At 43.6% G+C, this 288,358-nt stretch overlaps 3 protein-coding genes and 3 long non-coding RNA genes across 9 annotated transcripts; 5 read left to right on the forward strand and 1 right to left on the reverse strand.

Moving 5' to 3' along the window:
- The first annotated feature begins 5,470 nt into the window (after positions 1-5,470).
- Positions 5,471-40,447, forward strand: OTULIN (OTU deubiquitinase with linear linkage specificity). 2 transcript variants are annotated; one of them, XM_045565922.1, is made up of 8 exons: positions 5,471-5,770; positions 14,471-14,547; positions 20,293-20,387; positions 23,313-23,456; positions 29,062-29,187; positions 32,036-32,305; positions 34,829-35,060; positions 38,483-40,447. In XM_045565922.1, exons 1-7 carry the CDS (start codon positions 5,619-5,621, stop codon positions 35,021-35,023), a joined length of 1,059 nt encoding a protein of 352 aa, XP_045421878.1. In that variant the 5' UTR covers positions 5,471-5,618; the 3' UTR covers positions 35,024-35,060; positions 38,483-40,447. The 2 variants fall into 2 exon arrangements, with proteins under 2 accessions (XP_045421878.1, XP_045421879.1); XM_045565923.1 differs by lacking the exons at positions 5,471-5,770; positions 38,483-40,447 and adding an exon at positions 7,107-7,152 and having other exon boundaries at positions 34,829-36,380.
- Positions 40,448-42,147: 1,700 nt separating this feature from the next.
- On the forward strand, positions 42,148-48,560 carry LOC123648535. Of its 2 annotated transcripts, none has more exons than XR_006738651.1 (2): positions 42,148-46,818; positions 47,914-48,560. It is a non-coding gene; the product is annotated as an uncharacterized LOC123648535 (long non-coding RNA). The 2 variants fall into 2 exon arrangements; XR_006738652.1 differs by having other exon boundaries at positions 47,962-48,560.
- ANKH (ANKH inorganic pyrophosphate transport regulator) lies at positions 48,408-181,609 on the reverse strand. Of its 2 annotated transcripts, XM_045566388.1 has the most exons (12): positions 181,191-181,609; positions 102,253-102,469; positions 93,943-94,061; positions 90,917-91,000; positions 84,587-84,757; positions 82,677-82,811; positions 80,422-80,514; positions 76,988-77,083; positions 54,204-54,333; positions 51,788-51,911; positions 51,168-51,267; positions 48,408-49,880 (listed from the first exon to the last, which is right to left on the reverse strand). In XM_045566388.1, the coding sequence occupies exons 1-12, from the start codon at positions 181,284-181,286 to the stop codon at positions 49,767-49,769; spliced, it is 1,479 nt and encodes a 492-aa protein (XP_045422344.1). In that variant the 5' UTR covers positions 181,287-181,609; the 3' UTR covers positions 48,408-49,766. The 2 variants fall into 2 exon arrangements, with proteins under 2 accessions (XP_045422344.1, XP_045422345.1); XM_045566389.1 differs by lacking the exon at positions 80,422-80,514.
- On the forward strand, positions 52,202-60,889 carry LOC123648536. Its single transcript, XR_006738653.1, has 3 exons — positions 52,202-55,809; positions 57,250-57,427; positions 59,470-60,889. It is a non-coding gene; the product is annotated as an uncharacterized LOC123648536 (long non-coding RNA).
- On the forward strand, positions 156,812-166,067 carry LOC123648534. Its single transcript, XR_006738650.1, has 2 exons — positions 156,812-157,280; positions 159,836-166,067. It is a non-coding gene; the product is annotated as an uncharacterized LOC123648534 (long non-coding RNA).
- A 64,063-nt stretch (positions 181,610-245,672) lies between the features above and the next one.
- Positions 245,673-249,248, forward strand: LOC123648134 (selenide, water dikinase 2-like). Its single transcript, XM_045565866.1, has 3 exons — positions 245,673-245,782; positions 247,773-247,808; positions 247,928-249,248. The coding sequence occupies exons 1-3, from the start codon at positions 245,673-245,675 to the stop codon at positions 249,246-249,248; spliced, it is 1,467 nt and encodes a 488-aa protein (XP_045421822.1).
- The last annotated feature ends 39,110 nt before the right edge of the window (positions 249,249-288,358 follow it).

The following is a 288,358-nucleotide window of genomic DNA, read 5'->3' on the forward strand; positions in this document are numbered from 1 at the left end:
GCTTAAGTACAGTCCATGAACCTATGAAACTAGAATAAACTAAAAAGTACCTTTCCTGTGAATACTTTAGAAATTGATGTACAGAATACAATTGAAATCTATTTTTTATTACCGTGGCATTGGGAAATTCCACAGAGTAAAAATATCAAGTATTTTAGCTTTACTGTAAAATATGAGTTTATGGTATTGAAAAGGGTGGGTATGTATATATACACCTTGTACTAAGTTCCTTAAAGAGAATTAAAAAAAAAAATACCAACAAGAATACCATAATGGTTCAAGAGTGTTCTTTGTGAACAGTTATTACAAGTAAGGGCTGGGGCATTCAATGAAAAGGAACTTGGGGTCTTTTACACATTAACTATCCTAGGTAATGCCATTTAAATAGATGTATAAATTCAAGGTGATTCAAAATTTAAGTTGCCAAGTATTTACAAATTACAATACCATCATATCACTTTTAGTTATCTAATGCTTGATTCTAAGAGGAAGGTGGAAACTAACTGAAATTATCTCTAGCAATGTTATGATATAGGCTTTTAATTGAGCTTAAAGTTTTTTATGTTATTATTCATCTGAACATAAGAATAGGCTAATTGTTGTAATTACATCACAGTTCATGGGCTTTTTTCTCATGACTGCCTCTAAGAAATTCTAATTTAGTTTTTGACTTACTTTGTTTAATACCTTAATATGGCTGTCTGATAATTTAGTTCTATAATGTCAGTAAAAATTAGCATATCCCCAATGTGCATATTTCAAAAACTTGTATATATCTCTATATTTATATATTATGTATACTATAAACATATACACAATAGAAATTATAAAAGATGAAATAAAGATGAGATGATTCACATTTCAATGTAAGTTTTTAAACTGAAGTACAAAATTATAACAGTGTGGCTGGATATTCTTATTTTGGAAAGTCCCAGTTTAACACGTTATGACATGGTGATTTGGGTTTTATTTTTGATTTTAAAACTATAGACTTAATTTTTTTCTTTTTAAAATTTTTTTCCACATTCACTGCACTAGTAAAGCCTTTTCCAGTGTGAATATAGACTTAATTTTTTAGGATTGTTCAAATTTACAGAAAAATTGAGAAGATAGTACAGAGTTCCCATATACCCTGAATCCAAATTCCCCTATTACTAACATCTTACATTAATATAATACGTGTGTTACAATTAAGGGAACCAGTATTGAGACATTATTAACTAAAGTCCATAGCTTGTTCATATTTCCTTTGTTTAACCTAATGTCTTTTTCTGTTCCAAGATCCCATCCAGGATACCACATTACTTTTAGCTGCCATGTCTCCCTAGGTTCCCCTTGGCTGTGGCAGTTCCTCAGGCATTTCTTGTTTTTGATGACCTTGACAGTTTTGGGGAGTACTGGTCGAATATTTTTGTAGGATGCCATCTAAGTGGAATTGTCTGATATTTTTTTCTTAATTAAACTGGGGTTGAACCTTTTTGGAAAACCACAGAAATGCAGTGCCATATTCATCAGATCATATCAAAGTTACATACTATTGACATGATTTATCACTAAGCTCAGGCCACATGTTAACTCGATGGCCTCATGGTTAAGTGTTCAGTCTCTAATAAGGTCTATTAGCAACCCAAAATCCGTTTCTCAAAAAGAGAGAAGTTATTCACAGAGGATGGCAGGGCTTTGTTCCAAAATCTAAGGGTTTGTATTATGATTCACCTATAGGTGCCTGCCAAAGACTCTAAACAGCATCTAAATCAGCCACAGACATTTCAAGCACCATTGGATCTGCTGGATCACATGGTAGGGCAACTTGCCCAATATTGTGGACCTGTTGTAGAGCCTCCTCTTCTCTTCTCCCACTAGGCATTGTGCCTCTTTTTTTGGTTGTAGAAGCCAAATGTGACAACTTATCTTTCACCTTAGAAGTGATGTCTTGACATGTCCAACACCACTGGACCCCTAGAAATTTGACTGAGGTAGAAAGCCGCTGAAGTTTTGTGGGATTTATTTCGTGTCCTCTGACATACAAATAAATATCTTACCAATGTCTAGAGTAATTGCTATTTCCTGCTCACCAGGATTAATCAGCATAATATCATCAATGTAATGGAACAGTGTGAAATTCTTTGGAAGGCCACTGTGGACTAACTTATAATATGGGGCTGAAGAGTTGATATATCCCTGGAGTAGGAAAGAAAGTCGTATTGCTGGTCTTGCCACTGAAAGTAAATTCCTTCTGGTGGTTTTTCCCAACATGTATAAAGGGAAAAAGCTTTTGCCAGATCAATAGCTGCATACCCAGCACTAGGAGATACGTTGATGTGCTCAAGCAATGACACCATGTCTAAAATAGCAGTGCAACTGGAGTCACCACATAATTGGGTTTATGAGAATCCACTGTCATTCTCCAAGATCCATTTGTGTTCTATACGTGCCACATAGGTGAGTTGAAAAGGGATGTGATGGGTATCACCACCTCTGCAACTTTCAAGTCCTTGACAGTGGCACTAACCTTTGTAATCCTCCAAGAATGTGCCATTGCTTTTCGTTTACTATTTTTATAGGCAGAAGCAGTTCTAGTGACTATTATGTGGCCTATCCTATCAGACTTCACTCTATAGGTCAGGAAACCAACATGGGGATTCTGCCAGTAGTTATTCAGCATGCCTATTCTAATTATGCATTCTGGAACTGGAGAAATAACCACAGAATGGGTCCAGGGACTCACTGGCTCTAATGAGATGAATTTGAGCTAAAACTCCATTGATCACTTGACTTCTATCAAGCCCCTACTCAGACCGGTAGGCATAATAATGTTTTGGGTTTCCATGAATTAGTGTCAGGTCAGAACCAATATCTAGTAATTCCTGCAAAGTCTGATTATTTTTCTTCGCCCAATGCACAGTTACCCTGGTAGATGGCCGTAAAAGTCCTTTTGAGGAAGGCTGGAAAAAAGATTAACAATATACCTTTGTGGCAACATAGCAGGGTCCTTCTTCAAGAGAGTTCAGCCTCCCCTTCATTCACAAAGTGCTGAATGTGTAAACGGGTTCAAGTCTGAAAATTGATTGAGGGGTTGTGACTCTCTCTTCTGGTGATGCAAGTTAGGATTTCTGCTTACTAGACCTAGAACTCTTCCACTTACACAGACCAAGTAAGAATTTAGTAGACTGCCCATTTATTTCTTTTCTAGAGACACAATGATGGACTAGCCAACGACGTAAGTCTCTATGAGACAATACTGCTTTGACTCTGCTGGCCATTAATCATGCCCACCTACTTTTTGGCAATTAAGTGCCACCCTTTGGTTGCTACTACCCTGGGATCCCATTTTCCCCACTGTATTTTGGAATCCCACTTTGATGGTGGCAGTTTACACTGTAAGATATACATGACTAAAGAGAAGAGCAACCACAGATTACTTCAAGGATGCTGGGGTTCCCCTCACAAATTTATTTCTCACAGTCATGGTAAAAGGTATGTCCTCTGGACCCTCCTGGGGTAGGAGAGCAGGCCTTAAATGATTAATTCATTCTAACATTCCAATCTCTGTAAGCCTGTGGATACCTTTCTCTACAGTATACCTAGGCAGTCCTGGTACTTCAACTTCATTTAATGTAAGTACTTTGGGGTGGATGGAGGTCAAGTGATCAATGAAGTTTTCACTCAGATTTTTTTCACAGTAGGCCCCCTAACCCATCCTATAGTAATTTCCCTAGTTTGTCAGGCATAATAGGAAAAGGCATATTCAGCAACCAAACATACTGTTAGAGCTTTTGCTAACCCTTCGAGATAAAGTGTTGAATCCAGAATGTTTGGTGGGCCCATATCAATACATTTTGCCTGATAGAATTTTATCATCTTTCCACTCTGATCCCTGTATTAGTTTCCTGGGGTTGCCATGACAAAGTACCACAAACTGGGTGGCTTAAAGCAACAGAAATTTATCTTCTCACGGTTCTGGAGGCTAGAAGTCTGAAATCAGGTTGTTGGCAGGGCCAAGCCTCTTCTGAAGGCTCTTTGGAATAATCCTTCTTTGCCTTTTCTTAGCTTCTGGGGGCTCCTGGCATTCCTTAGCATTTCTTGGCTTTATAGCTGCATCACTCCAGACTCTGCTTCCTTCTCCACATGGCCTTATTTGCTCTGTGTCCATATGTCTGTGTGTTCTCTTCTCTTAAAAGGACACCCATCATTAGTTTTAGGGCCCACTTTAATCCAGTATGACCTCATCTTAGCTAATTACAGCCCTGCAAAGGCCTTATTTCCAAATAAGGTCACAACATGAGGTTCCAGGTGGACATGAATTTTGAAGGACACTATTCAACCCACTACAATCCCACACCCTTAATATCCATAAGAAGTATACTTTATATATTGGTTGCTCTATATTTTTAGCATGTGTATTTATTACTTTTTCAAGTTAAAGGAAAAAAGAACACCCCTCAAAATAAAAAGTCTCTTTCCATCCAGTTTCTCACTTTGAAGTCACTACTAGTTAGTCTTCTAGTTTTACCCTTCTCCGATCTTTTCTCCAGCTGCAAAGTGATTTTCAAAATGATCTCCTCAAGATCTTGCAATGAGGATTAAGCACAAGCTCCACAGTTAGCCTAACATGGCTTTTCACGATCCCCCAGCACCCTTCTTCCACTTTCATTTTTCAATAAAATCCCCTGCTCCCTACCTGCTCCACCCTTGAACCACTTGCATGTTTTTGAATTGCCCATGCCATTCCATTCCTCCATACTTTGGTCCTGCTCTTTGCTGGAGTGATGCTTTTTGCACCTACATGGCTACCCATCCTTAGAAGCTACTCCTCTGCTCCCTTCTCAGAGATGAAACATTTCAGCTTCGGATCTTTGAAGTCAGCTAATATTTTCCCTTTGCTTTGGCTCCCCTCAAATCCAAATTTCCCACATGTAAGAATATAATTCAAGAACACACGCTGCAGAGTTGTCTCAACTGGGTCGAGCCGAACCGGTTCGCTTTCCCCGCCCCGACCCCGGGGGAGGGGCAGGAACTCCCAGCTGCGGAGCCAGGAGCCTGACCCGACGTCTGAGGCCAAAGCAGAGCGGGCTCGGGGGCAAGTCGTTACGGATCTGTCACTTGCGGACTGCCGGGGCAAGCCGCAGCATAGAGCCGTCGGAAGGCGACGCTTGCAAGCCGAGACTGACACTGCAAGGCGGCCAGACGCGTTAGGGCCTTTCACACCCAAGGCCGGCCTTCCTCCTCACCCAGGACGCGTCCTGCTGCTTGTCCGCTCGTTTCCCACCGTCTCACACCTGTGGCCAGTTTGGACACTGCAGACGAGGGAAGCTCGCGCAGGTGCCAGAGACAGAACATGCGCAGTGGCTGCCCTGCGCGGGCCTTCCCGGAGCCGCGGCGGCTCAGCCCGCGCAGGCGCAGGCGCCGCGTCGCCCCGCCTCCGGCCACGCCCTCTCGCGGCGGGTCAAAGGCCGCGGGGCGGGCCGCGGTGACGCGCGCGGAAGCGGTCTGTGGTCCCTCGGAAGCTGCCGGGGCGACGGAGCGGCTACGGCCTCCGCCGGGCGCCCCGACGGGAGGGGCCCGGGATCTCTCGGACCCCGCTAAACGTCTGCTGGGCCGCCGCTGCGGGCGGCCGCATGAGTCAGGGCACCATGCCCCAGCCCGGAGCGTGGCCGGGCGCCGGCGGCGCCGAGACGCCGGCGCGGGAGGCGGGGGCCGCGGCGCGGGAGGGCAGGAAGGCGGCGGCCGGCGGGCTGCCGCGGCCCGGGACGCAGTGCCCCGCCGAGCAGTGAGTGTGCGGGGCGCGGGCGGCGGCGGGCTCGGGTCCCCTCCGGAAGGCTGGGCTGGGGAGGGGGTCTTCAGCCGGCTTCCTTCGGCGCCCTCAGTCCTGGGTGAGGTCGCTGGCGACAGAGAGGAATTTTCTGAAGACTTTTGTCCAGGGTCCGAGTGCAAATTTTTCCCGAGGATCCTTCTCACGATTCTAGTCACTCATCCCTCCCCCCTTTGAATGTACGTACCTCTAAAGTTAAAAAGAAAACCTCCAAAAACTTGGGACACAAACCCCAGAAGCTTTTTGTTTTATTCTAACTCCCGCTAGATCTTTGCTCCAACCTGGCACAGGGAGGAAGTAAGGTTGCCCCTGTCACAGCCACAGGAAAACTGAGCCGCACGACATGTTCTTGGAAGGCAAGTCGCCGCTTGATGAGTGTCCCACCTGTTGGACAGACTTTGGACTGAGTTTGGCCCATTTTTGTTTTAACTTCTAACGTCCTGACTAGGCGTCCCCTCCCCCTCTTTTTTTTTTTGATTAGAAAAGTCATTGCTGGTTAGGTCAATTCCATACTGAGCTGTGAAGAAGACAAATCGGAAGCGTTTGTAGTTTCTGCAAGGGTCTGGAGGTGCAGGTGGAAGCAGAATATAAACTTGAGTGAAACTTTTCTACATTTTCAAGTTGTAGGCACATATAAATGCGTTTGAAATTCCAAAATTGAGAAAAGCACTCAGACAACCAGTTTGACAGATATTTTAAAATCCTTGGAGAGTTAAATCTAAGATGTGTTTAAATGCACCTTTTGAGCTTTTTGGAGTAGATTTTCCTAAAAGGGGGCCTTTCTGAGGCCTGTTATGTAAATATTGTAGCATGATAATGCTCATTTGCATAGTGTTTTGACATTCTCTTTTATTGAGAACCCAAACACCTTGGGGTGGTATTAGTCGCAGTTAATGGGTTAATGGCCACTGGAAAGATTTTAGAGTAGGAGATTTCAAACTCCTGTCCCCAGAGCTGGGCATATAACTTAAGTTAGTGAACTTGGCCAGGACCTGGAGAGTTTGAGTCTTTCTCTGTTGGAGGTCATGGTCCCCTAAGCTCCAGCCTGTAGTTGCTTGATCTTTTGTATGTAAAGAATGCGGATATCCTGGCCTTTTTATGAAATACCCTGCTTTTAAAATAGTGGTACCTAATTTTTTTTAAATTGGAACCACTGTACAGATCCATGTGTGAGACCTACCTCAGACTCTGCAGAGGGTTAAGTCTGGGGTATTTTGTTGCTGCTGCCCTTCTCCTGCCCTAGCTGTGAGAACTGTGCCCTGTCTGTCACAAGCTGCACCGCACTCTTGGCCTGAGCAGTTTCATGCCTGCCTGAGGGAACCAGAACCATGTTCCCAAAGGTATTCGTTGTTATTTGGCAAGTTTTCTGGCGGTTGTGATTCTCAGAGTCTGAGCACCTGGGGCAATGGACCATGGTGGGAAGGAGCGCTCTATCTGGAGGAAAAGTTTTTGTGGCACAGGTGCCTCTTCTGCCTACTGTCAGTAGAATTATAGAGTTAGAGCTGAAAATAATATAAAAAAAAAACTAGCATAGGTTTGTCATTTTACACATTGCAGATTTGTTAGGCATAGCTTGGCCAGGGAGACACAGATGATAGGTTTCGGGGCCAAATTCACTGATGCTTGGGTGGGAGCCACCCCCTACCTCTTCCTGGCTTCCTCAGCAAAACCAGGCAGAGAGACATGATTTGTAATACAATAAACTTCAGATTTTTTTTTTTCTGGAATAGATTTTCCAGTTTGTGATATATTTTAGCAACTTAATTTCTTTTTTCCCCCTACTTCTGTTGCCTTTGATAATCTAATTTCTCTTTAACTCTCATAACACGGGGGAACAGGGGAGGTGAGTATAACTTTCAGATGTCAACTTTTGAACATTATATCTTAAGTTTAGGGCTTTGTAGCTTATTTCCATTTTTCTGTATGAGCAGTATCTGGGTAGTGAGGCTACTTCTCTTTGCTCTGTGATGTTTTCTCATGGTCTAGGGAAACCGTACTGCGTGCATCACATAAACATTATATTTGAAGATAAGGCATGCACATCAATTTCTACATGATAATGTATGCAGCTTTAAATATATATGTGTGCATATATATGTATATATATATGTATATTTTCTGCCTCTTGAGACAGGCTGTTGCTCTGTTTCCTGGGTTAGAGTGCAGTGGCATCCTCATAGCTCACTGCCACCTCCAACTCCTGGGCTCAAGTGGTCCTCCTGCCTCAGCCTCCCAAGTAGCTGGGACTATAGGTGTGCACCACCATGCCTGGGTAATTTTTGTATTTTTTGTGTTGCTCAGACTGGTCCTGAACTCTTGGACTCAAGGAGTCCTCCTGCCCTGGCCTCCCAAAGTGCTAGGATTACAGGTGTGACCACATCCAGCCATGCAGCTTAATAGTTGAGTGTAAATTTTTTTTTTTTTTTTTTTTTTTAGAGATAGGGTCTTGCTCTGTTGCCCAGGCTGGAGTGCAATGGTGCAGTCATAGCTCACTGCAGCCTCAAACTCCTGGGCTTAATTGATCCTCTTGCCTCAACCTCCCAAGTAGCTGGGGCTACAGGCACATGTCACCACGCCTGGCTAATTTTTAATTTTTTTTGTAGAGATGGGTTCTCGTTATGTTGCCTAGTCTGGTCTCAAACAGTCCTTCCACCTTGTCCTCCCAGAGTGCCAAGATTATAAGCATGAGCCATCAAGTCTGGTCTGTGGATTTAAATAAATAGTATAATGCCTTTTTTTTTTTTTTTTTTGAGATGGGGTCTCAATCTGTTGCCCAGGCTAGAGTGTGCCCCTTTTTAATCTGTGCTTTTTTGCCATTGGAGCCAAGGCCTTTCTTTCCATGCAGATAGTTGGGTTTGCTATGTACAAGAATCAATTAAAGTATTTGCACCTGGAATTATAAATGGCCTAAGACTGCAAATGTTTTGAGGTATTTCATGGAGTTATTTTTAATACATTCAGTGGACAATAGTTATGAATACAAATCTTAGCCCAGCTTATACAGCTGAATTATACATTTGGGATGTGACTCCTTGAAGGTTGCAGTGGTGGATAGAGGAAGGGGATGGCTTATTTCCTAGGAAGCGCAGTAGGCTACTCTGATTCCTTTCCATTAAGCTCATCACATTTCACAAGGAAGAGGAGTGGGGAAAAGAGACACATAAACTATATGGATAAGCTACTTTCCACATCTCATTATAATTTTTCTCTTTTCTCTTCCCCTCTCTGCCTGCTTTGTTGCTTTTAATCAGCTCATTAGAGAGCTGTGGTTGGCTGGCGTCTCCTGGACAAGTCCTAAGAATGGCTCACAACATAACTTACGGTCCCATTTGGAGACGTCTTATATCATACCAGATTAGTTGACATTCTTGAAGCTCTGGCTGATCTCCTATACTGTATCCGCTGCTTACCCGACTCCCAACATTTGACTCCTACTGTGTCTGGTCTTGGGACATTGTTGGTGGCCAGACCAAAAACTCTTCCATGATCTTCTCTGTCCGTCTGAGGGTGGGATAGGGTTTGAATCTAGGGTCCATGGCTGACTGTGTGTGGGGCCATATTGTCTGTGAACCCTTCTAAAATTGAAGGTAAATTTGTATGTTTCTGGGCTGTGATTCTGATGAAAGCTGTGGATTCTCACAGGGGCTGTGAACTAAAAAGTGGTAAACCATTTCTGGTTCTTGGGTGTTGCCAGGCAAACTATTGTATGATGTATTTTCTGCTTCACCCCATCCCCAGGAGCTACTAGAGTGTGGTGTGAACATAGGTCCACTCCCTCTCACCCTTTTCCCCACCCAAATGAAGAGCCCACTTTAGGGTCTAGAGCAGGGATGTCTCTAAGAATTAAACCTCATTATTGAGGGTTGCTGTGTTGTCCCCAGATACCTCTGGAAGTCGTACATGAGTAGCATGAGCCAGTCATAGAAGATCCACTTACAGAAGGGGGGTGGAATTTTGGCCTGGGTGCCGGTACTTTCCTGCATTTGATGTGTTCACCCATCTCTGCAACCACGGAGCATCCAAGAAAGGGTGTGTTGAGAAGTTTTTGCCGTTCCTGTGCCTGTGTGGGAAGGTGTGTTGGTGTCACGTTGGTTAACATTGTCTCACCAATGCTGTCTGGACCATTAGCTGTATAGGACAGGCCAAGTTAAGTGTGAACTGCAGGGTTCAAGTCCAGAGAGCTGAATAAAGCCTTACTCAGTTCTTTTAGACAACTAAGGGGAACTTTTACAAAGGATCATAATGATGAGTGGTTAAAATTCTGTCTTATTAGCTTTACATACACATTAGAATTGATTTATTAAATTGTACGTATTTACTTAAATTAGAAGTTGAAAATTGGCTTCACAGAAATGTCTTCTACTTCACTGAGCTCTATTTTTAGCTTACGGCTTTTTAAGGGAATAATGTAATTTTGTCTCTATATCATGAACCTTTTTTAAAATAAGTTTTCAGAAACTGGTTGGTATTTGGGTCTTTGAAAAGAGTAAGAAGTATTAGTTATAATTTAGTGTGCATTGTCATGTAGCCTACTCAATTGGGCATATTACCTTAATGGTAAGAATAAAATATTCTTAAGCTAGAGAGCTTAAGAGAAAATGAGTAAATAATGTTTAATTGGAACTTGAAAACATACACTTCAAAATAATGCCATGGTGCAAAACTAAGAATCTTCTAACTGGGAATTGTTACCATTTTGGTTTAAAAAACAATTTTTTTTAAGAGACAGGGTCTCAATCTGTCACCCAGGCTGGAGTGTAGTGGTGTGATCATAACTCACTGCACTCTCCAACTTGTGGGCTCAAGAGATGCTCTAGCCTCCGCCTCTCAACTAGCTGGTACTACGGAACATGCCACCATGCCCTGCTAATTTTTAAATTTTTTGTAGAGACTGGGTCTTGCTGTGTTGCCTAGGCTGGTCTCGAACTCTTAGGCTTGCTTACCCATCCTCCTGCCTCAACCAAAGTACTGGGATTACAGGTGTGAGCCACCGCACCCTGCCTGGTTTTAAAATTTAACTAGGTGTAATTGAATGTGACTGTGTGCTAGGAAATCAAGTCATTTAATAGACTTTTGTTTATCACTTTTCTAGCCATCTTTATGTTTTCTGGAAGAAAACTTTTTGCTGTGGTGATCATCTAAGTCTGTGGGTTTCGGTGGCCTGTTTTGTGCCAAAGAGTGGACATCACCTCCCCACCCCCACCCCAACGTGACACACACAGAGGTTGCCAGATCCCCTTTCCTCTCATTGTTTCGCTATCTTCCCTTCCTATAACAAAAAGTCAAACCAAACCTCTACCAATTTCGGATTCTTAGCTTTAAATGTAATTTTGTTTTGTCATTATTTTTGGCTTTGATATTTTGGTACTTAAAAAATTAAAGCAAAAGTTTGAAGTATTTTTAAAATAAAATAATTTTTATTTTTCTTTCTCTCTCTTCTTTTTCTTTCTGGTTCATTATCCTTATATTTGATGGGCGACAGTTTCATTCTGGCTGTTAAATGTCTTCTTTGCCAACTATTATACATTGAGGGGACATCATTGCTCAAACCTAAAACTTATCTTTTCTTCAAGGAGATACAACTTTGGTATCATTTTAAGAGTTGCCTTTGATAAAAGTCGTATTACTTCTTCTGTGTGTCCTTGATGGCTTTGGAAGTTAGCAAGCATTTGTGCGCAGGATCTGAGTGAGGTCCAGTTGTAGCTAAAGTAATTTGAATATGCTCTGGTTCTCTTATTCTCCTATTTCTGCTTTGCTTCTTTTGTATGTCCTGAATCACTGCTTTTGATTTCCAGTAATCTCCCTTTCTGCTTCTGTCTTCCCTTTGCATTTAGTTCTGTTTGTTCTGCTGTTTATTTCTTTTTGTTCCCTTCCTTTTGGCTTTGTAGAAATTTGCATTTGTAGCTGTATGGAGAGATGCTTGGTTAGAGAACTTCCTCTGAGCATTCGTGTTGGAATTGTATTTTGGCTATTTTGTAAATTAAAAAGGAAAAGGACAGAAGTGGAGCCAAATGTGCAGGCAGGATGGCCACAGAATTCACTTGAAGTACAATTTTTAATGATGGTGTATTCACAGGTTGTTAGAATAAAGAACTGGAAGAGGAACCATGTAGAAAATACAGCTCTCTTCCAGTCTTCTCATTTTGAAGATGAGAAAACAGAGGCCAAGGTTGAGGAAGTGGCTTGTCCAAAGACTTGCTTCTGATAATGATGTTATGAAAGTGATTTGCTTAAATGAGTGTTTTACAGGATTAGAACTTCTCTTGTATTTGATAAAGCTAGGAAGCAGGCCGAAAGATGTCATTAATTTATTGAGCAAATGAACAACATTTGGTCACTTTTTATTTTAGGTTTTTGATGTATAGTTCCTGTGAATCAGGTTTCTGTTTGCTTTCAGTTCTGGCTTGGGCTTCAAGGGTGACATCACACCTTTTACTTGAAATCTCAGTGGAGTCGAGTGCACGGAAAGTACCTTTTCCTAATATTTGTTCCCTTACCCCCACAACATTAAAACACATCCACTCACACATTTAGAGAGAAAAAGGAATAAGAAATGATCACTGGACAAATTGTTTATTAATATTGTGCACCAATGGTTATAGAATGAGAATAAGAATAGCTAACTTTTTTGAGTGCTAATTATTTTACCTGTGTCTGTTTCTCACAACAGTCCTTTAAGGTGAATGCTCTTACAGTGCTTTTGATGGGTAGTCAGCCTTGAATGCTGTTATACGTACAGCTAAAAAAGGCTGGAGTGAGGAGTGCTTCAGCCCTGGCAGTCTGACTCCTGAGTTCCCACTCCAGCCACTACACTCTGCAGAGGACTCGCCCACACAGCAGGCATTGTGATGTCGTAGGCAGGAGGCAGATTAGGAGTTGGGAGCCATTCAGGAAGAAGGAACACCCAGAGCAAATTTCAGGTGTAGAGGCACAGGGTAGTGTTGGTCAAGCATTTGGTCTGAAGTATGAGTAGTGCACAGGGAAATAATGGAGTACAGGCTAGGTGGTGGGTCTGGTCCAGATTTTGACATTATTAGTGTTTGGGAAACATTGAAAGGTTGACATGTTAGACTCCCCACCTCAGTGTGCCTCTCCCAGCACCTCTTGTTCTCTTTCCCCAGCTGTACTAGGCCATGTACTAGGAAGTGAGGTGATAAGGGAATTGGGGGTGGATATCTTAGTCTTTTACATAATTTTTTTTTTTTTTTGAGACAGAGTCTCACTTTGTTGCCCGGGCTAGAGTGAGTGCCATGGCATCAGCCTAGCTCACAGCAACCTCAAACTCCTGGGCTTAAGCGATCCTACTGCCTCAGCCTCCCGAGTAGCTGGGACTACAGGCATGTACCACCATGCCCGGCTAATTTTTTCTATATATACTTTTAGTTGTCCAGATAATTTATTTCTATTTTTTTTTAGTAGAAACGGGGTCTTGCTCAGGCTGATCTCGAACTCCTGACCTCGAGCAATCCACCCGCCTCGGCCTCCCAGAGTGCTAGGATTATAGGCATGAGCCACGGCGCCCGGCCCTTTTACATAATTTCTTATTTTTTTTTAGCCTGATACCTCTTCCTTCCTGTGTTCCATTGTGTCTGAATCTTTGTGTGAGAATGGGTTGTGCTGTCATGGGGGGGGAGTATGGAGAATTGGGGGTCTGATTGTTCCTTATATGGATGTTAGCCAGGCCCCTTGTTTTCAACCCAGTGTGCTACCCTCTGAAGAACTTGCTGCCTCCAATTCAGAGCCTTTCTGGGCTTCTGTGGGCTTTGCTTGTTGGCTTGCCTTCTGCATATGCCCCCCGCCCCCCCCCCCCAACCTTGGGCTTCCTTGTCCTGTGTCATTTGCCACTCTGTCTGCTTTCACTGTTTGGGCTTTCACCTGCCTTCTGGTTTCGTCAAAGATAGGTGTTTCTGTTTTCCTTTATTGTCATTTTGGGGTGAATTTTGAGGGGGAAAGGGAGAATCTTCAGACTAGAAATCCCATTCTTCATCATTGTCAAGCACTTAGTGGGGTTTTCTCCCTTTCTAGTACTTGGTAGGCTCTTGTTAGTTTACCAAAGAACTAACATAATAGTGGAACAGTGATATGTATGACAGAACATGGGTGGCTGGTTAATTGTAGGGGTCAGAGCAGGAGGAGCCTCGAGGAGGTTTTTTTAGCTTTAGGGCTGTGTAATAATTGATGCTATCCTATCCTTGTTTTTAGAGTAGCTATTGTCAGATTTGCTTATGACATGTTACAGAGGTCAACAATTGGCCTGTATTCCTATATAAATACTTTTATTAGCACTATCTCCATTCTTAAAACTTGACAGAATGATTTTAGGAGCTTCACTGATAAGATGCATGCTAAGATCTCTAGCTATATAGTTGAGGTATTAATAGAAGTCACAATTAAAATGGCCTCAGAACCATGCAGCAAGTAAAGTGATGTAAATTGTCTCATTTAAAGTAAGAAATTGTGAAGGGGAAGAAAGTGGTAAGATAGAAACATAAGCATCTGAGATGTAAGACCCTTATTTTATCAGATTATCATCATGTATTATGAAAAAAGTTAAACTTTTAGTGTCTTATACATTTTGTGAGCGGCTGTTTTATGGTGATATGATGGAAAATGTTAGTGCAACAAGTGTTTGAAAATGTCACTTTGGTGTGATTTCAGTGAGGAGGACATGTACCGTGCTGCAGATGAAATAGAAAAGGAGAAAGAATTGCTTATACAGGAAAGAGGGGCATCAGGTATGTTTGGAATTATTTTATTTATAGAGTTCTTAATGTTGATAGTAGAAAATGCAGTTAAATTGATATATCCATTTTTATGAAATATTGACATCCACTTCTAGGAAATAATGCTAATGAGTATGGTCTTACCTACATTAATTATTTGTTTTGCTGAAGTGTGTTTAGGGAAGCCTGTTTCCTGGGGTTTTAAAATTTTAATGCACATATTATCTCTGCATTCTTTACATTCACACTGTTTTTTGTACCTGTGAGGATTGTTTTGTTTAATCTCTTGACACCATTCTCTCTCCGTTCTTGATTTCCCTATATTCTTAGAATTCACATTTGAAATGCATTTTTCATTTCAAATTGAAGGACTTACTGAGAAGCTGGCTATATGCATCTTTGCATGCAGATGGCTGTGTGACTCTGATTGAATAAGAAGAAAGGCAGTCATGGGGTCAGTAGTACTAATTCTCATCCTCTGGTGATTCCATGCCCATGTTTCTCGTCTGTCTTGCCTACTTTTTTTTTTGGAGACAGAGTCTCACTCTGTTGCCCAGGCTAGAGTGCAGTGGCATCAGCCTTGCTCACAGCAACCTCAAACTCCTGGGCTCAAGCAGTCCTACTGCCTCAGCCTCCCGAGTAGCAGGGACTACAGGCATGTGCCACCATGCCCGGATAATTTTTTCTATATATTTTTAGTTGTCCAGCTAATTTCTATTTTTTTTTAGTAGAGACAACGTCTCGCTCTTGCTCAGGCTGGTCCTGAACTCCTGAGCTCAAACGATCCACCCACCTTGGCCTCCCAGAGTGCTAGGATTACAGGCATGAGCCACCATGCCTGGCCAGTCTTGCCTATTTTTTTTTTTACCACCACCAGGACCCATTGCTGCTAGGGCAAGGCGTTACTCCTAGCCCCCTCCACTGGTCGTCCATGGAGACTAAGCTGGCAGGGCTGCATGTGACAGAGTATGTCCTTCCTTGGCTGGCTTCATGCCGAAGCAGAGTGGGGATACTCTCATTTGGGGATACTCTATAGATGATTCACAAATAGCATTTTCTCTCTCATTACCTGTATTGTATGAGGAGATTTCAATTAAAAGGTAAAAATAAAAAATGTAAACTTTATTTCCCAACATAAGCTGCATCAAGGTCAAGACACTTATGTAAGCGATGCTTCTAGCCATTTAGTCCATCCCTAAAGAACTGAGGGTCCTGGGAATTTAACCATGTCAATGCAGTCTCTTTTTACATTACTAGCTAAAGAAAAATGGATGTCCTTTAAATGGGTGTTTTTTAAGATTAGGAAACAAAAAAAAATCAAAAAGAGTCAAATCAGGACTGTCAGGTAGATGCTAATGATTTCCCATAGAAACTTTTGTCCCCATTGAGAGAATGAGTGGGACCATTTTCATGGCGGAGAAGGACTCTGGCGAAGCTTTCTTGGCCATTTTTCTGGTAAAGCTTTGACTAACTTTCTGAAAACATTCTCATAATAAGCAGATGTTATCATTTTTTTGCTTTCCAGAAAGTCAACAAGCAGAATGCCTTGAGCATCCAAAAACAGTTGCCACGAACTTTGCTCTTGACCGGTCCACTTTTGCTTTGACTGGACCTCTTCCACCTCTTGGTAGCCATTGCTTAGATTTTGTGTTGTCTTCAGGATTGTACTGGTAAAGCTGTGTTCCATTTTCTGTTACACTTCTTCAAAGAAGTGCTTCAGGATCTTGATCCCACTTGTTTGAAATTTCCATTGAAAGCTCCTGACCTGGGCACAACAGTTTTGGCACTTACCGGGTGGAAAGTTTGTTCAACTTTAATTTTTCATTCAGAATTGTGTAAGCGGAGCCAGTTGAGATGTCTGTGATGTTGCCTGTTGTTTCTGCTCTTAATCATTGGTCCTCTTCAATTAAGGCACTAATAAGACTAATTTTTTTCCTTGGAAATTGATGTGGATGGTCTGGTGCCATGAGCTTCATCCTTATCATCTTGTCCCTTCTTAAAATCAGTTATCCATTTGTAAACTGCTGATTTCTTTGGGGCATTGTCCCCATAAACTTTTTGTAAAGCATCATTGATTTCACCATTCTTCCACACAAACTTCACCATAAATTTGATATTTGTTCTTGCTTCAGTTTTAGCAGAATTCATATTGCTCTTTTCAAACTGATATCTTATCCATAGTACCTCAGACTTGTAACATGTTAGTATGAGTTTATTTTGGTGCAAAAAAAATTTTGAAATCCATGCATAGTTTTTTCATAATGTGCATTTTCCATGAAAATAAGTGGTCTTTTTGGAGACCTCTTGTGTGTGTGTGTGTGTGTGTGTGTGTGTGTGTGTGTGTGTGTTCTGCTGGCTTGTTTTGAGAACTGGCTTCTGTTTATGTTTAACAAAAGCATTGTCATATGTGTAATTAGGAACAGATGATACATAGTAGGTTTTTTTTGTTTGTTTGTTTGTTATTTAAATAAGAATTTCTGAGTTTTCCTCACAAGGAATTGGCGAACTCTTCACTGTGGTAGCCAAAGGAGATTTCTTTGTAGCGGTTCTGGTGTGTTCCTGGGCCACACTGTTCTGGTCTTCTGTAAAACTTCAGAGGATGCCTGGTCTCTACTGCTGTGGTTGCTCAAAGTTTACATAGGACATAGAGTCCTTATTATATTCCTAAGGAGAAAGAGCATATTCAGCCAGTGTCTGTTACTGCTGAGGGACCGCTTGTTTTACACTTTAAAAGCTCTTTGTTGGGATTCTTTTCTGTCTAGCTTTGTACCCCACACAGGTGTTCTAGCTTTTTAGTGGGTCTTATAACTTCCAGCTTCCATCTGAGAGTAAAATGGATCCTTCTTGCATCTCAGTCCTTCTGGGTTCATTGTCCTTCCTGAAATAACATTCTTTGCAAGTGTCCCTTCCCCTGAAGCAGAGTCCAGACTGAGGCAGAAAGTTTTCTTATCCTCTCTGTTAGTGAAAAGATTTTTTTTTTCACCCAGTCTGAAGGTCAGCAAACTATGGCTCCTAGACCAAATCTGACCTGCCACCTGGTTTTGTAAATAACATTTTTGGGGAACAGATTAGTTTGCATATCGTCTGTGGTGGCTTTCATGGATGGTAAAGTTGAGTACTAGTGACAGAAACCTTATGGCCCTCAAAACCAAAATTGTTTCCTGTCTGGCCCATTTCAGACAAGGATTGACATTCCTGTCCTAGTCTACCCCCTGTTTGAGAGGCCCAGCTTTCTGCAGTGGTTTCAGTTTTAACTTTCCATCTTCTGAGGGTCTTATTCTTGTCATTGTCACCCATGTGGTGGTTAAAGATCAAGCCTCTTGGTTATTTCAGCTCCTGGCTTATCACTCTGAATTTCAACTTCCCTTATTTTTATTTTTGGCATTAGAAGTGTTGTTTACTGGGAACCTCAATCAAAATCTATGTAGTTTGCAATTAAGGAAAGGTGCTGTTGTACTTGATAAGCTGTTTGAAGTCAGGTTCTGCCTTGTCCTGTGTCTCTAGCTCCTGGCCTTATGTGTGGCATATTGTAGCCATTGGCATTTTCCCAAAGAATCATAGCAGAACCCCAAACAAGAACCATATCATTTGATGCTGCCAGCTGTGCAAGTACCCCAGCTTCCCAACCCTCACTGCCCCATGTAGGGCTCAGATTCAGCACTGGACTTCGGCCTGTATGAGGCCCTGTGGCTGCTTCCCCTCAGTCCTGAGGTGCTTGGCCTGCCCTGCTCTGCACAGGAGGCCAGGGCTTGTCCTGGCATGCACAGGAGTGAGGATTGCATCAAGGAGAGCAGGAAGGTAGACGTTTTTCCTGGAAGGCCCTTCCTGAGCTGGAAGTGTGCTCTCTGTTTAGGCTCATAACCCTGCCTGCTGGGCAAATGTGGAACAGTGACAGTCCTGACTCTCTACATTTGCAGTTCTTCCCTTTTAGAGGTAAGTGGAAAGGCAGATACATGGGAACACGTCCTTTCACTAAGTAGATACTCAAAAAATATTTCTTGAATTTAAAAAATCAAGGATCTTTATTTAAAGATTAGCTGGGCAGCATTGGTATCTGTGGTCTCTGTATATTATTATACCTCAGGGGTCTGTTTCACTTTTAAGCTAATCCTCGTGTATCTGTGTTACCTGTATATGTATTACATTCTCTCTTATATAAATGGTTGCTTTTCTTTCTAAAAGAATTCACAATGAGATATTTAGAAATAGGCAGTTCTTATAGTTTACTTAAAAAATTTTTGATTTACGTAAACTGCAAGGAGAGTTTAGGGTCTCTTCCTTTGTGCTCCTTAATCATCCTGGCATTCGACACACCGTGGCTTGTAAATGCCTGTTGTCATTTCTTCTTGCGTAATCTGTAAGTCCCTTCAGGACAGAATCTGTGTCTTCATCACCTTTGTATCTCTGGTTCCTAGCTCAGTGCTTGGCATGTATAAGACACTCAATAAATATTTGCTGAATTCAGTTGAATAAAGAATTTTTATTCTATGTACAACTTCCTCAGGGGTAAGTATATTGAAAGGTACTTCTGTATTTCTATTTTAAAATCATCGCTAAGATCTGCATCTTTAATAATTTAAAAAGGAAGTCAAGATGTGCCTGAAAATTTACCTCATTTTCTTCCCAAAACACGCACGCTAACATATGCATGTGCGTGTATATGCGAATACCACAAAATCAAACCCCAGACTGCTTACATTAAACAAAGAAAATCTAAAGGCCATTTTTTTACTGTAACATTTGTGTGATTGTAAGTTGTGTTTTTAATTTAGGGAGATATGTTATTAGAGTCAAATGAGGTCTATGGATCAGTAAACAGTGCGAGTTAGTTTCTGGTTTATTATAAACTACTTACATACAGCCTTTGGGATCAGGGTGAGATGTAAATTAAGACAATTAAGTGTAATTTTTGTTACAGTAGGTGTTATTTCTTTCTGTAGTGGATGTAAAAAACTAATTATGAATTGTTAGAAGGTTTTCATCATAGTTTGGACTGTTTTGTCTTTAATTTGATTAGAAAAGTATTCATGAACACACATGTCAGTGCAGTTCCAGGTGCTGTGGACAGAACAGCCGAGAAACAGAGCCCCTCCCTTGGGAGCTCATGTTTTACTGGGTATATGGTTGTGTGTGTCAGATGTTGGTAAGCTCTGAGAGGAAAAACAAAATGGTATATGAGAAATAGGGAGAAGTGTGTGTGAGATACTATGGTATTGGGCCATCAGGTGACACTGGAGCAGAGGCCTGCGTGGAGTGAGGGAGCTGCCCAGCAGGTATGGGGAAGAGCAAGGCAGGTGTGCTGGAGAGTTCCAGGGGGGCTGCAGGTGGGGCTGGGGCAGGGTCTGTTCACGGAGTGGTGGGAACTGAGGCCAGAGAGGTGGCAGGGGGCCCTGTGGGGAATAAGGCCATGAGACAGGAAGCCCCCGGAAGTGTCTGAGCCCAGGAGCAATGAATGTCATCTGCCTCATGTTCAGGTGGATCACCCTGGCTAGCTACCAGGTGGAGAATGGTATGCAGGGTGTGGTGGCAAGGAAGGCCCGCTGGAGACCCCCATGGTTATCTAAGGGTGAGGAGATGGTGGTCTGGACCAGGGGGTGGGCAGTGGTGGAGTTTTGGATTTTTTGAAATGAAATGAGACAGAAAAGTGAGGAGTGAAGTGTGACACCCCCCCTCCTCCCCCCGACCCAAGTAAAGCAGTTACCGTTATTCTGATTATGCTTTGGTTTATTGTTTGCTTTTTTTTGGATTCCTTAATAGAACCCAGGTTAAGTGTGGCTCCTGAAATGGATATTATGGACTACTGCAAAAAAGAATGGAGGGGAAATACGCAAAAAGCAACATGCATGAAAAAGGTATGACACAGAAGTGCACATCTTTCAGGCTTTCAGATAGTCTATCATAAGTTATTTAATATGTCATTTTATATTTTTAGACATTTGTTAAGATGACTGCTATTAGACTTTGTAAATATTGGTGTTCTAATTTTAGAGATGAGGAAACAGACTCTAAAGGGACTTGTTTAGAGTCACAGTATTAATATAGAATTAGCATCAGTTATTCAGTAACTTAATTTCTTGGAAAAACATACAAATGCCTCTGCTATTCAGAGTTGGGTCAGCTAATGGTTGTCCTCTTGGGGTCATTTGGGAATGCTCTTTTGGCCTAGAGTGATAAAAGCCTCAGGGATGCTTCAGGCTGATTCTATACCCCCACTTTCCGCAACACCCTGGCTTTGGTTACACACCCTCTAGTTCTAGGGGCCTAGAACCCGTCTGCATTCCCTACATAGAGGGATCTGGAACTGCTTCCTTCATCTAGGGCATCCCAGGAGCTGCCCCCTCCCAGTCCCATTGCATGGATTGGCAGCAGTTTCCAAGGCTGTGGGATGACAGTGGGGACTCCCATGATATGATCCCTCTGTAGCTATTTGGGCCGATTCATTGCTCAGCTCAAAAAATGTGGCCCACTTACACTACCTGGCTGATTGAGCAGCAGACCCTGTGGGCTCTCTACCCTCAGATGTATTTCAAATCCAACATTCCTTATTAGTAGGTTGAACCGTGTGAAATTGCTACCATTTGACCATTTTTGAGCTATAAAAATGACAGTTTCAACCTAAATCCACCACCTCTTATAACCTCTGAGTTATATCTTTTGTTTATTTTTCTCTTGGGGTTATTTATGTTGTGAATTTGAATGTACTTTATGTATTAGATATATTGACCTGTCATATTTGATAGAAATATCTTTTAACTTTTGTTTGCTTAGAACTTTATTGTTCAGGATTTAAAAATTTAAAATATTTGAATACATTTATTCTTTTCCTCAGAGCTTGTTTTTGTAGAAAATATTATTCACCTTTCAGCATGCACATCTACTGCCAATGGGTTGACCCTAGTCAAAATGTAGCTGCCACTTGTAAAGTACTGAGAACAAGTGGCAGCTCTGCTCCCTGCAAGTGTGGTATGTAGACTCTTTGTTTTTTAGGCACTTCTTAAAGAACTTAGTCATGAAATACCTGGGACTCTTAGGTCCTGCCAGAGGTTAAGAATATTTATGAATATGCTATTAGCTAGTGTAGATTTTTCAACCTCTAGCCTTGTATCAAACTAGATAACCAGAAAGCCAAGTATCTAAACTATATTTTCTCATCTTCCCCAGAAATGCTTTCACCAACTTGTAATTTTATTTTATAACCTCAGTTTATTCAGAGGATTTGTTTTACTAGTTGGCATCTTAAAGTCCCCAGTTGAAGATGTCTGAGTTATCCAAATATTCCATATTTTGGAACTCATGCTAAAATTATTCCTTTATGGGTTTAGTTCTAGGGAAAGAAAGATTTGACCTTGCAGTTGGATTTTTTCAGTGATCAGATAATCAAAGGCACATCAGTTAGGAAAGCATCTCATCAGGACCCTTGGCAGTAATTAGAGTATTTCAGGTGCCTCATAACAGCTTTCATCTCAGTTCTGTTTTGGTCCTTATTTGCGTAATTGTCTATTCTTGTTTTGGATATTCTTTTGGAAGTAAGTCTATATAAATCCAAATTTAGTTTTAAAAAGCTTGATTCACCTCTGAAATAACATGAGTCATTTATGCATTTGGAAAGGTGCAGTTCAGTTGAATTTGCCATTGTAAGTATTCCAGGGTAATTGGGGATCCATCATAGGGAAAAGGTACATGTTAGAGGTGATTCTGCCCGATGGGCCATTATATGCTGCAGTGGTTGGACCACTAAATAAAAATATGACTCTCAAAATTTTGTTATTGGAAAGAAGTACTTTTATATTCACTTAGAACATTATCCTACGACCTGAACCTTAAAAACAACTAATAATGAGGTTCCAGTTCTTAGACACATGAGATGAGGTGGTCTGCATTTCAGTGAGGGTGACACTCCTTTCTTTGTGTAAGTGCAGGGTAGGAAGTAGGTTTAGCGTGACTATCAAGGAAGAGCAGGATGAGTGAAAGGGCTGACTGGTCCTGGGGCCAGTGGGGTTGGGGCACAGCAAAGTTGGTCCCCGTGACTGTGAAGTATCCAGCTGGGTAAGTCAGGGCATCGCACGTACTGGTGGACCAGAGTCACTGGGATTTTATGGTGTCCTTTCTTGGGGTATGTTTTAAAATAGTCTATTTGGATGGCTATTTTTGGGAAACCAAGCATGTCACTGAACATTTTCATTTCCTTGTTTTACTTCCAGACTGAGCAAGAGTGACACTTCAATCCACTGTTTTAAAAAAGTCTAAGAATTATCCAGACATCTTCTAGCATGTAGACTTTTATATATACATATATAAACATATACACACACACCCTCCTTAGAAACATGGGGTTTTTATGTATTTTTTAAATATGGAGATATAAACTTGTACATGTCTTTTTTTCTTACCTCTTCATTAAAGAGATTAAGGTCAATTTAAATACAGATTAAACCCTTCAAAATGTTGATTATCAGTGAGTAAGTGTTATAACAGTTGCTTAGAAAGAGACATAGGACTCCAGCTTTGGGGGTGGCTAGTGCTTTAATACTTGGTTATTATTTTGTATATCTGATCTGTTGCATCTGTTACATATACTGATACTCTGTGCAGTGCTAATGTTTGATAATTTCTTTTGATTAATAAAAAGGAACTTGAACATCTTACATGAAAGACTCAGCCAGTCTTGTTTCCATTTTTCTAGTGATCCCAGGCAGATATTTTCCACAGGAATGAAATTCTCCCTGCTTTCTGAAGTCAGTAATGACCATTTTTAATTCTTTGATACTTCTCCCCAGGGCTATGAGGAGGTTTCTCAGAGATTCACCTCCATAAGGCGAGTCCGTGGTGATAATTACTGTGCACTAAGGGCCACACTGTTCCAGGCCATGAGCCAGGCAACGGAGCTGCCCCACTGGCTGCAGGACCCAGAGCTCACGCTGGTACGCTGCTGCTTCAGGTTTGAGTCTGCGATGTTTAAAATAGTTTTTGTGAGAACACTTCCATTTTCTGCCCATGGTACCTGCTGATATTATCTGCAGTATGACGTCAGCATATGGGTTTATTCAATTTTGTGTGGCTGGGATGATTTCACATAGTAAAGTGACCAACAATAATTGGTATTTCCCAGAAGAGAAAAATGATAAAAATTTTTGTAAAACAATTCACCTGAATTAGAGAGCAGATGTTTAGAGTTTGTAAAAAGCACTTAGGAACAGTTTGATTTCAATTTTGGTATTAAATATATTAAGTAGGCAGTATATTTTACTGTTTGAGAACCTACCAGGGTTTTAGAATAGTTATTTCTTCAGTTTTAACTACAATTCAAGAAATTAGTGCCCTCTGCGAAGTGTGAAGATTGGCTTATTAGGCGACTGAACAGCACCACTAGAAGAGAGATGATTAATGTCACGTGGAGAGAGGCTTCGTGGGGAAGTGAGGGGGCTCTTCCAGGCTTGGCCCTATTTAGTGTTTGAACCTGCCGTCTGCCACCTGGTAGAGATGCACTGGGAAGTCATGTGTCCGAGTGTCCCGACTCAGGTAAAGTCACATGCTAGGTTGGATGAGAGAATATCCTGGAAGACTTTGGTGGCGGGACTGATTGATCAGAAATGACAGTATGACATTAGTTGGAAGAAAATTGAAAGTCTTGTGCTTAAATTAGAAAAAACCCCAAACCCAGAAGTGTTTGCTGTTGGAGATCTGCCTAACAGTAATTTATGAAAGGAAAAAAAGATGTCAGAGGTTTAATTGATTACAAGTTGCAGGCTCCCCGCTGTGAGCCTGCTTGGAATGTAATGGCAGCAGTAACAAAGCCCTGGCTGCATTTTAAAAGGAATGCTTTGGATAATCAGACATGGCAGCCCTTCCTTGAACTGGGCTAGTCAGAGCCCACCTTGAGGACGGAGTTGCACTCTGTGCCTGTATCCTTATTAGCAGATGGGAGTGCGACCAAGAGGTTTCATCTCATTCTGGGTGCATTTGGAGGACCTGGGGTATTTGCCTTGAATAAAGTCTTTTAGAGAAAACTTGTTGGCTGAGCTAGTTAGAGGCCTTGTAGGTGGACAAGGGATCACGTGCTCCAGAGGGCAAAACCAAGACTGGTGAGTGGAGGATACTGCTTGTCTGTTGCATAATAATTTTATAAACCAGTATAAAATTAGCACACTTGTATCAACTGTCAAAATGACATCTGGAGCTAGGTGCGTGGCACACACCTGTAGTCCCAGCAACTTGGGAGGCCGAGGCAGGAGAATCTCTTGGGCCCAGGAGTACAACCTGTGCAACATAGCAAGACCCTGTCTCTTAAAAAAGAATCTAGGAACAATATTTTCTTCTAAGCAAAGATGTATGTCATCTTAAGCAGATTTTTCAGTATTAGCTTATTTCTTTCTTATAGGGGCAAAAGAAATTGATACACTAGACTTTTCTTCTTTGCAAATGATGTCATTTATTAATAGTAAAATAGTTCCAAATTGTTGGTCAGTCAGGAAAAGCATGCCTGTGGGTAGAGATAAGACCCTGCTAGAAAAACAAGCAGTGATTTCACTGTCTTTGCTTTGTTTTAAGTTCTGTACTTGACAACCATAGTTTAATTTCTGGATTGTGACGTAAGATCCTGCTCAATTTTAGGCTAAGTTTTCCTTTTGAGTCTTTAAGGAGCTATTTAGATTTATGGACTTAATTGACATTGAATTTGAATTTTTTTTTTTTTTTGAGACGGAGTCTCGCTCTGTTGCCCGGGCTAGAGTGAGTGCCGTGGCATCAGCCTAGCTCACAGCAACCTCAGACTCCTGGGCTTAAACGATCCTACTGCCTCAGCCTCCTGAGTAGCTGGGACTACAGGCATGAGCCACCATGTCTGGCTAATTTTTTGTATATATATTTTTAGTTGGCCAGATAATTTCTTTCTATTTTTAGTAGAGACGGGGTCTCACTCTTGCTCAGGCTGGTCTCGAACTCCTGACCTCAAGCCGCCTTGGCCTCCCAGAGCTAGGATTACAGGCGTGAGCCACCGCGCCCAGCCTGAATTTGAATTTTTATACTTTTCAAGAAAGTCTGGTGCAAGTAGTGTCCCAAGTAATTAAAAATATAAAATATGCCCTAAAAAAATAAAGTACAATGTCTCTTTTCCTTTGCTAAAAGGATACATTTGGATAACATCATCTGCCAAAGTAAAAATAGTCTAGGTAGATTGTGTTCAGTCTCTTATCAGTATTATTAATAGAATATGTTACATGTGTGAGTGGTGGGGCTTTAAGGTGTTTTTTCTGACTTAATTTGTGTAATGTGAAAATAGTTTTTAGATTCTCAAGTGTACTTTCCAGTTTCTTCCCTTTTCTATGTGTCTCAGCCAGTATTTTTTTCTCTTGGGAGTACAAATCTAATTAGTTGGTCGCAGTGGTATTGTTTTTGTCATCTAACTTTTATTGAATGTCAGGAGGCCTGTGTCAAAGGAAAAAAACACATTGTACCTGCCTGTGAGTTTAGTATTACATTTATTAAACTTTGGTTCTTCTAAATATCAACTGAAGAAATGACTTTGTTCTTTTCTTGCTGTCATCCAGCTAGAGGACTCATCCTTGTGTTGATGTTCCAGTCCCCAGCAATTTCACATGATTTGAACACTTTCGTGACACAGTCTGTTTTGTTGTATTCTGAAATGTGACCAGGTGACAGATTCAGCACATGCTTTGACTTCGAGGGGCCAGTGGAGGAGGGAAAGAGTTTACAAGCTTAGTCTGGTTGTGCCAGATGCTTCTGAACCTCCTCCCAGGCGTCCTGCAGACCCTCCTGTGGGTGCCTTTCTATTCCTGATCTCACTCTGGCCCCCCACCTGCCTTTTCCTAGGGAGGTTCACTCTGACAGGGCCTTCCTTGAATGAGCAGCTGTGTGTCTCAGCGTAACTGCAGAAGTCAAGGTTGGAACCATTAGTTAGTTGTTATTTGCTTCTATTTGCAGATTGAGAGATTGTTCTCTTAGAACACGATTTGGTTTTAGGATGTTAAAGGGAAACAGGAGAGCTAAACTCAGCGACCCTCCTCTTCATTTGGGCTTAGTAGAAGAGACCCTAGGCTTCCTTTGTGCTGGTGCCACTTCTCTGGCCTGCTCTGTTCCCTGCCTATGAGGTGAACTTCGTCCTTACTGTCCCTCCTCACAGTTCCCCCACCCCCTCATCTCCTGTCATCCTGCCTGGGCTTCCTGTTGTTGTTTCTGTGTCTGTCCAGATCCCAGTCTCTGTGTTTGACTGCCATCTAGTCATCTGACCCTGACCCCAACCACAGAGATGGCTTGGTCTGGCTATTCTTAAACTTCGGACAGCATCTTGGTCCCTGAGAAGAGGTGTCGTTTAGAGCAGGGGTCCCTTGGTTTCCATGTTCTCTAAGTTTTAGAATGTCTCTGAACAGGTGGGACAGTGATAACATTGTGATAACATTTGCTTAGTGTGGGATAGACTGTATAATCGGAGCTCTTTTTTATGAGTAGTTTGGGGGAATGACGCATTTTTGTTACTTGCTGTCTTTATTGTGATGTCAAGAATTACACACATTTGCTGGAGAAAACAGGATGTTTTATAGTTCAGTCACAAATGAAATGACACCTAAGCTAATTACCTACTTTATTCTTAAATACTTCCAGTCACTGTTTCTTGTTTAAATCTTGTTTCTTGCATAAATCTCACTTAATCTAATAGAAGTCTGGTCTCTGTGCTTAGTAGAAAAGAATGTCTATTTACAAGTGTTCCATGTGTTAAGACCCCTGAAAGCACTTAAGGTTATATTCACTTTTTTCTTCTGAATAAATAATTCCAACTCCATTATTCTTTCCTACTAGTTTCTTTTTCATGCGTTATTGTTTTGGGCTTTCTCTAGGTAGGATTTTGAAAGTACACAACCCTGAATTGGATCACTCTAGGAATACTTTGACCAATGTGTGAAAGGCATGGGAAACTCTCTGTGTAGTTAGATTTTTGGGGTCTCCAGAGTAATTCAGTCGAGTATTGTGCCTGATTTTTAGATAACTGTGTAATGTCACACGATGCTCAGCTGGTCTTCTGGGCTTCCCTTCACCTCGTCTGTGTAGTGCTAGTATTTTCTGCTCAATTGTATTAATAGTTCTTTGTGCTCAGATGTAATGTCAGCTTGTTGCCACTTGAGGGCGTGTTAGGTTCTGGTGATAAATGTGAGACTGAATTGAGAGTTTTTGCAGCAGAGCTGCCCACATGTGGCCGAAATACAGGACAGCAAGGGCACAGAGCTGGGTTGGTGCAGCTCTTAGGTGGGTGGTCATTTGTCATCCTAATAAGATGAGGATATGACCGCTCCTCCCCTTAGTGGGTGACGTATATTGCCGTTGCTGTGTAACATTGAAGAGTAATTTACATCCCTGTTGTGTGGTTCTGTTTTTTGTAGAAAGGAAACCACCCCAGTTTCACACAATTGCTGTAGATTGAGAAGGTACAACGGAAATTACCATTCAGGAAAGGGTCTTTTGTGTCTTAGATCCCAATAGAACCGAACATATGGCCTCATTTAAAATTGTATTTATAACCGCTAAACAAGTTCGGGTTCGTCGTAGGATGCAATAGGATTTAATTATTCTTTAATGATCTTTTGACTTGGAGGTGAAATTTTTTCCTTTCTAAATTTTGTAACAGTGCAGTGACATGCCTGTGCCCAGCCTCATTATATGATTTTTCTCCTGACACACCCAGGACTGTTGGGAGAGTCTGACTCTTCCCTTGCTGTCATCAGTCAAGTTGTGTCTCAGCTTGCCTTTCGTGGTACAGATTCTGTTGATAATTAGGGGGAAACAAAATAACAAATACTCCAAGGGAAAAAAAAGGAAAGCAGAAATGTAGTGTTCAGCTGTTACTTCTTTCATGAGCTATGTGTGTAGTCACAGCTCCCTTAACCCCTCCCTGCTGCTGCTGCTTGGTTGTATTTTTTATCGTACAGTGTTGATTGGGCATTAAACTAGAGAAATATTGTTTCTTTGAATGTTAAATCTTGGAGTATATGTGTTAATATTATTTAACAAAAGATCTCTTTCTTCCTTTTTTAGTGACTTTTTAAAATATCTGATATTAGATTTTGTTTTCCTAATCAGGGAAGGAGCAGGTTTGACTTTACCCTGTACCATCTTATGTGGCTGGAAGTACCTTCCTAAGCCACGTGTTAGGTAGTGGTGGGGAGGTGATGGTGGTTGGTGTGAGGACACACTGTGGCCATGGCCTCACCTCATCTGTACAGTTGCTAAGGAATGTCCCTGGCTGTGGTTGTAGTCCCACAGGGTAGATTGTGCCTTTGTATCTGAGCCAACAGCACCATTTCCTCCAGCGGCCCTCTGAAGGGGGGTAGTACTTTCTAAGTTCCTAACTTCCAGATTTAGGTCCTCCATCCTAAACCCACATGACAGATTTGCAGGAATTAATTCTGGAAACAGAAGTAGGTTTTATAGGCTTTGTGGTTTCTTATAGCTTGGATAGTGTGATGGATTTCTTGGAATGTTAACACCTCTTTATCTCTTTGTTTCTTGATGTTCTAGTTACCAGAAAAACTCATAAGCAAATACAGCTGGATCAAGCAATGGAAACTTGGACTGAAATTTGTTGGGAACAGTGAGGACCTGGTTGATATAATTACGAAGTCCCTCATTCTGCTAAGGAAGAAGGTTTGGAGCATGTAGTTTCCTGTCTCTGATACGTGTGAAGCTCTTGTTCACGATTGCCCCGGCAGACCAGCTCTTAGTCTTCACCTTGTGGGTTATCAAACACTCTAGGCTGATTTTTAGGCAAAATGATTTTAAATGAACACAGAGTCCTCCCGTGAGGTCTTTGGAAAAATGGAGACATATCAACATTATATATTCTTGGAGGAGATGCTGTAGACTAGTGTATCAGATAATGAAATGTTTAACTTCTTAAAAGGAAACCTTAACAAATGTAGTCTTTATTCTAAGTCATATTAATAAGTTTCAGGAATATCATTTAGTCCCTATTTCTTACAGTATTGTCAGTGATACTAATTCACGTTTATTAAATTCTTCCCAGTTATGCTTGTGTTTTAAGATTCTGTCTGTATTTAGTAAACACTTATTTTCTTTCTTAGTGATTTTCTAGTTAGCAGATTTAGTAACCTGCCCTTTGAAAACTGTCCTGAGAGATTCTTTGGAACAGAATTGTAGGGAGAACTTGGTCTGCCAGTTCCTGTTGATTTGGTGTTTGAAATTCTGCATTTCTATGGCTTTCCACTGTCTCCTCTGTGCTGGACATCCTGCTTGCACGCTGGCCTGCACTGCCCTCTAGGGTGCTTGCTTTCAGTAGCTTGGATCCCTCCTCACTAACAACCCTTAGCCTGAGAGCCCGGGAGCCTGTCCATTGCTCCAGGCTTTGTTGGGGGTGGGGTGGGGGGAGTGTTGGATAAGGAGGGGACAGACATAAACTTTCAAGGTCCCTTATAGCACATACCCCAGGTAGTGATCTGTTTACTCAGATGTGATCTGATGCCCCATTAAGCCTTCAGCTCCATGAGGGACTGTGTCTTGTGCATTTTGTACCTCATGCCTAACAGCAAGCCTGGCACAAAATAGTCGTTTGGTAAATGCTTTATTGAGTGAATGAACTGAGGTCCCTGACTTCCTAGAACTTAGTTTTTACTTACAAAGATAAGAAATGTTTACTGGAACATATACTGTCAAAGGAAGAATAGTAGTTTTATCTTTCTTCTACTATAAAGAAATGAGATATGGAGTACTGCTCAGCTATAAGAAATAATGGTGATCTAGCACCTCTTGTATTTTCCTGGATAGAGCTGGAACCCATTCTACTAAGTGAAGTATCCCAAGAATGGAAAATAAGCACCACGTGTACTCACCATCAAATTGGTTTCACTGATCATCACCTAAGAGCACATTTAGGGATAACATTAATTGGGTGTCGGGCAGATGTAGGGGGCGAGGGGATGAGTGTATTCATTCATAATGAGTGCGATGCGCACTGTCTAGGGGATGGACATGCTTGAAGCTCTGACTTGGGGGGCGGGGGAGTGGGGCAAGGGCAATATACGTAACCTAAACTTTTGTACCCCCATAATATGCTGAAATAAAAAAAAAGGAAATGGGATAGAGAAGGGAAGAGGGATTCTGTGCTTGTTGCCTGGTGGAGTGGACTGCAGGACTTGGTGTTGCCTAGTCCGAGTTAGTGGAAGGCTGAGGGCAGGGCTCTACCCGTGAGTGTGAACGGGAAGGCTCTTCCGCTCAGCCACAGTTTCCAGTTTCCTTTTCATCTTTCTTTAAGGTCTTACAGAATTGTTATTTTTGCTTTATTAGATATGTCTACTGTAATTAGACCCTCATTTTTGCAAATGTCTATGTGATGCCAGTTTATAATAACATTAAAATTTTTCATTAGTAATGTGAGTCTGCATTACTAACACTTCTGTGCCAGGCTCTATACTGAAAGTTTTATGTGTTGCTTAATTCTCACAATTATGAAGATGGTGTTGCTGTGGTCATCTCCATTTTATAGATGAAGAAACTAAGGCCAGGAGGTCAGTTAAATGTGCTACAAAAGCCACCAGCTGCTTGGTGATTAGTCCTTGATTCCATCCCAACTGTTCAACCTCTAGAGCCTTGCCCTTGATTGACAACTTGGTCTACTTCTGGATGATACGAGATGTAGACAACATGCTCTAGCTTCCAACCCAAATATTGGAGAGAGTTCTGTGCAATCATTACCATTAAAATTTACTCTTGGATTTAAAACCTGTAATGGTGTTTAAGAGGGACAATAGTTATTGGTTATTCATAAGGAGTGGTATTTATGTTGGCATCTCTGTTCTCATTCAGTGTAACTGAAAAGCACATGTATTCATAGGTTTTCTTGTTCACTTAAAGAGTTTGCCTGTGTTCACTGAGTACCTAACACTGTGCTTTATTCTTAATCGGAGGTAAGAATTTCCTGAATGGATTTATTCATTTGGAGCTCATGTATATTTTTGAGGTTAGAGGGGCAAGTTTAGTAAACTAATATTCAGGAAACCTCACTCTCTTCCTTGCTTGTCTTTCATTTTGGAGGGTTGGCTCTGTTTCTGGGTGCTGGCCTTCCTGTAAGCCCTGTGAGAGGTGGGGAATTGTGGCTGCCCCTCACAGCTTCACACGCAAGCCTCACACATGCATGTTAGCTCTTCCGTAGGTATCTCTGATTGACTGCTTCAGTCTCATTGCCTGGGAAGTTAGGGGAGTCAAAATTTCCATTCCATGGCCCTAGTACTTCTCCTTGTTGCATTGTACTTTTGTTTCAAATTAATGGAGGAAAAAGCTGAATAAGGAGTTTGTGTGATCTAAAGAGAATACCATTGTTTGCAAAACTTAGATGGAAACTTAGATGTTGTGAACATTGATATGTGACCCATGGTCACCTACTTTTGAAAATAACTTTGTGCTTATAGTATGGAAGTATGAAAAAAACAGGGATTTTTAGAAGAAAAATTCTAATTATTACATAACTTTCTTATTGTAGTGGGCAGGCTTGGCTGAAATGAGAACTGCCGAAGCAAGGCAGATAGCTTGTGATGAACTGTTCACAAATGAAGAAGAGGAATATAGCCTCTATGAAGCTGTAAAATTTCTAATGCTAAACAGAGCCATTGAACTGTATGATGATAAAGAGAAAGGAAAGGAAGTACCATTTTTCTCAGTGCTCCTGTTTGCTCGGGACACATCGAATGACCCTGGACAGCTGTTGAGGAACCACCTAAACCAGGTGGGACATACTGGTGGCCTTGAACAGGTGAGTTGTACCTTTGGGAGTATATTAACCCCAAATATAGCAGCTTTAATCATCAAACATCTCACAGCTTTTGTAGGTCAGGAATTTAGGAGCGGCCTGGATGGGTGGTTCTGGCTCAGAGTCTCATGAGGTTGCAGAGGTATGTTGTTCAGGTCTGCAGTCATCTAAAGGCTTGACCAGGGCTTGAGGATCTACTTCCCACATGGCCCACTCACGAAGCTGCAGGCAGGCAGGATTCAGTTCCTCATTGGTACTTAGTAGGAGGGTTTAGTTCCTTGCCACCTGGCCCTCTCCATATGGCTGCTTGAGTGTCCTCACGACATGGCACCTGGTTTCTCTGAGTGATCCAAGCAGAGAGCAGGGAGGCAGCTACAGTATCTTTTATGATTTAATCTTGGAAGTCACACAGTGTCACACTGTATTCTATTTGCTAGAAGCAAGTCACTAAATCCATTCCACTCTCAAGGGAAGGGGATTTAGGCTCCACCTTTTCAAGTTGAGTGCCAGAGAATTGTGGACATACTTTATAATCAACTACCATTATCTCAGCTGGGGCTTTATTCTGCAGGGTGGTGGGTGGGATTAGTACCCTTGGCTTTACGAGGGTACAAGTAAATGAAGCACTTAGAAGAGCCATTTGAAGGGTATTGTTTAATCTTGGCAGCTGTAGCTACATTAAAAATAGAAATGGAGTCACCTTAGCTAGTAGAGCCCAGCCTACTCTTGCATCTTTTACAGATACTCTAAGTTGGGAGTTTTACACAGAGACCCAGTGCAGTATTGTCCCTGAGCCAATAGTTGAGTCACCATACCTTATCTTACACTATCTTTGGTGTGTTCATTTCCCTAAAAAGTCTTAATGAGTTTTTTTTTAGTGGAATAGCCAACCACTAAAGTGGCATTAAGGCTGTCCATCAGTGTGCCAGCCTCCTACTTATACAACTGACTCTTGTGCCTGCCTTTTTCTGGAAAGGCCCAAGTGCCAGGACAGATACTGCAAGGAATAGATAGCTGAGTTGGGTTTCACTCTGAGCTATTGTGGATGGTGGAAGTCTATTCCTTTGTTATTCTCAGTGTGTAGGAAAGAGCAAAGACTAATAGTCACTGCTAGATCAGGCAAGACTGATGATAGTTATTTAAAAAAAATGATCTGTATGCATAATGTGGGTTACTTATGTCTCCTGAACCGTAGCAAATACCTTGCAGTAAAAAGCCTGGTAGAGCATGGTTTGCATATTAGACTGAAGTTAGTCCTTTTTGAGACCCTACAAGGTCTGCTATATGGTGAGTCCGTTCTTTTTTTTTTTTTTCTTTTTAGCAGCAGCTCTTTTGAAATACAATTTATGTATCATATTAGTTCACCCTTTTAAAGCTTTGCAACCATCACTACAGTCTAATTTTAGACCATTTTAACACTCCCAAAAGAGCCCCCATGCCCATTAGTACTCACTTTCCCTTCCCCCAGCCCTAGGCAGTCACTAATCTACTTTCTGTCTCTATGGATTTGCCTATTCTGGAGATTTCATGTAAAGGACATCATATAGTATGTAGTCTTTTGTGGGTGGCTTCTTTTATTTAGCATAATGCTTTTAAGATTCATCTATATTGCAGCATGTATCAGTACTTCATTCCTTTTTATTGAAAAGTAATATCCCATTGTGTGGATATATCACATTTTATTCATCTGTTCAGTTTCATGGGTATTTGCGTTATTTCCACTTTTTAGTTATTATGAATAAACTTGCTATGAATATTCATGTACAGTTCTTTTGTGTGTGGACATAGTTTTCAGTTCTCTTGGGTATATATCTAGTAGTAGACTTGCTAGGTCATGTGATAGTTCTTTGTTTAACATTTTGAGGAACTGCCAAACTGTTCGAGCAGCTGTACCATTTTGCATTCCCATCAGCTGGGTATCAGAGTACCATTTCTCCACATCTTCACCAACACTTCTTACTGTCTTTTTTTATTGACGTGAAGTTCACATAACATAAAGTTAACCATTTTAAAGTACACAACTCGGTGGCATTTAGTACATTTATAATAAACTCCACGTGTATGAATTCAGTCCCAAAACATTTTTGTTACCCCAAAAGAAAACCCTGTATAATCACTCCCCATTATTATCTTTTTGATTATAGCCATTCTGGTGGGTATGAAGTGGTATCTCATTGTGGTTTTGATTTGCATTTCTCTAATGGCTTATGATGTTGAGCATCCCTTCATTTGCATATCTTCTTTGGAGAACTGTCTGTTAAAATCCTTTGCCCAGTATTTAAGCTGGTGGGGTTTTTTTTTTTTTTTTAGTATTGAGTTGTAAGAGTTCTTTATATGTTTTGGATACAGGTCCCTCATCAGACATATGATCAATTCTTGATTATCTGATTAGTATATAAAGGATTAGGAAAAAAGGTTGTGGCTTCGCCATTGTGCATTTTCTGGGATAATGGGTGGAGCATGGTATTAAGCCACACCTTTCAGTATGGCCTCCCTCAGAACATCCATTTGCTCTTTTCTACCCAGGTTGAAATGTTCCTCCTTGCCTACGCGGTGCGCCACACCATCCAGGTGTACCGGCTCTCCAAGTACAACACCGAAGAGTTCATTACAATCTACCCCACCGACCCACCCAGGGACTGGCCAGTGGTCACCCTCATCGCCGAGGATGATCGGCACTATAACATCCCCGTCAGAGTGTGTGAGGAGACGAGTCTGTGAGAGACACGCACCTGGACAGCCTCGCGACATGACCAAGGTGCACAGGCAGCTCCTGGGCTTGGGCCTCAGGCCTGTGGGTCTCTAGGAATAATCTGTGAGAACTCTTGGGCCCCTGGAAGCCAGGTGGGACTGGGATGTTCTAAAGACTGGCTTTTGATAATAAGAATTAACCAAATCTCTTCTGTCTGTGATGCAATATGTTTCATTGGGGGCCTTCAGAGCACACCGTTTGGAAGGTGCAAACTGTATCTTCTCCATAAGACAAATACTTTTGTATCAGAGGAGACTTATTTTGGAGAGGAATATGTTCTTTATATCTCAGATCAAAACTCTCTCTAATGGCAAACTGGCTTTTAATTTTCTAAGACGATAATTTTTTTTTTTTGTGGTAATGGGTTTCTGTAGTAATCTTCCTATGCAATCTGTTCAGGTGCTGTAATTCTGGGATGGATCTCTTAATGGCACAGCCATAACACCCTCCGATAGCCTCATCTTCTCCTCCTTATGGAGGAAGAGCAATGGTTTGGATTTACATATTGATTAAGACTTTTTTAAGCAGATTGTCTTGCAGATTAAGAGTTGGGTCCAAAAGTGGGTTATTTCAAGGCATATTTTGAAGGCTAGAGGAGCCGCAGTACAGTGTTGAGGGAACTTAGAACTTCTTGCTCCGCATGACTGTGATAGGTCCGATGTCCCGAGCATACTGGAGTCTGGGGCTTGGTGCAGGTGGCACCTGTCGGCGTGGGTGAACAGTGCCTGCACTTGCACTCTGGCGTCAGGAGCTGTTAATTATTCTGAAGTTCCATAGATTCACGATTTTATAGTCAGAACAGAGTTTATTCTACCGATGTTTTTAGAGGAGGAAACCAAGGCCTAATGATCTCAGTCACTGATCCAGGTTTAGAGGTGGGGCTGAGCTGGAGCCCGGACTTCCTGTGCTCTTTTCATGCTGTTGGCAGGTGCATCCATTGCCACATGTACCTCACTTATCTGGTGCAGGGGATGAGAAACAGCAAACTAAGATTTTTCAAGAGTAAGTTTAAGCAGAAGCATGTAGTAAATATGAGAGTGGCCGGGCTGCATGTGCCCTTGATTGGTGTGGAATCTGAGGGAGGCCGAGTTCCTGGTCGTGAGCCATCGCCTGCTCAGCACGAGCTGGGGTGGTGACTGGGGAGGTGGGGAAGGGGCGGCCCTGCTGCCTTAGGGCATGAATTGTCCTCTAGGGGCGTGAACCAGAGACATCACCTGTTAGGATTCTATTGGCAGCACCTGGATTGGCTCAACATTTGTGGCAGTGTGTTTCTCTGAAGTACTGAGCTTTCTTTTATAATTAAAATTTTTATTTGGTCTAATTTAATGTAGTTTATAAGCTGTCTAATCTGTTTTTTGGGGAGGGGCAAACTTTGTTTGAAAATGTAAGTTTTGCTTTTAATTAAAAATTAAGTCTTAGTTAAGAAAACTCAGGACACACAAAACTATTCAGACTGTTACTTTAGTATTTTTCCTATTACCTCGTTAGTAATATTCACTGCATTTTGCTAGATGTTAATTGATTAGAATGTTGGAATCAAATTCTGCTCTAAAGGTGTGTGAATGCATTAGAGAGGCTTTGTTTTTCACTGTGAAATGCAGTGGTGCCTTGAATAAGCAGGTACCTAGAAGCCAGATTAATAATAATGACTTCTTATTGGCTTTGATGCTTCATTTTAGTATATGTAACTGTACAACAGGAAATGCTTATCATTTATTTTTGAACATTTTTAAAAATACAACTTGAAATGTTTAGATCACGGACATGCCAGTAGGGATCTGTGTCCCTCGTGTATATGGAATCTGATCATTGGTTCATATGCATTATTGAATTTTATTAATACTCATTTATATTTGCATTTTGAAAGTGTCTAATCGTAGTGAACTTGAACTAGATTTTTGGTCAACTTAATTGTTTACATATTTTTTTCTTGATCCTATGTATGATATTGTTAGAGTGTGCACAGGAGTTATGGTCCTAACCACCACATTGGTAAAAATACAAAAGAGTGTGTTTATGTTGCTTTCTGTTCCAAGGCCTTGCCTCTCTGCTGTCAGACTATTGTCCAGTCTTAGTGGGATTACAGCATCAGAAAAGCAAAGCTTTTCAAAGAAACAGTAGTACTTCATGAAATAGAAATGATTGGCCAATTTTATTTTTTTAGAGACAGGGGTTTGCTCTGTTGTCCAGGCTGGAACTCCTGGCCTCCAGCACAGCCTCCCAAATAGCTAGGACTACAGGTGCACACCACCACACCTGGATAATTTTTTTTTCCTGTAGAGACAGGGTCTCATTATGTTGCCCTGGCTGGCAATTGGCCAACTTTGAAGATAACATTTCTTTGTTGCAATATGCAGCCTCAGTTGCCCAGAGTCTTAGTTCCATTTCTCGTTCCTGGTCTTGAACTGGTCGGGTGTGACATCAACAGGTTAGAAATTGAATTGAGATCAGAGTGGATTCAGGAGGATAATCCATTTAGAGGGATATGGTGTTCTAGAAGAAGGAAAGGTAGGTAGTAGGAACTACACTATGCTCACTTTCTGTCCCAGAATTTATTGCAAGAGTTCAGAGGTTTTGGACCCCATGGTATTGGCAGAAAAATTATCTTCTCCTTAAGCAGCTGTGATTTAAACCTGTGAGCTCATTTAAGGTACATATAAACCTAAAAGAATTTCCTTGTGTCATGTTCCATGGAATTAATGTTTTCCAGAACATTTTCAGAGTCCCCTCCTCACCTCCTGAGCTACTTCTGTATACACAGCATCAATTTATTTCACTGATACACATGAACAATGATGGCGGCTTTAGAGAATAAGAAGCCAGTAGTGTATGGTCTCTATTATATGACTTGGGCACACGGGATTGAATCTGAAATGTTTGCAGTTCCTCTTCCTTAGAATAGGGTATATATGAAAATGTTTTAAATGCACAGAAGAGGATAAATCCTGTTTTCTTTATATACCCATTTATACTTTTATTACACTATTATATATTCAGTTAATATCTAGTAAGATTTTTCTTTGACTAAGGAGGACATTGCCTTTGTATCCCTTTTTTTTCCCCCACTCCAATTTTAGAGCTTATCATAAAATCTCAGGCCACATGAATTGCTAACACATTTGTTGGAAGAAACATTTGCAGGTTTTTATGTGCTTGGCCTTTTCTTTGTGTGTGTAAGATGCTCTGTGTTATCATCCTGTCCTCCTGATTGCCCGCCCCATGCCCTGAGGTGCTATTTTGCCTGAGTTAGTAGTCTACTTTTTGAAGCTCTTCTAGTGACTGAGGTGCTGTGCCACGTTTAATGATACAGCACTCCTACCATCTCATTGTATACATAGGACTTATATAGACTTCTTGGATGTGTCTTCTTTTGATGTTAAAATACAGTTTGATCATTTTCCTATCTCTTTTTTCTTAATGCTTTGTAGGTGCTCCCCTTTGAAAGCCAGAAAATACTTTCAGAAGCACAAACTATCGGGAATCTTACTTGTGGGTATGCGTAAAAATAAATGCCTTTATGTAAGATCTATGACTACTTAAAAAAAAAAACAAAACGAAAGGCCTCAGTGTATGTGGAGTGAATCTGAAATGTATGAAGCACGTAGAATTCCCAAATAGTTTAGCAAAGGTAGGCACAATATCAAGTAATTTAAAAATGGCCCAAGGAACTATAAGAAGTGAACTGAAGAAGGAACTGATTTAGAATAAATTTTAAAATGTCATTTAAAAACAAAACAGATGCCAGACAGATCTTCTGTGCTTAAGTTATAAAAGGATAAAAATCTGAATAAATAGAAGGACTTATGTACATGTATTCTGCAAATTGCTATTTGTAAAATCTAAGTCCCCTATTTAACAGAAGTATACTATTTAATGCTCAACTATTTGGGAAGACCTCGTTTGTGACGTCTTCTAAGGGGGTGGAGAAACCAGGGTAGCCAATGCTGAGTTAAGCAGTGGTGTAGTGAATGTGTGAGTAAAGACACAGGCAACTGATTGTTAATGTTCTTGTAATTTGTTTTATACCTTAGAGCCATGAAAAGCACAAAACTAAACGGGTTTGGCTGCCTGCTACCCTTGGCTTTTCTGGAATTCAGCAGCAGTAGGGGTGAGGTGGGCTTGGCCATGACCAGGAAGGGAGTGTGTGTGTGTGTGTGTGTGCACGCGTGCGTGCCCACATGTGTGCAAGCGTGCCACATGCATGTGTGTTGGTCTGCAGTCACAGCATGGCTTTCTTTATGTGCACATGGCCCCGAAACTTGGGATCCAGCAATATTCTGGGATGGTGGCGGCAAGCTGTCCCATGTGAGTACATTTTTTTCACAGTAAACTGAAATTTATTACTGGGAATGGTGGAGCGGGCTAGTATGTATAATTAAAATACATAGGGTGGCCATTAAGTCTAGAGACATTAATTATATTGAAATGTCATACCAATCAATTTATGATGTATGTCTGTTTCTAGACTTTATGGCTGCCTATTTATTTAAGCATTTTGAATGCTCATTAATAGCATTCAATAGCATTAATGGAAGTGGACACTGATTGGTGTTTTACCTCAGTTAATCTCGTTGATTTCTTAATTAGAAGTTTGGGTCAGAAATGAAGTTGCCAAAACATGGGTCAATACAAGGAAGGGACAGTGGGGCTCAGAATATCCACAGTCTTGGCAGTAGTTTTCCCAGTAACCACAAGTGGTTGAGCTTAATTCTGAACTTCAAGATAATTTTTGTACTTAATTTTAGGAGCTTTCATTTATACATTGAAAAATGCCTTTATCTGTATTCACATAAATGGTGCTAAAAATGTGATACCCCTACTAGGAACCTCAGCAGTCCATAGTAATGTTGGTTACTTCTGAATATGGGAACAAAGCCAAAATGAATGTACTTAATAAGCCTCCTTCTCATTTCCATTGTTTTTATACAAGTTTTTTGGTATTGTTACCTGCATTTCAGCAACTTTAACTTTTTCTATTATGAATTTGGAGAGGATAACAGCCCAATTTGAGAACTTCTGTCAGTTGTGATAGTGTTTTTCTTCCCTGGGGGGGTAGCACGCTGTGTGAATCTAGCTGGCTCATCTTGGCTTGTTTAGCAGTGTCTCCTCTGTTTACACTGTAAGATGTACAGCATGTGTCAAAAATTTTGCTCGCTCTGAAAAACATGCCCCTGGGTCTCTGGGCAGTTTGGGGCCTTGCTTCCCACCTGCAGACGCGGCCAGACGACTGGCTCATGGGGCGGGCGTTTCCTCTGTCACTTGCTGAGTCTCTTGTCTTCACTGTCAGAGGCTGAACTAACTCTGGGACTATGCTGTTGATCCCCTTTTGCAAATCCAGCCACTGAGGATTGTAAAAATAAATAACTAAAAATAAACCTAGAAGATAAAACCCAGAAGTCTGGCTATGTTGCTGTGGTTAAATGCCTGATTTGAGGACTTTGGCACATGGCGGTCCAGTGCTCTACCTTTCCAGCACCCCCAGGGTGGGCCTGTGATGTTCAGGTGGCTGACTCTTGACCCTGCCCACCGAGAGCAGAGGAGTCAAGGGTTTGGGGAGGTGGTGTATGGGCAGTGCTGAAGAGCTAGAGGAGCTGAAGCAATTAGCACTGTGCTTAAACTGTAGTAAGTGCTCCAAAAAACTCGAGTGCATAGTTTTCATCTTGGGTCTGGATTCAACAGCAGTCCCATGGCCCGCCACCAGGGTGAACTTGGGCAAGTCCTGGACCTCCCTAAATCTCAGTTTCTTCATCTGTGCCAAGCATCGTCTATCTCCAATAGTGGTATGGATCAAGTGAGGTGCCAGCACGTAATAGAGGCTTAGAGGAAGATCCCTGGGGCCTGCAGAGCACGGCTGCAGCCACAATCCTGACCCAGCCTCGCTGTGTGTTTGCTGAGGAGACCCCTTCCCCCCCCTGCGCCCTGCCTCCCCCGCCCTCCCCAGCCTTCACAGCGCTCTGTGCGTGACTCCAGGGATGGGATCACGAGGCAGCTGTTTTTGTCTTGCACTGTTGAAGATGTATTCAAGGGGGAGAACTTCCCTAGCCCTGGGTAAAAACTCAACTCAGGGTGGCCTATGACCTTTCTGAGCACTCTGGGGTAAGAGAAAGACCTTCTAGCCCTCTTGCCAAATGCTAATCGAATTCAGAAACTGGAATATCCCATCTGTGTAAGAGTCAAAGCTATGACCACTTGCTGACTATCCTGTCTTGCTTTCATGAATTGGAACAGGAGGAGGGAGGAAGCAGAGATCTTCACTCTTGATAGTCATGTCCTAACTGGCCTCACTCCCTGGGCCTAGCTGGGGCTTGGTCTTGTTCTCTCATGGGGTACTTTCAGGGATCTTTGGAGACCCCTCTGTCCCTTCACCTCTTACCCCCAGCTCAGGGCCTCTTGAAGTGCCCTGATCAAGGCAGCTCCCCAGATGGGCCAATGCTGTCCCCTTTGACCTGCCACTTCCTCCTCCCGCAGCTTCTGGAAGCCAGTGATGGTTCCAACTTCTTCCTTCTGAGCCCTGTTCCCCCCAGCACCCCAGTAGCTGTTGGACAGGCCTTAAGGTGACCCGCAGGCCAGCTTATTGATCTGTGTGGCCCAGGTCGGGGCCAAGGGAAAGACCCTGCACCTCCTGCCCTGTGAATCTCGGGTGTGCTTGGCAGCCCCAATGTCCTTGTTCTATCAGATCTGACAGGGGAGTTGGACACCTGTCCACTGAGCCCCAGTACCGCAGGGGCCCATGTCCGGCTCTCTGAAGAGCCCTCTCACCCGTGACATACACATTCATGGCCCCCAGGTTGGACTCGGTGCAACTCTGCAAAGAAACCGTCTCTACAAATTCTCTTTTAAAATGCTTACTCTTGGTCCTTTTGTGCCCTGACTGTGGGAGAGAGCAAGAGTCGGGGAGTTAATACTGTGGAACGGGGGGCTGGGGTACTATCAGTCCCCGTTTGTGATGCAGCTTCTCCTCGGGTGGTAGTGTCCTTTCTCGCTGGGTCTTTATTTTCTACACACAGCCCAGGTGTAGCCTGGTACTCAGTCACGTTAAGTGTCAGGCCACCTTGCAGCAACCCAGTTCCTAGAGTGGGAGGAAGGACCGGCCTGGAAAAGGTATTCTAGAAACATCTATCTCAGGCTGATGGGTGTGTGGGTTGTGTGCTGCAAAGCTCTAGGAAGTGTCATTTATATTGTAGTCTGGGGGACACACGAGCCTGGAGAAGGGAGACCATTTTGGAGGCTCGTGTAGCATCCAGGCCCAAGGTGAGCAGGAGCCCCTGAGCAGGGCAGGTGGGCTGGAGGGTAAGAGGGAGGGATGGAAGGGAGAGGTACTAGGCGGAGGCTCGACGGGGCTTGGTGGCTTGATGGAGGGAGGAGTAGGCCAGGGAGAAGGTTTCTGCATGGGTGCTGGTGCATCTAGACAGGAAAGCCAGGAGAAAGTGTATGTGTTGGGAAAGGAGTGTGAGGGAGGGGCTGAAGGCCCAGGCCTCTCTGGTATCCCCTGAGGATACGTTGGGAGATAACTGGATACACCAGTCTGAAGCTTGGGAACAAGTCCGGGCTGGAAAAACAGACTTTTGGGTTCACCAGAGTGTATCTGGGGCTGGAAACAGGCCCAGATTCAGGTCCCCGAGAGCGTGTAGAACTGGATTTCCAGCTAAGGTGGGAGTAGGCCTAAGGCCCGTTTTTACTCTTTTCCAAAGAGGGTGGAATTAAAGAGCATTGAGAAACATCATTGCAGGGTGAGAGGACTGCTGAAATCTGGGCGGCTCGGCATTTGGGAGAAAGGCAGAGAAGAACAGGGCTGGGCCAGGACACGGCCTTGCGAGCCCGGCAGAGGAAGTGCTCTAGCTCCATCACGCGTGAACTTGCAAGCTGGGTCTGTCCTAGCCAGGCTGGGGGCGGTGGGGAGACAGCGCACTTTCCTCAGCCATTTTCTTTAGAATAAGGGAGATGAAAGACCTGAGGGGAATCTTAGATGTACAGTATAAAGTTTGAAAATTATTGCATTTATTAATTCTATTTTGGTCTTTGGTTTTAAGAGTTTCTGAACCTGAGATAAGGCTTTGTTTTGTTTGGTAGAAGTGCTAGTCATCATTTTTCTTTGTTGAGAGCAGACTGAAGTAATGTTCATAGATTCGTTGGCTGAGGTGCTTCCGTGTGGCTTGGAAGCTTAGCAGATGTGGCACCTCAGTCTTCCTGAACTGCCGTCGGTCACACACTGCACGTCCTTATGTCACGGTAGATTAGAACTACATAGAAAAGATACTGCTCCGAAGGAGATGAGGCTAATTCAGAGGCATTTAGTCACTTGGATGTGTCATGGGTAAAAAGCAGTAGAGACAGAATGAGGGCGCACAGCTCCTGATTTATTTTTTCCTTTTGTTCAAAGTCCAGTGTATTGAACTGTGGAATTCGTATGGTAAAAACTGTCTTACATGGTCTGGATAAGACACCTGGAGCTTGTTGGGGGCAGACTTACAAATACAAGCAATGCCAACCTTCCCTCTACCCCAGTGTTGCCTTTAATAGTGTCAGAAAGGAAAACTTAGAAGAGGGTATAGTTTTCTCCATGGTTTTCTCCTGAGCTAAGCCACTGGGACTACAGAGGACAAAGAGGAGGGGATGGGAAAGGAAGGAGACTAAGGGTAGGATTGATGGGGGTTGGTGGGACCCTACTGGGTTTCTGGGTGGGCAGAGATGTCGGGAAAGCACGGAGGGTGCAGATTTGCCCTGTGGTGGTACCAGTCCCCATGGGGAAGACGAAGACGAATGGCGCCGGGGCCCACACAGCTGAGTCCTCAAGGCAGCTGGGACCTGAGCACAGCCAGACATTGTAGCCAGGCACGAAGACACACTGTATCCCAGGACTGTGGGGTGACCTCTTACTACTTCCAAAACACGGTCAGCGTTCAAGGCAGTAAGAGGGAAGCACAGCAGGAGGAGGACTGAGATCTGGGATTTGGACTGAAAGACATGTCACAGAGCAGTACGGAAGAAATCGGGTGTGCGCAAGCTTATTGATCACAGGTATGTAATGAAACACTTTCTATAATCTCTTAGGAGGAGGTTAAAAAACTTACAGCCATCTTTCTTTGAGTTTAAGAAGTTATGTTTTAACAAAAGGAGTAACGCTTTTCACATAAAGACTAAGAACAAGAACCTCTTAGATATGGCAAGAGTGTCAGGGTCTGCTCTTCCCACGCTCACTGAACGCTTGTCTGCTTTTGGTATTCCCACTTTAGAAGGAGTGTGGAGAAGCTGGCAAGGTTTCAGGGAAGAACTTTCAATATTACTGAAGTTATGGGAAGTAAAAATAATTTAAATATAAAATAAAATCTGAAGAAATAGGTTATGCTTAAGTAAGACAGGGAGTTTGGAGAAATATCCCAGTGGTTACAGGTTTTAGCCACCAAGGTAAAGGGTGAAATTTGAATATCTCAGGTAGATTTGATAAAAAGGGAATTGTAGTCAGGATTAGGAAACCAAGTATTTTTGTGGTAAGTAAACAGACTAATGGCTAGAGTAAGAAAATCAAGAAACTAAAAGCAATCTCAATTGTATGCCAACTGTTTAAGCTTTACTTAAAGTAAAATTAGAGTATGAAACCTATTTGAACAATATATGAGTACAAATCCAAAAAAAGCCCCCAGAACAACAAAAAAGTGTACATAAATGCTCTGAACAATGCAAAAACTTCCACCTAGTAAATACATAAACAGCACTTGTTTAAATGCAACATATATTTTATACTGACCTCTGCAGTCAGTTTTAATCAAAGGCTACACAAATATTTTGATATGATTGGTTTCAACAGTTTAAATTAAACCCAGTTTTGATGTGAAACAGAAAAGCCCGTGAGCTGATGGCCACAGCACATGTAAGAGGAATGACTCCCAACAGACTTACTTTTGCTAAAAAAAAAAAAAAGAAAAAGAAAAATCTGGATAACTGCTAATGTTCAGATCTGAAATGAAGAATGAGGTAATTTTATTCCTCCATTGTAGGATTCCATACTGTGTTCTAAATCCTAGATCATACGTAAAATTTTAGACCAGGAAGGAGCCTTAGCAATACTGGCTGGAGCCTCCCATTGGACGGATGAGCAAGGTAAGGCCGGACAGGCATGAGTGACGGGGAGGTCATGCTGTGGGCCCAGGCCTCCAGCTTGGATGCTCTCTTTAAAAGAATGAGCATTGGCTTGTTGTGGAAGAGAATCTCGTGTGTGGCTCTATCCGGTTTTCTGAAGCCCTTTGAGTAGCTTCTTGGTCATACCGGCTTTAGTTAGTTACCCAATCAATACATCATTAAGCAAACCAAAATGTATCATTGAATCCAGGAGCGCCACAGCAAGCCTTGGGGATGTGGCATCCCTGGGGTAATGAGCCCACTTCACGGTCACATGCCGATGCTGTGGGGTGCTGGATGATTGGTGTTGATGTGTACCCTGTACCTCCTTTCTTATGCAAGAGCAGTTGGAAATTTGCCTTTAGTAGCTGGTTCAGCCAAACTGGGGGTCCCCGCCATGTTCACGGCCCCACACTTCAGGGAACTGGCATCCACCTGGCTATGTTTCCCAACTCCAAGGTGCCATTTCCTGTCTCTGGCTTATAGTTGGGGAACATCTGCCTCTAAATCTTACAGTAATGACCAGTCTCCATGTCACTGAATTTCCACAAAGTTGTACAGTGAAGGGTACAACCATTTTTAGCTGGTCTGTCCCCACCTGCCCCTTCTTTAACGTTAGGGAACCACTTATACCCCTGGAGAGAGAAGGGTTCCTGGTTCTTGTGCGCTTTTATATACATGTTGTAGAAGCTGACGTCAAGTCTTGTGAGTAAAGTGCACTTTAAGATACATGGCCTAACTTAAAAAGAGGTACCATATAAAAACATTTGCTGAATCTGTGAAAGTGCATATATTTTATGCAGTCTTTTAGAGACCCTGGTTGACTGCAAATGAAGTGGAGGAAAAAATGTTATCACTAAAATTAAATATTTTTGAAGGTATTGGCTATACTTTTCCTGGAACCACTTGGATTTGGCAAAGATAATATTTTTTTTTTCTTTTAGTGATTTTGGAGGCCCACCTTTGATGCTTTCCCTAGCGGAGAGCTGCAGCAGCTAATAGACCTACCCTCTCCTCCTGAGAAGAAAATGAAGTGTAAACTTAAAACAAGGTCTCATCGCCTCTTCATTCTTTTTTCCTTTTGCGATCACTATGTGATTTGTTACAGCTTTTCCGACATCTGAGTGGAGTTTGCGTTATTTTGATTACATAATGTAATTTCTCTCATTTTGAACATTTGTGTAATTAATTTTAGACATTCTGCCTTTGAAAGGGCAGGCAACAGGGCCTTCCGATTTTTCTTCATATTTCTCTTCAGATTTTCTCTACATCCTGTTTTATGTGTGGTTAGATCAGTTGATGAGTCACATGATGTTTTGCTGCTTCAAATGACAGAAATAGAGATTCAAAATAACCACACAGAGAAGTGTCGTGAATGCTTACCAAACACGTTGCTCAAAAACATGCTTTTCTACAGTTTAAATGCTTTTTATACACGGCCGTCAGAGGGCTGGGTGTGAGGCGCCATCTACAAAGGGCAGCAGGAGCAGCTGGCTGACTCCCACGCCACATCGCTCGGAGCCCTGCTACACGCTGCAGTGTCATTTTGGTTACAGAAATGGCAGGGACAGGACTTAGAACATAGAAGATCCCTCTTCCTGGACCGTGCACTGGTTTGGCTGATGAAGACCTCATCCTAAATGTAGAGGTGAGTGCAGCCAAAGTTGGTACAAACCGGCACGTGCTGTCCAGGGCACTGGTCTGCCGAGAGAGACACTGGAGTAGAAAGATGTTTAAATACAAGAAAATAGTTCTCAGGGCATGTAATTTAATCACAACAATATATTTTCTGTTATGCAACACACTCTCTTCACTCTCACCTTCAATTTGAAGGAAAAAAAATTCAGTCAGAACGCTACCAAGCCTTTAAATCGATGTGTTTCTGGAAACCATGGATACAAAAAAGGTTACCCTCCCCCACCTCTTCCCCCCAGAAGAAAAAAAATCCCCACTTGGGGAACAATTAAGAGGGTAGGAAGCTGGTGACATTTTTTACTCTAAAGACGTAATTGGATAACTTTTCTGATAGTTGGGACACGTAATGGCTGTCCCAACCCTGAGAGATCCAGATGGAGAGTGAGGACACAGCCTGGAGTCTGGAGAACTTGCCCCAGTCCCTTCACTGCCCTGGGAGCCTGCAGGACTCCTGCCGTGTGCACCGCCCAAGGTGGTTTAGCGGGAGGACTCAGAGTGATGTATAAAGTGCTTTGCTCTTGTAACAAGGCTTTCCTCAGCCCCATCTGCTGTATCCTAAACCAATGTTATTATAAATGTTTTAGTTTCTTAGGGAATCAGGCATCCATGGACATTTCTCAGCCAAACTACCTGCTAATGCTAAAACTCAAAACAAAGAAGAGTAATCCGGCACAGGACAAGCCCAACATAGGCAGTGACGGGGAAGTGACTGGCTTTTATTTTACCCAGAGATGCAAACAAGTGGCCTTCCATGCCCAGTTAAAGAATCCTAAAAGAGTGAGGGTTTCCTGCCAGCATGCAAATCCTTCAGTACTCCCTGAGCCACGTGGCCGGCAGGTCCAATCCTATCATGACTTTCCTGGAGCAAGCCTCGTCTAGTTCTTTCTGAACTTGGAGGGCAAGGATTTGCTTTTTCAATTTGATCTTTAAGCTCCAACCCAGAAGCGTGAAAGAGTCACCTGTGTTAAAAAATACTGCTGTTTAATTTTCTAGTCATGTACTTTTAAAAAGCTAATACAGTTAGATGTTTTTTTTTTTTCTATCCTAGCTCTGCCCCTGAAACTACTGCAAAACAGCTATGTATCTTAATTTTCAGATATCTATGTATAAATGGAGGAAAAGCCACTTTGAGGACGCACGAAGGACCTTTCCCTGTCGTGGGCATGCCCGAGGGCAGTAAGTGTCCAGAAATGTGAGTGCAACCCTGTCATGTTCACAGCCGACTTTATGCCCTTCCATTCTTCTTTTCTATGAAGAACAGTGTGATTACATAGCACTGACAACAACAGACACAAAAGACCTGCCTTTTTCTTTCTCTTTTTTGCCCTGCCAGCTTACACTTTCATTCTCACTACTGTCTACGCCAGTGGCCCATTTGGCCCCAAGTTACCCATAATGAAAAATAGTTCTCTTGTCATTTACTGACCCTTACATTCGTATGCAAAGGATGGACTTTGTAAAACTGCTGCCAATAAGGTACAGTTCTCACTGATACAATACGTTTCAACTGCAGGTATGTTGAGCACTCAAGCAATCAGCGTATTGTATTAGAGACATTTTATTGAAAATGCGAAAATAGGAAATGTATTATAGCCTAAAATAAATTACATAACATATACAGCATATATTTATATCTTTAAAATATTTTTGTTTAGGTTCTTTCAGTCTAGGAATTTTGACTAAATCAACAATTTAGTGAACTGTGTCCATAATTTTTTAAAGGAAAAAACCCGCTTTCCAAAACTTAGAAAAATATACTGCACTAAATGGATTTCAAATGCATTATTTCAGGGAGTATCACATAGTGACTTTGATATCGTTAGAAAATGTCTTGCTGTATCATGTGGTGTGTGAGGGACGTACCACAGAACACTGGATTACCGGAACTGCACGGTTAGGACTAAGAGCGGCAGAACCAGGTAATACATCTACTTCAAAAGTTACGATACGGCAACCTGGCATTAGAATGCTAGATTATGACTTAAAGCTTCAGTTCACTGTAAAACTAAAATGTAGTTAGAATGCTCCGTTTCACTCGCTCTGGTGCCATCTTCAGGAAAGGCGAGTGAACAGCAAGCCTTTGGGGGAAGTCATGCGGAAGGATGCTGAAATTTGGAGATGCGCGTTTGTGTGACAACTTAGAAAAGTTAGCTCTTGTATGTACACGGTTGGGGGTGAGAACTGACAGCTCACTGGAATCTAGGAAAACACAAAGTGAAATGCTATCCTTCGACCGTGTCAGTTTGCTACTCCCATGGCATCTCAAACCTTTCTACGGATTATTTCCATACATCATCGGCCCAGCGTGGTCCCAGATCTCTGATCCTCGGTGTGCACGGCGACTCCAGGCTGCCGCCCACTTTCTGCATGTGTGTAGTAGACGGTTCATGCCTCCATGGCAGAGGGGAAACACACTAGCCCATCAGGGTTGCATCTCTGCACAGCCACGTGACTGGGAAGCAAATCAAAGGAAGCTGAGTTTTAACCGGTTGATTCTTAAGAGAGATGAAAAGGGACAGGAGAGAGTCCGTAGCCTGCTGGGCAGGGTGACCAAGAGGTGATGGCACAGCCGCAGTCCTTTGGTTCCAAGTGGAGATTGTCCGAGGGAGAAGGACACAACTTCGACCACGAGGCAGCTGTGTCTTTTGTGTTTTCAGGAAGCAGGGGCATGAAGTCAGTTGTTTGTTTGGTTTGTTTTTACAAAGCAACAGTAAAGACCTTTCTCTAGGTCCCCACGTCAGTGTGAGCATACCTAGTATGCTGGAGAATTGACACGAAACCTTTGAATCAAGGCCTCTTTCATGACAAAAAAAAAAAAAAACACGATGGAAGGGAGAGGGAAGAGATGATGGTGAAGTGTCGTCCTGACTGTCCCTGCAGTGCCCCACGGCATCCCATGCCTTATTCATTCTCCTCTCTCATTTCTACGATGTCCGTCACCTCCTCGGTCTGAGGCATGTCAGTCATGGCGGAGTCTTCCCCCTCTGTGGCTGATTCGTTCTCCATCTTCTTTTTCTAGACCAGAGAAGACTCATCAGTGTGGGGCTGAGGACAGGGACACACCACAGAACCACAGGCAGGGAGAGGCCACCAGGGTCTCATTTGTAGTTGGGGGCAACCTCATCGAGACTGCTTCTCAGTTCAGCACGTTCCTTGCAGTTTGGTTGTCTGTGCACCTGCTGTGTGCCTGGCATTTCAGGGGACATCGTGTCCTACCTCCCTGCCCCAGACAGTCCCCACTCTGCCATTTCAAATGCGGGGGAGGGGGGAGTGGGTGCTTCATGGTCACCTGTAGGCTCTTTTCCCTTCCTCCTCCGTAAAGCCCTGAGCCTGGAATGTCATGTTATCAGCGTATTTCTCCTTGTTCTGGGACGGCTCTGGGCTTGCTGTCATTCTCCCTCATTCACTGCCTGTCCTAATTACTGGTGACTTTCTGGCCGTGTTGCCCGTCCTTGCAGTAAGTGGCCTCTCAGGGCTCAGGCCCTTAGCCCCACCTCAGCGACTCCTGGGCTCACCGCAGACCTTGTCATTATCCACTGTCCACCCACCACCTCCTGGTCCCCAATCCACCAGTCCTTTCACTGTGGTCACTTGGATGTCCCCTTCCCCTTTCATCAGCTTAAATGAAAAGCTCAATAATTGTAATCACTTCCTGGCTCTGCTTTTCCTTAATCCTACTTGCCAGGCAAAACCCTGACTGTGCTTAGGCCCAAATCTCTGCCAGTCTGAGCCGCACCCCTGGGCTGCCATGGCTGGGGTGGCCTGCGGCTGGGGGATGGCCAGTGTCCTGACGTGCATGTCATAGGCCGCTCAAACCTGGCTGTCACACTCCGCTTCCCCAGCCCGTTCACTTTGCCACTCTCCCTGCCAGCTATTTCACACGTCCTCCTCTTTCTCCCAACCTCCAGCATCTCTCTTTTCTCAGCTGATGATCTAGCTTCCTACTTCACTGAGAAAAACACAGCAATCGGAAAAGTACTTGTGTGAGCACCCCACCCACTGCTGTCCCCCGCCGACTGTCCCCTCCCCCAAAGCCAGCATCTCCTGTCTGCTGGATCATTCCCCAACACAAACAACAAGCTGAACTTCACCCCATCTTGATTGGTTTTCTGAAATCCATGTCCACACCTCTCTCTTCTTTAGAACAAACTCCTCAAAGGGGCTGTCTCTACTTGCTGTCCCCCTTTCTCTTACCCACTTCCATCAGGCCCCTGGGCCAGACCGCCTGGGCAAGGTCACCAGCAAGCCCTGACTGATGAATTCCACTGTCCGACCCTGGTGCCCCCTGCACCGCAGTCTCACCTGCTTCCGGTAGACGTAGCATGCAGCAATGGCGACCATGGTGGATTCTCCCACGAAGCCCGCCAGGAGGGAGCCCACGCCCAGGGTGGCACCATGTACTCTGGGGATGAGAACCCACATCTGTTAAAGCCCAGCTGGGGCCCAACAAAGTCAACGCCAAAAGCAGGAAAGTGAGTGTGGCCTAGAGAGGGTGGAGACCAGCAATGTCCTCGCTCTGCCGGCTTCCATGAGGTGACAACCATCCGTCTGCGTGGGGGGCCTAGAACTTGGGGCTGAGCCATCCCGCCCACAGCATGTGGATCCTACAGCACTTCCCTCCCTCCCCCAGGGGACAGAGCTCCCTGAGGGCAGGAACTGTGGCCTTCCTCTCTTCCGTGTTCACCTCCCAGCATGTGCCCTAAGCCCATACTGCTGCCATTACTCGCACATGGGCCTGACCCCAAAAGTACTTCCCTAGAATGGATCTCAAGAGCCTCAGCCTGGTGCTCAGGCAGAAAAACAAAACATCATTCTGAATTTCTAATGCCAGAGATGCTTGGGGATTTCACATGAAGACGTACCTCTGGACAGGGTACTTAAGTGGCAGAAGGACCCACAGCCCGAATCCCCTGGCAACATACCCCAGGTAGGGCAGGACCACGAGGCTGGCAATGAGGACGATGATCCGCAGCACGGAGCTGGGTGCCAGGACGAAGGTCTTCTTCAGTGTCATCAGCCACCCAGTGAGATGGGCCCTGACAGTGACTGCGGGAAGAGCACAGGGCGGTCAGCGACGCCTGCCTCTGTCCCGTCCTGCTGCCTTGGCCAGAGCAGCACAGCCCAGGTTCAGGGGCTGATGCGGACCCGGGCCTTGCTGCTGTGGCCCAGCCCCTGTCCCCGCCTGGGCTTCCCACCTTCTTAGAGCCCTTTGGATTCAGACGGCTGGGGACAGGCAGGCTGCTTGTGCCACTGTGACCGCCATCTCCCGAGTGGATGGCCCTGCCCCACCCCCAGCCCAGCCTCCACCTCTGAGCATCCATCTCTCACAGAGAGAAGAGCTACACCTTGACAGGGCTGTAGTTTGAAGCCGGGTGAGCAGAAAAGCTGAGACCAGAAGTCGTGTTCCCCTCCTGCGTCTGACCTGACATCCTCGGTGTGGGGACCAGTGTGGTGGGCCAGGAGAGGGGACCGCTCTATTCCCTCCAAGCTGCCCTGACCACCCCTCGCTCTTCCCCTCATCATGCGGCCACAGTAGTGCATGTTGTCATTTTACAATGACGTGTCCCCCTGAGCAGGGGTGCAGGGCACAGGGGACAGCAGGGATCGCTGCGTAAGGGCGTGTGCAGGACACAGACAGAGCCTTGCCCGTGTCAGTAGGAAGTGCCCTGAGCATCGAGATTCTATCTGAAGCTGGAAAGGGCTTGAGGAAGTGCAGGCCAGGTGGGGACCTTGAAGGGAGGGGCCCTTCACCTTCAGTGGGTGGCACCAGACAAAGGCTTGAGGAGGGGGAAGTGCTTGCTCCTGGGATAGCAACTCCTTTCCAGGGTATGTATGTGTAGAAGGAAGAATCTGGGTCTTCTGGGTCTAGCTGGAAGCCTTGTACTTAGGAAGTTCACTTTCTTCCCTTAGGCACAGACAGACCCACAGGCATACGCTAATCCAGTTGGTCCAAACTAGGCCATACTGGGCGGAGTAGCAGCTATCTGGAAGCCCTTCGTCTTACAGGCCAGGAAGTGCAGGCAAGAGGAGATTAAAGGCCAGCCGCACACCCGGTGACAGCCTGCTCCCAGCGGGGCTCTTCAGGACCCTCAGATCCAGCCCACGGGAAACAAACTGTAGTTGTCTTAATCTCTAAGCACAGCTTCCTCTCGGCAGCATCACTTTCCAGAGCTTGGCTCACCAAGCGTCCACCCAACAAAGTCCAGGCACCATCCTAGTGCTACGATGTTCCAGCCATTCCTCCATGTCTGCCACAGCCCTGACAGTGACGCCACAAGACCTGGCCTCCAGGAGTGCTCAGTGTCTAAGAGCAGGGCTGCCTGTGGCTTACCTTGGGGACAGCACAGGGCTAGCAGGGTACACCAGTGGCCCTTGCCAGGACTAGCTCCATGGCTCATTTCTTAACCTAACTGTGGCTTTGTAGATTCTGACTTCTCGGGTTAATGATTTAGGTGGATTTTTTTGGCAGTTGATTTTTGTCTGGATGATATACACTTGGTATAGAATTTAAAAGGTACAAAAGGAAATACAGTACAAAGGTCTTTCTCCCAGTTGTGACTTCCCACACCCTTGTCCCGCTTCCCACAGGCAACCACTGTTAGCAGCTTGCCGAGTTACTTCTAGAAACAGATTACAGCTATGCAAGCACTTAGCATATACACATGATAATGAAGATATGCATGTATATTTCCTATCCATTTGTTATAGAAATGGTCACCTACTGATCAGCCATCCTGCAACCTGCTTTTCTCATTTAATCTAGAACTACCTGACTCTTGTATAGCTCATGCTGCCGTGTTAGCTTGGTAATTTTCAAACCGCCTTATGTGTTGGCCAGGGGCATTGTCCTTTCTGACCATTCACCACTGGCCTCAACTTGCACTGGAGTCTTCCTGTCTCCAGCAGTTCTCTGTGCACATCTCCGGGTTTCAGCAGTAAACTCACTCTATTTTCTTTTTTGCATTTCACTTTTTAAATTAATATACTATAAATTGTTTTTTTGCCGTACAGTTCTAAGAATTTTAATACATGCGCAGATTTGTGTAACCACCAGCACAATCAAGACAGAGGGCAGTTCTGTTGTCCCCTCAAAACTCCACATGGTATCTTTTTGGGTCTATTTTCTTTTTTACTATGTTTACAATCACTGCACTTTAAAAAACAACTTATGCCTGTTTGATTCACTTCTTGAAACTGTATCCTACTAGCTCTTTCTAATCCATTGTAAAATTTTACATTTTTGTTGGTGACGTGCTTGTAAACACTTCCAGTGAAAAAAGACTTAAATGAGCATGACAATAAATAGGAATGTTTCTTTCATTCTCTGTTTTTCCTTACCTGGAACTGGGAAGAAAGAGAAGATCCGCAAAGGAACGACACAGAGCTCTGCGAAGGCAAAGTCCACTCCAATGATGTCTATCAAAATTTTCTCAGAAACGTTGGGGGTCCAGAACATCACAAAACAGAGCTGGAGGGAAAAAGACATGGAGCAAGCATGTAAGGACAAGGTATAATGAGTGAAATGGGAAAGGCAGATGTTGCACAACCCCTGAGGACCGACTGTGAAAGACAGTGGACCTGCCCGATGGGTGGCAGCCACGCTAGTCCGAGGGCTGCCACCTCCCTGCCTTGCGAAGCAGATCAGGAAGTGTGGCAACAGGTCCTCCTGGAAGCTGGGGTAAGGGCAGGGCCCAGCACAGGCTGGCTGAGAGTCTAGATAGTAAGCAAGCCGCTCAGTTCCGCTTCCAGTGCTAGCAACTGTGTCTCCCTGAACTTGGCAGGAAACAGGATTTTGGTCTCTGGATAAGGCAAAACAGGGTACCTGGCATGGCTAATGGCAGAGTGACTATAGGCTGAGTACCCCTTATCTAAGATGCTTGGGACCGGAAGTGTTTTGGATTCTGGATTTTTTCAGATTTTGGAATACGTGCGTTATACTTACTGGTTGAGCATCCCTAATTAATTCCAGATGGCTCCAATGAACATTTACTTTCCGTCACGTTAGCAGCACTCAAAATGTTTCAGATTTGGGGGCATTTAGGATTTTGGGATTAGGGATACTCAATCTCTACATGGAAAACATACAGATTAAGACAAGGGTGACTTGTGTGTCCCAGCTTTCTTCCTCTCCTGGGCTCCCAGAACACGGGAAAACAGTAGAGTGCCACCCAGCCCACACCAGGCAGGAGACCCAGAGTGGTCTCTGAGGCATCTGACCAGCCCAGGAAGGAAAACCTAGAGTTCCTGAAATCAGGGGCTCCCAACAGAGCAGGCCCACTCAGCCAGCCGTCGGGGAGGCCTGCGCAGTGATAGATCTCACCTCGCTGTTCGCGGCTCCCAGCCAGCTCCTAGCGCCCGCTCGTACACCCGCGGGACACCAGACCTTAACGAAGTCCTCTAATGTGAAGAGTTCAAAACAAAGGCACAAAAAACAACACGGAGGAAACAAATACAGTGCAGAGACAGAGAGAGGGAAAAAAGCCTCTTTTGCACTGATGCTCTCTGAGAGATGGGAGAAGAAACTGCATCCATGAAGCAAGAACAGGATGGAAATGTTATAAAAAAGGCAGAACAAAAGAGAAGTTGTGGGAATGAAAAACATGGAGGCAGAAATGAAAAAGTCACTAACTGACAGATAAAGTTAGGGAAATGTACCACAAAGGCAGAACGGAAGGATAAAGGTATGGAAAGTACAGGAGAAGAGACTTAAAAAGTAAAGGTCCAACATTCAAGTAATAGTCATTCTAGAAACAGGGAACAGCAGAAATCTCAGCTGACAGGTCCCAGTTTCAAGACCGAAAGGCCCATCACATGGAGGCAGCGGAGAGGGTGGGAGAAGACCTGCCGGGCCTGTCACCGAGTGCCTCTGGGAACAGAGAAGAGAGCTTAGGAGCTTCCGGCCTTCGGCTTCTCAACAGCTCGGAAAGCTAGAAGATGTGGCACGGTAAGTTGGGAGGGAAAACGATTTCTGTCCTAGGACTCTAAAGCAAACTGGCAATCAAGTTGTGTTTAAAAGAAAGATATTTTCAATATTCAAGGCCTTCCAAAAGTTTGCATCCCGTGCATACTTTTTCCAGAAGCTACTGTGGGGGGCGGGTATGCTCTGCCCAAGCAAGTGAGTCACCCGGGAAAAAAGGGAAAGTCATGGGATGGGACACAAGGCAAGAGCAAGGCAGGTCTCTGCGGTGGGGGGAAGGGACCCCAGGAAGGCTGCGATAGGCCTTCAGGGCAGCTCATCCGCACGGCGGGGGCGGGGGCCTCCAGGAGATGCCAGCTACCTGAGGGGTTTGAATACATGAACTAAGAAAAATTACAATTAAGACAATTATTAAGTCCAAGAAAAACTGAGTATGTTAAGAAAGGAGGGGAACGACGGCTCAGTGGTCACAACCTGTCAGAGGGCTGGGGGTGCCTGTGGGAGCAGGAGAGGGACCAGGGAGGGAGGCGGGAGGGCTGGGGATGGCCATTGTTGTTAACCATCCTCATAGAACTGACTTCACACTTCGTGATTTTAAAAACTTGAATTAAAAAAAAAATGTAATGACATCACTTTGGAAGGTAATGTTAAAAACATGCCTGTTCCATCAAACAGTTGTCTCCTTTTCTTGAAATGCAAGGGATTGTCTGAAATAAAACTGAATATATTATAAAATGAATTACAGTCATATAAAAACAGAACACTGAACTTTTAGAAAATACATCCTTTTAGGCTTTGGGTAAATTAAGTTTCATGGAATTAGGCTGGCTCTATTTACTGTCATGTTGAAATATTTCAGAAAATACACCAGAGAGCTATCATAAATATGTTTCACTTTATAAATGCAATGGAGCTGTATCCCTGCGTACTTTCAGTGTACTGGCAGAGGTACTATCATTTAATCCTATTGCCTGATGCCAGTATTCACAACCCATCTTTGAGACAAAGGGAACAATACTTCCTTAGATCTGGCACCTCAGAGCTCAGGGACTTTATTACCTGAATGCCCTGGACAAGTGGCTCTGCCGTGTTTTCCCACTGCAAAGTTGGCAGCCCGAGATGGTGAGACATCACTCCCGGGTGCAGCCCAGGGAGGGCAGCAATTTCATATTATGACTCCAAACAACACTGAGCATGGCACTGGAACATAACTCATTTCCTGCTCTATATCCCATTCTGACAAAGAGATGGATCATCCCTGATCCCAGCTTTGCTTTATATTAGGCCCCAAATATTTCCCACAGCAGCAAAGCTGTAAAGAACTGAGAAAAGGGAGAGCCGTCCCGAGTCTGGGCTGGACCCGTGCCAGAGGTGGGTGAGCCATCCTGCGCTTCGACACCTGGGCCATGTGCTGCTAGAAGCTTAAGCTCCCAGGAGAATCATTAACATGTTTTATTTATTTTGCAGCCAGACAGGGAAGATCTGAATGTGAGATAATGCCCCAAAGGAATGTTGCAATCTCTGGGCTTTGCAAAATCATTATAAAGAGGCTTTTAAGCTTCAGAGAACCAGGGAAAAAGGAGAGTGTAAACTGCAAGTCAAGAGAAGGATGGTGCCAGGGGCCCCCTGTGGCTAACAAAGCCAGGTAATTCCCCCCCGGGCTCCACCTGTAGGCCTTTTACTATCCTATAGGAGATGATCAATTAACCTTTGGAGGAGGGAGTCCAATTTGAGGACACAACAATAGCGAGTGTGCCCACATCACTTGAGACATTTACATCAACATCAACTAACTGCATGTGAACACAGTGCTTGTTCCTTGGACACAACCACACCGGTTTGCTGGATCTCTAACGGGAGCTTCCTGGGATAGTGGCTCAATATTCCACTTCTGAAATTCCACAGTGTAATTTAACTTGGCACTACCAAATCACTCTGTTCTTTATCTGGTGTCTGTCTGTGCCACACAAGTGCTTTTTCAGAGTTTTCAACCACATACACCCAGAACCTAGATTGGGTCTTCTGGTAGCATTGTTCCTGGAGCTGTCAGTCTGGTCTGGAGTTTGGACAGTCACAGTAGCTAAAGGGAAGGAACACTGCATTTATCAAACCTCCCTTCTCTTTCTCCCTGAAGGCTTTGAAGCCTTTGCCATGCTTCCAGTATGAAAATGCTGCCTCACCCTCCAGCCCTGCACCCGCCAGAAAGGAATGCATGTAACTTAGAAGTGGGCATGGTGTTTGTTAAAAGCTACAATGCCCATCTGTGGGTCAGCTTCCCCTAAGCAAAGTACTGAGCCCTAGCATAATATCAGACCAAGTGTAAGCAGCTCCTTTCAAAAAAGAAAAGCGTTAGAAGTTCCCCTGACAAAGAGTGTTTCAGGGAAAGTGTCATTCTAAGGAGTTCACCCAGAGTAGCCTTGACTCAGAACACGCCCTCCCCACTGGCCATGACATGCTGTGTTCTTCAAATATTTGCAGAGCCTAATGGCATTGCCTTTTCCAAACCAGAACACAAACCTAATAAACTGCTGTCACTGAATGTGATTTGTTCCTCTGAGCAGATGCAGGGCTGGGTTTTCGGCTGTAGAGTTTGCCGTCAAGATCATCTCATTAGGAAGCAGCCTTCAAAACAGAACGACCCACCAAGTGCCCAGATCTTGGTTTTTCTATTTATTCCCCAATGAGGGGAATCAGGGCTCCTTGGAGAAATGGCTCATTCTACGACCAAGGCAGAGAGAGACTGCAAGACAATTAGCCTGGAGGATGTGTAATGCCAGGAATAAGGAATTGCTCAAAAACCAAAACAATGGGGACCCGTCGAAGGGACAGGAGCCCATCAGAAGGAGCTTCCAATGGCCAAGGCTGAAACAATCCGAGCAACATAAATAATGCAGTATTGAATCACATCCCAAAGTATAAAATAAACATCCACGAGTCCACGGTGACAAACAAATGGGGGAAAAGGGACAAATTTCCTACACAGAATTCTAAATAATTCATCAGACACTCCCCTCTGAGGCGGGTGGAACACACCTCCCCACTCCCTATGTGTGGGCAGACCGGTCACTTCCTTCCAAAAAGTGCAGTACGCAGAGGGGACAAGTAGCTTGACGGTGGATAAATTAGCAAACGTTACATTGGCCAGATGATCAAGGTCAACTCCAGCAGTTGACAGTGCTTACCCTTGATAAGACACAATGAGAACAGCACCTTAGCTTCGTGGCCTTCCTCCCCCAAATCCATAAGCCCCGTCTAACCATGAGAAAAACCTCAAACCAACCCACGTTGAGGGACATTCTACCAGATTCCTGGCCGGTGCTCCTTACAAGTGTCAAGGCCTCAAAAACAAGGAAAGTCTGAGAAACTGTCGCGGGGCAGCGGAGGCTAAGGAGACATGATGACTAAATGTAATGGGGTGTTTTGGATGGGATCCTGGAATGGAAAAAGGACACGAGAAAACAAACCGGCGAGATCTCAACCGTGGAGTTTAGTTCATGGTCATGTCCTAGTGTTGGTTCCTTGGTTGTGACAGATGTTCCACAGTAAAGAAAGGTGTGAGTGAGGGGCACACAGGAACTGTGCACTGTCTTCACAATGTTTCAGTAAACCTAAAGCTACTCTGAAAGGAAAAAAAAGGTTATTAAAAAAGGAAGAAGACCCATAACCCCCTTCTCTTTTATTTGACAGATTGTGATTCTTTTCCTGAGGACCAGACACTGACCGTGAAATGTCTGCTTTGAACTTTGAAATACTTATTTGTATTCTAAGATATTTTGATCCCAACTAGAGACTAGTCCCCTTGCTGTCCCTTATTCTGCCTTCATGATTGCTGGGTAGGCGTCCTCCATTCTGTAATCGTAGGAGCCTCTTTAGACGCTAACCACCACTGGGCCACAGCTCTTTTATCCCCAACCTCAACTTGCAGTTCTGGTCAGTATATGTCTTGACAAAGTGTTACTACCCACATTAAGGTCCCCAAATAGGTGTAGAGAGTGCAGAGGTGATGAAGGAGGCCCCCAGCCTTACAGAAATAGCACCCCTGGGTCTTATGATAGTGCAGTCAGAGTCAACTGTGACTAGAGCCACAGGAGGGAGATCTTAACAAGATCTGCTTCCCTGGAGGAAGAGGGAGCCCTGGGTGGTCCCTGAGCTGCTCCAGGGATCATCTGAGTCTCTTTCCCAAGAATCTGAAATTGGATCCAAAGACTCCTATTCTCTCCATCAGCATTTGAACCCGGAAAATATACAAACCCAGCCACAGTAGGACAGCCATTCCTGGGTGTCCTTAGAGAAGCCGTTCTACAAGGGAACATTACCAGGGGCTCTGGGTTTGGACTTAATTTCCATAAACCATTGACTGTGCTTTTGAGGAACTCACAAAGCTGTCTCCATTACCCTGAATAACTGAAATTAGTAGTAAACGAGAAGGTCTTTCACCCTGCAGTTAGAAAAAGTAAAATACATGCAGCTGTTTTGAGTAAAACTTATTGGCCCTGGACCTCATTTTTGTTTACCTGGGTTTAGTCCCCCTGCGCACCCCAGTCAGACCTGTGGTTAGCCCTGAAGGACACAAAGAGCACAAGGAGGTGGCCCCGAGCCCGGCTAGGGATGCAATTCCTGCCCCACGTTTCTCTGGGGTTTGCGTCTAGGCAGGTCCCTGGAGCACACCTGGCCTCAGCCACGTTCTGTGAAATGGGGATGGTGTCCCCCTCACAGGGCTGCTGCGAGGACCAGGGCCAGTCTGCCAACTCTTTGGACGGGTCCACGCTGAGACAAGGGGTTGACTCCATAAAGCAAATCAAGGCCCGGCTGCCTTCACTAAGAAAGTCTTGCCACCCAGACAACGCCCGCTGAACTAGACATCACAGTGATTGAGCTGATTTACGTTCTGGTGCCGGCTCCTCCTCCCATCACCGCCCACCGGACCACCAGCACCAGCGTGTGGACCCGAGCTGGGGAGCACAGGACACCTCTACCAGCGCGGGGCACGTTGCACGTGGTCGATCAATATCGGCTGTTCTTGTACATTTCTATGGCTTCCACAAAGGGATATGTGTTCTTTTTATCAGAAAACATTTTAAAATAAAACAGACCCCCGTATGTCTTCAAGCACATATGAGATAAAGTCGATTCTCATGTGTGCTTGGGACAGGGATGTGAGGAGTTTTGTCTCAGAGGGATGGGTGGCTTTCAGAAGGTGGCTGACAGCTCGGTTTTAACAGCCAGTGTCTTGGGAAACCGTGTCCCATGTCACCCCATGCGCAAGGCACGCTGATCTGATGCACTTGCGGGTGGGGAGGCCAAACAAGGCATGACTCAGATTACACACGTGCCTGTCTTGCTTGGCTTTCAGAGAGAGCTGATGCAGACCTAAGGAACACCACTTGGCCCTGACTCTTAGCATCAAATTGCGTTGGCTCCATGCACATGGGGTGGGGAAGGCATTCCCAAAGCGCATCACAGGTCACATCATGACTCTGGCTTTCTTGCTGAGAGAAATGGGAGCCACGGCAGGTTGTGGGTGGAGGAGGGACATGATCAGATCGACATTGTGGCAGCCTCACTCAGGGCTGTCTGGGGGGCCAGGGCAGAAGCAAGGAGCCCCATTAGGGGGCTACTGTGCCAGTCCCGGTGAGAGGGCTTGAACCAGCAGGGAAGTGAGAAATGGTTCAGTTTGGAGGTGTTTGAAGGCAGAGCTAACAGGATGAGTAAGGGACCAACGCATAGCCTAAAGAGAGGCCAGGGCAGAGCCGTGTGAGTGAGGCTGCAGGCGTGGCTGCCTCTGGACGCCCAGACACTTGAGAGCTGTCCCATGAGCTAGAGGGGACCTCTCTAGGAGCCCGTCTGATGTGACCATGGCTTGCCACATCCCAGATGGAATGACACAGCATTTCATCAGGACTGACTCTTAGAATCAGGGTGATCCCCAATGTAGAAAGAAAGAAATAGGCCATCTTTACCTGGTTGGAAACGCCTAAAGTGGACATGGGGTGTGAAAGGGACGCTTCTGCCTGATGCCTTGCTCAGCAGGACAGAGCCGGGCACCCTCACAAGGAAGGAGAGTGACTATTACGATCGTACGCAGTGGGGGGAGGTGGCAGACTTTTTATACAAGGTCAGGCTAGCAAAAATTTTAGTTGGCTGAAATAGGTGTAGCAAACCACACCTACTTATGATAGATGAAACTGCATGGATTACTGAGAGACACAGAGCTTAGTGTTCTAAGCTAAGGAGATTGGAAAAGCATATTACAAAGTGTCTTTAAAGTCTTTGATAGCCTCTGTTTGGCTTGTTGGTAACCATAATTATTATACATCTATCTTGAATATTTCCATAAGAGAGTTGATGCTACCATCGACTTATAGCATATTCACGGTAAAATTAACATTTTAAGATGTAGCTTCGGCCGGGCGCGGTGGCTCACGCCTGTAATCCTAGCTCTGGGAGGCCGAGGCGGGTGGATCGCTCGAGGTCAGGAGTTCGAGACCAGCCTGAGCAAGAGTGAGACCCCGTCTCTACTAAAAATAGAAAGAAATTATCTGGCCAACTAAAAATATATATACAAAAAAATTAGCCGGGCATGGTGGCTCATGCCTGTAGTCCCAGCTACTCAGGAGGCTGAGGCAGTAGGATCGCTTAAGCCCAGGAGTCTGAGGTTGCTGTGAGCTAGGCTGACGCCACGGCACTCACTCTAGCCTGGGCAACAAAGTGAGACTCTGTCTCAAAAAAAAAAAAAAAAAAAAAGATGTAGCTTTATAATCATTTTTTCAAGATTATGAAAATGAAATCATCACTGTTGTCATTTAGGTTTAATGAAATCGCCAAATATACACTGCGTCTTTCAGATCTAAAAAGGCTAAATTCTTACTAAGGCGCAGTGTTGGCTGGAAGGCCGTTAGACAGCAGGGGGCGCCATGCACCAAGCCCACAAGGCTGCTCCAGTGGTCAAACCTCTGCCCATTCCTTTAACCTGCAGGTTTAATTTTTTCCTATTCTCACTCCCCTGATCTGAAGAATATTTAGAAAGTTCCACATTCCAGCTTCTGTTTCACCTTTCCTTTTCCTCGACTAGTAATAGTCAATGTGGAACTTGTCGGGGGATGCAGGGAGGAAGCAGGGCAGCAACTGTTTAATGGGCCTGGAGTTTCAGTTCTGCAACTCAGTGATGGCTGATGACAGGAGCACAACAGTGTGAATGTGTTTAACTGCACCCTTAGAAATGGTTGGGATGGTACATTTTATGTACATTTTACCACAATTTAAAAAAAAATTTTTTTTTAATTGGAACCTGCTTATTACAACACCATGCTTGTTCATTTGCTAATTTTTTTTTTTTCAAACAGAGTCTCGCTCTGTCACCTGGGCTAGAGTGCAGTGGCATCATCCTACCTCACAGCAACCTCAGACTCCTGTTCTCAAGCAATTTTCCTGTCTCAGCCTCCCGAGTAGCTGAGACTACAAGTGCAAGCCACCACGCCTGGATAATTTTTCTATTTTTTGTAGAGATGGGGTCAGTCTCGTCTCAAACTCCTGACCTCAAGCGATCCTCCCATCTCAGCCTCCGAGAGTGTTAGGATTACAGGTGTGAGCCACCGTGCCTGGCCAATTTGCTAATTGTTTTATAATACACACCTGGATTTGCCCTGGCTTTTTTTTTTTTTGTCAGAGTCTCACTTTGTTGCCCAGGCTAGAGTGAGTGCTATGGCATCAGTCTAGCTCACAGCAACCTCAAACTCCTTAGCTTAAGCGATCCTACTGCTGAGTAGCTGGGACTACAGGCATGTGCCACCATGCCTGGCTAATTTTTTTTAAATATATATATTTTTAGTTGGCCAGATAATTTCTTTCTATTTTTAGTAGAGACGGGGTCTCACTCTTGCTCAGGCTGGTCTCGAACTCCTGACCTTGAGCGATCCTCCCGCCTCGGCCTCCCAGAGTGCTAGGATTACAGGCGTGAGCCACCGCGCCCAGCCATGCCCTGGCATTTTTATTATCAGGGCTTAGGTAGAGTTTTAGGGACCAGTCTTGTGTTTTAATCTCTGTGTCCCCCCAAACAAACCAGCCGCCCCCTCAAATCTACAGTGTGAGCTGACAGGCAAACTTGAACGCTGGACTGCCGGGGCGTGTAGAGAGCAGAGCGGAGGGAGGGCGGAGGCTCAGAGGGCAGGAGCTAACTCTTACCAATCACTCATCTATGCCAAGGGCGCCCCGTACGTTATTTCATCTAATCCTCATACGATCTCGGGATAGCTGCCTTATTTTCGCTCCTCTATTGATGAGGACGCAGGGCCTAAAGGGACTGTGTGATTTGCTCCAGGTCACCCACTGGTGACAGGGTAGAGAGGGCAAGATTTCAATCTGGGCTGTGGGGACTCGGAAGCTTCCTCCCCATTTCCGGGATGGCTTCGGCTGCTGACCCGTCCGCCCGGCACTCAGGGCACTGGTACAGCGAGGGGCACCAAAGCAGAAAGTTTTGAATTCCGTTTCTTTACCTTCGGTTCTCTTTCCATCCCCCAGGCACAAGAGAGTCATTTTGTTCTGCTGGAGCCTGGGAACAATGAGGCAGCAGTCTCTACCTCCCGGGGCAGGGGCGGCGGCCCCAGCAGTAACAAAGCCCCAAACAGGCCGCCTTTGTTCAGACAGAGGGTCAGCATGGTACCACAGCTGGAATACGGCCTCTGGGATCCGCCCAGCATGGCTGAGTGACAGTGGAGGCTTTCGGGGAAGGCTGGCAACAGGAAGGTGAGACTGGGTCATTCTTACGAACCAAACTTTTGACTTCGAAAACAGGGCCAAGTGGACAAGGGCCTGTTGGATAGCGGTTTTTACTGTGATATTTATCAGCTCGGATTTTGCTGCTCTCTAGCACACAATGGAAGGACTCAGGACTACTGCGCTCGACTGAGATGCAGCTTTGAATAACGGGATGCGACCGAGAACGAGGAATTCTCGGTGTGCTGTGCCCAGAAGCAGCAAGACAGGAGCAGAGAAAGCTCCCCAGAGCTCCGGCCCTCTCCTCCGCACAGGGACAGCGTGTATCTGTGGGAGTGGAGCCAATCGTGAATTGTGAGGTGCAAACTGGCCCTCACATCATGAAAAAAAGCTTCTAACTGGGGAAATGGAAGACTCGAGAGGCAGTGCTACACCAGGCTCCAGGCCTCCAACTTCTGGGCAGAGTGTTTCCCTTTCCCTTCAGCTGCCAGCAGTGCCTTAAAGGAGCTGCTCAGACCCTCAGAGGCCAGGTGGCCGGAGCTTGGGCTGTGCCAGGGATTAGGGACACTGTAAATCCTGCCATGGTCTGTAACCTTGATGCCTCTCAAAGGTGGCCACAGGCTCTGGAGGGGAGAGGCAGAGGCAGAGCTGGAATTTTTGTTTGTATCTTTGGGAAAGGTGCTTCCCTAAGGCTTATCTAGTGTGAGCAGCACGGAAGGTATTTTAAGGTTAGGTGCAGCTCACTGAAGGGGATTATCTCCCCGTGTTGTAGAGAAAGCCCCTGACGGTGCAGATTTTTCAGCCAGCGTCCTCTGACGCCGCGGCTCTCTGCCTTCTCCCCCTCCGAGCTTGGCCTCTGCGGTCTGCAGTTCTGCAGTTTCAGGACTAAGGTTTTCCGTGGAGCACCTTCATCAGAACTGTGGCCGGGCCACTCTGAGATAGCACCCATGGCCTCCCCGAGGCAACACAGCCCCACGAGGAGGGAGCCAGCCTGTTGCAATCCCTGCTGGGATTGCCCCAGGAACGGAAAGTCAGGAGAGAACCTTCTAGACCACCAAGTCCCCGCCTCTCCAGCAGGATTCAACCTGATCCCACCCAGATAAGGGTTATCCCAGTACGTTGGCAGCCTCCCTGGAGGCACTGCTGACAGGCCTGGGGGCGATGGCCATTATTGGGGGGGAGTGACCTTGATCTCTTTACCAGGGGAATTAAAAAAAAAAAAAGAAATTAAGGAAACATTTCAAAATTTGTGGAAACAAGCCAAATATAATCTAATAGCACCAGAGTCTAAAAGGAGGCTGGAAAGCTCTCAGAAGAGAAATTCCCTCCACACAACCAGAAAAGAGGCCGGCGAGGAGGACAGACGGCACCTGAAGGCATGGTGGTCCCGGGTGTGGAAGCACCAGCCTTCGTCCACGCACCCTCAGGCTGTCACACCCAGGGGCTGCCAGGCCCATGCCACGTCTGGGCACTGCCTCCAGAGAGGGCGAGGATGGGGCCCACCTGCAGGGCTGACCCACCTGGTGCGCTCGACAGCAAGGACCTGGCGCGGGAGCGCAGGGGAAGGGACGGCTGTCTGCCTGGGAGCGGGTGCAGAGCAAGGGCCACTTCGACCTCTGGGAGCAGCAGCCAGAGGTGAAGGACAATCTGGAGGGTGCTGGGTGGGTACTGAAAGGTTCATTTTCCGAGGGCCTTTGTCATTTCCGAGTTGGCCGTGGGCTAGGGCAGCAAATGGGACAGGACGAGGGGAGTCTTGGGGCCGGTGGTACCAAAATGACACGTCCTAAGCCACATAAGAACAAGGTCTGGAAGATGAAAGCCCAAATACTCTGAATGAGTAAAAGTGCTCAGATCAAGAAAAAGAACTTTTAAAAAATGTGCCCCAGTGAGAAAAAGGAAAGAGCTGCCAGGGCCCGAGGGCACCTTCCTGCCCCTCCTCCTTACCTGCCCTCTCCGCCGAGGAGGGTCACCTTAAAGCTGGCAAGGGTGAGCAGACAGGGTCGAGAGGCTGTGAGACCAAAGACCAACGCCGACAAGAGGGAGCAAAGCACTGTGTGATAACTGAAATGTGGGCAAGGCTCGGCTCATTAACATCAGCCGAGGCGAAACACCTGCAGCTGTGACTCAGCAAGCACAGAGACTCGCAGGCCAGGAGCCTCCACGTCGGCAAACAGCCCACAGACGACTCTAGAAGGCGCCGGTCCTCGGCTGCCCGGAGCATTCGATCCACTGGATCTCGCTGGGCCTCGTGTTTATCCTGATAACAGAGCCATGTGGCTAATTTAAAAAGCCAATGCAGCTTTAGGCTGCATTAATGAAAATTATGGACGTGTCCTGCTCTTACTGCCTCGGCGTTAGGTGATCTTGATAAGGAAAACCCGCATCTATTCGCCTCAGCCACCTGAGACCCCCACCGCTCACGGAAGACACGCATCAGCGTAACACTAACCTATCACCTGGCCCATCAACTGATCGCATCAGCATAACACTAACCTATTACCTTAGCTACCTGAGACCCCACCCCTCGGACCACCCCAACTTAATAAAAGTGGGAAAAATCGGGTAGACGGGGCTCAGAATTTGGTGGTGAGACCCCTCTGAGCCCGCCGGCCAATAAACTTTGATCCTCCGACTCTCCGTGTGCCGCTCGGTTTGCCCTTGGGACCACCTGCTGTAACACCCGCTGTAACGATCTGAGCAACACGCACGTGCACATCTGTGTGAGACACGGCGACGTGGGGCAGGGAGACAAGAGAAATGGGAGCCGGCGAGTGTGTCCCAGGAACAGAGGGGATAGTGGCGTCCTGAGGAAGTGCCACGTGTGCCCCGGAGGACACAGGATTCCCACGTACACGGGGAAGGTCTTTCTAGTCTGGGGACTCCAAAATGCAAACATGCTTACGAGGGCCACGTGCGACTTAAAATCTGTCCTTGCTGGCATTTTCTCATGTGTGGTTGGTGTCCACAGGGCTATGAGAAGTCTAGTCAGAGGACTAAACATATTAATTCGTCTTTCCATCCAGCCCTGCGGCTTTGTGGGGAGCCGGCGTTTCTGAATTAGCTGGAGTGAGCGCTGCCGTTCTGAGCAAAGGCCCCATATTAGCTGAAAGCAACTCACGCGCTGCCTGCAGGTGCTGGAGACACCCAGGCCCTGGGACAGGGAAACCGGTGAAGTCGTTTAGGGGGAGCAGTGTGCTTTGATTGTTTTCTTTTGTTCCTGGGTCAAATGGTATCTTACTTCATGGAGCACACAAAATGGCCATTTAGCATATTAATGAGGTCCTCACTGTGCCCATTCACCCACTGCTGGATGTAATTACCTCTGTTTGGTATTTTTGGAGATCTTTTGAGATGAGTTACAAAAAACATATTTCGAGAAATTCTGCATGGGCTTTCCTGGGCTCGGCACCTGCTGTGGACAAGCAAAGCAATGGCCATCAGGAGTTCAGGCCACCAGCAAAGTGCTGTGGGCGGAGCCCAAGGTACTTCCGAGCGTTTGAGCAGGTGCTGAACTCAGAAAGCTGAAAAGCCACGAACACCAGATTCTTGTGTTCCCCGGGATGTTTATGGCAAATTCTTGTTGGGAGCGTCCTGACCAAGCACCTTGTGAAGCGACGTCTGGTTTCTACACATCCTGATGTGCTCACTGGGGAAGAAGAAAGATGCTCCCCAGATGGGGTTTTGTGTTTTTTTGTCTTTAAGCTGAGACTAATAAAAACAATTTTTAAAAAAAGCCACAGGGAGTCATAAGGTATTATTCTGGAAGTCTATTAATGAAGCCCTGCACCTGTAACCCTAGCACTCTGGGAGGCCGAGGCAGGTGGATTGTTTGAGCTCAGGAGTTCGAGACCAGCCTGAGCAAGAGCAAGACCCCATCTCTACTAAAAATAGAAAGAAATTATGTGGACAACTAAAAATATACATATAGAAAAAAAATTAGCCAGGCATGGTGGCGCATGCCTGTAGTCTCAGCTACTCGGGAGGCTGAGGCAGTAGGATCGCTTGAGCCCAGGAGTTTGAGGTTGCTGTGAGCTAGGCTGACGCCACGGCACTCTAGCCTGGGCAACAGAGTGAGACTCTGTCTCAAAAAAAAATATTAATGAAGCCCTACTGAGCTACTTTGCCATTGTGTGGAACAACAGTTCATGACTGCTTCACTGACATCTCCCTACAACAACTCCGATATTTATACCGGTGAAAACTGCAGGAGCAGAGCTGGAGAGCCGCATCTTTGAGATGGGACCGGGTGGGCAGCACCTGGGACCTGCCAGCGTTGGCGGGGCCCAGGCTCCCTCCCTCAGTGCTCAGAGGGGCAGGTGATGAGTGCTGGTCGCAGGCCCAGGGCGCAAACAGCGTCTTCCCTGCGGTTCTCACACTCACTCAGGTGGGGGGGGGGGCACATGTGTTCTTGGCAGAACACGGGTATCAACTGACACATTAAACTGAAAATAAGTAATTTTTATAATTTTGTGCCAAATCAGATACCATTTATAAGGTTCAAGTGGGAAATAGTAGAAGGGATCAAGATTTTGAGGCAATTTGGGGGATAAATACAACTGAATAAAATACTAGCAACTTACTTTTCCTGAAAATTGGGAAAGTATTTGAGCTTTTCAGTGCTAGTCGTGGCACAGATTAGCCCTCGATTCTGCAAGGGCCTAGTTAAGACTAGATTGATTATTCAATTAATAAAAAGCAGAATAAGAACAAGAAGTAACCTAAGTCTAACACTGGTACTTCCATCCGATGCTATGATGCCAATAATCACCCTCCAAAAAAAACCATCAGCAAAGATATAATTAAGCACATAAATGCAGGCGCAGTGCTGCACCCCATGAAAAGTATTCCTAAGCAAATTCTCTACTCACATGGAGAATCTGGAAATAACATAAAAGAGATGAAAGGGGCAGCCTTGCAAAAATAACAGGAAAATACCTAATCCCACAATTTCCTAGTCACAGCTAAAGATCCATCCACCGAGTTCTCGCGCTAACAGGCACCCCGCGGGAATTCTGTTTTGCACAACTTCTGAAAAGAGCTGAACAGACAGATGGAAAAGAGATATACATCTTTCTCTTGAAATTTGTTTTTAAGAATCTGCTTTTACAGAGTTCCCGAGAAAACAGCAGGAGAACAAGCTACAGCCTCAACCGTACCTCCAGGGCAGAGGCCCATCTCCTGTGATAATCCCGTCTCCAGGGAAAGGCAGGGCAGCCAACTCTTGGACTTTGACATCCACACCGCGTTTGCCATCTCCCTGCCGCCAAGACAGACAGGAGCGGATGCAGCAGTGTCTCGACTGTGCCCTGCCATTTTACAACCCCCTTAAAAGGCCTCAATGGCTGGTTTTCCTTTTCCTCCTCCGTGCTGGTCCTTCCCATCTTCCTCAAAACCCTCATGCATTAGTTCTCTAACCTAACAGAGACGTCTTGTGGAAACCAAAGGGAAAGAGAATCTAAAAGGAAGTCAGTTAACTAGTTAAGGTCTGGTTAATCAATCCATGTGGCCTTAAGGGATGACAAGAAGCAGCTTTTCTTTCAGAAACAATAGTATCTCAGTTTGCCAGGGCTCCTGAAACAAACGACCCCAAACTGGGTGGCTGAGAACGACAGAAAAGTATCTCTCCCTTTCCGCAGTCCGAAATCAAGGTGTGGGCAGAGCTGCAGCTCCGAAGGCGCTGGGGAAGGAGCGGTGCCAGGCGCCCTGGCTGCTGGTCCTTCTTGGCTGTGGCCGCAGGACTCCAGTCTTCACATGCTGTTCTCCCCGTGTGGTGTCTGCGCCCAGACGCCCCCTCTGCTCAGAGCACCAGGCACACTGGCTCAGAGGGCTACCTTACGCGCCTACCCGAACCCCACCTTACCCCTATTTCCAGATGAGGTCACGTTCTGAGGGACCGCGATTAGGACTTTAACATAAGACACAAAACAGCTCCTAACAATGAGAACAGCAGTTCTGGGTTGAGCGCACGTTTCTGGTCTCCCTTTTAGCACCACTGACTGCAAAAAGCAAGGCTCAGCAAGATCCAGGAAGATCCTATTTTCACTTTTTAAAAACGAACCAGATCCAACAGCCGCTGACCTCAGATACCCTTGCGTTCTATTGAGCAAGGCCATGCGGTCGGACTGGCGTACTGTGCCAGTGTGGCACCCTGGCAGGCTTCCTCGCTCTCTGCCTTACGTGACAGCAACACACGCACCCACACACACCACACCGAGCAGCCTCCACTTGTTGACGCTGAAGGAGGCCAGGCATCAGGTGGCCAGCGGGTGCAGTCTGGGTCCCTGGCACTGTCCCACGACCTCGGCATAATCTGAGTGTGTGTGTGCAAGGCCAACCCCGGTGAGAATCCCACCCCACGTCTGCCTTCTTGGAGCAGGCCGTGTCACCAAAAAATCAATCTGTGGAGTGACCAATCTGGCCAATCGACAATGTGTCAAACTTACTGAGTTCTTAAGAACTTGTCTCTTTTAAACTCTTCTAAAGGTTATAGCAGGCCAGGTGCGGTGGCTCATGCCTGTAATCCTAGCACTCTGGGAAGCCGAGGCAGGAGCATCGTTTGAGCTCAGGGTTTGAGACCAGCCTGAGCAAGAGCGAGATCCCGTCTCTACTGAAAATAGAAAGAAATTATATGGGTAACTAAAAATATATATAGAAAAAATTAGCCAGGCATGGTGGTGCATGCCTGTAGTCCCAGCTACTCGGGAGGCTGAGGCAGGAGGATTGCTTGAGCCCAGGAGGTTGAGGTTGCTGTGAGCGAGGCTGACACCACAGCACTCTAGCCCAGGTGACGGAGCAAGACTCTGTTTCAAAAAGAAAAGAAAAGTAAAGCTTATAGCAATTTGTTCTGGAAGGGTTGGCAGGGCCTTGAGGGCTGTGAGAGCTCCAGGGTCTCCGGGGCCTCCTCATTCTCCCCATCAGTCTGTACCCCAACCTCTGCCATTCTGCTCCATCTTTCTCTGACTTGTAACCCCCCCTCTCTTTTTCTGACCATAGTCTTTCCCCCTCCCCTTTTCCTCCTGACCTTCCCGCTACTCCATCTTTCTGACATTCAGTCTTTCTCCTTTCCCTGATTCTTGCTCTCCCCCTCATCTGACTTTCTCTGGGCTCAGCATCCAGGGGGTGCTGGGTATGGCTGTGTAGGTTGTTCACTGCACAAAAGTGCCCTGCTGGCTCCGCTTGCCAAGATCCATCTGGATGGATGCCTATTTCCATTGTGTGCAAAAGGGATTGGGAGGCCTTAGCAGCAGCCAAGCCTGTGCACAAATTCTTCTCCACCTCTCCCGAAGCAGAGGGGCCCCCTCTCTTGGCACCAGCTCCCCAAAACTAGAGCAGCAGGGAGCTTGAGAAGAAACACCAAATGTTCTTAAAATGCCATTGTGAAGTCAAAATGGAAACCAGTCAACTAAAAGTATCCAAAGCTGTTAAAACTTCCCCATTTAATAGGATTTGCTCTGAACTTTAGGAAGAGTTAAAAACAAAACAATACAAAAAAAGAAAACCCCATGTTTTAAGTAAATCAGCAAATTTTGTAAATTTAGCAGCCTGATTTGGCTTTCACAGAATTGGCCCGGCATCCAGGAATAGGGAAGTCCGTTATCCTTTGGGATACTTCTTCCCCACCAAAGGACTGTTGGAAATACACAGCCCACCATGGTTACTGGTTTCTAATTTACCCCTAAATCTGGAGTCCAGGAGGGAACCATGAAAGACCCTCAAGGAGTTTAGGGAGGCTGGGTTTCCGTAACTTTAGCGTTGCCAGCTGCCTCCTCCAAACAAAAGAAAGGACTGCTGTGCCTGCTCCACTCTTGCGAGCTCATTGCCTCCTCAGCCTGTGGTCCTTGGATTGTCTACGGAGAGAAACAGCCTTTTAGGGTCCCCTAATTATCACTGCGCTCTACAGTCAGGCACATGAGGGACGGAGACCACGGCTCTCCAGGAAGGCGCAGGGCAAAGTGGCCAGGGGCTCGACTCCAGCACCAGCGGCCACCTGTTTGCACCTTGCATTGCTGGTCTGCGATGTTGTCTCCTCCACGTGCCACTACCCCGCACGTCTCCACGTGGAAGCAGACCCTCTGAAGCTGTTCTTCCAAATGGCTTTACACCCTAGATATCTGAGAACTCTGTTTGTTTTCATTTGCTTCAAACGGCAGCTTGTCAGTCTGCAGTGGCCTTTCTAACCTCGGTTCGCACTGTGTCTCTCCCTGCTTGCTACTGAGGGATTCATTTTCACCTGGCAGGTGCACCGTTTTGAAGCTAATCTTTTGGATTGACTGAAGATACCCCTCTCCTCATCCCCACTCCATCACATGGTTCCAAATCCGCCGGCCCCCCGCTGGGCACGCCCCACAGCTGCTCTGAGGACGGACAGCAAGAAACTGATCCGAATGGAAAATACACTCCTCAGAATTCACCTCCTCCTCTCAACTGGGCAGAAGACATTTGCTGCTTTTCTTCAAACTGAATGATCCAAAAAAAAAAAAAAAAAATTCTGGATAAGAGTATGAGGGCAGAGCCAACTTTTGGAGTAGGATAGATACACCAAATTTAAATTTAAAACCTACAATAAGGAATAAATAAACACGCGTCACTGTAGCATGCTGAGATACTAGTCTCTTGTTAGCTGTCGAAAGTGACACAGCTGTATTTTCATAGGCAAAGGCGGATATGGAACCCAAAACGTCACGGCCTGAAGAGTGAGCTACTCCGATGGAAAGCGTGAATTTTTATTCTGGACAGGGTAAGTTTTCCTTTGAAAAGCAGTTAGCCTCACTGAGTCATTGAGTGTCTGCAGGATCCATGGGTTCGGCCCTTTTCAAAGACCCGGGGACCAGAGGTAGCCTCCCCACGGAAGCCGAGGGCAGGAAAGTGCCGGAGCTCCCGTGAGGCCGTGCACAAAAGGCCGCGGAATCATCACGAAGCTTGTACCTCCCGCCTAAATCCATCCACTGAAATAAGCACAAGGTGTACTGCCCTTGAGCGTTCAGTGACCTCGCTACGTTAATTCCCTGCCATTAAGAAGTTTTAAAATTTGAAAAGCGAAAATAGAATCAAAAGTTTAAGACCTCTTAAAAGCTTTAAAAATAGGACAAACTGGGCATGAATGAGGGAACTGTCACTCCCCAAAGGTAAATGTCCATGGTACCTTCCTGACCCTTGTCTCCCAGTTAGGAATTAGTTGATTCATACGTTTATTATGTTTATTAACCTGCTCTTGTGCCTCTTCTAGGTGTCAGGCAGATGCTAGGCCCTGGGGATAAAAGGTGACAGGGACCCTGCCTTATGAAGTTCAGAGCCTGAGAGCAGCAACACCCGTACACGAATGAACGTAAGTGCTATAAAAAGGCATGTGTGCACATTATACTGACAGTTTAATGTTCAATTTGGAAAAATCTCCCTTTACATTTTTTCTTTATATTGCTCAGGCTGGTCTTAAATTCCTGGCCCCCAGCAATTCTCCTCCCTCAGCCTCCCGAAGTGCTGGGGTTGCAGGCATGGGCCACCGTGCCCAGCCTCTATGCATCCCTTACCCACATTTCCTCTAGCCAAGAAGCTGGATCGGCTGATTGAATCATTATAAGGATATTGTATGTAAGACACTGCCTAAGCTGCAAACTCAAACACCATGATTTCTAACATTGAAGAAACCACTGTTTCAGGCATGGCAGCCAGTGCCCAGGTCAGGAGGCCTAAGCACCAGGATTTGTTCCTGTCCCCTGGGAACAGCACAGTTCAGAGGACAGGGCCCTGGAGAACAAGCCCAGAAGGCTTGGCTCTAGCGGGTTCTATTACCACGTATTTGGACAAGTCACTTGTCCTGTTTGAGTCATTTCCTTTTCTGAAAAATTATGGGCTTTGACTAGTTCTTCTCCAAATTCCTTTCCAACAAAGGATTCTGAGTCCCTAAGGTGAACATTTACCCTGAGATACTTCAAGGTACAGATGGTTTTTAGATCAAAGATTAGAATAAGTAATAAATACCTATCTAGGAAATATAAGCATTTCCACAGATTGTAAGTAATTATTATTTCAAAATAAACTTTTTGCAGAATCATTTTGTAGAAGGTACAAATTATTGCCTGTGAACTAAAAGAGAGAATATCTTTAAACCCATCAGATTCAACTCTAGCCGTGGAAAGACATTTAAATGCAGTGGAGGAAGAGAGAGAGGCAAGTCTGGGTGGCAGAGCCAGCAGCAACCCAGCGCTCCTAGCTCTGGATGCAGACGACATCCAAGTCACAGAGCCGGGCAGCAGAATCAACTCAGCTTTGGACTTCCCGTCCTTTAACCGTCTCTAAGTGCTGAGGTTTGTTCCTGGAATAGAAACCTTCTCTGTTCTGCCTAAAACATTCTTTTAAACAGTTTCAAAGTTGTTCAGTGTTTTGCTAATATTTTAGGGAACTATGGAAAACCTTACAAACCCTGGAGAGAAGTAATGCCAGCACGGAGCAGGCCACCCGGGGAACCGGCCGACTCAAGCAGAAATTCAGAAATTCTCCCGCCGTGAGGCAGCACTGGAAGAGGTCTCGGACGCACCCCACATCCTACAGGGGACAGCCTGGTGGGAGGGGCTGTGTTGGCGGTGACAGGGGCAGCTGAGGACACAAGGTCACGACTCAGCGATGTCAGAGGTGTTCTGTGATGGGCTATTTGTCTCTGTTGCTCTCGGGATGATCTAGTCAGGTGCTGGATCAGTGGATCAAATATTAAGCTATAGACTTTCAAAAATATTAAGGTACAGGCTTTCCAAATCACAGGGCTTGATCTGAAAGGACCACTGATGGGCTCATCAAGCCCACCGGTTCTCGTGCAGATGATAAAAAGGACCACAGTTCCTATGTCCCTGTTATCAGGACAATCCAATACTGTGGTCACAGGTCTTTATTAGTTATTTACGATGACAAGTGCACGTAGCCAGACCTTTCTGCGGCGCACCTATGTTGTGTGTGTCAGTGGAACGTTCTACAGGACTTGAAGGAAATGTGTTGCCACAACAAACGGGGACAACAGAACTGAGTCCAAAGACCCTTATTTCTTTTTATCCTCTACTTATCTCCATCTTTTTAACCCAAAGGGCACAGTCTGCAATGTAGGATTGCTTATAAATGTTAGGGTTTTTGCTGCTGTTGATAAATGTTCTAAACCACCGGTCCCCAACGTACCAGGGACCGGTTTCATGGAAGACAAGTTTTCCATGGACCGGGATGGGGGGGATGGTTTCATGCTGATTCAAGCACGTTACATTTATTGTGCAGTCAAACCTCTCTGCTCATGATAATCTGTATTTGCAGCACCCCCCAGCACCAGCATCACCGCCTCAGCTCCACCTCAGATCATCAGGCATTAGGTTCTCATAAGGAGCGTGAAACCTAGATCCCTCACATGCACAGTTCACAGTAGAGTTTATGCTCCTATGAGAATCTAATGCTGCTGCTGATCTGACAGGAGACGGAGCTTATGCACTAATGCGAGTGGCTGTAAATACAGATGAAGCTTCACTTGCTCACCCGCGGCTCACCTCCTGCTGTGCGGCCCAGTTCCAGTCCGTGGCCCGGGGGTTGGGGACTGCAGTTCTAGACAACCTTAAGTTATATACCATGGCCTCTGGATTATAAAGCATGTACATATTTCCTCCATGATTTTTGTTTGTTTGTTTGAGCCAGGGTCTCTGTTGCCCAGGCTTGAGTGCAGTGGTATCACCACAATTCACCGAAAGCTCAAACTCCTGGGCTCAAGAGATCCTCCTGCCTCCGCCTCTGGACTAGCTGGGAGTACAGGCATGTATCCCACGCCTGGCTAATTTTTGTATTTCTTGTAGAGATGGGGTCTCGTGATGTTGCCCAGGCTGGTCTCAAACTCCTGGGCTCAAGTGATCCTCCCACCTCGGCCTCCCAAAGTGCTGGGATTACAGGTGTGAGCCAAGGCACCTGGCCTAGTCCATGTTCTTTGTTTATTTAAGGTTGTGCACAGAGACACCAACAGGCCCTGCTGATGGCTGGGGTCATCAGAGGTGTCCAGCTAGATGGGGCCTGGGATGCAGCAGGGGCTCAATAAGTAAGTGCTGAATGATGGACTAGTTGGCTACGTCAGCAGAAATGTAACTGCAAGGGAGTTTTACCCGGGAAGCAGAAATAACACTGATTACATTTAGAAAAGGGGCAGCGATGGTTCTAAAGTTGACTCTGAATATTTAAAAAAATGAGCTGGAAATTATTCAGCAAGACCAGAGTATTATTGAAATGAAAGGCAAAGCCTGCCTTTCTCCAGCAGATAAGAAGTCCTGACAAATGCCAAGCAGATCCTTTACTCCTGGATCCAATGGCCTCCTTCCATCATCGGTCATGTCGGGAGAGGAACATGTATGGAAAAGGTTGTTAATCCGGTGGATAGCACATTGTGGAATGCAAGATTTCACCCTTTAAAATGGTAATTTCCCCCTTTACAAAAACCCAAACAGAGGCAGGCAGACAGACAGACGGACAACGCTGTCCTTACCGTCAGGGATAAGGCCATGCAGACGAAGGTGAACTTCTTGATGTGGGCTGCTGTGACCGTGCTGCTCGTGCTCACCAGCTTATTGCTGGGGTTATTCTGGGGAAAGAAGATGACAGTCGTGACTGGGGTCCAGCTTACCCTTGGCTAACCCCCTGTGAATCTTCTAGAGCATCCTGTTTTTGTTTGATTTGATGCGTCTGCAGTGTAAGTTTCAAGTGATAGCTTGCGAGGCGGCTGCCACGTTGAGTCTCTGACAGCTGTCAGGTTCCTGCACATGAACATTGGCCAAAGTGAATCCTGGACTCAATGCCCAGCAGCGATGCCTGACTCAGTCGCTGCCTTGCCCAGTCCACGGCCTTGGCTCTGAAGCCTGCTCTCTGCCCCAGCAGAGCCTGTGCCACAACACGGGCATCTCCCTAAATGCCACAGCCCTGCTCAGTGACCTCGAGGTCCCTCTCCTCCTGACCAAATGGACATAAATTCCACTAGGCATTCAAGGCCCTGCCCAGTCTGACCCGGCTTCACTTTCTGGCCATTAGTTCTCCACCTATATCCCAAATGGGGCCTCCTGCCCTTCCCCTAGCACACCTGTGCTTTTGTTCCCTTCTCCTGTTGGATCTTCTGATTTTCAGAAACACCCCTCTCTTTGAGGCCCATCATCCTCACAGCCCATCTGTTCCCTAAAGCCTCTCTGACTTTTGCCCTCCCAGCTGACTCTGGGTCCCACCTCCTGTAACGCCTGATGACCCTGGAGCTCTCTTAGGGCAGGCATCGTGCCCTGCCACGTGTTCAAAGCCCGGTGAGGTTGTGTGCACCTGAGCTAAAACCCTGGGTGTCTTGACCATTTCTTTAGCCCTGAAGCACTGAGCACAATCTCTAAGTAGAGAAGCTGCTCCAAGAGCATGTGGAAGCTACAAGCACCAACCTCTGAATGACTGTACTTTTTCTTAATTCTAGCCTCTCAATGCATATCTACTTTTTTGAATAACAGACTGCTGCCATAGGAAAATACAAATCCCAGCGTTGGAGATCTCCATCTCGACTCCGGCCCGGGGGTCTGTAAGAGCGGTGCCCTGGTGGGTCTGGTGAGAAAGGGGCCCATGTTGGAAGAATTAGGGAACCCCACCAGAACACACACACAGTTACAGTGATGGCAACAGCCCCTTCGGGGCCACTGCTATTTGTAAAATAGCAAATATTTCCTCAAAGACAGTTAAAATAAACTAGCATGTTTCATCAGATTGGCACCAGTGTTTCATTTCGTTTGCCCACTCTGCTCAGAAACATACTCTTTCACAGATAACTGACCATTAAAGAGAATTTGCACTAGTGGAAACCTCTCTCAGTTCAGGGTTAGCTAGAGCTTCCCGAAGGCCATGTGAGAAATTTTAAATCCTCACAGAGGCAAAGGATCTCAATTGACAATGAAACACATTCTGAAGTCCACACAGAGGTGTCTAAGATTCGGGTGAACAGCGGCGTTCACACAAACGGCTTGGTGTAGCTCGCTGGGGTGCCTGGAAGCAATGGGTGAGGTTTTAAAAGGAGTCTGAGTAACTGGAATTTCTGGCTAGAGGTACGCTTGTTAAAGGCATTTTTTCAAAGCTTCTAACCTCTGTGATCATGAATAAAACAAAGTTTTCCTTGGATGCTCCTGCTGAAACCATACAGTGCTGTATTGTTAAGTTTTATTATTTCGAGGTGGCCAAAAACAATTTCAGATGAGACTTTGGCAGCCAGCAGGTTCTAACACTTCAGCACCTGTCCTTCTCATCAAGTTTCATTCGATAATCATCTTATGCTCCAGGAGCTAGAATTGAAAATTACCAAGAAGACTTAACGTCCACGTTGGTTTTCTAGGATTTACGTCTATACATGTGTTCCTTGAAATGAAAACAATGATCTCTATCTATAGACCGAATTAAACCCACTCAAACACAGAGTGTCAGCTCTCTCCAGCGAGTGACTTGCGCCTTCTGAAGTCCACTGTCAAAGGCCTGGGAAGCAGGAATCAAAAGCATTTTGTAGGCTACGCTCTGTATCCTGATGTTGCAACTAAGTATCTCCAGTAGGTGCTGGGTCCTAACTGTGGTCTACCGAGGAAACTCCACACCCAGTAAAGGGTTCTGGGCCTGTCTCCCGTTGGGTTACGTGGGGGGTCTCTAGTGCATTCTCAGGTGAGTGACTCTTCATGGGGGAGCACAGGGACGGAACAGAAGAGGGAGGTGACAGTGGCCTGGGGATCTGGGCCGTGTGGAAGACTGCGTGAAGGGGAGGTGAGAGCAGGTGCATGTGTGTTTGCGCACACGCTAACAGGGAAACTCCGTAGGGGACTCCAGAAGCCGAGGAGGCGCTGGACGGAGCGTGGGTGATCTCTCTCCACGCTTGATCCTCCCTCTCCACCTCAGCCCCATCAGAGGTGCTGGGGGGGATGCCCTCGGGTCAGGGTGCAAGGTGGGGCTGGGGGGAGTCAGAAGCCTCTCCTGGGTCCCCACACCACAGGTCTTGCCCCTCCCTGCAGCCCCCACACAGGTGAAAGCAGGGCAAGGGGTTTCCTCTCCTCCCTCCACAGGGCGCTTGTTGGGGTAAGACAGAGAGACGTAGCCCTGGCTCTGAGCTAGCCCTACAGGAATTCAAGGCAAAACGGCTGCTATGAAGGGTACAAGTGGCAGGTTGTTTGCTTCTTTCCTATTTTTCATTTAAAAACATTACATACTATTTTGGGGTGTGTTTCGCCAGCCATTTGTTTCAGAGTACAAGCCTGCAGGGTTAAATAATAAAGCTATAATGAAACAGACATTTACTGAATGACAGCGGCACAGCCCCGCCCAGGCCACAGGTCAGGAGGGTGACGACAGAGTGGCTGGGGACGACAGAGCGGCTGTCAACAGACAACTGCTGATCCTTCTGCCAGAGTAAGTGCCGTCGTATCAAAACCGTGCCGGACCCCAGTCTCGCGGCAGGGACAGCGCGGGCGAGCGAGCAGCCGGCACAGCCGCGGAGACCGCGGGCCCTGAGCTCAGGCGCACGGGTGCTGTCTGTTCCCTCGCCAGCTGGCATGCGCTCAGTGAAGTGTTAGTTTAACTAAAGACACAAACCACAGAAGCAAAATCCAATATATAACATTTTTTGGGAAGTTTATTTTCCCTGTTGCAAACAAATAATTTCTCTTTAGGAATAACCCTAAAAGTGACGCTAGGAACATCGGTGCGGAAAAGCATCACGAGATCAGCATCAGGGGAAGCTTAAATGTGCCCTCGTTATTTTCTGCAGGTGAACAGTCCGCGGTTACCTTCAACACCCCCAACATCACACGAACCTCGTAAAGGGAGGTAAGATTGAGAAACAACGAAGTGTCCGTCATCAGAGAGCCCTGTCTATCAAACGTAATTTTAACAAGTGTGCTTCAGACACTGTACCACACGGGTTCTCACCTTGTCAAAAGCAGGATAGACAGCGCGGATTTCCGTCAACCAGCCATATGGCATGTGACCCACGGGGTACGTGGCTGTCAAAATTGCCACTGCCTACAACAGAGGAGTCAGCCGAGTTAGCGTGGGCATCAGCAGAATGTCCCCCCAGAGCTGCTGTGTGTCACGTGACAAAGTGAGCGGTCTCAGATCCCTCCACCCTGGGTGACAAGCATCAGCCAGCCACGGGACGGCCTGGGGCGGGGGGTGCAGGGTAAGGACTGACCACTAGCTGTGCTCTTGGGTACTGCACCGTGTCCCTGGGAAGGGGTCAGTGAGCTAACCGCGTGCACGTGAGACAAGGAGAGTGTGTTTGTCTTGTTTTACACGAATCCAGCAAGAAACAGGTTCAGATCCCAGGTTTCGGAAGCCAAGATTTCCACCCAGGTCCACCAGATTCCAGAATCTTTGCTCATGTCATTGAGCCCATCTGAACCTTCTGGCTTAGCCCTCTACTTGATGCTGCAGATGGACTGTGACCCTCCCTGCTCTCCGGAGAGTCTCTGCTCCACCTCTAAGCGCCCACTCTGTCCTTCAGGGTGGCTGGCATCGCTCCTGTTGGACTCCACTTCCAACCAGCTCACTCCTAGTCTGTCCTGTCAGTGTGGCCCAACTCGATTTTTAACTTAAGAAAATTCAGTAAATATTTCATACAGGAAGGTATCCAGGGGTTTCTGTGAGAACGAGAGCTGCTGCTTTTATGTGAATGAAAAGGAAGAAAAATGAAAACGAGGCATCTGAACCCACATTCTGGCAGCATCCAACCCTACCTAGCTGGTAGAGGTACAGCGCAGGCTTCATCTATGTTAATTAACAGAACAGTGATGCACAGGTGTGCCAGGAACGTGAGGCCAGTTCCCAGGTGTGGCGTGGCATAGTATGGCATGTCGTGGCGTGGCACACTTTGGCAGAACAAAAAGAGCACTGAAATCAGGCAGACCTAGATCCAAACCTTCACCTCGCATCTTCCCAGCTGGGTGAAGCAGGAAGCCTCCCAGGGTCTCCCTTCCTGCTCCTCCAGTGGGACAGGAATAATAATCCCATCTCACAGGGTTGTCGGGAGTCAAGGAAACGTACATAAATGCCTGACACATCGTAGATGACCAATATGCCTATATGCCACCGAGGGCAATTCTGGAATGGCTCTAACCCACAGTTTGTTGTGTTCTTTTTAAAGGGGAAGATGGCAGTCCAGCACTCAGGTGATGCGGGTCCCATACTTTTTACTGGGAACCTTGAACTGAAGTGTTGAAGCACAAAAGCTGCTATGGTAGCCACCCAAGGTGACATTCATGATTCAAAACACAAAATCCAGGAACACACTGAGGCAAGAGAAAGCATTCTGCTTCTGATTTATGGGCTTCTCTTTCCAGGCCAACATGAGCAGCTTCCCAGGACATGGAAACTGGCGGCCGCTCCAGGCTGAGGGCCTGCTGACGGTGCAGCTAAGGGCTCCAGGCTGCGCCTTGCAATAGCAACGCCTAGGCAGGAGCCCTAATGAGCAGCCTTTAGCCTTCCCGAGGACCAGCGGTTCCACAGACAGGATGAGTTCTCCAGAGGGCAGTGGAGGAGGAGACACGTGAAGTAATTCTGTTTGTTCAAACCCAACTTGACAGGGAAAAAATGAGTCAAGTCTTTCTTTGGAGTAGCTGCCAGTTTCCAGATACAGTTCTCGAGCTGTGAGCAAGTCAGTAGAGGAGATCCAAGGGGGAGGGTGGACCCGGAGCAGGGAAGTCACCACGGGTGGGGCGGCTCGAGCGGGAGGGTGCGGGGCAGGTGAGGGTGGGCCAGCTCAAGTCGGAGGCCCCGCACCTCTGGGTGCTCCACCTCTGCTGCCGCCTGGCACGTTCCATCGTCCCCTGCAGCTGCAGTGAGGAGCCACGTGCTGACGCCACGGGGAAATGGAAAACTGAGTGGGAGTCAGAGGCCGGGACACTGACACTCGCCAGCTTCCAGCTAGTTCTGTGTTTCTGTGTCTCAGTTCCCCATATGGCAAACGAGAAGGATGAATTAGACGTCTCCTTCCATAATCATAAAAACATAAAATGACATCATTATAAGTTACTGAATGAGATCTTCGTGGCTTCCCAGCATGACTGTGTCATGTAACTGAATCTCACGGCACGACCTGAGCTCTCAAGATGACCTGGAAATAAATTTCACCCGCCTCCACCCTGCAAGGTAATTACAGGCGCCTGCATCCCCCAAAAGTGCCGTACCTCTGTAGCCGCGGAACTGCCACCGAGGTCCCGGGAGACAAAGAGGTTGACGATAGGCCTACTGATTCTCTGCGTAGCCAAAATTAGAGCCAAAGGCCACCAGAAACTCAGCATCTTTCTTATGGTTGCATCTCCCTGCATTAAGAAATGGAGAAAAAGGTTTACTCAACTCTAGAAGCAGAATAGGAAAAAATGATTGAGAATCAAAGCTTTTCCTTTTTATGCCAATCAAGAGCCAATTCACTACACTTAAAAGTAATATAAGGGAAATTCTCTGTAGATGAGCCAAGTTGAATTAAAATAAAATGTTCCATCGTATTAGAAATTAATTCAGACAGTTGGCAAGCGACTGTGAAATCAAAACACCCATCGAAGCTTAATAGATCCCAACCGCTATTTTCCCTGCAGGGAGCCTCTAACCAAGGTAGAACTCAACCCCATGGCCTGAGAAACAGGTTCGAAATTAGTCTGTTTATGTCATCAAACTCACTGGCTAGAAGTCATGTTAATAAGAAGTAACTCTTAGAAATAAAAATTATTATAATTTATTTGGGAATCAGTCAGCTCATAGAAATGTGCTTAATTATTTCGGCACTGTGTAAATCTAAGACAGAAGTTCTTACTCTCAAAGCTCTCATAGATGTCAAATAAACTGCTCAGAAGCACAAGCAAAACAAAAGCATGGTAAAGAACAAATGAGTTTTTAAGACTTCTGCAGCAACGGTGTGTGATATCTTTAAAGCCTGGCTTTCCTTCTGCAGTTTTGGTTTTGATTCTTCACGAGGTAAGAGTTACGTCATGGAATGACCTCAGCCACTTTACTGTTTTCCCCTCTGCTGGTGGCTGGATGTTCAGAGACGGAGTGTTACTGTCCAGACCAATGTGTGGTTGGAGTGATGGAAATAACTAGGTAGGATTTCACTGATGGCCTGACCTCGGACAGAGGTAAGTGGTCAATACAATTACTGTTTCGGCATGACGACAGTAATGTGTGGTCCAAGAGGGAATTGGGGGTGGGGAGTCGTGATTGTTTTCACGGCTATATATGACCATTTGTATCTGCCTTATACCTAGATGCAGAGAAATCCAATGATGTCTAATACCTATGGGTAAGAAAAATTAGCATGCATGTAAGTCAGATATTGTTTGTACTTAGGATAAACAGAATGCGTTGGTCACTGGTGTAAGATTGTGTGTTATTGTTTCTTACTCAACTTCCGAAAAGGCACAGGCCAAGCTCTACCTCCTCCAAGGAGGCTTCTCAGACCACATTACCATGTCTGTCTCAACTGTGGTGACTCTTAGATGCGTACTGTGCTGTCTTGGACTCGTGCTGACTGTTGCTGCCGTGTGGGTCTGATCTGCCAGACGGGACGTGAAGCTGCTTGAGGGGAGAGAACATATCTTAAAATTGTCTGTGTTGCCCTGTAGTACCTAATGCTCTGCTGGGTCCCTAGGGGGTACCTGAATAAGAGGTTGCGATTAGCCAGTGCAGGAAGTATAAACAAAGCCTCGATCCCTGCTGTAAGATTAAAAATAATAAAATGTGAATGCAAAGGTATCGTGAGCCCTAAAATCTTTATTGATGATGGAATAACTTACGATAGAGAGTAAGAGAAACCATAAATGTTGCATCTGTTCCTTGGCCTGACACGACTTGCTGTGCCTCAGTCTCCTCGTATGGGACGAGGACGCTGGACAGTGACCTCCACAATCACGTCCATCTCTTGGGGTTCATTCACCCTCCAACTGCCTTTTCCGGTGGATGCTACCTAGCACGTGGCCTGTGGGTGTATGACATCATGGCCAATCTGATTACTTGATTTCTTTGATTTCTCAATTTTTATTGATCTCTCATTTCATACAGACATGGAACAGTTTTACTCTACTCTGAGGTGTTAAAGACGTACCCCCAGCTCCGGCCCACTCCTGTCGGGGATGATGTCGTGGATGTTCTTGTAGTAGCCCAGGCACAGGGTGGTGCAGCGCACCAACGCGCCCATGTACAGGGAAAGGATCGGGATGAGCAGCGGCTCCCGGCACTCCAGGTGACTGTGAAGCAAAATGGCTACAAAAACAACCTGGGAGAAGGGAGACAGGACCCAGTCAGAGGGAGGCGAGGGTACCCAGGGACAGAAGCGAGGGCCCACCCTCCCGAACCCGGAGCAGGCAGGTCTTTGATGCAGAGGGGACGGAAGCGTGGGCGATGACTCAATGTTGCTCCCGTGCAGTTCAGGTGCGGATGTGGGGGCCTCACTGGAGGAACTCACTGATGATTCTGTTAGATCCACCATAGAGATTCTTCGAAGGCAACTGCATGTCTGATTGAGGTTATTGCTTAAAAAAAAAATCTAGAAACTTTGGCCTCCCACCCCCAAATGTAGTCGAGCTTTGCCCTCTCGAGGCTGATACTGAGGGGCACGTGTGACCACACCTGAGCACTGTCCACGAAGGAAAATACAGTAGCGATCAATGACTGTATACAGGAAAACAGATATTAACATTTGTAGGATGGGAGTTACTAAAAATGCTGCAGAAAACACCAACAGTAATTATTATAAAACAACCAACATTAAAATTTAAAATACAAACTTAAAGAAGTGGAATCAGTTGAAATACCCAGGGTCAGGACAGATTGACCTTATAACAAAGTGTCAATCTTTATTCAATGGTACTGTCTCTAAAGCACATTTAACAATGTTTTAACCTCCTGGGTTAATCAGAGACTCAACCCAGCCTCTGTCCAGAGTCCTCCTGGGACCCGCTCATTCAGAAGACCCCGGGAGCATACTGAGTGCAAAGGTGGGGTGATTCGTAGGGGGAGGTGTATTTCTGAGCTACGTCAACCTTAACAGCCAAATACTCGTGGGAAAATAGGCATATTAAAATATAATGCCCATGAGTGATCCTGACCAAAGGACTGTCCTGATCACTGCATTATCAAGAGATCAGTGATGATGGAAAATTACACAACAAGCTGGAGAATGGCGTGATTTACTGTACTGGTACGTCCCACTGCCACAGGGAACCCAGAAGAGCAGGCAACGGAGAGAGACGATTCTGAATGAAAGGAAGCGGTTAGGTGCTAGAGGCGGTTTGCTTATAGCATAGACCGACAGGCATGTCCCGGCTGTCATTCTGAAACCCTACAGATGAGACCCACCTTGTCACTGAATCACCAGGGGAGCGCAGAGGACAGAGGTGCTGCTTGGACACAACCAGGTTGCCAGGAGCACAGGCAACACCCGTGAGCAGACCCGAGTTGGGGGAGCACTCACACCCACATGTGCTCACACTCACGCCCACACTCATGCTCACATTCACACTCATGCTCACGCTCACACTCGTGTTCACGCTCACACTCACTCATGCTCACACTCACACTCACGCTCACACTCATGCTCACGCTCACACTTGCCGTGGATACAGTGGGGTTCAGTGATGGAAACAAGGATGTCCATGGCTTTCTCCATGCATCCTGCTTCCAAGTGGACCAACTATAATGTATCAATGGCAAGATGCAAAGAGACACATTTAACTTCCACAAAACCTACAACATAAACTGAAATGATGTTTAGAGGCTGCAAACTAGTTGTGTGGAAATGAATGCTGTACATGAAGGTGAACCCTGGACGTAGTCTCTGCCAAGTCTGGGAAGGCTCCGCAAGACAGGAGCCTGAGCAGCAGGACCAAAGCGGGGGTCTGGGCGAGAGGGGAAAGGGAGACACGGGCACAAGAGCACTGAGCGTGGAGACGACAAGAAGATGCGGGTGGAGGCAGCCAGGAGGCTCCCAAGGCCCAGGTGAAGGTGGTGTCAGCCTCGCCTGCATCGCACAGCCCCATGCCAGGTGCTGCAGCCCTTACCTCGGATCTGACATCTCATGGGGGACTGTGCTGTTTATCAACTTAAAATAACAACACTCGTGCCCTTTGCATTTCAACCCAGAATTAAGATTCTGAATCTGAGGCAGCCATCGGATATAGGTCAGATTATTTCCCGAGGGGACCGACTGTCTGAGTGGGAGGCAGGTGTGTGCTGGCCCCGGACCAGGTGCTGGGATTGAGTGATAAACAAGCCAGTCCCAGACTCTGTTCTGCCGGGGCTGACAGTCCTGGAAGAGGCAGGAGTGTTAATCAGAGGACGACGCTGCTGAGCGTCCACTGCAGAAAGCCACGGAGAGCCGTGGGAGGATGGGCGCTGCGAGGGGGTGAGCCCTGCGGGGCGCTGTGCCGTCCGAGCTGAGACCTGCAGCCTGCGCAGGGCGGGCAGGAGCTGGGGGAACCGAGGCAGGGCGCTTCCTCCTGGCCAGAGGGGGCTGTGCCTGCAAAGACCCCCATGGCGGGTGGGGGTCTGCCACACGGAGGCCCTGAAAGAAGGCCTGTGGCCGGTGCGCAGAGAGCAGGGGGCTGAGAGGACGGCACCCGGAGAGCCGCAGGGCCCCTGGGTCTTTAGCACCTTGGAGTCACGATCAGGATTTTGGCCTTTTATCAAGAACACCAGACAGTTCCTTTTAAAGCAGGTTTCAGCAGGGGGGAGGCGGCCAGAATTTCACTGGGAAAAGATCACCCTGACTGCAGGGGGGGCTGGGGGGGAGGCAGGGCAGAGGGGCAGGGCAGCGAGGCGGCTTCCCTAGCAGTGCAGGGAGGGGTGGGCAGCAGGGCTGGGCAGAGTGGGCAGACTGCAGAAATACCCAGGATTAACTTCTGAAAGGGTTGGGGATAAAGGGAGACTCTTCTTAGGTGGTTCCTGGCTTTCTGACGGGTGGTAGAGCCATTGGTGAGCTCAAAAATGAAACGCTTAGGCTGGGACCAGTGGCTCACGCCTATAATCCTAGCACTCTGGGAGGTCGACGCAGGATGATCGCTCGAGGTCAGGAGTTCGAGACCAGCCTGAGCAAGAGCGAGACCCCGTCTCTACTAAAAAATAGAAAGAAATGATTTGGACAGCTAAAAATATATATAGAAAAGATTAGCCGGGCATGGTGGTGCATGCCTGTAGTCCCAGCTACTCAGGAGGCTGAGGCAGGAGGATCGCTTGAACCCAGGAGTTTGAGGTTGCTGTGAGCTAGGCTGACGCCACGGCACTCTAGCCTGGGCAACAGAGTGAGACTCTGTCTAAAAAAAAAAAAAGAAACGCTTGACACAGAGGGTCATTCGGTCAGGCTTCAGGTGCCTTTGAAGGATCCGAGTGGAAACGTCACAGGGACGTTTGGGGAGCCTTGTCTGGGGCCCACAGGAGAGGGCTGGGCCACAGGTATTTATGTGGGGATCATGAATCGTGTCACAGACGGGATAAACGGAGGCCGAGTTAGATTCTTCAGGTACACAACACAGAGTGAGGAGAGGGAAGGGCTTTGGGAAACTTGAATGTGTACAAATCAGTAGAGGAGAGTGATGCTACACGCCGGGAGAAAAACTGGGACCGCAGTGGGGTGAGGGCCGGTGGGAAGGAGTAGTCCACAGAGTGAAGGAACCTAAAATTGCTCACTGGGGTTACTGGCGTGAAGGTCACTAGTAAGAACCATCTGGTGGAAGTCAGGCTCGAGTAGGGAACAGAGTAAAAGGGAAGTGAAAAGATGAAGACAGTGAGTGGAAACCACCCTTCCTAACAATTTGGTTATGACGCAATGAAGAGGGGGAGAGAACTGTAGGGAAAGAGGTTCGTGGGATCCACAGAAAGCTTGTTGCTGTTGTGTTAAGAGGGCAGATACCTGAGCTTGTTTACATGCCAAGAGAAATCAGGGGGGAAAGAAGGAATCACTGATAACTGATCAGTGGGTTCCTGAGAAGGTGGGACAGAGGGTGGCCCACAGGACGAAGGCCTCCTCTCCTAGGATGCAGGGAAAACGGAGATGATCCAAGGGTTCGAAGGTTTGGCGGCTGGAAGTTGAAGAATGTGGTTGCTTCAGTTTACCGTGTGAGGTGGGGAGAGACGCTCTGAAATAGTCCTTGCAGAGTCAGCAGAGGTGCGGGATAAGATTACGCATTTGTGGCTTGGTCGATTTGTCCCACTGTGTAACTTTTTGCAGAAGCCTTTGCTTCTGGGTGCAGGTGGAGAACGATGCATGACACGGGGTTGGTTCAGGATTGGGATTTTGTTGGATGGCTAAGATGAAAAGGCAGGGGATAAGGGAATTTACAGATTATGATCTCATCATCCTTGGGATGTCAACTGACCTCAAAAGGCAAAGGGCTAATGACAGCAGAGAGGTCAGAGGACGAGGGAACCCAGGGAGGGTAAACATCCTTGAGAGAATTCTCACTTGGATATTGAGCACACTAAGAAAGTCTAGATGGCCATGAAACAAAACAAAAACAGCAGTATTTTTTCCCAAATCCCTTGGCAATATGAATGACCAGAACATATAACTACTATAATAATGGTGGCACAGAAAAGCCGTTACACGTTTGAACCAAACCAAGAGCTTTTTTTGTACTATTGTGTGAAATCGATTAGCTTAGTAACATTTAAAAAAAAGAGAGAGAGAGCTGCCGTTGAAATTCAAGGCATTATAAATGATTTCCATTTCATCATTGATGATTACTTGTTATTTATGCCAAGGTGGTATTTCAAGGTGCTTTGCATAGGACCTATTTACTAATTACGGAATTAGGTAACTAACAAATGCTTCCAGGTAATGAGAGGAAACTTGGGAGTAAAAGACTTAAGAACAAAAAGAGAACTTAATTCCTCCAAACAAATTGTGGTAGGAACTCAAACAATAAGGTTTAAAATAACTATTGTGCCAGGAACAGCCTGAGGCCAGATGGCACCTGAACTGGCTTCCACACTCCTGCTAACCAGCCTGTTTGTTCTGCACTTGCCAGCCCGCCCTCAGCAGCCAGCAACTGGAATCGGGCTTAACACTGAGAAGGAAAATGTCTGTAGGTGTATTGGCAAAGTATTTCCAGATATATGCATTTTCCCCTCTGTCCTTGGATGCCTACTATATTTATTTTAGGCAAAGTTAAGGGTTTTCTTTCTTTTTTCTCTTGCCTTTAAAAAAACACACATCTAAAATGTGTGCTCACAAATGCTCACTGAATTGCTGATGCAACGTTTGAAATCAAAGGTACTTCCTTAATTTAAAATTAAGTGATTAATGTGAATAAGGAAGTTTAAGTTCTTCTCTCAGAGGATGCTGAAAGTAAGACTGGGACAAAATTCTCTAATAACTCTGCAAGAAAATTAATGGAAATATATCAAAGAATGATGTTAGCTAGTACTCAGGCACACATACACACACACACACACACACACACACACACACACACAGGGTGTTAGCAGAAATCAATTTAAATTACTTTTAATAGTGATCCACAGTGTAATTGTGATTAATTTGGAAGTTTAATTCTTGGTCTTTTGGGAGATACTAACAGTTCAGCAGTAGATTATTCCGAGATGGTGGCTGAAAGATGAAGGTGTACAATAGGGGCAAAATGCATGGCAATGTTTGCGGAACTGAACTGAGAATGTGGAAGGGAACTTAAAGATCATAGTCTAATCTCCTCTTCTGTGACGAAATCATTCTCCCAAGTCCCCGATTGTAGGAACTTAGTTTCATTTATAAATTTTAGGTATTAAATCTAATTTCCCACTAAAATTTTTCATGTGGTATCCCTGGTGGAAGAAGGGAGGAAGGACAGAGAGCCGGGCTGCACGCCAGACCCCGAGAATTGGACCCAACAGATTAGATGCAGGTCGTCTTCACAAACTACGTGGGAAGGTAACCGAACCAACTTCCTGGGTCTTTTTGAACATGGACAAATGACCTGTGAATAGCAGCCCTGCATGGCAGCAACATAAGAAACAAGGTTTAGGACTAATTCCCAAGAGTGCTCGCTCTAGAAGAGAGTGACAGATGGCATATTGCCAGGCCATGCAGAGGGCACCCAGCCAAGTGCACGGCAACCCTACGACCACCCAAAAATGGACAGGGTATGACTTTATAGTCATTTCATATGCACACTCTTTAAAAATAAAAGTCAAAACCTCAATACTAAATTTAAATTCATACAACCCTTATTCTTGCAAGAGTATACTTACTTCTGTTACAGGGAGCCCCCTTTTCTCATTCATTTAACAAACATTTATTGGCATCTACACTGATGTACGAGTGCTGCCCAAACCAGATGAATGGAGAGTGCACTGCCCAGTGAATGAACATAAAACATGCGTCGGTTACACACGCCAGAAGGGGACTCTGAGTAGGTCTGATTGACACACAGACCATATTTACCTGAGCTATGACGTCTGAGATTGAGGCACATCCCACCAGGAAACTGTACTTGTGTTTTAAGAGAATGCCAGCATGGGTCCATGCCTGCCAGAAAGAAAAGAATTTGGCATGAGATACACTTTCAGGATGACATTGTTTCTGGCTGTAGTGCTATACCAAGTATTCCTGAAATACACTTTATACCCCAAAAAAACCTTAGCACAGCAGAGGTTTGATAAGTTTTTGGTTGGTAAAATTACTGTAATTTGGTCTGGTGGCTAGTTTTTCCACATTAGATTTGTAAGTGGAATGACGACTGCACATATTTATTTAGTGCCAGCCATATGCGGGCTAGCACACCGCTAGGTTTGTGCGCCCGGCAGGACGCTGAGTGAGAACCAAGAATGGAGAAAACACGACCCCTCTCTTGGAGCCGTCTTAATCACAAAGCAGCTGCAGCCTCCTCAGATGAAGCGTGTTATAATGAGGGCTCTAATTTGGGTCTGAGTTATTATTAATACAGGCGTCACAGGTTCCCAGTGGCTAATTAGGGTTCTACTGCTTTCTTCTCTGATTTTGGGCTGGATCCGATCTGACACTTTGTGTCTTTGAGGGAAATTAAGAGGAAGGTCCTATGAGAGGAGCAGGCAATGAAGACCGCCCTGCCTCTGCCCCCGCCCTGGGACAGCAGGTTTGGGGAGGATTTCAACTTCACGGTAGGGTCTGTTTAAGGATCATCCTCCTTAAGGCCGATTTGGACTGACAGAAATAACATTCCACCGGAGCTGCATGCAATCAGACCAGTAGAATCTACTCCCTGGGTCTGTGTCTAGACTTTGTGCAGCAGCGGCTACTGCCCTCCCCAGCTCCCAGGTCCCCGGGTGCCAAATGTTAGAAGAAATGCAAACTGTAGACAACATTTGCAAATAGCAGCCTGCAGGCTCTCTGCCGTCTGACAGCCATCTGGACGACAATATCCTCTCTCCCACCGACACCTCAGGGCCCTGCTGCCAGGGGTGTGTGTGGGTCGGGAGAGGAGACGACCTGCTCTTTATAAATGTTCAGTATTTGGGTTTTTATTAGCACTCTCTTACTGTTTTATTAGGGTCTTTGGGGGAATTTATGGAAGAAACATGGAAGAGAAGGGTACCAATCACAAATGTTCTGGTGTTACACCGAGTTGTAGAAACTCTCTCACGGCAAATAAATACAGCCAAAGGGAAGTGGACTACTGGGTACTTAAGAGTCTGCGATTCACTTTTATTAACAGTCCCAAGTTGTTCCTGGAATTCTCTGTACAGTTGTAATTCTTCTAGGTGTTTAGATTCCCACCACGAACACAGATGGAGGACAGATACTAGCGCAGGATCGTGGACTCTTCGGGGATGTGAGAAAGGCCACTGCGTGCAGTTCTCCAGCTGACTGCCAAGCCCCGTGCTCCCACCACAGGGAGCGCGCACTGCGGGGAGCCGGTGCTGGGGATGACAGCCCCTTCGCTGCCGCCTTCTGCCTGAGTCAACAGTGTCACTCCAGAGTGTGTACATGCAGCAACAGGTAACAGAAGGAAAATCGGGGTCCCAGTGTGCAGATGGCCCAGTCCTCCCACCTACAGTGACGCCACAGCAATTAACCGGAACTTTCATTCACAGATCAGAGTTTAATATCGCAGGCTACCATGCAAACCAGTAGGCTATCAGGGATTCGATGACAACACGCCAATAATCTACAGGCAAACTGAGACTTCAGATAACACGGCAGACGATGAACCCCACATATTTTACTGTCCCTCATTCCTGCCAGGATTTGGGGCTGCTGCCTCACCTCAACGCGGACATCCATGTACCCCACACGTCAAATGTACATAAAACGTGGGGCGGGGGAGGTAAAAAACCACACAGACTAACACATTCTCGTTACCTCCCAAGGGACACTCAAAATGGAGCCCAAAGAAAGGGTTTACTTTCCAGCCTTGGACATTATTGGAATTTTTTTTTCTTTTTTGCTACGCCTCTTTTATATCTATAACACAGTTGGGGGGGAAAAAAAGCATTGTTTAAGAACTCTTCAGTATCATGACAAAGTATGTATGGAACTGAGCAGTCCTTAGCTAATGTAGTAATGCTAGTTATTAAAGTAATAAAACCTTGTCAGGGTCCACAAGAGATTCTCACTCTGCGACTCTGGGTGTTTATACCACTAAGTGGGAAGTTTATCAGAAAGCTATTCTGACCCTCTCATGCAGAGTACACCAGAAAAGAACTTTATATTTGAGTCAAGTTTGTCATACGGGCGCTCTTGCTGCCCACCAGAACTTGTAGCAAATACAGCACAATTGTCATAAAACAAATTGACAAGATGGACTGGTTAAAAGTCAACGGCCAACTGGAACCCTTGTGCCCTGCCAGTGGGGATGTAAAACGGTCGGTCCAGCTGCTATGAAAACCAGGATGCTAATTCCTCAAAAAATTAAAATTTCCCCTATGGTCCAGCAACTCTACCTCTGGGTATGTACCTGAAAAACTGAAAGCAGGGACTCAGGGAGATAATTGTACACCCATGTTCGTAGCAGCATTATTCACAATAGTCCAAAGGGGGAAGCCACGTAAGTGTCCGTCAATAGAAGAATAAATATGCAAAATGTGGCACATCCATACACTGGGAAATTATTCAGCCTTAAAAAGGAAGGAAATTCTGGCACATGCTACAACATGGACGAACCCGGAGGATTATGCCAAGTGAAATATGCCAGTCACAAAAGGACAAATACTATATGACTCCACTTGTATGAGGTAGTCAAACTCATAGAGTCAGAAAGGAGACTGGGGGTTGCCAGCAGGTGTGGGGGGAGTGTAGGGAGATACTGTTTAGAGGATATACAGTCTCAGTGCTGCAAGATGAAATGAGTTCTGAAGATTGATTACACAACAGTGTGAATGGACTTCATGCCATTGAACTGTAAACAGAAAAATGGTCAATTTTGTGTTCTGTATACTTTACCATTGTTGAAAAAAAAAAAAAACAAGAAGCCAACAATCCTTCCTACTCACCATGGCATCCATGAAAGGGAAGGCAGCAAGATACAGGAAGGCCCTTCGGGTCTTGTTGCCCACTGACTCATCCACATGGTGCAGTTTATTGATGATGTAGTAGCCTAAGTCACTGTAAGCTGCAAAGGGCCAGAAAACATACATGGAAATATTTACAAAAAGATATCTTTATATGCTTTTTATTTCAAAAGCTTAAAAACAATTTTAAATGTAACATTTGTTATAGAAAAATTAGGAAATTTAGATAAGCAAATAGAAGAAAATCATCTCCAATCTCATCCCTCTACACAGAGGGGTCCCAGCTAACACTCTAGGTTCTAATCACCAAGTTCTTTTGTGGTGTGTGTTTTAACCTACAAATGAGATCGTGTTATATATACACTTTTTTGTAAACCATGAAAATCTTTCCATGATGTGCCTCTACATTTTAATTCATTGAATCCCTTTTTGTAAGTAGATTGATCAACTTACTCAATCTCCTCTTCTTGCATATTTAAGTCATTTCCATCATTTTGATATATAAAAATGCTTGGATAGGCTTGAAGCTACATGTTTACACATATTCTTAATTGTTTACTAAGAGAAAATTTCTAGATGTTAATATGCCTTTTCAACAAAAATTCTGAAGCTTACTTTTCCACACTTGCCAGTCCTTTTATTTTATTTCTGGGGAGGAGAGTAGCAACGTCGGGTATAGTCCTGCACAGTAGAAAATAACAACCAGGAGGTGCTTTTGAAGTCCTTCCAACATCAGGATTTGTTACCAGTGTGTGTCTGGAACGTGGCAGGTACTCGGGCAGTAGGGGCTGAACGAGTGCATCCGTGCCCAACAGGGGTAAGGGAACACAGAGAAAGGTCGTTCTGATGCACAGCTGGGCATCCTGACAGGTGTTATTAGCAAAGGTTAAATGAAATATTGAGCTGTTTTCTACCTTCTTGATATAGGTTTAGATTATATATTAAAATAATAATTTTAGTGTTTGACAAGTGCTCTAACAGTAGGTGTTCCTGCTGCTTTTATTCTCTTCTAACTATGGATATCAATGTACTTAACTACAGAAGCTGTTTTGAAATCAGAAAGGAGCTAGAGGACAGAAGGAGTCTCACTTTAAGTCAGCCATCCCCAACCTTGTTGGCACCAGGGACCGGTTTTATGTAAGATAATTTTTCCATGGACCCAGGGCTGGCGGGGAGGCGGAGCTCAGGAGCTGATGCGAGCAATGGGGAGCGGCTGTAAATGCAGATGAAGCTTCACTCTCTCCTACTGCTCACCTCCTGCTGTGTGGCCCAGTGCTGGTTCCTAAGTTTCATGGGAGATAGTTTTTCCACGGATGGTGGGGGGTGATGGCGAGGGGGGAGGCTGAGCTCACTCAGGCGGTGATGCCTGGCCCGGTTCCTAACAGTCCATGGACTGGTCCGGGTCACAGCCCAGGGGTGTGGGGATGGCAGCTTTATGAGGAATAATGAGAATCCTTCCAACATTGCAAAGTTTGGACACAACTTATTACTGTATTAACTGGTAAAAAGAAATAACCCTCCGTCCTTTTGTCAGGAAGCGTCTTGAATTACAGGAATTTTGGATCAGGTGAGGTCTTGGGGATGACAGCCAGGATACCGAAAAGCACAAACGGGAATCGTGGCGGGGGTGGAGGTGCACGTGAGTGAGTTCCAGGGGTAGGAGCTGGGATGGCTCATTTCCAGAGAGCAAGGTGGGGTGGGGTGGGGTGAGGCAAGTGCAGGAGGAAAGCTCACATTCCTCCCAGGAGGGACAAAGGTGAGCAACCCAAAGCCCAGGTGCCAGGTGAGTAAAGGTGCCGGGTGTGGAGGTGGCAGGGTCAGAGCCAATGAAGCAGCAAGAAAAGGGATCCAGGAGAGAAGGTGTCCCGTGGCAGAGAGGCAGAGACCTGGAAGGATGGGCTTAGTTATGGCGGGGGACATGGAAGGAGGGAGGCAGCTGTGATGTCCCTGCCGTTGGGATCAGAAGCCCTACGGAGACGAAAAGAGGATTAGAGGAGACCTCACTTGACCTGGGAAGGCAGGGAGGGAGGGCTCCAGTCTGATTTTGCAGCGAGGTAAGAACTGCATTCAGACATGAGCTAAGCTGGCTGACACACAAAGCCAAAGGGAAGACGTTGCTTAATCATACAAATGGTCTACTTGGGGTGCCGAACCGTGGAAATTTTGTCTCAAAGTTTATTGTTGCTGCTGCTGTTTATTTGCACTTTGTTTTCATCCGGTCAACAAATGTTCACTGTGCAGGGAGGTACAAGGAGACAGTGTCGACCCTGCCCATGCTGCCCCCCCCCCCGACACCCCAGCTGAGGCCACTGGCAATGACAAAGGCAGCCACACGGGTGAGCAGAGCAATGCAATGCCAAGGGCAAGAGCACGGGGCTGGCTATGAATAGCTCATGAGCTAAAATCCCCGGGTAAAGGTTATAGTCCAGATAAAACACCAGCTGCGTGGACTTAACTGCAGTGGCTGGAGCTGGGATGATGGAATTGGGGAAAGACTGAGATCTAGAAGGATGGTGTTATAAACTGAACTATGACCCCTCAAAACTCAGACATTGGATGTGACCCAGCTGGCAATAAGGTCACTGCAGATATAATAATAGATAGGTAACATGAGGTCACATGGGAGTCAGGTAGGCTCCCATTCCAATATGATTGATATCCTTATAAACGAAGAGATTCAGAGGTCGATGCACACAGGGAGAACTCCCCGCAAAGAGGAAGGCAGAGAGCGGAGTGATGCCTCTACGTGCCAAGGAATGCCCAAGATTCCCAAGCAAACCACCAGAAGCTGTGGCGAGGCATGGGACAGGTTCTGTCACAGCATCTGAGGGGACCAACCCTGCCACCATGCTGATCTTGCACCTCTAGCCTCCAGAACTGGGAGACTATCAATTTCTGCTGCTGAAGCCACCCAGCTTGTGGTACTTTGTTAGGGAAAACAGAAAGGCAGCTTCTGAGAAAGGGAGAGAGAATTATTTCATGTTAAACTCTGGGGTCGCGGCAAGAACAGATGGACCATGTGAGTTTGCACAGTTAGAGCAGAGCATGCAGTGTGCCTATAGTGCCTGGAAATACAGAGATCAATGTAAGGCAGGTTCTCCAGCCTGAGGAAGGACAGAAACTTTATGTGAGGAAGGGGAGCCCCTTTTAATTATCAGGCCCAGAAAGGCAGTGCAGTGTGACAGCGTGTGACAGCAGTCACATCCCACTACCCACATTGAGCTACATAATTACCTCTTGAAGCCACTTGCTACATGGCTCTAGACTGACACCAGGTAGCCATCAAGTGCCCTGTGCTGGACACCACAACTCAAACCCTACAGTTCGGCAGTGCGTGGCCAGTCACCAAGCAATGCTATTTCTGTAAACCAGCGAGAATTCCTGCGGAACAACTTTGTGTCATCCCACTCCTTGTCTGCTTTTTCCTTTAAAATCCTGCTTATAACAAAGGCTGAACGGAGCACTCCCCAAAGCAACTTGGAAGTGTGTCCTCGGCAGCTGTCCTCAGTCCTCAATTTTGGCCCAAATAAACTTTTTTTTCCCAGAGACAGGGTCTTGCTGTGTCACTTGGGCTGAAGTCTGAAGTGCAGTGCTGTGATCACAGCTCACTGCATCCTTGAATTCCTGGGCTCAAGTGATCCTCCTGCCTTAGCCTCCCCAGGAACTGGGATTGCAGGTGTGAGCTGGGATTACAGGTGTGAACACCCGGCCCTAAACTCTTTATATAAATTTTGCCTCAATTCCTCTCTTTAGGTTTACAACCCCCTGTAACTTTAGTTACTTATTTGACTATTTTAACAAAACCATCAAAGACAGTGCCTTTATACAGGGTAAGTGGAATAAACATGGACCGTTTAACAGGTTCTGAAGGACGGCCGGGGTTCTCAGTCCTGTCTCCCTGGGATGAACCCGGCCCCGCTTTCTGACTCTGCCCGCTTGGGTCCCCACCCCGAGCCTTTTTCAGCATGCAGGGCTCCTTCTGGCCCCGAGTTCCAAAGTACTTCGGGACCTCTGGGGTCCCAGCTGCTTTTGCATTTTTTTTTTTTTAAACTTCTTTTCATTTTAATCTCTTCCTCTTTCAGCTGCTAGAGGAGAAATTTGGAGGCCAGAGGGAAGAAGTTTTTTCTCCCAGATGTTCTTCCCTCCTTTCGCTCCTCCCCTACATGGTAGAAGAAGAGTCTGATTATAACTACAGAGGTTTTTTCCACCCTGGGTGCCGTAGGTATAAAATCCCAGCAATGGTTTTCACCTACCCTCTCCCACCTTCCATCCCTCCCTCCCGTGCCCCTGAGCTATTTCTAGCTAAAGCTGTTGGGGGCAGGGTGATTTGTTTAAAGCGCTTTGCATAGAGTTCATAATTACCAGGCTAGCTGCCTTAGCAACATTTAGTAACCTTCGACTTCTATAAACCCTTCTATAAACTGCCTTACCAAGATTGCTGTGAAACAGCTTATGTTCCTTGCAAAGAGAGAATGCTATATTAAAAGAAAATTAAACAAGGCTTTTGAACAGATGTAAACAGATTTTATGACGCTGTGAAAGCAAGAAGGCACAGACTTGACCAGTTCACAGGTGGCAGCTTTGAGTCTGCCTAACACAGGGAAACAGAAAGGGCCCTTCACGTCCGAGGCTCCCTGGACCTCAGCCCAGATGACGGGTACTTTCTGGAAGGAGTGGTTCTCAAACCTGGTCATCCAGTAGCTATTAGCACTTGTTGCAAACCATGAAATGTTAATATTAATTAAAACAGGTCTAGGCCGTGGTGGCTCACGCCTGTAATCCTAGCACTCTGGGAGGCCGAGGCGGACGGATAATTTGAGCTCACAAGTTCGAGACCAGCCTGAGCAAGATGAGACCCCATCTCTACTAAAAATAGAAAGAAACTAGCTGGACAACTAAAAATATATAGAAAAATTAGCCAAGCATGGTGGCACACGCCTGTAGTCCCAGCTACTCGGGAGGCTGAGGCAGGAGGATCGCTTGAGCCCAGGAGTTTGAGGTTGCTGTGAGCTAGGCTGATGCCACTGCACTCTAGGCCGGGCAACAGAGTGAGACTCTGTCTCAAAAACAAAAAATAAATAAATAAACAAGTCTATATGCATGTATTTTTCTATATCCAAGAGGCAAATTTGAGAACTCTTGTTGTAATTCAAATTCTCTAGTTCTCAATGCTTGAAAGTCTCACAGGTCCTATGTGTTGACCCACGGTATCCTGCTTACAAGGCTTTTCATGGGAGCAGGCAACTTCGCCCCTGTGCTTCTAGTGTATTCTTTCCAAAGTGTGTGTGTTTACAAGGCTCACAGGCCATATTTAAATCATGTCGACAAATATGTGTTGAATGACCTGTATCGGTAAATTATTAGTAAATGCCGAAAAGCATGAAGTGTTGAACTTCATCCAGACTGGGAGAAAAATATCTAAGAGAAGACACTTTAGATAGCTATAACACAATGCTAATTTAGAGCACAGGGTCTAATTCTTGACTCCATTCTCTATCCAAGGTAAGGAAAAATTAGAAAGGGTTGTGCTGAAATGCAACTCATCCTTTAAGAGACAGTTAAGAAATGACACAGTCCCATAGTCCCCAACCTTTTTGGCAACAGGGACCGTTTTCATGGAAGACAATTTTTCCACACACCAGGGAAGGTGGGCAGATGGTTTCGGGATGATTCTAGAGCATTACATTTACTGTGCACTTTACTTCTATTATTATTACAGTGTAATATATAATATTTATATAACTCACCATAGGTTGGGGACCCCTGACCCAATCCCCAAGGCCTATCCCAATGCCCCCCAAAAGATTCTCTGCCTACTGTATGCTCTCACATATCCTTATACAAATGCCACTGAAAAATTATTAATTAGAAGAACTTGATAAAAAGAAATAAATTAAGGTGATGGGGAACTAGCACCTAAAGAAATGTTTAAGGCAATTAAACTAGTTTTCCTTAACAAAAGAATAGAGAGAAATTCAATGTAAGCCTAGATTTCTCTGGCTCACGTTCCCAATCCGTGAATCAAGCATGGTGATTCTGCCATATGTGTGTCTGCGCTCACTCTAGGCCCCACCCAGGAGCTGCACACGCAGGGAATATATGCTCATTTCAATATCAGCCCAAGCAAATATACTTAGGAAGACTGCTTGATATCATATTAACACAATGGCTTCTCACGTCAAATATCTCTGGAGTATTTGCTTTTTTGCCTTATCTATGTCAATATTCCCCTTCCACAAAGCATAGTTACCCAAGAGCTGATTGTTAACAGCTGAGATGTAAGTAGCTGTTTTCAGCATCACTAGTAAGTGTCTGATGTAGGTGACACATAAAGTGGAGACTGACACTGGGAGGGAAATGTGCGATGATGTAGGAAAGTGGTGGTAAGAATAGGTGGGGAAGGGACAGAGAGCACCGTCCCATCACAGAGCTTGTGGTCAAGATGATGGGAAACAGGGCCGGCGAGATCTGGGAACAGAGGAGCGTACAGGACTACTAAAAAAGGAAGGAGGCAGGAAGATGAGCGGAGATGCATGATGCAGCAGATGGCAGAAAGCAAGGCAGCGATCAGAGAGTTGGGCAGAAAACGGAAGGGCGGCCAACACACCAGAAAAGGGCAAACCATTCAAATCTGAATTGGAAGTGTTCGAAAGAAACTGATAAGTGCTTTCCTAGCAATTGTGGAAAACATTTGTTTGGTGGAAGAAAAAATGCTATAACTATAAAAATATCAACAGCGACAAAATGATTAAATATATCTGTGACATAGAACCATTTTGGTTTAAATTTAAAATTTTATGATTCTATTTTAAAATTGAAAAACTTAGATTTGGTTGGAAAATGACATTGATTTATTTCAATGACCACATTTTCCTCCTTACAATTTCAATAAGACAGTACGTTCAGCTTTTCTCTTCCATAATTATTGACGGCCGGTAACTAGCTGTTAGTCCTAAAGTCTCACTCAACCACGGCTGAACAGGGAATGCGAGTTTTATTTAGAAGACCAAGTAAAAAGACCAGTAGCAAAAGGGAACTCATTTACCTATTTAGAAATGCTCCTTATTTAAAAAATATGTGGCATTTTTTCCAAACACTTTACATATAATACCATCTTTTAAATCGGCCCAGATCAAATCTAGCTGCAGAAATTTTCCTCAAAAACAGGTACACATGCAAACACTCAGTCCACGGTTAGCCTTCAGGGCATAAATTGCAAGAACAAAAGGCATCTCCTCTTCATCTCACACCCTGAAGCTCTGAGCACAAATTAAATGATCAGTATTAACACTTTGGCTGAATATTTGGCCCATCGGTAGACATGCTCTCTTCCACACTGTTCTGAGTACAAAATTCAATGCCACACTAAAAAGGAAAACCACAAACGCCTTACCTTCTTTATTTTTAGATTTGCAGTTATGTGAGTAAACATTAGCTGCACGAGAATACACCGTAAATGGTTTGCGTTAATTGTCTCGGTCATTTACTCTTGACACTCAAACTTCTCCTATAACCAGCAACAATCTTAAGGTACACAATGGGTTTATGAAGTGTCATTCACAGTGCTTTATGCAACTGGCTTCAGTAGATGTGCCATTCAATGTTTATGCCAGGAAAGCAAGGCTGTTTAAAGCCAAGAAGTTCTGAAATCGTGCCCTCAAGGTTTTATTAGTATTACCACCAAGATGGCAGCGGAAGCAGAATTCCAGCCGTGAAGCAGAGTGCTTTTCCAAGATCTCGGTTAAACTGTAGACCAGTTACTTTATGTAGGAGATACTTTCTTGTTGTTCCATGAAAAGAATGTCATGCCAAGAGTATCTAGTCTTGTCTTTGAATAAAATACAATGAGGCCCTAGAACAATTACTTTAATAAATGAAACAAACTGTTTGTTTCACTGCTGATGAGCATTAATTCTAAATGATAATCATTCCATTTTTATTGTTAAGATTAAATGAGTCAGTAGAACAATGCATGCGTATATCTAACAAAAGCACTTGCTATTTTATTGAGCTTACCAAATGCTATTCCTAGATATCATCACCCATTAATGAAATCACTCCATCTCTGACTTTGGCAATCAGTGAGATAAAACTACAGCTTTACAGAAAAAACACATTGAATTTTCTTGGGCTAGGAACACAAGCTCCATTCCTCTTATTCCCTGAAATTTTCATAAGAAATATGTGATAATCAGTGAAGAAGTCAGTTATCCTAATAAATACATTTAAGTCAATGAAAAGGAATATAAAACTGCCCAAGCTAGACTCTTCAGTGGCAGTCAGCGGCCTTACCTATCAGCGTGTGGAAGATGGCAGCGATGGCCCCGGCCACCACCATACACAGGACGGCTTTGGTCCTGTCTCGCTTGCTGTTCACGAACACCAGGCCCACGTTTTTGAAGTCACTCATGGGACCCGTGAAGAACTTCATTAGGGAGTACGCCAGCCCGTAGCTGGCCAGCATTTCGACGGCATCTTCCTTGACAGCAGCAATGCCCCGGTTCAAGGCCTGGGCAGGGGGAAAAGAAACCCAAGAACAGCATTAGAAATGTCACCTCACCTCTGGGGAACCACACTTCTAAAATGAAACCCAGCACATCATGTTTCTATAGAAACACTAAGCAGCTTATAGGGCAAATCTCACTGTCATTTGATAAAAGTGATTGGTTTTCACTTTCATCTGCATTAGCTTTAGTTTGATCATCTTTTTGTGAAAGAGATACCTGTCGACCACGGTTAAAGTAATAGAAAAAAACCCAACAAGTATTTTATGTTAATAACAGAAAATAATCCTAGGAAGTTTTGGTTATAAGTTGATTAAAAAAAGAACTAGCATGTTAAATTTGTGGGCTGAATCTACATAGCAGGAACAGGGATTGCGGAAATGAACCAACCAGTTTATACTCGGACGGAGGTGTTCTTTTCCCTCTATAGCCACGTCTCAGTGCTGCCTTGGTACGTTCATTAAAGCTAATTTGAATAACTCTAAGTGAGCCAACAGGTGCTAGAAAGAGGAAAGGCTAAATACAACAAAAGAATTCAAGATAATCCTCAAACGCACTTAATATGTAAGAATCATACTCTGTTACAACAAAACAAAGTAAACCCAGTCTATTGGGTTTCACTGAATCTGGTACTATTGATTGTAAGATAACATTATTAGTTATGTACCACCATAAAAGAAAAAAAAATGCTCCCAATTATATCTGTATGCCGGTGATTTTAAGATATATTCAGATTTCAGAGATGCTAAAATATGGGGGTGGGCGTGAGGTGTGCCTCAGAATCTATGACGTAAGGTAGTTCACGTTACACTTAAAGTTACTCCTTAGCTCCAAGGGCTCATCTAGGTTTGGTCTCTAAATTAATACAGTGTCAGCATACTCTCAGCACAAGCACAGGTAGAACTAATCAGCAAAACCCAAGGGCTTCAGATTCTTTGCCTTTGTTTCATTCCTTTATGAGACACAGCTGACTGATATCATGAACACGTACAGTTGAACATTCTTTGCAAAGAACAAAATGTCATTATAGGAAAATACCAATGTGTAAAAATGATTTTAGAAAACGTTAGAATAAAAATTTATGATAGCCGTGGGAATTCATTTTTCTGAAAAAGTTGGTGTTATATAAGCTAGTTTCTGATAATTATTTCCAATTGTGTCTCTAATTCCCTTTTCCTTCCTTCCAGTACTAACTTGAAGACTTCCATAAGAACCTTCTCAGCCTCTGCAGTGCACACCTGCTGCAATGCCTTTCTTAGAAACAAATCTTCCCGTACTCCAAAGCTGATCGAATACCTTAACACCCTAAAGCAAAATAAAAACCAAGAAGCTCCTTTATAACAAATCCTCCTGTGTTTGACAGGCTTATCTAGTCAGAGGGCTCTGGCTATGTGTCAACACCTACCACTTGATAATTTACCGAATTAATTCCTTCTAGACTTCTGTAGTAGACGCCACGCTGTAGGTTCCCCACCCAAATTCCCTCTCTTGGGAAGTGCACCCATCCAAGCTGCTGGGAGGTGGCACTCGTGGCTCACAGCTGCCTTCTCTCAGGGCACAGCACCCCAGCCCCTGCACACTGGGGTGCACACCTGACACCTCTGCCAAGACTCCGGGCTGGCTGACATCGGGTATAAAAGATCAGGGCCTCTGCCTCCACGTGGAACCACTCAGGTGTGATTCCCATCCCAGGATTCCCCAATCCCATCCCAGGATTCCCCTACCCCAGGATTCCCCGTGGCATCGGAGGAAGCTCATCTCCAGTGGAGACCAACTCCTTGCTTCACCTTCCCGCCGCCCAGCCTGCTTCCTCCCACACGCACAGGGTTGGCATCTGGAGAACACAAGGTAGGACGGCTTCTACTTACTCATCTTTCAGACATCGGGAATAGTGTATAGCTTTTTCTTTTTCTGTCCTATCCTTCTCCAAATCCAGGATAGTGAATTGTTTGCTTGTTTTTATTGCTCAACTGTGTTAAAATTTATATGATATATATTATTTAGCACAGGTTTTAAAAGCACCTAGTAGGGCACCTAAATAACTGAGGACTTGACTTTATAATATGTCTTCTTAGCAAACTTTATTTTTTGCTAACAAGACATCAGCCCTGGCTGAGGCATCCTCAGCAATGAATTCTATTTCTACCAACAATTCTTTGGTCCTAAAGCCAGTGCTGGGTAGGTGGGAAGAAAGACAGGCCCAGGTAATGATAGCTCTGTCAGCAAGACCGAGTGGGAAACTTTCATTTAGCCCAACAATTATGGTAATTTGAGGAAAGAACATGGGGTTTAGAGCCGTGCAGACTTGAGCTGGAATCTGCTTCTATCACTTAACTGCTGAGTGGCCTCGGCCAAGGTATTTAATATTTATTCTCCCTGAAATAACCAGAGATCTTAGATGGAACGCAGAGCGCGTGCGGGCAGCGCGCTGTGGCTGGCCTAGGGGCATTTGAAAGCAAGGACTTTTGTCGGTTGTGTTTACCGCTGTATACCGCCGTGGTGACATTGTAAGCACTTCAGTATTGAATGAACAAACGAATTAGCTGTTTTCTACCGAGAACTTTAATGTTCATACTGATTTTTATGAACTTAAATCACATTTTAACTGTAAGACATAATTGCTTGTAAGATATGCCATTGATTTAATGTTTTTAATGACCACACTAAATGTACACATCATTTGCAAAAGGTCCTGGTTTCAAGAAACATTAAAGTGCATGAAAAAAAGCTTCAGAATCGAGGACATGTGCTACATCCATGTTATCAGCCCTTTGTCATTCCCACGTGTCTGGAGTATTTCCCCCAATTTGCTCACTTCTCAGTTTCATGATTTTCTTTGGATACTAGAAATAATATGTAGTCTGTCAATCATTTTATGGAGTTTCTTTCTATGCCTTTAGATTTGCTATATTACCCCTCCCCTCATAGGTAATTTTGTTCTAATGTATGGCTCCATTTGCACACTTAACTTTTTAATCTTCCTGGAACTTATGAAGTGAGTTAGGAATTAATTTCCTCAAACCACTTGTTGAATAAACCATTCATCTCCCACTTATTTGTGATGGTTTCTTACCACACATTAAGTTCTCCTGTGCCCCTCAATCACCGGTTTGCTTCAGCTGTCTCTATTGGCTTACCCTGTTTTTCCTTGCAGCATGTTCACTACCTGACGTTGTATCATATCTACTTGTAATTTCTTTTATGGCCTGTCTGCTTTACCCGAACGTAAGCTCCAGAGAGCAGAGACCTGTTTCTCTGCTACATCCCCAGACTCGTAGCATGGCAGGACATCACCTGACAGATGATCGGTGAGTATTTGGAAGAATGAAGGAAAATGTACATAAGCAGTGTAAACATTTACTGTGATATGTACTGAAGAGAAAAAACACGGTAGTTTCCCTCCCTTATCCACAGAGGAGATGTTCCAAGACCCCTGGGGATGCCTGAAACCGCGGATAGTACCGAACCCTATATGTACTACGTTTTTTCTTATACATACATACCTATGATGGAGTCTAATTTATAAATTAAGCACAGTGAGGGAGTAACAACAATAACAAACACTCAAATAGAACAATTATAACAATATACTGTAATAAAAGTTACATGAATGTGGTCTCTCAAAATACTGTAATATTTTCAGACTGTGGTTTAACTGAAACCAAGGTAAGCGAAACTGCGGATAAGGTGGCACTATTGTGCGCCAATGAGCTGGATGCTTTTTGGAGAAGCGTACAGACAAGGCAACCCCTATAAGGAGGTGACATCTGAGCTGGGACCTAAAGAACAAGAATGAGCCAGGTGCATGAAGAGCTGGAGGAAGGCTTGTTATTTTTAGGGAAAAGGGAGACCAGGAAGAGAAGTAGAGACGGTAGAAGGTGAGTTTGGAAAGTGGGCAACGCTAAGCTCATCCCAGACTGCGGTGAAGAACGTGTGTTTTGTTGCAAGAGCAGTGGGAGCCGTGGAAGGGGCTGGGCAGGGGCGGGACGGAGGAAGCTCGTGCTGGTCACAGCGATGGAAGCAGACTGCGGAGGGAAGGGAGGTGCAGGGCTCTGCGGCAGCCCAATCCAGGGGAGGTGGGGGGCCCGGGCTGGGGTAGCAGTGGAGAGAGAGGTGCGGACAGACGGGATAGCATGTGGGAGGGAACATCAGTGGTCTGGTGATGGACCACACGGTGGGCGTGAGGAAGGGAAGAACCTGATGATGACTATTGAGCTTCTGGCTTGAGCCCCGGTCAAGCGCCGCTGCTATTTACTGGGGTGGGGAGACGGTGGGGAGGAAAAAGCAAGAGCTCCACTGGGAGCCTCGGCTGGTTTGAGACACCTGTTGGAATTCCAAGTAGAGAAGTCAAGTAGGATGGTTGCCTCCCTGAGTCTGGATACACATTGGGAGGTCATCAATACATAGACAGTATTTAAAGCCAGGGGACCGAACGAGATCGTCTAGAAAGGGGCAAAGGAAAAGAGCCCAAGATTTGGCTCTATAGCAGGTGGGGAATAAATGTAAACATGCCAAGGATGTGGCAAGCCTTCCGTGTCATACGGATATCCTGACTGTGCTGTAGAGTTCAGTGTTAATTAGCTAACGAGTATTCTTCCAGTAATATCACTCCCAAATACTGCATTCTCCTAGTAGTGTCACTCTCAAACACTGCCACCTCTCTAGCCAAGACCAGGAAGAAAGACACTGTGGCTGGTCGAGAGGAACAAGCTATGGTCGTGACATTCAGCTACAAAAGCGTCTGCCATGTCTTCAGCATGAATTGGGCCTGGAGGCAGAATTCTGGCCAAGACATTCATAAGCACAGAGGTTCACCTGCTGTTTCAAGGCAAGTTTCTAAATGTTCACAGGCCTTCCAAAGTTAAGACACTTTGCTTCAGATCAGGGCCAGATCTAACAGCACTCCAACAATTGTAAATACGGAGCTGCCCCTCCATCACAGCCTGGCTCCGGCCGCAGGTGCGTGGCACAGGCCTGTCCTCACACTTCACACCAGCACTCTCGGCAACACGGAACGTCTGACTTAAAAACATATCTGGGTCCAAAAATCACTGAGTGGGTCATATGTGCCTGCGTATCTCCCAGTATCTGCCAGGTTCATGCTGTTCTGTTGCCCGTTTTTTTTCCCACAGTAAGTTTGCAAAACCACAGGATATTAAAAAGTAAAAAATACAACCTCCAAGGAAATGGTCACCAAATCCCACAGGTATGAACTGATCTCCCTGGTATGAGCTGTCTGGATCATTAAACCTTAAAAGAGATTCCTGACATTTTTAAACCTCAGACCTAGAGACTAGAAATATCTCCACACTGTAGACTGAGATTCTTCAGACAAGAGTAGCCAACTCACCCCAGTCCTGCCAATCATTTTATGCCCATGTCAGCAACAAGCATTCCTTGCACGTGGGGACCCCTGGGGCCCAGGACTTGGTGGGGGGACTCCTCCTCCTTGGGAGTGGGTCTGGTGCACAGGCTGCTCAGCCCATCTCCTGTCTGGGAAACCTGTGAGGCTCTGATGTGTAGGCAGATGATTTTTCTGGGCTCAATACAAAAGCTGAGCCAATGAGCCATGGTCACGGTGACAAGGTGGTACACTGGTCTGACTGCTCTGGGCCTCTGGATGAGAATGGTCCTTTCCCATCCTCCCTGCAAGTTTCATCATGGTTATAAAGGCCCTGGGCAAGACCCTGAGGTCCTGCTCAAACAGCACCTCCCTGCCTCTGTCACACTTGTCACCTCCACCCGAGAGTGACCCTGCACAACCCCTGGCTGCTGGTGTCTACCCACTGGCTGAAACTCCTGAGAATTCCGGAGTTGGGCAAAAGGAGGTGGTGGGCATGAGGGAGGGCACTGCCCTTCCCGTTCTGCAGGTGAGGTGAGCATCCTCACCCTCCACGCCTGCTTCCAACCACCCACTCTCTGCTCTTCTGTAAACTCCCTGCTTCTTTGAGACTCGCACCATTTAGCCATAGTCCTCTCTAATCTCATCTCCCTTTAGAATCCCAAATAGAAGAGTCAAGTCCCTTCTGGTCCCTTTGACTTTCCCTGGGGGTCCTGCCACTTGGCCCATAACCTCCCCAGCACCCTGACTCTGGGGGAAGGTGTTTCGATATCCATCTGGTCAACCCATGCGATGCCCTTTCAGTTCTCTGACCTCCTCCTCGCCAGTGACCTTCTCCACTCTGTTTCAAGCACCCACTCTTTCGGCCACACCTTTGCCCCATCGCCCACAGTTGTTCCACCTCTCGTAGTCCAGTTAAAAATCCCTGGCTGCAATCTTCTGCCCTTCCAGATCTCTCCATTTCTCCTACTCCCTCGGTTCTAAACTTCATCAAACTTGTCACTCTCTTGGCTCTCCTTCGCGCCTCCTGTCTTCCCCTCCTGACCACTCCAGCCTATACTTTGTGGTCATCACTTAACCACACCTTGCCAATGCCCACAACTCACTGTCTGCAAGCCCTGAGCCTGGATTCATCTGCTCACCTGCCTGTCCCACCCTTGTCTGTATCTGTAGACTTCTACTTGGGCATTGAGAGCTGCTGGAATCAAATATGCCACCACACAGCCTGCTGTCACTACCATGCGTGATCGCCAACCTCGACTGGGCCGTTAGCTGCTCAGACATCCTCCTTCCTCATTCCCTTCCCTGGGGGAAGGCCCAGGAACCCTGAGAGAAGCTTCCCTCCTGCTCAGCGATAACCTCACCTCTTTCTTCATCTGGCACAGCAAATCCATCAGGTATAAACTAAATTTCTTGTTGCTTCTCTCTCTCAAGCAACAAAACCCAACCAAACACATCTGTCCCAAAGGCTTCCTCACCTCCTCTCTCCTGTGACACAGGAAAGTCCAGTCTGTCCAGCGTGAGTCTGAGCCACCCATCTGGGCTCAACATTCTCATCCCTCGGAATGTTTCAGAGCCTGCTCAGATTCCCCAGGCGCCTCCCCCATCTGTCTGATCTTTGCTGCCTGAGGGCTCCTTCCCAGCAACGTTACGGGCTTAGGGCTCTTCCATCCTTCTCCCGACTCCATCCGTCCTCTGGTACCAGCCTCTTCTCACCATCCCTCCTCCCTGGGGTCCCAGGCCCCTTATCAACCACCCATATCACAGCCTGTTAACTTTTTTTTTTTTTTTAATTTTAGGATATTATGAGAGTACAGATATTTTGGTTACAAGTAATGACTTTGTCTCACCCAAGCCAGGGTTAGAGGCATGCCCGTCCCCCATACAGTGTGCACCGCATCCATTAGCTGTGAGTTTACCCACGCCCACTCCCCACAGTGAATATTACCACCATGTGAGCATCTCAGTATTGACCAGTTAGTACCAATTTGATGGTGAGTACATGTGGTGCTTATTTTTCCATTCTTGTGATACCTCACTTCGAAGGATGGGCTCAAGCTGTATCCAGGATAATATAAGAGGTGCTAGATCACCATTGTTTTTTGTAGTTGAGTAGTATTCCACTGTATACATATACTATATTTTATTAATCCACTCATGTAGGGCTGGGCTTATTTGTCACCAGTTTTCCTGCATTTACTTAGCACAATGCCTGAAATTCAATACAAGAACAAATGAATGTGTCTTAACTGTGATATAGAATTTATGTGTGGTCATTCATAAATAAAATCTCCCAACTGTAGATTTTAGTTTTCTATGTCACAATTTTTTTTAGGTAGAATCTGTGAACTTAAAATATGCCAAGTGATGACAAGAGCACTGCACACGTTCGTGCAGTTCTGAGGATTGTCTCGGTAGGTAGGGGCTTCCACAGCTACCTCCTCCACGCCACGCCGAGCACCGCCCGGCTGCTTAGCTGCAGACACAGCGCGGCACTGGGCCAAAGGACTCGCCTCTTCAGTGTGGGCTGCCGTAAAGACTTTTCAAATCACCTTTTCCACTTCCTTTGGTTGGATATCAATAGGGATAGAGGACACACTGTTCCATTATGGGGTCAGATCCTGGAACAGAAGTTAGCCGCTGTAAGAAGAAGATCGGAAGTTTACATTCAAGTGTAAGAGTTTCTTCTGACCGGCCCCTGGAGAAGCTGGGAGAGCCCGGCTCGGCGCTGAGTGTGCCGACAGAGGCATCCTCCGTTCTGACACAAGGGTGCTCGGAGGGGCGACAGGGCACTCGAGAGGTGGCCACGCAGTTCGGGGAGAGCTAAGGGCTTTCGTGGCCACAGGGAGAAAAAACGATCCTGCTCACATGGAAATGGCTTTTCAAATTCTTCCACAAAAAGGTGTCCAGTTGGACACTGGTATTGTTCCTTAAAAAAGCAAGAGGTTATCATATGCAATGTTGACATTCTCACTTTTTTTTTTTTTTTTTTTTTTTTTACTTTTAGTAGGCTGGGTACTTCCTTGCCTTGTCTTATCCCGGACGAGAAAAGAGGCATTAGGGCTGGGTTATCATTTGGTTTTGCTCAGAAACAGCCCGTTCCTCCCTCTAATCCCTTAGATAAAAGACAACTCCTCCGCGTGAAGCTTCGGTGATCCCATTACAGCTAGGACGGCATGAAGTAAACTGACCACTGCAGCGGCTGACATCTGGTTTAAAAATCTGTCTTCAACCGTAAGTCCCCAGAAAATTTACAATTGGGGAAGTGTGGAAAAGTCAGGAGGACACGTCTAGGCATAGCCACCTGTGGGAACAGCTTCCTCCAGCGACATGGATAATCAGCAACTGGATTTCAATCCTCCCAAGGAGTCTCGGTTCCTGTAATTTTCCACTGTTATTGTTCTGTTTGTCTGAGTTTTCAAAAGTGGTTTGGGTTAAATTGGATCATTTGTCTTCCCGGTAGTTTTCCAGCCATGCTTTATTTTCTCAGGGATCTATACGGCTCTAAGTGAGACGCCCGCCGCTGTTTGGCTGTGGCTGCAGCCAGGAACGTGACGCCCACACAGGGGCTGCGGTTCGCGGGGCGGCCGAGCAGGCCGGTGGCCACAGCAGTGCATGCTCCTGCTCCGAGCAGCCCTGTCCACAGTCAGTGCTCCCTGAACCCCCGAGACGACACTGGTGTTTCCTGTCACTTCCACACCTGGAGAAGAGTTTCTATACAGAAACTGCCAAACAGGGTAAGGCGATGTCTGGCTGACTCAGGTTCCTGTCAGTTTCTTCAATACTCAGGGGAAATAAAAAGCAATTTCCTGTGTGACCTCTTACTCTGAAAATGTTTCTTCTCTAAAGAGAGTATTTTAGTGTCGTAGGACCCTCTTCAGACCCTCCTGGTCTCTCAGTGAAACATGAAGCGGATTCACCCAGCTAAATTTAACTTTAATTCAAGGTGGTGGAAGGCTTGACAGGGCAGGGACAGTGCTAGGAAAATTCTAGCGTACTTTAAAAAAAGCCAAAGGCTTCCTGTGCCACTTACGAATACTTATTCCTCACCGTGATCTCACATCTTTGCCGTTAGTGAAATTCCCACATTGCCTACTGATTCTTTATACTTACAAAGATAAAGGGTTCCTAACTCGGGATTCTGCCCATTATACTTCAGAGCTGAGTCTAAAATGCTTTTAAATTTAAAAACAATAACAAAAACGCCATAAACAATAACCTGGAATAAAAGACTAACCCTGGGATCCTGGGAGTCTTTTTGCTGACTCCCTGTTCACTCTCTCCTTGCTTGGTAAGGGATTATTGTTCTTGGTTCCTCCAGCACCTTAACTCTCTGGCTGTGGATCTGTGAGCAGCCCAGAACCTCTATTGCTTTTTCTGACTCAACTGCACCACAAAGCTGCGTCATCTGTTGCCTTCCAGTGACGTTTATAAACGCATTCGTACTAAGTGGAGAAAGAGTGAATGCCCATTTGTGACCACAATAATGATGACAGTGATCTTAGCAGTAGCATCTCCTAAATCCTTGCTCTGTGGCTGGCACATTCGATAATAGGATCTTTACTTCTCCTGACAACTCTGTGAGGGACACATTATTTCCCAGCTTACTAGGGAGGAAACTGCTGTATGGAGAGGCTACATCACTTGTCCAGGGTGGACACAGAGCTCAGAAGAATCCAGAGAGTTTGGCCTCAGAGCTGGTGACCCTAACCCTCAACTCAATGATACAAAAACAAAACCCTCCTTTCATTTTAAATTAGATATTATAGGTGGCGCTAAATTCTGCCTGGTAGCAACATTTTAAACAGAGAGGATTAACTATCAGATCAAAGAGAACTTTTGGATAAAGACTATTTTTATGAAAAATTTCAAAGATCCTAAAGTAAAGGTTATTTTTTAAACAATACCATGCCACAAGCATCCCAATGTAAACGTGGAGAATGAACTGTGAGTGAAGACATCACATATCTGAGCCATGGCAAGAAAATGAGGATAAAAGAAATAGGTTGATTACGTTGTGCGATCGGCACCATGCAGCTTGCAGAGCTCAAAACCTGTAACTACGGCACCACGTGGGCTGTTGTGCAAAACTCAGGCACCTGCTCAGCCATCACCAGAGCAGTGGGGACACCACCAAGGCCTCTGCAGTAACCTGAAGACATGGACAAGAATCTTCAGGGCTCCTTCTGTACACAGGATAATGCATCGTCCCAGGATTGTTAACTTGTCCAAAGTTTTTATTCACTTTTCAGCTGTGGGGTTCATTGACTTCTGAGTGGGAGTTCGGTTAGGACTCACTGTTGATATTTATGCAACTGGTACACATCAAGTTTTGGGAATGATTTCTAAAGGCCTGAGGCTTTTGATCTGATTGTTAACTGTGATTGCTTTTAGGAGGTGAGAGACAGTTAAAAGTAGTCACTAAAGAAGGTAGCCCAGGCCGGGAGCGGTGGCTCATGCCTGTAATCCTAGCACTCTGCGAGGCCGAGGTGGGAGGATTGTTTGAGCTCAGGAGTTTGAGACCAGCCTGAGCAAGAGCGAGACCCCGTCTCTACTGAAAAAATAGAAATTAGCTGGACAACTAGAAATATATAGAAAAAATTAGCCGGGCATGGTGGTGCATGCCTATAGTCCCAGCTACTAGGGAGGCTGAGGCAGGAGGATCGCTTGAGCCCAGGAGTTTGAGGTTGCTGTGAGCTAGGCTGATGCCACGGCACTCTAGCCAGGGCAACAGAGTGAGACTCTGTCTCAAAAAAAAAAAAAAGGTAGCTCATCTGGTCCACCACCAGCCTCACGGAGCCCAGTTTGTTGGGAATCAGCAACATTGCCCATAACCAGAAGGATGAGAGAAAACCCTGTAGCACAGAACAAGGGTTGTCACTGTTTTAGACACACACACACACACACACATGAGAATCCAACAAAATCCAAATAGACAATTTAATTGTGGCAAAGCTGTCTTGAGCATTAGCTTTACTGTGCACAAGTAGGATTGCAATTATCTCCCCACCCCCTCAATGCTGTTATTGGTTTAAATTATTGATTTATGATCTTCTAGGTGAAGTAAAATATCTCAGTAAAGCTGTTTAGAAAACAAGAAAGGACAAAAGATATCACCATGGCACGAGCACATTAGCAAAGAGTCAAACTGTGCCATTAGTTGCAGCAGTGATTTAAGAATTATATATCCTGAATTTGTCTTTACAACTATAACCATGCTTCGTGCCTAAGATTTTTCACCTAGAAAAGTGACATGAAGTAATAAAGCTATAGAATAATGTGGATAAAATTAAAGTGCCATGAAAATTTCTAAAGATAGGAAAAAGAATTCATTTTTATCACTATTTCATACATCAGTAACACGTGCGGTCGTAAATGCACATGCTGAGATTCACTCTGTAAACCCAGATTTGCTGCATTTCAGACCTTTTATCCTTGAGAATCAGAGTAGTCCAGAGAGTGGTCTTGCTCCAGCCCTACCACCTGCACAGGCGAGGGGACTGAGGGGATCCAGGGAAAGGAGACAGCTTTGTGCTCCACTTGGCCCGCAGGGCCCTGGGAGATGCTATGGCATAAGGACATATTTGTTGATGAAGTGTAATCATTCAAAAAACATGTATGGATCACATGGAGAATCACAACCTCTTAAATAGGCAGTGCTGCAGAGTCTTGAACACGACTTCGCATGTTATCTAACTGGTTTTATCTGACAACTCTACAGCAACAGGTAAGAATGAAAAAGTCCCACGTTACAGATCAGGAAACTGAGGCTCCAAGAGAGTCTGTGCCTTGCCCCAGATTCTGGGTTAATTTATGGTGCAGCCGAATACAATCAAGGAGATGGTTGGCTGCTTGGTGCTCTTTCTTCGTCCCTTCCACACCAGACAGAGCAGGGTGGCGCGGCAGGGGCAGGATAGGCACCTCTGCCATCATCAGGCGAGCAAAGCTGGGACGAGGTGTGCATGTCCTCACACACACATGGTCTATTACCTATGCAGACATTTAAGTATGAGAAATAATTATTACTAAAGGAGATTTTTTTTTTTTTAATGTCAAAGCTATTCAGTTTGGGGAACTGGAGTGCCCTCTTAAAGAACATGTGTTAGACTGCTGGAAGCTTTTCCCTTTGACCAGAGTTAGGAGCAAGGTCACAGCATCTGATGACAGAGTGTTGTCCTGCTCAACCTCTACCCTGCAGCCTGGGCAAAGAAGTCCTCCAGGTCAAGCAGCTTAATTAAGCTCCCAGGACTGAAGCTTCCAGGGAGATCCCTGAAGAAAAGGAAAGTATCTCAAGCACACGTCACTCTTCTCTGCCTTCTCATTCTCACTTACCTAACGTGCGAAAGTGAGCCCTGGAAGAGGCATCTGTTAAAGTTAGTACAACCCCGGTCAAGGCCCTAATGATCCCAAACAGGAAGATTTGTGATGCTGTCCCCAGTGGCAGCCGGACAGTGACCCAGCACCCTGACTGCAGAAAGGTCTATTGGTCACACTCGTTCAGTGACTCCGGACAGTGCATTAAGTCTTCCGCACGTGGAGAACTCGGGGCTTTCCTTAATTTCTGTTCATCTGTCTGACAGCGGAAGGCTGAGAGCAGGCAGTGAAACACCTCCCCAAAATGCCCACTGCCCAAAGGGGTTCTTTAAGCCTTTGTAAGTCCTGTGAGATTTATACTCAGAGACTTCAAAGCAAAAAAGACTAATATAATTAAGTACAAGGACTAAATCTTACCAGTTGAAATTGAAATTGTTATTTTAAAGCATCACTTAGGAAAATATTTATATAAATGTATATGTTAGGAGAATAACTCTCTTAGTCTTCTCTAATAAAACTCCTTACTATATATTTATTATTTAAAAGTAATATATGTCAAGGGAAAAAAAGCCCATTTATGTCTTTTTTTTGACAAACTACTTGACAAACTACTTATGAGACTGGCATACTTATTAGACCAATATTAAACTAACAAACTGCCTCTCTCCCACTATAAAAGAGACACAACTATACAATTCTTGGGAATAAATTCAACAAGTAGTTCCCAAAGAAAACCAGAGCATTTTGTAGAAGTCCATAAAATGAGACCTGAACGAATGAGGAGGCAAACCATGTTCTGTGATGAGAAGACTTGTCAGAGTGCTGAGTTCATTTGTAAATTTAATGGAGTTTTAGTCAGAATTCCAGTGATTTGGGTTTTCATTTGGACCAGGGCAAAATGAGTTTTAACTCCACATAGGAGAAAAACCAAGAAGAATGTGATGCGGGAGTCTAGAGAGGGGCACTGCCTTCGCAGATACTGAGCGACCGGGAAGGCAGCTCACAGAAGGGACGCTCACGCAAGCAGGCTCTGCCCCAACAGCAGGGAATGAAAACTGAAACGAGATTGCCATCAGATCAAAAACATTGCAGCTGATAAAATTTAGCGCTAGTGAAGATAAGGTGTAACGGGAAATGTCAGGTAGTATTGGCAGGCACATAAACTTGCTGTCATTTTGTGGAAAAAGAATATGTCAGGAGGTATTAAAAGAAAGTATACCAACTTCTTAGACCAGTAATCCCGCTTTAGAGATCTATCTAAACAAAAGTCCTAGTGCATAACGACATGTGTAGAAAAATGTTCATTAAAGGGTTGTTTGTCATGGCACACAGCTGACAGTCCGTCCACCGAAAGGGGATATCCGGATAAGGGGATGTGACATGCACATGAAGTGGAACTAAATGTATTGAACTAGAATGACGCCCGCGAAACAGTGTTAAGTTGAAGGAAGTTGCACCTCAGGCAATATAGTATATTCTCACTCTGTTTAAAAAAAGAGAGAGACCCTCAAAAATGTGTAAATATATTTGTATGAGCAGAGAGACGGTTGGAGACTGACACACACGGAGCTGCTGATACTGGTTGTTTTAGGAGAGGTGAGAGTAGAGGCGCAGGGAGGGAGAAATTATTCCCATGGTACACATCTGTACTGTTTTATTTATGACAAAGAGCAGATGTTACTTTTATTAGTTTAAAATGAAAAAAAGCACCTTTATCAATGCAAAGTAAACAAAATGCCCAGTTTCCTAGGGTGCAAAGCCAAGTAACTGCCTGGCAATGCAAAGGCCAGTAAGTCATCGGTGTGCTTTTAGTAATCACCGGTGATATCTCTGAGCAGAATCATCCTTGCTCATCTTGCTTGAAAAACACCATGATTTCCGACAGTTTTAAACGCCAGGCTAAATACTGGGAGCTGTGTTGGCCATAAGACAGCCGCGAAGCTCCAAGACCCACACGTTTGGGCTCGAGTGAGTCACCCTGTTTGACTGACTCTCCTTCTGCCACTGGTTTGCGCCCTTTGAGACCCATTTCCCCCTTTCTTTTTGACTTCCAGACCTAAATCATGCTTTGTTTACAAATAAGTAAAACAATTGTTAACAGTCTGATTGGAGCATAAAGGCATTTAACCCAGTCTGCTGGGTCCCAGAAGGCTTCTTGGAGTCCTAGAAATTTACCAGGACTATCAGTGCAGCCCCTGTTAGAACTCTAGATTAGCAAACCCAATCTCTGAACTTCCTTGCTGGGCTCTCTCTTAATCCAGAGGAAATGCCAGCAGGATGCTTTCCTCTTGTCTTCTGCCTCCTCTGAGAACAAGGTCAATCCTCCCTCCCCCAGCCCATCTAAGCCACAGGGTCACTCCTATCTTGGGGATTACGTCACCATTTATCCACAGAACTGCTTCATTCATTCAGATACACTTAGCGTGTCATGTCTGCCTGGCCCCAGGCTCTCTGTGGACACATGTACAGGATAGGGGTGGCCAAACAGGTAGTTATCTTTTTATGGCCACTACATCACGTACACAGGCAATAAAGAGCCTGGGGCCAGGCAAACACCACACTCACGAAGTCTATTTAGACATTTCTTCATATCCCTCACAAACCTTAGAATCAGGGGCTTGTGTGTAACAGCTTACTGACTGATTAACTGCCACGAGGATTAGGGCACTTCCATGGGAGGAGGAGGATAGGCTCAAGGAGCAGAAGGTGAAAAGATGGGGAGAAAACAATGGAAAAGCAGAAGGAAATACACATAGACTATGGCCATAACAAAGGCTAAGGCAGAGACACAGTAGGGTGGCCACACAGTAACACAGACGGGACAACAGCTAACAGATCAAAGTGAGTGGAAAAGGAAACTTCAGCACAAAAGTATACGCATGTTCCCTAAGCAGCTGTGCAAAAAGAAAAAACGTGTTTCCCGTGGCACAGTGTAACTTGGACTCTCGGGGTGTGACTGCACCTAAACTCGCCTGGCACACACACAGCAGCATTCACAGAAGAATGCAGGCATCCTCCCAACTTCAGTGTTAGAGCTGTTTTCACCTAGGCTCACTCTTGAGCTTCCTTATGGCTTCAATGCATAAAGCAAATTTAATATCCTTGTATCACATTCAGGTCTCATTCAATTACTCTAAACTCATGCCGTGCTTCCAGAGTGGTGGTGATTAAATAAAAAAAAAAAGAGAAAGACAAGGAAAAAGGTAAGCTCCTTTTCTAAGGTGTGTCCATCTAGAAGTTTTCTTTAGTGTTCGGCATTTGGCTTGGGAACCTTTCCATAACACTAAGGAATGAACTAAACATTTCTTCCTATTTTACTAAGAGTAAAAAGGTTATTTGTTAACTTTCAAAATGGTCAAATGAAGATTTTTAAAACTGCACTTTTAATATAAAACAGTGATAATTCTGGACTTTGAGTAGTATAGATGTTCTTTTTGTGTTGAAATTAACAGCTGTGCCCCCGTAGTTTAGTCTGCTTTAGAGTAAGCTGTGATACCTTTCAATTCCCCAATACAGAATATGACGCTGCTTCACAAGTTAAGATGCACTGAGATTCCCTCCCCTCGATCCTTCTAAAAGTACAGAGCAAAAATGTTTCTCCATAATTACTTACTTCTATGTGAAGATAAAAGTACACTAAACAGATAAAACATGACACAAACTATTATATTACCTAATTTTTAAACCTCTCAAACACACATGGAACTTAAGACTCTCATCCCATATGACTGTGTTACATGTTTTCTTGGCTGGTGCAAAAATTGGAGAATTCAGAGAGAAAAACATGGAACAGGACAGGCGTGGTGGCTCACACCTGTAATCCTAGCACTCTGGGAGGCCGAGGCAGGAAGATCGCTCGAGGTCAGGAGTTCGAGACCAGCCTGAGCAAGAGCAAGACCCTGTCTCTACTAAAAATAGAAAGAAATGATCTGGACAGCTAAAAATATATAGAAAAAATTAGCCGGGCATGGTGGCACATGCCTATAGTCCCAGCTACTCGGGAGGCTGAGGCAGAAGGATCGTTTGAGCCCAGGAGTTTGAGGTTGCTGTGAGCTAGGCTGACGCCATGGCACTCTAGCCCAGGCAACAGAACGAGACTGTGTCTCAAAAAAAAAAAAAAAAGAAAAAAGCACAGAACAGGGAAAAACAGGAAGTCCCAACTTTGAAAAACACTCAATCCACCTTCTATGTAAACCACAAAAAGATTTGACAAACTAAGTATTTGTTGACACTGGCTGTAATTTTTGAAAAGGGATAGAACCTTAAAATATATCTGGAATGAGACCCAAATCACTTATTGCCTGGTTCTTTTCTTATTCTTTCTTTTTGTAAAAATATATTTTAGAGGAACTGCTAAGTAGAAATCTAAAATTATTCTCATATTCATCCCTGAATAGATTAAGAGAGTTGTGTGGAGATTGGACTGTTTTCAAGGACCCTCCTACGTGTGTCCTGGGGTCTGTGCTGGGCATTCTCTCATGAGTTACCACATTTCCTTAATCCTCCTAAAAACAGCGAGGGAGAGAGTCTTAGCTCTTGTGAAAGACGCTCACAGGAAAAATAACCTACCCAAGGTCATAAAGCTACTTATTGGCAGAACTGGGACCTTGGCCTCTAAATCCAGCCACGTAAGCGGGCAAGCACATGGACCACCAGGTTCGTTTCTCAGTTTCCCCACATATTAGCTGCGTTAAGACCTCTCTGACATCCAGCATCCTCAGGAACACAGGGATGCTCCTCCCAATCTGTCTCCTGTGGGACAGATTTTAGTGTTAACAGATTAGTCTGCCAAGGGAGGCAGATCACCAACTCTTTCTCCCTCAATGAGAACACTGGAGCTGCAGGGTTTGGAAGTGTGAGTCCCCGACCTAAGCCAGAAGCCCTGGCATAGGAGGGACTCTAAAGCCCCCTTGGGACTTCAGGATGCAGTTTCAGTTCAGGGCAGACTGAATAGTAGTCCTGAAGACCTCTGGCACGTCCAAAAGTCTTCTAGAATCTACTTGCTTTTAAGAACAGCCATAGTCGTAGACAGATGCAGGCCAAAAATTACTGCCTCGATCATCTGGGTCACACTCGCGTGGCCCCTTAACGTGGTCTGGAGGGCCCGTGGGCAGGGCCTTCGCCCTGGGGTGGGCGGACGAGCTCCTCTTCCAGCGGTGCCCGTGCTAACCCAAACCGACTGAGATTAATGACCCTCCAGTCAGCAGGCGGGTGAGGAAGAGCAAGAAGAGCTGTGGTAGTTGCTTTGTGATCTCCATAAAAATGCAAAGATACAGACTCGGTGACTTAGTTCTCAAAGCGCCTTGTATACCACGTCCCTCTGCTGCCGGCCCAGGCTCCGCTGGCTTTAATAAACCTTTTCTTATTTTCATTTTCTGTTTTATAAATATAGTTCCCTTCCTTAAAAATTGGTTTTGCATAAATTCACCCTCCCCAAAGTCAGCTTTTGACTTCTGCTTAGTCGAAAGCTAAACAAAATCAAGCAAACTTCTCTTTACTCAATATTTATCCTCATCGAATTTGACAGCCTTAGAAGGAAGTGTGCCCAATGTGTACAATGAGCACGGGTTTCACGTTTTCAAAAGCAGCTTCCAGTGGTAGCTCATGAAGGCAAAATCTACCCCGGTGTCTACTTTGGGGCTCTCAACTCTCACCTTCTCCTCTGGCAAATCTCTGCCAGGCAGGTGCTGCCGTGAACTGACCCGTGTGGCGATCGCTCGGTTAGGAAGTGTTTGCTCAGTACCTGTTATGTGCCTGGTGCCGTACCAGGCAAGAGCCATGGGGCACACACAAGAGGTTTAAGGGGCAGCCCCTGCCTTTGAGGAAGTTACGATGAAAATCTGCAACGAGGAGAGGACAGTAATGGTGGCCCTGACTCGAACAGCGAGAACAGGCTGCGTGAGCCAGAGAAGACGGGGCGGGGTCCTGGATCCCTGGAGAGACGGTGAGGGCTGTGAGGGGCTGCGGGGAGTGACTGAGCTCAGCCTGCTGTGGGCGCGAGAGGAGACGAGGGTACTCAAGGAAGGGCACAGTGGAGTGGAGGGAAATCCGGCCGGGCGTCTAGGGTCCAGTCCATCATACCAGCAGCGAATGGAGATCAGATGTGACAGGCACTAGGCAAGACTCTGAGCTTGTGACGCAGAGTTTATGATGACTGACCTGGTGGGAATGTGCACAGTGGGCCAGAGTGCCCAGAAAATAGTCAGGAAACCGACTCATGTCACGGTGCCCAGGGAAGAGCGGCTGCGTCTTGGACCCGTGTTGGTGACAGTGGGGAAGGAGGGTGGGAGCCATCATATGTGTTGATGTGAGAAATGAGACCTGTTTCTTGTCTGCCTCCAGTACCCTTCTTCCCCAGGTGACCCTGCGGTGGGGACTGCACCTCCTTCACCACCGTATCCTGGCTGTCAATGAACACTGACCAAAGGGAAGAACGGTTTTGGGGTTTCGAGCTGAGAACACTCCCTGGGACTGATTACCCATCCTTGGAGTTACATAAAGTACAGCAATACGTAGTTACAACAAAGCCTAAAGTAAAAGAGAGGTGGACATCCTTACCAAAGTTGAGAGGGTGTGTGGGCAGAGCCGCACCGCCTTAGACTCAGTCTGCCTTCACCCTGACAGCTAAAGATTCTGGGCGTGACAGATGCCCACGGGGACAATGTGTGCTGCTGGAGACCTGGTTATGATGCACCTGTGCCGCTTAGTCAGCCCACGATTCCACATGTGTGCGGTGACAGCTCAGAGGATCCCCTCTCCCCTGACAGTGCATGGCCAGAGACCTAAACCTTAAATGTCCTTCACCCCTGGTGGCTCCATCCAGTAGGGCACAGGAATCTCCCCAGTTCCCAGGGGTTGTGCCCATGCAGAGCAGGTGGCACGGTGAGGACTGTGGGGAATCAGGGGCAGTGAGACCACTGCACACGCAGGGCACAGTTCCCGGGAGATGCACCAAGGTCTGTGGGAAGAGGCTGAGCGACCAGGAGACGCACGGGGAGGAGGAGGAGGCAGAGTCAGTGGGCAAGGGGGGCAGAGCAGCCGGATCAGGAGGTTCATAGGACTGGTGGCCGCAAATCTCAGTGCCGCTGTCCTCGCCTGCGCGGCCTCAGCTCCTCCTGCCCTGGAGAAACCCATGCCCAAGTGAGTTTGTCCTGGAAGTCTGCAAGTGACACCTGGTGGCCTGGCTAGCTGGAGGGCCTACGGGAGGGCAGCCAGTGAGGCCCTGGCAGGAGAGCTTCCTGCCCCGCTGGCTCTCTAGTGGGGCCGTCGGTCTTCTCCCTCTGCGTCTGCTATCAGTGGGTTTCTGTGTGGCTGACTGTTGAACAATAACTGGGGCGACCGCCCACTGGGGGAAAAATGTTTTTCTCTAAGTGGAAGAAGTAATGCTAACCAATGATCCATTCTGGCCTGCAAAGCAAATGTGTTTGCTAAGCTAATGCTTATCTGATGGCAAACTTCTGCTGGGATAAACAGAAATATCACTAAGATCTCTTTACACTGGTGAAAACCAAATCTCGTAGGATGTAGACAGAGTCAGTGCAAAAAACTGCAGGGCTCTGTTCTCTTGCGCAATGGATAACTGGTGTGTGGACTCTGGGAAGCCCCAACAGTTTCGGGCAGGAAAGTGTTGGGAAGCACGCTGGAAAACCAGCCTGTTCTGGGGCAGAACTTGTTTTCAAAGGCCACTCATTTTAGCCACTGTGGAGACCTGGAAAGAGCTGAATTGCACAAACTGGAACTGGATTCTGCAGTTTCCTGCGTGCCCAGCACAGACTGCGAATCCATAGCGTAGCTGCCATGAGGACACACGGGGGAGGCACTGGGGCTGCAGTCAGGACCCTGTGAGAACATGAGCTAAAGACAGCTCGGGGAGGGCCCTCAAGGGCTTTGGGGAGGTTCCAGTTAAATGCCTCTCTCCCTCTCCTTTCTTCTTTCTCACTCTACTTAATAGTTCTACCACAGAAACTCCTTTTGCTTACTATTAGATCACAGTCTAAAGATAAATGTTCCCAGGTTTGCTAACTGCTCTCATTTGGAAATGTACTGTGGCTAAGGGCTGACCCCATAGGAAGATCAGCTCTGGTGCAGTTTAATTCTTTTTCCCATGCAGGTGACAAGCATAATAAGCAAACGAGAGAGCTTGCTACACGTCATACACTAAGCTTGCTTATTCACAGACATGGCCTTAAGATGGGTAAACCAAGGTTTAGAACTGACCGGTTTGCTTTCCTTGGAATTATGTTAGGGTTGCATTCAGTACTGCATTGCCCTAGGATTTTGAAGAAACATATACTGCATTTGCCTCAGCACAAGCTGATGCAATGGAAACAGACAGAATTCCTTTTGTGCACTGGAAGGTATGCTCTTGTATATTCCCTTTCTGTACTGTGTATTTTCTGAGGTAAGAGCACTAGCAGGTGGGGCACAGAAACAACGTGTGCCTCAGACTACCTGTCTGAGTGACAGAACAATGCCTAGACCCAAGTCTGGTCCAACGTGCATCCACCCACTGCAGCTCACTCATCACACGCCACCGTGCGCGGCTGCTCTTTTCTGAAGCGGGATTCTTCACGTTTGTGCACAGAAACTTGTTCTGTTTTCTCTGAGACATGCTGATGGCAAAGCAAAACTTGGTCACTGACCTGGAGCCATTACTATGAGCCATGAACGTGTAGTCAGCAACAAGAGGGTGGAAAAAATTTATCTTCAACAATGGTAGTAAAATCCAAGCATGACCTACTAAACACTGTTGTTCATGATTTGAATAGCGAACACATTTTCTGCATTTGAAAAAAAAAAATACAAGCAGCTTTTATCCTGAACTAGAGAAATCCCCATAACAATACTTTGTGGTTCTTAAACTCATTTGAAGTGCAAATAATCCCCAAATCATGTGAAATTGATTAATAGTATATGAAAACAACAAAAAGGAAAATGCTGGATTCCTTAAGCTAGTTTTTCAAATGAGAACTGTGCAAGGAATGTTGCAAAAGCAGGTTACAGCCCCAAATGTATAAAAGCAAATATCCTACTGGCTAATTATTCCTTCCACAATGTGACACCTTAGTGTCCTGTTCCTTGGAGTCTTTTATAGATAAAATTATTTTGAACATATTTTCCTTCTGGATTGTTAGAGTAGATCTCAGCTAAAAAATATTCTTTTTGATGTGAGATTTTTACAAACAAATTTGTATCTGTGCCTTTCGAATCTAGGCATACCTTGTTTTATCGCGCCTTAGTTCATTGCACCGTGCAGACACTGCATTGTTTACAAATTGAAGGTCTGTCGCAACCCTGAGTTGAGCAAGTCTATCAGTGCCATTTTCCCAGTAGCATGTGCTCACTTTGTGTCTCTGTGTCACGTTTTGGTAATTCTTGGTAATATTTCAAACTTTTTCATTATTATTATATTGTTATGGTGATCTGGGATCAGTGGTCTCTGATGTGACTATTTTAATTGTTTTGAGGCACCATGAACCACATCCATATAAGACGGTGAACTTGATCCATCAGTGCTGTGTGTTTTCTGACTGCTCCCCCCTCCAGGTGTTCCCTGGTCTCCCTCCCTCTCCTCAGGGCTCCCTATTCCCTGAGATGCAACAATATTGAAAATATTGAAATTAGGCAAGTTAATAACACTACAGTGGCCTCTAACTGTGCAAGTGAAAGGAAGAGTTGCATGTCTTTCACTTTAAATCAAAGGCTGGAAAGTTTAATGAGGAAGCTTAGGGAGGCACGGCAAAAGCTTAGGCCAAAAGCTGGGCCTCTTGCACGGGTTAGCCAAGCTGTGAATGCAAAGGAAAAGTTGCTGAAGGAAATTAAAAATCCTACTTCAGTGAACACATGAATGGTAAGAAAGCAGAACAGCCTCACTGCTGATATGGAGGAAGTTTTAGTGGCCTGGATAGAAGATCAAACCAGCCACAGCATTTCCTTAAGCCAAAAGCTAATCTAGAGCAAGGTCCTAACTCTCTTCAATTCTGTGAAGGCTGACAGAGGTGAGGAAGGTGCAGAAGAAAAGTTGGAAGCCAGCAGATGGTGGTGCATGAGGTTTGAACCTGTCTCGAACACATAAAAGTGCATGGTGAAGCAGCAGGTGTTGACAGAGAATTTGCAGCAAGTTATTCAAAAGATGTAGCTCAGATAATTAATGAAGGAAGCTACACTAAGCAATGGATTTTCAATGTAGACAAAACAACCTTCTATTGGAAGAAGATGCCATCTAGGACTTTCATAGCTAGAGAGGAGAAGGCAATACCGGCTTCAAAGCATTGGCTGACTCTCTTGTCTGGGGTTAATGCAGTTGGTGACTTTACGTTGAAGCCAATGCTCATTTACTATTCTAAAAATTTGAGGGCCCTTAAAATTTATGCTAAGTCTACTCTCCCTGTGCTCTAGAAATGGAACAACAAAGCCTGGACGACAGCACATCTGTTTACAGCATGGTTTACAGAATGTTTTAAGTAAACTGTTGAGACCTACTGCTCAGGAAAAAAAAATTTTTTTTTTAAATAATGTGATCACTTTTTGACAATGCACCTGGTCACCCAAGAGCTCTGTTGGAGATGTACAAGATTAGTGCTGTTTTCATGTTTGCTAACACAACATCCACTCTGCAGCCCTTAAATGTTTGTATTTTACACCTCTCCTTCTTCTATACTTCCTTAGGCTTAAAGAAACCAAGGTTTCAATTTACTGTACGATCATGTTGATTTTCAAATCTATCCCTTCCACAGCCGAGCACTCTTTCCTGAGCTCCTTCCGCAGGGCTCTCCGGGTACCTCTAACTCTCCATGTCTAAAACGAACAACAACAATAACTAGTAATACCATTTGTTACTGGCGAGGACTGTGGGAAGAGCTTTATCATTTGGTCCTATAATAGTCTTATGAAGGAGATACTATTATTTCCCATTTTCTACAGAGAATTTAAGTACTCGTCCCAGATCACACACAGCTAGTGAGCTAAGAGAGCCAGTCTGAATACAGGTCGGTCTGCAATGCATTGCCCCTAACTCTGTACCTCCCCCATTACAGCAGCTTTGCAACACACTGTGATGAGGTGCCTGCTGTATCCCCCAGGAGATGACTGCAAGGTCTAAGTACACAGAGGGGTCATCTATCCTTTGTGCTCCCTGCACTTAGAACAGTTCTTGGCAACACACAAATATTTGCTGAATGGCAGAATAAATGAATTTGTAAGTCTATGATTAATTGGCAAGTAGGAAGCAGGGAAGCAGCCAGCCAGAGTGAGACTGTGTATCTACTTAATGTTTACTTTGTTTCTTCAGTAAAAATAATTGAGTGTCAGGGATGGACTGAAAGTTGTTGTTGGAGCCTCAAAGGGGTTGAAGATTGGAATAAAATTTTGGGACACTACTGGTGACTTTTCTAAATAAGACATATTCTTGCATAGGTATGTACATGCAGTTGAGAAAATGTATGTACATACCTACATACATTTTTTAAACAAAGAAATAAAGACTCACTATCAGCACTCATTGACAGTTTAAACAGGGTGATACCAGATGGAGAATCAACAAGTGTAGGATCTAGTTCTTTCTCTGGCACAACTGGCTTTGGGATACTGGGGAAGTCACTGGGTCATCTTGTGTGGTTCTGATGGCCTCAGAGGGCCTCTAATTATATAACTCTCGATACATTTGTATGATAGCCTCCATAACTCTCAATACATAACTATATAACTCTCAATACATCACTATATAACTATATAACTCTCAATACATCTGTAAGATAGCGAACATGATAGCCTACAGGAGATGACCAAGGTTTGACTCTTTAGTCTGTCCTGACTTGCTTTCAATTCTGAGGTATCTAGTTTGCATGGAATTTGCCTGACCTTCCTTAATTACCTGTTGTCTGCAGACCCAATCCATACATTTATTTACATATTAGACAGTATCTCCCACTGATCAGCTGACATAATGTTATGAAAACTAGATGTACAACAACTTTGTAAATGGTTCCAACTGGCTGCAAATATATTCACCCTCTCTTGCTACACAGTTGGGACCAGATTGTTACTGGATAGCATGTGCTGTTATTTGCCTGGTAAAGCCAGACTCCCTGCATAACGAGGTGTCACTCAATAGGCTGTTTTGACTGTGCTTCTAAGTACTCTGATTACCATTGAGGTAGGTGTTTGGGGAAGATACATATAATATTAATAGGTAATTTCTGACTTGTTTATAATCTAGATGGGGAGACAAGGTAAATCTATAAAACATATAATACAAGTAGACATAGTCATGCAACTTGGGTGTAACTTGGCAACCATAATTTTTTATTCTTCTACACTTCTCCCATTTTAATACATTTGGTTAGAAAACACTACAAGTACAAGAAGCCTAATTCACTAGCTGTTGAACAAAACTAAAACATTAATCGGTTAAAGAGAATTATCTCCCATGTAGAACCTCTTCCCCCTCACAACCTGCCCCATTCACAATCCCCCCCAATTCTAAACATCCCATTATAAAACATATCGGGGTGGGGAGAAAACCCAATCTATATGAGCCTACTGCTTATTCAGGGTTAAAACAAGAGACTTAAATGTTTTCAATGGAATGTTCACCACAGTTTTGTTACCATTTAGTTATCTTGGAGTCCAAAAGAACACTCCCAGCATGGCAGTCTCTAATGAGCATTTGCTAGTTTATCACTCGTGCTACGGACCCTTTTCTTAAGAGGTCAGGGAGTGCCCACGTGGCCGCAGCAGGAGGTCATGCTCCTCCGCTGGGAGGGCAGGAATGGCTCTGTGGACCATCAGCAACAGAGCAGGCGAGTTCCTGTGTCTATTGTTCCTGGAGGCCCTTGTAATGGGAACAGCTGTAGTGGCTCTTCTATTAGGTGTGACCATCAGTTTTAACTGTCCTCTTGTGACCTCTTCTAAGTATAAAAACAAAATGCTGGAAAAGTTACAAAGAATCCCTGAACTGATACTGATAATGTAACATAGGAGAGAAAAACGCTGCAGGTAGTATCTTTGCACTGGAAAATCTCTGCTTTAGGAAGCCCATGTTATTTTAAATATAGAATGAGTTCTCCACATTATGAGCAATATTAGTTGTTATGAATTCAGAAACAATAGTTCTATTTTTTAAAAGCCTCATTTTTAATTTTTTTTTTATTTTCTCATATGATGAAATGCTTCTAGTATCTCTTTCTTCCTGCTCAGGCATTACAACTACCAGAAAAAGTCACAGCTACTCAGTTATAGCTACACAGTTGTCCTATGTGGTTCCTTACTATGTTGTTGAGTCAACACAATGAGTTTGTGTGGGTTTAAGGATTATAATATTTCTTGAGCATTGTTTCCTTAGGTACCAATCCTTAACCTGAACCAGGTGTGAGAAAGGTAAACTTATTAAAATATATTCCATTTTTGTATGCATGCCTAAGACACCTGCAATACTGTCATGTGCTTTAGATGACAGATCTCGAAAAGGCAGGCACTGTGTCCCCCTATAGTAAGTCTATATGTCAGCAAAGTGGCACATGGAAGGGGGAGTGTTTAAATGCTTGGATGAGATATGTGGACATCACAACAGAAAGCTCTGACTTTTTTCCTCCAGTTTTCTAGTTCTCCTTGATACAAACTGTTCATGGGATGAAATGATACCTTTCTGTAGGTATGAAATACAGAAGCAAGAATGACCTGCAACTGTTCCATTCTCATCTTTCTGGGTTTCCCAGACATTTTGGGCTAAGGCCAGGGACCACCTGAATGAGAAGCCTCCAAAGAAAACTCTGGACCCACAGAAGTAGGGTGATGACCAGCTAGAAGGATCCTTCATCTCAATCAGCCTGGTCTCAGCGTGACCCTAGAGTAGACAACAGGCTCCCAAAGCCAAAACAGAGTTGAGATCTGAAACCAAGAGTTTGTTCACAAAGGAGCCTACAGAGGAAGTTAGTTTCGGAGGCCCGCTGAATTCAAGCCACAGACACGGGCTCTGTTTTCATTCTCTGGTGGCATCGGTGCCTGTTATTCTGACTTCCTGGGTATGATGTACCACCAACAGCTTCTGGATCCCTCTAAAGGAGGGAAGCCGCAAGATGCAGTTCTGAATTTCACTGGGGGGAGGAAAATAACTACTACAAAAGCATACAAATTATTAACTTTTAAAACATAAAGCAGAACAGTGATGAGTATGCCTGTACACGGCTGCACTGGTAAGTCAGTTCAGAATTGACTTTCATTGATTTGGAGTTTAAAGTACCCAAGTGACATGACAATTACATTAACCATGAATGCCGTGCCTGGACACTTATCCCAGCAATTTCAAGTTTCAGGAACCTCTTGCAGCACTAAGGACCCAGAGAGACAGCAGCATGTTTAACCTCTCCCTTCTGTCCCCTCAGAAGCTACTGCTTGCCTGTGGTTCCCTGACTCCTTATTCCAGGATGAACATAATGTTTCTAAATTTAAAAGTCTGCAAAAGAAAAAGAAAAGACTTAGTATGAGATCAAACCTTATGAATCATTGTCAAGGTCATTTTTTACCTCTTCTATACCTAGACTACCGGATGGGACAATGTGTTCATAAAATTCCAGGTTCAATGCTATCATTTCCGTGGAGACAAAATGTCACTTCACAGAGAATTATGATTTCACTGGGGCACTGTGGGGTGAGGAAGGTAGGTGGGAAATAAATGGACTATAAAAAGCAAAAGATAAGTTATGTTTGTGCAAGTACAGATCATGATCCCTCTGGTACGGCCCACATAGCCTCCTAAGTAAATTAACCTCTTTGCCCCGAGAAACGCATTGCATTCTCATCACTTTAACTTGGCTGGTAACAAAATAGTTAGTTGGCTTTCAAGAGTCTCAGCTGTGCCAGTGAAACAAGCTCAGTCACTTCACGTCCTTACTCATACAAGATGAAAAGACAGGGCTGACCAATAACGACAGCACAGAGACAGGGAAGGGGCAAAGAAGAGAAACCTGCAGTCTTAGTAGGCACCAGGACTCTTCTCTGACGTCTCCACCCAGACACATACTTTCCAGAGGAAGCCTTGGTGTGCAATTGCACCTCGGCAGTGGGAGGCAGGACTGCCGGTTTCAGCTCAGAAAAATCCCAGTATACTGTAGATCCCTTCGAATTGCCTTGTGGGTGTGTACTGTTGGAACTGACGGCTTAAGAGCATTCCGATTATGTCACACATTGTCCCCAAATACAAGCAAATAATTAACCGTGTGTGGTAAGATAGCAACAAAAATAATACTGAAAGTTTGATGTTCAATCTGCTGAATTTTTAGTTCACTAACATTTTAACACATTTCTATTTCAGATGAAACCTCAAAACCTCTTTTCTTGTAGTCTCTTGGGTGTAACTCAAAGAAGAGAACTGTACCACTTTCTCCTAAGTTCCTGTTTTCTGCTAAACAATTCCTGAGCACTGTTAACCCTTTTCCAAGCTGAACAACAAAATCAGCCATGGCAGCAAGGCCCAGGCCTGGGATGTCTCCCTCACTTGTTCATAAGGACTCTGTGCTCAGTATTATTCATCTGAGTTCAGTTCCTTCTACTCTTAATCCTTTAAGGTCTCAAGACCACAGGACAAATAAATGGCACCACGGTGGCTGACGAGAAGCACTTTAAAAAGTTTTTAAAAAGTTTGAATATAGAAAATAATCTATTCTCCTAGTTCAATTCATGGTACTATCGTCGTCCATTCTTCCCTCTCGATTTATTTCCCTCTACAAAATTCTTGCTGAGATGCTTTCAATCATTTGATCCTGAAGATAGTTGTTTCTGTTAAGAGTATTTATCTTACAACAAAACAAAACAAACAAAACAAAATTAGAAAGGGCCCCAGGAAGTTTGGAAACTACCAAGGGAAAACAGACTTTACTCTAAGGGTTAAAATGTTTTCTCAATTTAAAACCAAAACCCCAAAGTTACATTTTTTACCAAAATGTAAGTAAATAGAGTAGTCAAATCTGGGGCAAATGTTTCTGACCGGGGCCATGCTCTGCAACCCGCTTTCCTCGGCCCATGTGAACGCACGGCCAGCTCCTTCTCTGAGGACCCCCTGACTACTGTTACACAGCCTCCAATGAGGCCTCCCGGTCTGGAAACAGTGCACATGGGCATTCAGAACACCCCAGCCCAGAACGCTACAAACACTGAACAAATAGTTCTAGGGCGTGTGGGTGACAAAGATTCCCTCCTTGACCAAACTTTAATCAAGCTCCTCTTTGGAGACTCTTTTCCTTGTCCGTGGGCCAGTCTTCCGCCTGCCTGGTGCAGCTGCAGCAAGAATCCTGCTCAGTGGGTTTAGCCAGAACGCCACCAGCCCACCCCTGATATCTGGTCACCCTGGATGTCTGGTAAAGTTCCTTATCTCCACCGTTGATACCTGAGCCCTTGGCCTGCCTTCAGCAAGAATCCTGTTAGGTTGGTTCATCAAGAGTCCCTGACCCTTGATATCTCCTCTTGGGGATTTTTCGCCCACTGACCATCGCCTATAAAGCCCCACTTATCTTAGTGTTCAGAGTTGAGCCCTATTTTTCTCCCCTGTGGGGATAATCTTGACACCGATGGCAATAGTATCTTCCTCACCATTTTAGTAAGTGTTGGAATAATTTTTTCTTTAACATGGGGGACAATCAAAAGATGAATAAAGTACAGTCCTTGAACACAAGCAATTGACAGTCTATCTAGAAACAGACATGCAATAAACCAATGTGAATACAAGGCAGCATGAAATGAGTGCGACCTACAGCAACAGAACAAGCAGAGTGCTATATTTTATTTTTATTCAGTGTAATCATCCTGGTCATGTTAATATATGGTTGAAGAGGTCCTTATTAGCATAACCCATTTTTCAGTGCACGTAAAAAGTTTTAGCATGATATAGGATATGTTAAATGTAGGTCCACAGATACTCTCAGACTATGAATTTTGCCAAAAAATACTGTGCAGATTAGTAATGTGAATTGTCACCTGAATTCTCTAGGGAAATGTTAAGTTTAGGTGACTATCAAAGAGTTTTGGGCAAAAATGTAAATTCAGAAGAGTCATAAAAAGAAAGAAGGAGAAAAACAAAATGTGTAACAGTGTCCTCAGCATTGTGGTATGAAGGTGATCACAAAGTTCGGTGTCATTCTGGGAACCCCGGATGTGAAGACGAGCTGTACTGATGTGCACCAGGATCATCAATGCCTGGACCCTCCTGTGGGCCCCTGGCCAGGGTGTCCCTCCGAGGCTGAGCTTCACTGGGCCACGGCCCCTAATCTGTATCTCTGCCACAGCCGCGAACTCCAATTCTGTCTCTCCACTCTCCATTGCTTCCCCTCACTGCTACAGCATCACCTGCTCAAAACACACACAAGATCACGCCACTTCCATCTTCAAAACCCATTAAGGACTCCCACCTCTACAACATACATCTAAACTCCTACCCACGGATGATGGGCCGTGTTCTTCCAGCTTCCCCTCCCACTGTCGGTCTCTGCACCCCGTGCTCCAGCCTCCCTGACCACTCGCCGGCCCGAGCATCACACCCGCCACTTCCCTCCCTGGCTTGGAAGGTGCCACAGGCCAGACTCTCCTCCCTCCTGTTTTCCGCCTTATCCCAGTTCTACTCATCCTTCAAGATCAAGTTCGGATGCTGAGGTCCTTGAGACAGCGTTTCATCTCTCACACCAGAAATCAATCATGCCATTTTCAATGTTGTTTTCATAGACAACTGTTATCCCCTGCATGACATTTTGACATTTATTTCATTCCTAGATAGCTTTATAAAGTTAATTATTCATGTTTGTCTCCTCCACTAGATCAGAAATGACACGAGGGCAGGAGACTGGTGAACGTGTATGTGTGTGATCAATGTACCAGCTCAGCTTCTAGCTAATACCAGGTATCTTAAAATGTAACTGAATGGACCCCAAAGTGAGTAGATTAAGTTAGATCCCCCTTTTTTTTTGGGTACCTCAATAATCTATTTCCAAAACCAAGGTGCATCTTATGGCAGTCCTTGACTCAGACTCAAGGACATATCTTGGATCTATCCATCCAAGAATCTATCTGAACAGTAAATACTTTCAACAACACCTCCTGGGGGCACTGAATTCACTAATAGTCACCCAATCCAATTCTCTCTCTCTCTCTCCCCGCTCTCTAAATGAAAGTAGCTCCTTCAAATTTTATTGGGGGTGGAGGGGGGGGTCCTAATTCCAGAATGCCATAAACAAGGCCTTTTTACTGTACCTGTACTTAAAAACACAATTGGAACATCTAACAGAGCTTTAGCCCTTCTAGTCTGAAAAGTCCTAAGCTTTGAAGTCTGTTCTTCAACACCAGCATCACATCTCTGTCCTTTTAGACATGTGTCACTTGGCCCTCTCTGGAAATTCTGTTAATTCTAGAGGCAAACTGTGTATGCTATTCTAGGTCTATGGCTTTCAAGAAAAGTAAGGGAACATTTCGTTTCACTTTCAATACCCTCTACTTAATGACACCCACTGGGCTATAGCAGGACCTCCAGGCTGACGTCTTCAAGAGAGACTCCAAGTCTCCTGGGTTATATTGCATACAACTTAAAAGTTAGTGCCCATAGCGCTGTAATAACACGGACACCCCCCCCATAAATCCACTAGTTAGGTGGTGTCCAGGCTGAAGCTCATCTGTATGTATGTAGGGGAATGTGCGTGTGTACACATGTCTGTATTCTGTACAACACGCCACTGCCCTGAAATTGCTCACTGATAGTCATTCTCATCATCTGAGTCTTAGCTATTTCACCATTTAATTTCACCCATCCATCATTATAAAATCATGAAAGATCTTGAGGTCCGCAATGATTTCCAGGGACTCCCAGGGTTTTTGTCCCTGGCTATGTGCCAATCCTCTGGTTCTTGTGCCTAAGTTCTCATGGATGGCGAACTACTCATTAGCCCTCACCAAGGAGTATTCTTTCTTTATGCAATAATAACCTCAGCCAGGTTCCAAACAGAAAAAGGAACACCTAGTGTACGCACAAAGACAGGGGGCCAGGAGGTGGACAGACACAATGACCAGAAGTGTCCAGGAGCACAGAGTCACTGGAGACTTAAGAGCCAAATACTACTAACTACAAGTCAGAAAGGGTTGGGGGTTTTGCCTGGTTGAGTCTAGCCACTCTTATGGTAACGATCAAGGGCTCTGGCCTGTGAGCCAGTCAAGGCCCACAGTGGATGGTGGACGGTATACAGTGGACAGGTTATTGTTGGAAATGGCCAGTTCTGAGTTCCAGCCCTATTTTCCTGTTTGCTCTTTGTGATTTACTAGGTTGCCCAATCCTGGTTTCCAGCTGGGTTTAGCATATCAGTCTGACAAAGCACTGAAGATAAGCTGATGGAAAACTATCCCTGACCTACAACACACCCCCGTTGGTATTCTGATATGGAGAACACATTATGCTAAATTCCTTTCTCTTCCAAAGCTCAACATATTTTACTTTGTTGATCCTAAAGAGGTAGAAGGAAAGAGGTCATAGGTCATTGTCTTAGGAGAGGACATTCTACTTCTGGACCTGCACGTCTGAGCAAGTAGCCTCCGTGGGCCTCAGTTTCCTCAGATACAAAATAAAAGCGGATTGATTTAGAAGCTCTGAGACAGAGAAGCTACTTCAAATGGGTCTAAGTTTAATGTTTTCTGAACCTCAAATAGCTTCATGGAAGACTTTTTTTCCTCACAATGCTTTTACTCTCGACAATCTGATTCAGCGTCAGTGACTTGGGGCGTAAGAAAGGAATAGGACCCAGCGTGAGAGGACGGCGATGATTCAGTTTAGAAATTGTCAATTTTTGAAGCGAGACTAAGTCATCACTGTCTTACAAGGGAGATGTAAAAGTCTTGGCGATGACTCGCGTCTCTGGCTCTATTCTCTCACCAAAGGTTTTTATTCGGGCATCAATATTGTCAAGAGGCCCAAGCGTTACCGCCGTCTTTCTTGGAACGTTTATGTCAAGTACACCTGACTGTTCCTTACTAGAGTCTCTGTAACAGGCTGGTTTAGTACCAAGAAAAGCTTCTCAAAAATTCACCCAACCAAGAGGCAGGACAGCCAACACTGCAAGCCACGAGCAAACAAACTCTTCCACAGGGAAAAGAAAAACACTCATTTGGGATGTGGCCAAAGAAAGGCCCACGGGCCGGGAGCTCAAGCTTATATCTGGTCATCTGCATCTCAGTTGCTTTACGTGGATTGCTATGAGGAGTTTCTGCCGGGCACAATTTTTAAATTAAAAAATAGTATGCAGCCTGCTTTGATGATTCTGTGGCACAGCGTTTTCTAAATTCAAATATTTCACTGGATAAAATGCTTCAATTCCTTTAGACATGAGCACTCATTTTTCTGTTGTTTTTGCCAAATAGGCAGATGGAAAGGATGTATCGTGCAAGAGTCTAGGATTGGGCACTGCAGGGTAGAAATGATGAATCAAAGCTTACTGATCCTGTTTGGCTTTCTGTGGTGCATTTTGGCAGCCTTGAGTTAGATGTGTCAGAGGCCGTCTGACCACGCGTGGTGCTCCGTGATGGTGGGAGATTTCGATGTGTGACGCTAAAACACCACGGAAGAAAATGACGGAAATTGTTAAAAATGAATGGAAATGAGTGAAATCGAAGGATGAAAATAAGAAGAGCAAAAAGAGAATGAAAGAAAAAACAAAGAGCCCAATGAATTTAAGAAAGAATATAGGTATTCTGAACTACCATGAGCTGGGATACAATTGTAGTGTTAAATTAATCTTCTTCCAGTTATATGCTCTGCATCCCCCCGCCCCAGACTACCTAACCAGCTTTCTTCTTACTGCCCTCTCCTCCCACTATATTTATCCTACAGGGAACCAGTCAAGAGGACAGTCTTGACAAAGTGTGATACCTGCCATCACTTCATATGTTTAGGTTCACAAGTGTGAAGAATCAAAAGGCTGCTTATTTCCCCAGGGTATTTTGTCTAGTGAGCTGTTTCCGGTGGTAGCGATGTCTCCAACAAGTCTACATAACGGGTACACAGCTTCACCTGGATAGAGGTGGCAACCCACACTTTCATTGTAAAAAACAAAGAGTTCCTTGTAACAGGAGCAGTAAAATTTTAAATGTAAAAGCCAATGCAAACAAAGCACGATTTAAAGAAACCAATGGCCAGGAGGGGAGCATATCTATCTCAGTAGTCTGCCCATAACCGTTATAATTCATTATGCACCCAGATGCGGCCTTTAGCTCTTTTCTCTCACCTGCGTTATCTACGTGGAAGCCCAGAGGATGACCGTACTCCATATTTAAGTCTTAATCACTGATCAGTATAACTGGGGGAGGAAAAAGTCCCACCCTCCACACTCCATCTCTCCCTCCTGGTGTGTTCATGCTCTCTCTCTCTCTCTTTCTCTCTCTCTCTCGCTGTCGCTCTCTCTCCCCTTAATGAGGCAGAAGCAGAATAAAGGATCAGACTCCTCTAAATGCATCTATGCACACTGGTTTCCACACTACCCCTATTCTCAAGGTTGCCACTTGACTAATCGAAATGTAGCAATTCTGCTCCTCATTCTCTCACAAAGAAATAAAATGCCTCACTAAAACATTATCATTCTGGTCTCTGCCTTTTTGAAATATGCACTCAATGGACATTCAGTAGAGGATACCTTTTAGCAAAGGCCTTCACCTAGAACTTATACTGAATTGCTTTTGAAGAGCTACTTTTGGAAAAAGCTAATTTTTTAAAATCACGAAATACTCTATTCTAAAAACGGATAGACACATTACGGTTTTAACAGAGAGATTGAAAGTGGCTTCGCTATAAGGCACTGAAGGCTCAGCTCTGATGTGGAGTCAACGACCAGGCTGCTGGCAGGAGCCACCCGCGTCTGGTGCAAACCGGCACTGCAGCCCAGTGTCCAGAAAGAGCTCGTGTAGTCCTGGAAAGGAACTCTCTGAGGAGTTTCCATATTATCTTCAGAAAAATGAAATACTGAAATTACATTTTATTCTGTTATCTCAACCTCTCTCTTTTATATAACTTGTAAAATAACATCATTGAGGACAGACATTTGGAAACAAAACAGGCTGATACACAAGTCTATGTATATAGATCTATATGGGATTATATCGTTGCAATGCTCATGAAAATTTACAAGGGCCTGGGCTTTCTGATGAAATAAGCCTTTGGATGGGGGCCAATGTTTGCACAAGGACGCCCTCTCTGCAGTAACAGTGGCTCAATGAGGTTACAATGTAATTCTGTCTTACACTCATTGCAATACGTTTATTTCTGCCATAGAGACCCATGTTCTATGCAAACTTCCACTGACTTCCTACAAGTGGATTAAAATACATTAAGCCTAATACCCTAATAAACTTTGCAACTCAATATACAGCAGTAATGGGAGAGACATGCCCACATATTTTGAGCCAAATGTCATGATGTAAAATAAGAACATCTTACTCCTGCAGAAATGAGAAACCTCGTATTTTATAAAGTTTAAGGCCAGATTTTATACTTTGGTTGTACCCATAAAAAATGTCTACATAATAGTATTATAATAAACAATGAACTTTCCAAGTAAGTGTAAACTTCAGTTCTAACCATAGAGTTTACTTTAGCCTATCTAATATAGTGTTTTTTAGTTTCTTCAACGGGTTGAAAGAAATTAGAACTTACTGTGTATCATTCTACAATAACATTGTCCTAAAGTTTTAATACATGGGCTTTCTATGTAACTTATTATCTTGTTAAAGAAAAAGGTTATTCTGACGCTTGTTAAAATGGTAAGGCAGACTTTATTCAACACTATTGCAATACAGGGAAGAGTTCAGGTCTCAACTCTAAATACAAAGAACAAGCCAAGGGGATGAGGGGATGGAAAATTACTAAGAGGAGACAACAATGGTAGGGGATTCTTGCTAAACTGACCTAACAGGATTCTTGCTGAGGGCAGGCCACCGCCCTAACACCACGGGTGGGGAAATGCTGAACCTGTTCAGAAATCAAAGGCGTCAGATACAGAGGATAGGAGGAGTCTCATTAAACTAAGCAGGATTCTTGCCAAAGGCAGATCAGGTAAGGACAGACTCAGGAGGTTGAGCAGGTGGCCCAGAAGGAGCCTAACTCTAAAGCTTAGCCAAGGAGAGAATCTTTGTCAATCTCTACCACACAAAAATTTAAGCTATTAAACTTCAAAAATATGCCAAGACTTTATGAAAGCCTGACATCATATGGATGATAGATTTGTGAGTTTGTAGATACATTTCAAGTTAATTCCAAGCACATGCCTCTTTTACTAATCCCTTGAGGGTAATAATCTAGAAAAACTTCCCTCTCCAATCAACAGTAATAAACTCAAAGGTCACAGTTTTTTCAAAATGAAGGCCATCTGGTTGACAACAGCCTTTGTAATTGGCCAGGAAGACAGAGAGTGTTATCACCTCACTTAGAATTACAGTAACAGCTCTTTGACTCTGAAAATGGAATGACATAAAATAGTCCATATTCCAGGGAAGCCAGGGAGGAAAATCAGATCAGATAAACACCCTGTGCCATGTTCTGGTTTTGAGTTAACATTAATTGTTTTTGGTAATTATAGATTATACTTGCTACAAGGGCTGCAAAGCATTCGAAATGGCATTAAATTCTCCACTGACCATACCAAATCGAAACATAAACATTCCCTAAGCAAAACTTCCACATTTTCAGGGGGAAAAGCCCAGCATGATAAAAACAGCCTTTAGTTGAAAAGTAATAAGATGACCAAAGAAAGCATCGTGACTTTAACTGGAGCCTTTAATTTCCACTGTATCCCATCCATGTGGCTATGGCAACAGTAGAACCAGATATATGTGTGAAAAAAGGAATCCTTTACATTAAGGCTCTCTGATGTGGATTTTTAATTTTCTTTAGAAAATGACTAACATCAGATCAATGTTTGTGGGTTGGTTTTTTTTTTTTTTTTTTTTGTTTTTTGTTTTTTCCATGAAAATAAAGTCAAACTCTGCTATGGAACAGCATTTGACTTGTGCAAATAAACATCAGAAATAAGGTTATATTTCCCAGAAAGTCCTGTCAACATTTTCCTTTTCAAGAACTGACATTTATTTAGTCTTGGGAAAATGGAGAGGCATGTCAGATGATCCCTTTCTTCCTCCTATCTGAAGCTGCCATCAAACCATGAATGGACCTGTGCTGTCAAATGCAGCAACCGCTGACCACACATGGCTACTGAGCATTTGAAAAGTGGCTAGTCTGAACGGAGATGTGCTGTTAGTGTAAATGCACACTGGATTTCAAAGACTTAGTACAAAAAAAAAGTGAGTATCTCAATAATAATTTTATTTTGATTACATGGTGAAATGGTGGTATTTTGGATATACTGGGTTAAACACAGTACTAAAATTAATTTCACCTGCTTATTTTTACTTTTTAAATGAGGCTACTAGAAAACTTTAAATTACATATGCGGCTCATATTACACTTCTGTTGGACAGTGCTGCATGAGACACTTCTTTGAGGGAGGCTGTTTTTCCTAGCCATCTGAACAGAATGAATATTTCACACTTCAGAAATAGCTCTACCAGCTGAATCACACAATGACCCTACATTGGGCCCATCTGCTCAGATATGGATTCAATTCTGTTACGTAATCTCCTTAATGTATATTAAAAGGTAGCGGATTTCATTTTTCAAGACATACAGCATGCATTCAGAAGCAATACTAACTGCAATAGTAAAAACTCTGCCAATAAACAACAGAAACTTCATGAATACAAATCTTAAAATCCAAGACATACATGAAAACCACTTTTGTCTTTTTCTGGTGCCCTAAGTACCTGCCGTTAATTACCACTATTACTGTCATTAATTTGAGGTTATCTGGGGTTGGTGATATGCAGTATATACTAGTATGTAATTTTACAACACTAAATAAAACCAAACATTCAATTACACATCTGACACTGACTATATTTGTTGCAAAGGGCAAAGTAGGAACTTCAGTGATTACAGGTAACAGTTGCCTGGATAGAAAGCTGAATCGATACTATTTTATACCTATATTATAAGAAAATGACTTATTTTATTGGTCCCAAGTGCTTTGAACTGTGATTCACTTAAATGTCAGTGTGTCTGTCTCCCAGGGTATCAGGAATAACAACAATAATAATTTTGAAATAAAAATATTTCTTACAAATGAAAAATCCTATTTATGAAATGAACGATTTGCAATGTTACACGGCAAGAAAGTGATCACAGCATGGAGTTTGAGTGGGTGATCCTCCTGCAAATAATTCAGTAGTTGAGAGAGAGAGAGAGAGAGAGAGAGAGAGAGAGAGAGAGAGAGAAGAGAGTGGGTATTTTCAAGCCAACTGGAGATCAAAACTCCCAAATGACTTCCAAGTTCACAGCCTCTGACGCATAAAAAGAAGAAGTCATTTCCACATTTAAACATTCCTTTCTTCCTGTGGTGCTGCTGCTGCCCAGATAAACAGGCAGCAGACAGAAACCCACTGAACAAGTAGGTGGTGTGCAGGAATATCTCATACTGACCGAGAGTCTGCAGAACGCGCAGACAGCCCTGACTGTAGGAAAAAAACCCATCTCCATTACGTTTTGTCTCCACAAATAAAGGCTGAAACGATCTGTTTCCAGCAGGACCATCCTTTCTTGAAAGAAGGAAAAAATAGGCTCTTCTGAAATATGAATAGGAAAAAATTAAAAAGTGGCGTAAACGGATTTTTTTTTTCAGATTTCTTATTGGCAAAAAAAAAAAAAAAAATTAGTTGAGCAGACCTAGCCCAGAAAAGAAAGATTTGTCTACTGCATACAACTTGTTCTCGTTTGAAAGTCAAAACCAAAACTGGACTAGAAGCCTAAAAAGCAAAAATGACTGGATGATTTTTTCCAAGAATAGAAATATAAAAAAGAGGTTTCTTTTAATGTTAAAATTAAGCTGCATTTAAATTAGGAAGAAATGATAATGCACGTTCTCCCTCGTGTAATCTAAAACACAACAGGTCAATGTGCCATAGAACCAAACAATACCCTCAATATTAGTTCATGGAATGAGCATAACTGTGTTATGTTAATCATAAAAAATAAGCAGTCATTTTCAAACAATGCAAGTTACTAAATACAATGAAAAGTCCTGCAGTTTGTGAGATCATTTAATCAACTTATAGGAGTAATTGCCAACACTCCTGGTTGACGTGTTATAAAAGGGTTCCTGGCACTGAAGGATCAGGTCCCAAGTCCAAAATCTCTATTAAATTACCATTGTTACAGCCCATGGAGTCAGCCCTGGACACTTCTATGTTCTGCCTGGCCCCCAACTTGAGCTTGCCCTGTGAGAGCTCATACCAGGGTCTCCCCCCAGCCCACCCCGCCCCAGTTCTGGCTGCATACCCACCCCGCCCCAGTTCTGGCTGCATACCCTGAAAGGTGAGCAATATCACTTTCTCAACTCAATGAAAATTACTTTGAAGAACAAATATGATAAAGAATATTATAACTTTGCACAGGTGAAAATGCTTTGAGATCTATAAGTGAAAGGCATGACATGATTACCTGTTAGTATTGGACAGACTGGATGGTCTGCCTATTTTGTTCCTCATTTTTTTATAAATCAAAACAAAGCAGCATGGAAAAGAAAAAGACACATGCCCATAGAACAAACACGGAGGAATAGGTGCTTTTCTCATTCGGCTACCATTACCGGGACTTTCAAAAGGCAGATGAGGCCACACAAACGACTGGGCAAACACCCAACTCTCTGGTGGCTTAGCCAAAAGTCTTTAAGTAGATACTTGGGCACACAGAAATTCTAATTACTCAGCTATTCCATGGCCTATCAAAACTCTTTGTACCACTGCACATCTGCTGCTGCTTCCATCTGACATCTGTTTAAATCTCCACTTCTCAGGGCTTTTACAAACACATCTTAGTTCCATAGAGGGAACGAACTCCATGGAACACACACAGCCGGCAATGAGCTGACTCATCTGAACTGATCACGGGTTCTCTTCTCCTAACACTGCCCTTGTACAGGGGCTCACAGAATTGAGCCTTCATCTTTTTTCTCTATGATGCCATACATGAAAAATTAAAGCCCAAAGATCAGTGACTTGAGGTTATGCAATCTCTATGATTAAAATGTTAACAGTAGCTCTAAGTAAGGGGCCTAACAAATTTTGCAAGGAGTAACTAAACAGATATAAGAGGTTAAGACACTAAAGCCACTTTTCCAGACTAATGCAATGTATGCATGGCTAAACTGATAATAAACACAGCATGTTTCTCTAAGCAAATAATTAAAGCAAACCAAAGGATAAAGTACACACAAATGTGTGTTTTTCCATGGACATGTGTATTAGGTTTTCTGCAGCCACCCAGCTCATGACAAATTAATGGGTGCTGTATTAGGTGTAGTGAATCCACTGTATTAAATTAAGTCTCTTCTGCTATATACCTGCATTTGGTCTCCCTAAACAGAAAACGGAGTTGACAACTAAATTCTCTCTCTACCAAATTTTACCAGGTTATGGATTAAAGGGACAATGAAAAAGACCAACCAGCAATTTTTTTAATCCTATTTGTGATTCTTCATTAACTCATATTTGCTTATTTGGATTAATGACCTCTCTGTAATTTAGTTTCTTCATCCAATAAATGGGGATAGTTCTGGTACCTACCTTATAAGGGCTGTAGTGAGAATTAAATAAATTAATTTCATCATATTAAATAAGATCAAATAAGTGAATGACTTAATATTTGATACACAGTAAACGCTCCATAGACATTAGCTTTCATTATTTTATTTGGAAATGATACTGTAGCTGAATTTTTATAGGAAAATTAGAATTTGAATGTTGTATGTCAAATAAGGGAGTAGATTTTCATATTCCTTTTTTTTTTTTTTGAGACAGAGTCTCACTCTGTTGCCCAGGCTAGAGTGCTGTGGCATCAGGCTCACAGCAACCTCAAACTCCTAGGCTCAAGCAATCCTTCTGCCTCAGCCTCCCGGGTAGCTGGGACTACAGGCATGAGCCACCACGCCCAGCTAATTTTTTTCTATATATATTTTTAGCTGTCCAGATCATTTCTTTCTATTTTTAGTAGAGACGGGGGTCTCGCTCTTGCTCAGGCTGGTCTTGAACTCCTGACCTCGAGCCATCCTCCCTACCTTGGCCTCCCAGAGTGCTAGGATTATAGGCATGAGCCACCGCACCCGGCCCAATTTTCATATTCTTAAAATTAAACTGGAGAAATGTTTATGCTTCACACTGAAACCATAAACTGAAGTCAAAATCAATTTGCTATCCACATTCTGACCAATACCCATGTTCTTCTCTGCTTTGTGGGCCCACAACTAAACTACATTTCCCACTTTCCTCTGCAGTTAGGTGGAGCCATGTGACCATTCCCAGCCAATGGAAATGGGAGACGTAATGAATGTGTAATGACGTCAATAGAGTGTGAGAGAAGTAATGAAGTAGTGGAGCCAATGGGAGATGAGAGAATGAGAGAGGTTGGCCCCCAAGAACTCCTCTTCCCTCACCTGCTGGCTAGAAACTAAAACTCAGTGAATAATCCAGAGACCCTAGAAGATGGTAGGACTATTATCTACAAGAAATCCAGATTCCTGGCTGTCCTCATGGAGCAGAGTCACCTCACTGACCTGAGCTAAGTGGCTGAGATGACACCACTGTGTGTTCTGGCAGTTAGCACACTGTAATCCATGGTTTTTCCTTCCTTCAGGCATGACTCTAACATATTTTAGTAACAACAACAGCTAATAATTTTACCATGTGCCAAACATTGCTCTAAGTATTAATACTTCATATATATCTTAGCTCTTTTAATTCTCGCGACAACCCTAGCAGCCTCTCTTTTACAGATAAGGAAGGTGAAACACAAAGAGTTTAGGTGATCTGTCTAAGGTGCACAGCCAAGCTAAGTGGATGAACTGGGGCTGGGAACCAATTGCAGTCTGGCCCTAGAGTCCCTTTTCTCAGCCACTAGTCTAGGCTGGCTTTTACAGATGTGCACACATATTAGACACACACCTTTGGGATTATTTACCTGAGTGTTACATAGGATCAGTCCAGGCATAGTTGAGAAGAAGCCTGGTTGTCAAGGGATTCCCAAAGCTCCTCTTCAAGGTGACTAGGTTGCACAATGGATAGTGCATTGGATTTCTTCCACAGCTCCTTTTCATAGCACCTCTCACTGCCTCTCCTAACCAGGTATCTTATCAGGTAGCAGGTAATTGGTTATCTCATCATTTCCCTTGGCTTCCTGGGGCTCCCAACTTAAAGGATCCTCTCTGGGCAGTGTAAAGTTCTCCCGAACTTTGTTGTATCTCTCTTTATATCAAAACCACTCCATCCTAAGACCTATTTTTCTTGGGATCCTGCTAACTGAGAGCTGATAACTCAGCAATTTTATACATAATATCGAGGTTCTCTCTCTCAGATTATCCTTCATTTCAACAGAAGCCTTCAGGGGACAATGCCACACTCTGAAATGGTCATATGATTGCCAACATTCCCAACACCCCCTAGCAGGTGTAGGAGCCATAGCCGTTTGGATGAGGAGGAGTATTTGGCACACCTCAGATCACACACACCTATTCCAGCACAGGATAAATCACATTAATTACAGACAAACTAAAATACATTGCCTTGTTTCTAGACTGTTGCTGCAACACCCTACTGCATGCTGTTTAGAAAAAGGAACCATGGTCATCTCATGACACAATGAGATATAAAACAGGTCAGCTTGGATACCACCCAAACATATATTCCAACATCAAAAACAAGCTCTTTTCTTTACCATAATGCAGTTCTTCAGGCCCATACCATGGAATCAGATCATCAGCAATCTGTCTTCTAGTGAGGATCTCAGTATATGGAAAATCTCCTTGTGAAAATCTTTCATGGCCTAGACTCTAGACGTGCTATTGGAAAATATTAGCTTATTAAAATAAGGCACATCCCCTCGCACTTTGCCTGAATCAGAGGTAAAAGAATAAGCTAGAAATGATTTTGCCCAAGTCAAATACTTATCTTTAAGGTTAGAATCACTCAAGGGAATTCTTTATATGGTAATTATTCAGAAGAAGCAATTGCAAAGCATGGACCTTTACTAATTTTAGTTAACTGATGACTCTTATGGTCCATTATAATGAAGGGAACAACAGAATCCAGACAGATTCATTTAGCCCAGGGTAAGCACTCCACTTGTTTTATCTAGTCAGACATTCACTACCAACCCATGAAATATCTTTTACTATCATCTCTTTACCATCACTAATGGAGGAGGAGGCAGGCTGTGAGGCTAAGTGGCTTGCCCAAGGTCACATTGTTAGCAAGTGGCAAAGCCAAGACTTGAACTCAGGTTAATTCATTTTTGACCACTACTATACCATATATAACCAGAAACACTTATTTTTATATACACATGACCTAGGTCTCTCTGTTCTCCTTCTGTCTTGATGGTCAGATTTTAATCCAATCAAGCAATCAAAAGCTGAATGTGCTATACAGTTGAGATTCAGCTTCTGCTGGAAAATGTCAAAATTCTACAAATAATACAGGTTCTGAGATATGGAAGAGAAAAGTGTCAAATCCCTACTTTATAAATAAACTACCAAATGCTTAGGAAGAATGTATTTGGGCAAGTTGCCTGATTTTATGTAGCAATCAATAGCAATGCCTGACATACAATCTAGAATTCACTTCTGCCAAGTTAGTGGTGCACAACCATTACTGTCATGTGTGTGCTAAGAATCAGTCTTTGCAAAAGCTCCTCACAAAATCATATTAAATGAAAAGAGGGCCAGATGCGGTGGTTCATGCTTGTAATCATAGCAGTTTGAGAGGCTGAGGTGGAAGGATTGCTTGAGGCCAGGAGTTCGAGACCAACCTAAGCAACACAGAAAATTTTCTCTGCAAAAAATTTAAAAATGAGCCAGGTGTGGTGGCATGCCCCTGTAGTCCCAGCTACTTGGGAGACTGAGGCAAGAGGATTGCTTGAGCCCAGGAGTTGGAGGTTGCAGTGAACTATGATCATGCCATTGCACTCTAGCCCAGGCAACAGAGTGAGATGCTGTCTCAAAAAAATAAATAGATAATATTAAAAATTAAACAAGGTTGTTGACATTTCCTGTGTTTCATTTAGGCAGATACCTGAGACAAATATAAGCTGTCCTCTCCATCCTCAAGATAAATAGAAGATGTAACATATACACATATATATTTTTACATACATAAGTTCTACATTTTCATCAAAGTTTATAACATAACTGAATAATAATTTTAGCCAGGAAAACATCAACCTAGACTCTAAAATGATTGTTCTTAATATTAGCAAGTTAGCCATTTCATATAAATCCAGGTAATTATCAATATTTGACTTCTGATCCTGGTTTTGCAATTTCTGGATTGAGAGGAGGAGTCACTTATCCTTTATCTGTAAGACAGATGGAAGGATGAATTAACCTTGGGAAAGTCCAGTGTTTTCAGCTGTAAGGCAGCTCATTAAATGATACACTAAAATCACCATGACAGATTGAATACCTACCTAAGGATAAGCACTAAGTATGTTTTTTTAAGTGGCGGTAGTAAACAAAATTATGACATAGAAGTCTTCCTGTGTATGTGAGGCTGCCCTTCAAAATGATCCTCTTTTACTCTGGGCTCACTGAGCAACTGTGCTTTCCTAACGCAGCGCCGTATCAGACTGAGAATATACTGCGTGTGGCTTGCCCCTCGTGTTGCTTACACACACCCACATGGGCCGGAATAACCGAAGGAGGGAACAACATGAATAGGAAGTAAGGAAAGCACACCCTGGTGCTGTGGAAGTCCAAACCAAACACGCCCGTGGGCTGCCAGGGGGAAGGAAGTGGCTGCAAAGTTATTCCCTGATGGCTTGGGATATTTACATATTGTAGGGCTGGGGGAGCGTGTGCGTGCATGCATGTGTGGATGCATGTGCACATGCAGCTTGAGGGCTAAAAAGCAATATCACTAACTTAGAAAAATAATTTGGTCATAACTGAAAGAGAGGAACAAGAACAGATCCAACCGAGACAGCAAGGAACTGTTTAAAAGCTCACGGTTGTAGGCCTATTTTCCCAAACTGCCTCCCCAGCGACCGTTTTCACAAGCACTGCCTAGAAAGGAACTAGTTGGCCCTCCCGGTAAAGCACTGAATTTGACTCACCACTTCACCCCCAATACCTAGCCTGGTGCCTGGCATGTGGAAGGCACCGATTGACCTGGATTGCCTGGGACTTGCCCGGCTCTGGCACTGAAACTGCCAGCCCGGGAAACCCCCAAACTGGGTCACTTGGCCACTCCACAGGGTACTCTACGTTGGACTCCTTTCTTCTGTATGCCTTCATGAAGAGGTGGTTAAATTGTTCTTTTTTTTTCTTTTTAAGGACCTACTTTTAGATAAAGTGACTGTCTTCTGATAAACAGAATATAATTCAAAGGAAAACTATAACTCTGAATATTCCAAATGCTGACCCACTCACAGGGTGATAAATCAAAAGCATTTAAAGCTGGTTTTAAAGTCATATAAGAAAACTTCTCTTTTTTTTTTTTACATTAGATGTACTATTTAATAGTACTATGGATGGTACATTTAAAAACCAATATTCTTTCAATTCAAATTTGCACAAGGTTTTGCAATCCTTGGTTCCAGAGAACTCCTCCCATACACCGGTGAGCTCTGGAGGCCACGGAGCCCAGGACGTAGCATTCCACGTGGAACTCTGCCCCGGGCGGAGACGCGGCAGGTGCACAAAAAACCCCCAGCTCCACCCCAGTCTCCACTCTCCCTTCCCAGTGCCTGAAACCTTCCCTTCTCCACTCTCCTTCATGAGATGCCAACTTCCCACGCTCGGTTGCTTTACTCGCTGTCTGAAGGGAGAGGCGAGTGTGCAGTGGTAAGTCAAAGACAGACTCCAGCAGAGGGGGCAGGACAAGGCAGGGGACTCCAGGTAGGACTGCATCACCTTCCTCATCCTGGCCCCTCCGCTGTTCAGCCTATGCTGCAGCAAAACGCCATGGCCACTTCATCAAGCACTCAGTTGCCCCTAGAAGCGTCCTCAGTGACCGCGGGCTGCCTGCCTGACGTTGCTCTCTCGCTCATTTTACTGCTTTGGGATACTGGTGGAGGCACAGCGCAAGGCTGCCTGGGTTTTGTCATCGATTATTTGCTGATTTTGGAAAAGTCCCAGAACTCTACTTTTTTCAGCAGGTGTTTAAATACATGCTAATCATTTGCAAAGGTCAAGGATCAGACAAAAAAACTAATCTTTGAAAATGCTTCAATTCCAAAGTGACGAGTTTTGGTGAATTTCAGCGCCAGGCACTTCCTCTAGAGTTAATCAGAATGGTACGAGGACAGTTCCGCTGAATGGTTACTTCCTGGCTGGGCTACAAATGCGGCTGTCCACGGGGTGGGACTGTGGTGTCCAACGCAGGAGACCTTGGAGAGATAAAAGCCTTAAAAGCAAGGGTGTGAAAACTACATAGAACCCGAATCTTAGAGACAGCCAACCCTCTCAATTCCTAACTGGAGAAATTTTAAACTTTCAATATATATTCAATCATGAGTGCTTGTATGAGGAGCCTACTGAAGTGAAAATCTGCCTAAAGACCTCCCTATTTGCCACTATTATTATTGCTTCTCTTAGCTAAGTCAATAAACATCGAATAAAAAGACACTTCTGTGTTTCCCATCTCTCCGCGCTGTGCTGTAGTTGAGCTCACTGGTGACTCAAGGCGTTAGAATGACATTTGCTACAATATACCAAGGCTTTCACGGTATATATAGCTGTGATGACCAGGGTGCAAAAGGAGCCGTAGTCAGATGCCCTAGGAGAGCCTGCATGCAGCCCCCGACCCCGAGAAATCCTACAGTGTAACAAGCCATCTTCACTGCCCTCAACCTAGCATTGCCCAGACTTATCTGACCACAAGGTCTGATTTCCACCTAAGACTTCATATTATCTGCAGTGTATTCTTGGAACTTACTCAACTAAGGTGTTCCCAGACTTGAAAACAGTCTTTTCCTCAACTAGCATAATAATCTTGCTAATTAAGAAAAAGCAGTTACCAAACCATAGACTATTTCCCATTGATGAATCTTTTTAATCACCAAATTATTAAGAAACATAAGGAAGAGGAATGACCTTTAAGGAAAAAAGATTAATAATTTATGAAATATACTTTGTCTTTAAATCTTTCCCTAAATTTTGAGAGTGGAAAATTCTTGCCCAGCAAAATATCCAATTCTCTGTGGTTTTTCTCAACAGCTCATAATACCAACAGTGCACAACACTACCCAAAACTATAGCGTAATTTCTTGGAAGCCCCCAAGAAAAAGCAATCTTTAGATCAATAACCTCCAAATACAGGTTTTTTATATTTTCCTGTGTGAAAATAATACTAAGAAATCAGTCTTTAAATAGTTATCTTTCCAAAATAGAACATAATTCCAACACCAAAAATGTAACAAACAATTTGTAAAAGTTACTAAAAAGTTGTTGCCACAGACATAAATTTTATTATCTCTGTGGAAATTCTGACAGCTTTCCATGTACAAATAAATATTACTTCCACTATCGTGGTTTGTTAAAAGCTCCCAAAATAGTTGTAATGAGGAAAAAAACACTTCTAGATTATAAACAAGCAGTATCCTTTCCAAAAAATTAAATAACTAAAGTCAATTATCAAATTGCTAGTTTATGGTCATAACGGTAGGGGCAGAAGTCAAAGTAAACAGGTTTTATTCAGTAAATAAGCAGATTTACAGAACTGTTCAAGTCACCTAGAAAACAGAGTATGAGTTTTAAAAACAAATTCTAATAGGTTTATTTAAAAGTGCTGGAGTAGGAGTTGGAGGAGGTAAGTTTCCAACAAAAGATAAATTAAGTTGTAGTAAGTATTCATGCTTCAGTTTCCTAGTTTTCAAGTTCTCATCTACTTCCCCATGGAGCTTGTTGGGCTGTTAGAAATACCAATCTTTATAACACCTGGAGCAAGGGAGGCTGAAACAAGATTCACAATGGGAGAAGGACATCGGGTCCACCGTGAAAGCAATGAAAAATTTGGAAAGAATATGGCTATCAAGATAATGGAAAACATACCAACACCTAACCTTTCTGAAAAAGAGAAATTTAGTTCACAAAACTTATTTCTAGCCTACCTTCCCACAGACAATTAAAATGTTAACTAGCCACAACTGAATAAACAATAATTTCTAGTGCTTAATATGTTCTCAATCTCTTGATGTAATTACAGTGCTGCTTTGGGGGGGGGGCACAAGCTTGGCCCCCTGCCCTGTCGGGTGGCTCCACCTACCTGCACTGTCACTCCTATTGTCTCAGATGGACCAGGCAGGCAACAAACAGGACCACTGCCGGGACAGCGGTTTCCCTCCTGCTCATGTTAAGGCTAGCGATGGCATTTACCTTCAGATGTCCCAGAGGCAGGTAAATATTCATTTCATTCTTAAATCATAGTGTAGCCATATATTTTAGAAGTTCTACCAGAGTACAGAGACTAAAAAGAAGAACCACCTTGATGACATACGCATTAAAAAACGAGCTGTCTTGATATTCCAACGCCCCTGCACTCTAAAGCTCAGGTCTTAAGGAGATTTCATTCATTCACACACATGGGGGTTCGCTATTCATGGTGATGGGTAACAGCCTAGTAAAAGTTCTTATCTCCCAGGGAGGCCAAAACAGGATTCTTGCTTGCTCTTTCCCTGGTCTGAGCACATGGTCCAGGATTGATTCCCAAAAGTGACAGGAGAAAAAGGATGAGCATGATGTTAAGCATTCAGGATTGAAAAGGCTGCTGTCCAACCTCAAAGGCAAATGCTGGTATCAGCCTGAGACCTTTCAAAATAGCCAAGATGTTTTACCCTTTGTGGGCTGGTCTATGTTGGGCCTGCAGGAAGTGAGCCAACCCACCTGTAAGCCCTGCCTAACTTATAACCTCATGCAAAGTAGAAAACTACTTTATGCATAATTATATTGTTATGGATCACTCCTGTATTCAGGTAACATAAACATTTATGCAAAGGAACTGCTGGAGCCCTGCAGTCCTCCAACAACACTCTACTTCTCTTTCTTGTATTAGGATTCTTTTCAGTAACACAACTATGTCAGAGTTGGCAGCATGAACAAAATCAGGAAAATCAGGAAACCAGACAGAACTAACATGGCGCTTACGTGGGGCTCACGCCAACACGCACTCACACACTGACCCGGCCTAAGTTCGGAACCTGGCTCACCTGCCACAAAATGCACTGGCATCTTTAAAGCACAGAGGCAGACTACAGTGACTGTGCATGAAATTTAAAAGAACAATGACATAAGGACTAAGGAAGTGGTGAAGAACATGGGCTCTACCCTTTGTCTGTGCACAGATAAAAGCTCCGCTGTCTGCCCCTAGACAAGTTATCTAATGCCTTTAACCTTAGTTTTCCCACCTGTAACCTAGAGATAATAAGAGGGCCTGCACCACAGGGGAAAGCATCCCGAAATGCTTAGCCTCTGCATGGGCTGCAGTAATAAGCCCTCCATGATGGCAATCATGTTGCTATTGCTAATCACAGGAAAGGCACACGCTAGAAGATTAAAGGAGAAAGGACACTGCTGTGTTGGGATGGGGGGAACCCATATACTGGGGACTTGCCAGCGAATTTTTTAAGATTCTTAAAAAATATAAAGACCCATTGCGTGGTCTCGGGCAAGTGCACTTACCCTCCCTGTGCCTTAGTTTGCTCGCCTGGAGAAAGAAGGTAATAACAGTAGCAGCTTCCTAGGACCCTGTAGAGGATTAGCAAATTTGCATAAAGCACTCAGAGCAGTTACCTGGAACACAGTGGGGACCACATAACTGCTTGTTATTCTCACCGTCATCAAGACAAAGAAGAGCACTGTTCTCAAATGAACAGTGCCAAGTAAGAAAGAAAGGGTTATTTACTTCACTAATATTAATCAATCAAGCAGGATTAATCATTACTTCTGATACTAGCACAATTCATTTAAATTTTTATGGTGATACAATCTTACAAGGCTTTTTTGTTTTAAATAATTCTGGATTTGTGTAGAGCTTGTTACATTTCAAAGTGCTTCTATATATATATATATATATATACACACACACACACATACACACACACACACACATATATATATATATTCATGACCAGTCTTAACTGGAAGCCACATAGACTTTTTTAATTCTGTTGAGACTAAAAGAGATGAGTGTCGCCAAGAAAGATGAATGTTGCACCTCTGGTTAATCATTAGAATGATCTACCTCTTGGGAGAGTTTGTCCCTTTGTGAAAGGAGCCCTTGGAAAAACCTGACAGTCCATGCCCACAGCCAACCTGGGACACGTTGCAATGCTCGGAGTCCAGCACTACTGACTTGAAAACCATTCTGACAATCGAGCCCTTCATTTTCCAGACACCTGGGTGTGTTCAGGAGTAAGAAGTCCTACACTATCTCCAAGCAGGCTCTGGTCCCACTTTCCATCCAGAAACTGATGCCATGTGGCTGGTGAGATTCTGGCAGGTGCCCCTGCTGGGTATTAATTACTTTTCCTGTTTGTCTTTTTGCTTAACCAGCCACTCTCTTTGTCTCCTGACAAAACCATGCTCCAGGGCAGTCCAACTCCAGAAAACCACAGTCTCTCTGGCTGGGGGGCCAGCCTCTTCGTAAGTGCAGGCTTGAACTGGAAAGCCCTGCTGGGGAACGTGTGAGCGCAGGGCTGGGGTGCCACACCCTTGCTCGAGGTGACCAGAGAGGAGGCAGAGGATGGGACGAACTGCAACACAAACACCCGGCTCTGAGGGGCTCTTCACTTAACTCCAACTAGATTATTTCACTTGGCAGATGACTCTCTGCACACTTTCTGATAAAGGGAAGTTTAGAAATGGTTTATTTTTTCAATAAATCACTTAATGAGCATAACAAAACATTCCATGGTGTGAATTTTCCTGCCAGTGTACACAAACTGCAGGTGTGCCCAGGCAAAAACCAAGCCAAGTCCCTCCCAGCCCCGAAGGTGTGCATGTGTTGGCCCAGGAACCAACACTGTCCACATGAAGGCAAAGAACATGAGGGCCTCAGCACTGGGTACCTGGGTGTTTGTTAGCATCAAACATTAGACTCTGCGAACAATGACCCAAGTAAAAAATTGTTCACAAAAATCTTAGCGAAGATCCTTAAAGGGATTTTGACCCAGTTATCCAAACAGATCTTTACTTCACTTTTAGCAAACTGAGCCTAGTGACATGTTATTTAATGGGGAGAAAGGTCTTGAACGTACAGCACAGGATGTATGAGTGAGCCATGTGTGTGGAGCACGGTGACTCCAGCACTCGCAGTCCTCACACCCCAACTCGAATCCTTAGGGTTAAACCTAAGTGCTGAATTCAGAAAGACACACACTGATTTTTCGTTTCTGGTAAGGAAAGATTATGTTCTTTCATTATAATCTGTAACATCGACAGTAGTGAAGACAAGTAAAAAGAGAACTAATGTGGATAAGTTAAAACTTTATAATTTGAAGACACACACACACACACACACACACACACACACACACAGTTTTGGCTAAATGTCTCACCTGGTTTTCTCAAAGAACAGTATAGTTGTGTATTCTGCCAAGGCCAAGCATCTAACCTCAACTCTTAAAGTTTTATCAGTTAAAAGTAAAACCAGAGAGATTCTTTTTTTTTTGTTCCTTCAACATGAAAAGGGGTTTTTGTTTGGTTTTGTTTTCCAGGCTGGCTAGATTTTGATCAATCTCCAAACTCACGTTACCTCCGGGCTGAGCTGAAATCAAGACGACCAAAGGCCAAGCCCTTGATTTTCTTTTTCCTAGAAGAAAGTACAAGACACTGAAAACAGAATGAAAGTCCTCACGGCACTCACTTTTTTCAGCCTTTCATTCTCAATATTCTAATTCCGCACCATGAATGAGGTACTTCATGTATGCCGTGCATACCTGTGGGACCAAGTATTGACCTGGGAAGGAAGGTAAAGATGGAAGAACATTTCGCATCAGAGGCAGAAACATTGCTTTGACTGGCTGAGTGCCATCTAACCCATAGCCACAGGAAACCACCGGAAATCACCAATGTGACCTCTTTGTGATTGAACCTAATGTCCAGGCTGGACCTGTCTAAGACATTGAGCTGCATACTCCTCCATGCACGCCACAAGCCTTTTGAGAAAAAGGAGTATCCAAGAAGTTCTTAAATGTTTTAAAAGGGGCTCTTGGCATATAAGCAACGGGTGATAAGAGCTGCCCTCATCTTTAACCACTCCTCCTCTGAACACGTCAGGGCTGCTCACGAGGAGACTCCAACATTCTTCTAGTCTCAACACGTGGAATGTCTGGGCAGCGCGAGGAATTTCCACAGTGTTTTTTAAATAATGGCTTATTTTTTCCCTCCTTCTTTCATTCCAGCAGGGTCTAAACGTCCACTGTTTCCTGCTTTGCCCTGGGACAGAACTACATTAAGAAAGTTGTTTCTGCTGCAGTTTCCTAGGAAGGAGGTGACTGTGGATGGCTCTTTGCTGGATTCAGAGCTCAACCAAATTCTGATTTTTCTAATTTGGGATCAAGGTAAATTGAGTTGTGCATTTTCTTGATTTGTAACAGTTGTTCTAATGGTTCATTCAGTTGCCCGTTTCAAGCAAAACTTGATGCTTATAAATCTGCTTTGAAAGATGGTTTCTAGAAATGACAAATGATCCGAGTTAGCAAGTGCTGCGTTTTCAAATTGTCTGCTTCAAAATTCTCCTGACTTATCAGGTGAAATGGCTTTCTGAAGATGCTCAGACAGCCTCACGCATCGTCAGCCCAAAAGGAGAAGGTTCTGACACCTAAAAGTCAGCCAAGGTGCCTCCTGGAAGGGGACCCCAAGGGCATCTACGAAAACAGAAAACAGGGACTTCCTGAGTGGGCCTCAGAAAGAGCACCCATGCTTCTCCACATGAGCCTGCCATGGGTTTTTATAACTTGATGGGCTAACACTTTACTCATGACTTGTTTCTCCCTCAGCCTGCAGCACGTGTCTGGAACTGTCCTGCAAGTTTTGAGGGGGATGAATATGACTAACATGCATGACTGATGCTTCTGGGGAGACGAGGTTTGACAACCTTGTAAAGCAGAAGGTCAAGAGGGAAGAAGAGCTAACATACAAAGTGTTGTTAAAAAACAAAAGAAAAAACTTAGGCTTCTTCAATCTGGACAAAAAAAAAGGGGGTTCTGAGAGAAAGTAATTAATGCATAAAATATGTGATACTCTTTTTAAAAGTTATTTTTAAAAACATGGTATATTATACATAATATAAAATGTACCATTTTAACCATTTTTAAGTGTGAAGTTCAGTGGCACTAAGCACATTCACAGTGTTGGATAACCGTTACCACCATCCATCTCCAGAACTTTTTTCACCTTGCAAAACTGAAACTCTGCCCCTATTAAACACTAACCCCCCATTGTCCCCTCCCCTGGCAACCGTCCTTCTACTTTCTATCTCTATGAATTTGGCTACTCTAAGTCCCACATATGAATGAAATCAGACAGTATTTGTCTTTTTGTGGCTGGCTTCTTTCCATTGGCATAGTCTTCAAGGGTTACCCATGTTGTAGTCTGTGTCAATATGTGATACTTTAGTTCATCAAAATCCTAGAATTCCAGAATTAGGTGTCAATTCCAAAGCCTTAAGGAGTTAACTTTAAGAAAAATAAAAAGAATCAGTGCTTTACAAAGGGATAATAAACTTTGAGCAATCTGTACTCCTAGAAGATAATAAAAGGCCAAATAGATAAATGCTTTCACTTGAATGAGATGAATTCCTAGGAAATAGATAAATAGGAAGTTATTCAACGTAGGGAAATTTAAAGTCCCATGTCAGCCTGCTTTAAGGTAGACGTGGTAAACTGCTCATCGGTGTCTTCTCCGAAATACCGACTGGTGATGGGAGTGTGGTTTCCTCACATGGCGACTGCTTTGCCAGTCATTTGCGCACCTGCTGGGCCTGGAGATTGCTGACATGTTTCAGGCAGAAGCAAACCACATCACTGGCTCAGCTCACTGGCATATCTGAAGGCCAAGGACAGAGACCAGCTTTGACCAAGCAACACCCCAACGAGACTGGCCTGGAGAATCTAAGCTAGTTTGGCAATGTCTTACACAGTCCTAGGCTGACCCTGGCTGCTCAGTTTCAGCAAGCATGGTTTGGCCTATAGGACATAAACTCTCTTCTAGGGCCTTCCTGAGGGACCAACCATGTCTCCATTTGCATGAGACCTGGAGGAACTAAACGAATGACGGTACAGGCCTGCAGAGTGTCAAAGCCTTTAGTTTATAGCAGCCTGAGAAAACATTCTGCCAAGCTGCTTGGGCTGGACTTGGAACAGATGAAGCCGGCAGGGGCAGGGAGTGGGAGTTTTCTTCTGTCTAGCCCAGGTCTGCATGACACACACTGCAGCATCTCTTCTGTACGCTAAGTGCTCATGAGCTATGCATGAGCAACCCTGTCACCAGGGATGGCAATTTCCCCCGCTTTCTTCTCTCAGTAATAGCTCCTGGAGAGAATGTTCTGACCATTACAAGGCAGAACATATGAAGATTCCAGTAGAAAACCTGTTCTGCCCAACCATCTCCTACGTCTGGCATGTTCTGTTCCCATCGCGGTTCTGCTGTAGGACAGCCAAGTCTGTTCTGGGAGCTCCAAGGTGCTAAGGGCCTCAAGTTGTGGCCAGACGCCTGGGCGTGATGAGAACACTCACAGACACTGCTTCCTGCATATGGTAAATGCCTGCATCTCGGCAGGACAGCCCGTCTCCTGGGTCACTTAGTGTCCTGGCAAACGAGGCCTTTGCAGAGCCATCGGGCTGCTCATCTTCTATGATGCATCAGACCCCAGCGAATGAGTTCCCTTCCTAAACAACTATTATGGGGTTGGTCAAAAAGAAAAAAAAAAAGAGCCCACCTAACAGTGGCAGAAGAGATGGAAGGCAATGCTGAGGCCAGGGCAGAACAACAGACGCCGGGTGGAAGACTGAACACGAGCAAGGAGGAAGAGGAGGAAGGAAACTCAAATTTAAGGTGGGTTTTTCTCCTACTGCCTTGTCCTAAGAATCCTCCATTGACTTTCTCAATGTACCTGGGAGACAGTCTCTGGCTGAGGGAGGATATGGGCCATCATGTAGAAGGAGTATAGAAAAGCAACAGGGAAGGAAAGCTTAAGCGTCACGATAATGCACTAACAATGACTGCCAAACTGACAGCTTCTGACAGCACCAGTCACACACGGCGGTGGGCACACGTTTTGCCTATGAGGCATGTAAATAGGAGCATGAGCCCTTTCAGAAACCTGAACGTGACGTTTTTGTAATAGACATCAAGTTTTTCTCTTCCTTTTTGAAGTCCAAGAAGATGGATAAAAGAGAAAAACGGTGTTCTTGCATCATCCACAGATTTGACCTGAAGTCAAGTTCACATTCACAGCACAGCAAACGAGAAACTTGGCTGCAGAGCTGAACAGCTTTATTAGCTGGGCTGCAGTAATCTGTCTCACTCTGCCTCGTGCCTTAGTCTTCTGAAGCTGGGTGTAATATAAAGCCTTTTAAAAAAATCCCCAAGGTTGGCAGTCTTGGGACAACTCTGATATCCTACGTACCTCTCACCTCTCCTATGGTCCTTTCTTTCTCTGCACAATAAGCAAATGCGCTTGCTTATTTTCTAAAAGTACAATTAAGTTTCACTTGCCAAGTTTCTCTGATCTTACTTTTGGCCAAAGATGTTTCTAGTGACATGTAGTACTTCAGTGCTTTTGCCAAATTCCTTGGCTACCAGCTCAAAAGAAACAGTCAAACTTTCATTTAGAAGAGGTCTTTCAGCTACAAAAAGACATTAATGCTATTTCTCTCCAAGTTGCAGCCTTCTGCCTCTTCAGACTTGCTCTCACTTTGCTAAGCTTTCACTGTAACCATTCAGATTTTTATTAGGGTGTCTTAGCTGCAACTAAGGGGTGTGGAGAAACAGTAGAAGTCAAAGATAACCCTGTGTTTTCTACATTTCCAATTGCAAATGGAAGCTAGGCCATCTGGACGCCACAGGTGGCTGCTGAAAGGTGAGCCCCGTTCACTGTCTGTAACTTACTGCTTCACAGTGGCACGAGAAGAGTCGCAGATGTGGGATTTGTTTCTTGGCACACTCCTCAGACTTTAAGGATTTTTCATGCTTGTTTTGAGTTTGAGAGTTATTTCTGCCTTTTGTGTCCTCTCCCTCCCCTCTTTTCTTTGTGCATAACAAGCTCATTGTCTTGGTCTCAGAGAAGACTAGGTTTCTGGGAGTATCTTCCAGGGAGGACTGCAGCCATAGGGTTGGGATCAATTTTCTGCTTAAAAATGTTTCCCTCATTTTTAAGGGGGAGAAATTACTTACCAGCCTATCATATTATCAACTTCTTCCTGCTCTTTTATTCTTGTTTACCTGAGCATGCAAAGGGAAAAAAAAAGCAAGCCCTTTCTCTACAACTGAACTTTCCAAGAGGGCTGTTTAACATCCAGATTAATGGTGTTGACAGACACATGCTTTCCAATAACGCCTCCATTTTGTTATTTTGGCAAAGAACAAAAATGCATATAGTTTTATCTCTTTCTTTAATGAGCATATATGGTGACAGTCTAGTTTGGATGAATAAATGAGTCCAGGACTGTGTATCTTCCATCTACCCTACACCTGAAACCACCACATTGAGGTTTGAAGAAGTCACTGTTGGCAGAAGAAAATCTGGTGGTTTTTCTATGTTTGTTTTTGTTTTACCTTTCTGGTCTCATTAAAAAAGGACAACAAAAGAAGATAGTATAAAGTACATCAAACAAAATGGTGTGTGTATTTAGGAACTAAGTTCCAATAAATAGTTCCAGTAAGAACTATCTAGGGATTTTTTCATAGGATTTTTGTACTTCCTGCCCTTACCATATAGTGCTATAAACTTACAAGGGTCTTCTGAGCCCCTATACAAGCACTTGGGTTGATAGTGACTTGAGAGGAAGTTGCTGTGGGTGCAGCCCTTGCAGAAGAAATACAGGGAGTGCTGGGGTTACCCTGGGGTTCCAATCCATTGGGAGGCCAGCAGAGCCTAATGTGATTGTCCCCACACTGAACTCCAAGGGGTACCTTTAATGTCATACACACTGGCCAATGACCATAGGTACAGGGTGACCAAACAAATATCTAACCAGCTATGAGCCAAAAGCGACAGATCACTACCCTGGTATGGCACACCATGGCCACAGAAAATCCCTGTGTATAGGCTTCTCACCAACTAAGAGAGTCTAGTAAAACTCTTATTGTGATGCAGCTAAATTCTACCTTCTGAGTATCTTTCAGTAATCATGCTTAAGGCAGACTGCTACCTAAGAGTCTAAGACTACGATTTCCATGGTACAAGTGTTTAAGGTGGCATTCCCACTGCTTTCCTTTAGGTTTCCATACAACAAGCAATGCCATGACAGGCCTCACCATAGAGCAGAGGGAAGATAGCAGTATTTACAATGACATTTACATGTATACAGTTTAATAGCTAGTAGAGTTTGGATTATGACGAGAAATGGACAAGATTTATTTAATAACTAATTTTATGTGATTTTCAGTCTTTCAGCTTTTCAAAGGATTTTTAAATTGTTTCACCTATGTGCAATGGAATGAAGTTCAAGAGTAAATGACAAAGCCCTGGATAGGCAACTGATTATTGTCTCTTGGGCTGTTTCTACTAGAGACCTATTTTATGTCACCCAATACAATTCACTTAAGAAAGAGAAAGCACACACATTGGACACACAGGGAGAAGCACTGCTAAGAATGAACCTCGAGCTTCTGATTTTCAGACTATAGTCTTACAGGTCAGGCCGTCTTGTAAGATGAAGAGCACTTCAACAAAAGCAGCGCGTTGCTCTTAGGGAGAGGAAGGGAGCCAATAAATCACTAAAGACATAGTGTTGGTTCACAAGAGCAGAATCTGTAATGTATTATTTTCATTCATATTGGGGAAAATAAAAAGGAGAAAAAGTAGGCACCTCAAGATGAATGTTTATGTTGCCAGTAAAGAAACCACATAGATCACTCAAGGAAAAAAAGAGCTTTTACTGGTTTTGAAATAAAGTCATCTCTGCTGCGGAGGCTGATGACACGGTGCTGTGAATAACAGCTGTGCACCAGGCGCCCTGACTGTAGAAGAAAGGAACTGCCCTGTAATCCCTGAGGACCTGCATGCTGCAGCCACACAAGGTGCGAGTTCCCAGGGCTGCTAAGTGAACAAAAGGGTCCTAATGAAGGAGGATGGTGTATCAAGGGCTTCACCGGTATTCCTGAGAACCAGCTCCAGGCAGGACTGATCCTTTCAGCTGTCTTTTGGATCCCTAACTGCTTGGGGCCATGTCAGCTGGCTGACAGTCCACTGCTCAAGCTGCCAAAGCACATGGATTGGAAGGGTAAGAATCTATATCTTTTGTGCCTACAGATATGGACCAGTCTCTCTGACAATCTTAGGATAAAGTGATTTTCTCCTACTCAATATAGAAAGACCATATGGTTTTGAATAACCATTGCTCTTTATGAGACACTAGGAAAATGACAGAAAATTCAACAAGGACTGTCATTTTTTAAGTTTTACACTCTGTTCTACAAAGAAGAAAAATGTTAAGTGTCATATTGTACTGTTTTGGCAATAAGCAGTAATAATTATCAGGAAGAAAATATTTTATTATGGGGGGAGGTAAATTACAAATTATTTTTAGTGATTTCTTGAAAGAAAAACAGTGATTTCTCCCTCTCTACTCTCCCTCATCCCACTCCTCAAAGAAGACCCTAAAAGACACACACACACACAACCCTACAAACAAAACAAACAAAAAACAACCCTGAAAGAGGAGATAAAGCAAGAAAAATGCTCTCATGCCTAGGAGCTATCTACCCCTGGAAAAAAAAAAAAACAATAGCACATGCATATTTTGGGAAACCGAACAGCACATGCATATTTCTATATTTTGGGAAACCACAATATGTCGACTCCATGGAATCTAGGGCCACTGAAAGATTAATTGTACTGGACTCTGCTCCAGTTTGGGTTGGAAGCTTTATTTTTAGAAACCCCACTATCGTCTTTATGGCAAATTCATGCTTTGCTTTCTACGGTTTTTGTGTTGGCACTTTTTTTAATGAACTCCATCCCATTTTTAAAATAATCTGGCTTATTTCAAATAGCCTGTAAATATCTTCTATCACGCTAAGGGAAGCCTCAACAGAAAACTATCAAAACGTTGCCACGGTTATGTAATCAACGATTTAATAACCTCAAAAAGGAAACATTCAATTTTAAAGTAATCCCAAACAAGTATGCATCCCGGCTGCGGGTTAAGGGTTTTAGTTTACAAAGCAATGTTACAATGTTTAAAAACATACCATGCTTACTTCCATCCTTTTCCCCTGCCCCTCATCCTCGACGCTAAGGAACTGGTACATACTAGAGATCAGATTTCTTCTATGTCAAATTTGCATGGCAGGTAAGTCCCAAATATATTTCTTCTTCCATCTTCTCATTTGGACATGGGGGAGAGGTGTTCTACTGTTTTGACCACATTCTTCCCCTCTGTGTAATGGTGATGTAACAAAGTCAGCATCCCTAAAGCAAAGGGCTTTCCCTCTTACGACGTTAACTGTGTACAGGTGGTCCACAGACTACGGCTGTTCACGTGATTTGCAGAGAAAATTATTGTAAGCTATTAAGCTATATATTAGGTGGAGGGAGGAATCGGGGGAGGGAAGGTGAGTCAATGAGCAATACTGTTTGCTAGCTATGAGATTACTATTACTTCAGTGTTATTCACTGTCAGGTCTCATTGCTATGACATACAACACATTAAATGCTTTTTGGTTTGGCCACAGCCCACTCCGGTGATCAAAAGTGCAAGGTGCAGGACAGAATGCTTTTTACTAGGAGGTAATAGCTAATAAAATAACTCCTCTCACAAATGTTGCTCTTCACATCTAGTCTGTTCAGTCTTCTCTAATCACAGCTGTGCAGGATGATCCCTCTGCCCTCGATGAAAACACATACTTGTCAATCAAACAAGACACTTCCCATTCAGGAAGACAGTGCTTCTCATGGTCACTTGGATGTGCATCCTCCAGAAGCTGGTCTTCCCTGGGGACTTCCAGGGATGGGGCGGGCATGTTAACTAGGGTGGTGAGGGAGCCCTTTCCTACACCCTTTCCTGCGGCGAATCTCGCCTGCCCACGGTGTACTCTCCAGGGTTAAGACCTTCTCCTAAACAGGGCGCACCCCTCTAGCACTCAAATCACCCTGACTTTGTTCCTTCAGGCAAAATTGCCTCACCCAAAAGGCATGTTTTTGCATGTTTCCTCTCACCAACAAAGCATTTCTCACCAAACTCAAAAATAACTGTTTTTCAAGGTAGCTGGCCTTCCTGGCACCGACATTACGACCAGTCGATGAACCCACATGTCAAGTCCATGCATGGCTAATCCCTCCCTGCCTGGTTCCAGATTCCGCCCAAGAGGAGCTGCCTCCTGCCCTTGGCGGGGAAGGGAGCCCGGCCCGGCTGCACATGGATGCTCGGTCGGTTTCCTGCCGCTGACCTGAGCTACATGTGTGCACAAGGTATCGTGTCTAGGAAGAAATCTAATAAACTCAGTTTGGCGTCCCTCCATTCTGAAGGGAAAACGTGCTCCGGCTGATAGATGGGGACAGCCTTGAGCAAACCACACTTGGCAGCTTATAGTTTCAGGCATTCATTCACTTTGTCTGTTGATGCCACTCAAGCCACCTGAAGCCCCTACTGTGTGCTGCATACTTCAGGAGAGGCAAGTGGGGAGACAGGGACAGTGGGGGGACACACAGGCCAGCCCTGCCTCGGGGTTCCTGGTACCATGGCGACAGCACGTAGCTGCCGTGAGGAGGAAAGGAACTCATCATGCAGCAACCTGGGCACCTGAATCTGAAGCTAAGGAACGCGAGGAAGGGAAAAAAGTCTTTAGAAAGACCTGGTTTATGAAAAGGTGCTGAAAAGCAGAGAAACTGCCACGTCTGCCAGAAGACACAACCAGTCAAAGCCTCCCGGCCCTCATCGCCTGATGATTAGATGTGAAGAGAGTCATTGTCGGCAGTGGAGACAAGGAGGAAGTTCACCTTAGTTTAGGAAGGGCAGAGAGGCGGCAGGAGAGTCAGAGGGCAAGTCACAGCCATGTGTTAGAAGGTTTAAGGAGGACGAGCATGATGCATACAAGAGCAGAATTCTAGGGGGACTGGGGCAGAACCTGCAAGCGACACGGAATCCTGCTAAGGCTGTGCTGTGACCCACACTGAAAGGTGAGACTTGCCCCTTCATTAGACGGTGCACAGTCCTTCCAAGCGGGGAGGGAAGAGGCTTAGGACACCAACACCCAGAGGAAGGGAAGGCTGCCGCTGGCTGTGATCCTCCTCCTGGGCCATCGGCAGCTCTGAGTCTCGCTGCCTCCACCCTCTGTGACAGTCTTCCATGGCCCCAATACCAGACTCCACACTGCTCCAGGCTCCCGAGAGGAGCCCTGCACAGACCACCACCCAGGGCTCAGAAGGGAGATGGCTTCACCTCGGAGGATGGGAACAAGGGCAGCCACCGGCCAGTGGGCTGTCACATCCACTGGGACAGCCTCACTCGCTTCTGGGCAGGGTCATCCCAAGCACCTTCGGATGGTGGAGCAACTCTTATATTGATGGCAACATATTTCACAAACTGAGAAGCGCTCTACAAATGTGAAGGGTGCACCAGGCAAAGGAAAGGGCATTGTTCGTTTTGTGGCATCCGAAATAAGACTGTCCACTTCTGCTGAACTAAAAAAAAAAAAGATTAAGCACTTGTCTACCACGTCTTCAATCTAAAGCATTTGTCTTACATTGGAGATGACATGATTGATTCTCAAAAACAAGGAACAAAAAAAAAAGGGAACATGTTTGGATGGAATATATACAATTAGAGATATTCCTTTTACAAAATGGAAATGGTCCAATTATAGAAATTATTTTCACTTCCCCAAATTCTCATTTAAATGCTGAGCTTCCTAGCAGCCTATGAGTCTCTTACTGTTAAATATTGCTCTTTAAGTTATTTTGCAACGAGAAACCAATTGAATGGAGGTACAGGGAAGCCTAAATTGATGGATACAGTTAGGTGTTTTTAAATTTCACCCTCACTAAAAAACATAGCAATAACACACTTAAAAATAGAATGTGAATGCCACTTAAGGACTAATTAAGGAAAAGGAAACATGATATGCAAGTGGCAGAGTCCCTGGATATTAGCTGGGCACACAGGACATGTTTAGGTCACAATAAATTGCAGAACAGGGAACATGAATTTTAAAGTCCAGGTAGCTACTGACAGCGACAATCAGAACAAGCATGTCTCTAACTATAAAGAAATGAGAGTTATTTTCAATTCAAAAACACTTAAAACTGCCTTACATATGTCCCTAGTAGCAGATGAGTTGCCACTACCGTACTTAAGATTACATCAAGTTACAGGCAATGACTTTCAATCCCTGCCCCTCCCATACACACAAAAAGTCTTTCACACGCAAATGGAGAATGTGCATTATCTTCCTCTCATCCTACTCCCCAGGCAACCCACTCCAGCTGCCCTGGGTCAAGAGCCAGCAGGGAACCCAGCAGGGAGCAGGAGCCTGCAGTATCCTCTGGTAGGGACGGTCAGCCCCACCCAGGAGAATTCATCCCTGACCCCACCCATGAATTCCGCCCCAGATCTGTTTCACACCTACCTCCTTTCTTCCAAATCTTGTCACAGTATCCCCCTGGGAGTCGATGTCACTCATCTCTCATTAATGAGTTTTCAAATGATCATAATCACAGCTGATGAGTCATGCGCATCCAGAAGATGTTTTATTTTTAAACTAAACCAATCCTAAGAGCCCTGGCACCAACTTTCCCCCAAACTCCCATCCCCTGCCTTACAAGGTAGTTAAACCAAGTGTTCTTAAGGTGCCTTTAATCAATGTTTTTCCATAATCTTGCTTTCCCCAATTCCTACTATTCTAACAGTGTGGGTTTCTGCTCCTCATTGCAAATATATAATATTTTAATAACATCAGAGGTTATATAACTTAGGTGGAATGGCCTAGAAACCTAATTTATAATATTATTTCTATAGAAAGACATATTCTAAATAAATTTTATGAATTACAACCACACTGTAAGCTATAGACAATACTGAAAGCAAACAAACACACAAGCAAACATATAGCCATAAAAGGAAACCCTCTAAGGTTAGTCTACTCCCTACTGTTTACACAGTAAACATTTACTGTACAGAAAGATAGAGCAAACCAAGGACCTCATCAAATTCAATTCCAGATGGTGTCTCTCTGCTGTCACCAGGCACCTGGTCCAACTGTAATGTTATCCTCAGCAGAGCATGATGATGATGCAGATAAATTTGCTTCCCTCTGAGGCTTAATGTATTCCAATGCCAAATATTAACAAATATTTTTTCAATTTTCTATATCACTATTTCATGAAGGTAAATGGCTGAGAACTGACTGTATTACAATAAAGCATTTTTATATTTTAAAGGAATAAATGAATGTTCATAGCATTGACGTTTAGTAAAAACGAACTCAAGAAAAGATGCCATTTACAGAGAACGTCTTGAAGTTGCTTCAGGGAGAGGGAAAAAGGGAGAAAAGAGAGAAAGAGAGGGAGATCCAAGAGCATTTAATGCAGCTCCTACTGTTTATTCATAATTTGTATTCTTTCAGGCAAGCAATTTAAAATATTTCACTAAATCTACTAATAAATTAACGCTACTGAAACAGAATTCATTCTCTTCACTTCAACCCAGCCTTCCACCCTAGCCTCTCCCACCCCATCCAGTTGATTCTAGGTTGCTGACTCCTCACCCTTCCCTTCCTGCTGGACCTTGCCCCAGGCCACCACCTTCTCCTTTCTCTTTCTCTTTGATGGTTATCACAATAGGCTCTTTTCTTTTCTTTTTCTTTTTTAGAGACAGGGTCTCTGTCCCCCAGGCTCGGGATCACAGCTCACTGTAGCCTCCACCTCCTGCCTCAAGCTGTCCTCCCACCTTGGCCTCTCAGAGTGCTAGGATCACAGGCATGAGCCCCGCCCACTGTAGGCTCTTAATTGGTCTCCTAGCCTCTAGCCTCAAATCCCTCTAATTCATTAGCCACACTGAAACCAAAATTATCTTTCAAATATGCAAACCTGAGCACACCACATCCTACTGGGAACCCCTGAAAGCTCTGCACTGCCAGCAGGGCCAACCCCACGCTCCTCCCCCTGACTGGGCTCACTTGCCCGACCATCCTCACCTCCTGCCACTCTCTAAGGTCTTATTTCCTGCTCCAAACACACTAAGTATCTTTCTTCTTTTCCAGAAGGGGGACACACTATTCTCTTTAGGACTCAGCTTGAACAGAAAGCTCCCCTGCCGGTTAGGATGGGTTAAGGGTTCCTCCTACAAGATCCCAAAGCGAAGTCCCTGGTCTCCTCCTTCCAGCCCTGACCCCCTTGTTTGATAAGTGCCTGCTTGTCTATTTGCCCTACTAGAGAGACTCGCTTGAAGGCAAGGACTGCATCAGTCCCTTTACCAGCTCCGTTTTCAGTGACTAGCATTGTGCCTGAGACATAGCAGGTGTCCAAGAAGCATGTGTTGAATGAACAAATTCATAAATACACTCTTGCCCTCTGTTCCATACTGCCCATTATTTAGTAGTGAAAACACTCCACAGCAGCATAGTAAGCACGTGGGGAAGTGAGTTACAACTTTTAGCTCATTAAGCAACCACCACACGCTGTTTCAGAACACCTTGGTGTGTTACTGTCAAAATTGTCAACAAAACTGAGAACGGGTTGGTCCCATTTGTATGACTAGACAAGGTGCCAATGGTATATGGTAGCCACTCTCCCCCCAAGCCCACGTCAAACAGCAGCCTGTAATTAAAAGAAAATTAAATTTAACCTATCATTTCAAAAAGCACATGTTGCTTAAATCCTAGTAACTCAACTTAAAAAAAAAAAAAAAAAAAAACTACTGAGAAAATCCAGCCTTAAAGGCCTTTCCCCAAATTGAAAAGTAAAAAAAAAGCAGCATGCTGACACACATGCTGCAAAATCGGAGTGTCCCAAGCATCTGTCACCCACTTGCTGCTGCTTGCCCCTAATCTAGCTGGCTACAGTATAAGAAATCCCCTTAAAGCAAGTCACTGAATGAATACAAAGCAAGGAAAGTCAGTCGAGAATAAATAAAAATACACAGGCATAGCAGCAGCAGCACACCAAGCTCAAAGTCTCTGCAATACTATTTTACATACGTGTGGTGCTTCATACTTACCAAAGCACTTTTGCACCCAGTCCGCTTGGTCTTTACTGCCCAAAAAAGGTACATCAACCCTTTATCCCCATTTGACAGCTGGGAAAGCTGAAGCCCAGAGAGGTCAAGTTCATTGCCCAAGGTCATAAAGCCTGTGGGTGCAGGGACGGAGGTCCAATCCACGGTCCCGACCACCAGGAGTGGGTGTTCCTTCTATCCACCGTGCTGGGCTCAGCTTGCTCCACTGCCACTGGGAGCAGAGGACACACCCCAGGAACTCGGTGCACTCCTGAATGAGCACAGACCATGTCCCCTCTCCTTCCTCTTTGTCCCTTTTCTCCAACATGGACTCTGAAGAGCAAGACCAGGTGAGATGGAAGAAACGACGGTCAGAGAAGAACGTCTCCTCTTCCATTTCCCCTAAATATCAGCAGGTCCGCGTTTCTCTGGCACACTGTCGACACCAAACATTCTCCTAGGAGACTTTAGGCATGAGCCATCGGTCAGACAAGCCTGGCTCCAGGAGCCAGCAGCTATTCATCTATTCATCTTCACAGCAGGGAAGGTCACTCCCAAGGTGCTGGCCCCACACCCAGGCCCTGCCACAGAGGAAGGTCTGCAGCAAACCTTCTTGAGCACAGAGAACTCACTCAAAGAAAGTGCTTTTCTCTGCCTTGAACCCTGCAGGAACGGGGATCTTCCCAGATATACAGGCATATAAAACCGGTAAAACCCCTGCCCTCCCCACGCTTCTGCCTGACCATATGTGCAGTACATATCTGGTCCCAAACGTGCTTATGGAAAAGAATGAAAGCCCAGAGACAGTTCAAAAGTATTATAATATGAAAAACTCAACTGATCTCTCAGCATTTAAAAAAATGCTTTTAATTAAAAAAATTATGTAAAGGAGTTCAACAGTGTGGCTTAAGAGACTAAAAGGCAGATTCTCAATATAAAATCACAGGGCAATAAAATACCTACGAGGGCAGGAGTGCCCACTGTGTGTCAGGGACGGGGACATGGGATCACCCAAACTCAGCATCTCTGAGTGAACTAGAGCAGCTCGCTACAGAAGAGTATGGGGCCACTCAGCAAGAGCCTGGGAAAGGTGCACACATGTGACAAGTGTTTCTAAGTAGTAATCATTAGTCCAAAGAAATAATCAGATGCATACAAAGATTTCTGTATAAAAAATGTTTCTTGGCATTATTTATCATAGGAATTAAAACAGAAACAACCTGAACATCTAATCACAAATGATTGGTGAAATAAATTATGGAATATCCATGTGACAGAATGCCAGGAGCATTAATCATCACATTTTAGATGAATATTTAAAATGAAGAAAAATTGCCTATGATGGAAAGTAGGAAAGGGTTATAATTCTGTTCTAAAATATATGCATCGAAAAGAGATGAGAAGAATATATACTCAAATAAGATACAGATCTCTGGCAGGTGGACTTGCATAAGATTCTCATTCTTAATACTTTTCCTTCTTTTTACAATGAAAATGAATTACATCTATAACTAGAATAAAATTAATAAATGTAGTTTTTTTTTTTTATAAAAGGGAGATCATCGTCAAAAACCACAGGCTTTCCCAGTAGCTTATAATGTTAATTTAAAATTTTTAAATTCTGATAAATTACACATAACATTAAAATTTGTTTTACTAATTTTTAAGTATACAGTTCAATGGCATTAAGTACATGCATAGTATTGTACGACCATTACCACCATCCATCTCCAGAACTTTTTCATCAACCCAAATTAGAACTCTATAACCATTAAACCACAACTCCAGTTCCCCTCTCCCCCTGGCCCCTGGTAACCACTATTCTACATTTTATCTCTCTGAATTAAGACCACTCTAGGTACCTCATATAAGTACAATCATACAACAGTTGTCTTTTTGTGTCTGGCTTATTTCACTTAGCATAATGCCTTCAAGATTCCCCCGTGTTGTAGCATACATCATAATTTCATTCCTTTTTAAGGCTGTATAATAGTCCATTGTGTATATATGCTACATTTTGTTTTATGATGTTAGTTTTAAGCAGACTTCAATTTTTAACCACGTCTGAACATCAAAATGATGAGCAGTTCATGTAATTTAAGATGAATGTCCTTGGGGAAATTAAAAACACCAGATTAGGGGAAAAAGTTATTTGACACAGAAGCTCCAACTCTCCACCTGCCTAAAAACCACTAAAATACCCAAAATTAAGCTGTATTTTGCAACAGGAAAGAATAATGGTGCTACACACTGTAATGACAGTGTATATGTGTCATCTGTGTGAGCAACTGCAATGGCTGACACAGGAATCGGCACGGGGGTTGCCTCTGGGAAGGGGGCCAGGAAGACTGCAAAGGGGCACCACAGAACTCCCTGGGCTGTTAGGAATGTCCCACCCATATCCTGATGGGTGTGGATTACACAAAGGTAGGCATTTGCCATTTGTCAAAACCCAGGGACCTGCACGCTTAAGGTCTGTACATTTCACTGCATGTTTCCTTTAAGCCTAAAGGAAATTAGAACAAGTAAGAATTTTAGGGAAACAAAGGAGATTCTGCAGGTCAGCTACTGAGGCTCACTGCCACCAAACTGCTTCAGGGTCTCCACTGCCCCTGGAATAAGCCCGGGCTCCTTTCTACGCAGTGCTGCAACACTGGTTTAGCTGGCAAAGGCTGGTAAACACGCGGGTGGACTAACTGCCTTCCATGCCAGGAAACCTGCCCACGTTTAGGGACCTGCCCAATAGGTGTGAGCCCCAGGTGGTGTCAACACTTCTGTGTGGGAGCCGAAATGAAGTACACCCTGCTGCACCCTAAGCTCCAGGACAGGTATCTTCCCAGGTGATGCAAGGCTTCATCTGACACCACACCAAAGCCACAAGGTCTCTCTCTGGAAGGCCGCGTGAGAACAACATCCGAACGTGAAGTGTGAAGTTGACTTAGTTATCACGCGGGCTGCAAGCTGTCTTGACGGTTACTGTGGTGTGGGACTTGGCTAGAATCACGAGAAGGTGAAAGTTACCTCTTTCTTACTAAGTGTGGTTATTTGCTCCTCTCCTCTGTGCAGTTTGTCTTTATAAAATGTCAAGTTTAGGCCACACGTTGTGGGAGGCTTCAGTGTCCTAGCCACTGTGAATTTCCTGCCAAACCATTTAAAGCACTCAGAAGTCAGAGATTTTTTTTTTTTTTTTGTAGGCTGCTATTTTAGATTCTCCACACTACTACTCCCCTCTATTAAAATGCATGAGGGGAGATCTGGCCAACAGATCTCCAAGTTGTTTATGGCGCAGCACTAAAAAGCATGCAAACTTCTTATCTTAAAAACTGCTTTGGAAACAAAATATCCACACCTAAGCCAAATGGCAAATTAGATAATGACAGGGACTCAAAATACTTTCCTTGACTTAATGTTATTTAAATAATATATATATATATTTTACATTTTTTACAGGTATGGAGATTTGTCGGGTTTTTTCCTTTTTTTTTTTTTTTGAGACAGAGTCTCACTCTGTCACCCCAGGTAAAGTGCAGTGGCATCATTGTAGCTCACTGCAACCTCGAACTTCTGGGCTTAAGTGATCCTCCTGGATCAGCTTCCGAGTAGCTAGAACTACAGGTGCACACCACAACACTTGGCTAATTTTTCTATTTTTAGTAGAGATGGGGGCTCACTCTTGCTCAGGCTGGTCTCAAACTCCTGAGCTCAAGCAATCCTCCTGCCTTGGTCTTCCCAGAGTGCTAGGATTACAGGCATGAACCATTGTGCCTGGCCTTAATATACGTTTTTTAAATGGAGCAGAAATTCTGAAAAGCTTACTGGTATGGAGTCACTGTAATTGTAGTTAAAGACGATAACTTAAAGCAACTAGTTCCCACAGCATAAATGCTCCCACAGGACTACTGACCCTGAAACATTCCAGACCCAAAATATTCCTCTGGGTCACTCACAAAATTAGCTACCTTTACTTCTCAACTCCTTGAAAGATTACAGCATCAAAGCCCACTTCTGCCCCTCCTGGTTCTGGGCTCATCTTGCTCCCTAGGAAAAGCAGACATTCTGTTTTCCAGCCATTTCATTTCAACTGAAAGTCCAGTGAAGCCTTGGCCTCACTTTTGACGTCACCTTTGAAACTTCCTATTCACGGCTTCTGCTTTCTGTGCATTTCCTCCCAGGCTGAAGCCAGAGGTCCCCACGGCCGGCTGTATCTCTGTCCTTGGTGTGACAGACCAGCGACACACGGGAGGTGTGCGGCGAGGGTGGGCGTGGGGGCGTCTGGGCAGAGTCTCTCCCCTCCTCATGCTGCAGGATGAGGAGCCCCTGCCGCACCCCAAGGCTGGGACAGTGAAGTCAGCCCATCTTGGGAGGGAGGCTACAGATTCTTACCGACAAACCCATCTTTCAGCGGGACTTCTGGAAAATACTGTGACAAATCTAAACACCAGCCAGACCCGTGAGCTAACTTAAACCAAAATATACTTCTCCAACTAGAAACTAGAAGCTGGTCAATCTGTCCCTAGAGGATGCCTAAATTTCCACTGATATGGAAATGCTCATATAAGTTACAATACTCCTAAAAAAATGAACCAGGAAGCTCTTTACGTACGGGTAGGGAAAGATGGCCAAGTTATATTATTAGGTGGAAAATGCAAAAATGCCCAGAGGATGCAATTTCATGAACCAGATGTACAGGCTGTCTTTCAATAACTTTATATTACAGGGGAATAAATACCCCTTTTGTCCTGACAAATAACCAAGTTACTTTCCTTGCCATGATGGACGTTAAAAACATTTCTGGTATGAAGAAGCAACCATACAGGAGAAGCAGTAAGTTCTGACGTATAAACCTTCTAGTTGACCGAGGTACCTCCTAAATGCTGTCTTTGTGATTTTAAGTTCATCTGTTCTCACAGGATCATGGGCAGTATCTGGTTGTTGGAATAGAAACGGAATGATCCCAAAGCCATGGAAATAGCAAAAAATAAGCAAACAAAAATACCACCTAGGATCCTATGGCTTGATAATCGGCTGACCTATCTTGTGACTGGATCTTCAGCTTTGGAGACTGGTGCTACCCACCTTCCTGACGAAAGCACAGGGAGAAGAGGCAGGGCCCACAACACCCAGATGACAAGACCCACGTCCAAACATCTCACTGCTTCACTGCCACGACCACAGAATCACTTCCCTACTGCAGTCACTGAGCACCTCAGCACACGTTACAATAAACTGTGCTACACAGTTAGACACTTTGCTCAGTGCTGCTCTGACTGCAAAGGTGTTTCATGCGTGTTTTCTGAACCAGAATCTAAGCAATTTGAGGCCAGGGCCTGGGGTCCAAGACAGCAACACTTCCTTTCCTTGTTCAAAGGTCACTCCACTGACATTGGATCTAGAATCTCTCTAGAATAGAAAAAAGATTAGGGTAGGAAAGTTAAGTGTTACAAAGTATAAATGCTTTTCCCAAAGGAGGATCCTGAAGTTCTTTATTCTTCATTTTTCCTGAAATTCTAATGAATTTTAGTTTCCCCGGCCCAGAGCAGATCAAAAGCAGAACACTAAAAAGCAGGAACTCAACACGTATTACCTATTCTTATTGCCCTGTCATCATTATTATTGAAGCAGACAAGAAGAGGAAACTTAGTTGGGAAGTGGTTAGTAGTGAAATGATGAAAGCAGATATGTGACCTTAAAAATAAAATTTAAACTCCACCACACATCGGAGGGGCTTGAGAAACTCACGAGACTGATGGACACAGAGGGCTCAGGACTGGCCAAAGTCAGCCCCTGTAGGTCGGTGCCAAACTCTTTGTTTAAGTATTTCGAATATCTCACTTCGGGGGATATACCTGATTGCCCATCTCAACAATGGACACTGAAAAGCCTCCAATGACGTTACATTATGTTTTGCATATGATAGTCACTCAGTAAGGTAGAGAAATGTGCTACCTAGGTTAGACTGGTGAAAACCCAGTGATTGCCACTAAGAAGGATAAGCTTCAGTGATCAAGAAGATTCACTCACGTGGGCAGCTCATACCCAGATATGGCTGCAGAAAATAGGGTTTTCTCTATTGCATCTCCACAGCAACTAACAGAATCACAGGTGTTCAGAAAGTACCTGATGTATTATTTTTTAAAATGTAAACATTCCCCAAATCACTGTGGTATGCTATACCAGAGGTTCAATGAGGTTTATTTTACTCCAACTCATATAAGACATTAAAGGAATGATTCTCCATTCATGGTCTCTCCTTGTCCCACCCAATAAAACCTGCCCCACAGTCCCAAATTAAACATGATTATTTACCACTAATATAAAACTGAGCTTGTCACATCTAAAAAGTGCTACAGTACCATAAACAATATTATACTGTATACTTTACAAACTGCTTTAAAAGAATTTAATCTATTACTAGAAAGGGCATTGTCTCTATGTATAAAGGATATGCTTGTAAGTATTCGGACAAAGTAGTATTTAGGCTGGCCATCAAACCACCTCAATAAATAAACAAATGAGTAAACCAACCAACCAACCTCAGGATTATACCTTTGTGGCTTTAGAAACAACCTGCTTACCTAAGTCATCCAGAGATGTATTTTAAATGTAGAGGGACATCTAAAGAGAATCAGGAAACAGCAGAAGTGTCTCAATTGGACTAAGGAGGTCACAGTGTCCTTGACTAAATATGGACTGCAAGAAAGGCATGACCTCATTTTCTATGTATGAATGAGAAAATGAAATAGGCACCAAATTATGCCAGGCATAAAGCACAAGGCCGTCAGAGAAAACACATTATCTATTTATTACACAAAGATGTTCACTGAAACTTTATATTGCGACAGATAAACAAAAAACCTCAGTGTTTAAACAATAGGGTAATATACAGCAAAAGGAATTACAGCATGCTCGTATAATCAAATATTATGCTGCCATTTAAAATCATACTTAAGTACTTTTAAATGATTTGGGAAAAATGCCTCTGTATCTTGTAAAGCATCATATACACACACATGTGTTTCCTCAATTAAGTTAAAAAAAATAGAGTGGACAAATACCACCACATGTTCTCACATATAAGCGGGAGCTAAATGATGGGTATATCTGGTCGTAAAGTGGTGTCATGGGCACTGGAAACTAACAAGTGGGAAGGGAGGGAGGGGGTGAGGGATAGAAAATTACCTATTGGGGACAGTGGACACTATTCTGGTGATGGGTACACTAAAAGCCCTAACTTCAACATTATACAATTCATCTATGTAATAAAATACACTTGTACCCCTTAAATCCATTGAAATAAAAAATTTTAAAAAAGGATTGGCAGGAGATACCCAAATTTAGTTAAAGTTTTCTCTTCACATGGGAATTAGAGGGTGTTTTCTTTTACTGCTTTTTTTTTTTTTTTTTGAGACAGAGTCTCGCTTTGTTGCCCAGGCTACAGTGAGTGCCGTGGCGTCAGCCTAGCTCACAGCAACCTCAAACTTCTGGGCTTAAGCGATCCTCCTGCCTCAGCCTCCCGGGTAGCTGGGACTACAGGCATTCGCCACCATGCCCGGCTAATTTTTTCTACATATTTTTAGTTGGCCAGATAATTTGTTTCTATTTTTAGTAGAGACAGGGTCTTGCTCTTGCTCAGGCTGGTCTCGAACTCCTGACCTCAAGCGATCCACCAGTCTCAGCCTCCCAGAGTGCTAAGATTACAGGCATGAGCCACCGCACCGGCTGGTAGATATTTTTAAAATCAAACAACAAAAGATACCCTCTAGGGCGCAGTGGCTCACGCCTGTAATCCTAACACTCTGGGAGGCCGAGGTGGGTAGATCGCTTGAGGTCAGGAGTTCGAGACCAGCCTGAGCAAGAGCAAGACCCCGTCTCTACTAAAAATAGAAAGAAATTATGTGGACATCTAAAAATATATATATAGAAAAATTAGCCAGCCATGGTGGCACATGCCTGTAGTCCCAGCTACTCGAGAGGCTGAGGCAGTAGGATTGCTTGAGCCCAGGAGTTTGAGGTTGCTGTGAGCTAAGCTGACGCCAGGGCACTCTAGCCCGGGCAACAGAGAGAGACTCTGTTTCAAAAAAAAAAAAAAAAATCTACCAAACCTTAAACAATTAGCATCTATTACTTCTATAATTAGAAAAAAATGATTATTTTGAAATTTACTCTGTTAATATACAATAAATTGGAACAGGGAAAGTCTCCCTTATAGTTACTTAGAAACTTAGCTTGGGATTTACATTTCTGTCTTTAAGCACTTTGGGAAGTGGACTAAATAACAGACACTCATTATTATTTAAGGCAAGCTCTGCCTGGGGAGGCTCAGTGACCTTGGATGAAGAGTCCCTTCCCAGTAGGGGCCAGTGCCATACACCACATGTACCATTTTTATTCCTGTACCTCCTGGTCTAATCGAAGACTTTTGTTTGTTTGTTTGGGGCTGAGGGGGATGCATTTCTGTACTCAGTAGGTCAGAAGAACATTTATTAGGCTATTTTTCCTGGGCTTATCTTGTTTTTCCATTTTTTGATATTAATAATTTAAGATCTCTTTTTTTTTCTTTTGATACCGAGTCTTTTTCTGTTGCCCAGGCTAGAGTGCAGTGGTGTCATCGGAGCTCACTGCAACCTCAAACTCCTGGTCTCAAGCAATCCTTCTGTCTCAGCTAGAACTACAGGCATGTACCACCATGTGGCATGCTCAGCTAATTTTTCTGTTTTTTTGTAGAGATGGGGTCTCTTGCTCAGGCTGGTCTCAAACTCCTGGCCTTAAACAATCCTCCTGCTCAGCTTCCCAAAGTGCTAGCATTATAGGCATGAACCACCAGGCTGGCCAGAGACTCTCTTATATAGTGGAAGCCTGTATGAGAGAGCTTTCCTATTAGACCCAACCAAATTTAGTGAATCATTCAGGGCAATTTGAAATATCTAAAGTATTTGAAAGGTATTGAGGTATTTGAAACACTTCTTTCACATTTGAATGTGAAAGAGTAAATTACCTGGCCCTAGACAGAACACATTTCTTCTGACTCGAAAAACAATTTCAACTTTCTTTTTTTCTCTTTCAAAGTCTTCACAGAAAAGTTGTCCTTAACATTTTAAGTGTCATTAGTGCCTTAAAAAAAAAAAGCTAACTCATTTATTCTACATAATTTGGTGAACTTGGCTTTTAAGGAAATCAGGAACTTGATACCAAGTTTAGTTTTAAACAGAAATAAGTCCTTTGAATATGCTGAGATCAAATGGACATTTGCAAGTACTTTAAAAGAAATACATTGTTTAAAAAATATCTCAACGTCCTCCTTCTTTCCTTAGCAATCTGTATTGTTCTAATGATAAAGACTAAGTGACTTCTAAATAACTTTATTGTGAAGTATCAGTTGTTTCTTATTTTCTCCCCTTGACCTTTAAAAGCTATGCCAACTTTGTTAAAACAAGATACAGTGTTGACTTGATTATCTGGGTAATTTAACTTTCCTTAAAATGAACTTATTTGTCACAGTATTCCTTTCCTGAGAGCCCTCCTTTTGATTGTCCTACATCTGTTGAGATTTTAAAATTTGAAATATGACAGCTAAGCTAAGATTAACTTTAGAGGTAGGCTGGGAGCCAGCAAAGCTAGAACTTATTCCTAAATTTGTAAGAACCAGGTAGTTGTGGGCTTGAACCTTAGCTCTGCCATTTACTACCTATGTGATCTTTTTTTTTTTTTTGAGACAGAGTCTAGAGTCACAGCAACCTCAAACTCCTGGGCTCAAGCAATCCTTCTGCCTCAGCCTCCTGAGTAGCCGGGACTACAGGCATGCGCCACCATGCCCGGCTAATTTTTTCTATATATATTTTTAGTTGTCCAGATAATTTCTTTCTATTTTTAATAGAGACGGGGGTCTTGCTCTTGCTCAGGCTGGTCTCAAAATCCTGACCTCAAGCAATCCTCCCGCCTCGGCCTCCCAGAGTGCTAGGATTACAGGCGTGAGTCACCACGCCCAGCCTACCTATGTGATCTTGACCAAGTGTCTTAACATGCCTAGGCCTCTCATTCTTTCCTCATATATCACATGTGCTGAGATATTATAAATATATACTAGGTGCTTAATGAATGGAAGTGACTAATACTTTCGATTCTCAATCTGTAAAAATGGAGATAAAATAATTCTGGATATATGGCAATTATCATAAAGTATTTTACATACCTATAGGGTTCTACAAACATTAGTTTCTGCAAATAAAAACAGATGTGTTCTCACTCTTTTCTATGCTTAATATTAAAAAGCAGATCACTTTACTCTATGTAGCTTTTTTTTTTAGTGTAGAATTCAACCTTTCTCCTCACCCCCTCAAATTACTGCTACCACCAAAATTGAAAAAATGTGATAATAGGTTTTGCTAGTTTTGTTAGAATACATACTCCGTAATATTTGGGTTTCCTCCCTGACTGAGCTATAAAATGACAGAGAAATCTATATACAACAGATAATGTTTGTGAAGAATATCTGAAGGTTCTGCAGAGATTGTTAGAGGGCTTCTTCATAGACGCTCCACACACACTGATGGCCTTGGAGTCCTCAATGGGTAATTCCTTTACACAGTCACATATGAGCAGTTTATTCAACTTTCAGTGGAATCTCTACATAGCTGGATCTCTAACGAAGCCATAAACTGTAATGTTTATAATCATAAAAATACCGCATCTAAGAAACATTTAAAATAATTTTGCTATTCTACTGTTCTTGATGAGCCAGAGACTTAAAAGCTAATGGGATTTTTTTTTTAAATTTTGCATCTCTTAATCATCTCAAAAGCATGTAATCACCAGGTGTGGTGGCACATGCCTGTAATCCTACCACTCTTGGAGGCTGAGGTGGGATGACTGAGCTCAGGAGGTCCAGACTAGGCTGAGCAAGAACAAGACCCTGTGTCTATTAAAAATAGAAAAATTAGCCAGGCATGGTGGTGGGTGCCTATAGTCCCAGCTACTTGGGAGGCAGTGGCAGGAGGATCACTTCAGCCCAGGAGTTTGAGGTTGCAGTGAGCCACAATGACACCACTGCACTCTACCCAGGGTGACAGAGTGAGACTCTGTCTTAAAAAGAAAAAAAAAAAGCCTGTGACCAAGAGGTTACATTTACCTTTGTACTCCTGTATCTCCTCTCCTCCACCTTAGGATTTATAAAGCACTGACATATGAGTCATCATTCACTTGCAGCAAGGTATAATACACCTGCCCACTCAGTGGCAAGACCTACACGTGTCCTTTGTCCAGAAGTCCGTATAAATTCATGCCGAGAGCTGCATATTTTCAGAAGTCTAACACAGCCCCACTATTGCAAATTGGTTCATTTCCCCTCTTCTTTACTGTGCTTCAGAGCAGTTGGGGTAAGATGTTATTCTATTCATCACCCACACATACCAGGCCACTCCTTAGCTCCCACTGTAATTCTTTCCCTCTAGTTTAATACTGAGAAAGAGTAAGTACCATTCTTCTCACCCTGTACCATTTTGCAAAACAATTATCATTTGACACCAGAAGGCAAAGCAAGGTTTTGGAAACCTATCAATTTCTTCCCCCTATGGCTCCACCCCTAACTCTGTGATAAAATACCTCCACCACCAGGCAGCCCATAACCTCATAAATACTCTAGTGTTTGTGGGAAAAGGACCTCAAATGACACTTGTTGATAACATTTTGCTTCTGTCCAAAAAGACAACTCTTTTAGTACTTTGCTTACAACAGCTATGATAATCAAGTTAGCAATGTTTTAAGGATGAGTTTGAATTATTAGACCCATAAACCATCTGTATAGTTGTTTCTTATGTCTAGCCTCCGTTTTGTGATCTCAGGAGATCCTTACACTAAAATCCGACCTCGTTACATCAGCCTTTTATTAAATCAGGCAAATGGGAGGCAGTACTGTGTTATGCTTTAGGTCATTTAATTACAACAAACCCACTAGTTATCCCTATATGATTCTCTCTCTCTCTCTCTCTCTCTCTCTCTCTCTCTCTCTCTCTCTCTCTCTCGTTCAGAACAGTCCCAGCTTTCTGACAATCTTTGAGGCAGCTCTAAGAATATAAGCCTTCAAATAGCAAAAGGTTCAGGTGAACATACAGCACTTGACTCATCTAAAACGTGCAATGTGGTAAATTCATGTCTCAAAACTTTCCCACAGATGATAGGAAATGCTCAAAATTACTAGTTACTTATGAAAGAAGGGAAGGTGGGCAGGAACGAGGTGGAGCAGGAGAGAAAGAGAAGCCCTTGGGGTACCCTTGTGAGGGACCTGGCAGGGCTGAGTGGCAACAAAAAGACACAATATTTCATCAAAACAAACTGGTGGGCTTCCTAGGCAAAGGTCTCTAGAGAGTATGTCATACCGCGAGCACCTATCAGCAATACAATTCAAAGTAAAAAGAAGTTTACAATGTGTGCTACATATTAAGGAGCTAATAGAGCTGCAACTGTTCAAAAGTTCTGAGCACAGAGAGACAAATCCAAGCAGGTATTCATCAGATGAAGGAGTGAAACAAATCTCGTATTTGTAACTGCCTTCTGAAAAGCTGTTTGGCTTTTAAAATTAGCAGTGCATCAAAACAGGTGCATACTGTATATAAATATCCTTTTAAGTCTCTGGACTTGCAGGAAAAAAGACGGTAGCACAATACCAGGGGTGTTGCTCATCCCATGCGCTGGTGACTTAGGACACCTGCCCATCTAGATGGCATGCTGCTGGGACCCCCATCCCCAAATCTTCCCCGGGCCTTAGAATGCAACTGCATCCTGCTGGAGGCCCTGAGAAAACGGTCCTCACAGGCAAAGTGCAGGGTACCAATGCTCCGCCGCTGGAGAGCCTGCAGTGCACGATTTGCAATGACGCCACATGGAGAAAACATGAAAAAGAAACAAGGACGAGAAGGCAACACGAAACAAAATTGTGCTTCCCTTCTGTAGTGGTCCATGAAAAAAAGAAAAAAAGAAAAGAAATGCCAAACTAGAAATGGCCAAAGGTCAGCTTATCAGGACACAGTTGGGACACCCCCAATCTTTACCTGGGCTACAAAACAAATGTTAAAAATTAGAAGTACCTGGGAAATCAACTTGGACACGTTATAATACAAAACCTCCCCACAGCACCATCTCCACCAACCATGGATAAATACGAACACCGCACTTAACCTACTAGAAACTACATTTTAGTTACGGAGCTGAGGTTTACATAATCGCAAATTATATAATACTCCTGTGCACTAAAAACCCTTCTATAGGTGCAGCTTTACACCATCCGGTCTTTTTAACATTTTCCAGAGAGGGCTGGAAAAGTCTGCTGAATAATTGGGGGGAGGGAGGGAATGGGGTGCTAGAAAAGTCATCCTTGACAAGCTGCAATTCCAAATGTTCCAGGATAAAAAGAGACTTGGAGCAGGTGACTCCCACTGCCCCCATTCCCTGGCTCCCGAGCGTCTAAGGCCGAGGGGGAGCGATCGGGGAGCGCAGGGTGCTGGGCGCGGGGTGCGGGGCGCCGGGCGGAGGGTGCGGGGCGCGGGGCGCAGGGCGGCGCTGCACCGGCGGGGCGGGGGGCGCGGCCGGGACTTACCTGCTCCCCGAAGTCGATGGCTATGTTGGTGATGCCCAGGGGCACCAGGAACCGGATCAGGGGCCAGTAGTGCGTGAGCGCCGGGAATTTCACCATAGTCCCCGCCGTGGGCTGACCCCACACACATCTGCCGCCGCGAGGGGACTCTGCGAGGAGGCGAGGGGCGAGCGGGGCGAGCGGGGGCGCGGGCCGGCAGAGGCCGCGTCCGGCGGGGCCTCGGGGCGGCGGCGGCGGCTCCTCCTCGCGGCTGCGGCGCCTTCTCCGAGCGCGGCTGCTCTAGCAGGGGATCCGCAAGCTCAAGTCCATCCCTGCTGCCCTCCCACACAACAAAGATCTGCCGGGAAAAAAAAGAGGAGGGACGGCGGCGGCGGCGGCAGAAGGTTCTGCTGACAGCGGCTCCATTATAAGCGCTCTGGGGCCCGGAAATAAATAAATAACCGCGCGCACGAGGCGCCGCCGCCGCCGCCGCCGCCGCCCGGAGGAAATCGGGGCGGGCGGGGAGGCGCGGACGCCGCGGGCCGCCCGGGGGCGGGGAGGGGCCGGGCCGGGCTCCCTCCCTGCGCCGCCCGCCTGGCGCGGCCGCGGGGGCGCTGCGCACGCACAGGCCGCGGGCCCGCAGCGTCCGGGGCGCGGGCGGGACTCGCCGCGGTGCCTCCGCCGGGGCAGGGGCGGTGGCGCCGGCCTGCGGGGGAAGCGGGACCAAGGGCGCGGCAGGAGGGCGGCGGGGAGCCTGCGGAGGAGGGAGGCGACGGCCGGAGGGGAGCGGGGGCGCCGGGCCATCCCGAGGCCGCGGGGCCGCCCTAGCTTGGCGGCCGGGCCCTGTCGCCCGAGCCCCGCGGGGCCGGGGGCTGGGGTTCCCGCGCTGCCCCGGGAGGGCCCGGGCGTCCGGAAGACTCGGAGCCGGGGCCGGCGGCGGGAGCGCGGATGCGCGGGGAGGGACGTGGGCGCGCGGGGCTGGGAAGGGCCCCCTGCCCCACTGCGGGGGGACGTGCCGAGGAGGCAGCTCCCCGCCGGTGTCGCGGGCCTGCTGCGGGGGAACTAGGGACCCGGGAGAGATGGAGGTGCCGCCCTGGCCGAGCGAAAGAAACCGGGAGAAGGTCGCCAAGGAGGGAGCATCTCCCTTAGGGTTTCCAGGGGAGACGGTGGCCCGCGTCCCTGGGGGGAAACGCGCTGGGGGCCGCAGGGACCGGTCCCTACGGGCTCCCGGGCTGGGGCCGGCCGCCTTCTGGGGCGCTGAGCCCTGACTGTAGCAGACAATTTGCTAACAGTAAACTGGGGTTCTCTTCCCTGTAAAAAACACTGTGGGGGCGGGGGTAGGGGGGACAACTCCTAAAGCCTCTCTCTTTTAAATAAAGGAAAAGAAAAAAATGTATTCTGTTTTGTAACACTGGGCCCAGTGATTTCATAGTAATTAGCTGTGCCTGGAGTTTTACCTAAAGCTCAACAATGTGTCACCAAACCCAGCATCCATCCCGCACCCTGGCACGCTACGACAGGAGGGTTGAAGGCCCGGTGAATGGAAAGGGCCATTGCTGGGGTGGCTTCAGGGGCGCGCGACCTGTGCAGTCGCAGACGGCTCCGCACTTACAAGGACCTGTGCTTGGTTGGAGGCTCTGCTGTTCTCTTGAAATTGTTAATTTTTGAACAACGGGCCCTGCATCTTCACTCTGTACCGAGCCTGTCAAATTGTGTAGTCTGTCCTGCTCTAATTATTTTGTATCCCCCCATAGACATCTTTTTAAGTTTAATAAGCAAATGAATTAAAATAACTCATTATTAAAATAAATAAGGTATTTTATGACTAGGACCAAACCTATTAAGTCACATTTTAGCTTTATAAAGGTTAAGTAAATAGTGATCTTGAGATCTCAATGTCCTGGGTTCGGGTATTTCACAACTATTTAGAAAGTATTAAAAATTTCCATATTTTATGCCCTTTTAAAATACCTTTTTGAAATTCCAAACAGTCTGAACAACACCTTGAGAAATGGGAAACTAAGTTACCTTGTAGCTCTGGATGTAACTTCAAATTATATCCCCTATAATTAAAATGAAACTTTGGTAATTATTTATTGTGTTAAATGTGTCAACTAGTAATACTGTAGTTAAAAGATTTCCCAAAAAAACAGGAAGTTCATGTGCACAGGACCCTCCTCAGGAGCAAGTTCCTGAAAGGTGTGTTTTAATATAATTGAATCTTACTTTAAATATACAAAGGGAGTTTGTTATTCAAAGGACTTCTCTGGGAAAGAGTTCTTTTCTAAAGCAAATATCACCTCAAGGTTTACCATTCTCTTATTGTAGGTTTTCATAGGCTCCTTTTACTTAAGGCAATGCAATTACACTGACCTTTGTCTAGAATGTGGGATTGATGAGGTCCTAGATCGATCTTCTTCTAGTCCAGTTTGCTTTCACTGGTCTCTGGGCAAGGACCTCCACGTCCCTGCTGCTGGCTGATGCAAAAGCACACCTTTGGTCTTAAGGGGGGATGGTGAGAAAATTCTACTGAATCAATGCAAGGCCGTCATCCTTGTTTGAGTATTCTAAGAGAGCATTTTTAAATGAGTGATTCAGTAGGTCATCTTTGATTATGGAAAAGAGTTTAGATTTTAAAGGCCTGTGAATTTCAATAACGCCGTGGCAATATGGAAATGAATGGGATATTTAATAATTTTTTTGGTCAAAGAATTAAAATCAGAAACAGATTTCAAAGAGTTTTTGGCCAGCCTCTCTTTCTTTATTTTGTTTATTTATTTGTTTTTTACAGACAAGATCTCACTCTGTCACCCAGGCTGAAGTGCAGTAGTGTAATCATAGCTCACTGTAAACCCAAGCTCCTGAGCTCAAGGGATTCTCCTCCAGAGTAGCTGGAACCAAAGGGAGCCACCATGCTGGGCTCATTTTGTATCAAAAATTTTTTGTAGAGATGGGAGAGTCTCACTGTGTTGCCCAGGCTGGTCTGGAACTCCTGGCCTCAAGCAGTTCTTCCACGTTGGCCTCCCAAAATACTGGGGTTACAGGTGTAAGCCACCACACCCAACCTCTCTCTTTTTAAACTCCAAACTATTGGTGATTGATGTCTAGTTTTCAAAATGAATCATAAGCTTCTCAGTATAGAGTAGACCAGATATAAATCTAAGCCTTACTGTTCTATATCTGGGCCTAGAGCAATTTTGCTCCTGGCTCATGGGGAATGTGGTGAGGGGAAGTCTCCAATTCTAGCCTATTTAATTGTGTTCATGTAAACATCGTCATTTTTATATAGGCAATAGTTTGAAAAGATCATTCCAGGATATAAGTGATAATGAGTAGTAAGTTTTGTAAGTTAACAAGAAGCCAACAAGAGGTCCCAAAGCCATTTAAATTAGATTCAGAGGGTGTTAGCTTGTGGAAGGTATAGGTTTTTCTTCTATTTATAAAGTCTAAGATTTGATTGCTTTTGGTCAAAGATCATTACAAGATTTACAGACTGTACACTCAGCAATGTAAAGAAAAAAATGTACATGTAGAAAAAAATACTGGAACAAAATATGCTCAACTACTGACAGTAGTTATAGCTGCGTGGTATGAATATGGGCAATTATTCCTTTCCTTTTATACTTTTCTGTATTTAACACAATGGGCATATACAAGTTTATAAAAAGAAAAAGAGCTTTAAAAAATATTTACAAAACTTCATGGGATGTGCAAGGTAGTCTTGATTTCAGAGCCTGGAAAAAGTTACTTTTTGCAAAACAATTTCCATAAATGACCAGCAATATCATTTTGGTGCCTAAAATTATTGTTGATGCCAATTTTTTGAAGGAGCAATGCAAAAAGACTTAAAGTTGTATACGTGTCTAATTAACCTTTTTTTCTGAGATTGATCTTAAATGAATAGATTCAAGTGACCCCCAAGGAAGATATGATGCAAAAGGCAGAACAAAACATAATATTTAAGATTATCCAGTCCTAGAACTCTGTAACTCAGACCTCCGTGACTTAAGGAGCACAATGACATCAGATTGGGGTTGTAGAAAAGAACGTGATTTGGAAGCAGATGCCATATAGATTTGTGTAAGCTTGACCTTACAGGGTCATCTATATTGGTTACACATAATATCAGGTATTTAATATAACCAACTTATTTAACAGATGGTTTTGATGGAAGACTTAGTCTTGGAGATTGGTGTCTAGTTTTAAAATAAATCATAAGCTCCCCTCTTATAGAGTAGACTGGATATAAATTTAAGCCTTAGAGTCCTACATTTGGGCCTAGAGCAATTTGCTCCGTGCTTCATGGGGCCTGTGCTTAGGGGAAGTCTCCAGTATTAGCCTAATTAATTGTGTTCATATAAACATCATCCTACTAATGAAGTCATGATTTCTGCTCAGATGTCAGTTTCCAGAGAGCAAAAAGAGAAGTTGTTTCCTTGCCCCCAATTGTAGGTTCTACTTTTACCATCTGTGTGTCATTCCAGCCCAAAGCCTTTGAATAATATGCCTGTGCTGATTATTAAAGTCGGTTTCTGTGCTCTGAGCACTTGCCCACAGTGAAGGTATACGGTGAGTGAAATGGATAAGTGATCCTGAAACTGTCTTTTGTTGTAGATAAACTAGAATTAGCTAGTTAAATTCTGCCAAGAGTTATAGTTCTCACTTTTACTGACTTCCTTAATAATATTTTTAAAGGGACCACATAGATGCTTCAAAATGTGTGCTGTAAAAAGAAATGGGGAAGATTTCTATATGCTGATATGGAATGATCCACAGACTATTTTAAGTGAAAAAAGCAAGGTGCCAAACTGTAAAATGGTATGCTATTTTTGGGGCAAAAAGGGAGAGAAATATAAATATGAGTATATGTGTGTGCATATGAATTTGCTTATGAAAAGACACACCGGAAAGATAGGCCAAGAATTAATTTTCATCTATGAGAGAAGGAAACGAACAAGGTGGAAAAGGGTGGGAGAAAGATTTCTCTGAACATACCTTATTATCAGACTTTGGCTTTGGAAACCCTCCTGTTTTGCATGTTGAAAAAATAAAATTAAAAGAAAAAAATGATGGACAGGAGACAAATGTCACACAAGTTTTTTTCCTTTTTATTTCCTTTTTATTCTGAGGAAAGGATTTGAGGCAGCTTCAATTAGAATACAGATACACGCCTTATGCACGTTTATAAATTTTGATTTTTTTATAATTGCTAGAGCATGAAACCATTTGGAGAGACTCTGGCCAGGTCAATTATGTAACCCTGTGGCCTTGTGTATTGGTAACTGTTAACTCACTGCTACCTCTGAAAAGTGACCTAAAAATAAGAGTGAGTTTGGGGATGGATTCTGCCTATGCCCCTCAGCAACGATACCATCACCAACTGACTTTCAGGATTCTTGAAGTAATGTACTTTGTGTAGGTGAGTATTTGATGATGTGCTGACATATTTGGCTCATTATAGTGAAATATAACAGGTAAGCATATAAGTAATTCATTCTGGCTCAGCAAACCTTAGGTCTGGCAATTCTTTTTTGTTTTGTTTTGTTTTGAGACAGGGTCTCACTCTGTCACTCAGGCTAGAGTGCAGTGGCACCATTACAGCTCGCTGCAGCCTCCAACTCCTGGGCTCAAGTGAACCTCCTGCCTCAGCCTCCCAGCCACTGTGCCTGGCTTATTTTCTTATTTTTTGTCTAGATGGCATCTTGCTTTTCTGCCCAGGCTGGTCTCCAACTGCTGGCCTCAAGCAATCCTCCTGGCTGGGCCTCCCAAAGTGCTGGGATTACAAGTGTGAGCCACTGCACCCGGCCAGGTCTGGCAATTCTTAATGAAGATAATGGAATACAGAGGTGAAACTGAGATTAAAATGTAACTACTTTTTGTTCTTATTTTTCCTCTCTCTCTTCAACTTCTGCTTGTTTTACTTAAATGACCAAAATAACATACAATGCTTGTAATTAAAAATATTTAATTAAACCATAAATTATTATCCTTGCCACCTATTCAAAATCTTTTTTTATTTTTTAAAGCTCTTTTGAAATACCCTGTCTTTCCTATCTCACTTTGAGTACTTCTTTCCCATTTTATATTTTGGCAATCAAAGTCAGGGCTGCATTAGTTTCTATTTCTAGTGTATAAATCTGATCACAAAATATGATCTATATTATAGATAAAGATAAATATTATCTATCACAAAATATTAAATATCCTGAAGATGGAACTATTTAAAATATTGTTACATCTCTTTTCACCGCCCTCTACTTTTCACCTCCATCCCTAGGACAGTAATAGACACTAAATAAAATGTTTTCCATAAATTTTTTGTTTTTATGTTTAATCTCCAACTTGACAAGTATGTTGTCCTTTCCATAATATAGTTCATGCTGATCAGACATCTTTCGCATTCTCATAATATATAGAAATCAGATTCTCTTACTTTTCAGACTTTACTGTCCCAGAGAAAAGATAGACAAGTAATGGTTCTTTAAACTGTTACTGCATTTTAATTGAATCTGTTTTCCCTTTTCAGTGTTACTAATTAGGTTAGAGTAGGTATCAATTCATCAGACAAATAAGTACTGTGATACCACCTTCACATTAAGCATGTAGCTTATCCCTAAATTCTTGCACCCCCACTAAAGGATTTTTATACTTGAAAACATTCTTGATTTCAAGGTGATATCCCCCTATTTATTTCATGATTTTACTTATGACTAGGTTGATTGGTTGGACAAGGTGTTAATGAAACCAGTGTCATTTTTATCTCTATATAGATCAGTCAACGTTGCTTTAATTCATTTAGCAATCTCTTTTGAGTGCCTACTGTGTGCCAGGCATGGTGCAAGGTGCTGGGTATATAGTGTTGAGCAAACCATCATGATGCCCCTAAGATTGGGAGCAATGCAAGAAGTGTTCTCTCATTCCCATTCAACACCAGAGTAGAGGTCCTAGCCAATGCAATCAGGCATGTAAAAGAAATAAAAGCCATATATATTGGAAAGAAAAAATAATATTTTATTCACAGATGACATGGTAGTTTACATAGGCAGTCTCAAAGATTCTACAAGAATGCCAAGAGAACTAATATGACAGCTTAGCAAGGTCACAGGATACAGTCTCATCATCTCATTTAATTCTCAAAGTAATCCTATGAATTTGCTATTATTATTAGGTCCCTTTGGCTCAAGTCTGTATTTCAACCCTGAGTGGTCCAGCTTGGGCCAGATGCCCACCCCAAGTCAATCAGATGGGTCAAGGGATGGAGTCATGTTGTCTGCAATGACCACTGAGCCACTGAGCACCCCAGGGAAGAGCAGCTGAGCAGACAACTCTACAGGTGTCTAGCACAGGGTGCCCTGCCCCTTGGCTGTGTAACATATGTATACATCACCCCATATGTATGATTTTTCAAAGATGCCTCTGCCTAACAAGGCTCAGCTATTCTAGCTACAATGTGAAATGTACACTCTCCTTTCCCAACAGAAGGCAACTCAAGGTCATGTCCAGCCACTCTATATAACGCTGGGGTCCTGGCACCAGGGTTCATAGACAATCTCATCTTTTTCCATATAAGGTAGTATTGACCCTTTTGCCAAAGAAGGTAATATTCTCAGGTTCTAAGGCTTAGGGAACAGATATCTTTGGACGGCCTGATTTAGCCTATCACAAGTAGCTTCATTAAAAATGTAAAACAAAACAGGTAAGGCTGGGCGTGGTGGCTCTTGCCTATAATCCCAGCACTTTTGGAGGCCGAGGTGGGAGGATCACTTGAGGCCAGGAGTTCCACAGACCAGCCCAGGCAACCAGCCTGGGCAACCTCATCTCTACAAAAAAATTTAAAAATTAGCCAGGCATGGTATGTGGTTGTAGTTCCAGCAACTTGGGAGGCTGAGGCAGAAGGATCTCTTGAGCCCAGGAGTTAGAGGCTGCCATGAGCTATGACTCCACTGTACTACAGCCTGGGTGACAGAGTGAGACCTTGTCTCAAAAAAAAAAAAAAAGATAAAACAATTTTAATATATTTTAAATATCAATGAGATTTTTATGTGCTTTTTTCCTACCAGTCTTCAAAATCCTGTGTGTATGCACAGGCTCTCTGTTGCCTCTGCATCCTGTGGTGGGTTGTTCTTGGGTTGGGGCACAGCTGCATACACATGGGGTCCTGTCCCAGTGGAGGGACCCCACTCAGGATCTCTCTTTTCATAGGGAAAGGGTGGCTTTGCCCAGGGGAATAAACATCTTGTGCCCAGTTGCCCAGAGCACTAAGCCTAGGGCCAGATGTCTAGAGGACAGGTGCTGCCCTGGCTCAACCAGTTAAGAAAGGACCTTTGTTTAGTACTGGAGACCTTGGCTGTGGCTTGCCCCATGGGAAGCTGAATTCAGACCCAGCCCCTTTCTCTGGCAGTTGTGTGTGTGTGAATGGGATGTCCTGGCAGGGCTGAGTCCTCGGATCTCACTACCTTGTCGCCAGGAAAAGAAAACAGAACAGTACATAGTTGCCCATCGCGCAGGCCTGCTCTTCCACACAGCTGAAGATGGTAGAAATAGGATTTTAGGTCTCTGATTCCAAAGCCAGTTCTCTCAGCTACTTTCTCTTCAGTTCCTTCTGGCCTGACAGTATCCGTGCAGGTTTGGGCTGGGGTCACTGCATGAGGTGGGCTGAGACAGGGATTGCTTAGGAGGGCAGCCACATGTGGCACTGAAGTAGGACAGCAGGAGGACAAGGCAGGAATTGGGACAAATCAGGGTGGCCCACGTGGCTGAGGGAAAGACTGGAGCTTCAAGAAAAGCCTCCAGGTGTGGCCAGGCCAGAGGAAGAGGCCATGGCTGGGCTGGTCACAGGGAGACTTGTTTTGGATGGGGATGAACTGTTAAGTTTGTTTTTCAGTGAACTGCCCCACCCAAGAATGTTCCAGTCATGTCTTAAAAGGCTCAGCCCCTCCAGAGAGGGTCTGGTTTCCCTGAGTCAGTGATTTTGTCGCCTTCTGTCTAAGAACCCTGCCAGTTTGTCTCCAAAAGAGTGTTTTGCCCTTAGGGTGGATGGGGTCTCTGGCGGCTCTGGAATGAGACGCAGTCCTCTTAGCCTTTAATTTTGTAACTTTCCAAGTCCCTCCCAGCGCTGGGGCCACAGGTGGGCGTTTGGCTTGGACCTGACACTGACCCCATCAGCTCCAGTTGCCAGGGCTGCCTGCACATAGTACGTATCTATGAACGTCGCCTACTGGCAGCCCGTATCTTGGATGGCTCGGCTGCCCACCAGGCCAGAGGAGCTGCTGCTGGGAGCCCCAACCCGGAAGTAATGAAAACATCTCGTCCTTGCTCTGGTGTTTCCCAAGGACTCTACTAAGTGCTTTTAGAGCATGTTTACAACAATGTGTTGAATGTGCACTTGCCTCTCTTTGATGTGTCCACATAGAACATGTAGCACAAACCTCAAAAAAAATGTATGGATCAATAACAAGTTAGATTTGTATCCCAGCTCTCAATGCAAATGACAGCACAAGTTTATTTGGTTTGCTTTTCCCAGGGCTTACCTTTTTCTCACAATATTTCATGATTTAAATTTGTACAATCTCCAAAACAGCAATGATGCCTCAGTCCCCTTCAAAGTAGGCACCTTGGGACCTCACACAGTTCTCCCAGCGTCTCTTAATCTAACCTGTACACGTCTAACATTTTCAGGTGTTCTGCTTGTTGCAGGCCTTTCAGAACGTGGATCACTTTCAACAGATTCTCAACCATCTTTGAGGCATTTGTGCCACACTTTTACTAGCGCTGCACTCATTATATTGTCCCCAAAAGCCTTCAGAATCATCTGAATAGATTGTGTGGAGGAATGTTCAAGCTTAATGCAAAAATTGATGCAGATTCGTTGCTCTACTCAGTCATTTTGAATGTGACAGCCACACAGCACACATGCTCACTCAGTGGCATCTAGCCCCACTGACTGGTACAGTGACGTGGTCATTGTTCATGCATGCGCATTTCAGTCCACTCTCCTTGCCTGCCAAGTTACAACCATGTGGCACAAACCGTTCTTGTTATATTAACAATGTCTGGGGCCAGGCGCAGTGGCTCACGTCTGTAATCCTAGCACTCTGGGAGGCCGAGGCAGGAGGATCACTCGAGGTCAGGAGTTCGAGACCAACCTGAGCAAGAGCGAGACCCTGTCTCTACTAAAAATAGAAAGAAATTATATGGACAGCTAAAAATACATATATAGAAAAATTAGCTGGGCATGGTGACACATGCCTGTAGTCCCAGCTACTCGGGAGGCTGAGGCAGAAGGATCGCTTGAGCCCAGGAGTTTGAGGTTGCTATGAACTAGGCTGATGCCATGCCACTCTAGCCCGGGCAACAGAGCAAGACTCTGTCTCAAAAAAAAAAAAAAATTGCTAAGAGAGTAGATTTTTAGTGTTCCCACCATAAAAAATGGTAAGTATGTGAAATTAAAGTATGCTCCTGTTAAATAGCATGAATTAGCATTCCACAGTGTGTACATATATACAAACACTAATGCTGTGCACCATAAATATTAATATATACAATTTTTACTTGTCAATTAAGAAAAAAAGTAACTTGCCTGGGCTCACCGGTGGCTCTCTGACCTCAGAGGCTCCCTGCTGCACGCCCAGGGCCACCCTGGAGATACAAATCTCCCTTCCTACTTCCAGTTTGTACGTCCTGGGGCTTTTCACCTCAGCTCCCAGGTAAACAGCGACAGTGCCCCAGGGAAGAAGCCTGGCTCTCCATTTGGAGGATGACAGATTACTGCAGAATTTTCTGAGGGAATGATTCAAAATGGGGCCGGAGGGAGGATAATGTGGAGCATTTCCGAGCAACCTGCCTTGCCACTTACCTTTGATTTTAACTCGTGATTGCTTTAAACATTTCTTATTAGCATGGGGCGGGGGGAAGGCTGAAAATAAAAAGTTTTCATGCCAAAAAATGTACTGGGGGATTTGCAAGCTTTGCTGACAGATTGCAGGCTGCAAAACAGATTTGTAGGTGAAATCTAAGCTCTTTGTGTTTGTTCCTTCTCATTTCCTCTCTTTTATGCTTAATGCATGGTAAAGAAAAGCTAATTAGGCTACTGTAGGAATAGCATAAATAATCCTCATCCCTAAAAAATGTTATCTATTCATTGCAAAATATTTTGCATAAAGAGGCGGTTTCTTTCTTTCTTTTTTTTTTTTTTGAGGGGAAAAAGTAGCTAATGAACTGTCCTACTTTATACACACATATATATAAAATTTCTGACTGCATATTATTAAAATGTCTGAAAAAAATGTCTGAATACTCTGAACATAGATTTTTCAAATCTGGGTTTCCCAATCCAAAGCCAAATGGATTTAGAGTAGGTTTTATAGGCTCTTAGTGCCAATACAGTTTTTCAGATGATAGTTATAAAAGGAAAGATTCTTAATTTCAGTGTAAATTCATTTCCTAGGGCTTCTAAAACAAATTACCACAAACTGTGTGGCTTAAAACAACAGGAATTTCTTCTCTCACAGTTCTGGAGGCCTGAGGTCTGAAATCAAGGTGTCAGCAGAGCCGTGCTCCCTCTGAAGGCTCCAGGAGAGAATCTTTCTTCCAATCTGGTGGCTGCAGGACTTCTCTGGCTTGTGGCAGCATAAATCCCATCTTAGCCTGTGTCTGCATACAGTTTCTCCCTGTACCTCTGTGTGTTCAGTCGCTCTGCCTTTCTCCCATAAAGACAGTGTGATTGGATTCAGAGTCCACTCTAAATCCAGGATGACCTCCTCTCCAGATCATTAACTTAATTATATCTGCAAACACCCTTTTCCAAATGAGGTCACATTCCCAAGTTCTGGGTCTTGGGATTTGGACATATATTTTGGGGTCATATTTTGGGGACGTATATTTATGGGTCACCATTCAAGCCACTATACAATATTATACCCGAAAGTGGGAAGGAATTAGAGGTCTAGGGCGTAGTCTTTCCTCTGACGTGCATTTTTAAGCATTTGCACACAGCAGCACACTCAAAGAGAATATAACAAATGCGTGTGCACGTGGTCAACAGAAACGCTCTGCGGGCCCTCCTTGCACGCGTGCAGGGCCACAGCAGAGTGGAAAGAGCATGAGCTCTGGATCCAACACAGCTGGATGGAAACCTGCTCTGCCAACTCCTGGCTTCGTGACCTTGGCGATTTCCCTCAGTCTAGCCTCAATCTCTTCATTTGTGACAAATGAGTCATAATCCTGACCTTGGCGTGTCCCTGGGAAATCAAAGAGATGCCAAATGTAAAGCCTGAGTACCACGCCTACACGATTCTGCAAATGTCAGCGTCCTGCCCTCTGTGCTGAGCCGGGATGCCTGTCTTCCCTTCCACTCAGCCTTCGTTTTTAACCCTGGGAGCTCCCCAGTGTTGGGAGAGGCGGGAGCCCTGATCTGGCTCGTCATGTCAAGGCCGGCGAGGCTGCTCCAGCCCTCTGTCCCCACAGGATGCTTCCAGTTCACTCACTCAGTCCTTCCTCGTTTACTGCCTTTGCCCCTTGCCCGGAGACCACGGTGGCTTTTCTCACCTCTTCCCTAGGGTCCCCTGGTATCCAGTGTCAGCCGCTCAATTTAACACCATGAGGCATCCTGGAGGCTCATGAGGAAAGGATGAATGCCACAGTCCTCACCCCAGGACTGAGGTGTCTCTGAGCTAGATAACTGGGGACCCAGAGCTGGGTTCTGGCGGCTGTGTGCGAAGTGGACTTAAGGAGGGAGAACTGATTGCGGCCAGGAGCAGGTGTGTCTGGCAGTTTGGGAAGTGCGGACCGGGAATGGGAATGGAAATGAAGGGTGTGGCGATGGGAGCAATTGCTTGGTCCTGGGCCAGGAGGAATCCCCGGGGTCCAGGGGGCAAACGCTGGGCTGCTCGGCTTAACGAAGGAGCCCTGGACTGGAACCAGAGGATTTAGGTGTGATCACATAAAGTCAGCTAATGTCTCTGAGCTCCAGTTTTCTCCTCTGTTTAAAAAAAAAAACAACAACAAAAACAGAAATTAATAGATTATTTGGAAAGATAAATAAGGTCGTGGGTGTAGACGTAAGTGGATGCTATTAAACTCCGTTGTTCTTTTGTAAGTAGCACAATAGGGCAGTCGTAAGTCGGGGCACCTCTAGGGCAGAGCCCTTCTCTCCGTTCCATGACTATTATCCTCTAGTACATACAGATGTGCAGTAAATGCAATCAAGTGAAGGTAAAGTCAATCCAAGTCAGATGAAGGCTTTTCACGTTCAGTCCCGACCCCTCGAGTTGTTGACTTTTTTTTTACCAAGCATTGGGCTAGGGCTGTGCTTCTCCAACTCTAAAGGATTTACTGATCCCCTGGGGATCTTGTTAAAATGCAGACTTTCACTGAAATTCTGCATTTCTGGCAAGTTCCCAAGGACACTGACACTGCTGCTCAGTTCTGCTGCTCAGAACCACACGGTAAGTAGCAAGCAGCCAGTGAGCCCCGAGATCCGGTCACCCACACACTCTGGTTTCCTCAGATGTGTGCTTAGGGTTTCCTGAGAGCCAGCAGCTGCAATTTCTCTTTTCTTTTCACTGAAAGCTCATCTTCTTTAGGTCAAAATTGATGAGGAAGAATTTCCTCAGGGCAACCCAAATAGAATGGAGGCCGGAAGGCAAAAGAAAATTACTGCTTTAAGGAAAGCCCTTTCTTCAACCAATAAACCCGGTGACCCAGAGTACTTAGTCTGCCAGACTTTAATCTGCACATTTTAGATATAGCACTATTACAGTCTAATTCTTATTTAAAAGTCTAATTGATAATTTTTGCTTTGTTTTATTTTAATTTTATATCCTGTAAGGTTTATAAGCTTTATATCTTATAACCTATAAGGTTTTGCTCAGACCCCACTTCCTCTGAGACCTCTCCTTGTTCTCTTTTCTTTTTCCAACTCTCAATCCTCCACAAGCCCCGTTGGCCTCCAGGATTTGCCTCTATCCTAACGCTGGTCTCCCTGTCACTGGCCATGCTTTTATGGGTCTCCTTTGGACGGTGAACTCTTTGAAGGCAAAGGTGGAGGGACTTTCAACCCTGTGTCTTAGACAGCATCTGGCGTATTAATAGACACTCTAGTTCTGGTAAGAGATATAGTTAAAAATTCCTGGTTTGTTGAAGCAAAGACCCTTTGCTAATCCTCATAACGACTTGGTGAATTTTTGCTCTCTTCCCATTTTATAGATGTGGCAATGGCAGCTTTGAGAGGCTAAGCAACTTGCCTAAGGTCATCCCGTTGTCAAGTGGGGAAGCTGAGCCTTGGATGCTGGTGTGTCCATTTCTACTGTTTGAATGCTTCCTAACTGTTTAGGAATGACAGAATGAATAAATCCACCCACAGTGAATTTTATGTCTACCATTACCTGCAAAATGTGGGTGGCTAACTATAGCTTTGGTCGAACATGCTGGTATCCAGAGCAACCACTTCCAAATATTTGTCCATGGCCAGAGCCAGCTTAGTACCAAAGATTCACCAGTCTCTGCTATGAGGAAGATAAGAACATGAAATTAAATCTATTCAATTAAAGAACTGCCTTAACTATGTGATCGTGGCCATTCTTTTTTAATAGTTGAGTGACCTTCCTTTCATGAAATAATGATGATAGTAACTGATAGTTGTTTTTTAAAAAACATTCTTACAATCTCTGGCAAAATAAATCAACTGCACTGAGCTTAAATCTCATTTTGTTAGACTTCTGTGAAATCCCAGTGCCTAGGAATGACTGCTCTAGAGAAAGTAAGAAACTTGAGAGCTGAGTCTCTAGTTGAGAGCAAATAGGCCGGTGCCTTTAATGGACAATTTTAGTGACAACTGCAATAAAAATTTCTGTTTGTAAATATTCCCTTTTTCACCTTGCCTACTTTGCTTTGAGCAGCCCTAGATAATAGGACTCAAAATTCATGAAGGGAACACCCCTTTGATTTGAGCAAAATGGTTGAGGGCTTTGTCCTTTACAAAGTCCTATTTGAATGGGTACTCTTTGAGGGTGCACTGGACGGGAAGAGGCCCCTGGGTATTGTGTGACTTTCTCCTACTTGCACACTGTCTTGCTTGCTCTATTTGGGCTGCTGTAATGAAATACCATAGACCAGGCTGTTTATAAACAACAGAAATTTGTTTCCCCACAGTTCTGGGGGCTGGGAAACCAAGATCAAGGTGCCTGTAGATTTGATGTTTGGTGAGGGTTTGGTCTCTTCCTCAAAGATGGTACTTTCTTGCTGTGTCCTCACGTGGTGAAAGGAGTGAACAACTTCCCTCAAGCCTTTTTTAGGAGGGCACTAATCCTGTTCATGGGGGCGGAGCCCTCAGGACATAATCACCTCCCAAAGACTTCACCCCCTAATCCTGTCACTTTGGAGATTAGGTTTCAATGTATGAATTTTGGGGGGACACAAACATTCAGACCGTAGCACACAGGCTACTTAATTTTCTTGGAAGGAATAGAAAACTCTTGCTTGGACAGCGTGTGTTTGTTTCTAAAGGCTTTGAGCAAGACAGCTAGAATTTCTGGTAGGGGATGGGCAAGAAGTGAGGTGGGGGGGACAAGGCACTGCCTGGGCAGGCTGGGCTCACTTAGCTGAGAGGGCTGGGCCAGTGAGAGAAAGTCTCAAATAATGGGGCTGCCCAGAGGGATGTTGAGCAAGTGCAAAGAGACAGATGATAAAAAATGATAAAAGCCAGATTTTACCTATTGATCTGCCTCTAGCCAAAAACGCGAACCAAGATAAACACAAAAACCAAAAAATAAAACTCCCAAATGTCAACAGAAATGAGCCGGCTTCCACATGGGAGTGGCAGATAAGCTGATGAAATTCTTACAGATTCTCTATTTCAGGAAGAATCGTCACGTGGGATGTCTTTGTCACTGTGTTCATATCATTGTCTGATGATTAGAATGACTGACATGATAAATACAGGTAATCACAATCATTTCCTTACCCACATTTCACAACACTCAGAATTGATCTGGTGCCCACGGCTGCAAAGAGAATATCCTTGTATAACGCGGTAGATCACAGACTACAATGCAGTTAGGCACGTACTATGACCCCAGACAGGGCTTGGTGTGTGGCTGGTCTCACCTTTATTGCCCTCTTGGTAGATCATGAGTCACTGTACCCCATACACTCTGATACACTTTATAGCCAGCACTTTCTATACCATCGTGATAGTATAATAACTACCTTTCATTGCTAAGTAGCTCAAAAGTGTGAAAAAAAAAAAAGCTGCCTTTATGGGGTAACAAGCTTTAGCGCAACATCAGAAAAACTGAATGTGATTACAGTAACTGACACTAGTTTTCCATGTAATGGATTTATGATGTCTATTGTATAATGGCTTTTTGCTGAGCCATATAATGTTGAGATCAGCAGTAGCTGAGTATCAGATCTGGTGGCATCTGTACATTTTTCCGTAATTATAAGGAGACAGGGGCTTCTGGCTGGCAAGGGAAAGAATGGTCCAGGAATATGTTTTCACTATGAGAGATGTGACCCAAAGATGGAGCCTAAGTTTATATTGATGTCTTTATTGATTCCTCAGGGAAAGTGGGAGTAAAGTATTTGTAGAGTTTGAATAAGGGTGGCTCTCTCAGTTCAAAACACCAAGCAAATACCCTCAGCGTCTGTCTCCCTGGAAAGCACATGAGATTTGGCAGCATGATGACAAGTCAGATGGAGTCTCTAGCCATAGGATCTTGAAATCAAGAAAGGATGTAGGACACATGTGTGCATAACTCTAGCAAAACGTAGAAAATGATGAAGGGCTGGAGTGAGATACAAAGGCAGTGAGAAGGGAGAGGTTTCTCCCAGCTGGGACAGGAAGGGCAGCTTTATAGAACACAAGTGTCTGCATTGGACTTTTGGGGAGGGGGTCCAGGAAGGTGACCTAAAAGCATTCAATATCCTAGTAATTAAGATTAGGGCTTATCGAGATGTAGGGAAGTGCATGTCTGCAAGATGACACAGCATGAGTATGAAAGCACAGGGCTTTTTCCACGGAGTAATCTGAGGCGGTTGGAACAGAGGGTTTCTTGTGATGTGTGGTGGGGAGTTAGGTTGAAAGATGGGATGGGCTTAGATTGTGGGCAGCTTTGAAAACCAGACCACAGAGTTTGATATTTATTCTGTATCTGACTGTTGCACACAGACACTGTTGTTTGTGTACCTAGCAGGTATTATTCCCTTTTTTCTTTGCCAACAGAGCCACAGGGATCGTGAACTTTATATTTTATAGGCTGTTGGGGTTTATAAAATGGTTTTGTAAGCATTTGGCTAGAGGAATGGGGCAGGAGCTGACTAATTCTTTATGTGGATGGACTGGAGACATGATGGGGGGTTTAGGAGGGGGAAAGACTCGAGACAGCCCAAAAGTCTAAATGAAGGCCAGGAAGGGTCGTGCCAATGGGACACACCTGAAAACTTCCCAGGATAAAACACATACAAAAGTAATTTCACAAAATACTGGAAAGACAATAACATCCTGACCATACTGGGATGATAACACATTTATTTTGATTGGCTTCATTCTAATGGACAACTTAACTGCACCCCAGAACTAAAAGGGTTGAGATATGGCTTCTTCTTTCTGTAATCATGATCTGTACTAATCAAGGGACGTGCCAGCCGGAAGACAGTCACCCTGTGCTTCAGCCTGCACTGTTGGCAGCCCTCCCCTCCAACAGTATCAGTGATTATGTTAAATGTAAATGGATTGTAGTGGGTTGAACTGTGTCTCCCCAAAAAGACATTCACGTCCTAACTCCCAGTACCTGTGAATATGACCTTATTTGGAAATAGGATTTTTGCAGATGTAATCAGGTTAAAATGAGGTCATACTGGAATAGGGACATCCAATGACTGATGTCCTTAGAAGAAGGGAGGGAATTTAGATACGGATGCACCTAGAGGGAAGATGGTGGTGTGATAAAAGAGGCAGGGACTTGTGTTACTCTGGCACACACCAAGGAGCACCATGGATTGCCACAGCCACCCGAGTCCAGAGAAAGGTCAGGAAGGTTCTTCCTTAGAGCCTTCCAAGACAGTGTGGCCCCACGGACACCTTATTTTTGGAATTCTAGCATCGAGAGCTTTGAGAGAATAAATTTACATTGTTTTAAGTCACTGAGTTTGTGGTTTTGTTATGGTAGCCCTAGGAAACTGACACACAGACCAAACACTGCAATTAAAAGACAAAAATTATCATGCTGGAGGAGAAGCAACTTAAATGCTGTTTATAAGAATATGCTTTAAATAAAACATACAGATATGTTGAATATAAAAGAATGGAGAATGGCATAACACACAAGTGTTAGCCAACAGAAGACTGTTGTGGCTATACTGGCAGTTAGACTAAGTAGACTTTAAGGGAAGCTCTACCAAAGAAAACAGGGACATTTCTTACCGATTAAATAAGCTGTTCACAGGAACACATCACAATCCTACAGTGTACACAGTTAGTAACATAGCTTTAAACTGTATGAAGCAAAAATCAGCATAACTAAAAAGAAAAATAAGCAAACCGCATCATAGCTATAGATGTTCACAACAGACCTCTCTCAGTAACTGACAGAAGAAGCAGGAAAAAAAGCCAAACAAACTCCATACACACAAAAGAATGTGAGCAACAGAGTTCACCGACCTGACCTTACTGACACAAACAGGGCAATGGACTCGAGGACTGCAGAGGAGTCACTCCGCCCCATGGCAGGCAGGTGTCCATGGCACAAGGTGTCTGCCCAAGCGTTGGCAGGTTTTTAATTTATTTTATTAGGAAGATTCCTCCTTGTATTAGTTCCACAGACTTTCTATAAAAATAGAGCAGGGATAGCGTGTAATTTTCCCACCTCATTTCCTATTCCCAGCTGCTTTGGTGGCGCAACAACCAGGTGCAGAGAAGAAAGAGACCAGGACACATAGGAACAGAGTGGCTTAAGAAATGTGTAAGCTATGATAAGACCAGAATCGCAAACACAAACGTTTATTTGGGGAAGGTGGGGGAGGGAGGTGGTTAAGAGGCCACGGTAGTGTTAGCACAGGAGCCAGTGTGGTCAATCGCTAAGGAGGGGAGTCAAGAGTCCAGGCTCAGGTCAGCCTTGCTTCTCTCCGTTGAAGCAGGGCAGAGGCGAGCCTGTAAAAGGGACCTGAGATAAGGAGCGGGTCAGTGGAAAATGATGGGAGGCAGTAAAGGGGATTAAGAATGTGGACTTTGGAACCACACTGTCTGGGTTTGAGTCCAGCTCCGCTGTGTGACCTTGAATAAGTTACTTAACATCTCTGTGCCTCATTCCTCCTACTGATAAGTGGGAATAACAATGGTATGAAGTCCTAAGGTGGTTGTGAGGATGAGTTGATATGATATTTGTGTTAGGCACACTATTCAAATGTTTGCTAATTCTGGGAGGGGCACAGCAGGAAAACTGCTCAAGGTGTAGCTGTCTGGCAGTTGAAGGTATGAGTGCAAAGGTGTAGGGCAGATCAGACGGTGCCTGGCCAGTGGTACCATTTTCATAGCCGTGGAGGGAGCCCCTAGGCAGGTGGCCTCTGGAGAGCCCTCGGGACAATGAGCAAGAAACCCGCGTCAGGGAAGTAGAAGTGTCCATTCCACCAGACTTAGCAGTGTCCCTCCTCACCTTCTCTCTAGTTTATGCTGCTGGTGTTTTAAATGTAATGACATTTATCCTGATTCTGAAGGCCCAGAGTAATTGCAGCATTATTTGTAATAACTAAAAATGCCAAATAACCTAAATGGCTATTGATAAGGGAATGGACAGGTTAATTATGGTGTATTTGTTTGGTGAATACTCTGTAGCAGTTAAATTAATGAATTGGTTTGATACAGAGCACCCTGAGTGGCTCTCAAAAATCTAACCTTTAGTGAAAAAAGTAAGTTAGACTGTGATAAAATTTATGTAGATTTTGAAGAACACAAAAAGCAACACTATATGATGTTTATGAAAGCATGAGCTTATAGAAAGGTATGCAAAACCAGACTAGACAGATGCATACTCAGGAAGAGAAGGATCTGGGGCTGGGGCCAAAAAAGACTCAAAATCCATCTATAACATTCTATTCCTTTGTTAAATATCTGAAGCAAAAATAACAGTAATGCTGGACAGAGGAGTCATTATTTTTCTGCACTTTCCACTAGTTTTTATTAAAAAAAAATTTGTATGCCTATTGTAGAATATTTAGGAATAAAAAAAGTATAAAAAACCAAGTAACTAGCATGCAGATATAATTGCTACTGTCATTTTTTCCTAATATGATGTGTAGTAGATGTATATTTGAAATTGTACTGAATATATAGCTTTGTAAAATGCTTTATAAACTTAATGTGTTATATTTGCCAAAGTTAAATACTCTTTAAACACATGATTATCAGTAGCTGCAAACAAGTTCATCTTCTGCACACACTAAAATTCATTCTATCATTAGTCTATAGCTGGATATAGCTGGATATACAAACTGTTTCCAAATTTGTGTTACTGTAAATAATGGGGCTGAGAATATTGTAAATTTCAGATTATTTCCTTAAGATACGTTTGTAGGAATAGAACTATGGGTTCAAAATATATGGATATTATTAAGGCTACTGATACACATTGCCAACTTGGTTTTCCAAAAGGTTAGACCAATTTACACTCCGATCGGTAGTGCATGGGATGCTTGCTGATTTTAAGGTCCTTTAGTTGGATATTAAGACTCCTAACTCACCCCACTTCTGTTGCACATTTGTTTTTCCTGGGCCTCTGGGTCTATTTTCTTTTGAATTTCCTCTAGCGGTAGTTCAAACCTCAGGAAGGGAGTGGCTTCTGGCTGGAGGACAGGCTTGGTGGGCGATTTCCCTAATATTTGCTCCTGTGGGAACCTCAGAGCCAACCCCCTCCTTCGGATGAATTCAGTCACTTCCAGTCATTAGGTTGAAGGCCTGTCTTGTTACTGCTCGCCACCTCCTACGCTGTGGCTAACACGCATACTACAGTCCTCCTCCATAGAGGAAGGACACCCTGTTATTTTGTAGTTGTTGCTGTCTTATATCAATAGGAAGCCAGAGACAGTACTCTCAGCAAAAACACAGACTCGCCTCAAGTGGCTGTTCCTTTCTAAATGTGATAATCCAGCAAAAATCCCTTCCAAATGGGAATACCTCTCCAAATCTGAAACTGATTCTGGCTAAGAGGCTATTGATGGCCTGCGAGGTGGCTCACGCCCGTAATCCTAGCACTCTGGGAGGCAGAGGTGGGACAATCACTTGAGGCCAGGAGTTTGAGACCAGCCTGAGCAAGAGTGAGACCCCACCTCTACAGAAAACAGAAAAAGTAGCTGGGTGTAGTGTTTGGTGCCTGTAGTCCCAGCTACCCGGGAGGCTGAAGTAGGAGGATCATGTGAGCCCAGGAATTGAAGGTTGCAGTAAGCTCTGATAACACTCCTGTACTCTAGCCTGGGTGACAGAGTGAGACCCTGTTGCAAAAAAATAAAAAAGGCTATTTATGAGCATTAAAGGCTCAGCAGGAGAACTAATGATTTAGTCCTGGGCCTATTAATTTACATGTAACATATATTTGTTATTGTCCACATATTTACTTCTAAGATATTTTTAGACACAAGCCCCACTTATTTTGAAAGAGCATTTCACCTGTGATAGTGCATGGCTTTTAAACTTAGATTTATATAAAGTGGGAATCACACCCAACTGTCACCATAGATTTCCATCCAGTCAATATTTTAAAGTAAAAATGTAGCTGCTTCCTACTGCTTTCAGGGCGAACAGCCACCACCTCATAGCCTGTCTGCTTTCTTTTCATGCAAACTCTTCCTCTCAAGCCTCTTGACCTTCTTTCTAGGCCTCCAACACAGCATGTTCCCCCTGGCCTCAGGGCCTTTGCACATGCTATTTTCTTTGCCTAGAATAGTCTGCTTCCTCCTGGAAATTGCTCCTGACCAACAGATCCCACCCCATCAACCCCCTCTGCCCAATCTTACTGGAATCCTTCAGATGAACTAAAAAATCCTGTCTTCAGGAAAGGCCGCCCCCAATGCCTCAGACGGTGTCTGGACTCTGGTTTATGTTATCATAGCATCTTGTGGTTTTGCTAGTGACGCTTTATAGTTAGTAATTTCTATGTTTATCTATGCCATCAGGGTTGGATGTCTGCCTCTACCATTGGTCTGTGAACTCCATGCAGGGACAGCTTTTTCTTACTGCCATAAGCGTATGGCTTGCAGTACAATGCTGGCCAGATAGGTGCTGAATTGACGCTTGTTGAATAAGTAAATGGATCCTGACAGACAGTGCAGTGGCTGAGGATCCTGGCATGCAATTTCTTTGTAAAGGGCTAACTTATTCCTCATGCCATGTGACAGTACCATGCCGAGTAGAGGCTTTGAGAAAGATGGGCAGGTTTTCTCACCTACTAGTGATGAGACCTTATTACTACTTTTGCCTCAGTCTCATTTTAAAATGGGGATAATATCTTCGAATTTCCTTCATCCTAAGGCACCATTGGCTTTAAGATGATCGTCACTTAATAATAACTTTTCAGTGAAAAAAACCCAAACGATATAAAAAAAAAAAACCCCAAAACCTCACCGTAGCTCCCACGTTAAATATATATGCTGATTGTAAAATACACTCACTTCCCGAAAATGTTAACATTAAGAAATGAAAGTGAACATCTTGGAATTTAGACAAAGTGTGGCATTATCTGCCACAAAGGATAACTGTAAATGTTAGAACAGATGAATCCATGTTAATTATTAATAAGCATGTATTACTATGAATACTGTCATTTTACTTTGACAGTGTTAACTTGTTTTTCGCCTGTGGGTTGTATATCCCCAATGACATTAAAGGGCTCAGGTCTTCTATGTCTTTATAAACTTAATCGCCCCCTTTTCCCCCAGTGTTTAGTAAGACACAGGGCACACGCGGCGGCCGTCAACAGTGTGGATTAGCGGAGGAATTCGTGCCATGAAGAACAAAGCTGTTTTGGACCCAGCTTCCTGCAGGGGAGGGACGAAGGGCAAGAGGCCAGAAAGGGGGGATCTGGCCTTCCTCAGCCTGTCTGCACTCGGTATCTGGCTCCTTAGCTAAACAATCGAGGGAAGAAAAGCCCCCTGTTTGGTGGGCCTCCGTTCTCTGCTGTGGTCAGGATGTTATTGTTGTCTTTTCTGTGTTTTCACGGAATAACATGGGAGCATGTTTGTTCTCGGAGATCTCTGTTGGCCATTTGCAGGCCACTGCCACGACCTGGCCCCGGCTGTCAGTCCTTCTCGCTGGCCCCACACAGTGGCCCCCCGAAGAGTTCCTCGTAGGCCTCCAGACTCCCCTTCCTGCAGCTGTCCCCAATTTTGTACAAACCAGCAAGGTGCTGCCCCCCAGGGTCATGCAGCCAAGTTTGGGACATGCTCCGATCACTCTCCTGGACGTCCCCAGAGGACAGTGAGGCTGCTAGGCCACAGCCACAGACAGCGTTGTTCTTACTTTATTCTAGAGAATAAAGCCAATTCCCGGGGTTTGTCTGGGATTCGAAGCTTTGCCTTCTGAAGTCAGGTCGTATTCCAACTGCCTCGCCCTCCTTCTGCTCAGTCCTAGTTTGTTCTTGACTCTCTGCCTGGCCTCAGGGGCTCTTCAGTCAAGGTTCAGTCGCCTCTGATTTCTGGAAAAGTCTGCGCCACTGTCACGTCCCTCGGCTTGCCCCGGCTAGGCTTCCCCTACAGCACCAATTCCATCTTCCTAGTCTGGAACACAGTCAGACGTGCACAAAGCTCGGTCACCTTCTAGATTATGAACGAACGCCTTGAAAGCGGGGGCTCCACCTTACCTATCTCTATATTGTAGCTTTCGCATATAGTGTATGTAAAATGAGCAAATGGCCTTTTGGTGACTGAAACATCAAAAGGAACTTATTATTTTATAGGGCTTCAACTCAGGTGCTAAAAACCAGTAACAAAGTATTTATTATATGTCCCGTAAATTAAATCTGCGAAGGAAAAGAGGTGCCCAGTGAAGGGATCTTTCTTTTGCAACAATCATTTCTTTTTTGTGTGTGTTCTTCCTTTGAACTAATTTAAGGGTGCAGAGAGGACTTGCTTTTCTCTGACGGGCGGGGGAGGGATGTATGTGCTGTCATATTGTGCTGTTTTAGCTATGTGTCCATTCATGCATGTATCCGGTGCTCAGAATGCAGCCAGTTATACATTTTAAATCAACGCTGGTGCTTTCCTGTGTGGAGGGTGGGCTGACTGCAGATGTGAGCACCAGGAACTGAAGTCAGCATCAGCTCTGGCTTGATGACTTGGATTTAGGTCCCAGGTGGGTGAGGCCACGCCTAGCTGCCTTCTTCTCAGCTGTGGTTGCTGGGGCACAGTATGAAGATACTGAACATCCTTATCCTTAAGAACTGGGCTGATATACCATCTTTCAAGAAAACAGGTGTCACAGAGAATTATCCTAAGCCAATGATCTTGGGATATCCAGAAGTGGGAATTCATGATGTTTTAGGGTTCCCAACAAAATAATTCAGTAAACAACATAGCCTGTTGGGATCCATTTTATGGATCCCTCAAGTTTTACTTGTTCTTTTGAAAGTAACGAATTTTTCACACATTTAAAACTTATTGTATGGATATAATTTCTGCATCCAATCTCTTTTCTTTTTCAGTGACCCAATTACGTTGATGTCTTTATCTTGTGGCAGACACGTGTTTCCAAGTACAGTCACTGAACAATAAACAATATGATTTTACTGCTGGAGAGATGATTTCCAGATTTTTTTAATTATCAAAAAGTGAAAATAGCAATCTTACATTTTTAAAAAAGAAAAGTGGAGAAGCCTTTGTAGATGTTTGAACAGGCTCAGGGGTCAGTGAATGTGGGTGCCAACCTCAGTGTGAGTTGATTGAACTGGGTGATCTTGAGCAAGTGATTTTCTCCCCTCACCACCCGTCTCTCCAGCTATAGCACAGAGGCAAAGATGACAGACAGCCCCTACTGACCTCGAAGATGTAAAGTAAATTAAATAGTGTACGGAAACATATCCTTAGAATAAAGGTTATATACAAGTTTGAATTAGTGAACACAGGTTGCTTTAGGTGCTGTTCTTTCTGTGTAGATCTCATAAAGTATTTCCATCTCAGGGACGATAAGTTACTTCTCTGTTATAAATTGTTCTATAAAAGTCATTTATCCTTCCCTCCTTCTCTGCACTAGCACCTTTATATTCAGGCACTGCAAAAGTGGCCCGCTTTCAATGACGAGCATCACCTGGGTGGCCATTCTGTTTTTGTGTGTTCCATGTCACCTCTACCTCCTGGCAGTCAGGAGCTGGTCCCCAGCGTGGCTCATTGGCCATAGTTTCCCTTCTTGGTGCTCGCCTCGCAGGTATGGGTAAACCCCCAGACTGCTTCAGGGCAAGAGGTTTTAGGGCACGGTACCTAATTTTTCTTGCATTATTTTAACCAGATGCAAATAGAAAGAAACAGGTGGGCAACCTCTCATTAAGCTTCGGGAAATGCCGCCTCGATGTCTGAGACAGAAACTATTCCATGAGAAATGTCATTCTGTATGTAGCTTTATCTGAGTCTTGTGATTTTTAGCAGAATAAAATTATTTGCCTTAAGGACTTTTCTAAACCCATTACTTTCCTATAAAATATTCTCCACTGAAATAATACATTTTTCATTATGTAGTTACTGTCATTGCTGGAGACTCAAAATACTTGAAAAATATTTTAAACTCCTATTCAAGGACCATTTTTGGCATTGTAAAATTCACATACGGTGATATATAGCGACTATTTTCATATCTTGCTGCCATATTGATAAGATCCAGGCATCCTAAGAAAGAAAAGGAGTCTGTATCTTAATGATAGTGCAGTGCTCTTTTAGAGATGCTGAATTGCAGCGGTAAAGGCATTATTTGGACAGCGTCATATGATGCCTAATCACCTAATGAAGGTATGACCAAGCTTTCCATCTAATCTGAAAAGTAGCTCTCCTCAGATCAACTTGGAGGGCTCAATGCCTCTTAAGGCCACATTTTCTTATTTGCCTTTTTCTTACACTTACATAAAAGATGCCGGCACTAGGGCAAATCTCATAGAATCGCTAGTGAATTGTTGGATCTCAACCCCTTTCACGTAGACTGCAAAGTTCATCTTTGAAGTGTTCCAACCTTATCTACCCAAAGGTCTGCTTAATCTGTTGGAGCTGCCAACCTTGAGGAGTGATTTGAAGGCTTATGTAGCTTGTGCTTTGAATACCACTCTAGCCTGGCCAAAACGCTACCATCATTCAAATAATACTTTGTAAAACTTCCTCACCTTTTATTTGAAATATTTTTTTTTTCTTAGAGACAGGGTCTCACTCCATCCCCCAGGCTGGAGTGCAGTGGCACCATCAATAGCTCACTGCAGCCTTGAACTCCTAGGCTGGTGATCCTCCTGCCTCTGCCTCCTGAGTAGCTGGGACTCCAGGCATGTGCTAATTAAAAAAATTTTTTTTTGTAGAGATGGGGTCTCACTATGTTGCCCGTGCTGGTCTTGATCTCCTGGCATCAAGCAATCCTCCCACCTCAGCCACCCAAAGTGCCGGGACTGCAGGTGTTAACCCGCTATGCCTGGCCTATTTGAAATATTTAAAATTGTTTTCTAGCAGGTAATTTTTTAATATTACATGTAAAGAGGGGAAACTATATGGTCTATGTGAGTATTAGCTAGAAAAGGATTCTTAGTAAGGGCTTGCTCTAGCAAAATGAGCTTTTCTAAAACCAATATCTTTTTACTTAAAAATAATTGTTAAGTCAATATTTAATTTTTCTCTCCCTCCCATGGGAAGGACTTCCTGGGTATTAAGAATATTTTATAGTTACATAGTTATTTTATTCTTAAGATACCAGGGCCTGAAATAATCCATTTCAATAAGGAAGGAATGTTTCCCCTCCGCTGTAGCATGAAAGGGTTACATTTCGCTTAAGATTGGAACAAAGTTACGATAATTGTGTCACCGAAATATCTAGAGTCTTTTATTTATTTATTTATATCATATATTTTAGTAAAGGCTTTATATTTGTCCTAGTATTGTTGCTCGATGGTATGTTTTGACCCGAGGACTAGATTATTAGTTGCTAGTGGGTGGGGTGGACAACTTAAAATTCCTTTGCAAATTGTCTTTCAACACTTGGAGGGTGGGAGCGAAGCCTGCATTCACCAGAGGAGACACGCCCGTATCCGGCACTGAGATGGAATGTCTGCCAGCATCGTCTGCATCACGCAGGGTGCTCTTGCCACTCCTGCAAATTAATGCTCAAAGAAAACTGTGATGAGTGTATAATGGAATATAGGTGAGCCAAATTAAAAAAAATATTTTAAGAGGTTTCTTTGTTATACTTATGTTATAATTTATATTTGTGCTATAATTTCTTTTTTTGAGGTGTGTGAATGAATTAACAACTATTTATTGATATAAAAATTACCCTGTGAATGGACCCAGTAATATGAAAGCTTGACACCCACTGGTGATAAATGATTGCTCTAGGTTTCTTCAGTTTTTAAAGATCCCCTTCTTACCAATATTCTGTGTTTGGGAGACAACGTATCTTCTAGAAGGCCGTGGTCTATGGTGGCATTTCCCTAACTGATCATTCCCAGAACTCTAGTGTCTCACAAAATGTTAGTAATTTTCATGCAAAAAAGGATGGTCCCTGACTTATGATGGTTTGACTTAACAATATTTCTACTTTATGATGGGTTTATCAAGGTATTAAATGCATTTTTATCTTAATAATATTTTCAGCTTGTGATGGGCTTCTCAGCATGTCACTCTATCATAGGTCCAGGACCTCCGTGTTTGTGCACATGTAAATATAAAGAGAGCCATTATGAGGAATTGGCTTAGGTCATTATGGAAACTGGTAAGTCCAAAATCTGTGGTATGAGCCAGCAGGCTTGAGACCCAGGAGAACCAATGGTGTAGATGAAGTTCAAAGGCAATTTATTAGAGAATTCTCTCTTGCTTGGGGAGGCCAGTCTTTTTGTTCTGTTCTGGCTTCTTGGATGAGGCCCACCCACATTATGGAGGGCAATCTACTTTACTCAAAGTTCACTGATCTAAATATTAATGTTACCCAAAACCACCCTTGAGGTTGACACATAAAAGTAACCATCACACTAGCAAAAAAGGAATAAAAGAAGAGGAGGAGGTTGGAGGAGGAGAGAAATACTATGTGTTATAGTTCCCTTATAGAGGGAGAATCACAACACACACTAACATAAAGGCCCTGAGAAGTCCTGCAGTGAAGATGTCACTTCATACTTGTATAACCCCATCTTTCCCAAATTTATTTGCTCATGGAAGCTTCCCTCTCTCCCATTTTTTTTCCTGTGAAAATTTATTACCATCTTGTTGGATTACCAGTGTTCAGAGGAACACATCAGGTAAAAACTGGTCTATGAAATAGAGTCTGTTTAGGCAGTAGATTCATGTGGAGATTAAATTGATAATATCTGCTTCATTACCTGAACCTAGCAGCCTGGATGGGTATTTATCCATTGGATTTGTTGGCTGCCGCCCACTCAAGTGTGTACAGAGGGTCTCCTGCATGAGATTCCACACACAACTGGTAAAACACCAGTGCACTTGTGGGTGTTGTCAGACAACATAGCCACCATTTTTCCACTTGCAAATTCATAGACTTTTGATGTATATATTTTAAACTGAAGGAAATAATGACGCATCTTTAATCCCATCAACCTGGAAAACTTGATGAGTGTCTGAGTGCAGAAAGGCATGGAGATATCCTATTACTTGATAAAAGTTTTCTGAAGCCTACATTCAGGTATGTGACAGTCCTAGGTGAATCACGGAAAACCCTGCAGCTGTGTAACTTTGCATGAAAGCAAATGCTAAGTTTGCAGAGTTAATCCACAGATAATCGTAATAGCATGTCGAGATAGTGATTGCCTCGTGGCGAATGTTACTCCTGTTTTGTCCCATTCTCCTGTACCCACCCTGAGTTGTCAGCCCCGGTGCTCAGCAGCAGAAGTCGGCGAGGGACAGTCAGGTAGAGGAGACACTAGAGGGGTGGGGAGCCAACGACTGAGGGCTGCCAGGTCTTGATTTGGAAAAGATGTCCTTGAAAAGGACACTCACCGAAAAGGTGACCTGTGTGCTTAATTATGGAACATGGAATTTACCCACCGTGAACACCTGGAGAAGCACTGAAGGCTGTTGGGCCAGGAGAGATAAGAAGAGATACGCATTCAAGTCATTCTGCTGTCCCCTGAAGCACAGGTTACCGGGTGGGGGTCAGGGAAATCCAGGTGAGAATGGGTCTGGGTGTGCCTTGTGGGTGCCTAGCTTCCATATTTAATAAGAACATGGCTCATGTTTATTGTGGGTCTGTTTTGCTGTCATGTGGGCTTTTCGGACCCGAATCCCCTCATAAATGATTTGTAAATAAGGGAATAATGACAGTGCTGAACCCAATTTTGCACCTTCCATATCTGCTCTGCACCCCATCTCCTCCCCCTTCCTGGCCAGAGAGGCCTCAGGGACGCTCGTGCAGCTACCTGGTCTCCTGACCTGGCCAGGGTGGAGGCTGCGACAGCTGCCGTGCCCCCCTGCCCGATTGGCCCCGCAGGGGCTCCGGTTTCCTCAGCTGCTGCTTCTGGTTTCTGGAAGTGGGACACCCCCGGCAGTTAGCAGAATTCTTGTTCTGTGAGGTGAGCTCTACCAACATAGGGCAGCAGACGAGAAGCTGACAGATAGACTGCTCGCCTCCCCTTGCCCCAATCTCCCCTGAGACACGTGGTTCCCTGTGACCTTTCTCAAGATATGGCCACATGACCCGGAGTCCAGGGCTGTTGTTGTGAAGCTGTGGCCGTCTTGGGAACCCACAACCTTAAATTTGTTCCCTCTTTCCCTGCTTCATTCCCCTTTTTCTCTTACTCTTGCAATGACCCCTGCCCCCGACAACCAGTAAAGCTTTGCCTCGGGGCTGTTTTCTATGGACTCAAGTGAAGACAGGCAGGAAAGCCAGAATAGATGGTGGAATTATAACCTTCATCAGGAGAGGAGAAGCCTCTTTCTGGGGCTCCCTCCTTTGCCAGACATGGCTCTGGGCTGGTCAGGTTGTGCTGTCGTCTGGGCCCGGCTTCCCTGCAGCCCACTGCAGGCTCAGAGCGCCCCTCCCGCCCGCATCCCTCACACCCCCCAGCTCTGCTCTAAAGAAAGCGGCAGACATTTTCACTCGGTTGTTTCTGTGCATTTTCAATGGCCCAGCGGCCCCCTCCAGCCAGGCCGAGCTGCCTGCCTGGTCTGTCTGTTCCAATTCTCTCCCTGGGAACCAATTATTGTTTTTGTGAGGATTCTGGTTACAAAGTTGTCCAGGTTTGGAGTGGTCTGGCCAATCCTATTTTTCTCATAAACACTGTAATCTGAGTGTGTGATTTTTGAGAATGTGGGGTGTGGTCAGGTATGCGTCTGTTGCAATCTAGCAGAAAGGTTGATGTCTCAAGTAGATAAGAGATAAAGACTTGTTGAATAAATAAAAATGTTTTAAAAACTATTTCCAGGGATACGGAAAGTAACATCCACATAATAGCATAATTATTTTTTAGCTTTTTGCTTACTTTGGAGAGGCTTTTAAGCACTCACATTGTAGCTAATTAGAAAAACAAAGTTTGCTCCATGGCAACAGTGTATCACTGGATGACGGAGGGTGGGGCGGGGTGGGGGGCTAACAAAAGCATACTGAGCATCTTTCTTTGGCCCCTCTGAATCCACCCGTCTCCCTTTTTCGCCCTGGGAGGCTGTCACATCGATGGCAGCTTTCTTGCTGTAGGGCCCCCTTGGGTCCAGCCAGTGCAAGGCAAAGGAGGGGTCAGAAAGTGGGAGAAGAGTGAGGTGAGCCCACATCTTTGTTAATACTCCTGGTTTGTGGGCACCACCTGTTTCCTGCTGGGACCCTGCCTGCTAAACAACTTCCTTTGAAGGTTTGTGTGTTTTCTAACCTTCAGCAGGTGAATGAGGGAGGAGACTTCATTAATGCTTGTTATACCCATTCTCAACTAATTAGAAATAACAAGAAACGGGTGTTATACCTATTCTCAACTAATTAGCAATAACAAGAAATGGGTGGTGGGGAGTGATATTTTACTCTGTCCTTAAATGTCGGCAAAGAGTACCTCTTCCTTGGCAAATGTGTAGCCAGAAAACAACATAATAAAGTACATTTGAAAAAGTGCCATTTAAAACATAATTCAATCTGTTTTTTTTGATGATTCAGAAGATACTTTAGTAGACACAGGGCCTCAGGAGTCATGGTCATGACTAATAATTATAATCGTGTTAAAGATGTGTGGAGAGTCTGGTTCACAAGATACCAGAGAGCAGAATTTCCTATACTTTGGGTATAATAATCCTACATGTCTACTGTAAAAAGCTGTTAGGAACATTGTTAAACTACTAATGAAACAGACCCAGGAAAATGATCCCATCAAAGGTTTTGGACTTAAAAGGAGTCAGAAATGTTGTTCAATGTCTCCTACACTACAGACGCTGTTCTGGTTTGCCTACATTTCCTTTCACCTTCAGGGCAATCCAACAAGGTGGGTTTTACTATTATCTCTGTTTTATGGGTAAGGGAACAGGTTGGGAGAAGTGACAGGGCCAAGGTCACATACAGGGGTAGGGGCAGAGCCTGGGTGAGAGGCCAGGCCTGTTTGACTCCAAAGTCCACGTCCTTGAAAGGAAATTCAGAAATTGACAACCATGTGGGCTTTTCTGAGCTTTCATGGTTGCGAGTGATCCCGAAGAGGTTAATCCCAGCTGGCTCGTGCTTCTCTTTTTGTTCTGCCTTCCCGATGGAGCCGATTCTTATGATTTAGGCGTCGCTGTGTGTCGTTACCCACTGCAACGGCACAATGCACCAGATCAGCCTGCGGGATGGTCCTTCACAGCGATGGCCGCGGCGCGGTGCTGCGGCGTCCTGGGGTTGAACTTTTCACCCGAGGAAATGGTGGGGAGCCGTCTTGTCAGGCGGTCGCTTACCACGCTGTGCGTTGAATCACGGAGCTTTAGAGCTGGTGGGGAGAGCTTATAATGAAAGCAATAATTTTTACTTACTCCTGAAGACCTGTCTCAAAATAGTAGACTACACTCAGCAGGCAGAAAGGCAATCTTGGTTTTTCACATCCCATAAACAAGGCAACAAGCTCTTGTGTGAGAAGGTAAAATAAAGACTTATTTTTCAATATTTTATGTTCCTCAGACATATGTCCGGGGATGTGTTAAATCCTAAAGGATGATGCAGACCTGGCAAGTCTCTCCGGCTGGTTTGGGGGACATGAGAGCCGTGGCCAAGGGGGAGGATGGCTCACAAGGAGGCGCGTTGGTGGGTTTCTGCGTGTGTTTACGAGGGGCCTGCTGTCAGCAAGCTGGCAAGGCAGTAGAGTTTTTGAGAGCTGGGGCTCTGGAGAGAGGCTGCCTGGGTTCCAATCCTGACCCTGCCACTTACCTCTCTGGGCCTCAGTTTCCTCACCTGTAAAATGGCAAGAGCAAGCACGTGCACCTGGAGGGGCGTTTCTGAGCCTCATGTCATGTGAGGTGCTTTGCAGGGGGTAAACCAAATATGTGTTAGTGATGATTCTAACAATTCTTATTTTTCAGAGTCCTAGAGATGCCAATCAACTTGTCTAAGAACACACAACTATGAAGTGAGTGAATTGGGACTGGGACTCAAATCTGCCCAAATTCAAAGCTCTTTTCTCATTTTTGAGCTGAAAAGAGTGACCCAGGAGAGCTGTTGTCAAAGTTTATGATGCCCAGCTGAAATCTCCGGGGTGATATTTAGTGTTTAAAGAGGGACGAGGCAACAGCAGGAGCTGCCTGGGGTAGGGGGGAAGGTGTGAGCATCCCCCTGTCCTGAGACTGTCCAGGGACCCTAAAGTTAGACCTGGGAAACCAGAGACAAGTTTGAGGTGCCAAAGGTAAGAGTCAATGTTGGAAACCAGTACCACGTGAGAATCCCCCTCAACAGAATTCTACAGACCTGTGGATTCAAGGTAGGCTAATTTTGAAATATTCTTCCTTCCTGGTTCCACCGTTCCTGTGTTTACAGTGTTTAGGGGTTTGCTCTGCTGAGAAAGGGTGTCGTTCATGGCAGTGAGCCATTAGGAATAAAGATATTCACAGTCTTTTCAATATTGGTTCAGTTGTGATATCCCCAGCTCCTAGAACATTGTCTGGCATGTATTAGGTGTTCACTGATATTTATTAGATGAATATTTATTCAATGAATGAATGGATGGATGAAGGCAGGGAGGGAAAGATGACTTAATGAATATAACTTTTGCCTGCGGGGTGGGGGCGGGGGACAGAGAGGAGCTTAATGAATACCACCCCAGGGCAGCTGGCTGAGAGACCAAAGCTGGGCCTAGGAATGGCAGGTTCTCTTCAAAGACGCTGCATACGCCCCCTCTTTTCCCCTCCCTGGGGTGAGTGTTTCATGCGTAGACAGTGGACCTGCCCACATGGGACCCACAGGAGGGCTTTCAGGACACACAGAGAGACAGAATCCCTGGCATATCCATTTGTCACTTCCATGGGTGGCTCCTGGGGCATTACCAAAAAGCATATTGTGGCATTTGTCTGAAGATGGGAGTGAAGGCGAGAGCTTGGCCCAGCTAGACCCACTGGGAGGCTGTTTCAGGAATTCAGGTGAGGGCTGAAGACAGCTCGCATTCAGACACAGGTGGTGAGAATGGCCTGGAGGTGATGTATTCTGGAAATATTCGCAGGGAGGATTGTCGGCACTTATTGGACTCATCACATCCTGCCCTGAGGCCTTAGATGTCCCCAAATACAGTGAGTTTATAGTTTCCAGCTGAGAATGTTGGCCAGCCACCAGCTATTGCTAGGAACTGGCTTTTTTTAGAAAGGCCACTAGATTCATTGTTTTTGAATTTCTGAGTACCATCTGCTTGGTTCTACAGTGTGTTTCTTTCCATACTTTATAGAGACCTATTGTAATGGCATTTAATTCAGAATTTTTGCACCTATGAAGTCACTGTACCTTTTCCCACTAACCTGCCTCGCAGCTTCTCTCTCCCTCCCTCTCTCTTTAGCTGGGAATGGCTTCATATATTGCAGACATACCCTGCTCTATAACTTCGATTCTAATGCCAGGAATGGAAAACTTTTGCAGCTCAAAAGCACCCTTAAAATGCATTCATGATTCATGTGACCCTAATCCATAGGGTAGCAGGAGTCTGCAGCTCTAGCAGAGACCCCATCATTCTAAAGGCAGGTTCTCACCCATTCTTATGCGCCTCCCTGGAATTCTCTGGTTCTTTACTAGAGCCAGGAAGCCTCCCTAGAGATTTGCTGCTATTGCTAACAGCTTCAGGGCCTGTCCTCGATCTGGTGGGTAACACCTGACTGCCAGACATTGTTTGCCCACACCGGGAAGGTTGCCTGAAACGTGGCAGAGGGTAGGCCACAGTCAATCTACTTCCAAGGATCCGCTTCATGGCCTCCTCCTTCATGCATTCTTGCCTTCTTGCTATGACCAGTTTTCTGCGCTCAGTTCCAATACCTCATGCTGTCCTCTGATTGTGCCTCCCTGCTTTACCTGGGCTTTGGCACTGGCTTCCTGGCCTTGACTTTGCCCATGTTCCAACCTGTGCCTCACTGCCCAGCCTGGACCTTGGAGTGCCATGTTCTGACTTATTGACAGGGACTTGGGAACTTCTCTGTGCCCTCTAGGTTGGTTTGGGGACCTGGGGTCTGACCTTGCCTTTGCCTTTTCCATGTTGGTTCTCTCCCATGGTGCTGCGTGTCCCTGTGTGGCAATGGAAGCCATTTGGTTTGGCTCTCTCTACATGAGCCTGTTTGTCTGAAAGACCTGGATCATTAGGCAGGACACCCCCCAGGCACCTTTCAGTCGTTCCACATTTGGCCCGAGGTTTCTAAGTTCTGCCTCTCCCATGATTCATCACATTTTGAAAATCCAACATTTTATCCAGAAATTTTATTTGATAAACCTAATTACTTTGGTTACACCTTGTAGATTCACGCTGTGCTCATTGGTTTATGTTTACTTAGTTGGCTATGATGGGGTTCAGGACGTGCTATCCCTAAATACGCCACCTTGGCATCTGAGAAAACAGTAGAAGCAGGAAGGTCTCTCTCACCTTCCCCTCCCCTTCTCCCCTGAAGCAGGTCATAGCGTCTGGTTTGAGAGGTGCCCTTACTATGCCCAGAGGAAAGGAACATCCTTGTCTCTGAAGACACAGGGACACAGAGAAGAATCTGAACAAACAGGTCTTGCTAAGTTCCCCCAGTTTATTACCATTAGATCATAGCCCTTTGTCCAATCGTACTTCTCCACGACTACCACCTCTCCATCAGACCTAGCCTAAAAAAATACACAACTTTATCTGTGTCAAAAGACAAAATTACGACGAGTTTAAAGATCTTAATTGGCTTTTGTGATTTTAGATGTGGGTAAATTCTGTATAATAGAATGAGTGTCTTTCAAGCTGAGCAGAGGAGGTTGGCTTTACAGAGAAGGGCTGAGGAAGGCAGTAACAAGAAGGAAAAGTGGATTGGTCATATCAGTTACCTTTCTTGTAAAGGTTACAGCAGAGGGGGCTTACTTCTGCCGGCTAAAACTGGCCTGTTTAGAGATGTGGCTACATTCTTTCTCTCTCCCGATTTCTCCCACGGTAAGATAAACAACTGACTAATGGTGTTAGCATGGCAGCTGCACCTTCAGCAGGAGTGGTTTGCTTTGCTGGGCCGGTGCTCAGTCCAAACCCGTAGCCTTCTACACATTTTTCAAAGAAACACCTGTTTCTCTGGGTCTTCATTTCTAAAGGCTCCTGTGTCATGTAAAAGTTATATTAAATAAATCTGTATGCCTTTCTCTTATTAAGCTGTCTTTTGTTAAGGGGGCCTCAGCCACGAACCTAGTGATGGGAGAGAAATTTCTCATCCCCTATAAGTACCTTCTATTTTTTTTTTTTTTTTGGTAGGGCAGGAATTACTTTTCTGCTTAAATTACTTGGTAATGTATCTGTTGGGGCTCAGAAAACGGTATCACAAAATGAAGGCCACAGAAGCAAAAGTTTTTCTCTCATCTTCTCCTGCTCTCCTGTCTCTGCCTCCCGCTCCCCCGAGGCTGGCCATAGAAACTAGAATCCCTCTTTCCCAAGGTGAGTCACAGAAACCAGAACCCCCTTTCCCAGAAACCAGTCTGAAAACCCCAAAATATTACTCTAACTGGCCATAAAGAAATTATCTGTCCTGCCTTGTTTGCTTACATGTCATAAGACCCCCATTCCAGAGAGGGTCCTGCCCCAGACCCAGAAGGAAGGAAAGCAGCTCAAAGAGGCCGAGAGGAATCTAGACAGACAGGCCTTGCTGGGTCCCACCTCGGTCTATTAGTGTTAGATCAGACCCTTTTTGTCCAGTCATATTTCTACATGGCTGTCTGTCCTTTGTTGAACCTAAGCATAAAAAGGGACAATTTCCCCTGTATCTTTGGGTCTTCATTCTGAAGGCTCCCATGTCATGTAAACCTATGGTCAAATAAATTTGTGTGCCTTTTCTCTTATAAATCTGTCCTTTGTCAGTTGATGTTTGGGGAACCTTCAGAGGGTGAAGGGGAAGTTTCCCCCTGGCCCCTACATAATCAATGCACCCAATTATGTTGTAATGCAACCAAGAATAAGTTTGGAGAAAATTAATGCTATTGATGATTACTGACAAGTAATTTCTTTGTGAAACAGAGGTAATCTTTGGAAAAAGTTTAACGTGCTTTGTATTTACACTTTGGAGTATGTTACCTTATCCCTGCTCAGCCCAAGGTGGAGGGAGGTGCTGGGGTGGGTAAATGGATTTGTTGACATTCCAGCAGAAATGTCAAGGGAAATTGAAAGATTGTCAGCTTTTGACATTCAAAATAGGATTTTGCTGCCAAACAATAGGCTTGAAAGCCAGGTTTTGCCTAGAGAGGATTCCCTAGATTAGCACATCAAGGTCTAAAACCCATCCCTCTGCTCCTGAGGAGCTGTCGGGAACAGAGAGAGGACACCCAGAAAGGGTAGGGAGGACGACCGGTAGTCTTGGTCACATATTTCTGGGAGAGAACCCAGAGGAAGGAGCGGTGTCACTTAAGCTGAGGCAAACGCTGAGAGTTGGGGCTTTTGCTCCAGTTTTACGTTTGCAGCTGTGGCAGGAGATGTCTTGCAGGCTGCTCCCTGGTGAACCCTGGGAGAGTGGGCCAGGATTTAGTTTGCCTGAGTTGCTCTTGCTTCTGGAGGGGCATGGATGGGGCCTAGAATTTTCCTCACGCTTCCGGTGTTGGGGGTGGGGGTGGGGGGACACAGAAGGTGGTTGAGTTTCCAGCCTGCAAGTCTCAGCCCAGGGCCCTCTGTGCTGAGGGGCCAGAGGCCGGGAATGCACCACTCAGGCTAAGAGAGCCGGAGAAGCCCCGTCAGCGAGGACGGAGCACCTGAGCAGGTGCTATTAATGATTTATTTTGACCTGCCAAAGGAAGGTTATAGTACAGTACCTGCATGATCGCATTTTCCTTAATAGCAGAACTTGGAAGGACATGCTTCAAGAACTTGATGGTGGTAGCAGTAGTTGTTAGAATTATAGATCATTTTGGCTTTTTTCTTCTGCTTTTCTATTTTTCTAATATATTTTGTAATGAGAAAGTGTTAATTTTATAAAAAGAAAAAGTTAAGCTAGCTTCAAAAATAAAAAAACAGGAGAATCAGACAAGACACTTTATTCTGTAACTTTTCTTTTAATATTCCAAAAGCCATCCCTGTAAGTCATAAATCTCTTTTTTTTTCTTATTTCTTTAATACATACATATGCTTTTATACCAGTGAAATCATACTTTTTGGTTCAGTCTCCTTTTTCCTTCCCCTTCCCCTTTTCTCTCTAGTTCCCCAGAAAAGGTGTTAGCACCCTGGTGTGAACACTTCTATATCTTCTTCTATGTAACCGTATACCACAGGGCCACATATGACTATGCGTATAGACATGCACACATCGTACACATAAGCACGTATACAGAAATATGTAAATACATTTACAAGTTTGTGGGTTCTTTTATGTATTACAAAGATGGGATCATACTATGAACATATCTCTGCATCTTACCTTTTTGAACTCACCACCACTTCTCGGAAATCCTTCAAGTCAGCTGGCTTAAGTCCTGTTCATTTTTTCCTGGCTCTGTAATATTCTATGATCTTGTCATCTTATAATTCATTCATCTGTCTGTGAGAGTTTTGAACATTTCTTTTTTCTTCATTCTTGGAGAGGATGGCTATTTGGCCATCGTCATTTGAAACCTTATGATATGTTCTATATTTCCAGTAAGTATAACAATTATTTTATTAATACTGATGGTAACATACCTAGACTTTTTATCCACTTATTCCTAGTGACATTCAAATATGTTTTTTCATTCTAGGACCAAGACAATACTCCTTGGTTAATGTGAGTGGTATAAAGTAACACTGTAGGACAATTAATCAACAAATACTCAAGAATCTCTATTATGTAGGATATAAACCTCACCTTAATGAGTGGTTTTCCGCAAAACTCTTTAATAAGACTTTCACAGTTTTCTGTGGAGGGATTAAAAATGGGCCAAAATCAAGAAGATGGAGACTTCTTTTTGAATTAATCACTCATTGGAAAATGGGCTTGGTCTTCAAAAGATAAGAAGGTTTTTATGGTTTTAGTAATATTTTCATTGCAATTATTGCGTATAGTATTTTGCATTCAAGTGTAGCCCATATCTGATTATTAGAGGCTAGTAAAATGGTTTTAACTTCTTATTGTCAAACTCTCCTTGGTCTCTCTAGTGATTAGTTTATGCCCAAAAGATTTTAGTTATAGATCACCAATACCAAACTAAAATAATTCTTTTTTTTTTTTTTTTTTTTGAGACAGAGTCTCACTTTGTTGCCTGGGCTAGAGTGAGTGCCGTGGCGTCAGCCTAGCTCACAGCAACCTCAAACTCCTGGCCTGAAGCGATCCTACTGCCTCAGCCTCCCGAGTAGCTGGGACTACAGGCATGTGCCACCATGCCCGGCTAATTTTTCTATATATACTTTTAGTTGCTCAGATAATTTATTTCTATTTTTAGTAGAGACGGGGGTCTCGCTCAGGCTGGTCTCGAACTCCTGACCTCGAGCTATCCACCCGCCTTGGCCTCCCAGAGGGCTAGGATTACAGGCGTGAGCCACCGCGCCCGGCTAAAATAATTCTTGGTTATACATCTAAGTCCAAATTTTAAAAAGGTTTTGTACATCTATATTCCCATTTAATTTTTTTAAAACTTTTTTGAGTTATGAATGTCATTGTTTGACAATGGATGAAGATTGCTCTTTTCATTTTAGTTTGCTAAGGGTTTTAGATCATGCTAACCAACAAAATAAATACCAATATTACTTAGCTGTGCTAACTCTGATGACAGTTTATAAATCATTTCCTATCATTTTAACCACAGGAAGGAGAGGTTGTTAGCCTGTTATACTTGTTTTAAATGTCTAACTGTGGCTTCCATTGCAAACAAAAATTATGAAACACACTCATCCACTGTCCTAAACTTTTGACTATTAAAAACAAGTACATAATGAAACTTTTTACTCTTAGCTTAATTTTAAGATCAGGTATGAGTACAAAGAGGTTTTCTAATGTTTAACCAGGTCTTCAATCACAAGGACAATTTGTAATGTATGATGGATGAGGTTGATTTTTTAAAAAAAAATTCTAAGAAACAGAATCAGAATTACCTGAGAAACTGTCCAGCGTTTCCTTACTGTATCAGTCACTTGACAGAAGTGACAACATCTTTACCACACAGCCAAGAGACTCAAATAAGGGGCACTGAAGCCCTGGAAAAGCTAATGGCTTGTCGAGAGTGGTAGGGTCTCCTTTGTAATAACAGGGCTTAATAACCACTGCTGCCTCATGAGTATTTTTCTACTCGTTCCATCTCATCTCCCAGGAGGGCAGAGAAGGTGAAATGCAGGCAGCTGTGGTGAGAGATTTGCTGTGAGAGAACCGTCTCCACCACCCACACATCCCTACCCAGTGTGGGCTGAGTTCCGGCTGGCTGGCCTCTGCTAACCTCCAGGCTGACTCACTCTGTGCTGGTGACCTAGTCATAGCCCCTGTCTCTGCATGATTTGTCCCACAGGCAGGGCTGGCCCCGGGGCTCACCAGTATAGGGAAGGCACCATAGTCCTCCTGGGGTCTTCAGTGCTAGAATAGAAAGGTAACTCTGTGGCCACCCCTCATCCCCCTGCTTTGCTGACGACAGATTTGAGGCCTACGGAGAATGCCCTGTGGTCAAGCCCAAATGGGTACAGATTTCCTGCCTTTCAGATGTGTCATTTCTACTCTACCAGGCTCATTCTACTACTGACCTACAATTCTCGCTACTAGAGACCCATCCCTTTGGAATTACCAAGTCCCACCAAGTCAAACACCATTTGGAAGAGCTGGCATCTTGGCCAAACTGAGTGCAAAACTGTCAGACATCTGTCTTATTAGAGAAGACAGCTGTAAGTCCAGGTGCTGAGGGTATGGAACTTTTGTTGAATAAGGTGACAAGATTTCCTCTGGGGCATGAGGCTCTGGCCTGGGCCATTGCAGACAACTGGTTGAGAGCCTGGGAAAGGAGAGAAGGGACAATGTAGAAGCTGTCCCTTTGCCAACAACACGTTCTTCTGTGGCTTTCTTTCATTCAAATCTGCCCTGCTATCAGTACCTACCACCAGCTTTCACCACCTAAAATGCTAATCTGTGCACCCCAAGAACATGGAGAGGACAGCTGTGTCTCTGACTATATCTAGCTGTGAGCTTCTTGGCTGAGAGATGCTCCATGCAGACAAAACATTATTACTGGGACCTTTGGATCATTAAGATTTCCAGCTGTATTAGCTGCTCAGCTCCTTTTAGTTTCTTTTGTCCTGTGATATTTTCATTGTCCGAATGAAGGAAAATTGAGTTCTAATTCTGGATGATGTCAGATGGTGACAACTCCATTGGGATTTAGGTAGAATTAAATTTATTTATGAACAGTTTGAATTCTGAATGGACCTAAATGACTTCCTCATATTTTTTCTCTTTACTTCAAGAAATCAGAAAGTAAGCTACATTTTTACCTTGTTCTCTTGGATCTTTCCAAAGAAAACTCTACTATTGGGGGCAACCAGGTACAGGTAGTGAATGAAATAAAGAACTTCTGGAAATATAGAGCCTTTATAGTAAGAATTAACGACTATGTTTTAAATAAAAGATGTAAGCAAACCTTAGCTGGAGACAGCATTCTAAATTCCTTTTCAACAATGTTATTCACCGGTGGTTTCTCGGTGGAGAGGTTCATTATCAGGATTCAAAGTGACTCTTAATTCAAATGGGTCCTATGAGATGTTATAGGTTATTCTATAAAAGGAAATAGTAGTCATGTTTTTTTTTTTTTGCCTTCTAAATTGCATTTAAAAATTAGATGTAGGCTGGGCGCAGTGGCTCATGCCTGTAATCCTAGCCTTCTGGGAGGCCGAGGCGGGTGGATCGCTCGAGGTCAGGAGTTCGAGACCAGCCTGAGCGAGACCCCCGTCTCTACTAAAAATAGAAATAAATTATCTGGACAACTAAATATATATATATAGAAAAAATTAGCCGGGCATGGTGGTGCATGCCTGTAGTCCCAGCCACTCGGGAGGCTGAGGCAGTAGGATCGCTTCAGGCCAGGAGTTTGAGGTTGCTGTGAGCTAGGCTGACGCCATGGCACTCACTCTAGTCTCACAGAGTGAGACTCTGTCTCAAAAAAAAAAAAAAAAAAAATTAGATGTAAAAAGACTATTTAACACTTATGACATTCCATCCATCAATGACACTGAGAAAGCTTTTCATGGCTTACTGTCAAATTGACATAAGTACTCTTTGAAGACCATGATCTATGCTATGTATTGTGTTCTTCATCTTCCATATATATTAGTCATGATCTTTCATGCACTTAGGGTACTAAACAATTACATTACACTGTGATATTATGATATATATATATATATGTTTTCAGTTTTCATCTGCAAGTTCTGGCTCACAACTCCCATATCCCTTGTTATAATGTTGGGGGACTTTAGGCCTCAGAAAACAGAATCTCTCTCTGACCTTCTCCTGTCCTCCTTTTACCTGCTCCTTTTTTCTCCCCAAGGTAGGAATCTTCTTCCACCTTTCTATCTTGGAGCTGGCCATAAAGCAATTCTCTGATTTACCTTGTCTGATTGTAGGTCATAAGACCCTCATTCCAGGGAGGGTCTTGCTCCATACCCTCGAGGAAGGAATGCTGCAAGACTGGCCTTGCTGGGTTTCCCAATCAGTCTATTACTATTAGATCAGACCCTTTTTGTCCAATCACATTTCAACGTGGTTGTCAATCATGCCTATCCAATTAAGTCTCCATAAAAGGCCCAACAGGACAGGGTGTGAAGGGCTTCTGGACAGCTGAACACACGGAGGCTTTTAGGAAGGTGAACAAGAACTCATCCACATGCAGAGAGGGTGCTGCACCCCAACTCCCCTGAGCTCGAGACCTCAGCCTAGGTATGTCTTCATCTGGCTGTTTGTCTGTATCCTTTGTAATAAACTGGTAAGTGTGTTTCCCAGAGTTCTGTGAGCCAATCTAGCAAATTAATCAAACCCAAAGGGGGAGTTGTGGGAACCCCAAACTGAAGGCTGTGGTTCAGGAGTTCCCAATGCCCAGACTTTTAACTGGAGGGAAGGAGGGGGAGACCTTGCGGGACTGAGCCCTCATCCTGTGGTTTCTGAAGCTATCTCCACGTAGCCAGCATCAGAATTGAATTGAATTAGAGGACATGCAGCTGGTGTCTGTGGCAGAATTGCTTGCCTGCCTGGTGTCTGGGGAGAAACCCTCACACATTTGGTCACCGCAGTCTTCTGTGTTGATTGCTGTTGAGTGAGAACAGAGAAAAACCACTTTGGGTGTGAGTTTTTTACACATACACAGTTGTACTCCTCAAGATCTATAGCTGACAGAGGAAGATTAAACAGAAAAGTGGGATATTGTGATACTCAAACTACATCTAATATAAATGAGCCAAAATAGAAATACTTTAAAGAGGATATTAATAATCACAGCCTTTGATTTCTATACAAATTATTCAACATAAATACATTTAAAAGCAGCCGAATTCATGATTACCCAATTATTATAACACTAGCAGTACACATCTCTCCCTGCCTTTTTTTTTTTTTTTTTTTTGAGACAGAGTCTCACTCTGTTGCCCGGGCTAGAGTGAGTGCCGTGGCGTCAGCCTAGCTCACAGCAACCTCAAACTCCTGGGCTCAAGCGATCCTCCTGCCTCAGCCTCCCAAGTGGCTGGGACTACAGGCATGCGCCACCACGCCCGGCTAATTTTTTCTATATATTTTTAGTTGTCCAGATAAGTTCTTGCTATTTTTTTTTTTTTTTAGTAGAGACGGGGGTCTCACTCTTGCTCAGGATGGTCTCAAGCTCCTGACCTTGAGTGATCCTCCCGCCTCGGCCTCCCAGAGTGCCAGGATTACAGGCGTGAGCCACCGTGCCCGGCCATATCTCTCCCTTTGCTGTGGTGTAAATATAAGATAGAATTTTTCATATTACCCTTCAGTAAAGACAAAATGTGTGAACTTGAAGTTTGCATAGCTATTGAGATCTTGGGGTTAGTATAATGAAATGAGTTCACAGCCAGACTTCGGCTACATACTTTCAGGTTGAGCAAGTTATTTAACCTCACTAATCTTTATGGAGTAAATTTTTACTTATTTATTTCTTATTTATAGAGTGAAAAATTCAGAAGCAGCCATCTCAAAGGATTATTTTGAAGGTGAAATGTAAACTGTTTAGTGCAGCGTCTGGTATGTAATAAACGGTCAGTGCAGATTAGCTATTTTTATTATTTAGGCTGCATCTTACATCATGATTTGATATAAAAACATCATTCTTCCTTCTAGCAGCATATTAAAAGGGAAAAATTATTTCCTAATTTATTTTCTGCTCTATTAAAAAGTTTACAAATATCAATTAAATTTGGAGTCATTTCTTGTAGCAACTCAAGTTAGTACTTTATTTAAACTCCTGTTAGTTTTTAAGGCTGAGGCAGGAGGACTGCTTGAGCCCAGGTGTTCAAATTGCAGTGAGCTATGATTGTGCTGCTGCATTCTAGCCTGCTGGGAGACAGAGTGAGCCCTGTCTCTTAAAAAAAGAAAAGAAAAGAAGCTTTTAAGAGTGTTTCTTGATCAAATGAGCTTAGGAAACAGTGAGATAAGTCATAATTTATCTACATTAAAATGAAAAAATTACTAAACACAGCAATAAGATTGAAATGACTTTTCCATGCCATTATATACTGTATTTGCTTTAAACCATCTTCCATAGGTGAACATTCAAGCTGTTCTCACTTTTTGCTGCTATAAATAGTGTATAACATGTATAACTATAGAAAACAAAATTAAAAATCATATTGATTGAAAACCCTTTCTGAATAACTATAAAACAAACCCCAAAACTTAAAGACATAAAAAGTGTGACTCATACATTGCTAGTGGGAATGGAAAATGGTGCAGCCACTGTGGAAAACAGTTTGGTGGTTCCTCAAAATGTTAAACACAGAATTACCACATGACCCAGCAATTCCATTCTTAGTCTATACCCAAGAAAATAAAAAACAGATGTTGAAATAAAAACTTGTACAGGAATTTTCATGGCAGCACTATTTGCAGTAGCCAAAAGGTGGAAATAACTTAAATGTCCGTTAAGGGATGAATGAATAAGTAGACTGTGGTATAGTCTACTATACCACAATACAATAAAATATTATTCAGCCATAAAAAGGAATGAAGTACCACACATGCTACAACATAGCTGAACCTTGAAAACATCACAAGTGAAAGAAGGCAGGCACGACAGGTCACATGTTGTAAGGTTCCATTTATAAGAAATATCCAGGCCAGGTGCAGTGGCTCTTGCTTGTAATCCTAGTACTCTGGGAGGCCCAGGCGGGAGGCTCTCTTGAGCTCAGGAGTTCGAGACCAGTCTGAGCCCTGAGCAAGAGTGAGACCCCATCACTACTAAAAATAGAAAAAATTAGCCAGGCATGGTATGTGCTTGTAGTTCCAGCTACTCGGGAGGCTGAGGCAGGAGGATCACTTGAGCCCGCGAGTTTGAGGTTGCCATGAGCTAGGCCATGGCACTCTAGTCTGGGTGACAGAGCGAGCCGCTCTCAAAAAAAAAAAAAAAAAAAAAAAAAAAAATCCAGTTTAGGTAAATCCATGGAGACAGGAAGCAGACTAGTGGTTGTCGGGGGCTAGAGGAGGCAGAAGGGGAGTGGCTGCTCAAGGAGTACGGTTTCTTTTTGGGTGGTAAAAAATGGAAACTTGACAGTGGCAATAGTTGCACAACATTGTGAATGTGTAAAATACACTGAATTTTACATTTTAAAATGGTAAATTTGTATGTTACACATATTTACCCTGACAAAAACCCCAGAAAATTGCTCTATGGTACCCCCCAAACACTAATATGTGGGAAACCCTGAATTCAGTTGGAGATATATTTTCAAGTAGTTTGTCCTCTTGGTCTCATGGTCCTCTTACCCAAATTGCTCACTCTGTTGCCCAGACTAGAGTGCTGTGGCACCAGCCCAGCTCACAGCAACCTCAAACTTCTGGGCTTAAGCAATCCTACTGCCTCAGCCTCCTGAGTAGCTGGGACTACAGGCATGTGCCACCATGCCCGGCTAATTTTTTCTATATATATTTTTAGTTGGCCAGATAATTTCTTTCTATTTTTATTAGAGACGGGGTCTCGCTCTTGCTCAGGCTGGTCTCAAACTCCTGACCTCGAGTGATCCACCTGCCTCGGCCTCCCAGAGTGCTAGGATTACAGGCATGAGCCACCGTGCCCGGCCGAAATTCTTTTCTTAGTTTCCTTTTTGTATTGTTCATTGCTGATGTAAAAAACACAGCTTACTTTTCTGTGTTGATCTTGCACCATGCAACTTTGCTTAATTTGTTTATTAGCTCTTGTGGGTTTTTTTTTTTTTTAGATTATTTGGAATTTTCTACATATAGAATCATATCATCTGAAAATAAATATAGTTTTAATTCTTCATTTCTAAGTTAGATATCTTTTATTTCTCTCTTTTTCTTGCCAAATTGCCCTGTCTAGGACCTAAAGTACAATACTGGACAGCAGTGGTGAAAATGGGAATGAGACAAGGATCCTTACTTTCACTGCGTCTAGTCAGATTCCTACCGAAAGTCATAGATTTTGCAGAAAATTTTTCATGTACTCCAGTTCACAAACTAAGGCCAGTGGTTCAATAATGCCCCACTTTTTCTGAGGTTAGATTTCTGGGCAAATTTGCTATGTAGAATATATATATTTAAGAAAATAGAAATATTGGAATAGTTCTCTTAGGAGGCAGACAATGACTGTCCTCAAAGCTATGTGTTTTATTCTACGAGACGGCTAGCTCTACTTTCTTTAAAAAGCCCACTGACTCAGAACTGTTTCTAAAATTGGGGCTACTGATTTAGGAAGGGTATTTTCCTTAGAAACTTCTGGTTCCAGTTTATAATGTGCAATGAATTAAAAGGGGGTAGTGGAGAATAGGGAACTGCCAATGTCAGCACAGAACAGAGAAATGACAGTTGGCAACAGGAGAGAATGTGGAAGAAAGGCACAGAGCTGGACTTGGGTGGGAGGGCAAGCTACATGCTAATTACTTCAGTGGCCCTTGTGGTGTCACCATGTCACCCCACAATGCAACCAGCAACTTTTTTTTAACCGAGTCCATTTCCCAGCCCTGCTCCTGGGCTCTCTGCGGCTTCCTCCCCCAGCCCCATGGCCAGGGCCGGGGAGGGCCGTGGGGACTGGGATGTGAGGGCTGCCCAGGGCAGCGCCACCAATACCTTCTATGATGATCCTGAGTTAGATGAAAGACCGAATTATATTTAGCATAAATTTAGTACATTTAACAAAATGTTCTATAAACACAAAATTTAAAAGCTCTCAGAGGGAAAGGTTCGATTTCATGGATTTTATACTTACATTGTGTATTTCATTCCTTATCAATGCAAGGGAAATTCGTTATTATATGAAAGGTTAAAACAATCTTTTAAAACAGAGTTTTTCTGACACATTTCTGATGAAGGGGATAAAATGTGAAACTTCACAGTAACTTGTTCCTATAAAATGGGCTGATGATTTTCTTCTATGAGAGCCTTCATGGGGATTGATTTGGGTGTAGCTGCATCAGTAAATATCTATCTATTCATTTATAGAGGCAGGGTCTCACTTTGTTGCTCAGGCTGGTCTTGAACTCCTAGCCTCAAGTGATTCTCCTGCCTTGGCCTACCAAAGTGCTGGGATTACAGATGTGAGCCACCAGGCCCAGCCCCTACTTGGGTTTTTATTCTCATTGTTACAACTGCTTTGTCATGGAAAAAAATTAGTAGCAAGAGAAATTTTTATTCTTCAAAGCTATAAGCCAGATTTTCAATGGGCAGAAAGTTAAGGTAAGAGTTTTTTTAGAGTGGTCTATTCAGGTGATGTGAGGCTGGACCGAGATGAACTCAGATCAATTTGACACCGAGTGTGGGCAAGACAGAGCTGCCTGGTGGGTTAGGTTCACGTAAAGACCAGAGGGAAGAAGAGCTGGCTTCAGCCCAGAGCTTTCGGGCCATCCTTGTGCACCCCACATCAAACTTCATGCCAGTGAGGCAGCCTGGGACCCCCTGGGACTTACCAGGGCCCACGAAGTGTGGGAAAGTCCTGAGATTTGGCTGTAACTGAATTGGTTTCCAGGGATTAGCAGAAAGTGAGCAGGATAATTCTCATTGGGAATAGATTTATTCCCTGACACTTTGTTGATAAGTAAATTTCCCAGCAAAGCAATCACCAAAATCATAAAAGTTATTACATGAACATAATCATGTGAATCTCATTTCCAAGGACTAAAGGTAATGATGGTTAAAAATCAGAAATGATTTATTTTAGGTAAATGTTCTAAAGGTTACTCATTTGGCTTCAGCGGGACCTTACATTTATTAATATTTTTTTAATTTATATATATATATATATATATATATATATATATATATATTTTTTTTTTTTTTTTTTTTGAGACAGAGTCTCGCTCTGTTGCCCTGGCTAGAGTGAGTGCTGTGGTGTCAGCCTAGCTCACAGAAACCTCAAACTCCTGGGCTTAAGCAATCCTCCTGCCTCAGACTCCTGAGTAGCTGGGACTACAGGCATGTGCCACCATGCCCGGCTAATTTTTTCTATATATTTTTAGTTGTCCAGATAATTTATTTCTATTTTTTTTTTTAGTAGAGATGGGGTCTCACTCTTGCTCAGGCTGGTCTTGAACTCCTGACCTTGAGCGATCTGCCTGCCTCAGTCTCCCAGAGTGGTAGGATTACAGGCGTGAGCACTGCGCCAGGCCAGGACCTTACATTTAATAATCAGTCTCCAATATATGATGTGAGTATGTGGATCACTATATTGAAGACACAGTGGGTAAGGACAGCTATTAGAACAACGATAAAAGTAACGGAAGTCTTGAGTTCAAGTAACAAGTCTCTACAAAAAGAAAAAAGAAAAAAAAGAAAAAGTAACAGAAGTCATCTGTGAGCATCTTTTATGTAGGAGGCACAAATAGTTTGCCCAAAGTAAATGTAGTTAGCCAGTAGCAGTTAGGAGCAGAGCTGGAATTCGAAGCTCATGCCTTTTCCACTCTACTGTACTGACCCCCAGTCCGCAGACATTGTGGATAATGGAAAATGCATTGAGATACAAATCAGGGACCTGTGTCCTAGTCATAGATGTGTCTTTAATAATGGCAAGTCATATAACCTCTCTGAATCATAGTTTCTTCATTTGCTAAAGGAAGTTAATACAGGTCCTACCTGAATCCCAGGATGGTGGTGAAAATCAAATATGATGTATATGAAAGTACCTGGAAAATACTTTCCATGGAATAAAACACACTGAAAAGAGTTGTTAAGAAGATTCTGTCTCAATCGCACTTGTATCATCACATTTAGGAAAAAGTCTCTTCTCTATTTTCAGATGTGCAAAAGACAGGGAGAATAAGGATCTTTTTTTCCCTCACTCATCCCAGGTATTCCTCAGAAACACTTTTCAAAATGGTTTCCATGGAGGGGCCTTTGTCTGGCCACCTTATTTGTTGTTTGCAGGTACTAATTACTAGGTGGATCAGCACATTTCTGAATGTGTCCCACTGTCCTTAGTGATTATTAAGAATCCTTGAGATTTTTAAATGGTAAGTGAACTTTGGTTTTAAGTAGCAGAAATTTCCAACCCAGAATGATTTAAACATCAGAAAATGTAAGGAACTTTTTCATCTCACTTAACAACAATTTCATAGTAAGGGCAGCTCCTGTTATGATATCTCAGGGCCCTAGATGTACTTTCTGGCAATTCTATCTCTTTTGAACTTCACCATGGGTGTTGACCTCATGGTTGTAATTCCAGGTATAGAAGCATACAGGACATCATCCCAGGGAAAAAAGAGAAAATTTCCCCCTGAGTTTTTCGGCCAGGATTGGATTGTATGTTGCCTCTAACTCAATTACCAGCAGGAGAAAGGGGTGCCATGGCTAAGCATTTAGGGTAGAATGTATTTTGGGGAGTCAACCACTAATACCACCACAATAAGGCAGGTTGGAAGGAAGGATTGAGCTATTTGACACTATGTAACCTCAATTCAAATTCTGCAGAGTAGACTTTTTGTAAGGCTGCTTGGTTGAGGGAGATGGCAAAGCATCTACCATTTTGCACTTCTTGTCACCTAGGCAAATCATGACCAATATGAAGAAACTTAATGTGTAGTTCCTGTTCTGTTGCCACTCTAATTGGTTTATTTTGAGATTTCTATGTAGCTTTTCTGTGGAGGCACATGAAGGATGGACTATAGTCTCTACTTTTCCCAATTGCAGTACCCACCCCAACACAAATACATTCATTGCCATAATTTGACATACCAATTTCAAAGTAGGCCTTTTGGGAAATTATTTCTTACCTTCTAGAAATGTACATGAAATCCTCATATGTTTCTAAGTGATAGTATGAGCAATATTCCATTAATGTTGGCATCCCAGAAACTCAAAGAACATTGATAATAACAAGGGAGACCTGGACAGGGGCATTTTGTAGGTTATTCTTTCTCGTCCTTTATTAATTTGCTCAAAGTAATACATCAAAACTGTCAGAAGCAGGGTGTTCTGGGGTTAGCCTGTGCAGGTTCAAGTCCTGGTGCTCCATCCCTTACCAGCTGTGTGTCCTTAACTCATGTTACTTAGCTTCCCTGTGCCTCAGTTTTCTCTTTTGAAAAATAAGTATAATAATAGCACCTACCTCACAGGATTGTTGTGAGGATTGAATTAGATAATGTTTGGAAGGTGTTTAGACCAGGGACTGGCATATAGGAAGCACCCAATTAATATTAATTCTGACTACTACTATGACTACTGCTATTACTACCACCAACATCACTACCTTTGCTATGTACCAATGGGCGCACAGTCCTGAACAAGAGAAAGGCATGGTGAGAGATCAATGTATTTTTATATCATGATTTGGTGGGGCAGAGGTTGGGGAGGGAAGAGTGTTCATTAGCTCTGCATCACTATCAAACTTATTTCTTTAGGGAAATAAGAAGCAGAAAGTGAGGTGGAGCCTTATTTTCATCTGTGGATAAAGTACTATAATATACTATAATGTATTTTAAGCCATGCACCACCCATTCTGTTTTTCAATTAGACTAAGTCTAAAATTCCAACTATAGACATTGAAATGAAAGAAAATTTTTACTCCTTTTGGATTTGTGGGAGAAAGCTATAGCTAAGAGTTCTGACAGGTTATTGGCCGTATCTTATGACTTTTGCAGACAACAATGAGCCTTAATACCTCAAGGTAAGAAAGAAATAACACCTTTGAGACCCTGCATCTCTTTCCTGGACAGTGTGTCTCAGCCACCACCCTTGTACCAGCCTATAGTTAATTCAGACTAGAATACTATTACCTGGTGTTGAAAGGACAACTAAGTAGTTTGGGGGTACCCCTATATGTTCCTCGATAAAGGAAGTAACTCATCTGATAAAAAAAAAAAAGAAATATCAGCAAGATGTTATGTCTGTTTTGATGCGGTAGGAATTGTTCTTCCTGATGAAAGCTTGTTGGAATAAGACAAATCCTTGTTTATTTTGTGTCTTCATCTACAAATCCATCATGGCAGCTGTTTATGGTGCTTATAATTAAAGCTACTGCCAGAATGAAGAACCATTTCTATTGTTCAATCCCCTGAAGGAAATATTTCAGAACTTAAAGCTTCCACTACCAATTGAGATAATCAGGTAAATTCCTGGTCTGAACAGCCTACCTAAACTGTTTCATGATTTGTTTTCTTGAATGATTGGAATTTTTTTAAAAGATCATGTCCAGGCCAGGCGCGGTGGCTCACGCCTGTAATCCTAGCACTCTGGGAGGCTGAGGCGGGTGGATCACTCGAGGTCAGGAGTTCAAGACCAGCCTGAGCAAGAGTGAGACCCCATCTCTACTAAAAAATAGAAAGAAATTATCTGGCCAACTAAAATATATATAGAAAAAATTAGCCGGGCATGGTGACACATGCCTGTAGTCCCAGCTACTCGGGAGGCTGAGGCAGTAGGATCGCTTAAGCCCAGGAGTTTGAGGTTTCTGTGAGCTAGGCTGACGCCATGGCACTCACTCTAGCCAGGGCAACAAAGTGACACTCTGTCTCAAAAAAAAAAAAAAAAAAAAAGATCATGTCCAGATCAGCTGAGAGGTAACTACTCAGTCTCTGGCTTTCTCTTTTACTGACTTCTGGCCCTTTTTCTACCTTTGAAGAGACATTTGCTGTTGCAGCAGAACAACTCATTATGCATATGACAAAGCACAAAAACTGTCTAGAAAAATATCTACTGATCATTTAACCATGAACCATGACTAATAGTTATCTAAATGGAATTAAGGGTAATAACTCCAAGAAGTTCACAGGAAAAAAGTGCTCAGTGTTTCCTAGCAGTGACACTTGAGTAGTTTTTTCCTCTTTCTTTTGTAGAAATTTTACCCTTTAATCTCCAAATGCCCAGTAAGAATCCTTTCATACACCCAGGAATACGTCCTTTTGGAAAGCTCTATAATACTGTCCTCAGAAACATTATGATATGGAGAAATCAAAATAATAAGCTTGAGGTTAACCAAATTAGTTAAAAGAGATTGTTTTTATTTTATTTATTTATTTATTTTTTTGAGACAGTCTCACTCTGTTGCCTGGGTTGGAGTGAGTGCCGTGGCATCAGCCTAGCTCACAGTAACCTCAAACTCCTGGGCTTAAGCGATCCTCCTGCCTCAGCCTCCCAAGTAGCTGGGACCACAGGCATGCACCACCATGCCCGGCTAATTTTTCTATATATATTTTTAGCTGTTCATATAATTTCCTTCTATTTTTAGTAGAGACAGGGTCTCGCTCTTGCTCAGGCTGGTCTCGAACTTCTGAGCTCAAACAATCCACCCGCCTCGGCCTCCCAGAGTGCTAGGATTACAGGTGTGAGCCACCACGCCCAGCCAAAAAGAGATTGTTTTTAAATTCTCCTAACTTGTCATTAATGTCATTAACAACTTTTCCCCCTCTCTTGGGAACAGCAGCTATATCATATGCTTCTGTGAAAATATTTTCTAAATGTTCAGATTCAGGGCATGTTTTTTGCCTTTTAATTTTGTTTTTAATATAGTTAGAGAAGGCAGAGATCTCTGATAGACACTGTTCTTCCATTATACTTTGGAATGAAAAAAAGATAGAAGTGGTAGATATTTTTTGCATTGACCAAAGTCATCTTTTGAGCTGAGCTTTATATTTAGAGTCAAGGGAAAATTAATTCCTCACAGAACATGTTTTGGTTCAAAGGTACGAGGAAGTACCTGGTGTAATATCCTGAAACAGGGGACCGGGTCCTGGGCTTCTGCTCAGCACCTTGTGGATGAATGAAGAGACCACATCTAGCCGCAAACGTCACCTCCTGTGCTCACAGACCCAGGAGGCCCGGAGTCATGGAGGGCATTTGCTTCATTTTCTGTGGAAACTAACCTACCATATCAACTCGAATGTACTTTTTATCTTACACATTATTTCTGGGTTATCTTTTCACTTCTCAGCATAAATGACAGCTCAGCAGATTGCAAACTGTGACATCAGCTTGGTTCAAAAATAACCTTCTGAATTCATTATCCAGCCTATTTAACAAGCAGGATTTGAGAAAAAAGGTCATTTGAGATATTTATTTTATTTTATATTTTAGCTCCATTGAGAGCCAAATAAAAATACATAGTAGTCGAGATGAACTGAAAGCCTGAGTCCCCATATTTCGTAGAGGTCTTTCCTCCCAGTTCCATGGTCTCCAGGGGACGGCATGATCCATGCGTATTCACAGAAGCAGGAGCTAAAGGATTACCTGCCTTCAAATCCTCAACCTGACAGCTCCTTGCATCTGTCACATTAAATATAGTTCGGTTCCTTCACTTTACTCACCGATGTGGCATTTATCAAATCCTCATACTAAGGCGTAGGTTGGAGAGAATGACAAGATCACATTATTTAATAGACTGCTAAAATCAACTAAAAATAATAAAGTTTTTAGATGTCTTTCCTTTTTTTGTTGTTTACGGCTTAAATGAGTGTGCACTAGTAATATACGATCCCACTTGGGGGGCTTACCTTTCAGGAGAGCGGTTGTTATCTGAAGTGATTTGTACTTTGAGATATTGGTGTGAGGGGTAATCGTGTTGATGCTCAATTTTTCATAGAAATGACAAGATACCCTATTTAATCAACCATAAGTGATGTAACTGAAGAGAAACATTGTAGCTTTAAAAACACATGCATTAATTAAACCCTATAGCTCTATAGCGGCAATCATGTAAAGTGGCATTTAGAGTTATATAGCATCACGCATTGTTCAAAATTCTCATCTTCCCCCGTTCTGCCTATTTTACTATGACAATGCATCAAATGAATAAACAGATATGTCAGGACCACACAATGCAGAAGGGCTTTCTTGAGCAAATTTCTCAGGTACCTGACTACCCAAGCTGCCACTACCGGGAGCTTTTACCTGATGTTATACAAAGCACATCTGTTATTTACAAGAAATTGTTTACCTTTCATCTCTCACTACGTAGTTGTTTCTTCCAGGAGTCAAAACCCCCATTTGACATACATGATGGCTGGCTTTCAGGCACACAGCCCTGCAGGTGACCCCCCTGCATCTCCAAAGCAAGGCTTTCTGTCCAGCTCAAAGCTCAGCATTTTTTTCGGGGATGTTTTCAGCTGTTTTTTTTTTTTTTTTTTTGAGACAGAGTGTCGCTTTGTTGCCTGGGCTAGAGTGAGTGCCATGGTGTCAGCCTAGCTCACAGCAACCTCACACTCCTGGGCTTAAGCAATCCTACTGCCTCAGCCTCCCGAGTAGCTGGGACTACAGGCATGCGCCACCATGCCCGGCTAATTTTGTTTCTATATATATTTTAGTTGGCCAGATAATTTCTTCCTATTTTTAGTAGTGACAGGGTCTCACTCTTGCTCAGGCTGGTCTCGAACTCTTGACATCAAGCGATCCACCCGCCTCAGCCTCCCAGAGTGCTAGGACTACAGGCGTGAGCCACCGTGCCCGGCCTTTTCTTTTGTTATTTATTATTAGGGAAATATATAACTTAAGCCATGGGATTTAAACAATCATAACAATATATGCACCCGTCCTCAAAGTGGGCATTGTAACTTGTTCAAATAATAGAACATTTCTGGAATTCCCTTCAGAGGGTGTATTGCCCACACAAAACAGTGAGTCATTTTGTCTTGAGGCTTCCAGTCTCTGGTTGTTTCTCTCCCCACCGCCCCAGGCCTATGTCACTCACCTGGGCTTTCTCCCACCTTGCCCTGCCTCCTTGGCCACTTGAGCTGGCTGTTCATGAGTCTTTGAGCAAGCCGCACCCTTCCATAGACTCCTCTGGAATCTACAAAAAAAAAAAAAAAGCTTCCTGGAAACAAAGTCAATCTTTTCCTACAACTCAGCCTAAATCCAACATCCAAGAGAACTGTTCTCCTCCATGAATCAAACTATGATATCTTCTTTTTTTTTTTTTCTTTTGAGACAGAGTCTCGCTTTGTTGCCTGGGCTAGAGTGAGTGCCGTGGCATCAGCCTAGCTCACAGCAACCTCAAACTCCTGGGCTTAAGGGATCCTACTGCCTCAGCCTCCTGAATAGCTGGGACTACAGGCGCGCCACCATGCCCGGCTAATTTTTTCTATATATATTTTTAGTTGTCCAGATAATTTCTTTCTATTTTTAGTAGAGACGGGGTCTTGCTCTTGCTCAGGCTGGTCTCGAACTCCTGACCTTGAGCGATCCTCCCGCCTCGGCCTCCCAGAGTGCTATGATTACAGGCGTGAGCCACTGCGCCCGGCCAAACTATGATATCTTCTGAACTCTTGTTTTTCTTGTCTTAGATTTCTTAAATGTCATAGGTTTCTTCCCTGCAGCCCCACCTCCCATGTTTTACCCACCCAGGGAGGTGACACAGACTCATGCTTCTATTTGCAGCTCTTCTTGTCTTCTGCAGGAAAATATTTAGAGTCCCTAGATCTCAATTATCTTTACTTAGCTAACAACAATACTGAGAGTACTCATTCTTTACATATGGTTATATTTCCTGCATATTGGTGTCCTGCAAATAGTACACGGAAGGCACATGGACATATAGAAACAACCTTCAAAGATAATACTAATAATTAGGAGCCTTGGAATTACCTCCCCCGCCCAGGTCCTCTACCCTTGCATATAAATCAATGAGATCTTTTAAAACTGAAAGTGTACGCAGGACTTCCACTTAGTCAAGGGGAACTTCTGGTTATCCTACATGTTTAAAGATTGTGCTAGAGTGTTATTTCCATGAAGTCAATAGTTGTGTCTATTTTTGTTCACCATAGCATATTCTGTGTTTAGAACAGTGTTTGGCACATAGTAAGCTCCCAATGACTGCACAGTCGAGAAGTTCAAAGATGTCGTTGATGGTGCTGGTTTGCGAACCAGAGCATGGGAGAATAGGCATTCCACACCTGGTCCTGAGTAACTAGGAATCATGTTTGGCATACCATGCTCTGAATGAGCAAGACTGGAAGCTGTCTAATGTGTCTGTACAGGGAGAAGTAAATAGGGAGGTTTCTGTTTCTATAACATGTTAATTGGATGCAGGTTTTAAATTTTGCCCAGAACAATTTCAAATGCCTCTGATAGGAAATTACATCCTGTCCAAACATTTGGGAAAACAGAAATAAAAATCCCCTTCCTGGTTAATGACCATCTGACTAGTTGGATTACAAGAGTTGTGCTGGTTTTTTGGGCTCCATTTAAGAATTCTGTTTGTTACTGTGCACATTCGGTGATATGTGAAAAACAAGGAACCACAAGTCATGGGCTTAAATGGCACAGTTGCCTGGTTGAGGCTCACGCAGAGGGGACACAATCTTATGTTCTCAAAACGCAAGTTCCCTGGCAGGGAATGAATGAAGAATGGTGGCTTTTCAACACGTCTAGTTCTTATTCCAGTACGTGCGGCAAAGCATTGGCACATGCCGTCCAGGTGAGGGCGCCAGCGCACAGTTCGGCTTTAGAGTCCATTGTATCCAGGTAGAGTTGATACAAACAACAACAACAAAATCACCTTAAAGGATTCACCAGAGTATCAAAGAATGTTTGCTTAGTGACCATCCAATGAAACATCCATTGTATGGACAAAGACAGTAAGTGCCGATAGATTCTGTGAGCTGGCCCACACCAAACAGCGAGTCGGAAACAGAACCGGAGCTTAAATTCAGTAGCATCTCCCCACTACACCACACCTACCTTCTTCACTCTCTTCTAGGAGCATCACTGGTCCAGACCCCGACTAGGAAGAGCTCGTTTCTGCAGTGGGGTCTACAGCCAGGCCAGGCAAACGTCTTCCTGTTGAGGGATTTTGCCCTGGAAGCCTCGCCCTTTGCAATACCACAATGAGCCTTTGTGGCATTCCTCAGGGAAATAAATGGTCAGGACGCTTGTTTCCGTTTCTGGGCCGCTGTGTTGCTTCGGGTGGCACTGATATAGTGAGGAGAAAGAGATTTGGATTGAAGATTTTACTTATTTTTGCTCAGGCCTTGATGTGATGTCAATGGGTGGGGCATAAACAGCACCATTTGTTTATTGTATTATGTAGATTTCTTCAGGGCTTTTAGAAAATCGAGTGGAAAGAACGTAATGAGAGATAAAGCAACAAAAGGTTATTATAAAAGCTCAAAGGATGTCTTTGGAATATTTGGATGATGTCTTTGGAAGTCATTTGAGTTTCTGTATAGTCTTTTAGTCTTCCAAAGCTCCCCATTCAAATCCAAGGCAAAATCAATACTTTCCATAGTCCTATATTTACATATTTTTGAAGAAATAACTGTTCTCCCTCCCCATCTACTGTTGTTTTTATGCAATAGTAAATGTACCTTTTTGGTATGTTAAAACATAAACTTTTTATTACAGCATAACAAAAATAGAGAAAAAGATGTAATGAATGTTCACAAGGTAAACACAAATTATAAATGTCATTTAGGCCGAGACATAGAACATGACTGTCAACTCAGAAGCTCTCCTCAGGACCCCTCCCAGTCACGCCCCGTGCCCCCTGCCCCACCGCCCACAAAAGTAACCGATATCCTGACTTTAGTCACTGATTTAGTTTTGCAGGTTTTTGAATTCTATATAAATGAAAGCATAAAGGTCCTCTTTAGGGTCTGGTTTCTTTCATTTAACATTTTGTCTGTTACATGTAGCAGGCTTATTTATTCTAATTTTCATATAGCATTCCATTATATGAATAAACCAAAATTTATCCACTTACTTCTGATGGACTTTTTAGTTGCTTCCAGTTTTTGGTTACTATTATAAAGAGTGCTTCTATGAGCATTCCGATCCATGTCTTTTGGTACACAAATGCACTCATTTGCTTTTGTGGGTATACTTAGGAGTAGAATTGCCAGGCATAGGAGAAGCACATGCTCAGCTTTAGTGGATACGGCCAAACTGTTTTCAACTGGTTGTGCTAATTTATGTTACCAACAGCCGTCTGTGAAAAATCCAGCTGGTATGTTCTTACTTGAAGTTGGTGTTCTGGTAGGTATATATTGGCATTTTATTGTGGTTTTAATTTGCGTTTTCCTCTTGACTAATGTCCTTGAATGCCTTTTCATATGTTTAATGGCCATTTGGATGTTCTTTTTATGAAGTGCTTGTTTAAGTTCTATTGCTTATTTTTCTTTTGGATGGTCTGTCTTGTTTTTATTGTTTTGTAGGAGTTTTTATATATTCTAGGTATGAGTCCTTTGTTGAATATTTGTATTACAAATATTTTCTCCTGGTCTGTTGTTTGTCTTTTTACTTTCTTAATGGTATCTTTTGGATGAAGGGAAATTCTTACTTTTAATGTAGTAGAATTTATCCATCATTTAACTTAGAGTTATTGCTCTTGTGTCTTCTTTAAATTTTTTTTTTTTGCCTACCCCAAGGTCATGAAGATATTGTCCCTTTTCCCCCCTAGAATATTCATTGTATTTAGACCTACTTTTCCAGCTACAGTCCATCTGTAGTTAATTATTATGTATGAGGTAGAGATTTAAGATTTTGTTTCATATAGATTCTAATTGCTCCAGTGCAATTTGTTGAAAAGGCCATATTTTCCTCATCTGACTGATATGTCACCTTTGTCAAAGATCAATTGACAGTTTCTGCCTTCTCTTTTCTATGCCATAGGCCTATTGGTCCATCCTTGAGGTTATACTACACTCTCTTAATTGGTGTAGCTTTATAATGTGTCTTGGTGTCTGCTCATGTAATTCCTAAAGTTTTGTCTTCTTCCAGATTGTCTCAGCCCTGCTGGGATATAGATTTACTTGGGAATAAGTTAGATCTTTATAACACTGAGTTTTTTTCCATTCATGAGCATTGCATAGCTTTCCACTAAATTAGATTTTAAAGAGTTCTCTCAATAGTTGTAATTTTTCGGTACAAAAGTCTTGCAAATCTTTGTTAGATTTATTCGTGGCTATTTTTTTTCCTTATTATGCTGGCTAAAACCTCAAGTCATATGAATAGAAGTGATCATAATGGCTTACTTAGTTTGTTCTCTATTTCAGGGGAAGAGCTCTCATATTTCACCATTGAGTATAATGTTTGCTGCATAGTGTTTGTAAGTACTCTATATCAGGACAAAGGAAATTTTCTTCCATTCTAAGTTTGCTAAAAGTTTTCATTTTGTTAACATAAGTGCTGAATTTTATCAAATGCAATTTGTTCATTTGTTGATAGGGTCATATAACATCTTTTTCTGTTATGTGATGAGTTACACTAATTGATATTTTTTGGCTTATGAACAATGGAAATTTATTTCTCACATTTCCAGAGACTAAGAAGTCCAAGATCAAGGTGCTGGCAGATTAGGTGCCTGGTGAGGGCTGGCTTTCTGGTTTGCAGATGCCTGTTTTCTCACTGTGTCCTCACCTGGTTGTACAGGCACAGGAGCTGTCTAGGGACTCTTTTATAGAGGGCATGTTGATTGATTTTTGAATGTTAAACTAATTTTGAATTCCATTCCTGGAATCAACCCAACTTGGTTGTGATGTATTGTTATTTTTATATGCTGTTGGGTTTGATACATAAATGTTTGATGTAAATGTTTGGTGAGTACTTAAGCATCTGTCAATGCCCTATAGCCAAAGACCACTAGGAACCCACTTGAGGTTGAACAAGTTCGGTTTGTTGCTCATTGAGAGGGAGACTGAACATAATAGGAACCATGGGGCATCCCAGTAAGAGGAAGTTAAGAAGGATTTATTACAGGATTTAGTGTTTTCAGAGAGGGTTTAAGGAAGCAGAGCTTTACTCCAGTCATACTGTCAAGAAGCAGGGATAATTCTATAATTGAATGTCTTTATAGATCTTTTCCATAAGTCTAGAAGAATGCATCAAGGCTAAATTGTAATTGGTAAAGAGGCAACAGCCCCTTATAATAGCCAGGATGAGAGGATGTTTGGTCATTTTTTATGGTTTGAACAATGGTCTTGATTTTGTCTATGTTAAGAGATGATTATGGTGTGGTCTCAGTTTGCCTTCATCATCACAGTTACAGAGTATTCTTTGGTATCTTGGCCTCTCAAGTTCACTTTTGTAGCCTTAAATCCCAGTCCTGTAAAATTGCTTGAAGCCCTGCTGGCTTCTTTGCCTCTTAGCATCTGCTAAGTTTCTCAGTCTTCAGTCCAGTATCAAGAATTGACACCTGCCTTGGAGGTGAACTTGGAATGCAGGAAGTTGGGCTCACCTCTATAACCTGCCTTTCTTTCTTGGCTCTGGTGCCCTAATTCTGTCTTGGCCGTTCTCCTATGCCTTTAAACAATTAAAAAATGAGAAGATTTGATCTGTTCTTTAAGTTTATCTTCAGTTTTCTTTCAACTACTCATCATAGCCAGAAGCAAAAGTCCTATAATTAATTATACATTTTGTACATATATTCTCTGGCATATGGGAAGCCTTTGGTCATTTAACAAACCAACTAGTATGTGTTGCTTAAAGAGTGTGTATAGGAGAGAAATGAGAAGTAATGAAGAGATTGCCTTGTCTCGGGGAACACATTGCCAACCCCGGGCCCTCTTTCTTCTACTCCAGTCGGTTTCTAGTGTGGACAGAGAGCACCTCACTTATCTCTCACCTGGCTGTACCCCTAGAATGACACGAATAATGCAGGGCTGACTGCCTGAGTGTGTTGTTTGGGATCCTGGAGGGCCCTCCAGCCTTCAAAATGCCTTTTCACCCTCCCTCACCCCAGACTACCACTGATGCCTTCTGTAAGGAACAGAGGCCGCAGCTAGAGGAAGTTTAAACTTTCCAAAACACTGAGTGCCCAGGGCAACACACAGACTTTGGTGAACGACAGATACCAGAGTCTTCCTTGAGAGCAGGAATGGTGAGCCGGGAGAGGCATGCTATGACAGAGGGAAAGAGGCAGAAAAGAGAAAAACAGTCTTCTAACATTATAATCATGCCTCCACAGTGTCCCGAGGCAGAGGCAGGCAACTCCTCCAGTGCCACAATCACCAGGGGCAGGGGGTTCTGACACTCTATCTCCTACATGGCCAGGGGTCCTGCAGGAGGTGAGTAACTGAGAGGGTGGCAGCCAGCCCATTTCTGACCACCTTCACCCCTGTGCCGCTGCCTCCCTGGCTGCAGGAGTGGACCCCATTTCATGCTCCTCTGATCTTTGGGGTCTTCCCTTATTAATCATTTGTCAGGGGCACAGCCCTTTTGACAAACTGACTGCTGCTGAAGCTTGGTGTGCTTTTCGTGTACTGCATATTCTTCCCTCATCTGTTGTCTGTTTGTGTGTGACGTTCTATAAATACATTAATTGGTACCACTTTTAATTTAACTGTCACTGCTGTCTCTCTTCTTGACAAGCTTATATTAAACTCTCTTAGGATGGAACAAAATAAAACCACCCAGCCATAAGCAGCCTATTTTGGCTAAAGAGGAATGTAACAGGAAGAAAAATTGTGGGGAAAAGATCGTTAAGACTCATCATCGGTGATAGTTTGTATGAAAAATTTAGAGTAAAACTTCCTTCTTAGAAGTGGGGGAAAAATCCTCCAGGAAACTAAACTAAGGAAGGTAAGGTGGAATTACCAGAACAACAGCTGCAATTTAGGAAGTGGGCTAAACCCAATTTCAACTTCATTTTAACATTCATCAAGTCATACTTATTTTGGACGGACTTTGGTTTTGGTAGAGTTTCAGAAACCATATTCCATACATGCCTCAGAAGGCTGCAGCCATTTCATAACAATGGAAACCCAACTGGTACAAGTGCCCATTTCAAGTGTCTTTTATACTTGATAGAAAGTGGGACTAACTAATTGTACAATAGAGTATATCCTTAACTAACTCCCATCTAGATGGCATTTAAGGACACAGTAGAAAATAATTTTAAATTTCTGCTATTCTGTGTTCTAAAGTTTATAAAACCAATGTTTGAGGATTTGGCAAGTTTAGGGTATAATGAGGCCCTTTATTTCTAGATAAATTTATATTGATATCAGCCAAGACCAGTAGACTGGTGCATCAGTCCGGGTCTGCCAGAGAAACCGAACCAGCGATTGTGGGAGCTTGCACGTCTGACATTCCTCGAGTAGGCTGTCAGGAAGGGCAGTCTGGAATCTGGCAAACCAGAGCCGATGCTGCAGTCTACGGGTGGAATTTCTCCTTCCTCTGCGAAACCTCAGTTTTGCTCTTAAGGCCTTTAACAGGTTGGATGAGACTCACCCAGATTATCTAGGCTAATCTCCTTTCTTTAAAGTCGGCAGACTGCAGATGTTAATTAACCATATCCACAGAATACCTCTGCAGGAGCACTTAGACTAGTGTTGGATCACATAACTGGGTACTGTGCCTTGCCATGTTGACACATAAGACTAAGCACCACCTCTGGTCAGGAAAACTCTCCTCTGGTTTGAACAGAATGATCTGGAGGTGCCATTCAGTGTCTGCAAACAGCATCAGTCCTGAAGGCCTGGTGTGCGTGGTCGGCTCTCTGACTCCTAAATAGAGCCTGTCTCGTGGTGTGGGAGAAAGCCCAGCACGTGCTGTCCTTGTTCTCACAGCTCCTAATGCTTTGCTAGGGCCATGAGCTCAGGACGCACACTGTAGGGAAGAATTTCCTTATTTTTCATGAAAGCTGCACAGAACTAATGTTCATACTCTCAGCCAGCCATCTCCTTTCCCCTTTGCCTTTGCTTCTGGAGAATGGTGTGTAGGGAAGGGCTTCTGAGAATTTGTAATGTGTGTTTAGTTCTGAAGAATGCTTAATTTAAACAAATCAAATGAATAAAATTTCTGTAAGTATGGATTCTTTACTTAAAAGTATGTTTCCCTTTAGAACAAAGAGAATATGAAAAAAGAATATGACCATAAAACTGTAAAGTCTTCACTTGGCCAACCAATATTTATTTTATAAATATTTTCATTGTTTATAGCTAGACTAATCTTAAATGTGACTCAATATAACTTCTTTAGTTTGTTTAGTAATTTTATAATTTTAAGTGTATATTATGTTGGAATATGCACAATGAATGCAATGAGATTGAATGTAATATAATGTAATGAGAATGAGTGAATCCTGACCTCTTCTCCACTTTGTCCTTCTCACTTGGGGAAGTGAAACACATTTGAATTTAGGCTTAGATTATATTTGGTCACAAAATACTGACCCAGAAATAGTGCAGTGTGAAGGGGAAAAATTATCCAATGTATTTGTTAAATGTAGTGTATCAAATGGGATTGTAGAAATTCTTCTTCCACCCAAAGCTATTTCGATCCTCTTTTCCAGTGTTAAATTTATCAAATGTAACTTTAAAATACAAGTTCTGCGGTTATGAATGTATTAAGCACCTACTAAGATGCTTTGATGTTCCCTGAACATGACACACACTCCTTGTAAAATCTTTGAATTTTTTTTAAGGCCTCCAAATTCTCTATCATTGTATGTGAAGAGGAAAAGGAAAGTTTAAATATTTTGATTTTTATTATCACAATAAAAATATCTTGTGAGAATTCTAAGGAAAAAAAAAAAGCAATGTTATTGCAATGTTATTGCAATGTTATTGCCTGAATAAGAGGCAACGTTTTCATATTTTGTGCAAATGGGAAGTGAGTCCAGGTATTCACAGTGCATATCCAGTGAGCTGACAAGAGCAGGGCCGGTAGTAAGGACGGCTGCCTGGGAGTGGCCAGGGCGTCATGCTGGCTGACCACAGCATCCTTTCAGCTGGTGGTGGTAAAACTCAGGGGTTGGAACCTGCTGCATGCAAAGGAAAATTTTTAAACTAGCCTTTTTCATCTTGATTGAGGATAAAAACATAAAGGGGAGTGTTTGAACCTCTTGCAATCATATTCTTGGAAAGTAATACCTAAGTGTTTTCTTAAAACCTCATTTGAAATTGAAAATGCAAGCTGTGGGGCTCATTAGTTTGTCCATGGGTGGTCTTCAGAGGTGGACCAAGGCTGGGTGTCTGGGTGTTGGTCTGTGTGGGCTGAGTGACGTGTGAGCTGAGTGACCAGGCAGGCCTGGACACGTTATTTCCAGGAAACCTTGAAAATAAGTCCCACAGTTTGTCTGCTTTCACCTCCCTTCAGCCGAGGAACATTTGGCTCCACAGTGTCCCAGGGAGGCCACACTACAGAGACTCACAGGGCTGGAGAAGCCCCTGCTCCGCAGGGATGGGCTCACCCTCACCTTCGGACACTGTTCAACAAGCAGGCGTTTTGCTGACACATGAAGCCAACATGAGCAGTTCTTCATCCATGGGTGAAAAACTGGCAATCACTGGGTATTAGATGAAGTCTCATTTCTATTATCAAATTATAATCAAACTTTGTGATTACGTAGCATCCATTTTACATTGTGAGTTAGAACACAACTCCAGCTGTGTATGTGCACACACGCTTGCACGCCAAACTTAAAGTTTCACAGACTAGTTCTCCCCCTTGTTACCTGTGGTTTGCTCTGGTATTTTCTATTCTATCCCATCCTACCCTATCTATCCTATCCTATCTTATCTATCCTCTCCTATCCGTCCTGTCCTATCCCACCTTATCCCATCCCACCCCATCCTAACCACTCTACCCTATTGTGTCTGTATCCAAAGTGCTAGTCGTGACTCATTACATTTATATGATGACACTTTAATATCTGGTGGATCTACTTCTAGAAAATAAAACCAGCAGTGGTACAGGTTTGTGAACATTGGCGGTAAAAGAAGCTCTTCTGTACGAAACAATCTGCAGCCCGAGACATGCTGATTTCTGACAAGGTGCCCAGCTCTTTTCCTCCCAAGTGAGAAGGACAAAGAGGAGAAGAGGTAAGGATTCACTCTTTCCGTAGGACACAGACTTACACAGGGATGTATGTACATATATATGTTATTTTTTTTTAACCACATCCAGTCCCCAAACTTGACTTTCGTTTCCCTGAAGTGGGATAGGAAAGAAGAAAATCAGTATCCATTGAAACTGGACAGTGCATGAATTGGTCCTGGAAATAGGAACTTTTGCTGAAACTCTTACATGTCATTGAAACTTGTAGTAAACAGAAGTTACCATCAGAGAGGACTCTGAGTAGACTAATTGGTGATTCTGAATTAATGTCTTGATATGGCATTAATTTTCTTTCCATAGTCGATTCTGGGTGACATTCTAAAAGCCCCTGGAAAGGAAATTAATTGCCTACTTTCCCTGTGATGTTAACGGTGCTCCCTTGGGCTTTCAAAAGCAACTTTCAAAGGAGAATGTGATTTGGTCCATAGTTCTTATTTATTTTTGGTTTTCCAGAGTCTGGACTTCTTTATTAAAGGCTGTCAACCTAAGGCTTTGACCACAGAGATTTAGCACCATGTTTTTAAGAAAATCAAAATTGGGGTTAATGAAAGTTAGAAATCTTTGAGTCTCCTTGTAGTTCCCCTGTACAGACACTTGTTTTGCAACTGTCTCTGGCCTGGGTGTGCCAGGTCTTTGCAGACCAGCTTGACCAGAGGGAAAACAAAATAAACATTGCCAATGGTGGCGGTCATAACCGGCAGACTCCTTTTTTTTTTTTGCCTACCAGACAAATCTCTTCTTTTTCCCCCCATTAAAATTTTGTCTGTATTTGACATTTTGAATCACCCTAGAAGGTGGAATATTGTTTTTGTTGAAGCCACTGGGTAAGTGTCTCCTACCTACCTTGTCTGGAAAAAGCCCCAAATGTCCCCTTCTCATTTGCTCCTGGCCTAGGACTACCGCCCTTCCTGGCCTCTCTGGGTCTTGCATTGTAGCCCACCTGGCCTCAAGCTGGAAAAAAAGACCTTATCCAGGGTACCTGAATCCCCCGGGGAGTTAGGCCCTCAGGCTCCAAATAGCCCTGAGACCTGGTCTAGGTGGACGGTGAACCTGCATAGGGCCTGCATAGACCTCAGAGGGCAAATGCCATGAAATGCTCCTAAAAGTCTGAAGATACCAGCAAATCATATGGCAAATGAAAAATAGAGATATTCTTGGAGGAGGCAGTGGTTGAAGTATTAGAAGCAGACTTGTCAGAACAAAAATACCTCGTCATCACCACTTGGCCTCAAGAGCAGGCAGGTGTGGAGGTGGCGCCGTGATTCCTAGGCTGCTCCTCTGACTTTGTGTCTCAAATTACTCACCACTGATTTCTGGTTCTCCTAAGAGTTGGTTCCAGCACTTACCTGCTCTTTTCTATATATCCGGGCTCTCCTTTTTAAATGCTGGCTCTTTTCTTCCCACCGTGAAGACGTGTTAAAAGCTCTCCGGTTTTGGGGGAAGGCCCAGGAGGTGTCGCACGGCCGAGTCGGCGGCGGGGCCGTGCTGGGGAGGGTCTCTGCGGGTGACACCTGCCGGACTCTGCGTGGAAACTGACAGTGTCCTCTCCCCTTCTCGCCTCCCCGCAGGCCCGCCGGGCGGGACAAGGGAAGCCCCAGCGCGACGGGCGCCAGCCGGGCCACGGCGGCGATGGCGGCGGCCGGCTCCCCCGGGCCGTGGGCCTGGTCCCCGGCCTGGGCATTCTCCGCCTACCGGCCCTTCGAGCCCCAGGCCTGGGGCCTCAGCCCGAGCTGGCGGCTGACGGGCTTCTCCGGCATGAAGGGCTGAGGCTGCAAGGTCCCGCAGGAGGCGCTGCTCAAGCTCCTGGCGGGACTGAGCTGGCCCCCACCGGGCCGCGGCCTTGCAGGGGCGGCCCCCGAAGCCGGAGGCGCGACCTCCCCAGCCCTGGGCGTTGGGCTGGACTCCTGCGTCATCCCCTTGAGGCACAGGGGCCTCTCCCTGGTGCAGACCACCGACTTCTTTTACCCCTTGGTGGAAGATCCCTACATGATGGGGCGCATCGCTTGTGCCAATGTGCTGAGTGACCTCTACGCCATGGGCATTACTGAATGTGACAACATGTTAATGCTGCTCAGCGTCAGCCAGAGTATGAGTGAGGAGGAACGGGAAAAGATAATGCCGCTCATGATCAAAGGCTTTCGGGATGCTGCCGAGGAAGGAGGCACTGCAGTGACTGGGGGGCAGACGGTGGCCAACCCTTGGGTTATCATCGGTGGCGTTGCCACTGTGGTGTGTCAGCCGGATGATTTCATAATGCCTGACAGTGCTGTTGTGGGGGATGTGCTCGTGTTAACCAAACCCTTGGGAACCCAGGTCGCTGTCAATGCCCACCAATGGCTGGATAATCCTGAAAAGTGGAGTAAAGTGAAGACCGTGGTCTCCAGACAAGAGGTAGAGCTGGCCTACCAGGAAGCCATGTTCAATATGGCTACCCTAAACAGAACAGCTGCTGGGTTAATGCACTCATTTAATGCCCATGCGGCCACAGATATCACAGGCTTTGGCATTCTTGGACACTCTCAGAGCCTTGCGAAACAACAAAGAAATGAAGTATCCTTTGTCATTCATAATCTGCCAATCCTTGCCAAGATGGCTGCCATCAGCAAGGCCACCGGGCAGTTTGGGCTCCTTCAAGGAACCTCAGCTGAAACCTCTGGGGGATTACTGATTTGTCTGCCAAGAGATCAGGCAGCTCACTTTTGTTCTGAAATCAAATCTTCCAAGTATGGCGGGGGTCACCAAGCATGGATCGTTGGGATTGTAGAAAAGGGAAACCGGACAGCCCGGATTATTGACAAGCCTCGAGTCATTGAAGTCCTACCTCGTGGGGCCACTGCCACTGTTTTTGCTCTTGACAATTCTAGTGCCTCCTCGGAGCCACCTCATGACATGAAATGGCAGAAGTTGTTTGGACCTTAGAGCCTTTGTACACAATCATGGGCAATTAAAACAGTTAATTTTAAGAAATTGCCAAAGAAGGCTGCCTGCATAGTGGTTCCAGCTTCCCTTTCTAGGTGATTTGAATCAGCCCATCAAAAGCTGCCTCTATGTACATTCCAAGGCCAGAAGTAACATTCTGAACTTTGGGGGGACATTTGTTCATCTATGGGTAGAAGAAGAGCAGAAAAACCCATTTTCTCTTATCAAAGTAAGATGAGGCTATTCTGTTTTGAAGGATTTTTCTTTGCACTGGGTTGATTAACTTCTGCACAGACAATGAGATTATTTATTAAAATTGCACACACACAAAAAAGTGAATTGCAAAATGAAAAAAATTTAGACCAGAAGCAAATGAGTTTGGACCAATACTGCTAAGAAATCTAAATTGTTAAGAGAGATCTCATAATGTAATGCCTAATTCTTTATTAGATTTTTCTGAAGTACTGGCTCTTTCCTGGTCTGGACAAGAATTGAGCAGCTTGTCCAACGGCTGGGAAAGGAGGACCTGCCACCATCCGACTTGGTCTCTGTTAATGACGCCTCTCCTTCTAACCCCACTAAGGGCTGGGAGAGGCAGAGCAAACCTCAGAGCCCAGGCCTTGGTGGTTATTACCATGTTAAATCTTGTGGTGACAATTTCTGGTGATTTAACCAATAAAGAGTAATTTCTAGCTAAAAAAACTTTTTTTCTCCCATTTTGGAACACGAAAACTTTCAAATATCCTCCTTTTCCTTCTAATGGTTGCTTCTCATTCTCTCCAGGTGTGAACTTTTCTCTAGGTGCATCTCAACTTTTGGTGTGCACCAAAATCTCCTACAGAACTTGTTAGAACACAGATTGCTGGGCCTTATCCTTAGAGTTTCTGATTTGGGAGGTTTGAGGTAGGGTCCAAGAATGCACATTTCTGACAAGTTCCCAGGTGATGCTGATAGTTAGGGACCCACCTTGAGAACCACGGCTCTAAAGCGCAGCCTCTACATTCAATGGCTTCACTTGCTGTTTTCCCATTTAGTACCCAACATGGGGCTGCCTGCCCACTGCCCCCCACCACTACTTAAATCCAGTGGACGCTTTGTGTCCCATCTTACTCAAGCCCTCTGTGACACTGATCACCCGACCACATCCCTCTCTTCCTTTGGTTTCCCTGATATCACTCTCTCCCAGTTGTTTCCTCCCTCTCTGGCTGCTCTTTTTGAACTGTCTTTTCAGCAACTTCTACTCGTGGTGTGTTTCAGTCTTTGTCAGGCACTGTGCTTGTCCTCTGCCCTTTTCACGCTGCATACTTCCTGGGCTGCCTCACCTACGCTTACAGCTTCAGCATATGCCAGTGACCCTCAAATTGACCTCTCTACCACAGGCCTCTCTTCTAGCTCCCTATCTGTCTACAGACTCATGAAGTTAGACACATCCCCAACAGGCTTATTATGTTTACCCCCAAATCGTCCCCTTGTTTTCCTCATCTCCATGAAGGGAAACCATTTTTCCCTGAGCTAGAAATCTGTGTGCTGTTTTTATTTTTTTCTCCCTCATCCTTAATCCTGATGTCCAGTTCATCATCAGAATATCTCTTACATTCCCCCCTCCCCTTCTTTTCATTTTTCATTGCTAATGCCTTGGTTCACTGCTGTTTGCCAATATTACTGGAAGACCCTCCTAACTCTTAACTCTGTTTCCAGGCTGGGACAGTACAGGGATGGTTCATGGGCATTAGCTTTCTGTTATTTCTGGGCACATTTTAAATACTGGGAATATATGGGTCCCTCAAATCATGTAACATTTTGCCATTCCATAAATTCTTGTTTTGCCATTTGATGCTCCAACGTTTTATACAACAAGAGGACTCATCATACACATCTGAAGCATGTATGGCATTGCTGTTCATTGGTGGAAAATCTATAATTTTTCTCCAGCACAATGTGTATTAACTTCTGGCATTCTGGACTTGGCTGTTGCAATCCTTTCTTCATGAAATACCACAGCTGAGAGGAGAGAAACTAAAGGGACCCCCCCCCAATTTAGATTTATTGCTAGGAAGGAACATTAAACACAACAATATAGGAAGTATGCATTCTTAGCTCCATTTCACAGATGAGGAAACTGAGGCTCTGAGAAGGTAATAGAGTTAGAAAAAGTGGAGCCAAAGATACAAACCATGTCTGCAAAAAGCAGGTTGTGGAAAATGAGAAATGTCTAGCGCCTTCTCGTGGAAAAGTATAGTTTCTACAGAGTATAGTTTCATTATTTTTTTGAAATGTGGTAAATTTTAATAAACCCAGACATCCCTATAATGAAGCAGATTCCCATAATAAAGTGGAAAAAGTCCTAAAGCCAAATATGATTTGGTGATCCATTTCTGTAGGCAGTTTTGTTCTGTGTATGTGTGTGCATGTGTAGTTCTATGAAAATTTAAAAACATTTTATTTGGAAATAACTACAGATTCCCAGGAACTTGCAAAGGTAGTGCAGAGAGGCCCTGGGTATCCTTTATCCAGTTTCCCCAGTGGTTACATCTTGTATAACTATAGTGCGATGTCAAAGCCTGCAAACTGACGTTTGGTATGATATGTGTGTATATAGTTCTTCACATGTGTAGATTCATGTAAGCACCGCAATCAAGATATAGAACTATTCCATCACCAGAAATATCTTCTTCATACTACCCCTTTAGAATCACTTCCTCTTCCCTCCACCATCCGTAACCCTGGCTACCACTAATCTGTTGTCCATCTCTGTAATTCTGTCATTTTGAGAAGGTTGTATAAATATATAGTATGTAACCTCTCGAGACTGACTTTTTCCACTGTATAATGTCTCTGCATATAGTTGGGTCATGTTTTTAAAATCTTCTCTGCCAATATGTGTCTTTTAATTGTCTCTCTCTTACTTCAAGATTTTTTTCTTTACCTTTATTTTTTAGAAGATTAAATACATTATGTCTTGGCATGGATTTCTTTAGGACTATCTTCTGTAGAATTTGCACAGCTTCTTGATTCTTTAGGTTTATGTCTTTTATCAAATTTGGGGAATTTTTAGCTATTTTTCTATAACTTTGAATACTTTTTTTAGCCCTACCTTCTTTCTCATTCCCTTCTGTAACTCCAACAACATGAATGTTTGATTTCTTTGTTATGGTCCCATAGGTCCCTGAGTATGTTCATTTTTTTCAGTTTATTTTCTTACTGTTATCCAAAATGAGTAATTTCTATTGTTCTATCCTCAAGTTCACTTATTCTTTTCTCTTTCCTTTACCTTCTGCTATTAAGCTCATCTATTGAATTTTTTTTGTTTTTGTATTTTTAGTTCTAAAATGTATATTTGGTTCTTCTTTACATCTTCTATTTGTTTGCTGAGATTTTCTATTTTTTCCTCTGTTTCAAACATGTTTTTGTAATTGTTCGTTAAAGCCTTTTCATGATGGCTGCTTTAAAATCTTTGTCAGATAATCCCAACATCAGTATTATCTTGGTGTTGGCATCTGTGGACTGTCTTTTCTTATATTTAATCTGAGATTGTCCTGGTTCTTGGTGTGATGAGTGATTTTTTTATATTATCCTGGGCATTTTGGGTATTACATTAGGAGACTCTGGATGTTATTTAAATTTTCTGTTTAGCAGGCTTCTGACACCCTGCTGGAGGGGAAGGGGTGCACTGCCTTGTCACTGCCAGGTGGGGGGGAATGTCCAGGTTCCTCTCTTGGTTTCCTTAGTGCCCCTGAGGAGGTACTCCCTGTTACTGCTGGCTGGGGGTGGATTCCAGCCTCCTTGCAGGCCTCAGCTGGCACCATGCTGGCTGGGAAGGACAGGGATGTCCCGCTGCTGCTCCCCATGGGAGACAGCTGGAGAGGAGGAAGCTGCCTTGTTACCTCCGTATGGATGTAGAAGTCCCAGATCCTTGTAGGGCCTCCACTGACACCATGCAGAGGGGGTTCATCTGCTGGTGAGCATGGGGGTCCTGGCTCCCCACTCTAATAATTCTCCAATGGGGGAGACAGGGCAGGGGGTGACTGTTACAGCTGGGAGAGGGTGGCGGTCTAGGCTCCCTCCCTGGCCTGTGCTGATGGGGGAGGAGGTGGGGCTGCAGTTTCTCCCATGGTGTTCGGCCTGGGTAGAGTGGTTATTGCCTGAAAGTTTTCTGTCTTACTATGTCGCACTTTCCTTGCTCTCCAGCTAGAAAGAGCAGGCTTTTCGTGGGTGTGTTTTTATTCTGTTCCTGTCATTGTTTTGAGTTGCTGGCTTCTCCAGCACGCTGTCTGGGGTATGTGAGGCAAAAAGAAAACCCAGGAAACTGGACAGAGTCGTCCTCGGGTCTTGAGGTCTCTTGTCAGTTTGCCTTCTTCTCTCCACCTTTTAGAGTCTTGTTATGTTGTGTTATACATAATATGCAGGTTTCCAGCTGTACTTTCAACATCATTTGTTTAGATAAAATGTGATTTTGCTTTCTTAGAAATGTTCCCCGAACTCGTACTAATGGTTCGTGGGTGCTAAAATGTGCTACCACCTCCTCAGGCTTCGGCCCCTCCCCGGCATCTGTTCCTGAATGTCCCGAGGGCACTCGAGCTCAGCAGGTTGCCCTGATTGCTGCTTCTGTTTTTACTGTTTCAGCTGGTGATTCCACCAGCAACTTCGTCATCTGAGGTCACACTTTGAAAGGCAGCTGAGACCCTTCCTCACACATCATCATGTCTAACTGCCTCTACTTCCTAAACATCTTCTGAACTTGGCATCTCCTGCCCATTCCCTTGCTGTATTTGAGCATTTGTTCGCTCTTGCCTGGGCTGTTGCCATAAATTCTTAACACGTCTCCCTGCCTCCGCTTTGCCCCCTCTGAGTCACTCTCCCACTGTTCTGAAAATGCATCTTTCTAAAATGAACACTTTGGACCCTTCACATCTTTCTGTGGGTCTCCCCAAGCCTGTTAGCCAATGGGCAGGGCACTTGTCAGTAGGCCTCAATCTCCAGCCTCACCCTCAGTCATGCCGTTCTGGAATGTTCCGGCACAGTACCACTTGCTGCAAACTGTCTCATTCCTCTGTAACTTCCCCTAGTTCTTTGCAGAGGTTTTTTTCCTGTTGGGAATGCCCCCACGTACTCCTTCCTCCTTGTTCACCAATCTGATCCTCAAATATATCACTTTATTTGGGAATCTTTCCTAAATACCGTGCTCCTATCATTGTACTTAGTACAAAGTATTGTAGTTACTTTGGTTTACGCATCTGCCTCTCCTAGAGACTACAAATACCCTTCTGAGGGGATTTATCTGACCATGTGGTAGCATAGCGTAGTGCTTAAAACAAGGACACTGGAGTCCTGAGTTTAAATCTAGACTTTCTGCTTATTACTTCTATGGCCTCAGGGAATTTACTTAACCTCTTTTGTCTGAAGTTCGTGATATGTGGCGAAGGGATTATTGTGAAGATTGAATGAGATAATACATTTAAATTGCATAGGACAGTGCCCGGCACAAAATAACCTCTTAACAGTTGTTATTATGATGATTATTGTTACTGTAATCTGCCAAACCATCCTCCCATTGTGGAATATTTGGGTTGCTTCTATTTTTTTTTCTTTTTTGCTATCATAGCCAATCCTGGTAGAAAATCTGAAAAAATAATAAGAGATGACTGAATTGGGATGACTTCTATGCCTTTCTATCTGAAGTTGACAAAATCAACTTAATTTTCCACCTGTGTTTAAAAATGGTTGCTGAAAAATTTTTGTTATTACTTGTGCTCTTTTACACACCACTTAAGATTAATTAAATGTTTCTCTCCTGCCAAGTTATTGGAAGAGAAAAACATCAAAGGAAGCACAAGACAAATGGATTCGTACTTGAGTAAGGGGCAGGGTGAAAGCATTGTAATCCTGTTTGTGTATTTGGGTTGTTCTGCTCCTAGGTAGGTATACTGCAGGTTATGAAGAACTCTTTGACCTTGTTTCTTCTGTATCTTCATCTCTACCCCAAATAGCTGGGTTTGTAAACACAGACTAAGTGAAAGGCACACATTTCCTCTGTGCTAAGAGAAAGCTCATTTGAGGGAGTTGGAACTGTCCTTTCAGCATTGAAGTCATACTAGTTTTAGCTCTTAGCAGTTTGGGCTGCCATAACAGATACCACAGACTGGGCAGCTTAAACAACATTTATTTCTCCTAGTTGTAGAAGCTGGAAAGTCCAAGATCAAGGTGCTGGCCAGTTCAGTTCCTGAGGGCCTTCTGCCTGGTTTGCAGATGAATGCCCTTCTTGATGTATCCTCACATGGTGGAGAGAGAGATTCCCTCTCCCATGTTTCTCTTTATAAGGGCACCAATCCCATTAATGAGTATGCCCACCCTCAAGACCTAATTACAGTTGGTCCCTGACTTATGATGGCTCCATTTATGCTTTTGCAACGTTTTACAGTGGTATGAAAACAATAGGTATTCTGTAGAAATTGTACTTTAAGTACTCATACAACCATTCTGTTTCCCACTTTCAGTATGGCATTCAATAAATGACATGAGCTATTCAACACTTTGTTATAAAATGGATTTGGGTTAGATGATTTTGCCCAACTACAGGCTAATGTAAGTGTTCTGAGCATGTTTAAAATAGGTTAAGCTCAGCCTGAGCAAGAGTGAGACCCCGTCTCTACTAAAAATAGAAAGAAATGATCTGGACAGCTAAAAATATACAGAAAAAATTAGCAGGGCATGGTGGCGCATGCCTGTAGTCCCAGCTACTCGGGAGGCTGAGGCAGGATTGCTTGAGCCCAGGAGTTTGAGGTTGCTATGAGCTAGGCTGACGCCACAGCACTTTAGCCCAGGCAACAGAGCGAGACTCTGTGTCAAAATAAATAAATAAATAAAATAAAATAAAATAAAATAAAATAAATAAATGAAATAAAATAGGTTAAGCTAAGCTCTGATGTTTGGTAGGTTAGATGTATTAAACACATTTTCAGCTTATGATATTTTCAATTTTTGAAGGGTGCATCATAGTGCAACCCCATCATAAGTCAAGGAGCATTTGTACCTCCCAAAAGCCTCACCTCCAAATAACATCATATCGGGGATTAGGGCTTCAACCCACGATTTTTTTGGGGGGCGGGGGTCCAAACATTCAGTCCATAGCAGTCTCCCTCAGGAGGGGAGGGGTAGGAGTTTTCTGAGAGTAGATCCTCTGAGATGGAAATGTGGCCTCCTGAGACAATTGTAGTTTTAGGACTGCACCATCTGATTTCAGCAGATGTCACTGAAGCATGGTATATTTACAACTGAAGTTTAAAAGGACCTACCAAAAGCATGTTCTATCTTTGCCTTCCTCATTCTTAATAAGTGTCCTTTCTCATTGTTTCTTATTCTTATTAGTGAATAATCCTCCAAAGTTTTTAATACTAACCAAAATCTATCCTATAGTAATTTAGTACTTTTATTCTATGTTTTTGTTAGAGTGGGTGGGATGAGGATAAAGATGAATGATTCTCAGCTTTAGAAGTTCCCTTAATATACTGTTTCTATATATGAAGAGAATTATTAGGAAGAGAGTCTGTTTTCTCCAAGGTAACTAAGCCCAAATTCATTCCATCCATTGAAAAAATTTCAGTTTCAGAACCAAACCATTTAATGGTCTGTGACTCTCCTGTGAAGCCCACCATTTGGCCTTGGGAAGTGTTTTGGATCTGTCCTTTCCCAGATCTGGCTTGAAAATCAGCTGCATACCATTAATAGCTGCTTTTCAACAGTCTGCATTATTGTGGGTAGATTATCTGTTCTTTGCCTGTGAATTATATTGAGAAAAGTTCTAGCTGTTTCCTCTGTCTGGAAAGCTCTTTCCCCAGAGCAAAAACCTTGATACGGGAGCATGACTGGCATTCAAGGAACAACAAAGGGCAGTTGTGGCTGGGGGTGACTTGCAGGAGGGAGGTAATGTGTGCAGCGGGCAGACATGGAAGGCCTTGATAAAGGTAGTCAAGGTAGTCAGTATGCAAGTTGAAGTCATCAAAATCCAAAATGCAGGGTACGTTTAATCGTGTGTATTGTGTCTTTCCTTCTTGCTAATTCTTAATTACAGTTTATCTCATTTATTGAAAAATCTAAAGTCTTTATTCACTTATGTTTTTGGGAATGGCTAACTCAGTCTACAACTCTCTCCTTGACTGTGGTATTCGTTATATAATTTTTATTGCATCACTTAAAAACAAACATAGGCGCGGTGGTTCATGCCTGGAATCCTAGCACTCTGGGAGGCCGAGGCTGGAGAATCACTTGAGGTCAGGTGTTCCAGACCAGCCTGAGCAAGAGCGAGACCCCATCTCTACTAAAAGTAGAAAGAAATGATCTGGACAGCTAAAAATATATATAGAAAAAATTAGCCGGGCATGGTGGTGCATGCCTATCGTCCCAGCTACTTGAGAGGCTGAGGCAGAAGGATTGCTTGAGCCCAGGAGTTTGAGGTTGCTGTGAGCTAGGCTGATGCCATGGCACTCTAGCCTGGGCAAAGAGTGAGACTCTGTCTCAAAAAACAAAAACAAACAAACAAACAAAAAAACAAACATAGGAAATGATTACTGATGAGTTCGCTTTTAGATTATATGCTAATGGTTTCTGGAATTCCATGTCTTAGTATGAGGAGAAATTTTAAAAAATCTATTGACTGAAACAACATGAGACAAGCACTTATTTATTTCTGTAAAGTTTCTCAACACTTTAAGCAAATGTCGCAGTTCTGTGAGAGCGGGACTTGGCTCACTAAGCAGCTGTGGTGGAGACACATTTCCCAGCCTCCTTTGTGGTTAGGTATGGCCATGTGACTGAGGTCAGCCAATAGCATGTGAGTGGAAGTGAGCCATAAAAATCTCCTGGGTCTTTTCCCTTCAAGGGCAATCTTGGAGGGAAAACGTGGGAGACAGTGGGACCATAGGTTCCTGAAGTATTGTGCTTGAAAGGGTCTTGTTAATCAGAAACATTCATTTTAGAAATTACATGAGCAAAAATAAGCTCAGTTATATTACTCTGCTCAGATTTGGGATGTATCTGCTCATCAGCTGACAATTCCTTAACCAATATAAAAGCTGTAGGTTTTGGGCTTAGATTTAGTTCTCATTTTCAGTTCCCAGAATAGCAATGTTGTTAAGACAGTGAGGCTTGGATCAGATAGAGCTTGGATGGGATCCTCTAACTAGCTATGTAAGTATCTTATTTTTTCAGAAACTCAGTTCCTTTATCCATAAAGTGGGGATATAATATCTACTGCTTAGAGTGATTGCACAGACTAAATAAAAAATAGTTTTCACAGTACCTGGCACATAATAAATAGTCAATCATGGGAGAGCAATCATGTTTTATTTTTTATCGTTCTCACTTCAGTGGAAAAAATGATTCTGAATTGGTATATTTTTACTATTTTCCTTAGGATTTCAATATTATTTACGGTCAGATAACATGTGTTTCCATCTATGTGGTTAATCCCTTCTGCTTCTGTCTAAACATTCATTTTTTTCTCTTGGAAAAAAATTTTTATCCTTCAAGTTCTAAAAAATTACCTCAGTTTTTACTGGCAGATTTTAGTTTTCCAAAATGGTCACAGCAATATTTCCAATCCCACAATCTTCTAGACCCTTACAATTTCTCCATTCCAGTTTCTCCGATAAAACTGATGTGTGACTTCTCAGGCTAGAAGGCAATATGGCTTCTCATAGATGACAATATGGCTCGCATTAACTCTTCTCTCTCTCCCTCCCTCCTTCCTTCTCTCTCTCCACCATCTCTGCTTCTCTCTCCTCCCCCGACTCCCACTGGAAACTAATTTAGCCCTAAAATGCAACCATGTTTTAATGGAGCCCAGGTTACACGGAGATGCTGCATGTAAGTGTTCTGGCTAACGGTCCTAGGTGAGGTCCCAGGCAATCAGTGTCAATCTTCAGAAATGCGAGTGAATGAGCCTTCAGATAATTTTGGTTCCAAGCCTTTGAGCAATCCCAGCTGATGATGAGTGGAGCAGAGAGAAGTCATCCCCATCAAGCCTGACCAAATTGCAGATTCAGGAGCAAAATAAATGTACTCTTTGTCTTAGGCTATTACATTTTGGGGTGGGCTATTAAACAGCAATATATAGTGGGATAACTCCTCTGTGAAGCCATCCTATGACTTCTTGTTTTTTTCTCTTTTCCCCAGAACTAAGAGCATTTCTCTGTGCTCCCTTAGCATTTTATTTGTTTCACTAGCATTTAACAGTTTGTTAAAGTTTATGGGATCCTTGAGGGCAAGGATCAAAGCTTATTCTTTTTTGTGTTACTTGTAGCATCTGATTCAGTGCCTGGTATGATGCATGTACTGAGCAAATGCTGAGTAAATGACAGTTGAGCTTATTTTGCCTTTCCTCGCCAGAGCTGTTATGCCATGCATAGAAATTTCCACTCTGTATTAACTTCTGGTGTGAAATGGCATCTGGAGCACAAGCAAATCGTATGAAGCTCAAGGATGGTGATGACATCCCAGAGTTTGTAACGGGAGTAGATGGGAAAGCCAACCGAATGACATGCAAAAATGTCTAGCAGTCATTAAGCAATTCACCAGTCATTTCTGGCGCCCCATAAAGCAATTTTAAAATGTGATCATTGCTGTCAGGGACACTAAACATTACAGAGCCCTTGATTACCCTTATTAGAATATCCTGTGTAGAAAGAGGTCTTAAATTTTTTTATAAGCTCTCAATGACTTTCAGTGATGCTCTCTTTAACTAGATCACAAAAGTCTGCCGTAAAATGTTCTGATACACTTAGAAAGCAAAATTCTCATTCCACATATTTGTTTTCCATACTCTGTCATTAGCAGCTTTGGTACAGCAAACACATGTTCATTTTAAAAGCTTCAAGGTTACTTATTTCTCATGAATGGAAAGACAATTCCACTGAATTTCCAGAGACTCAGCCCTGCTCTGTAACTGACTGGATGTGTGATGTTAAAAAAATCCTTTTTTTTTTCCTGTTCAGATTTCAGTTTCCACATTTATGAAGTAAAGATTGATAGTTTCTAGGGCCTTGTCCAAGTCTAGCTCCACCATTCTGCGAACAAAATGATAGCAACATTCTTGTTGACATATAGGTGAAAACTTAAAGTGCTTATGAACTTTTTGACCCACAGAAAAAAACTAATGATGTAGGTAGAGAGTATTAGGATTTTGAAATTTGGACTATCCTCTCAACAGCTGCACACAACTAGCCTGTTTATCATCTGTTATTTTTGTGGATTAGAATAATACATTTCAACTACTAGAAAATGGTTATGGAGTGACACTGTTGTGAAGAGGAAGTCACAACAGTTATTGGGGTCTTTGATCTGCCATATTGGAGTCCTCTAACTGCACATTCATTGTGCTGTAAGAAGAAAGAAGTTTCTGTGACCCATTTAAAGATAAATTCATTTTAGGTTTGTCTTTAAGAGAGACTGAGAAAAGGCTAAAAGATTAACCCAGGGTTCCATTTTGAGACAGTAAGAATTCTCAGCAATATAATATAGAAAACAAATGGCAAGCAGGATTACATTTTTTTTCTTTGAAGGTATTCTATAGTAAAACAGAATAGAACTTGTCTATCTAAAACATTTTTCAATTTTTCTGGGCAGTCGATAAAACATAACATTGCCAACATCATTTCTCTCAACTCATCTAGGACATTTTTCTTTTTGTCATTTTTATGTTTTACCTGTTATGAAGGTTTTTCACCTCTTGCATTTGCAATTACTAATCATAGGAAATGAAGTGCCAATTTGTTTGCAAACCATGTAAAAAGAGCATCTTAAAGGATACCAAATGATTAAACACATGGCATAGGCTGGACGCGGTGGCTCATGCCTGTAATCCTAGCACTCTGGGAGGCCGAGATGGGTGGATCGTTTGAACTCAGGAGTTGGAGACTAGCCTGAGCAAGAGTGAGACCCCTGTCTCTACTAAAAAAAAAAAAAAAAAAAAAAAAAGAAGGAAAGAAATTAAAAATATATATAGAAAAAAATTAGCCCGGCATGGTGGTGCATGTTTGTAGTCCCAGCTACTCAGGAGGCTGAGGCAGGAGGATTGCTTGAGCCCAGGAATTTGAGGTTGCTGTGAGCTAGGCTGATGCCATGGCACTCTAGCCTGGGTAACAGAGTGAGACTCTGTCTCAAAAAAAAAAAAAAAAAGAAAAAGAAAAAGAAGAAAATAAACGCATGGCATATATTTAATGGTCTGATGACATTAGACTATTTCAGGTTTCATCATACACTTTCAAAATCAGGTCTTCTTCAAGATTTTGTCATTGCTCCTTGTGCTCAAATATGTTTATCGGACATTTGTGTGTATTTTAGCAGTGCCAAAGATGAAAATATTTCGAGGTTTAGAGTAGCATTGTTTTTCAGGCTCCAAGAACAAAATTGATATTTTCTAGGGCACAGAATGCCTACCTACATCTCAGTGATAGTGTCTGGAACACAACAAGCTTTTTTGTTCTGAGAATCAGACCACATTTATTTTGTGACTTCTACCTGTTTTACACTCTTGTTGACTTCTACCTATCTTGTGGTGCTTTTTCAACAAAAATAAAATTATTTACTGGGCTCATTTTCATGACTGACTATAAAATTTTTCCTTTTAAACTTACCTGTTAATAAAGGGAAGCAGCCCTTCCTTTTCCTGTATTCTTGGAATAAATAGAATAAAAAACAACAAACAAAATAGCTAGAAATATTGGAATAACTGAAAAAAAATCATTGAGTTTAGTCTTAAATTATGTGAGAGTCTCAAATAGTCTTAAAATATAATCCTTAATTTTTTTATTTTTTAAAAAATGCTGTGTTTCCTTAAAACATTTCTCTTCTTTCTCTCATCCCTGTACCACCACCCTGGGAATCCTGTATGATAGAGAACTATCCCTCGTAGAATTGTCATAGGATTTACATTAGATATAGGTTATTTTTGGGACAATGGCAGATTAATTGGTAGATGGCTAGGGCAATCTTTATTACTTAGTATTGCTTTCCTTAAATACTTAGTAGATAGCTGTCCTGCTTAAATTTGTCTGTTAAACACAGTAGCTTTGATAAACATTGTAAGAGGACACAGTAATGGAATCCTCTTTTAGTGTCATGATATTTTATCTGAGTGGGTTTTTAATCAATAAAGAGCAATTCAGTCCTTAGAGATGCATGGTCAATTCCCATTGATTTGTATAAAATTCTCATATATGTTTTAGAGTGATGGATGGTTTAGTCTGGTTATTTAAAAATAAAATCCTGTTCTTGGGCTGGAGATTCCATGCTGGAAAGGAGATGGTGTATAATGGATAAAATTGGTCATGTAAGTCCCTGATACTTCCTGATATTGGGGTGACCAAATATTGTTGAATGCTGGGCTTTTGTTTCCAGGCTGAATAATGTTTCCCGATGATTCTCTAACACATGCACTTGGGTGTTCCTACAGGGACATTTCGGACAGAGGTACAATTTACTCCTGTGAAACTTTTAATGAGTTATTATGTATAGGTACTTAGAATGCTGTCTGACACAGAATAAGCATTATGTAAGTGTTAGAAATAATTATTACTAATCATCCCAAGACCAGCTCAAACATCAACTCATCAACCAGGTAAGATGGAAATGGAAAGCATGAATTAGGAAGGAAAGTGTATCAGCATTTTCTGTGTGACACATAAATCTCAAATATAATGGTTTAAAAATAACAACCATTTATTTAGCTCAGGACTCTATGGGTCATCAAGTTGGACTGGGCACAGCTGGGTGGTTTTTCTGCTTTTGGCTCTGCTCTCTCAAGCTTCGGTGGTCAGCTGCTAGGTCATCTTCTGCCTGGCTAGTTTAGGCTGGGCTCAGCTGGGATAGCTTGTCTTTGCTCCACAGGTGGATTTGTGCTTGATCTCATGGTGAAGACAGAGAAGGAAATCATAAGCAAAGTCACAAAGACCAGCATAGGTTGACCAAAGAAACCTCCAAGTCCAATTTAGAATCACTGGGTGGAGAAATAAACTCTGTTGATGGGAGGAGGTACAAAATAACAACGGAAAAAGTGTGGATATGAAAGAGTGAAAGATCTGACCATTTTTATAATCAAACATAGAGGGTGGCTGATGTGAAAGATGAAGCCAAGAAGGAATTAGAGGAGTTGAATGTGCATATGTGTGTTTGTCTGTGTGTATAAGTATATGCATTTTTAGGGGATGGGAGCTGATGTTAGGTATAAGACAGAGAAGAATAAAAATGACTCCAGAGTCATAATTGCAGGTGACTTAGGACCTGGTGGCACTATGTAGATAAATAGGAAATGTAGTAGGAGAAGCATTCACCTTTGAATGTATAGAGTTTGAAACAGAAATGAGGAGGTTAGGAGAAAGTTTCCAGTAAGGGATCCAGAAATCCAAAGAGAAGCCCAGCCTATAGATAAGACACTTAGGATGTGAATAGATGTAAATAAATGTAAACACCAACACCAACAACATGTTGTTTTCTCTAGCCAGCATCCACTCCTCTTCTCTGGTAACCACATTGATTGGCTTCCTTTTGAGTTTTCTTTGGGGACACTCCCTTTCCAACTATTAGTTCATGAGATTTGGATGAGCCCAGTCCTGGCCACACACTCCTCAAGCCAGGCCAATCAGCACATTCTGTCCCTCTGCTCACAGTGATTGGTTTAGGAATGGCACCTGACCAACTTGGGCCTAATAAAACTAAATCATGGCCAAGCACTGAGGCTCATATCTGTAATTCCAGCACCTTGGAGGCCAAGGCGGGAGGATTGCTTGAGGCCAGGAGTTTGAGCCCAGCCTGGGCAACATAGTGAGACCCCATCTCTACAAAAAAACAAAAAAATTAGCTGGGTATGGTGGAGTGCACCTGTAGCCCTAGCTACTTGGGAGGCTGAGGCAGGAGGATCACTTGAACCCAGGAGTTTGAGGTTATGGTGAGTTATGATCATGCCTCTGCACTCCAGGATGGGTGACAGAGCGAGATCCCATCTCTAAATATAAAAAGTAAAAAAAACCCTAAATCTTGGCACTTTTGTTGGTACCATTGGAACTTTTCTTCCACTGGAGCAATGGAGCTACTGGAAGTCATTTTATCAGTAGAGTCTGCCTGGGAGGGAAGCCAACAGAGACAAAAGTAGAACTGTTAGTGAGAGAGAGAGAGAGAGAGAGATGCAGTTTAGACCCCTGCATCCAGCTGTATCTAAAGCCATATACGAGGGCTGTCCAGAAATGACCCAGCCATTGTTAAAATAAAAAATGTCTCTATTTTTCATATGACATGGCTGAATACTTTGTGGACAGCCCTCGTATACTTCCAAACTTTTCAATTTTGGGAACCAATAAATTACCTTGTTTACTTGAACCAGTTTGATTTGGGTTTCTGTTGCATGTTACTAATACCAAAAAAAGAATATAAACTTAGACAACAATTGCATTTTACGGGGCTGAAGAAAAATTAAAGAGAAAGTAATAAAAGCCTGTGGAGATAAGAAATCCAAGAAGAAGGAAACTAACGAAAAGGGGGTTGATGTTGTCACACGCTGGGAGCAAGGGCTCTGTGCAGTGTTGACTTGGAGGCCAGGACAACCTCTGAGGGAGAGCTCTTGGCAGCACAATGTCGGAGAGGAAGGTGCTCTGCCAGGAGCTAAGGAAAGAGTGGGCAGTTTCCTTCGTCCATAAAAGGGACTCCTAGACACTTGGGCTTGAAACTGTGGAGTCAACTCTTCTGCCTCTCCCTGCCACAGCCCACACAGCCAAATAGTCATCTTGTTCTGTAAATTCTCCCCCCACAATCACTCTTGGACTCCGACCTTCCTTCGTGTTTCCACTGCCAAGAGCTGGGCCCAGGTGCCCGGTGCTCCTTTCCTGGAACCCGCAGGGGCCTCCTTACAGCTCCCGTGCCCAGAGTCTTTCATCTCTGCCACCCATTCTTCATTCTGCTGCCAGATTATGTGTCCTAAGGCTCAGTTCTGATTGTGAAATAGCCACACACAGTGAGGAGCCCCTGGACTGGGCACCCAGAGCCAGCTCGGACTTGCTATGGGATCTTGGGAAAGATTCTGGACTTCTCTAGGTGCGGGGCTCTAATCTTCGAAGTGAGGTGTTGAACCAGGTGCTCTGGCATTCATGGCCTCTCCACTGCCTATGAAATAGAATTCTAGCCTTCACCTGCTTTAACCCTACCGCCTTGCATATGCATATAACTCAGCCAAAATGAAACACTTCTTGAGTCTGAATGTCCCCACCTTGTAGATTCCTATTTCTATTCATTTTACCTGAAATCCGTGGTCTTTCTATATGGTAATCCTATCCATCCTCCAAGGCCAAGTTCAAGTACTGTCTGTGAAGCTTTTCTGAACTCCCAGCTGACAGCCTCTTAGCCACATTCTGAGTCAGGACACTTTGCTGTGTTCTCTTTTCGTTCACGCATACATCTTTCCTCCTGCCAAACTGCCAAGGACTTGAAGATCGAACTTTTGTCATGTTCATTGCTGCAGTCCTCAAGGCGTCTACCAGAATAGCTAGTTCTCAGCAGACGGTTGAATGACTGAAAACACATACTTTATTGCTGTGTGACCCACTTAACCATCTTGTAAATTCTCCCAGGGCAGTCCAATGTAATTCTGCTCAATAGGGTTATATGATAATAAAGAAAAGGGCCCTTTGAGCTTTGTGGCAAGCATCACTGGAGCAAGGACAACTGCTTTCCTGCCTGGGCCAGGTGTGTGTCAGCAAAGTCAGTGCGGGGTGAAGGTCTCAGGGAGGTCCCTTCCATAGCCACGTTGAGGCCAATCCAGGCAGCCTTCTCCCTACTGCTTGCGAGATCATGGTGAGCACGTTCCAGGCAGAACAGTGGTCTCCATCTGATGCAGCTCTTCACAGTGGGCAGGAGTGTGGAAAGGCCAGTCCAGGAGAGCAAAGTGGAATGGAGAGAAGGAAGAATGGGAGAATGGTGGGTTTTACAAACGGGAAGTGTGGAGGTGCCAGTGTTCCCCATAATCCTTTTCATAGCAAGATTATCAACTCCAGATCTGCAAACTTGTTGACATGTTGTGGTGAGACTGAATGTTGACACAGCCAGTGCCCGTAGCCAGTAGTTAGAATTATGTGGCTCTCTCCTACCTTACGCAGTGAACCTTGAGACCTTCCTCTGGAATGCTGGTTTTTCTATGGGGTCCAGGGGAGGCAGACGGCTGTACTTGGGTGAACCTTTGCTCCTTCCTTATTATCTTCCCCTCTCCGCCCACAGCAACTTAAATCATTAAAATCCTGTATAATTAAAATTTCATCCAAGTTACACCAGTCATGTTTGCTGGCCACAGTGGAGTGTATAAATATCTTAGAAAGGCGTAAAGGCAGAGGCTGCTTCCTGTCTGTGGTCTCCGCCTCGTGCAGATTGCCGTCTGCCCCTGCGTTGCTACCGACAGCCTGGTGGAGGCTGAACTCGCCGTCCCACCAGCCCTGCTCCGACTGGACCTTAGTTCCATAGGTTTATGGCAGGGCGCAGGCTAGGGGTGACATGTTCTTGGTGGGGGTGACTGTCTGTGCTCGGCTTGTTACAGGAATTTCTTTTCTCTCACTTTCTCTCTCCCCACCCCGCTCCATGTAGAATTTGGTCCTTTGATTTTGAATATATTTAGATTAAAATATCTAAATAAATAGATTCATCCTCTCATTTAACTGGAAAATAGGAGTTTATCTTCCTTCCTACCCATCCTTTCTGCCAATGTCATCTTAATTTCTCTTAAATAATTTGTATTGCCATTTCATGGTTCAAAATCCCCCCATTACACAATTGTGTACACGTATGAAAACATCACATGTACTCCAAAATATATATAATTATGATGTATCAATAAAAATTACAAAAAAAACCCCAAAATAATTTTGCATTACTTACAAAAAGTTAAAGTTAAAAGTCTGCCGTACATTCACTGAACAACTAATTTTTGAGCATATGTCACATGTCAGGCACTGTTAAGAGCTCTCTTGTCATAGATTGTCTAGCAGTTCCAGGGCGTCATGAAAGGAATGGCCCACAGATTGGTCCCTAACGTGGGGTGCTGCAGTCCTCTGATTGGGGCCACCTTGTGTCATGGACAGTGAGTCTAAGTCATAGATTATCATACCTGGTGTGGGTGTCATCATACTGGTTGTCACTTCACTTTTGTATTACCTAAATTGAGATGCTTGTGACAGCTTTGGGATCAGCGTGGGTGTTGGTTCGGGTCCCCACATAGCAGACCTTGAGACAAGGATTTAACTGCAAATAGTTTATCTGGGAGATGGTCCCAGGTTAAGTGAGTGAGGAAGTGAGGCAGGAAGGGAACGGAGCCGCTAGAGGGTGTGTTATCAAACCAGTTACCGCTGTGGGCAGCTGGAGGCCCAATCCTCTGGGGGAGCTCGGGGAAGCAGGGTAGAGCATGCCTCAGAGTCATCCCATCTGAGGCTCTAGGAAGCTGGGTGTCATCCGCCAGGTGCCCCCAGAGGGTGTGGGTTGGGGGAAGTTCAGGGGGCTGAATGTACTTCCTGCTCACCTGCATGCCCTACAGTTGGATCTCAGGCAGAGTGGCTAATATTGGCACTTAGCAGCCTCCGACACGTAGCAGTGAGGGCTGTGAAGATACGTGCGAGGACTGATAGCTGCCCTGTTTTGTGCTTGTAGAGCACCCTGTATAGTTGATTCTCATTATTTGCAATAGTTGTGTTCTATAAAGTCACCACGAACACCCAATTAGCAAATACTGAACCACTGCTTCTAGAGGAAATACAGGGTTAGGTACCTGGGAGCTTCTGGTCACGTTTAGTGAGCTGATCAATACATAATCTTGTTTTGTGTTTCTGTTTAAAGACGGCTTGTTTAATATGTAATGTCGATTCATTAACGTTGGACCCATGGCCAGCAACATTATAACTCAGGTCTGAACGAAGCTTATCTAATACACGTATTTTCTCCATAAAGCACATCACAGACTTTTTGTGCTTAGGAACTCTAGACAGCACTTCAGCATTGTACTTGGATGCTATTTTAGACAACAAAATCACCAACAAAATGCATAAAAATGTGGCACTAAATCGATCACGAAAAGAACGCTTGTTCGCAGTATGAGAGCTGAGACAAGGCAGAGTGTCACCTTGTGGGACCTCAGCTGGGAATGTGTGCATTGCGCAACTCAAATTTTTTGCTGATCTGTTCATGTCTGAAAATGAGCATGAAGGTGCCTTGAGTATTGATTTTGGGGTTGCAAATACTTTGTTGGGAGTAGGTAAATTTGAAAATATGAACTTTTTTTTTTTGAGGCAGAGTCCTGCTCTGTCACCCTGGCTAGAGTGCCGTGGCGTCAGCCTAGCTCACAGCAACCTCAAACCCCTGGGCTCAAGCAGTCCTACTGCCTCAGCCTCCCGGGTAGCTGGGACTACAGGCATGTGCCACCATGCCGGGCTAATTTTTTCTATATATTTTAGTTGTCCAGCTAATTTCTTTTTATTTTTTAGGAGAGACGGGGTCTCGCTCTTGCTCAGGCTGGTGGACTCTTTTAATAATAAGATCCAACTGTATTTCACCTTATGAGAAACATGGGGAAAGCATACCATCATGCTCAGTGGGATCTAGAAAACTCAATCACATAGAATTTAGTCTGTGTTATTGTGAGGCTAAAGACGGATTCAGGCAGGCCTGTGCAGTAGTCACAGAAGTCTGTCAGTTGTTGGTCTATAAATAGTCATTTAAAACACCTGTAATTATGCTAGTCAATGAAGAAATATTTTGAATTAAAATAATTTGTTTCTGACAAATTTGGATTTTCTTTATTTGAATTGGCATGTAGAGGTCAGTGACTGAATTAGGTGACTGCCCATATGATTATTGAACTGAGTATATTTTCAGTTACTTTTTAAATGTGTTGTGCATCGAGGAAGGAATTCAGAAATATGACTTGGTTTGTGGATAAGAAAGTGAAGCAAGAGATGTTAGTTTGTATAAGACAGGAAATAAGATGTATTTCCTGTGTATGACTATATTTATATGTAAAAGTAAAAATGTTCACATATAAACATGTATGAGACATGTATGTTTTAAATGTAAACTAAACCAGTTAAGGCTGAATGCTGTTTTTCCTGGAAGCAATGGAAAATATTGGGCAAAGGGAACTAGCTTCTGTTACTGACCTTGGCCATCTCTAAATGGCATATGGTCTGGTGAGTGTGGTTAGAAAGGTAGAGAAATGAATGAGCTAAAAACATTTCCATTTTCTTTTGAAATATTTTTGGTTGCTTTTATCTAATGTCTCTCTTGGTTTAATTTTGGTGATCACACAGAGAAAAACCTACAGATTTATTTCTGGATAAATTTTGAGGATAATATAATAATTATAATATGATAATAATATGTGACAATAGACATCACCCAGGAGTTTCTGTTCATAAAATCCCACTAGGCTACAATATTCCATGGTATTTCACAATCAGCGCTTGCATTCATTCATTCATTCATCCATCTGTCATATACTGAGTGCCCACTCTGTGTCAAAAAGCCTTCAGGGTGCTGGGGACACAGCAGTGAACTAAACCTGTGATAATTCCTGTCCTCATGGAGCTTATACAGTAGCAAGGAGAGACAGACAATGAATGAACAAATACATATGTAAAACATAGTATTTTAGGTGCAGGTAAGAGCAATGGGAAAACAGCGAAGGGAAGGAAGACGGGACATCTTTTGTGTAGTACCACTTCAAAAGCTTTCCTGGTCCTTCCTTTGACTCCAGCTACTGCTGCCGGGACCGGGTCCTTGCAGGTTCTGACCAGCTCTGCACAGGGACAATCTGGTCAGTGCCTTGCCTCAGGTCTCGTCTTTCTTGCTTCCTGCCCTGGGACTTCTCTGAGGCTGAACCTGGCATACCCAGGGGAACCCGCTCCATACTCAGTTACGCACAACCACGAAGTGCAGACAGTCAGTGCTTAGGGGTCCTGTTGAACAATAAGGGACAGGAAGGCATCAGTACATGCTTCCTCCTTCCATCTACCAAAGGGACACATTTCCTAAGGTCCCCAGGAGGTGCCTGGAAGGTCTCTGAGACACATTTCCTAAGGTCCCCAGGAGGTGCCTGGAAGGATCAATCATCGTGTGGAGACAGCCAGTGGGACTGCGCATCCTTGACAGCTCTTCCCTCCTTTCCTCTTTCTCTCACCGTTTCTGCCATGGGCTCCCTGGTATCTCCTTTCAAATAGCTCCTGCATGCGAGCCTTCCTCTGGCTTGGCTTTGGGGGCCCCCGGGTCAGGATGGGGAAGGCAGTGGTTGGAATGGCCTCATGAACATAAATATAAGATGTCACCAGGAAGGTGTTTTGACCAAAGTCCTAAAGAAGGGAAGCAGTTGTCATGCAGATAACGGGGGGGGGGGTGGTGGGGGTGGGGGCGGGGAGGAAGAGCTTTCCAGGGAGGGGAACAAGAGCAAGGGCAAAGTCCCTTTTATCAGTGTGGCTGGAGTGGAGCGAGAGGAGGAGAAAGAGGAGATGAGGGAGACCCAGATCTCACCCCATGGGGATGCTCTTACCACCTGGATTTGCTTCCAGGTGAGATAACCAATTTAATATTTTCAGAGGTTCTGTGTGTTTTGCCCATTTTGTATTTAACTATTATTTTATATTTATGCGGTACACTTGGATCTTCATTTTATAGGCAGGTCAGTTGAGTCTTTAAAAAATATTGTTTACTTGATCAGAGATATATATTCTCATTCTCAGCTTCCCTGGACTGCTAATGAAGTGGTAAGTTCTTTGGGACTGAATTACTAATATTAATATACTAATATTGACAGATGTTAATCCTGGAGTATCATTCTTACCTTCATTCATTTATCAAGTACTTGTTGAGTACCACTATGTGGATAGGGCAGGCCAGGGACAACAGGAAGTTACAACTCCAAGTACCTGGGCATGTGGTAATCCACGATGCTTCTAAATTAGCTAGAACATGATTCCTGGATGTTTTCTAATTCAATATTCCATATTCAATTGGTCTCTTGTACATTATTTCCTTTCCTTTTGCTTTAAAGGGAAGAACTTTCATACATCAAACCATATTCCTGCCTACTTCAAATCCTATAAATCTCACTGCTATTTTTTGAGGAACTGACATATCATTTTCTATAGCAGCTGTATGGTTTTACTTTCCCACCAGCAATGTGCAAGTGCTCCAATTTTTTCACATCCTTGTCAATACTTGTTATTTTCCATTTTTCTTGTTACTAGTCATCCTAATGGGTGTAAAAGTATCTCACTGTGGTTTTGATTTGCATTCCCTTATTGAATGGTGATGTGGAATATCTTTTCATATGCTTGTGGATTGTATATTTTTTTGAAGGAGTATCTATTCAACTCCCTTGCCCATTTTTAAGTTTTGTTGTTGTTGAGTTGCATTAATGTATTTTTTAAAAATGAGAAATACTAGCACTTCATAGAAAGCACATTTAAAAGGGGCTATAGTGATTAATTTTATGTGTCACCTTGCCTGGGCCATGGGGTGCCCAGATATTTGGTTAAGCATTATTCTGCGTGTTCCTGTGAGGATGTATTTAGAAGAGATGAACATTTAAATTGGTAGACTGAGGAAAACAGATTGCCCTCCCTAATGTTGGTGGGCCTCATCCAATCAGTCAAAGGACTGAATAGAACAGAAATTTCCTCCCCTGAGTAAGAGGAAATTCCTCCTGCCTAACTGTCTTTGAACTAGGACATCAGCTTTTTCCTGCCTTTGGTCTTGAGGAGAAACGTTGACTCTTGGTGGGTCTGGAGCCTGCTGGCTTTTGGACAGAAACTATACAATCGGCCCTCCTGTGTTTCCAGCTTATAGAATGCAGATCTTGAGACTTGTTAGCTCCTATAATTGTGCAAGCCAATTTCTTATTATAAATTTCTTTCTACATATATAGAACCATACATTCTATGGGTTCTGTTTCTCTGGAGCACCCTGACTAATACAGGGACCAATTTATTGAGGAGAATCAATTATAGTTTCTGTTCAAACTCTTTCTGTTATAGAAATAATTTGTTGCTCATAATGGGTATAAAATGAAATCTGTATGAATTAAAATTGAGTAAATATTTTCATTAGCATATCTTTCCGTTGGCACATCTTTACTTTTTAGGTGACATTCTGGCCTTTGTCTCATGTTCAGACTTCCACCTAATTGGTTTGGGGCAACTGCTGTGTGATGTGCCACTTGGCAGCAGGCCAGGCCTTTTAGGGGTCTAAACGTGGTCATGTGTTCAATATTATCCCATGAATGGGCATGACACTTACTATAGTGAGTGTCATGTTCCTTAATCATGTGCCTAAGCCCATTAAAGCACTGATCCTCTTCATGATGTCCTAAAATCAGGAGCAACTATTTTATGTTATTATTATAGTTTGATTGCTTTTTTGAGTAATTAGAAATAAAAAATTAAGCTCCTGATAAAGGCCATTTTTGTCTTATTTGTTCTGCATGATTGCTTCAAAATGTGGCAATAGCCCATTGGCAATAAGTATTACTTTTTGAATGAAGAGGTAGCTTTTATTTTTCTCTATCCACTCTAGAGAAGCCTTTTTATGGTCCAGTGGCATCAGCATCACCCAGGGCTTTTTCTAAACACAGAAACTTGGGCCTCACCTCAGACCTGCTGAGTCTGAGTCTGCATTGTAACAAGATCCCACGTGATTCATAGTACACATTAAAGTTTGAGAAGCACTGGTTTAAAGTATCAACGTGTCCTGTATTTGTTTCGCTTCAAGTCTTCCAATAAAATAAAATAATTTTACAGCTTAAAGGAGACTTAGAAGTTATCTGATCTGATTTTCTCATTTCACAGAGAGAAAAAACTAGAATTCAAAGAGATTAAATGACTTGCCCGTTGTCACACTGGGCTTAGGTATAGAGCTCATTACTGCTGTTGAGATTTCTTTTTGTTAGAATATATTATCTCTCTATGTTCTCAGTGCTAATTCAGATAAAGCCTTCATAGGCTTTGGAGTTGGCAGAGCATTCGTGCTCAACACCCTCAACACTTTTGCAGACGAGAAAAATGAGGTCTGGGGAGGTGAAGTAACGGATTTAAGATAACAGAGTAGATACAGTCAGGATAAGCAAAATTATGCTGTATAACAAACAAGCCCAAAACCTCAGTGGCTTTAAACAACAAAGCTACTCATGCTCCCACTCATGTGTATGTTCACATGGATTGACTTGGGGACTCAAGCTCTATCACATCTTGCTTTCACTTTAGCATCCATGCTGGTGGGACAGATCTAATTGGAGCATTGTTGTGGAAAAATACACAGTGGCTTTTAAAATTGCCTGGAATTGACACATGCTACTTGTTCTCATATTATTGGCCAAAGCTAGTCATATGACCATACCCGAGAATAATAGAGCCAGACATAACATCAGTGTTGGGCTTGTAAATATGTGACAACTGATTTGTAGCCATTGCTGATTTCTGTTATAAATACTCCATTTATGGCTGATATCAAGCTACCAACATGATATCATTGAACATGTTGGTACAAAGAGATGTGCACAATTGGCCTTCCCTAGCTGATATAAGCCAGTGGGAGTCAGCTACACAACACACTGAATAATCAGTCCTGTCATAGGAATGATACTGATGAAGAATGATACTGCATGTCAAAGAAGGATTGGATATAAAAGTAGCAGGGAGTTTGAAATTAACACAAATATCAAATCCAGCATGGCAACTAACTCAGAAAAGAGTTAAGGACCCATACAATGATTAAGTTCTGATAGGTGGTCAAACACCTTTACAACAAATTTCAAATGTTTTTACTGCATGAACATTTGTACTCTTAGTTATTGTTGCATTAGTAAACTTGTAAATACCTGAAATGTAATTCTCTTTTACCCCCAAATATTTCTATTTGTACTTGATATGGGATTGACCTTGCACGGCCTCCATGACTACTGAATCTTCCTTTAGGTCCTCTCTTTCATTGAACTATTCCCATTTTATTCAAACTCACTCACTGTACTAGACCATCTGATGGGAACATCACATTCCCTTTTGACCCTCTGTAGGTTGTAAGATGGGCAAAGATGAGCTTTGAACAACCACAACAAAGCCAGATGCATATGCGTGCAGAAAGTTCTCAGACGTTTCCCCATAAATATCTTACCAAGAAGACATCATTCCTCAATTTAAGATACCCTTATAATGGTTTTTAAAGTTATCTTTCATTTTCCTTACCATATAACATTATGTAATTCTGTTTACTGTTTTCGTTCATCACATCAGAGACTTTTCTAACTTGATTTTAAAGGAAACTCGAGGTTTGAAAAGGGTCAAAATGTCTAGGACCTAGGTTAATAATTTCATTTTAATTTTTCTGTTTTTGAAGAGAAGGAAAGAGAAGTTTATTAGTTTGCCTGCAAATGAGGAGGTTGGCAGACTCCTGTCTCAAAGTACCAATGTCTTCTAAATTTTCCTTTATATAGTCTGTTTAATGGAACATATTAATAGTTGAAATAATTCGCTTAATCCATGTGATGAGAAAACAATGGTAGCTCTTCCATTTCTTGGTATCCCTTTAGCACAGTCATGCGGAAATTAACTCTGTAGTAGCTACTCCAGGAGCTTGGCAATCAACTCTAACAGCAGAAACTTTCTCTGTTACCACAGACTTATTGGTGTCATGCCAAACAAGACATTTAGAAGTTACTTGAGGTCTCTGTTCTATAGAAACTTACAATCAAAACCAACAATAGCCAAATGCAGACCTTTATTTTAGAGATAAGAATACTGGAATTTGGAGAGGTTAAGTAATTTTCCAAGGTCACAAATCTAGTAAGAGGTAAGTCTGAGATTCACCACCAGGCAGATGAACTCCAGTGTCCAGGTTCTTGACCACTATGCTGTTCCACCTACTATAAAGCAAGAAAGACAGTGCCCCTGGCCAGGCAGAGTGGGCACTGAGTTTGAATGGCCATTTACAGTAAGGGGATAGAAGTTGAGGGCTGAAAGGAAACTTTTAAACCACTCAATAAATGCTTTGGTCTCTTCAAAATTATCTTCACTATTCCTCAATTCATGCCCACAGTCTATTCGGATTTGAGGCAACCAACATCTCCACCAAATGATTTTACCAGACTCTGTTTGCATAATGCTCGTAAGGGGACTACACCATGCCCTGATGCCACTTTGGGGTAATGCTAACCCTCAGAATGTGTCAATGTCTATAAAGTCAAAATTTGACCTTCTAATTTTGTTCTCTGATGCCTACAAAGTAACTCTATTCCTCCAGAATGGTTCTTCCCTAGGTTAAATAGCCTTAGTTGAGACATCCTTTATCATCTCCATTGCTTTCCTCTGGACAACGTTCAGTTTGTCATTTTTTTTCTCAGTTTAACCTCTATACTTGGGACATAGCTTGAAGGATTATCATTTTTCCCAGTTACCAATGCAATACCTCTACTGAGAGAAAATATGGAGGCAAAGCAGAAATTGAGCTCTGTTACCCTTCTGCCAGCCTGAAACTCTTCCACTTACTGTGCTCATTCAACACGGCAGAGATTCTCTAGTGGGTGGACATGTCTGAGAATGTCTTCCATCCTGCTCCAAAGAAAGACTCCTTCATAACTTTAGACCTTTTCACCAGCCTTACATAGTCTTGGTTTTAGCATCACTGGCTCTATTTTTATAGATCTTTTTTAGTATTTTGCCCTTGACTTTGCAGAGATTGTGACTATGTTGTCTACTTTTCATTTTCATTGGCTTCTCTTCTCTCTTGAGTGATTTCAGTCTGAGTTATCCTACCTCTCTTTCCTTGGAAACTGTTGGGATCAGTGGGAAGACACAAATCTGAGCGTGTGTCAGATCTCACATCTCCTACAAGTTCCACATTGCTAGGGAGAATTATGTCCCAAGTAGCAGTTCCATTGTCACTTGCTTTATTTTTTGAGAACTGAAATTACAGGCAATGCAAGTTAAGTCTAGACCTGATGAACTAATTTTCAGATGGAAATTTCTAGTATTTTGGGGTAATTGAAGCTTCTCCTTACTTCCATAATTTGCTTAATGTGCCAATTTTATGATAATCATCAGGAGTATACTAACCAATTTCTCCAGCATACTCCTCTTACAGCACTTCCTTTATTCTTCTCTGCATAGTGTATGCATGTATATGTGTGCTGTGTGTCTATGTACATATTTATATTTATGCACATATACATACACACAAACATATATTTGCCATTATCCAGATTTCTCTACTATAATTTTATTCTTGTATTCACAGATTTTTCCCAAAGGTTAGAGTGACTGTATGTTCTAGTTCTAGTTTGCCTGGGATGATCCTAGTTTACCTATTCCAGAAGTAATTAATAATTAATACTCCTCTTTTTATTATCAAAAGTGTGCTAGTTTGAACTGTAAATTGTGTGATCACCCTATCAAATCTTCCTTCCTACATTCTGTATCCTGTCTCAAAGTCTGACTCCTAAATTGGAATCAAAGATAAAAACATCTGTGTCCCCTGGCCCTCTAATTTCCTGACCAGCACTTCCAGCACTTGGGGATTTTCCAGTCACATGCTCCTGGCTACATGATGTCCCCATATGGCTGGAGGGTGCCATATACCCTCATGTGTTTTTCCTCTTGGGTTCTTTGACCCCTTAGTTTCAATGTGCTGGTTCCCCAGATTGTTTCATGTAGGATGTGTGGTCATGGCTGATCCTTAGCAAGTCTGAATTCATTGTCTGTGGGAGACTGGCTACACCTGTAGTACCAGTGATCTAGCTGTGACTATCTTCTCTTTCTCTTCTTTTTCACCAACCTGTATCCTGAATTATTATTTTCTTTATTTTGTTCCGAAGTGCTTTATTGTGGCCAAAAAGCAGGCACAGATGGGAATGGTCTCTACCTTCTCACTTGCTCTTCAGCCAGTGAGACCAGCATGGCCAACTGGTGGCCTCTAGCAGGAAAAGAAACCACAGAGCCTGTCCTGTATGCTTCTCTACTTCTTGGAATATAAGCCCTATCGAGTGTCAAGTTCCTTGCTTCTCCCCTAGCAGGTCCTGGAATGAGCTCCTCTTTGACCTGCTGCAGTTGGAGGAAGGCAGCACAGCTCAGTGGTCAAGATCCTGGCCTCAGAGTCAGACAGCTTTGGGTTTCATTCCCCACTGTGGCCTCAGACAATTTACTTTATTACGAGTCTAAGTTTCCTTGTTTGTAAAATGGGGTTAATAATTCTTACCTTATCAGATTGAGGGAGAGTTAAATGAGATTATATATAGAATGTGCTGAGCATTGTGCCAGGCAATTAGCGTATGCTTAGTAAATAGTTACCGTGCTTATAATAATAATAATTATTATTAGTTTTAGGGTCAGAACTATAATGAACTATCATGTCATTCAGGCTCTATCTTAAGAAGGTGACAGCAACCCCTAACACAATGACACCAATCACAGAGCCAGCGGTGACGTTCCCAGCGCAGCCTTGTTCTGTTCTCCTGGGTGGCTATTGGTGACTGGGAATGGCAGTCAGTCAACCAGTGAATAGACCATGTGATGAAGTAAAGATGATTCTCCAGCTATTAATAGATAGGAGGAATAAATTATAGTGTTCTATAGTGCTATAGGGTGACCACAATAAACAACAGCTTATTATATATTTTCAAATAGCTATTATAGAACAGATTATGAATGTTTTCAATATAAAGAAATGTTTGAGGTGATGTCTACGCTAATACCCTGGTTTGATCATTACGCATTATATATATGTATTGAAATATCATACTGTACCCCATAAATATGTATAATTATTGTGTCAATTAAAAATAATAAAGGATTATCCATGTGTGAGCAATTGGAGTGAATTTGATTTTTGTTTTGCGTAGTCCTTCCTTTTTAACTCCACAAGGAATAACATGCACAGTGGCTTTTCTTCTTGAGGAAGGATAACGTGGAGAGAAGGATGGGTGGAGAGCAACCAAGATCTCAAGTTCATCTTGAATGTGTAGCCTGACCAGACGTACCCTTCCAAGAAGGCCTTCGGTGCGCCTACGAGTGTGAACCCCGAGTGAAATCTGAGTGTTTCCGCTCAGTTACATTTTCCCCTGGGGGTCAGTGGTCAGACCCCCAAATTCTTGACACTCCTCTTCTCTAGATTCTTGGTTCTTTCTTTGATTTGCTTCCCATTCTACACTGTTTTCCAGATACCAGCCCAGTTAGTACCCGCAACCAGCTGAACCAGCACTTACTAGAAGAGCCTTTGATGACCCCTTTCAGTTGGTAAACTAATTAGAGGATCCTGTTTTCCTTCCATAGCCCTTACTACCCATTTCCTGAAGCTTTGTATTCATGTGGTATTATTTCTTTTTAGAGCCAACCTCCCACATTTTTTATTGTATATTGTCAGATTATCTGATTAGTTCTGAGTAACATTTCTAGGTAAGAAAAAATGGATAAACTGAGGCTCACAATGCTTAAGTGACTCTTTTAAGATCTTATAATGAGTCAGCGAGTGAGACAGGAATAGAAACCACGACTCTAGTCTCCTAAACTGTTTTTCTGACCACTAGACCACACTTCCTCTCCAGACTATGAAACACTGGAAACTGGGACTCAGGCGGCGAGTAAATATGGAGGCAAACCCACAGAAACACAATTTTACTTGTACCCAAATCATGTCATTTAGCAAAGGAAAACAGCAAAACACCCCAGTCTTTTTGCTGTCATCCAAAATTATAACCCCAACCCACACAATGGATATAGAATAGGAAATGAGTCTGCCCTGAATTGACATACTCTTTCCATTTAAAATAAATTTGAAAAAATTGTTGATTTTTCAGTCCTGATGCGTTTTTCCTTTATATGAAATGAGAATCTAAGCATTCAGTTTTATTTAGGTTTCAAGGTATGCAAATAAATCATCTTTATTGCTTTCATTCTTTGTACAATAAGAGCCTAACCAATAATTGTTTGAGTATTTATGGCTTTGTGGGAACAGTAGGTTTATTAGACACAGTCATTGACTTTAGACTCAACATTTAATTAGACAGAGACTACACATACCCATGAAAAGCTGAAGGCAGTTGACAACGGATAGCAAATGAGCAGGAGTAATTAAGAAGCAGCCCATGATGTGCAACGGTGAAAAACAAAAGCAACATGTGCCAAGACTTGAGCTTGTATCCTAACTGTACCACTAGCTAACTCTCAATCTTGGACATCATGGAGTGAGGGCAATCGCCTGCCTTGTCTATTCATGGCATTGGTGTGGAGACCCACATGAGAAATTCCATGTGAAAAGGGCAGTGAGCTGGAAGATGAAATATCAGAATCATTCCAAGATTGTCCAGGCAAGCCTTTCCCCTTTCTATTTAGAATCTCCGACAATATAGCTTTTAAAGCCTATTCATTGTGCCCAGGTGGAAATTAAAACAAGAAATTAAAAACAGGCTCCTTTTGAAATTATTGTTGGCTATGAGAACTGAAAGCAACAAGATATTTTCCTTTTGGCAGCTAGCTCATTGCCTCATCATTTGGAGTATGTGTGAGTGAGAGGTATCTGAACACCTCGTGTGAAATCTTCTGATAATGAGTGTGAAGAGAAAACTTTTCCATTTGGAAGAGTGAGGCATGCAATTTGGGGAAGCTGAGTCCTCTCCACTGTGTTGGAGAGTGCCAGAAAGCCTTCCCACTTGTGGTTCCCAGGAAGCAACGACAACAGCATTTCATCACCAAGACAATGTGGCAACCAACAGGAATCCGGAGTGACCTTCTCAAGGAAACCAGCCTGGAACTGTGTTCTGTGCTTCCCGCCGTGGATGGCATTGGGTATGGCTGATATGGTAAACTTGAGAAGAAGCAGGAATTTACTTTTAAAATTAGGCAGGGAAAATTTACCAAAATTATTCTTAATCTGTAGCCTACCAGGACATTTTAAATCCAGGAGGTCATGTGATCTTTCTTAATGGAGGAAACAAAGAACAGTAAAACGTTGTTAAGATTCTTTCACTAATCTCTGCTTACATCAATTCACTTTTTGTATATCAATAGTTCCTTACACTTTATATTAGCAAAAAATACAGATTTCTTAGGTTGTCTGTGTGATCCTAATTTTTATTTCAAGATACCTATATAAATTGTCTTCTATCTAAAATGAAAGGATTGGAATACAATCGCTGTCTTTTTCTCACGGTAGTGCATGACCCAGTGTAAGGAGGATTGCAGAGCCCCGTGCGAAAGGTAGAATAATGGGCAACATTTAGAAAATAATGCCCTGGCGCCTGCCAGCCTTCATGCACATGTTTGATTGTGTAGTTTATGTGACAAGCCAGTGGGTGGGTTGAAATATATCAGCACCATCTAGTGGTGATGGGCAAAGCTGGCTCCTCACGACCCCCCACCCCACCTTTGTGAAACAAATTCCAGCCAAAGCAGAGCCCATGTGCTCTATTTACATAGTCTTTGATCTCAATGTATTGCTGCTTTCCACTCTGAAGTTAAAGGTGCTGCACAGCTGGGGTAAAAAGATGGAGGAGAAGTGTGCAACCAGTGAAAACGCCACTTGCGTGATAATAGCTAGTGTTTATTGAGCACTAACTACATAATAGGCTTTATACTAAATGCTTTTCTTAATCATTTTATTCTATCCTCACAAGACTCTATGAGGTAGATATTACTCTTGTCATCCCTATTTTACAGGTAAGGAAACTGAGACAAAGAGAGCTTAACTCGCCTAGGTTACTCATCCGATATTTAGAGGAGAAAAACCTTCCTGTCACGCTGATAATGAATTTTCGGTTCCTGTCAGCTTGGTGCCATTAAGTGCACCACCACTAGGATACTATGGCATAGGTGGAAGTCAGAAACTTTCACAAATTGACAAAGTACCAGTAGAAAAGCAAACAGTGGGGCAGATTGATTGAGAATGGGTGCTCCAGGGTCCAACTAGAACTGGGTTCAAGTCACAACTCAGTCGGGTATTACTTCTGTACCCTTGGGAAAATTACGGTGTCCTCTCAGAACCTCAGTTTCTTCTTCTGTAAAATGGAGATAATACTACCTTGCTCATGGAGGAAGAGTTGGTCATATTAGTTGAGATATGTGTGCACAGGGTCTGGCTCATAGGGGCAATTGAGGAGCTATTATTAGATTCTATTTTAATATTTTAAAAGATTTTGTTCATTTCTGTTTTCATTTATTTGAATGCTGAAATAATACAGTGACCAGTATCCTCTGTCTCTCTCCCAAGGTCTCAAAACCCTTATTTTGTGGATGGGCAGAAATGGGACAAGAAGGATTTGTTTCAGGGTTCAATAGCAAATCCGGGGTGGAAAGGAAAGTAGTGTAACCCTAGACCTAGTTTGTAGCTTATTGCACAGGGAAGGAGCGGCTCCTTCACAACTAAATGGCGTGGCTGCCATTGGCAAATCTTGCTCACACACAGAATTCAGAGACGGTTCACACAGCAGTCAAGTGGCTTTTCCAGCCTGTACAGAGGAGAATATTTGGGAACGCCCCCATCTCCTCTCCAGAGTGTATCCTCCACCCTTGCGGGAGGCACCTGGCTTTTATTTTCCATTCTCAGGGCTCTGCAGGTGGCGACCACCATGGGTCAGCAGAGAAATCTCTCTCCTCTGCACTCTTCCTTCGTTCTTTGCGCTCTTGTCTCTGCTTATTCAGTACAGCCTACTGCTGGAGGGGCTGAGAGTCTGGGGTGGGCAAAGGGGGAATTTAGACCTGGACGGTGGAAGACAGGAGGTGAGTGGAATTGGTGTGGGAGAGGTGGTCTCACTGTGGCTTACCTAAAAGGAAACCAGAGCCTCCCACTGTCCAGGAGAGCTAGGAACGCCTGCCCTGCCTTTGCTTTGCTTGGCACGACCATGGCCCTGTTCCTGTTCTATTATCCTGCTCTTTCTGCAGCCTGAGCTCCATCACTATAGAGGGTACCTTGGGTTAAAATCATGATGTCATATCGCCTCTGGTGTACTCTCTGCCCAGTAGTTGGAGATGCGTTTGCAAATACAAGTCTGATAAGTCACTTTCTTGCCTAAAGCCATATAGTGAGTTCCCACTGCTCTTACTAATGCATGAAAAATCTGTAACTTGACTTACCAGGGCCTTGTGTGACCTGGCTCCAGCCTGCATCTCCAAACTTACCTTCAGCCTCATCTCCGGCCCCTCCCGCATCCTCCTTACACTCCAGACACCTTGTTCCCAGAATCCCCCAAGCTCCTTTCGACCACAGGACCTTTGTATATGGTGTTTCTTCTACTTGGACAATTTTCACTAGACTCACTGTTACTTATCTTTAGACAGGTGTTCCCAAACTTTGTTTCACATTAGAGTTGCCCAGGGAGCTTTATGATATCCTGATACTCAGTCTTCACCCCATGGCAGTTCATCAGAATCTGTCGAGGTGAGACCTAGGCAAAAGTATTTTTTAAAGTTCTCCAGGTGATTTCAATGTGTAGGCAAGTTTGAGAACCAGCTTTTAGCTGAAATGTTTTCTCCTTCCAGAAATCTAATGTCCTGATTTCCTAGTCTAGTTTGAGTTCCTTCATTAAATGTTCTCCTAGAACTCTGTGTGTTTTCCCATTTGTTGCCTGTGTCTCCCACTTGATTGTAAGTCCATGAGGCTCTGTCTGTTGTGTTCACTGCTTTATTTCTGATGTGTAGCACATAGCCTGGCACTTAGGAGGTGCTCAGTAAATAACCATGAAAGGAATGAAAGCTCTAATGTGGATTGATCACTTTGCCCACCATCAGCTGATGGGACTCTCCAAAGGATGGGAAGTTGTAGCAGGGTCCGGCTCAGGCACATGCACCACATGGTGAGTCTCTGAGATGGTTGCTGTGGAGAGGAGGTCTCCTCACTGGGAGGGGAACACAATTTCATCACCAGGGAAGGACATTTCCCTGCCTTTGGGAATGCATTGATTCCCAGGTCATGGCAAGGACCAGAAATATCAAGGGTTCCATTTGACCGCTGGGCTATTCTCCCACAAATGTATTGGTCTGTTAACTTATTTTTAATTTATTGTTTTCAGCAGTGAATATTCACTGAGAAATACATTTTCAACACTCAGTAGCCACACACTTTTGACTATTGAAGTATTGAAACTGTATTTCTTGGTGAATATTCACTGCTGAAGACAATAAATCAATAAATTAAAAATAAGTTAATAGACCAATATGTTTGCTGGAAAGCAGACAAATAACATCAATATAACACTGGAATGTGCTTTATATAGAGCAGAAATAGGTTTAGTTTATGCTCTAAATATGCCATCTTGAGGGGTACCATGCTATGTGCTCAGAAGGATAAAAAAAACTAAAGACAGTTTTCACATTAAAGCACAATGACAAGTCCATTTCAATAGTGTGTATTCTCTTTTTTGCATTCTCTTCTATAGATTTGTTGCATTATATTACAAACACGGAAAAATATTGAAGGAGAATGTAAGAAGTAGTAATATCTAAGGAAGAGACATCTGAGCTAGCATTTACTGATAGATTTTGCTTCTGACCCTTTCTGCAACTGTGGATGATTCATTTTATGCTAGAGTCTCATTTTCTCCATCCCTAAAAGAAGAGTAATAAAATTTGCCTTTAGTTAAAAGTCTCTCTTTTTTAAAAAAGCTCTAGGGAAGTTAGGTCCAATGGAAAAATGAAATACTTGAGGATATGACTTAGTCTGTGTTAGGAATTTTATAGGCAGTTCACCAGGATTTTTTTTCCAAGTAATTTACACAATATGCAAAACGTATTTTAAGCCAAATGTCTCGTACTGGAAGCTGCGCACAATAACCTGTCCCAAAAGCAATTATCACATCAAGACACACCCGTTGGGATTCAATGTTCCTATTTAAAGTCTGTCCAAACACCACAGCCCACATCTATAATGGCTTTGGCAGAAGGGTGAGAACCAGCATCTGCAAAAACCTTATTTAACTGAGCAGGAAATGGATGTTTTCCGTACCAACATTTTGAAAGTTGAGAAATACCTATTTTGTGAACAGGATTTACGGTTTCATTCCTATGAGGAGAAGAAGTGAAAGCAAATGGACAAAAATTAATTCCATAAAGAAATCACAGCTCTGGAGCCCATTTTCCAGTGGGAATTGGAGGCGTTTGTGGAGCATGTTGGCTTGAGAGGTAAACTCCCTGAGACACAGGGACTTCTCTAAGCATGTAAAAATATTTTGATCTCTCTAGAGCTCTGAGATTTCCAGTATAAGATTTAGTTCAGGTTTTGCCCTTTTCAGGAAGTCTTTGCTAATTTCCACTCCCCCTGTCCTCTGGGTTAGAAGCTCCTCTTTCGTGCTGCACACCTATCACTGGGCCTCCACATTGTTTTGGAATTGCCCTCGTCTCCATTAGCTTGTGAATTACTGACCATCAGGGACACAACTTCATTTCTCCGTGCTCCTGCTGTTCCTATTACAGTTGTTCATTAAGTGATTGCTGTATAAATGGATAAAGGCAGGAGTACTGTCATTACCATTCTAAGCTAGGGAGAGTGTAGGTGGTGATACTTGGAATCCAAGCAAATAAAGCTAGTCAAGGGCCACTCTTGTTTGTGCATGACTAACTTGTCCCACTCTTGTGCGTCATCCCAAGGCTGAGAGTTTGGCATGTCAGGAAGCACTGTGGCTCCAGGCAGCCAGTGTGTTTTGGCCCTAGTGGACTCTTGTCTTTGCTGCTGCAGCGATGTGGGGAGGCAGGGAGGAGGGATGGAGTGAAGCCCAGAGTGATTTTTCAACAATAAAAGCCTGTCTTCCTTAAGGGCTTCTTTTTCCTTACCCTTAAAAGAAAATACAGCCTTAACCCATCATTCCTTAAATCACCTTCTCAGAGGAGAGAAACACAGACAATCAGATAACAAAGATGGTCAAGAATTATCCTGGTCCAGGGGAAAGGCTGTCTTGGCTCAAGGCCCAGGTAGTCTTTGGTTTTCTGTGGAAGATGCATTTTAGAAGTCTCAGAGTTATGGGTGGGATGTTTAAACTAAGGCGTGTCAACAGGTGGGTTAGGGGATTCTGGGCAAGAGCTAGGCATTTGGCACAATAATCAAAGGTGGTTTGATGAAGGTAGAGGAAGTGGGTGCAATCCTTCAAAGTTATCACGCAGACTGAAGAAAGGAGACGGAAGTTAAAATAAAACAGCAACAAAGACGACTTGGTTTCTTAAGCAAAGTAAGTGTGAGGGATAATTTCTTTTTCCCAAGGAAAACTCAAATTAGAAAATATGGCTGATTTACATTATAATGGTATTAAAAATACATTTAAGTTATTCCAATTCTTAAAATACTAGGATAACTTTTATGAGAGGAGAGTGCTTTTATTTAAAATCATTGTTCCCCCAAATTATACAGAAACAGATGACTTTTCTTAACTGTGGTGGAAATGTCCTCTCTACATGGAAGAATAGACCCCTCGGTATCCACGGAGGGCTGAGTTCTGCTCAGCTTTGTCTGTGGCAATTCAGTTCCTCAGACCCAAGGAACATTGACCTTTGTAACTCTTTGGACTTTGTCCATATTTACTTTATAAAACTTTGTGGCATTTACCAAGGGAGTACATGAAACTGAATTGCAGCAGCTAAATTACTTGTTCATAAAAAGGCATTCTTTTGAGCAGAGAAGAAATTTTAAAAAGCATCCATTGACATATTGTTGTTGCAACAATAAAAAATAAGTTAATAATTTCTTTGTTCTTTACTTTTTACAAACTTTGCTTTTAGATCACATTTTTCTCACCAATCAACCTGTGAAGGGTAGGATAAAATATCACCCAAGCCAGCATACTTTACACACCTAAGATATGAATCCTTTATCCTGAGTGGGTGATTTCCTTATAGAAGAGTTGTAGAGACAATGGCAATATAATATATGCATACACATATTTTAAAACACCTACTAAGTGTCAGGCACCACACTAAATACTTTATATTTCATTTATTCCACCCTACAACCTCAGAGAGGCATTGTTAGTCTGGACATAGCACAGATGTCCAAATGTGGCAATAGACCCAGAGAGGCCAAGTGACTTGTCTCAGCAGCAGAGCTGAGATTTGAATGGAGGTCTGGCAGCCACCTCAGCTTGAGTTCTTACTCACTTCACTGTAGTGTTTTTCATAAATAAAGCCCTACGGGAGGTACAAAACATGTTTATAAGATGTTTTCACTCTAATTTAGGAAACAAGCCCAAATGTAAAACAGTGGATACATATGAGAGTGGCATTAATATAATAAACCACACTATATCTTACATATAATAATGATAATATCATAAGCCACACTGTATCTTATATATAATAATAATATAGTAAGCGACAGTGTGTCTTAGCTTACATTAATACAAAGAGTCATACTGTATCTTATGTATCAGTGGTCCCCAACCCTTTTGGAACCAGGGACCGGCTTCATGGAAGACAATTTTTCCACAGACCAGGTTTGGGGGTGGTGGTGGTTTCGGGATGATTCAAGTGCATTATGTTTATTCTGCAGTCAAACCTCTCTGCTAATAATAATCTGTATTTGCAGCTGCTCCCCAGCGCTAACATCACCACCTCAGCTCCACCTCAGATCATCAGGTATCAGATTCTCATAAGGAGCGTGAAACCTAGATCCCTCATATGCACAGTTTACAGTAGGGTTTGTGATCCTATGAGAATCTAATGCCACCGTTGATCTGACAGGAGGTGGAGCTTATGCAGTAATGTGAGCGATGGGGAGCAGCTGTAAATACAGATGAAGCTTCGCTCACTTGCCTGCCACTCACATCCTGCTGTGCTGTTTGGTTCCTAATGGGCCATGGACCAGGACTTGTCCATAGCCCAGGGGGTTGGGACTGCAGTTATATATAATAATAATAATATAATAAGCCATGCTGTATCTTGACTTACATTAACACAATAAGCCACACTGTATCATTCATATTTTTATATATATATATATACATATATATATATATATAAAAAATATAGCAAGGCACACTGTATCTTTTTTTTTTTTGAAACAGGGTCTCACTCTCTTGCCTAGGCTGGAGTGCCGTGGAGTGATCATAGCTCACTGCAACCTCAAACTCCTGTGCCCAAGCGATCCTCCTGCCTCAGCATCCCAAGTAGCTGGGACTACAGGCACATGCCAACATGCCCAGCTAATTTTTCTATTTTTTGTAGAGATGGGATCTTGCTCTTGCTCAGTTTAGTCTTGAACTCCCCGCCTCAAGCAATCCTTCCACCTCAGCCTCCCAAAGTGCTAGGATTACAGGCATGAGCCACTGTGCCTAAACTTGTATCTTATATAATAATAATAATAATAATATAGTAAGCTACACCATATCTCAGCTTACATTACTACAATAAGTCACACTGTATCTTATATGTAATAATAATGTAGTACACTACATTGTGTCCTATACATAATAAAAATAATATAGTAAGCCAAGTTGTATTTTAGTTTACATGAATACAATAAGTCACACTGTGTCTTATATATAATAACAGTAATATGGTAAGCCACACTGTATCTTAGCTTACATTAATACCCTAAATCATACTGTATCTTATATAGAATAAAAATATAGCACACACTATGTCTTAGCTTATACACTTTTACTTGCAAGCCAACCCTAAGTGAGTTCCAAGCTACTTCTTGGACTATGCCTTGTCTTTCCAGAATATTTGAAATTAGAATTACTTAAAGCCTATGGCATTTGAAAGATTTAGATGTCTGTGTTTCCCATGAGGATGGGAAATCATTAATTCTCCATAAATAATACAGATAGGGGGAGATGGGAGAAAGATAATGGGTGGAGACAGATATTATGCCGGAGGAGTTGGAGGGAGTTAGGATCTGATCCTTTTTTCCTCTCTTCTTCCCTAACCCTAAAAATAAAAGCGGGAAAGTGGGTTGATGGGCATGAGGTGTCCATGGAGCACCTTTCAAAATGATTCTTCTGCATTCTTGTGTATTTTAAAATGCCCTGGAGAGACAAGCACGGCTCCTTTAAGAAACAGCTGTTGAGTGCTTTGTCACATTCAAAATGGCTATTGGGCCATTACAGCACTTGGCTTGGAAAGATGTTCACTTACTGGTACACG

Source organism: Lemur catta, chromosome 12, assembly GCF_020740605.2.
Source record: "Lemur catta isolate mLemCat1 chromosome 12, mLemCat1.pri, whole genome shotgun sequence".
Classification (NCBI taxonomy): domain Eukaryota; kingdom Metazoa; phylum Chordata; class Mammalia; order Primates; family Lemuridae; genus Lemur; species Lemur catta.

Coding starts and splice junctions, on each gene's coding strand:
- OTULIN (XM_045565922.1), top strand. CDS start 5,619: ATGAGTCAGGGCACCATGCCCCAGCCCGGAGCGTGGCCGGGCGCCGGC. Junction 5,771..14,470: donor ACGCAGTGCCCCGCCGAGCA/GTGAGTGTGCGG, acceptor GTGTGATTTCAG/TGAGGAGGACATGTACCGTG. Junction 20,388..23,312: donor AAGCAACATGCATGAAAAAG/GTATGACACAGA, acceptor ACTTCTCCCCAG/GGCTATGAGGAGGTTTCTCA.
- ANKH (XM_045566388.1), bottom strand. CDS start 181,286: ATGGTGAAATTCCCGGCGCTCACGCACTACTGGCCCCTGATCCGGTTC. Junction 91,001..93,942: donor TCCCTTTCATGGATGCCATG/GTGAGTAGGAAG, acceptor TCTTTCTGGCAG/GCATGGACCCATGCTGGCAT. Junction 54,334..76,987: donor GCATGGCCTTATCCCTGACG/GTAAGGACAGCG, acceptor TTTTCCCTCCAG/CTCTGTTTTGTGATGTTCTG.